At 52.9% G+C, this 271,161-nt stretch overlaps 3 protein-coding genes, 2 long non-coding RNA genes and 1 other non-coding gene across 8 annotated transcripts; 3 read left to right on the forward strand and 3 right to left on the reverse strand.

The window, feature by feature from the left end:
• Positions 1 to 2,676: 2,676 nt before the first annotated feature.
• FSCN1 (fascin actin-bundling protein 1) lies at positions 2,677 to 9,703 on the forward strand. The gene is made up of 5 exons (XM_051839043.2): positions 2,677 to 3,634; positions 7,718 to 7,874; positions 7,965 to 8,086; positions 8,202 to 8,369; positions 8,565 to 9,703. Exons 1-5 carry the CDS (start codon positions 2,803 to 2,805, stop codon positions 8,765 to 8,767), a joined length of 1,482 nt encoding a protein of 493 aa, XP_051695003.1. The 5' UTR covers positions 2,677 to 2,802; the 3' UTR covers positions 8,768 to 9,703.
• A 9,441-nt stretch (positions 9,704 to 19,144) lies between these two features.
• RNF216 (ring finger protein 216) lies at positions 19,145 to 157,799 on the reverse strand. Of its 2 annotated transcripts, XM_051839048.2 has the most exons (17): positions 157,637 to 157,799; positions 152,101 to 152,236; positions 144,369 to 144,502; positions 138,019 to 138,858; positions 136,554 to 136,630; positions 127,702 to 127,804; positions 126,483 to 126,647; positions 114,052 to 114,166; positions 105,231 to 105,370; positions 104,140 to 104,190; positions 102,893 to 103,030; positions 100,234 to 100,382; positions 99,692 to 99,770; positions 48,947 to 49,044; positions 39,800 to 40,022; positions 22,151 to 22,220; positions 19,145 to 21,591 (listed from the first exon to the last, which is right to left on the reverse strand). In XM_051839048.2, the coding sequence occupies exons 2-17, from the start codon at positions 152,189 to 152,191 to the stop codon at positions 21,272 to 21,274; spliced, it is 2,793 nt and encodes a 930-aa protein (XP_051695008.1). In that variant the 5' UTR covers positions 152,192 to 152,236; positions 157,637 to 157,799; the 3' UTR covers positions 19,145 to 21,271. The 2 variants fall into 2 exon arrangements, with proteins under 2 accessions (XP_051695008.1, XP_069920439.1); XM_070064338.1 differs by lacking the exon at positions 144,369 to 144,502.
• Positions 23,054 to 42,678, forward strand: LOC138846973 (uncharacterized). Of its 2 annotated transcripts, XR_011384524.1 has the most exons (4): positions 23,054 to 26,294; positions 26,483 to 26,562; positions 28,031 to 28,627; positions 28,741 to 42,678. It is a non-coding gene; the product is annotated as an uncharacterized lncRNA (long non-coding RNA). The 2 variants fall into 2 exon arrangements; XR_011384523.1 differs by having other exon boundaries at positions 28,031 to 42,678.
• Positions 157,800 to 160,053: 2,254 nt separating the features above from the next.
• Positions 160,054 to 164,053, forward strand: LOC138846974 (uncharacterized). Its single transcript, XR_011384525.1, has 2 exons — positions 160,054 to 162,403; positions 163,734 to 164,053. It is a non-coding gene; the product is annotated as an uncharacterized lncRNA (long non-coding RNA).
• Positions 164,054 to 235,260: 71,207 nt separating this feature from the next.
• LOC138843104 (olfactory receptor 10AC1-like) lies at positions 235,261 to 236,052 on the reverse strand. The gene has a single exon (XM_070063906.1). It carries the CDS (start codon positions 236,050 to 236,052, stop codon positions 235,261 to 235,263), a length of 792 nt encoding a protein of 263 aa, XP_069920007.1.
• Positions 236,053 to 236,322: 270 nt separating this feature from the next.
• Positions 236,323 to 250,716, reverse strand: LOC100342850 (uncharacterized). Its single transcript, XR_011384527.1, has 5 exons — positions 244,414 to 250,716; positions 240,262 to 243,373; positions 238,167 to 238,395; positions 236,708 to 236,811; positions 236,323 to 236,588 (listed from the first exon to the last, which is right to left on the reverse strand). It is a non-coding gene; the product is annotated as an uncharacterized protein (transcript).
• Between the last annotated feature and the right edge of the window lie 20,445 nt (positions 250,717 to 271,161).

Raw genomic sequence — 271,161 nt, forward strand, 5'->3', positions numbered from 1 at the left:
ACATTTCACAGCCTGAGGGCTGTGACGCCGGCTTCCGGCCCCACCCAAGCTCCCTGGCCCTGCAGGCTGCCCTGTCCCCGAGTTCATTCCCCTTTCCGGGCAGGGGCTGTGGCCAGGGCTCCCTCACCCCGCACCCCACCCCGTGGAGGATGCAGCTACGTCCTGCCGCTCACGCTCGCCGTTCATGGGGTACGGTGCCAGGCTTTGCAGTTTCATTTGTTCGTTTATACTGAGAGGCAGAGAGGGAGAGGGAAAGAGGGAAAGAGAGAGATCTTGCATCCCCAGATGGCTGCGAGAGCCAGCGCTGGGCTGGGCCGAAGCCAGGAGCCAGGAGCTCCATCCGGGTCTCCCACGTAGGTGCAGGGGCCCCAGCACGGGCCACTTTCTGCTGATTTCCCAGGAGCGTTAGCAGGGAGCTGGATCCGACAGGACTCAAAGCAGAGCTCCAACGAGAGCCGCTGCACCCCGCTGCACCCCCACGCCAGCCCCAGGGGCGTAAGGCTAGGGTGGAGAAGCCCCGCTGTGTGCACGGCTCCCAGGCACGGACAGGCGGCCTGCACACGTGACCCCTACGCTGGCACAGAGCGGAGGACGGAGCGAGGGGCTCGTGGGCGGCACGCGGCCTGGTGCAAACAGCCCAAGCATGCGAAGGCTCGGCGAACTCGGAGGTGTTCACACCAAGGAATGGCACGTGGAGGAAGCTCAAGGACACAGGCAGAGAGGCGCCTCCACCCCCGGAGCTGCAGATGGGTGAGGGCGGGGCCGCTGTCCCGTACCCAGGTGGGGGTTCCAGCCCCAGCTTCCTGCTGAGGTGGCCCCGGGAGGCTGCAGGCGATGGATTAAATAGCTGGACCCCTGCTCTTTAAGGGGAGACCCGGATGGCGCTCCTGGCGCCCGGCTCGGGCACGGCCCAGCCCAGCCCCCCGGCTGCTGTGGGCATTTGGGGAGTGAACCAGTGGATGCGAGATCTCTCGGTCTCTCTCTCAAAAAAAAAAGAACGCGAACAAAACGCTGTGTGACTACACCCACATTCGCTGGTCTGCAGAAGGGAGACAGCAGTGCGCGGAGCGGGGGCCAAGGTCTCCGGGCTCCTGGACGTCGGAGCTGCACCCCTGCCCCTCCCCTGCTCCTGTCTAGGCGATAAACGCCCAAGGTTGGAGTCGCACTTCTCTGGGAAGCGCCCTCCCTTCCACGCCACGGTGGAGATCCCCGGCGCCCAGGAGCCCGGGGGAAGTCCCGGGGCCCCTCCCCGGTGGATCCACTTCACCCCCACTCAGCCAGCCCTGGCCCATCCACCCGCCTGTGCCCAGGTCCCCAAGGCCAGCAGCACCCAGTGAAGTCAGCCGGCTGGCACTCACGGACAACGACACGGCCGCGGCCCAGGGACCACTCGCTCGCGCAGTACACGTGGGCAGTCCCTCCCGGGCTGGGGACCCCTCTGTCTCCCTCACACATGAACCTATCCCTAGAGGAGAGCCATGGTGGGCACTGGAGCCATGCAGGCTGGGGGGCAGAGCCCAGGCCGCCTTCCCGGGCGTTCTGCCCCAGGGGTAAGCGCCGCGGGAGGGCAGGAGCCCCCAGCCTCGGGCCCCCTCCCGGCCTGAGATGGGGGACCAAGGAAGAGACTGAGGCACAGAGGGGTTGAGTAGATTTTCCGAAGTCACACAGCCTGGGTCTGCATGACCTTGGATGCCCTCAGAAGGAGACAGCAGATTTCCCAGCTCTGAGGGGTGCGAGGGGGTTCTAAGGCCATGCCGGGTCGGGGGGAGGGCGGAGGGTTCAAACCCTTTTGAACGGCATGGGGAAGGCGACAGCACGTCCCCACCACCACCACTGAAAACCCCAGGAAGGGTCTGCCCGCGGCCAGCTCGTGGGCAGCCCGCGGTCTGGCTGGCATTCCAGGGGCCTACCCGGCATGCTGGGAATGTCCCCACAAAAGTCCGTGCGGGGGGAGGGTGGAGAGGCGGGTCCTGCAGGATAGGGGCGCGGCCAGGGTCGCTGGGGTGGGGGCCGGCCGATTGGCCCCAGCACCGCAGATCTGGGCCCTGCCCGAGCCACCGCCCGCAGGCCCAGGCAGGCAACGCTGCTGGCTGACTCGCACCATCATCACCCACGCCCGTGCGGGGCCACCGGCGGCATCTGGTGGCCTTTGGGGAGGGGGGCCTCAGGGGACCACAGCCCCGGGCTGCAAGACCCCAGGGACACCCGGGACTGGGTGCGCTGGGCTCTGCAGGCCCAGGCCCAGCCCCCAGCCCCCAGCCCGCCCTCCGGCCCCAGCCAGCTGCTCCTCACCTGTGTGTCTCCAAGCTCCTAAAGGGCTCGGCCGCGAGGCCACCTCCTCCGGGCAGCCCGGGCCCCGCCTCCACGCAACGCCCATCCGCGCGGCGGTCCCAGCTGCTCAGCCTTCCCGCCCGCGGGGAGTGGGGCGGGGGTCGTCCGTGGTCCGGGGCGCGGGTCCCAGCTGGGGCGAGGGCCCCCGGGGCGGGGGCGGTAGCGGCAGCAGCGGCGGCGACGGCCCGGGGAGGCGCGCGGGGCCCGGTGCGGGGCGCCCAGCCCCGCCATCCACCCCCGCCCCCCCTGCACCGCGCCGCCGCGCCCCCTCCCCTGCCTCGGCGGGCGGGGCGGGGCCTGGCGGCGCTGACGTCACCCCGCCTATAAAGCGGCGGGGGCGCCGCGGGGCCGGCTTTGTGGAGCGCTCGCCGAGGGTGCGCGGGGCCGCGCCGCGGAAGACAAAGGAGCGGGGGGCGCCGCCGCCGCGGGGACCGCCAGCAGCTCCCGGGCCGCCGGGGCCTCGCCGCCGCCATGGCCGCCAACGGCACGGCCGAGGCGGTGCAGATCCAGTTCGGCCTCATCAACTGCGGCAACAAGTACCTGACGGCCGAGGCGTTCGGGTTCAAGGTGAACGCGTCGGCCAGCAGCCTGAAGAAGAAGCAGATCTGGACGCTGGAGCAGCCGCCCGACGAGGCGGGCAGCGCGGCCGTGTGCCTGCGCAGCCACCTGGGCCGCTACCTGGCGGCCGACAAGGACGGCAACGTGAGCTGCGAGCGCGAGGCGCCGGGCGCCGACTGCCGCTTCCTCATCGTGGCGCACGACGACGGCCGCTGGTCGCTGCAGTCCGAGGCGCACCGGCGCTACTTCGGCGGCACCGAGGACCGCCTGTCGTGCTTCGCGCAGAGCGTGTCGCCCGCCGAGAAGTGGAGCGTGCACATCGCCATGCACCCGCAGGTCAACATCTACAGCCTGACCCGCAAGCGCTACGCGCACCTGAGCGCGCGGCCGGCCGACGAGATCGCCGTGGACCGCGACGTGCCCTGGGGCGTCGACTCGCTCATCACGCTCGCCTTCCAGGACCAGCGCTACAGCGTGCAGACGGCCGACCACCGCTTCCTGCGCCACGACGGCCGCCTGGTGGCGCGCCCCGAGCCCGCCACCGGCTACACGCTGGAGTTCCGCTCGGGCCGGGTGGCCTTCCGCGACTGCGAGGGCCGCTACCTGGCGCCGTCGGGGCCCAGCGGCACGCTCAAGGCGGGCAAGGCCACCAAGGTGGGCAAGGACGAGCTCTTCGCGCTGGAGCAGAGCTGCGCGCAGGTGGTGCTGCAGGCGGCCAACGAGCGCAACGTGTCCACGCGCCAGGGTGAGTGGGCGCCGGGGGCGCCGAGCGCGGCCCGGCCTCGGGCCGCCCACTCCCGGCGGGGCCCCCGCGCGCGCGCTCCGCGGGCGGATGGGCGGGCCCGCGCCTGGGGAGGGGGCGCCCCTCGCCTCTCTCCTCCCCTCCCCCGGGCTGCGGGGCCTCTCCCCAGGGGCGGACCCTGGGTTGCGGGGTGGGGGAGGTTAGCGGGCCCTTTGATCCCCGCGGCGCCTCCTCCCGCGTCTGCCCCGTCGGCCTTTGTGCGCAGGGGGGCGGGTCGCCTCGCCTGGGCCCTCCCGCGCCCCCTTTGTCCTGCTCGGTCTCTGCAGATGGGGAAACCAGAAGCGGCGGGGCGCGGGCCGGGGAGGGGCTCGGCTTTTGCGGGGGCGCCCCGCCCGCCCACGCCGCCCCCCCTAGGCCCGGTGCCCGGTCAGGGGGCTCCCCAGGGGGTGGCCTCTCCCCGCTCCCGCCCGGGGACCGGCGGGGCGCGGATGGCGGCCCGCCAGGCACCCCGCCCTGCGCCCTGCCGCGCGCCTGCCGCCGGGTTCGCTCCTCTGCTCGGCACGAACCCGAGACCCCAGCCTGGCTCCCTTGGGAAGCCCCTACCCTCGCGTGAACCCATCCCCGAGGGCCCTCGCCGGGAACAATTGGCTGCAATGCGATACGGCCCCTCCGGGGCCTCCCGCAGGCCTGGCCATTTCCGACTGGCCCGGGCACGGGATGGAGCCCCCTCCTCTCCCTCCCTCTGCCCCTTCCTGCCGGGCGCTCTCCTCTCCTCTGCCAAGAGCCAGTTGACTGCGCACAGCCTGAGGCCTCGCCTCGCGGCAGGGGCCTGCGGGGGTCCTGTCTCTGGAGTCTGGCCGTTGGGCCCCTCCCCTCCCCTCCTCTCCGCTCCCGGGGAAGGAAGCCCTCCCCATGGCCACCCCCCTTCCACGGGGGGGGGGCAGAGGGAGTGGCCTTTTTGTGCCTGAGTTTGCTGTGTCAAGGCCCAGAGGAGGAAAGCCACTGGCCCCAGGTCACACAGCAAATAAGTAGGGTGCAGAGCTGGGCACACGTGACTCCAGAATGGACTCTTATCTGGACCCCTGCTGCCTCTCAGCCCCTTTCTCCTCTCCCACGGGTGGGACAGAATTCCCCACCCATTCCGCAGGCTGGGTGCTGAGACGGGTGGCAAATAAGTGCAGGGCTGGGGCGGCCACAAAAGGCTGGAGGGAGCCCAGGGGGCCCCCAGGTCCGATGGAGGGGGGGTCGGTCCCTGCTGGAGATGACCTGGAGGATGGACGCATGCATCGGGTGGGAGGACAACAGTCCCAGGCAGCAAGCGTAGCCTGTGCAAAGGCCCTGGGGCAGGTGGGTGCAGCACAAAGCCCAGTGTGGCTGGGAAGCTGGTGGCGTTGGGAGGTGGGAGTGGAGCAGCCCCCATCTGTGCTGGGGAGGCAGAGGCAGGAGCAGAGAGCCTGAGGGTGTTGGGGCGAGCCTGGGCAGGTGCCCCTCTCTGCCGACCTGGTGGTGACTCAGGGTGATGGGGCAGGAGGCAGGAAGTTGGAGGGACACGGTGGTGTGGCTCATCAGTTCCCAGAGGTGGAGGCGGGAAGGGGGGCTTCAGGGCAGAGGTGAGGGCCCCGCTGGCCTCAGGTCCTGGGTCCTGGGTCCTGGGTCCTGTGGCGGCCGCCCCCTCCCCCCGGGCTACCTGGGGTGGGTCATGGGCCAACCTGAGCCCGGAGCAGGGAGGCGAGGGGGTGTGTCCGCTGGGGCCATGTTGGACAGGGCTGCGTGGCAAGGGGCGGGGTCTGCTCGTACACATCTGGAAGCTGCAGCCCGGAGGGAGGGGGTCTGGAGCCCGGCCCGCGGAGGGGGGCGGGGGGGTGAGTCAGCCTTGCAGGCCTGCTGCGGCGAGTGGGGGGGGGCGGGGTGCTCCTGCAGCCTGCTTGCTGGCCTCAGTGTCCCCGTCCTTGTTTCCAGGAGGGGGCCCTGGCCAATGTGGGGCCTGGCTGGGCTGGGAGCAAAGCCTCGTCCCGCCCACATCTTCCCCGGGCGAGGGGTGGAGTCTCGGGAGCCAGCCCCTCCCCTGCTGCCCCCTCCAGCCTCCTGGCTCTGGGGGCGCCTTGCCTGGCTGGGGGCCTGGCTCTGGGGGTGCCCTGGGCTGGCCACTCCAGGGGCTGGTGGGCTGGTGAGGGGTCACAGGGGGCTTTGCAGAACGTGTAAGAGTTCTTCCTCTGGGCGGGGCCCTGCTGGTACAGGGGGGAAGGGGAGAGGGAGGTGGGCAGTTGGGTGGGAGAGGGTGGGGGAGGGGGACAGGAGGGCCAGGCCCCTCCCCTGAGTGCCACTAGGGGGCTGGGGGATTTGGGACCTGTTAAGAGCCCAGCGGTGGGGGCCCTCTGAGCCGAAGCTGGGGACAGGGATGCCCCCCTGGGGCCGGTGCGGGGTGGGGGGTTGGGGATTCCTGGCCCCCTGGGGCTCTGCGGGGAGGCGCCCTGCCGTGTTGCTGGGGAGGAACAGAAAAATCCCAGAGAAGACTGTTTCCAGGGAGACGCGGCTCCAGCCCAGACTCCTGGCCAGGGGGCCTCGGCCTGTCTGATGGGGGCGGGGACCCTTTGGACAGGCAGGGAAGCCCAGGCTGGACGTGAGAGGGACGCTGGTCTAGGCCTTCCCACCAAACCCGCTGGGCGGGCGCCCAGTGAGGTCCCAGCAGCCTGTGGGGGGGGAGGGGGTGCCGGAGTCCCTCCCCCATGGCTGCCAGGTGAGCAGGCAGAGCCCCCCCCCAAGGCCCACACTGTCCAGGACTGAGCCTCACTTGGAACTCAAGCCAGGTCTCCCACGTGGGTGGCAGGAACCCTATCCCGTGATCCCTCACGGCTGCCTCCCGGGTCTGCTTGAGCAGCGGGGGTGGGGGAGGTGGGAGCAGCCAGTGGCTGGGCCGGCCCCGCCCCCAGAGAGCCCCTGCCTGGGCTTGGCGCCTCTGTCCACCTCTGTCCTCGGCCGGCTTCCAGGCCCCTGGCGTCTGCCCTGCCCCTTGCCCCTCTCCTGCGGCTCAGAGCCCCCTCTGCCTGCCCTGCTGTCCCGGGGCCCCCAGGGGCTCTTCCTTCCCTCTGGCCAAGCCTTGGGTGGGTGGTGCCGCGCGGGCACCGGGCAGGGTGTGGCTGCTCTGCGGGGCTGCCGACTCAGCAGCGAGGGCTGGCTGGGGTGGGCGTGGCCATCCCTGCTCTGTGCCCCCTGGGTCTGAGGGTACCTCCCCTGCACCGCAGAGGTGAGGACCTTAGGGGTCGCAGCAGGGGCCCTGGGTGACCCTGTGTGCGAATCGGCGCTCGGGAGGACAGGGAGTCTGCCCCCTCCCCTGCTCTGCGCCCCCCGGGGCCCTTCCCAGCCCTCTTTATGGAGCGGGGGTGATGGTGTCAGGATCCGGGGAGCTGGAGAACTGAGGCTGGGTCTTCTGGGTGCAGGCTCCACCCCCGCCAGCCTCCTGCCACCCGCCGCTGGGGTGGGCTGGGGGACGGGGCACACGGGGGCTCGCCCTGCTCAGGGCGTCTGGGGGAGGCAGTCAGTTCTGTTGGGACCAAAGGCCCAGCTCCAGGTGCGAGCGGAGTGGAGGCGGCTGGGATGTGCCGCCCAGAATAGCTCCTGCGGGGGCGGGACGCTCCCGCCCGGCACCCGCCAGCGTGCAGGGGTGGCCTGGGATCACGCAGGGGCATGGCGACGGCCCAGGGTCACAGCTCTGCCCACGGGGCCGCGGTGGGTGGGCGGGCGGGCTGGGAGGGTGCACCCCGCTGTGGGGGGTGGGGGTGCCTCCTCTTGGTGCTGCTAAGTGCTGGAAGAACTTGGGGCATCCGCAGAGGCGGGGAGATGAGCGCATCCGCCCGCCGCCCGCGCCTGTCGGCACTTTTGGTGGTATTTCGGGCAAATCCGTGCCATCCTGCCGCGTCTCCACGCGCCACACTGCGGCTCTTCCTGTCCCCCGCCCGGCACGGGGGCGGCCGCTTTCAGGGCAGGGAGAGTGAGGCGGGCGCGGGCGCGGGCGCGCCCCGGTTTCTGCCGGCCTCCCTGCGCCCCGTGGCCATCGGGAACGGGGACACAGGCCCCCACTGTCCACAGGTATGGACCTGTCGGCCAATCAGGACGAAGAGACGGACCAGGAGACCTTCCAGCTGGAGATCGACAGGGACTCCAAGAAGTGCGCCTTCCGCACCCACACGGGCAAGTACTGGACGCTGACGGCCACCGGGGGTGTGCAGTCCACCGCGTCCACCAAGTGAGTGCCCCCGCCCAGCGCCCCGCACCCCGCGCCCCCCACCCGGGGACGCCCCCCCAGCCCTCTCCTGCTGTCCCTCCCCTCGCCCAGGAATGCCAGCTGCTACTTTGACATCGAGTGGCGGGACCGTCGCATCACGCTGCGGGCGTCCAACGGCAAGTTCGTGACGGCCAAGAAGAACGGGCAGCTGGCCGCCTCGGTGGAGACCGCAGGTAGCCGCCCTGAACCAGGGCTGACCGCCGGGGCGGGGGCGGGGGTGCGGTGCAGCGTGCTGGCCCCGCGCCCACCCCTCCCCGGGGCTCACCGTGCTGCCCGCTCCCGGCACAGGGGACCCGGAGCTGTTCCTCATGAAACTGATCAACCGGCCCATCATCGTGTTCCGCGGCGAGCACGGCTTCATCGGCTGCCGCAAGGTCACGGGCACCCTGGACGCCAACCGCTCCAACTACGACGTCTTCCAGCTCGAGTTCAACGACGGTGCCTACAACATCAAAGGCAGGTGTTCCCTCCTCCCCCCGCCCCGGGAGCAGCCCCTTCCTCTCCTCTCTGCTGAGAGGGGGTCCTTACCTACCGCGCCCCCCAAAACAGGGGCGCAGGTGCCCGGCAGGGAAAGGGCACGGCTTGGTTAGGGACCCGAATGGGGGCTGGCGGAGGGGAGGAGGCCGGGCCTGACGGGGTCTCCCCTCCCAGACTCCACGGGCAAGTACTGGACGGTGGGCAGCGACTCGTCGGTGACCAGCAGCAGCGACACGCCCGTGGATTTCTTCTTCGAGTTCTGTGACTACAACAAGGTGGCCATCAAGGTGGGCGGCCGCTACCTGAAGGGGGACCACGCGGGGGTCCTCAAGGCCTGCGCCGACTCCGTGGACCCCGCATCGCTCTGGGAGTACTAGGGCCCCGCCCCCGCCCCGCCCCGCCCCGCCCCTGCCCCAGGTTGAGGAGCCCCTTGCCTTTGAACTGGAACCCCCAGAGAAAACAAAACGGTGCCCCCTCCCCTCCCCTGCTGCCCGCTGTGGACCCCGCCCCGTAATCCCTCCAGCCCATGGCCTGTTCTTGGAAGGGTCTCGGGTCCCTGCGCCCCCTTCTATGCCACGGGCGGGGCTGGCACCTCTTTCCTCTGACCTCAGACGACTCTGAGCCTTATCTGTGGAGGTGGCCCAGGAGAAGCGGGGTGGAAAACTGGAATGGGGGGCTCTGCCCACCCCGGCGCCCCCTCTGCCCCGCCCCCGCCCCGCCTCGCCCTGCGTGCCAGGAGGGGGAGCCCTTGGGGGCAGGGCGAGGCCTGTATCCGCCCCCCTCCGCCGGCAGAGGCTCAGCCTGGCTCCCCGAGGTGCCGCGGATGGTGTGGGGGACCCCTGCTCCTGTCTCTCTCCTCTCACCCTGGCCTGACTGGAAGCAGAAATTGACCAAATCAGTATTTTTTTTTCTTTTCTTTTTAACGCTCTGTGATTGTTGGAGGCACCCTGGGCAAAGCCAGCTGTAGCCGTGAGTGGCCAGCGAGGGGTCCCGGGCGGCTGCCTCCGCCTCCACGCTGTCCCCTCTGACTCCCGCCCTCCCGCCCAGCCCCAGCCCTGCTGGGATTGGTGCTCCACGAGTCTGACTGGACCCCGGGGGTCTCCCGGGTGGGGTGAAGCCAGGGGCGCCCTCAGCTGGGAGTCCTGGGCCCAGGTGCAGGGACCCCAGGCTCCCAGCCCCTCCCCCACGCCCTCCATCTCCCTCTGGGTGTCTTGGTCTTTTATTTTTTGTAAGTGTCATTTGTATAACTCCAAATGCCCATGATAGTTAGCATCAAACTGGAAAGAGCAAAATAAAACGCCGCGGAGTCTGCAGCCCGCGTGTGTCTGTGGCGGGGGGGAGGGAGGCCAAGCGACGGGGGTGCCCCTGTGTGTGTGTGTGTGGTGGTCCCTGGCACCTCTGGTGGGTGGTCTTTCAACTGCAACCAGGACAGCGCCGGGTGCGCCCAGAGCCCCTGTGGTGCCCCCATGGCACAGCCATGCAGGGTGGGGCTGGGGGCGTGTCCTGCACCATCCGTGTTCAGCTGGTGCAGGTGACCCAACGACTCCGCAAACTGCGAACTTCGCCCTCGCTGGGCAGGGGCTCCTGGACTGGGAGTCTGGAGGTGGGGCCGCCCTTCCCATACTTGGGGGTGTTACTGAAGCCCCCCACTGCTCTGTCATGCGCACACACAAGCACCAGGCTGGGGCGGGGGCTGCTCAGGCTGCCAGAGAAGCCCGGGGGCTGGGCTCAGCCCGTAGGGAGCTCTGGACTCCCCAGAGGCTGCAGGCGGCGGGGCAGGGACTCTGGGGCCCTGGGCGGGGCCCTTTTGTGCGGGGAAACTGAGGCGAAGCCCCGCAAGGTGCAGCCTGGAGGGCTGGGCCAGGGTACCCAGGTGTCCCCTACAGGGGACACAGGTCAGAGCTCCAACGAGGGCGGCCGGAGGAGCTGATTGGCTGCTGATGACGAAACAGCGAGGCCCGCGCTGTGATTGGTGGTCCCTGGGGGCGGGAGTCTCGAGATTGACACAAGCAGATGGAGGCCACAAAGGGAGGCTGGGCCCCCAGCGGGGTCCCAGCGGCCACCCCGCCCCTGCCCCATTATCGTCCGGCCGGAAGCCAGGCACAGATGGACGCTTGGCGCCGGCGGTCAGCCTGGGGGAGGGGCAGCCCCGCCCCGCCCACAGGGCCCACGCCGGCTGGGGAGACCCCGGGGGCCTGGTCCTCGGAGCCCCGCGGACTGAGTTCGGTTCCTTCTGCAAACACCTCCCGCCCCGCGTGGCTCACTTGGGGGCGGGAGGAAGCGGCCGAGCTCGGCCTCCATGAGGTCCGGTCGGGGGGGGGGGGGGGGCAGGAGGGCGGCTCTGGTCTGGCCTCCTGTCGGGACGAGTCCGGACTCCCGGGGGCGCACTTCCGGCGGGATTCCCCACTGAGGAAGGTGTGAACTTGCACCCGGAGACCGTGCGCACGCGTGGGCACACACAGTCACAGGCCTCACGGCCCTCAGGAATCACCAGCCTCAGCCGCAGCGCCCACGGTCTGCACAGGGTGGGCTGGGAGGGTCGGCAACACATCCCTGTACCCCCGGGTCCACCAGCTCTGAGGGGGGGTCTCACTAGGTGGGGGTGGCAAAAGTCCCACCTCCCATTGCTCAGGCAGGATAGCTGAGGCCCGAGGGGCCTAGTGAGCGCAAGCAAGTGTGGCCAGGGCTCCAAGTGACTCAGTAGCTTAACTGGGATCCTCAGAGAAAGGGGGGGGGGCTTCCGTCCACTGGCTCACTCCCCAAGTGCCCACAGCCAGGGCTGTGCCAGGCTGCACCAGAGGCTGGAGCCAGGAGCCAGGAGCTCCGTCCACTGGGCGGCAGGGCCCCGTGCCTGAGCCCTGAAGGCGCAGGTTAGCAGGAAGCCGGCCTCGGGACTCAAAACCAAGCATACTGACACGGTGCGGGCGTGCAGCCGGATCCTAACCGCTCACCCCAGCAAGCCTCCTGGGTCCTTCCCTGGCCAGGGACACCGGGGCCCGGAAGTCCCTGAAGCTGGGGACGGCCACAGCAAGCAGGGCCTCTCGGCGCCTGTGTGCTGCGACCCTCCCACACCTGGCCCTCGGGGTGCCCCCCTGGGCCGGGGCCCAGGACTCTGGGGAGGGGCAAGCCTCACAGCGACACCCCTGCCCCCTCCCCATCCCTCCCAGCTGGGGCCCACGTCCTGCGCCCCTCTCCGGGTGGGGCCGGGGCAGGCCTGACTCCTAATGCCGTTCCGGGAGGCGTCCTGGCACTCTCGGGCCTCGGTGTGTCCATTTGAACAATGGGCAGCTGCATGGGGGAGGGGCTCTGAGACCCTGGAGGAGCCGATGGGGCCTCGGAGCCGGGAGGCGCCTGCCTGAAACCCAAGCTCCTGAGCGGGGGCCCCCCAGCTGCCCCTACAGCAAGTGTGCAACAAGCAGACAAGGGGCCACCGAGGGACGGTCCCCTCCCTGACCCAGGAGGGGAGGGGTGGAGGGAGGAGGGGAACCAGCCTGTGGGGACCCCTGCTGCGCTCCGCGAGGGGACCAATCCAGTTCTAGGGAATCAGTGTCCTAAACAAATAAGGTTGAAAAGCAAAGGGCACCTGTCCGGAACTTTAGCCCTAGAGGACTCGGCGGGTGCCGGCGGGCGCCGTGAGAGTCTGAGCTTCCAGGAGCTTGCGGTTTATCTCATTGGAAAGGCAGGCGGGGGGCGGGGGGGGGGGGGCGGGGGCGTGGCGCAGCAGGTGCCGCTGCGCCTGGGACACCCACATCCCACATCAGAGCTATGGCTCTTCTTCCCAACCAGCTCCCTGCCGCCTCTGGGAGAGCAGCGAGGACGGCCCAAGCGCTTAGTAGGGCCCCCGCCACCCACTGGGGAGACCCGGATGGAGCTCCTGGCTCCTCCTGGCTTTCGCCTGGCCCAGCCCCGGGCTGCTGTGGGCATTTAGGGAGTGAACCAGTGGATGGAAGAGCTCCCTCTGTCTCTTCCTCTCTCTCTGTCACTCTGCCTTTCAAATGAAGGAATGACTCAACCTTTAAAAACCCACAAAATACGACGTGTGCACAAGCACAGCGGACCGCGTGGGACCGGGCTCTCCTGGAAACAGACGCGCTTCCAAGGCCAAGCGGTTTTTCTCAGCAGGGTGGGGGACGCACAGGTGGGGGAGGGGAACCCGAGACAGGGACGAGGAGGAAGCCAGTGGAGTCCCCTCCAGCGAGGCCCTGGGGCGTTCACCCAGCTGCCCTGGCCCCCGCCCCTGGCCCCCGGGGACAGGCAACCACTCTACAATGGCACCACTCGAGGCAACACCTTCTAAAGACTGTTTCATTTCTTTCTTTCTTTCTTTCTCTTTCTTTCTTTCTTTCTTTCTTTCTTTCTTTCTTTCTTTCTTTCTTTCTTTCTTTCTTTCTTTCTTTCTTTCTTTCTTTCTTTCTTTCTTCTTTCTTTTTTTTTTTTTTTTTGACAGGCAGAGTGGACAGAGAGAGAGAGAGAGAGAGAAAGGTCTTCCTTTTGCCATTGGTTCACCCTCCAATGGCTGCCGCGGCCGGCGCACCGCGCTGATCCGATGGCAGGAGCCAGGTGCTTCTCCTGGTCTCCCATGGGGTGCAGGGCCCAAGCACTTGGGCCATCCTCCACTGCACTCCCTGGCCACAGCAGAGAGCTGGCCTGGAAGAGGGGCAACCGGGACAGAATCCGGCGCCCCGACCGGGACTAGAACCCGGTGTGCCGGTGCCGCAGGTGGAGGATTAGCCTAGTGAGCCGCGGCGCCGGCCTTCTTTACTTTTCATCTACTTGCAAGGCTGAGTGTTAGAGAGAGACAGAGACAGAGACAGAGACAGAGACAGAGAGAGGGCTTCCACCGACCAGTTCACCTCCCAAACGTTCGTAGCAGCCAGGGCTGGGCCAGGCTGAAGCCAGGAACCAGGACTTCCATCCGGGTCTCCCATGTGGGTGGCAGGGGCCTGAGTACTCGAACCATTCCCAGCTGCAACCTCCCGAGGTGTGCATTCGCAGGAAGCTGGATTGGAAGTGGAGCAGCGGGGACTCAAACTCTGTCCTGGAAGCGGGTGTTCCAAGCAGGTGGCCCTCCCCTCTGGGTACCTCTTACAGGTGGGACCGTGCGTGTCTGTCTTGTGGGACCGCCTTCTTTCACTCCGCAGGCGGATTTGACTTGCGGCTTGTGCCACAGTGACATGTGTGGCACTATGGCTTAGGACTGGCGAGGTGGGTACCGGTACTGTCATGCACCTGCCCGGGTGTGTGTGTCTCTGAGCCGGGACTAGCCGTGACCTTGAGCTCATCTGGGATGTGGAGCCATGCAGTGACCGTCACAGGCTGTGGCGTGGCCCACGGATCATGTCCCCCATCTCGGGGTCACGGACGGCGCCTGTGAAGACGCCCAGTGTCTGGGCTCCAGTCTGGGGCCATGGCAGCTCTGGGGAGGCATCAAGCAGTAGTAGACACAGGTCGGCTGCCACCCACCCTGGGAGCAGCGCCAAATTGGGGGGGCACCCTCCCCTGTGGAGCTGCAGCGCCCAGGGAACAGGGTGCGGTCAGGAGAGGTAGGTGGGGCCGCTCCTAGAGCCCCCAGCCTTCTAGATTCTCTGGGCACCTGCAGGTGGGGGAGAAGGGCACAGGGTCTTGAACAAACCCCAAGAGGGATATGATATTAGCAAGGGCTGGGCATTATGGCAGGCGCTGGAGTCAGACGGGGTTCGGACCGTGTTTGCATCCCCTGTGGGCTCCGGGGCTGCTACCGCTAGCACGGTAGGGAAAAAGACATATTAACCAGGAGCCGGGAGCTGGTGATGCCATCGTAGGGGCTGGCGGCTGCGAAGGGCGCAGCGGGGACGACTCGTCTCTGCTGCGCCGTGTCTGGGCCTCGGCTATTCGGATTTCCAGGCAGGGGACTGGAACCACCTGAGGTTGGTGCTGGGACCTCGGGGGGCTGTGGCCGGGGCACTCATGGCTGGCTTTCCCCTGTCGTCTCTGCGTGTGGGCGAGCTGGGCTTTCTCCCGGCATGGCGGCCAGGCGCCAAGAATGAGGGATGCCAAGAGAGGCAGGGGCGCGGGCCCGGAAGTCACGCGGCGTCACCCTGCTGTTCCCTGCCGGTGGGTGGGGCTGATGGAAAGCTCTGCCTGGGTTCTTCCCAGGTGCATTAGCAGGGCGCTGGGCCGGAAGCGGGGGACTTGAACCAGTGCCCACACGGGATCCTGGTGCCGCAGAGGCCAGCTTAGCAGGCTCTGCCACGTCGCCGGCTCCTTCTCCCCTCCCTCAGCTAAAGCTCAGTGTTTGTGGTCTGTGCCGTGGCGCGCAGGAAGGTGCCCGCGCTCCTCTAGGCTTCTCCATCCACGCTTCCTGAAGGGCACTCTTAGCCAGCTCCTGCCTCCCGGCCTCTGCTCACTTTCTCTTTGTTTTTTTTTTTTTTTTTTTTTTTTTTTATTTTATTTTTATTTTTATTTTTATTTTTTTATTTTTTATTTTTTTGACAGGCAGAGTGGACAGTGAGAGAGAGAGACAGAGAGAAAGGTCTTCCTTCGCCGTTGGTTCACCCTCCAATGGCCGCTGCGGCCGGCGCGCTGCGGCCGGCGCACCGCGCTGATCCGATGGCAGGAGCCAGGAGCCAGGTGCTTTTCCTGGTCTCCCATGGGGTGCAGGGCCCAAGCACCTGGGCCATCCTCCACTGCACTCCCTGGCCACAGCAGAGGGCTGGCCTGGAAGAGGGGCAACCGGGACAGAATCCGGCGCCCCGTCCGGGACTAGAACCCGGTGTGCCGGCGCCGCTAGGCGGAGGATTAGCCTAGTGAGCCGCGGCGCCGGCCTCACTTTCTCTTTGAACCTCTTGGGGGGCACGAGGGGGTGCCGCCTGCCTGCCTCCGCCTCTGACCCCAGGGGCCTGGGGGAAATGGCTCCCTGCTGCTTCCTGGTCCCTGGCAGCCACGGCCCACCACGGCCCTGGCTCTGCTGCCCCATGGAAGGTACCACGGAAACCCTCACAGCTGCGGCCTGGCACCAGCTTGTGACACCACGGGCGTCAGACAGGCCAAGTGCCCCAGGGGGGCTCCAGCCGGCCCAGCTACCCCCACGGGGGCCCCCACGCCCTGCACATAAGTGGAGCACTCAGCTATGTGCATGCTCTGAGCCCCACGCTGGGCCCCAGAAAGACGCCACTCAGCGTGGCTGCCGGCAACGTGCATTTTAAATCTCATCTTTGGAATGACACTGGGTCCTGGCAGAGGCCTCCGGTGGGGAGGGGCGGCTCGGTCGGTACAGTGGAAGGAGCGTAGGGCAGAAAGCACTTCGGAGTGGAGGCGGTGAAGCCGGGACTGCAGTTGGGGGCAGAGACCACTGGTCAGTGGGGCCCAAAGGCCTGGGCATGGCAGTGGCGATGGCAGGGAGTGTGAGGTACCGAGGCAGAGTGTATGGCCAGGAAGGCCCCGCTGGTGGGGCAGGGGGCAGGCCCCACCGGGCCCCACGCCGCGTTCCAGACACACAGGTGCAGAGCAGCTGGGGAGGGGGAGGGAAGGCAGCAGCAGCAGCATCGAGGGGACCAGAGTGTGCTGGGACCCACCCCACCCCCTATACCCAGGCCTGTTGCAAAGTAAAACCACACAGGCACCTCGCGGCTGACCACGAGCTCCCGCTGCGCGAGAGGCTCCGGGGTGCCGCCATCAGCGAGGACAGCTTGTGGACGGGGCCCTGGTGGCCACAGCCAGCCACAGGCAGGGGAAAGACAAGCCAGCACACACAGCCCGCCCTGAAGGCCCCGTCCTCCCCTCCCCCGCCCTGCACAGCCACAGCCGGCGCCACCTGGGCCTGTGTGTGCTGCTGGCGCCGCCTCGCCTGTCCCTCGGCATCACGGCGGCTTTATCTTCCCAGCAGCTCCAGGCTGTCAGGGGCAGGAACTGGCCTCAGCTCCAAGGAAGGGCCAGCAGGGCCTGAGCTGCAGCCTGGTGGCTGCCCACAACCCCCAACACCCCCGGGCCCCTCCCTGTCACCTTCCCCTCTGCCTCGCGCTGTCTGGGCGGCCTTGGGGCTCTGTGTGCCCCCAAAGCGTGCCCGGTGCTCCCGAGCCTGCACGTTCAGCCCAGACCTGGGCGGGGCTCCTGGCACCTCCTCCAGAGGATTCGCCCCGTTGCCTTGTGATGAGCAGCAGTGCCCCCTGGGAAGGCCCGGGCGCATGGGCACTCCGCTGCCCCAGCTCAGCGCCGTCCCCGGGCCCTGACCTCTTTTCTGCGTCTGAAACGCTGATCGTCCCAGATAACGCCCAGCACGCCTCGTGTCCCCAGCACCGGCTGCTCAGCAAGAATAAACCGTGAAGCGAACGTGAAGCAGCCACTGAGGGCCGGCACTGGGGTGCCACAGGTACACGCCCCGGCTGCTCCACTTCCGGTACTGCGCCCAGCTAACGCGCCTGCGAAGGCAGAAGACGGCCCAAGTGCTTGGGCCCCTGCCACCCTCTTGGGGCCCCAGATGGAGTTCCTGGCTCCTGGCTGCAGCCTGCCCCAGACTGGGGCAGCGACCCAGCAGGGGTTAAACATCTTCCCTTTCTGTCTCTCTCTCTCCCCCTCTTTCAAATACATCTGTGAAAAATACTTCCAAAGCCCAGCCCCATCAAGGAACTGTCCTTTGCCTCCCGGACGCCAACATGCTGCTGGCCACTAGGCGCCCAGGGCGAGGGGGTGCGTCCTCACCGAGTGGCGGGCATCTGTGGATGTGTGCAGGTGTTACTGGAGTAGCAAAGGGTTCTTGTCTTTGCGCAAGAAAGACAAGGCGTGAGACAGAGCAGAGGAGAGCAACACAGCAGGGTTTACTAGGGCAGGGGCATCCGTAAGTAAGAACGGTGGGCACCTGTCCAGACAGGACCTGGGAGTGTGCAGTGCACATTTAGGCCGGGGCCTTTAAGGGGATGGGTCTTGCCTTCCCTCCCCCTCTCCTCCTCCTGAACAAAGGACTTGTTGGATGTAAATATGAAAAATTTCTGAGTTTTCCGCCTGAAGTTACCAGACAGGGGAAGCCTGGCTGGCGTCGTCCCTCCTTAGAGGAAGGAGGGTCATCGGGTAGAAGGGGCAGGAGTCCCAGGAAGGTCATCAGGATGCAGGCAGGGTGTTAGAGGTGCGGGAACTGGGCTGCAGCTGGAAGGTTATGGGGATGACTTGGAGGTGCGGATGCTGGACCTGGATGTCAGCTCCGCAGGCCTCTGTCACACACACACACACACACACACAAGCCCCCTTTTCTCCCTCCCATCCCCCGGAACCCCAAGTATCTCTCCCAGAACCTCTATCTCAAGTTGCGGCTGCGTTGTGGCAGAGCGGGTAAAGCCGACACTTTTCCATGGAAAGCATCCCATAAGGGCACCAGTTTGAGACCCGGCTGCTCCACTTGCGACCCAGCTCCCTGCTGGCGTGCCTGGGAAAGCAGTGGAAGAGGACCCAAGTGCTTGGGCCCCTGCACCCACACGGGAGAGCCGGTAGAAGCTCCTGGCTCCTCACTTCAGCCCTGTCCAGCCCCAGCCATTGCAGCCATCTGGAGAGTGAACCAGCGGATGAAGATCTGCCTCTGCTTCCCTGACTCTGCCCTTCACAATGGAGCAGGGGACTAAGTGACCGGCAGGCCCATGGCCCAGGCTGGGCGTCCCCCTGGCTGCAGAGGGGCTCCCTTCCTGCACTCGTGCCTCCTGAACGCCCAGGCACCAGTCCCGCGGGCAGCCTCCGCTGTGGTGCGCTGTGGTGGCAGGAGGCCCTGCACACCCACCAGCGGGTGGGGATCAACAGGTGCCACAGGTTCCCCAGGGCAGTTACTCGCGGGAGAGCGGGAGGACAGCCTTCGCTTAGCGAAACCACAGGGTACACACGGCACAGGAAGAGGATGGATGGGTGGGCAGCAACTCGCCGACCGGTCTGGAGTGTGAGCGTGGGTCACTTTCATGCCCCGAAACTTTGTCATGTCTCTTTCCGGACACATTAACAAAAGGGAAGGTGTGCACGTGGCACCGTGGGCTAAGCCACTGGTTTGAGACGTCCATACCCCACACCTGAGTGCTGGGGACTGGGCTCTGCTTACATGTCTGGGAGGCAGCAGACGGCCAAAGTACTTGGCTTCCTGACGCCCACAAGGGAGACCTGGATGGCGCTCCCAGATCCTGGCTTCAGCCTGGCCCAGCCTCAGCTGCTGTGGGCATCTTGGGAATAAACCACTGGGTGGGAAAATCACAAGTAAAAATGAGTAAATAGTTTTTAAACGGGCACACGGATCAGCAGTTATAAACAACAGGACAGGATGATCCACGGTTCACGAAGGAGCCGTGAGCCACCTGTACTTGGAGTCAGCTCAGCACTGCCTCCAAGGCCGCAGGGCCAAAGCCTGCCTGCCTGGCACAAGGCAGGTGCTGAGGGGCGTGCTGCCAGCAAGGGGCAGCTCAGTCCCCGCGGCTGCAGCCCCTCCAGCCGGGCAGGCGAGGACCCCGGCTGCGGCTCCACAGTGAAGGCACCTCCTGCTCTGGGGACCTCCGCCCCTCCCGGGCCCGGCGGACGCCATGTTCACTGCTCTCCAGGGCCAGGCTGGCTCTGTGTGGCGAAGGCCACTGGACAAGGGGCTGACGGAGCGTCCAGGGAGGGGCTCCATGTCACGGGGGTCTGTGCCCGCTCTGGGGCTGCCGGCCGGGATCCGCGACGCCTGCTTCCTCGCTGCGGGGAGGGCTGCTAGTGAGCTCCAGTCTCTCCTGGGACTCTGCCAGCAAAGGGCTGCTTGAGAAACAGACCAGAGCAAGAAGAGCACACAGACATTTATTTACAAAAAGTGCAAGTTACATATGATACAGGCTTCTTACACAGCAGTTGCAACAGAACTATTTTATTTTTGCTACCTGAAGGTAGAGGAAAACAATGGAATGAACTAGTCATTTTAATACAAAGTGACAGATCATGCACACTTTTGTTTCCTGTTTTTCAATCATTTGCTAAGTGCAAATACTAGGTTCCTCTCTCCAGTTTTAAGGCAAGTAAAACAGGACTGCCCTGCTGGCCAGAGGCTGAGTTCCCCTCTCCCCGGGGCCCTGCCTCTGGAGGCTGAGGTGGTCATGCAGGGCCTTGCTGGACTCAGGAGACGGCCAGGAAGCAGGTGCCCTGGGGGACAAGGCCAAAGCTCCCTCCCCACAGCTGGGTGCGGCTGGAGACAGCTAGGACACACGCTCAGCAGTCCATGGGCCATCTCCAGTGCACCCTCGGCAGGGCTGGGGCCAGCACCTGCCTCTGCAGCAGCCTGTTCCCTGTCCTACCTCGGGCCCTCGATGGAGCCAAGGGGCCGGGACGCAGGCTGGAGCTGGAGCCGAGCTCCTGGGCGAATGGGTTCGGCTCTAGAGGGCTGTGAGGGAAGGACCCGGGGCAGCTTCCCGTTCGTGGGCCTCCTCTTGCCCTCTGCTCTCGGAGGTCCTCCCTGGAGAGGCGCGGGAACACGTGTTGAAGGTAGAGAACCCTGTCACTGCCACACGGAGCCCGCCTTTCCAAGGCACTGGCATTCAGGCTAGGAGCACAGTTCAGGCGGCCCAGAGGGCGGGCTCCCGGGCAGCGGACACAGCGGCCCCGTGCCCAGATGACCACCTGTCGGCAAAGCCTTCATCCTGAGAAAGGCAGAAAGAGCGGGCGTCTGCAGGACTTCTCCGCTCCCGTCTCTGAGGAGTCACCGGCACCAGGGGCGGTGCCGGCCAGGGGACCAGGAGAGCAGACCCAGGTCAAGGTGACGTGTGCTGCCGGGAGGGGCCCCTCACTCAGCAGATGGCCAGGGCAAGGGCTCAAGATGGACTGGACAGGATGGGATGTGGCGGCGGGTTGCACTGGGGACTGCACGCAGGCCGAGGCCTGGCCCTTCTACCTGAGGCTGTGCGGAGGGAGGGCGAGAGCTTGCTGGCAGCACCCGCAGCTCCAGGGGAGCCTACTGCTGCCCAGGACACCTCAGGGGACATCCCTGGGCGGTGACGTCTCCCGGCAGGCCACCAGCCCAGCTCCCTCAAGAGGATCTTCTATCTGCCCACAGTTTCAGGACCGCCCTGCCCTTAGGAGCGCCTGGCATGGGGTCACTGATTCTCAGTTTGACTCTGCAGGGCGCAAAAGACAAAGGGGAGTAGGCCAGGAAAACCCCCACAAAGTGGGCACCAGGTGACCACGGAAGATGGGACGTGGTTCTTTGTTGCCGGCTGATGTGAGAGGGTCAGGAGGAAGAGGGACTCCCTGCACGGTCATGGGATGGACGTGGGCGCGCTTTGCCCCTGTGGAGTTGCAGCAGTGCCCGACGGGCCGCAGTCAACAGCTCCCCACCCCCGCACTGCCGCCTCAGCCTGTGGCCCAGCCGAGCACCTCCAGCAGCGGCGGGGCTACTGCAGCACGGGACTTGGGGCCAGGGCCGGGGCCAGGGCTGCGGGGCAGTCCCAATCCCTTGGTTCTCTCCACCTCTACCAGCTGTTGGCTCCCCTGACCACGGACCCGACTGTGCTGTGGGAACCAAGGCCTGCGTGGTGTCGACTCTGAACGGCTTTTCCTATCGTGTGCTGGGGCAGGGAACAGAGGCCAGTTCTTTCCTTACCTCTTCCTGCAGGGACTTGAGTGATGCGGCAGAGACAGGCCTACCTCGCGGCCAGGGCCACAGACAGCAGAACTCATCTCTCTGGCCTACTGACAGCCAGACCAGTCCTGTTATAGGCACCCAGAGGGCACCGGCCCGCAGTGCCGCTCAATGGGTAGGGGCCCTTCCCAAGAAAGGAGCGAGAAGAAAACCATCTCACCCTCTCAGGAGCCGAACCTGTCACCCTACTGAAGGCATGAGCAGAACCATGAGCCCTTACGGGAGCGTTCCATCCTACACCCCCGCCACTACACCCAGCAGTGGCTGTGAGCGCTGGGGGTCAGAAGCGATGCCGCAGCTGAGGGCCAAAGTGCATGGGCAGGTTGTGCTCCATGGGCACGTGTATATGGCCGAAGTCGTAGTTGACCCGCATGTTGGGCAGAGGGGCCACGTAGGGCGCTGGGATGGGGCCCATGTTGAGTGGAAAGTTGTTGAACATGGGCCGGACGGGCGGGAGAGCGAAGTGCGGGTGCACGAAGGCATAGGGCGGCATCTGTGGCTGGTGCAGGTTCTGCGGGACGGGCCTGGGCAGGGCCTCGACCCTCTGCACCTTCTCAGGGGGCTTCTCCAATGGGGGTCCGATGCGTTTGAATGTGTTCTCTGAAAAGGAGACAGGGTTTGGTTGAGAGAAAGGGGGTGGACCGACGGTGCAGGAATCTGGCCTGGGACCAGGGCTCTAAACGGACCTTGGCCCCAGCCAGGGCGAGCCTGGAGCGGGAGGTTAAGGGGCTGACCTCTGACCTTTTGCATGCTGACTGTGTCGAGAGCTGTGGCTCCCCAGTAAAGCCCGAGATGTGAAGACACCCACCCCGGGGGTCAGCATCAGAAACGGGGACAGGAGGGCCTCGGGGAGGCCTCTGCTCAGAGCCAGCAGGCCACGCCCACACTCCCTGCATCCTCCCTCAGAGGGCTCAGGGCGGCTCCTGTCTCCTGGGTCAGGCCTGGTTTCTATTTGTTTTCTGAGCTTGTGTGCAACCCTCGGGCCTTCCTCACTGCCCAGAAGATGCCTGCACTGTAGCCAAGACTCCTCGGCACACGCCACAGCCTGAGCATCGGCCCTGTGGGTGGAAGTGTGAGGGGTGCGCCCTGGGCTGGGGCACTGCCAGGACACCCACGTGGCCCCTCGACCCTGTGAGCCCAGACAGGGCAGTGCACTTGCCTCCACTCTTCCTCCTCTGCTCCTCCTCAGCCTCCTTCTGGATTTCCTCAATTAGCTTCTCGTCATCCTCCTAGAAAAAAGCAACAGGGAGCATGAGGCTGGCGGAGGCGAGGCCAGCAGGAGCCTGGGCAGAGCCACGCTCCCATGAAGACGCCGGAGGGGGGTGGGAGGGCACAAAGCTGTGCCTGGACAAGCAGAGGGAGGAAGCGACAGCCAGCACAGGGTCTGGAGGGTGGGCCTGAGACCGACTACTGCACACAGTCCAGGAGGTCTTGCCGACCCTGCACTGGGATGCACCTATCTGGGGGCTACAAAAGGAGCAACATGGCTGCCGCAGAACCCAGGCAGGGTCAGGTCACTGTAAGGGGAAGCACAGCACTGCAGTCTCGCTGCCATCTCCCTGCCCAAATCAATACTTGGTCAGGGGGCTGGTGCTGTGGTGCAGCAGGTTAACGCCCTGGCCTGAAGCGCCAGCATCCCATATGGGCGCCGGTTCAAGACCCGGCTGTTCCACTTCCGATCCAGCTCTCTGCTCTGGCCTGGGAAAGCAGTAGGAGATGGCCCAAGTCCTTGGGCCCCTGCACCCATGTGGGAGACCCAGAAGAAGCTCCTGGCTTCGGATCGGTGCAGCTCTGGCTGTTGCAGGCCAACTGGGGAGTGAACTATCCGATGGAAGACTTCTATCTGCCTCTCCTCTCTGTGTAAATCTTTCAAATAAATAAATAAATCTAAAGAAAAAGAAAAACTTGGTCGGCCAGAAGAGAAGATAAACTGACCTCACCCCTGCGTTACCTCAGAGGCACTCTGAGTACAGGCAAGCTCGGGGTAGTCCGAGCAGGGATGCAGCCCAGGTCTGTCCCTGTCAGGCCTCCTAACCCTCCTGTGGGCTCTGCGTAGTGCTGGGTACGACCCAGTCCTGAGAGGGAGACTTTCCAGTTTAACACAGGACGGAAAGAACATTCACTGAGTTGGAAAGTAACCAGCAAGGTAGTGCACCTCTTCCTGGCCAGCTGTGGTCCCCGCAGTCACAGCTGGAGGTCACTGCGGCCCCGAGGGGGAGGCTCTGCCCTCTGAGTGAGACAGGACCGACTGGAAGGCGCTCAGTGTCCTGGGGAACTCCAGCAGCTTCTTCAAGCTAGGGAGGGCGAGCGAATTCCAGCCCCAGGAGAAGTCTTAAACACACATGGCTGATTTCCCCAGAGAGGCGCTGGCCCGCCCACCTGGAGTTCCTGTGCTGTGGGTGCAACACTGTCACCGAACCTCGACTTTCCCTGCGGATCTGGAGATGCTGTGGACCTTCTGAGATGTGAAGGGGGGGCCCAGTGACGCATGAGGTGCAGGGAGCTCAGCCCCTCGCCTCTGGGGACGCGGTGGCCCTGGCCTGGGCAGTGGAATCTACACGATGACTCAGCAGGTTGCACGTGCCACAGCCCAGACAGCAATCTCCATATGGGTGTCTATCAACCCAAGGGTAGAGTCGTGAATTTAATCCAGTAAAGTCTACTCAGCGCCGATTGTGCACAACACTGTCCTACGCTTGCTGGTTAAACTTCGGATCAACACAAACAGAAAGCCACACACACACGGGATCACTGGGCAGTCGGGCAACACGCTCCCCTGGCTTGGGAGAGTCGCTGGAGACAGGGCACCATGTTGGCAACACTGAGACCCTATCAAATCCACTCGCATTCTCCAAGCCCCATAGCACAAGCATCGTTTTTATTTATTTATTTATTCTTTTTTTTTTTTTAAATTTTTTTAATTTGACAGAGTTAGACAGTGAGAGAGAGAGAGACAGAGAGAAAGGTCTTCCTTCCATTGGTTCACCCCCCAAATGGCTCGCCACAGTCAGAACTACGCCAATCTGAAGCCAGGAGCTTCCTCCTGGTCTCTCATGCGGGTGTAAGGCCCAAGCACCTGGGCCATCCTCCACTGCCTTCCCGGGCCACAGCAGAGAGCTGGACTGGAAGAGGAGCAACCAGGACAGGACCAGCGCCCATATGGGATGCTGGCGCCACAGGCGGAGGATTAGCCTAGTGAGCCACGGCGCTGGCCCCACAAGCTTCTTTCTAACCCCGATATCTGAGATATTGTACACCCAGGTCTCAGCAGATGCTCTGAGCAAGGCACAGGAAGGGCAGGGGACACAGGTCAAGATTCCATCATGCATTTCACAAACTGTAAAATGTGCATCACAGGACGGTAGTGCTGGGAAGAACCCTGTGGGCGGTCACGCGTCAGAACCCCAGCACGGCACCCCACCTGATGTTGCAGAGGCAGCAGAGGTGGAGGCAGCCGCAGTCCTGCCCCTACAGAGCAGACATCTGCCTGCTGTGAGCGCAGACTGAGCTGGGATTACACTTTCAAATGCCATTAGCGCTGTGCAACTGCAAGACCGACCTCCAACCCACCCTGCTCTCCCTCTCTGCTGACATTTCTGCCAGGATAAATGAAACATGAGGGACAAGAGGCCTTGCTTTTGCACAGAAGATTCCAGACCCCTGTGCACTGCCAGATTTTTAGCACTAAGCTTCCTTTAACAAATCCAAACGTTCCTGGATGAGCCCAACCCAAGAGCCCCCTTAGGAGGGGCTAAAGTGCCTGCGCGGGTGGGGAGGCAGATCTGGCTGTCACTCAGAGCGGCTCCGGGAGGAAGTGCAGCTGCTGCCACCCCGCACACAAGTCCCCTGGCTCTGGTTCCCCTGATGCACCAAGTGGACTTGAGACCGCGGGTCTCGGGAGGTCACCAGTGCCCTTGCAGTCTAGACTGCACTTCCCCACAACGTGCTGGCACTGAACCAGGTGAACAGTGATTTTCACCACAAACTGTGAGCAACATCACAACTGGGATATGGGCGGGTGTTTAGGTCTCAACCTTTCCCAACTGGTTGGGGTCACAAGACACCATGTTTAGTAACTTCAGCAGGAATTCAAGAGGCCGGGGGGCCGGTGTCATGGTGCAGTGGGTCAAGCTGCCACCTGGGATGCCGGCACACCGCTCGGACGCTGATTCGTGTCCCAGCTGCTCCACTTCCGATCCAGTTCCCTGTTAACAACCTGGAAAGGGAATGGAAGACGGCCCAAGTGCTAGGGCCCCTGGCATCCCTGAAGGAGACCCAGACGGAGCTCCAGGCTCCTGGCTTCGGCCTGGCTCAGACCTAGACACTGCAGCCACCTGGGGAGTGAGCCAGCGGCCGGAGATTTTTTCTCTCTCTGTTGCTATGCCTTTCAAATAAATAAAAAGATTTATTTATTTATTTGAAAGTCACAGCTATACCCAGAGAGGAGAGGTGGGGGGAGGGGAGGGAGGGAGGGGATGGGAGAGAGAGGTGTCTTTCATCCGCTGGTTCCACTCCCCGATTTGCTGCAATCAGCCGGAGCTGGGCTGATCTAAAGCCAGGAGCCAGGAGCCAGGAGATTCTTCTGGGTCGCCCACATGAGTGCTGGGGCCCAAGGACTTGAGCCATCTTCCACTGCTTTCCCAGGCCATAGCAGAGACCTGGATTGGAAGTGCAACAGCCGGGTCTTGAACCGGCGCCCATATGGGATGCTGGCACTGCAGGTGGTGGCTTTACCCAATAAGCCACAGTGCCGACTACTCAATTTAAGAGAATTAAAAGAGTCTTTTAAATTTTACACGACTTGCACAATTAACAGGATTAATAATGCTTTTCAAGAAAAAGGCAAGGAAGCAGGTTTAGGATTGATTATGAGGTTGAACATGAAGCCTGGCCCCTCATGGCTTGGGTGAGTGACAGATGGGCTGTGCGTCCTCCTGGACGCAGGCTCCCTCAGGGAACACTCCAGGCATCCTGAGTGTCACTGCCCCCACGAAGAGCGACATTGATACAAATGGCTGGCCAGGCAGCAAATCTAGGCCACACCCCAGCTGCTGGAAACGGTAACAATAGGAGGAAAGAGGAAGGAGAGCCAAGCCGAGCTGACCAGAGAACGACTGTCCCCTTCCCCAGGCTGATTCAGGCACAGGAAAGCCGGGCGGTGCACAGTGCTGGACACAGGCCCCAGCGTGACCTGACAGCAGCACTGGCCTCCCCAGAAGCTGTGGGTACACTGGGAAGAGCGTCAGCTCTGGGGCAGCCCTTGCTGCCACCGCCTAAGCTGGAGCCCACTTGTTTCTAAGTAGGTAGGTTAACTTCCACCACCCTGCAGATGGGGATCTGAGGGGCAGTGAGTTCTAACCCAGGAGGTGTCACTGCACAGCCTCTGTGCCAGGCTGACTATTTTAAGACTCTGCTTTGTTCTAGAAAATCTGAAGCTGGTCCTCCCTGAAACACAAGAGGGCTCTAAAATCTCCTTTCCTAAATACAACAGGGCAAAACACCACATAAAACATCTCTACTCAAGCAGATGGACAGCTAATAGAGAGAGGGGCATCTCCTTGGAAGCTCTTGGTGAGTAACTTATATTTTCTTGGACTCAGCTCTCCCTGAAATGCACATCCCTTAAAAACGACCTATTTACCTATCTTTTTTTAAAAAAAAATTATTATTTTATTTATTTGTTTGAGAGCTAGAGTTATAGATACGGTGAGGGACAGAGATAAAGTTCTTCCATCTGCTGGTTCACAAATGGCACAATGCCCACAGCTGCGCTAATCTGAAGCCAGGAGCCAGGAGATTCCTCTACATCTCCTACACAGGTGCAGGGGCCCCAGGACTTGGGCCATCTTCTACTGCTTTCCCAGGCCACAGCAGAGAGCTGGATCAGAAGAGAAGCCAGCATGACAGCTGGCATCCAAATGGGATGCTGGGGCCACAGGTGGAGGATCAACCTGCTACACCACAGTGCCAGCCCTTTGACTATCTGTAACACTTGGCCTCTGGGATAAAAGCCAGCAGATCCCTTGTGTCTACAGAGGGGCCATCAGGGAGCCCCCGAGCCTCACCTGCTGAGCCAGCAACATAAGTTGGGGACCGCAGTCAACCACTGAGGCAAAGGCTCTGGCCGCCTCTGACCAGAGAACGCGAACAACCATGTCAGGGCTGCCACATCTGTATGTTTTCTCAAGGCCATTAAGTTACTGGAATATGATGAGGTCCCAAGAATTCTCCCTCTGATGACTTCTTGCTTTAAAAAAACAGGGATCCTTGGGGCTGGTGCTGTGGTGCAGCGGGTTAACGCCCTGGCCTGAAGTGCCAGCATCCCATATGGGCGCTGGTTTGAGACCCAGCTGCTCCACTTCCGACCCAGCTCTCTGCCATGGTCTGGGAAGAAGCTCCTGGCTTCAGATCGGTGCAGCTCCAACCGTTGCGGCCATCTGGGGAGTGAACCATCGGATGGAAGACATCTCTCTCTGCCTCTGCTCTCTCTGTGTAACTCTTTCAAATAAATAAATAAATCTTAAAAACAAACCAACCAACCCAGGGATCCAGGGGCCAGCGTTGTGGTAGAGCAAGCTAGGCTCTGCCTGCAACGCCAGCATCCCATATGGGCTCTGGTTCATGACCTGGCTGCTCCACTTGCAATCCAGCTCCCTGCTAATGCACCTGGGAAAGCAGCGGAAGATGGCCCACGTGCTTGTGTCCCTACCCACATGGGAGACCCAGAGGCGGCTTTGGGTTCTTGGCTTTGGCCTGGCCCAGCCATGGCTGCTGTGACCATTTGTAGAGTGAACCAGTGGATGGTTCTCTCTCTCCTCCTCTGAAACTCTTTCAAAAAAACAAACAAAAACAAAAAATCCACACAAAGGAATCTGATTCTCATACACAGTGAAAAATGACATTAGTTTTCTAATAATTAAAATAGTATACATCCATTCAAGCAACCTTCAGAAATGTTTAGTAATTCCTCACTACTCACCAGAGAGAACTCCTGGAAAAGTTTTGATACATTTCCCACTGGCTGTTTTTAAATTCACAGCTCACGTCCCAAGCCCACTGAGGGTCCATTCTGGAAGGCTACGCTCTGCACCTGCGAGGTCCTGCTGCCCTGCACGGTACTGAGTTCACACACAGGGACAAGCAGGGGTTTATGGGAAGACAGCCCAGTGAAGAGTGCAGGGCGAGGGGAGGGGCCGAGCAGGAGCTCTGAACGTGCAGGGCCGCAGCTGGGCTGTCAGGCTCTGCCCTGACCAGGGTGGAGGGAACCTGAGCACCCCCCTAGCCTGTGCACCCTGGCCAGTGGTTCTGCTTGCTGACCCCTGTGCGAGACACATCCTAGCATCCTCTCCCCTGCCTTTAGCTGGGGCTGTCAGGGTCCAGGGTTCCCTTCTCTGCTGTTTTTCTGGCTCCTTACAGTCTCAGACAACTTTCAAACGATCCACTGCTGATGGGCAAGGAACCTCCCAGGTTGAGATGGGAGAGTGGATCTGGCCGTGACCAAGACGTCACGAAAGGTCTCAGAAGACAGTGTGGGGGGAGAAACCTCAAGAATGGAGTGAGTGGGAACGCTTCCGACTTTTCCCCACAACAGGACACCGACCGTGGGTTTGTCAGAAACTGCCTTGATTGTGCTGAGGTAGGTTCCTTCGATACCTAACTTGCTTAGGGTTTAAACCATGAAAGGTGTTGTATTTTATCAAATGCTTTCTCTGCTTCTATTGACATAATCATATGGTTTTTCTCCTTCAGTATGTTTAAAAAAAAAAAAAAAAAAGTGTGATGGCACACCAGGCTGGAGCGGAAGCGAGTCAGCCAGCATCCCCACAAACCGCAACAGGATTACATTAGAACCAAGAAGGCAGAGGCTGTGCAATGGAGCCTCACTCGCCCAGCGCATCTGGAAGAACACTTTTAACACAGAAACGCATCGGAACAGGGAGAGGGCTTGTGCAGTCTCAGAGCCCCCTGAGCAGCAGGACACAGAAAGTGCCAGGCCTCTGAGGGGACTCCAGCAGCACTGCTTCACGTGCGGGAGTGGCTGGGAGGGGAGGAGGGCCACCAAGAGATGAGGGTGGGGGGGCAGCAGGGGCTCAGTCAGCCCCAGGACTGGCAGGAAGAGGTAGCATTCACCAGTGAGATGTACTAAAGAACACAAAACAACCCCTTAACTTGTCCCTCGACAGGAAGTCCCACAGCTCTGTCCGTGCAGCAGCAGGGTGTGGAAGGAGAAAACCACGGGAGAGGAGCTACAGCGTCATGCAGGGAGAGGGAGAACGCACCGGCCAGGTGTCACCAGGCATCACCAGGCTGACGGCTTCCAAGGATATGTCTGAGCCCGTGGCACTGAACTCCTGTCAAGGCCTGTCAGGGCCCTTTCCAGCCTGCTTTCCGCTGCTGGTCACCAGGGTTGGCAGCCTGTGTGCCTATATGGCAGGCTGCCATATCCATGGAGGAAGGGCGGTGACTTCTCTTCTCCATTGAACTTTTCTCCCTTTAAAAGGTGACAGGGAATCTGTGCAATCAACTGCTGTGTCCCCTCCCCTGATTTTGGGGGTGGGGCAGGCCAGGCTCTAGGTCATGTGTGGCCACAGCTGTTGTTAATAAACTTGCATGACAAGGCCTCCGAAGAGCTGGAGATTCCATTTGCAATGATTCCCAGGCCAGCTGAGACTGCCTGGGCAACAGCAACCCTGAACCCATCCCCTGTGACAGGAAACAGGAGGCAGCAAGAGGGGAGCTGCCCGGCGCAGCCAAGGCTCTGCAGCTGGGGCTGAAGGGAGATGGGGCGGGGCACAGGGGCACAGGCATGAGGCTGGCACCTCTTCAGGTCAGAGGTGCAGCACCCAGACGCCGGTCTGTCTAGAGGACCTCCAGCACAAAAACGTAGGGTGGGGGAGGAACGTTTAGCTCCTGGCAGGGTCAAGTGTGCAGGCTGGGGCCTCCTAGGCCCCGTGATACTGATGCACACCAACACAGACTTCACTGGGCTGTGCTGCCTGCCCTCCGTGGTCAAGTCCTCTACTGACACTGACCCCCAACCAGGGACACAGAGTTCACTGGGCTGTGCTGCCTGCCCTCCGTGGTCAGTCCTCTACTGACACTGACCCCCAACCAGGGACACTGTCGAGCTGGTGAGCTGCTGGACCTCCTCTCTACCATTTGCAAGTTGCTCAACAGGAAAGGGTCCATGGTCCCCCGGCCTCTGTGAGGTCTTCCTCGGTTCACAGGGCTCAGGGGAAAATGGAGGCAGCTCCCAGGCATCTCCACCTGTGTGGAAGGAGCCGGACACTGGTCAGGAGACCTGGGTTTGCATCCTGGTGATACCACGTGAGTCAACATCATTCCCTTCATCTGCAAAGTGGGGGCTCACACCTTCCCCACTTGGCACAGCATGGACGTACGGAAGACAGGCTCAAGTTAGTTCCGATGACAGTCCGGGCACACCACTCACAGGAACAGTGGTGTTTCAAACAGGCTAGAAATAAAAAGCTCGGGCCAGCTGTGGAGGCTGAGTGATGGGCAACTCGTGGGCTATCTCTTTGTTTTTTTTTTAAAAGATTTATCTTATTTCTTTGAAAGGCAGAGTTACAGAGAGAGGAGAGACAGAAAGACAGTCCATTGGTTCACTCCCCAGACGGCCACAACAGGCAGGGCTCAGGCGAAGCCAGGAGCTTCTTCCGGGTCTCCCACGTGGGTGCAGGGGCCCAAGCTTTGGACCATCTTCTATTGCTTTGCCAGGCCATACCAGAGAGCTGGATCAGAAGAGGAGCAGCTGGGACTAGAACCAGTGCCCATATGGGATGCCGGTGCTGCAGGCTGCGGCTTTAACCTGCTATGACACAGCACTGGCCCCAGCTGCTCTACTTTTTATTTATTTATTTATTTTTTGACAGGCAGAGTGGACAGTGAGAGAGAGACAGAGAGAAAGGTCTTCCTTTTGCCGTTGGTTCACCCTCCAATGGCCGCCGCGGCCGGTGCACCGCGCTGATCCGATGGCAGGAGCCAGGAGCCAGGAGCCAGGTGCTTCTCCTGGTCTCCCATGGGGTGCAGGGCCCAAGCACTTGGGCCATCCTCCACTGCACTCCCTGGCCACAGCAGAGAGCTGGCCTGGAAGAGGGGCAACCGGGACAGAATCTGGCGCCCCGACCGGGACTAGAACCCGGTGTGCCGGCGCTGCAGGGCGGAGGATTAGCCTAGTGAGCCGCGGCGCCGGCCAGCTGCTCTACTTTTAATCCAGGCTCCCTGCTAATGCTCCTGGGAAAGCAGAATAAAGAGGCTTAAGTGCTTGGGTCTCTACCCACGTGGGAGACTAGAAAGAAGCTCCTCAGCTGGCCCAGCCCTGGCCTTTGTGGCCATCTGGGGAGTGACCCAGTAGATGGAAGGTCTCTCTCTGGCTCTTGCACGCACTGTGTAACTCTCAAAAATCAATTTCTAACCTAAAGCACAGAAGATCCTCCCTTGCTGAGTTCCACATTCTCAGCAATCCTCTCCTACATCCTTTTTCTCTCTCCTGACTCCTGCCATCGAGTGCAATTCTCAAAAGTGCCGGCAGTGTGCTCTGGCACAGGAAGCCCCTGCGCTCTCCAGACACAGAGCCCCGCCTGGTAGGCTGGAGTCGTCGGGGAGAAGGCAGGTCTGGGGAAAAATGGCTGGGCCTCGGGTTCAACAGGTTTTGTCGTCTTTGAGGTTGGCACATCGGCTCTGCCCTGCACTCCCATCACAGAATGAACACATGGTAGGTATACGGACAGATGAGGGACGAATGTGCCTCCTACGCAAAGAGCCAGGCAATAATAATTCTACCGAATTGTGAGCGGCTCCTAAAAGCCCTGAGGTTTTCTTTGAACTGAGCAGGCTTCAAACCATTATATTCAAAAAATAAAGAGGTTGTAGAAACAACTCTCTGTGGTTTCTTGTAGCCAAAACCTAAGACAAACACCGACTTGGATAGTTAAAGAGAACACCTGTTGGGATTCTGCCACGATTCTGACTGTGAGTGACTGCTCGTTCACCCTTCTGCAACCACTCTTGGACAGGAGACAGGCAGTACAGGGGCTTGGAACACCCCTGGCAGCTCTGCCTGTGCTACAGCCGTGCCTGCTGGTCTGTGTGTGAGGCTCAGCCGTGCACTGTGCCCTGTGCTGACTGCTGCTTCTCTTTCTCGGCTTTCCTAGAGAAGCCATCTTGTTTCCTAAGAGTCTGATTTTTGGCTTATTTTTGGTAAGTAACAGAAAGAAAGTTACATTCACTATTTGGGCACTTCATCAGAGTGACTTCAGGTTCCCAAGCAATCTCCAGTCATTAAAGACGAAAATTCGCATTCTCTCCAAACCACGGAGGGACAACTCCCTCGCTGACAAATAAGAGATTCTTCCCAACGCTGCTGGTTAATTAAGCCGGAGAACAGACTCTTATGACAGTGAATGCTTTGTCTCACTCAACTTCTGAATGGCTTTGTGTTCTCAGAAGCCCCAACAGATGCTGGGCTGGAATTCAATCAGCCTCCTGGTGAGAATCAAGGAAACGGGGCTGATCCCAGTTTTGATGGGAACAGGACACATGGAACAAAATCTCCGGTTATGGCTGCCGGGGGAAATTGGAGGGATTTGTATTTGCCTGACCTTCCTTTCAAACTGTGTTTTGAGCAAATAAAGAACCTTTCTCAGGACAGAAGATGTCAACTCCACAAGAAAACGACGAGGCAGCTGCATGGGACGGCACCCAAGCAAGGTAGCAATCCACGAGAAACCTTCGGAATTATTTCCACGTGGGAGGACAACGTGGGCAGGAGGAGGAGGAACAAGGACAAGACGGAGAAGACACACACACACAGGAAACAGGCAGACCCTGGGGTCCTGGTCCTCGCCGGTGAGGCTCCCTCTGCTTTGTTTCCAAGATGCAACCTAGCCTCAAGGGTCCTTTGAGCTGAGCTCAAGACAAGGGTCCTATTTTATTTCCACACCAGGGGCCCAGAGATTCTCACTGCGGGGCACCAAGGAGGAGGTCAGCAGAATGGCTAAGCCCTGGGGAGGTTTTCATGCAGGTCATGAGCACTCCTGGTGCATACTTCCCCCTAAGGACCACTCCTCCACTCCGTCAGCCACAGAGGACTCCTGCTCTACACAAAACCTCTCCCCTTCTTCCACACATTTCCTTGCGGGAGGGGACAGGCACGCTGAAGGTCTTAATGCGTCACAAGCCAGGTGAGAACAATTCCTGCGGTCCCTCGGCCCGGCCCCCTGCCGAGAAGAGCCTGCTCCCGACAGAACATTCCTAATCCAGGCACCTAGTTTCCACAGAGAATTCCAGCTTTTCAAAACCCTGTGTGGCTGAGGGGTTTGTATTTCTTCCGTATTCCCTTAACACCACCTGAGGCTCCCAGAACCCCAGCCGTGGCCACTGGAGGACCTGTTGTGACCTCCACAGCGGCCTTCCTGTGTGCGGGACAAAACGTCCTCTCGGGAGGCATGCTGGAGACCGCCGACACCACCAGTGAAGACTGGCAGCTACCGAGACCTCTTCTCCAGCATGTGGAGTGCTGGCTTGAACAATGTTGGAGAGATTAGTAAATGGCAATTTTTTAAAAAAGATTTACTTAATTGAAAGGCAGAGTTACAGAGAGACAGAGATATGGTGCTGACCTCTAAATGGCCAATTTTTTTTTTTTTTTTTTGACAGGCAGAGTGGACAGTGAGAGAGAGAGACAGAGAGAAAGGTCTTCCTTTGCCGTTGTTTTACCCTCCAATAATGGCCGCCGCGGCTGGCGCGCTGCGGCCGGCGCACCGCGCTGATCCGATGGCAGGAGCCAGGAGCCAGGAGCCAGGTGCTTTTCCTGGTCTCCCATGGGGTGCAGGGCCCAAGCACCTGGGGCATCCTTCACTGCACTCCCTGGCCACAGCAGAGGGCTGGCCTGGAAGAGGGGCAACTGGGACAGAATCCGGCGCCCCGACCGGGACTAGAACCTGGTGTGCCGGCGCCGCTAGGTGGAGGATTAGCCTAGTGAGCCGCGGTGCCGGCCCTAAATGGCCAATTTTTAAAACCAAGAGAGTTCCTGGGGCAGGTGCGCTGCTGCTGCAGGTTAAGTCACCACCTGAGACAACAACATCCCATACTGGAGTGCGGCTTCCAGTCCTGGGTGCCCCCTCGTCACATGCCTGGGAAGATGATGGCTCAAGTACTTGGGCCCCTGCCACCGATGTGGAAGATCCAGATGAAGTTCCTGGCTCCTAGCTTTAGCCTGGCCCTGGCCTGGCTGTTCTATTTAGTTAGTGAATCAGTCGGTGGACAATCTCTTTCTTAAATAAGCAGAATAAAATAAAAACTGAGACGAGCTGAGTGGCAGGCAGCTCTTTCTGTGGGTGTCCAACCTCCCGTCTCCCACAGTTCCCACCACACCCTACTGTGTCCTAGACAGCCCTACTGCACTCATAAGTCAGTGCTGGACCACCCAACCCTGGGATCCTGGCTGCCCTCGGCTGTTTTCGGCTTTAAAAAATTTACTGGACAGACAGACTAGAGGGAGGGAGGGAGGGAAGGAGGGAGGGAGAGAGAGATAGGGAATGGGAGAGAGAGATCTCCCATCCATTGGTTTACTCCTCAGATGCCTACAATGGCTGGTGGGCTGCAGCTGGGAACTCAATACGGGTCTCCCAAGTTTGACCACAATGGCCAGAGCTGAGCCGATCCAAAGCAAGGAGCCAGGAGCTTCTTCTGGGTCTCTTATGCGGGTGCAGGGGCCCAAGGACGTGGGCCATCTTCTACTGCTTTCCCAGGCCAAGCAGAAAGCCAGATTGGAAGAGGAGCAGCTGGGACTAGAACCGGCGCCCATATGGGATGCTGGCACTGCAGGCAGGGCGTTAACCCGCTGCGCCGGCCCCTGCTTGTTTTCATGCGTAAATCTTGCCGTGTTCCTTCTACCTCTCGGGGATCTATGCTTTAAAATACAGACAGCACTAGTTTCCGTACCATTCTAGCACTAACACACACAAAATTAAACACTTCTCCCATCTGGGGGAATATTTAAATGTGGTTTCTAACTCTGCACTACTTTACATAACTTAGGGACCAGTTTTGTGTACAGACATTTTGTGCAACCGAACTGCCCACTCTGATCCCAACAGGGTATAAGATGCCCGCTTTCCCATGTCCTCACCAACGTGGGTATCATCAACGCATAAACCCTCGTCAAGCGGACAGGTGACACTCTCATTTCTACGTACTGATTAACATGGGCAGCTGTTACACAACAAGCTGTGATTAAGCAGAAAGACAACCGGCTTCTAATAAGCACTTTTGCTTATCTGCAATTCTTTATGTATTTAAAAGGCAGACACACACACACACACACACACACTATTTAGGGTGTTTATCTTCTATGAGCATGCTGTGTGGCCTTCTTCCCATGTTGGATCATTCTGTCCTTTTTAATTCTATCTATTATTACTAGCAGACACTTGGTTTTATCTATGTGATCTCTTTGACACTTAATCCCGTCTTTATGATCAGTTATGCACTTAAGCTGATCACTTTAACTGGTAAGAAGGCATTGGTACCTGCCAACTTAATGGGATTGGAGTCGAGTGGCAAGTTTAGATTTACCCTTAGGGATAAGTCGTCCGAGGGAAGGTGCTAAACTGCACATCTCCTCCCTCTCTTATTCCCACTCTTACTTTTAACAGGGATCAATTTTTTTTTTTTTTAATTTACTTGACAGAGTTAGACAGTGAGAGAGACAGAGAGAAAGGTCTTCCTGCTGTTGGTTCACCCCCAAATGGCCACTATGGCTGGAGCTACGCTGAAACAGGGATCAGTGTTCAATTGGGTTTAAACACCTAGGAATAATTCTGTGCTAAGCAGAGTTCAACCAATGGTATGAAGTAGAAAAAGAAAATACTAAAAAGAATAAAACAGTAAGCTGGTCCTCGGCCGTCAGGACAAGGGCTGATCACTCACTGCTTCTCACGGTGTCAGTTTCACTTCCGCAGGTGTCCTTTTAGGTGCGCAGTTAGTTGTCAGATCAGGGATTAGTGTCCCTTTTCCCCCACATCCTCGCCAGCATCTGTTATTGGTTGATTTCTGTATGTGTGCCATTCTAACCGGGGTGAGGTGGAACCTCACTGTGGTTTTGATTTGCATTTCCCTGATGGCTGGTGATCCTGAACATTTTTTCAGGAGTAGTACTTCACACTTCTGCACATGGAAATCCAGTTTTCCCAGCACCATTTGCTGAATAGACTGTCCTTGCTCCAGGAATTGGTTTTAGCTCCTTGATCAAATATAAGCTGGTTGTAGATGTCTGGATTGATTTCTGGTGTTTCTATTCTATTCCACTGGTCTAACCATCTGTTTCTATACCATTACCAGGCTGTTTGGATTATAACTGCCCTGTAGTACGCCTTTAAATCTGGTATTGTGATGCCGCTGGCTCTGTTTTTGTTGTATAAGATTGCTGTAGCTATTCGAGATCTACTGTGCCTCCATATGAATTTCAGCATCATTTTTTCCAGATCTGAGAGGAATGTCTTTGCTACTTTGATTGGTATCGCATTGAATCTGTAAATTGCTTTTGGAAGAATAGATATTTTAATAATACTGATATTGAGTCTTTCAACCCATGAACATGGAAGATTTTTCCATTTTTTTTGTATCTTCCTCTCTTTCTTTACAGTTTTGTAATTCTCATCGTAGAGATCTCTGACATCTATGGTTAAGTTGATTCCAAGGTACTTGATTTTTTTTGTAGCTGTTGTGAATAGGATTGATCTTAGAAGTTCTTTTTCAGCCGTGGCATTGTCTGTGTATACAAAGGCTATTGATTTTTGTGTCTCAGCTGGCCTTGCTCCCCAGCCAGGACACCTGCTCATGTCCTCCCATCTAACAGTCTCCTCCAGCTCCTGTGGCTCTCCCTCACCGCTCTCAATAATCCGCAACAGCGATAAACACACCAAAGGCTCTTGTTTTGGAGTGTGTAGGACTGAAAACTCTTCGAGGATACAGGCTTTCTGCTCAGACTACTTCTGGCAGCAGTGTCAGCATTGTGGTGCAGTAAGTAAATCTGCACCTGCGATGCTGGCATCCCATATGGATGCTGGTTCGTGTCCCTGCTGCTCTACTTCTGATCCAGCTTCCTGCCAATGAGCCTGGGAAAAGCACAAGATGGCCCGAGGGTTTGGGCCTCTGCTACCCATGTTGGAGACCTGGATGAAGCTCCTGGCTTTGGCTTGGCCCAGCCCCGGCCACTGTGGTCACCTGGGGAGTGAATCAGCAGGTGGAAGATCGCTCTCTATAACTCTGACTTTCAAATAAATATTTTTTTCAATAAACGAACGAATGAATCTATCATTTCTCTAGTGATTTGAAATGCCATTAAATCTCTATAGCACTGTTTCTGATCCCTGTCTTTTTTTAAATATTTTTATTTATTTGAAAGGCAGAGTTAGAGAGAGAGAGAGAGAGAGACAGACCTTCCATTCGTTAGCCTAGGCGAGTGACCGTGCAGAGAAGTGATCTCTCTGCAACAGCACACAACCTCCTGGTGATGGTGTGGTGTCTCATGACGCAGCCAGGCCACACCCACACTTCCCCAGTGAATGCTGAGAAGGCTCTCACCACACTTGGCCCCATGAGCCTTGGTGCATTTGCTCAAAGGCAAGCGGGGATCACACTTGGCAGAACAAACCCCACATTATTACCAGATGATCTTTACAGCCAGTTTACAGCTGACTGGGCTTACTTCTAGCTTAAAAAGATCATTTGAACGGGCCGGTGTGGGGCACACGTGGTTGCGCTGCTTCTTGCGGTGCTGCATCGCTTACCGAGTGCTGGTCTCAGGCCTGCCTGCTCTGCTTCTGATCTGGCTTCCTGCTGATGTGCCCCAGACGGGCGCAGATGATTGTCTGCCACCCACAGGGGAGACCTGGATGGAGGTCCTGGACCCTGGTTTTGGCATGGGCCCATCTTGGCTGTTATGGGCATTTGGGAAATAAACCAGCAGATGGGAGATCTCTCCCTCTCTCCCTGATGTGATTTCAAATGAATAAATGAATGAATAAACCTTTAAAAATAAATCACTTAAGAACTGATGCCTAGGGGTGGGGTACTGGGCTCAGCAGGTTACAGGACTGCTTAGTGTCCATATCTCATATTAAAGTGCCAGTGTGAGCCACCCACAAGGAGACTAGGATGCAATTCTGGTCTCCTGGCTTGGCTTAGTCCCAGCTCCAGCTGTTGTGGACACTTGGGGAGTGAAACAGATGGAAGAACTCTCTGTTGCTCTGCCTTTCAAGTAGCTGGAAAAATAAACATTAAACAAACCAGAAAAAAAGAATGGATGCCTCTTAAGTATTCAACCTTATTTAAGAGCAAGGTATATTTCTCTGTATGTTCAAGTCTCTTTATGTCCTTCAACACAGTTTGATGGTTTTCTACATATCCCTTGTTAACCTTCATTTCTAGGCTACTTTATGATTTATACGGCTACTGTGAATGGCACTCAGCGCATTTATTTGATAGTTTTCCAACTGATTATGCGGTCTTGTTCTAGGTTACTGAGGTTCCGGGGCCTGGCACAGCAGTTAAGCTGCTATACTGGTGGGAAGGCCTGCACCCCTTATCAGAGCGCTTGGGTTTGAGTCCCAGCCTTGCTCCACATTCTAGCTTTCTATTGACATACGTCGTGGGGGACAGCAGGTGAGGACTAAAGAAGTCGGGTATCTGCTACCCATGCAGGAGACCTGGACTGAGCTCTGGGCTTCGGCCTGGCCCAGCCCCAGCTGTTGCCGGCATTTGGGGAGTGAACAGTGGATGGGAGATGTTTTTCCGATAAAATGAAAATAAGTAAGTAAAAATTTAAAAAGAAAGATACCATACATTCTATTACATGAACAGAATTGTCACTATCAAATCATCCTTGCATTTCTGGAATAAATTCTTTTTTTTTTTTTTTTTTTTTTAAGATTTACTTATTTGAAAGGCAAAACTACAAAGAGGCAGGGGCAGAGGCAGAGAGAGAGAGTTGTCTTCCATCCTCTGGTTCACTAACCAAATGGCTGCACTGGCTGGAGCTGAGCTGATCCAAAGCCAGGAACCAGGAACTTCTTCCAGGTCTCCCACATGGGTGCAGGTGCCCAAGGACTGGGGTCATCTTCCATCACCTTCCCAGGCCACAGCAAAGCTGGATCTGAAGTGGAGCAGCTAGGTCTCGAACCAGTGCCCATATAGGATGCCAGCACTGCCTATTTTTCATAAGCAAATTCTTCAGTCCTTTAGGAAATATTTTATGCCATGCAAAAATTCCAGTGCATAGAAAAGTTGCACATGTGTTTCTATAAAACTAACATGTTGATATTATAACCTGACAGAGACAGCCCTCACAAAGGAAACTACAGATTTTTTGGTGAGTGTCCTTAAAATACAGATTTGAAACTTTCTAAAATATCAAGAAATAGAAAGCATGACCAAGGCCAGCGCTGTGGTGTGGGAGACCCAGAGGACGCTCCTGGCTTCAGACAGGCGCAGCTCTGGCTGTTGTGGCCATCTGGGGAGTGAACCAGAGGATGGAAGACTCCCCACCCCCTGACTGTGACTCCGCCTTCCAACCAAATCCATCTTTAACCAAAGACCAGGCAGGCTGCTCTCTGATGGCTAGCTTCTGAGTGCCTCCTCAAGAATGTCCTGTGACTATCAGCCCACGTAGTTTCCTGTATCTTCCCAGAGTCGAAGTCTGTTACGTATACAAAACGCTTTCTCCCTGTGGAACAGACTGGCACTGTCCTGCCATAAAGCAACGGGCAGCCATGCATCTACTCACCGTGGGGTCAGTCCAGAGGGAGCACTTGGAGCACTCCTGGCACGGCGCTCCTGGCGAGCGAGGGTGCTGGCAGAAGTGGTCGTACCCGCTGATGGGCGCCCGGCAGAGGTAGCACATCTGGGCGCCGCAGCGGCAGGACATGCGGTTGCAGCCCTCGGACTTGATGAGGCCCGTCCCACACCTGCGGCACTTCCTGATGCGGGCAGCGCTCATCTTCTCTTCCCTGGAAAGAGAACACCACTGGAGCTCTCAGGGAAGGAGAGAACACGACAGCCACCAAGTATTCCCACAGCAGTGAATGCCCATGGCCTTTTACGACATCGAGAGCCTGAGAACTGGGTTCAAGTTCATCAGCGTATAACCTTGGGTGAATTAACAACTGCCCGGAGACTCAGCTTCTTTGTTTCCAGATTGGGAAAACATACCTTTCTCGTGGTGTTTGGAGGATCACGGGGAAGACATAAAGCACTCTGGCACTGAGGACAGGCTGTCTGGTGGAGAGCCGCGCAGTGGACCAGGTGCCTCCACGCTGCGGTGCTCCGCGCACCCGGCTTGTGAGCGTGTCCATGTCTGCTCCCCTCTGCTAAGCTCAGGGCCTTGCAGGCAGAGGCCGTGCTCTCACGCCACCTGGCCTCAGTTTGTTCTGGACAGGACAAGTCGAGGCCAGCTAGTGAGGCCAGGGCAGACTCCAGAGAACCCAAGAGCACACGGCTGGAAGCAGGGCTTCTTCCTGCTGCCAAGCACTGCAGACCCCTCAGTGTGGCGATCAGGAGAAGCTGCCGCAGCCCACATACAACTGCAGCCGAGGCTGAGTTCTGGTTTGCAGACTGCAGGCTGGGAACACCAGCCTTCCCCATCCACTGCTCCCAGCTCTAACACTACATGGAACCAGGAGAGTCCTGGGCAGGCAAGGATTTGACCTATGCAGACTGGGAAAACGACTGTGGTGTGCCCTTAGAAGCCAGATTTATTTATTCACTTGAAGGAATTGAGAGAGAGATGTTCCATCTGCTGGTCCACTCCTCAAATGGCTGCAACAACCGGAGCCGCGTCTGAACCAGGAGACAGGAGCTTCTTCTGGGCCTTCCATGTGGACGTAGGGGCACAAGGATCTGGGCCGTCCTCCGATGCTTTCCCAGGCACATCAGGAGGGAGCCAGATTGGAAATGGAGCAGCTAGAACTTGAACTAGCACCCACATGGGATGCCGGCACTCAGATGGAGGCTTAACCCGCTGTGTCACAGCACCAACCCCGGTCCTGGCTGCTCCACTTCTGATCCAGCTCCTTGCAGAAGCACCTGGGAAGGCAGAGGAGGGTGGCTCAAGTCCTTGGGACCCCGCACCCTCGTGGGAGATCAAGAAGAGGCTCCTGGCTCTGGCCTGGCCCAGCCCCGGTTCTTGAGGCCATTTGGGGAGTGAACCAGCAAATAGAAGATCTCTTTCTCTCCTTCTCTCTGTAATTCTGCCTTTCAAGTAAGTTTAAAAATAAAAGATTCCAGGTTTTAATGACTAAGCCTGCAATTTGCAGACACGAGTGGATGTTCCTCAGGATGAACTTCCTCTGTGGAAGCACTCTCCAGGCTGGGCCTGGCTGTCAGCTGTCACATCTGGCTGTGTGGCGCTGCTGACTGTCCCTATGCAGCTGTTCAGGCTGCAGTGTGTGAGAAGCTGAAGACAATGCCACACAATCCTCTCCCAAGGGCTTGGGAAGAGGGTGTCCTTGTTTGCTAGGTTCCACTGAGCTGTCAGTCACCAATGCGCAGTCACAGTGGGTGTGTGGGGGAGAGCCTGGAGCACACGCAGCCCGCACTGGGATGACGTTTAGACAGCTAGCTGCCCCTGCACGGATACCTACTCAAGCCCTCTGCTTCTGCATTCAGAAGAACAGGACCAAACAGGGCAAATGGCCTTTACCAAAACAGGACTGCTATTATGGGATGTGCTGACTACGGCTCCAATAACACAAAAGTGAAAAACTGAACTGGGGAGAAATCATAGTTGATTCTTTTAAGGGGAGGGTGGTTTGGTAACCAGATTCTAAATGAGGCAGGAAACAAACAGCCCACAGGATGTGTCCCTTGGGGCAGGACAGGAAAAGAGGCCCCAGCCGCGGCTGTGTCTGCCCGACTCTGTGTTCAAACAGGAAAGCCCAGGACCCTTCTCTGGTTGTCTACATCCTCCAACTCCTCATTACTTGTTCTCACCACTATCCCAGTGCACTGGGAACTCCTCCTTCAGATTCCTGGTGTATGCCAACTAAAATCTTACAAGTAGGTGCATGTTATTTACGGGTGTGGTTTTCTTGGAATAAAATGCACTAAAAATGACTGCCTAAACCATTTTAATTAATTAATTAGAGAGGAGAGAGAAAAAAAGTGAGAGACAGAGAAACAGAGAGCTCCCGTCTGAGTTCAGTGCCCAAACCCCAGCAATGGATGGGCTTGGAGTTACAACCTCATCCAGTCTCCCACTATCTGAGCCGTCAGCACCGTCTCCTGAGTTCAGCAGCCAGAGGCAGGAACTGAGTTCAGGTACTCCAGTGTGGCATCTGGGTATCTTAGTGAGCTAAATGCCCACTCTGGATTTGCCCATTTTACATATAGGCAAATAAGCTAGTGCTTATGGATATTTCATACATAGATGCTCCTTGATTTATGGGGTTATATTCTGACAAATCCACCATAAAGTAAAAAAAATAGTAAGTCAAACTGTTGTAATTCAGAGACTAACTGTAAATGGAATTTGGATAAGACAGGGCCTTTCCTGCCTGCTTTCTTTCACTTAGCATGTTTTCAAGATTCATCCATGTTGTAACATGTATCAGTACTGTTATCATTAAAAAAAAAAAAAAAAAAAAAAGAAAAAAAAAAAAAAAAGAAATAAAAGGCAGAGTGACAGAGAGGGAGAGACAAGAGATCTTCCATGTGCTGGTTTACTCTCCAAACACCCACAACAGCCAGGGCTGGGTTAGGCTGAAGCCATGAGCCAAGAACTCCATCTGTGTCCCCCATGTCGGTGGCGGATCCCACGTACTTCAGCCATCACCCACAGCTTCCAGGAGCGTCAGCAGGAAGCAAGTAGCTGAGACCTGCACCAGGCATCTCAATGTAGGATGCAGGCAGCCACAGTGGCGGCTTAGTCCACTGTGCCACAACACCTGCCCAGGGCTGTGTTTTTGTTTCTGGAGGAGAAGTATTCCATTGCATGGACAGCACCCATTTGTTATCCATCAGCTGAGAGACATCTGGGGTATTTCCTTGTTTAGGCTATTGTGAATCATGCTGCCATGGGACATTCATGTCCAAGCTTTTGTTTGAACATCTGTTTGCAATTCTTTGGGGCATGTACCTAGAAGTGGACTTGCTCAGTCATATAGTAATTCTGTCTAAATTGAGGAATCAGATTGGCTATCACAGTGGCCATATATACTATTTTACATTCCTACCTGCAGTGTTTGAGGGTGCCATTTTCTTTTTAGATTATTTTATTTAACAGTAGAGTAACAGAGAAGGAGACACACACATACAGACAGAAGCTTCCATCCGCTGGTTCACTCTCCAGATGGTCACAATGGCTGGGGCTGGGCCAGGCAAAGCCAAGATCCTAGAACTCCATCTGGGTCTCCCACGTGGGTGGCAGGGCCCAAACATTTGGGTCACCTTGTGCTTCTTTCCCCGGCACATCAGCAGTGAGCTCGATCAGAAGTGGAACAGCGGAGGTTTGAACTGGTATTCATATGGGATGCTGGCATTTCAGGCAGTGGCCTACCCTACTGCACCACAGTGCTGGCCCCAAGGGTGCCAATTTCTTGATATCCTTAGTAACATTTACTATTTTTTATTTTTTGATTATAGCTTTCCTAGGAGGGGTGAAGTGGTTAAATCTGCATTTCCATAATGACTACTGATTTTTTAAAATATTATTATTACTACTTTTTAATGATTTTATTTTATTTGAAGACAGAGCTACAGAGAGGTAGAACCAGAGAGAGAGAGGTCTTCCATCTTTTGGCTCACTCCCCAAATGGCTGCAATGGCCAGAGCTGAGATGAAGCAAAGCCAGGAGCCAGGAGCTTCTTCCAGGTCTCCCACGAGGGTGCAGGGGTCCACGGACACGGGCCATCTTCCACTGCTTTCCCAGGCCACAGCAGAGAGCTGGATCAAAGTGGAGCAGCCAGGACTCGGACTGGTAGGATGCCAGCACTGCAGGCCGGGGCTTTAGCCGGCTGTGCCACAGCACCGGCCCCATGACTACCGATATTGAACGTGATTTCATGTGACTGTTGGCCACTGGTTTATCTTCTGAGAGAAATATCTACCCAAAACCTTTTTCTGTTTTGTGGTTGGATTGTTCTTTCTTGCCGTTTGCCATTATTTCTTCAGATAGCCTTTCCTCTCCCTTCAGTCTGTCCTCCTTCTGCATTCCCCTAAATGATATGGGTACAGCTCATGGTGTCCTATATGTCCCCGCGTTGTTCTTTTTTCACTCTACTCCTCCAAATGGGCAATTTCAATTGACTTATCTCCAAGGCCTCCGAGTCTTCTGCTTGCTCAAACCTGCTGCTTGATTCCTCTAGCATGGTTTTCATGTCAGCTATTGTAAATTCTATTTCTACTGCTTCTTTTTACTTTCTTCTCAATTTCTCTGTACTGACAGTCTTTACTTGATCCTACACTGTGCTCCCCTGGGTTCCTGTAGATCTCGGAGTATCTTTAAAGTATTTTATCTAGTAAGTACAATGCCTTTGCATCTTCAGGGATGGTTTCTGTCAACTGCTTTTATTTCTATGAATGGCGCATATATTCTTTGTATGTCATACAGATTATTGTTGAAAACTAGATATTTTGAATATTACAAATTGGAAATTAGATTTTAAATACTTGATTTAAAAAGATTTATTTATTTATTTATTTGAGAGGCACAGTTACAGACAGAGAGAGAGGTCTTCCATCCACTGGCTCACTCCTAAAACAAGTGCTGGGGTTGGGCCAGGCTGAAGCCAGGAGCCAGGAGCTTCTTATGGGGCCCAATCTCTTGCATCACCTTCTACTACGTTCCCAGGCCACCAGCAGAGAGCTGAATCAGCAGTGGAGCAGCTGCCCTTATGAGATGCCAGCGCTGCAAGCACAGGCTTACCCTGCTACTACGCCACAATACTGGCCCCTAAACTATTTTGTAATGATTATATTTTCTTCCTTTTTTTCTATTTTCTTTGTCATGTGTGGTCACTGAAGTCTATTAGTTTAGTGGTCAGTGCTGGGATCAATAGATTATGAAAAGGTTGGGCCGGCGCCGCGGCTCACTAGGCTAATCCTCCGCCTAGCGGCGCCGGCACACCGGGTTCTAGTCCTGGTCGGGGCGCCGGATTCTGTCCTGGTTGCCCCTCTTCCAGGCCAGCCCTCTGCTGTGGCCAGGGAGTGCAGTGGAGGATGGCCCAGGTGCTTGGGCCCTGCACCCCATGGGAGACCAGGAAAAGCACCTGGCTCCTGGCTCCTGCCATCGGATCAGCGCGGTGCGCCGGCCGCAGCGCGCTGGCCGCGGCGGCCATTGGAGGGTGAACCAACGGCAAAAGGAAGACCTTTCTCTCTGTCTCTCTCTCTCACTGTCCACTCTGCCTGTCAAAAAAAAAAAAAAAAAAAATAGATTATGAAAAGGTAAAACAAGCAAAGAAGCTGTCATAGCTTTCACCAAGGAACTGGACAGCTCTTAACTGGTTAAGATCAAGCTTCATCGCATTGTGCCTACCATGCTTCAAACTCCCTGTGTGTGCCCCCTGCAAGTTTTCCTGATAGCTGGTAACTGCTAGGAATTCCTGATACCCTGATCTATGGAGGAAGGGTATGCTGTGGCAGAAGGCAAGAAAAGCCCCTGGAGCACCCCTTTCTAAAAACAGGGCGGACTCCTGTGGGCATCTGGCATAGTGGTTCAGATGTCACATCCCAATCTGAGTGCCTGGGTTGGAGTCCCAATTCTAGCTTCCTGCTAATATGGACCTGGGTAAGCAGCAAGTGACAGATGGCTCAAGTACTTGAGCCCTTGTCACCCATGTGAGAGACTGGGATTGAATTCTAGGCTCCTGGTTTCACCCAGGTCCACGCTTGGCTCTTGCAGGCATTCGGAGAATGAACCAGTGGATGGGAGATCTCCGTCTGTCTCTCTACCTTTAAAAAAAATAAAAGATGAAAGGCACTGATTCCCACCTCTGTTTGGCCTGTTCAGAAAAATGGGTCAGGACGGCAGCGTGTCACTCGACGTCTATTTAGGTGCTGATTAACTGCAGCTGTTGTTCCAGAGGCTGTTTCTTGCCAGAGCAAAAACTCACAGTCCACGGCAATAGGTATACAGCAACTGCCCTGGATGGAAGATGCTTTTATTTTCTGTCCAGTAACAAGAGAACAGCAGCCGCTGACAAGGACCTGGATCACCTGTTGTCTCCCAGGACCACACACTGGTCTGCTACTCAAATGACGTGCTGCTACGGTAGGGGAACAGGTGGGGGCAGCGCTCAGGATACACTAGTGCGGTCTGTGAATGCCGGGAGCGGGGAGACAAACTCCTGGAAAACACAGGAACACGTCATTTCTGCGAAGGCCGGGCGGTCGAGGCCAGGGACGTGCATCAGGGCATCCCTTGCAGGTAAGCTCATGCCGCTCCATCTTGCATCCTCTGCCATGAGGAAGAGGGCCACAGCTGGAAGGCTTTGCTGGAATTCGGAATCAACATGTACCACTTCTGGGTGCTCTGCTCCGAGTCACTCATTCATCGGTGATAGAAAGGTTACCAGGGTCAAGGAAGACTCAAGGGTGTGCCAGACCCAGATGCTGAGTGCAGGCTGTGGAAGGAACTGACAGGAGATGCAGAATGAACTCCCTCCTCGTGAGAAGCAGCCTGTGCTCCTGCCGAGTCCTGCAGTGGTTCAAACGTCCAGCCACGGGGCTGCATTCCTTGCTGGAACGTTGGGAGAGAGCCTGTTTGCTGCTCATGTGGGTTGTCCGCAGGATTTGGTGCTTGTAGGACTGAGGCCCCAATTTTCTCGTGGGCTGTAGGCTGAGAGGTGCTCCAAGCTCCAGAGGCTGCCTCATGGGCCACCTTCAAAGCCAGCAACTGGAGATCAAGTCCTGTGTTTTCTGGTCCTTCACCCACCACTGCATCTCTACAGCGGGAAGGGCTCTTGCTTTTAAAGACTGGGTCTACTCTGATCACCTAGATAACGTTTTCATATCAAGGACACCTGGAAAGCTGCTCTGTCATTCAGCGTTAACATTCACAGGTTCTAGGGTTAGGGTGTGGACATCTTTGGAAGCCATTATTTTGCCTACTGAAGCTGTAGCCTAGAGCACAGCCAAACAGACCATCAGCCTGGGTTCAAATCCCTGCTATGCCACCTACTGCTCTGTGCCTGAGCAGCCTCGTTAGTAAAATGTGGGCAATAGTACCTATGTGTGGTGAGACTTGGTGATTGCTAAATACCACAAATCGCCACCCCTACTTTATTAAAAAAAAAAAAAGATTTATTTATTTATCTGAAAGGCAGAGTTACAGAGAAGCAGAGGAAGAGAGAAAGAGAAAGAGAGGTCTTTCATCTGCTGCTTCACCCCCAAAGGGCTGCAACAGCCAGAGCTGGGCTGATCTGAAGCCAGGAGCCAGGAGTTTCCTCTGGGTCTCCCACACAGGTGCAGGGGCCCAAGCACTTGGGCCATCTTTTACTGCTTTCCCAGGCCATAGAAGAGAGCTGGATCGCAAGTGGAGCAGCTGGGACTTGAACTGGAGCCCATATAGGATGCTAGCACTGCAGGCAGCCAGTGACTTTATCTGCTACTTCACAGCACTGGTCCCCTACTTCATTTTTTTAAGCAACAGGATCCTTTCCTTACTCTTCATATCTTAGCTGGACATAAAGCCATCAGCTAAAGGCTACATATGGTGTCTGTTTTAGAGTTAGGCTTGCCTCCATGACTCAGTCTAAAGCAATGGGGCAAAACAGAAAGATATACATAATTTCCATAGCACTTAAAAAATTACAGAAGGGGAGGCCAGCACTGTGGCGTAGCGGGTAAAGCTGCCACCTGCAGTGCCGGCATCCTATATGGGCACTGGTTTGAGTCCCGGCTGCTCCACTTCTGATCCAGCTCTCTGCTATGGCCTGGGAAAGCAGTGGAAGATGGCCCAAGTCCTTGTGCCTCTGTACCTGCATGAGAAGACTGGAGGAAGCTCCTGGCTCCTGAAAGGCACAGCTCTGGCCGTTGCAGCCAGTTGGTGACTGAACCACTGAATGGAAGACTTCTCTGCTTCTCCTTTTCTGTGTAACTGTGATTTTCAAATAAATAAATCAATCTTTAAAAAAAAATTAGAGAAGCGGTTGGCACTGTGGCGCAGCAGGTTCATCTGCTGTCCATGACGCTGGCATCCCACTGAGCGCTGGTTTGAGTCCTGACTGCTCCATTTCCAATCCAGTTCTCTGCTCACGAGCCTCGCAAAGCAGAAGATGGCCCAGGTATCTGTGCCCATGCTACCTACATGGGAGACTCAGATAGAGTTCCAGAGCCCTGGTTTCAGCCTGGCCATTGTGGTCACTCAAGGAGTGAACCAGTTGATGGACGGTCTCTCATCCTCCATCTCTCTGCCTCTTGGGGTCTCTGTCACTTTGCCTTTCAAATAAACAAAAGAAGTCTTTTGCAAGTTGGAGTGCAAATGCGGCCACAAAACAGTCACACTTACGCAGACAGGAAAACCAAGCTTGGGGAATGGCGAGGCAGTGAGCTTAAAAACCCTGGATCCTCTAGTGACCTCAGGGGACACATGTGCCCACCAGCCCAGCAAGCTGGGCTGTCAGTGGAGAGCAGCAGACTCCCTAGTACCTGTCACTGCAGGGCAGTAAGTGGACACTGCAAAGCGGAAGCACTGCACCAGCTGCCTGATGGCTGTTACTGATTCCTCACTCCACGTGCGGGGGTTGGCAATTCTACTTAACGTTTCAGTCCTGCAGTGCCTTATAACAGACACACAGAATGCAAGTGCAATCTAATCGAACTAAACTGTGTTGCTTGCTTGCTTATTCAGACATAAGGAGAAGGGGATCAACGTTTATCGAATTCATCCATAGCTGGGAGAGAGCAGCCAGCAAGCCCTTTGAGCCCTGTTACTCACACAGATGTTCGGTACTTGATGTCATCCTTTTCAGCCAGCTCCTCACAGGTGAGGCCATTGTGTTCTTTCCAGAGTCCCTGACACTTCCGACAGGTTTCCTGGGAACAAAGGACAGACACAGACACGGCTCTTGGTCAGTGGACACCACACAACAGGAGCGTGAAACGAGCTCTGCTCGGCTTCAGTCCTCTTGGAGGATCCTCGCCCCCGTTAGCAGCTGTCCCTAGAGGGGAGGGAAGAGTCACCAGAAGAAAGCGCAGGACCGGTTTTTAACTCTCCTTGGATCAGAGGGCAGTGTTGCTGCCATGCCCTGACTGGACAAGTTTCTGAAATGCCACAGGCTACCTGAAAAGAACCATAGGTACAGAGACTGGGTGATGCTGGGTTTTAAACGGAGAGAGCACTGTGAACTCCCTCAGGACAGGATCTGTCTGGATCTGACCAACCCCTGTAGTACCTATGCCCTTTGAGTGTTCTGGCCCAGATACTGCTACTAAACCCAAGAGTAGTCTGGTTTAGGACCCCCAGGGGTCCCTGGGGAGACATTCCCTCAGTCACCCATCATTCATAAGCACAGATACCATCCATCATATCCTGACTTCATTTATACACATAATTTAAAAATCACATTAGGAGCCTTAATAGTTTACAAACTTTTTTCCTATGCCACATCAACAAGAACTAAAACAAATATTAATCCAACGATCACAGACATAAATGGAAGCTACTACAACCTTTGCGTATGAGGAGAAGGCGGTGCTGTCACCTGTAACGGGACCTGACCTAGTCTGGATGAGGGCGTGGGGAAGCGCAGCCGGGATCTGAGAGAGGAGTCAGCGATGACAAGATGGGTGGCGAGAGAATCACATTGCAGGCCAAGGAGCAAGCCGGGCAAGTCTGGCTCCTGTAGCTGGACTCCAGACAGTGGAAAGGCTGGCAAGGCCTGCAGGGACCGGCACACACAGGGCCCCAGAGTGCAAAATTACCAGGTTGATCTTTATCCTAAGAACACTAGGAAGCCACCAAAGGGTGCCAGGCAGGGCAGTAACACAATCAGGGTTGTGATTTTTAAAGATCCTTCTGGGTGGAGAATAGATTGGAGGATGAGCAGAGACAATGAAGTGAAGCACTGGGAAGTCAACCAGCAGAGGGACAAAGGAGGCCCGGCTGGAGCGGCGGATGAGGACATGAGGAAGGTGACTTGGGAAATGGAGGGAGCAAAACTGGCCAGCCTGGTGCCAGATGGCCCAGCCCGCAAGTGTGGGGAGGTGTCAGGGGTACAACCTGGTCTCTGGTTTGTGACGGCAGGTAACAGTGGCACCAAGATGGCTCTGGGAGCAGGGGGTGGTGATGACACAGGGACTACTGGACACCTGAGGAGACAGGAGGTCAAAGTCGGGCACATGGGAGTGGTCAGGTGAGAGACCACTGGCGATGTGCTGCATTCTATCTGCACACCAGTTCTTCAAACACCTACAGCGGAACTCCCCCCGTTAATGAGCCTTCTCTAACATGGCTGCCAGGTGACTCTAAGAAGGCACAGGCCGGTGCACAGAGCACACGCGACCAAGCAACCGCTCCTTATAGAAAAGGGGAGGGATGTTACAAAAAGGCCCCAAGTAGTGGGGCTGAGGTGCTGATGAGCTGATTGGAAAACTGCACTTTTTTTTTTTTTTAATGTTTTTGACAGGCAGAGTGGACAGTGAGAGAGAGAGAGACAGAGAGAAAGGTCTTCCTTTGCCATTGGTTCACCCTCCAATGGCAGGCGCACCGCGCTGATCCGATGGCAAGAGCCAGGTGCTTCTCCTGGTCTCCCATGGGGTGCAGGGCCCAAGCACTTGGGCCATCCTCCACTGCACTCCCTGGCCACAGCAGAGAGCTGGCCTGGAAGAGGGGCAACCGGGACAGAATCTGGCGCCCCGACCGGGACTAGAACCCGGTGTGCCGGCGCTGCAAGGCGGAGGATTAGCCTAGTGAGCCGCGGCGCCGGCCGGAAAACTGCACTTTCAATGCCACTGCTTTCACGCCATTCGTAGGTTCGTGACCAGCGTTCCATTCAGTGAAAAATCTCAATCAGTAGTTATCATCATCATCATCATCATCATTATTATTAAAAGGGTTCTTTAATTATCTGAAAGTCAGAGTTACAGAGAGAGAAGAGACAGACAGAAATCTTCCATCTACAGGTTCACTTCCCAGATAGCTCTAACAGCCAGAAGCTTCATCTGGGTCTCCCATATGGGTGGCAGGGGCTCAAACCCTTGGGCCATCTTCTGCTGTGTTTCCCAGGCCATAGCAGGGTGCTGGACTGTGAGTGCAGCAGTCGGGACATGAACTGGCGCCCATGTGGGATGCCAGCATTGCGGGCGGCAGCTTTACCTAAACGCTATGCCAACTGCAGCCCCCAGGAGTATACTTAATTATTATCCACCAAAATGTACAACAGCACAAAGCTCATTTTAAAAGCCCTAGTGTCTGACTATTCCAGGAAACCGGAGGATAAACAACAGCTGGAGAATAGATGGGCTGGTGTTTGGATTCTAACTTCAAAACAACGCTCAGCCAGCCACCCACCAGGAACAGCAGTGCAGAACAATGCACAGCATCAGGTGCTGTTTTCGCACTGGGGAGGGGCTTGGCTGTTGCTCCCGTGGGCCCTTCTTCAGAAGGGAAGCAGCCCCACTTTCCAGACAAAATGGCCTGGCCAGGCAGGAGCAGTCGAGCGTGAGGGCCTCTAGGAAGCTCTCTTGCTCGCTCTCAATATTACAGGGGCTCTCCTGGGGGCCACCGTGCGGGTTTCTTGCCAAGGCTTTCCTCACTGAAGGGTGAAGGGGCCCCAGAGACCAAACAAGCAGCATCTTGGGAAAAGACTATCTGCTAGATACTGAAACCCACAACTAAAATGGAAGGCAAGCAGACAGCAGGCTGGTGAGCGTGACCTTCAGGGTCTCTGTGTTGCTGGAAGGCTAAAACATACCCTCTCTCTTCTACAGTGTTACAGCGCCTGTTCCACCGAAGCGTCATTCTGTCTCGCAAAGCACGCTGGGCTTCGCTCCTATGCTCAATACATGCTTCAACCACACCAGGCAGGGGCAAAGCCCTCAGAGCTTCTTGACTATGACACTAAGCACAAGCACCTTTTTCAGACCAAGGTTCAGGACAAAGTCCCACAGGACCATTCTGGAAGGCAGGGCACACTTGCCAAGTAACTGCACGACTCCAGGGACAGCACAACCTGCCTATCAAACCCACTGGGTCCCCTGTGCCTTTCCCACCAGGAGGAGCCGGGGCATTCACCAGACCACAGTGCGGGCAGCGCCTTCCTTCTCAGTGAGGAGGGCACACCCTGGTCAGCCTGGCCAGCACCATCCGTGCTGCGCTCCTCAGGGAGCCTGCTGCTCTTACAGTGTCCTTCTGTCCTGAGCGCGTCTCCTCTCCATAAGAGAAAGAGAGTGCCCTTCTTTCACTGTCCTCCCAGGTGACAGGGCTGCTGGTGCCCACACTCGACGCCCCACTTGCTGGCTTTCTCCAGTGAAACCCCCAAATGCTTTCCGGGGATAAGAGAAGAGTCGCTGACTCAGCTTTAGGGCCCAGGCTATGGCCGAGCCGAATCTAACTGGGAAACCCCAGCTCTCTGCTTTGTTGTCTCAGAGGACGGTGAAACTTCAACCCCCAAAGCTCAGAAGCTAAGGGATGAAGCCGAAGCACTTGTCTACTCACAAATGCTTAGTGAACTCCAGGGACCACTAGGCTGTGGGCTTTCAAGACACCTTGGCTTCTGGTTATCGAAGTCACTGACCCAGCCTACCTCCAGGCCAAGCGACAGATGGACGCCAGCCAGAAGGTCCAGAAAGACACTAATTTTAAGATGATAAAAACAGACGAGACAGATGGCAGAAGCCTTGAGAATCAACAAAGCTCTGGCAGGTCTGGCGAGCCTGCTTTATTTCATTGAGGGAATCCATAGATGCCTACTTCTCCCATGTCATGGAAGCACACAGGAGCTGAACAAGGCCTTGCTCAGCTGGCCCCCGGGGGCTCACAGCAATCAAAAGCAGTGGGGTTTAGGGCGGCAGTGCCCACGCTGCCGGGGAGGTGGGGCAGAGAGGAAACTGGCACAACTGCAAGTCAGACAGGGATCCTTCGACTGAGACAAAGAATGAGGTGAGAATCCTGAGTAACAAGGACATCACGCAAGCCACGAAGCACTTCTCCCGCCTGGAGAGTGCCCTTCCTAGCTGTGACAGCCACCGAAGCCAAGCAGCTGACACGGAGGCCTTCAGACTAAACGTTTCCATAGTGACCAAAGGTTTTCATATTAAATACAATGATTTTAAAACATTCTCTATGTATGTCATGCAGTACATGCTATAATTTATTTAATAAGCACACATACGGCTCTACATAGCTTTCTGATTGGTGAGTAGCCCAAAGGTTGTGCACCTGCTGTTTTTGATACTGGGAAGCCAGAGAAAGGGTAGAGACAGGACAATGAGGTGTCAGGCCTGCATGTCAGAACACTCTGGTGGCCTGAAGAGGCTGAGACCACAAGCAGGAAGACAGACAAGAATCGAGTGCAGCGGCTGGTGTGGCGGTGCAGCAGCTTGGCTGACATTCGAGTGTCTGGGTTCAACCCGGCTCTGCTTCTGATCTTGCTTCCTGCTAATGTGCACTCTGGGAAGCAGGAGGTGATAGCTCTGTCACTCTGCCTTTCAAAACTAAGAAGAGAGAGAGAGAAGCAAGTGGGAGAGGTGAGAATGCGAGAGAAGCCCAGGTGTTGAGGTGTCCGACTGCGGACCCCAGAGGTGCTGGAGGAAGCACAAACGCAGATCAAGCGGTAGGCCGCTGGGCATATCTGTGAGCCGGTGGGAGGTAGACGTGAGTTTAATTCTAGACAAGCTCACTACTCCCCAGCCACTCTCCCCACATCTGTTGATATTTTTATCACTTGTACAGGCTATTTATATACGATACGCATTTGTACATGACATTTCTACCACTGTATGAGAAGCTGGGTTTTCCCCTCCAGCTCAGGTTCTAGTGAAGAACAGACGCTGCACCTACCACCCTGACGGGGCATCTCACAGGCAGCGCTCTGCACCGCGCCTACGTGGCAGCAGACTTTAAGAAGGCTGGGGACCGGAAGACGGGCATCTAGGTTGGCCTGGAGGGCTGAGCAGGAGCCAGCCAGCTATGCAGGAGAGGGAAGGAGGCCTGAAGGCTTTAGATGAAGGGAGGCAAAAACTGAGAGCCAGTGGCTGGAGCCCAAAGCGGGCAGGGAAAGCTGAGATCAGGATGACCAGGAAGCTGGACCTCCAGGGAGGTCTTCAGGATCCCTGCGCAGCTGCCGTGGGGGTGAGGTGGAGTGGGGGAGGACCTGGAGAGGAGTTTAAGGGTGGAGAGTGGGATGATCTGACTCGCATTTCCAAAGATCATTCTGGCAGCTGGTGGTCAGAAAGATGGGGGCTCACTGGGGTGCAGACCTGTGGCAACCCCCTCTTCAAACCGGGGTCAGGTAAATGACGTCTCTGGGAACCAGTCCCAGAGTCCAGATCTGATGCTGGTTTAGACTTCCCGAAAAGTCTCCCCAAATGAGGCCATAACCCACTGTCTACTTCCCGACTGAATCAGGCTGTGCCAATAAGAGCCTGACAGGGGTGAGGCCGAACTGTGGTGGGGAAAATGGCAGCGCACCCGCCTTTCTCTGTAAAGAAAAAGGGGACCACATTTTCTGATGATGCATTAGGAAGGGGCTTTAGTATTATATTTTCATTCTAAAGTAAATAGCTGTTTTGTCCTTTAAGGTGAGCTGCTCACCGCTATATCGTCAGTGTGCTGGAAGCATCCTTACAAAGGGTCCCTCCTGCTTCCTGCAGTCCCAGCCCAGGTTTCCTGTAGGATGAGTATTTATTTATTTATTTATTTAGATAGAAATGAGAGCTGCCAGTCCTGGAAAACCAACGTATCTTCCCCAAAGATGCTTTGCATATACATTTCACTCCATCTTCACAGCCATACTCTGAGGGAAGTACTGGACCATTATCCCAATATATTTCTCATGCAAATGAAAAAGTAAAGGCCAGAGAGTCAAGACTAAATTGGTTGAGGCTGCACAGCTGTGCCTGAGCCCAAATCCACGAGTTCCCACTGTCCCTACTGCATGGCAATGTTCCCACTGCCGGGGGCTCACTTGCAAGAACAGGTTATTGTTCACTGGAGGACCCGAGGGCACGAGGCTATGAGACCAGCACGGAGGTTACAATGGCATCTTGTGTAAGGAGACCACAGAGGAACAATGGAGAGGCGGCGTGTAAGCAAGCGCCAGGGTACCAGAGGCATGGACGGCCCCTGCAGCTGTGCAGGACACCCGCTCCCCTGTGCTTCCTGGAGAGCTGGGAAAGACCCGGTAAGAGGCAGGGTGGAATGGGATTAAGCCAGACGCCTGTTCTCACTGATAATGATAGGAATCTGCTAATCACAGCGCGATCTCAGACCGGACACACGCGAGGAAGTAGCTGTTCCTGCCACCTTCAGCCAGTTGCCTGTCTGGCGCAGCAGCAGAAGGAAGAGTATTTTTAGACTTCTATTACACACATAAACAGACAGGCTCAGTGTGAGCTCTCCATGCCAGGCCTGGATCTCAATGACTCAGCCACTCCCTCCTCCAGTCTTGGATCCTTCCTTGTAAACACTTGTCAGTTACTCCTCAGAGGTGGCCAGGCCCAGGAATATTAAGATTTCTCAACAACACTGCTGGAGACTAGCACACCTCCAAGGTGTCCTGGGTCAAGGCTTTGTTCAGAGAGAGAACGGTAAAGGAGATGATTTCTGCACTGGAAGGAGTGAGAACTCTCTTACTTCCTCACCCCCACCCCTTTGAACCAACACCACGCTTTCCGTGCTCTGATCTCTGCAAAGGACTTGGTGCGTAAAAGGAAATCTTTGTCCTTGTAGAGGTGACCTTCAGGCTGTACAAACCCACAAACTACTGCATACTCTGACAACGAAGTGCGTCCTGGGAGTGTGCACACAACACTGGTTTGTCCAGGGAGGCCTGGTACAGAGGTGGTGTTTCAGCTTGACCCTGAAGGCAGCGTGGCAGAAGTGTTCCATGCTGAGAAGTGCAAGTGAACGGTGGCACGATCTGGCCAGCAGAGAGAAGGGAGCTCAGAGAGCTAGCTCACGGTGGGCTTATGCAGCCAGCATCCCATTCTGGCAGAGCTGGCCCCGACAGCGTCCACACCCACGGTACCCTCCATGGCCTCCTCTGGCAGTGCCTGCTCGTCAGTTCTCATTTCAACTACCGGGGGCTCTGGATAATCCAACTGACCAGGGCAGAGGCTGGCCCTCTCTCAGGGGCTGCCAGAGCAGCTGGTGGGCGCCCCAGCACAGCGCTTCCATGGGTGTCTTGTGACGATGTGGTTACGCCACATCTCTCTCCCCTAAGGAGCCAGGCAGACTATGCCCTGCTGAGCACTACAGACAGGCCTGTCATCTGTTCATACAAATGTTTTACCCTTGAGTGTCTGTTACGTGTCCCATGGGGATGTCCTGGTGGATAAACAGCAGGATTCCTGACCTCAAGGAGCTTATGCTCCGCCTCACCATGATTCAGTAAAGTCTGGATTTCCGGGGCCACCCAATACCTGTGATCCACACAAGGGGCTGAGTATGTAACAAATGATAGAGGGACAAAGGCTGACAGACACAGCATGTTTCTCTCCGTGCAAAGAGAGCCCTACCCTATTTTGGGACTTTCGCATTTCACATGGGAAAAAGGTGAATAAAACCCTTCAGTATACCCACTTCCCCTCAAAAAGAACATTATTTCTTCCCTACCAAGTTTTCATATTTATACTTATGCAAAGTAGTTTTCACAAGATGAAGTTATGCAAGACACTCTGAGTGAGGTTAGTTCCTTAGTCTAAGCCTTGAGCACATGAGTTCTGGCTTTTTCACTGTGCCTCTGCAGCTTGCCTGGTGATTTCACTGCAAACAGCAGTTACTACGTCCATGACCAAACGCTCCCAGGAGCACGAGAAAGCGCTGCATGTATTTCAAAGCGTGGAGACGGAGCTCATTGACTACAAACCGTGGCCCTGCAAATACGCTTCTCAGAGACCCTCTGGTTTGGAGGAATCAGGATCGAGAAACCACAGTCTCCCAGGTGCTGCCTGGGGGCCCTCTCAGGGCAGAGGGAGGACAGTCTCAGCGCTGCTGACAGACCCCTGTTCCCTCTACACCCTGGGAACAAGACAGTCTAGCCTGCCTGGCCCAGCTCTTGCAGGACAAGCAGTATTTCAATCTGCACTGTGTAATGGTACATTACAGTTACCCAGTATGTCTGTCTAAGAAGCCAAGCTCTCCACACAGGAGACTTCTCTCCTTCCCTACGAATAAATCATCCCTAGGAGGCAAGAGAACTATATTATTTCTAAAGCAGAAATTCACACTAGGGCGTGGCCAGGAAACAGCTCTGAAAACCCCTACAAAGACCAACACACTCTCTAGCCTTGAGGAAGGGGTTTTCTGGGGACAATTTCGTATTGTTCTCAAATATTTTCTGATTTCTCAAGCACACATAAACATACTGTGATGTGTGCTCCGGACCCTACTGTTTCTATGTACAGAAGCAGGTTCTGAGAGATTAGGGAGACCAGCCTTTCTTCCTCTGAAATCCATTAGGATTAGGTGGCAAATTCCAGCAGGCGGCTTAAAACGAGGTTTCTGTGACAATGCTGCCCCCTAGGGGTGCCCTGATCTAGGTGCACGAAAGCCAGCCTCACCGTGACCACAGCTGTCTGCTTTTTACAAGACTTCTAAGGCAACAGGTAGTTTTTCTGGAATAAACACTGGCTCAATTTTACCTTCAAAAGAATTTTACCTTCAAAAGAACTACAAGCAGAAATACCAATTCCTTTGTAGCAGTTACTCAAATACTGACGACTATTTCTTTGGATGCCTTAACAAAACCAGGGGACTATACCAACACCTCAGCAATGTCAGGATGTGGGAATTTATAGAACAGTCCAAAGGCAGGTATTGAATTCCTAGTAGAGATTCAGTCCTGCTCCAGGCACTGCAAAGTAACATGAACAAAGCAAAGCCCCACTGTCCTGGAAGTTACAGTGGAGGATAAGGGACTCTGATGCGTTACGTAAGCAAAACACAGAGACAGGATTCCACGAGCTCAGGAGGGAAATGCAGAGAGGAAGAGTGTGGGTTCACTCCTCAAATGGCCGCCACGGCCGGAGCTGCGCCAATCCGAAGCCAGGAGCCAGGTGCTTCCTCCTTGTTTCCCATGCAGGTGCAGGGCCCAAGGACTTGGGCCATCCTCCACTGCACTCCCAGGCCACAGCAGAGAGCTGGATGGGAAGAGGAGCAGCTGGGACTAGAACTGGCGCCGCAGGCGGAGGATTAACCTACTGCGCCATAGCGCTGGCCCCCTGACTGGTAGATTTATTATTTTTTGTTTGACAGGCAGAGTGGACAGTGAGAGAGAGAGACAGAGAGAAAGGTCTTCCTTTTGCCGTTGGTTCACCCTCCAATGGCCGCTGCGGCTGGCGCGCTGCGGCCAGCGCACCACGCTGATCCGATGGCAGGAGCCAGGTGCTTCTCCTGGTCTCCCATGGGGTGCAGGGCCCAAGCACTTGGGCCATCCTCCACTGCACTCCTGGGCCACAGCAGAGAGCTGGCCTGGAAGAGGGGCAACCGGGACAGAATCCGGGGCCCCGACCGGGACTAGAACCCGGTGTGCCGGCGCCGCAAGGCGGAGGATTAGCCTAGTGAGGCGCGGTGCTGGTGGATTTTTTAAAACTAGAACAAAAAATTAGAGTGCATCTGTGTATCAAGTATTTGCTTTGTACAGCCCTTATTTCAGTTAGAAACACATATTTACCTATAAAGACTGGCTTTATGGTAATTTCTACTTTTTTCTATATAGGTTGCAGATTAAAACATTTTAATTTATTAACTTGAGATTCACTCACTGATTCAAAAACCAGGAAGTAGGTGGCTAGCGTCATGGGTGCTGAGGGTTGAACCACTACTTTCAACACTGGCATCGCATACTGGAGTGTTGGTTAGGGCTATTCCACTTCCAATCCAGTTTCTGCTGCTGTGCCTGGGAAGGCAGTGGCTAATGGCTGAAGTGCCAGGTCCCCCACCACTCACGTGGGAGACCAGGATACAGTTCCTGGTTCCTGGCTTCCACCTGGCTTTTGCGGCTGTTTAAGGAGTGAACCAAAGGATAGGGATATCTCTTTCTCTGTCTCTCCCTTTCTGTCACAAAGTTAAAAAAAATTCAGAAAGTTTCTTTTAAATAGCATCAGAGGTCCCTTGTCATGACAAGAACTGGGCCCCATTTCCAGTTACTCTAGAGGTAACAATGTGCAATCTTCGCCAGGGCGTAGGAGCAGGGCCACATACACGACACAAGAGATCTAACCACAGATCATTTCCAGCTGTCAAAAATAAATACCGCGACACCTTGGACACAGGCAAGCCCAGGCAGGCCATGCCTCTGTGCATTGCCTGGGTTACCCCACCCCCTGCTTGCCAGCTGGGAATCTTGGCTTGGTGGCAGCAGTAGTCAGCAAACACAGCTCTTTGCTGCTTGGCCTCCACTGTCACAGGCCCTGGAGGAGCTGCGGTGTCAGGAAGAAAGCTGGGGCGAGGCCACCTTAGCCCTTCTTCCCTGGCCCAGGCTGACAAGGGCTGGACCAGGCAGCAGTGAGGAGCCACTCAGGTCTGCACAGAGGGGGAGGAGGAGGAGGAGGAAGTGGAGAGTTTACCCACAGGTCTCTTGTGGCAGTGCTGGTTCTAGGAGACAGGTTTAGCAGGTAATTTGGCTTCAATAATTCAGGGCATTTCATAAAGTTGGCAGTGGGAATTCATTTCCTCAGGGTCAGAAGGATTGCATCTGCTGGTGGGCATTCGGGACACCTCACAAAAGTTTATAACCCAGGCTTTTTTTTTTCCCCAAAGATATATTTGTTTGAAAGGCAGTGCATGGTGATGGTGGGCACAGAGTATCTCATCTATGGGTTCACTTCCCAAATTATACTAAGAGCCAGCTTCAGGCTGAAACCAGAAGCTCCACCCTGGTCTCCCTACATGGGTGGCAGGGGCCCAAACACTTGGGCCATCATCTGCTGCCTTCCCAGGCACATCAGCAGGAAGCTGGGTTGGAAGTGACACAGCTGGGACTTCAGCAGTCTATTCTTTCAGGAGGCAACTTGGAGCCACCCTCCCAGGAGACTTCTGTCCCAGGAGTGGGGTCCCTATGTAAATACTTAAAATGGAATGAGAAACTACTCCAAAAGAGGTATGGATTAATAGTGTGGGGGGGGGGGGGCAGTGTTGTGGCACAGCGAGTTAAGCTGCCACCTGCCACACCAGACACTGGCATCCCACGAGTGCTGGTTCAAGTCCTGGATCCAGTTTCTGGCTAACGTGTCTGGGGAAAACGGCGAAAGATGGCCCAAGTGCTTGGGCCACTGCCACCCATGTGGGAGACGCAGATGGAGTTCCAAGCTCCTGGTTTCCACCGGTCTAGCCCTCATGTTGCTGCCATCTGGGGAGTGAACTAGCAGAAAGAGAAATAGAGAGAGAGAGAGAGAGAGAGAGAGAGAGAGAGAGAGAAAGAGAAATAGAAAGAGACAGAGAGAGAGAAAGGAGGGAGGGAGGGAGATTTTCCCTTTACTGGTTCATTCCCTGAATGGTAACAACAGCCAGGACTGGGCCAGGTCAAAGCCAGGAGCATCTCCCAGGTCTCTGGGATAGCAGGGGTCCAACCACTTGCATCACTTTTTTCTGTTTTCCCAGGCCATTACCAGAGTGGAGCAGCAGGGACACAAACCAGCGCCCATACAAGATGCCAGCGTCACAGGTAGAGGCCTAACTTGCTGTGCCAATGCCAGCCCCAGGAAAAAATTTCTTCAAGAAGTTGCTAAAAGCACCAATTCCAAAAACAAACAACTGAATCAGGTAGTTTTATCCTAAAGGGGTAGGGAGAATGTCTAGACAAAAGTACAGACATGTGAAACACGAGAAAAGGTATTATTATTATTTTTTAAAGATTTATTTTACTTGAAAGAGTTACACAGGGAGAGGAAAGGCAGAGAGAGGCAGAGAGAGAGACAGACAGACAGACAGACAGACAGAGACAGACAAGAGGTCTTCCATCCGATGGTTCACTCCTGAATTGGCTAGAGCTGCACTGATCCGAAGCTAGGAGCCAGGAGCCTCCTCCAGGTCTCCCACGCAGGTGCAAGGGCCCAGGGACTCGGGCCTTCTTCTATCAATTTCCCAGGCCACAGCAGAGAGCTGGACAGGAAATGGAGCAGCCGGGCCTTGAACTGGCGCCCACATGGGATGCCTGTGCCCCAGGCCAGGGTATTAACCCACTGTGCCACAGCGCCAGCCCCGAGGAAAAGGTATTAAAACAAAAATGAGATTAACAAATATCTAGGGTGTACTGGGAACTGTTACAAATTAGGAAGTAGGGGCAGGCACTGTGGTGCAGACGGTAAAGTTTCCACTTGGGACCAATCCACATGAGAGTTCTAGTTCATAGTCTGGCTGATCTACTTCTGATCCAGCTCCCTGCCGATGTACCTTGGGAGGAAGCAGAGGATGGCTCAAGTGCTTGGGCTCTTGCCACTCACATGGGACACCCAGATGGAGTTCTGGGTTCCTGGTTTTGGCCTGGTCCAGCCCTGGCTGTTGTGGGCATTTGGGAAATGAACCAACAGATAAAAGATCTCTCTTTGCCTTCTAAGTAGATGAAAAATAAACATAAAAAAACCAGTAAGTAAAGAATAAGAAACATGATGGAGGGGCTGTGGCTGTGGCAAAGCAGGTTAAACTGTGGCCTGAAGCACCAACATCCCATATGGTTGCCAGTTTAAGTCCCGGTTACTTTACTTCCGATGCAGCTCCCTCCTAATGTGCCTGGGACAGCAGCAGCTGATGGCCCAATCCGTGGGCCTTTGTACTCATATGGGAGATCCAGAAGAAGCTCCTGGCTTCTGGCTTCAGCCTGGGTCATTGCAGCCATTCAGGGAGTGAACCAGTAGATGGAAGATCTCTGTTTCTCCCTCTCTAACTGTGCCTTTCAAATAAATAAAATAAATCTTTAACAAAAAAAGAAAAAGAAACGCAATGGAGCAATGGGCTAATGATATGAGCAGGCAAGCCACAGAAGGTGACCTTGAATTCAGAGTTTAACACCCAGCACGTTGTAGTGTCGGTCGCTGTCAAGGACTGCTGAGGCTGTGGGTGGAGCTGGACAGTGTCAGCCACTTGCCTGCTTTCCCAGGGAAACTGAGACCAGGGCCAGGAGGAGGTGATGCAAGGTATCTGGGGAAGATGGCTCTCCAATGAGCACTGGAAAAGCAGCGTTCACGTGAAGCGACACAGACCTCAAAAATGGGATGATGAATAGAACTTGACGTGTACAGCATATCACTGAACTGAGTGAGAACCACACGTGCACGTTCCCCGTCTGCCTGACACACAGGCATCCTAGGACACACACCGGGGGGAGGAGGGCACGAGAGGGGACTGCTGCAGGGCAGAGAGGACTCACACATCTGTGGGCCTGGGGTTGTGGCCTCCACCTCGAGATTGGACACCCTGCTCCTAGCTCCTGGACTCAGAAACCACTATCGCCCCCGTCTGCCTAAGGATTTATAAACACGGGGGCCGGCACCATGAGGTAGTGGGTAAAGTCACTGCCTGCAGTGCTGGCATCCCACATGGTGCCAGTTTGAGTCCCAGCTGTTCCACCTCCGATCCAGCTCCCTGCTAATGCGCCTGGCAAGTAGCAGTGGATGGCCCAAGCCCCTGGGCCCCTGCAACCATGTGAGCGATTTGGAAGAAGCTCCTTGCTCCTAATTTCAGCCTGGCCTAGTTCTGGCCATTGAAGCCATTTGGGGAGTGAACCAGTGGATTCAAGACTTCTCTCTCTCTCTCTCTCTCTCTCTGTAACTTTGCCTTTCAAATAGATAATAAATCTTAAAAAGTGTGTAACTCTGGGTTAACTTCCATGCACTTGTAAAGGAGAAGGCAGAGCAGTCCCCAAGGGGAGGAGCACAAGAGTGGGAGCGGGCTGTCATGAGTGTTTCCATTCTGGTCAGGTGAGGGATGGTTCCACGGTCTTCCTCTAACGATGACTCCATTTTAGAGCACCATGGAAAAACCCCTCTGGACAGCTGAAAATCAAAGTAAGACCTAGCACACACTCAGAGAGAAGGGCACCACTAACTAAGATCCTGTGGGATCTGTAGTCCAGTACAAGTGGGTCTGTGTTTCTTGGACAGTCATACAGATATCAGGACTTTCCACTTCTCAGCCATTTGGGACAGACTGCTTAGTGTGTACTGTCCATGACTGAACTCCGTTCTGATGACTCAGGGTATGGTCATGGTGTCACCAACCCTGGGGAAACCTTGGGGCCCACTGGCAGCGCTGAGGGCAGTGGTTCCCATCCTGAATTTTCTCAGGCTGCTGGGCCTTTGGAGGCCTCATGCCTGTTCCAGTCCAGCCATGTCTGTTCCTGCACTCAGATGGCCTGTTGCAGCTGCTGTTTCTAAGGCTGGCTTGTGCACACGCTTTTCCTCTCTGCTGAGGATTGGACACCCAGACGGACACCCAGACAACGAAACCTTTTAGAACTGGGTCTAAAATGAGATCAGACTGACCTGAAAGCAAACCAAGGGCTCACCTTGCAGAAAGGGCAGGGGGGACTGTGATGTTAACTTTCTGGATGCTTCCAATGCTCTCCAGATCAGCTCCTGCTATCAGGGTAGAGCGGAGGATGAAAAAGGCAACAACAGGGAAATGTTCCTCTCAAACACGCGCCTGCTGCAGAGTGAGCTCTGGCTTGGCCTTGCTGTGCCTTTTCCACCCTGCTCAGCCTCACCTGTTGGGCCAACACACCACGGGGAGAGTGGGGGTCACTGACACATTCATGTGGCTGCAGGGACGCCAGTCCCCTCACCTCGTGGGACAGATGATCTTGGCGTGAATCTCGCAGCCCAGAGAGAGGACCGTTCAGACCAACACCAGTCTCCAGCTGGGGTGGAAGAAAAACATGTGGACAGTTTCCCCTGTTCCCAGGTGAGAAGCCCTTCACCTATGAGGACACGGTCCATCAGTTCTTATCAAACTTCTTCTCACAAACCCCAACCAGGAGGCTGGACAGTGGGAGACGGGTATTCAAGCCTTCTTAAAGTTGGTCCCAACCGCCATTAGGCTCACCCTAATTTTTTAGGGTGCATGGTTTGTGGGTAGTTGTCAGTGTGTTTTTAAGAGGTACCTTGTTGAAACAACAGAAAACCTCAAGATACTGAGGCTTAGAAAGGAAGACATCAGAGATGCGGGAGGCCGTCTGATCAGGACACCACACGCTCTAATGGGGCCAGCGAGCTTCCCTCACCCGATGAGGCACAGAGTCACCCGATGTCCCCGACAGGGACACGCGAGCAGCCACAGATCACGGGAACAGTAGCTTCGCGAGGGTTCTACTACAGTGATCTCAGTGGCTCACCTTTTCAAGATGGGAAACATCTGTCACCAGCTCCCAGAACTGAGGTATTCTTGGAGAAAACACCAGAGGGTTCACGCTTTTACTTCATGTGGTGAATGTGGGGAGGTGTGGTCTGAGACGTCTGTTAGACTGCAGACCCACAGGCACACAGTCCCCGAGCTCAGGGAGTCAGGGTGCAGTGTCAGGCAGGAAACAGACATGGAAGGCTGTAGGCCAGGATGAGATCAGAGCGGCACTCTGCATACAAAGAGGGGGAACCACGGAACCTTTTTAAGGTCCTAGAAAGTGCTTGGAGAACATTTGGAGAGATGTAAATCAAAGAGGGGAAAACGGACAGGAACCAGGGACCAGCAATCTCCATCTCTCAGGATGGTTAATACGAGCCCCTCTCTGCCCTGCAGAGTGATGTCTCTGGTGAAATCTTATAAAATCTGATACAGAATTTCTGTCATTTTTATAGTTGTAGAGTGAGACAAATCCAAAGCTTTGCTGATGCTGGGCTTCCTGGAACCTAAGACAGAAGTAACGGACTTCGCTGTGGCCCCATCCAGCCACCAGGGAACACTCCAAAAGGCCTGGCTGGGATCTGTAACTACCGATAGCTAGAACTGCAACAGTCACTGAAGGTAACACTACCAGTCAGCAGTGGCTCAGTTACAACCCAAGAAAAGGAAGCCGTGGGCGGACATCCAACTGGGGTCAACACTGCCTTTCCAGCAGGACTGGGCTTCTGCTGGCATCTACGCCAGTCTGCTATGGACAGAAAAACAGCTTCCAGACGGTGGCAAAACTGGGAGGTACAGTTCACACAACCACTTCTGATACCGAGACTGGCTAATGTTTTCTGGAAAACCTGGAAAGAGGAGAACAAGTTCTGGAAGAAGGGTAGGATGGGGTGGCGGTGGTAACAGCCCAGGACTGCGTGAGAGCTGGACTTCCTCCAGTAGGTGGATTCTCCCCAGGCCTCCAGACAGGCTAAACCCGCTCGGACAGCCTCCTCCTCCTCCTTCCCACCAATCTGCATCCTGCTCCTTCTCCAGGGACAATCTTGCCCCTTCCAATGGCCTGCCCCAGCAGGCAGCCAACACGGGCCCCTTTCCTCATTAAATCGGCTGTTCTTTCCCCTTGCACGTGGCCCCTCACTCTCGGGCTCTGTGGAAACGAGCAGTCTTTGCCCCCCCCCCCCCCCCCCGCTTCCTGTTCGCTGAGACAGGCACGCCGCGTTTTATTGGAGATGTTTTTGCCTGCCATGCTGGGTAAATACACTAGCCCTAAGGACGACATCTAGAAGGCTACTTTGAAGAAATTCCCTTTTTCTTTTTTACAGCAATACTTTCTGGGCTTAGTTTCACAGCTGTGCTTCTGGGCTGGTGTCTGGAGAGTCCCAGTGGATTTCCCTCCATTTTAGCTTTACAGCTCTCCCGCTCTCCCCAGCACCTTCTGAAAGGAATAAAGACAGAACAGCCTCTCCAGAATGAGATTAACAGGCAGGCTCCTGGGTCACTTCCTGGACCCTACCCTGGTAGGTGTGGTGCCGGCACTGAATGTGGACGACACGAGGTGGTCCAATGTCGCCTCCACATCTCCTGTCTCCGTGTTTAGCTCCCTCACAGGGCCACAGCAGCATGGCTGATGGCCTTGTGGCTGCTCTGCTTCACTTCCATGTACAGTCCTGGGTGTGAGAGGCACTTTCACAAAGTCTGCAGCAAATACAACTAAAAGTTTGCAGGGGCTTTCAACTTTCATGTTTGCCAGGTGGGCACGAACAAAACACAAAACAAGGTAGATACCTTTCCAAGAAAATGAAATTAACTGGAAAAAAAATCCAAAGGTAGAGCAACCACAAGACTGTAGCCAGTGTCAGTCTTTGGAATCTTGTGATCCTGGGCTGCCATCACCTGGGCCAGTTCAAGCACCCTTTTGCAACCCTTCACAGATGGGACTCGGCGAGTGAGCTGGCCTGTCTGGGCAAGTGGCTTCCTGGCTGGCAGCTTTTCACTCTGTTCCTCCTCTCCAATGAAATGTGACCAGTGGGAAGCCTCTCTTGGAGGAAGGAAACATGAGGTCAGAGGAAGAATGAACAGGCAACCCAGGGAAGTAAGAAATGCAGGTTTGGGAGGTGATGGAGAGTGGCTCCAACAACAAAGGACATGGAACAAACAGTAGGGGACACAACAACCCTGCCCATGCCCACCCTGTCACCACCCCAGGTCACGTGCACCAGCAATTCCATTATAGTGTAAGTGTCGTCCAACACTGCTTGGTTAGTACACCACCGTCTGACACCTGCAGACACTGTGGCTCTTAATCCTTACACGCCCGCACGGATCTTGTAGCATGGCACAAATTAGTCCTCTCCCGGAGTGTGAGCAGCCTAAGAGGAAACTTTTAGTTGTGTGGGACGCACTCTATAAAGGACATCACAGAACATTTTAACTCTCTCCAGGACCTGGTCCTTCGCTACTCCAAGGACCAGTAGGCCCGTCTCCACCTGGGAACGTCAGAGAGACGTGGCACATCCTGCTCCACTTGGGACCCACATCAGAAGGGCACTCTGACAGGGCCTCCGTGTGATTCCCACTCACTGCAAAGTGCGAGAAACCCTGACCTCTCTTTGACAGGTCTCGGTTCTACTCATCCTTTGATGTCTCTACTGAAAAAGAAAAGACCAGACAGGCTGGGTTCCTTTGTGCGGTTGTTGCTATTGGCGAGTGCAGGGAAGCTGACACATTCATTATCCTCTCTTTTCAGCATGGTTCACTCAACTCTCCTGAGATCAAGTGAGAGATGATCAACAGACCTAACACTTCGAGAAACGTGCTGGAAACCACGGTGGAAGGACTGCTCACATTTGTGAGTCAGGACCTAAGCTTTCTAGCAAATGCTGCCATTGGACAGGAGAGCGTGGGCACTGCATCCTGGGGGACACTCACAGGATGGTCAGGACTAGGGATCAACTGTTTCTGTGGGGCACACAGGCCTGGCCGCAGTCACTGCTGCTCGGCTACAGAGGATGACCCAGGAATGCAGGACTCCTCTGCTGCTGCGCTGAGAAGCCACCAAGAAGACACGCGCAGGATCAGGGGAGGGGGCTTAAAGGGACTGGTGAAGACAAACTGTCCCTTTTCTCTTTTTCCTCATTACTGGACTTAAATTTTGGGTAGATACTCAAGTATCAAACAAAGCTGGGTGATCGCAGCATTTCCAAGAAGGGTTTATATGAAAGAGAAATCAGCCGATGGGGCACCCCTACTCTACCTGTCAAATGAAAAAAAGACAGGAAAGAAAGACAGGAAAGACAGAAAGAAAGACAGAAAGACAGAAAGAAAGAAGTCAGGTCCCATGGCGCTCTGCGTGTTCAGAGGACTGGAAGTTGAATCAGGGAGGGCCATACAAAGGATGGAGTCTGGCTGAGTCTTGAAGGCTGAAGACAAGTCCTCCAGGAAAGGGGAAGGCTGAGCAAACAGAAGGGCAGAGAGGTGATAAAGCCTGACTGGCGCAGAAGCCGGGAGGAGCCCGGGGAGGCCATGTGCAAGGTAGCCCACGGAGCATGCAGAGGGCAACAGGGAGCGGCTGACGCACTGGAACAGAAGAGAGCAGGCGAAGCCCCTCCTATGGAAGCTGGGACTGGAAGGGGGACGCCAGGCGGAGGCATGTTTGGAGCTCCTGGCCATTGCATGTAATGCTCTGGGTTCTGTGGCCTGACCTCAGTGGGTCCCCCGTCAGGAAAAGTACCACCTTTCCTGGGTTTTCCCCCGGGAGCTGCAATGTGTAGACACATGAGATGGTGTGTACCTACCCTCCAGCACCTCAGGGTGAGGCAGGGACACACAGTAACAGTGTGGGCATTCTTCCCACCCAATCTGGACCCCGCCCTCTCCCCCCCACGAGACCACTGTGCTCTCTACAACACTGAAGCCCCACTTGCGGGCAGTGTGCTTCTGTCACCAGCACCATCCTTTGTGGGGCAGTTACTGAGACCCTTCTATGGAGCCATCGCCTCCTTCAACTCAGACACCAGGGTCAGACACGAAGCTGGCACTGGGCTCGTGGAGGGGAACCGCCTTTCCTGGGGCATGCACACATGCGGGAGAGCAGCAGGACTCAGTGCTACTTCTACCAAGTCTCCCTTCTTCCATACAGACTCCTTTCCTTTCTCTCCAGCAAGATACCTTCAGATTGTACGCAAACTTTAGCACAGCTGCAAAAACTAGGTACGATCAGAACCTAGGCAAGCCCTGTGAGCCCAAACAGAACTCCTAGCAACACCTGCAGTGCGTGCTCAGGCCTGAGCCACGCCCTGCTTCCCCATCACGGCTAGTCTACACGTCGTGTCTCTAGCGTCTGCAGTCCCGTCTGCCTAGCTCTGTGTCCACTGCCACTCCTGTGCGGCTCTTGGAACACACGCCTCTGAGTGCCCGGAGAAGCCGTAGGGGACAATATGCACGTAGACCAGTGAAAAGTAGCTAAGCCAGGAAAAGCTGGTCCCACCTGAGTCCCGAGTTCCTCTTCCTAGGGAAGACGAGTGGCATTTCCAGCCCGACAGGGAGAACACAAGACTCCCATGTACACTGTCCAGTACGGGCCACGGCACACAGAAAAGCCACTGGCCTCAGTCTCCAGGCACTTCCCCTCCAGCCATTGTCCCACACTACTATTCTGGGCTGACCCTGGGCTTACGACCAGGTGTGAGTCCAGCTGGGTGTCCAAAATGGGGCCAGTGAATGCGGATATAACCTCATTTATGACCTGTCATTTCCTGCAGGTAGGGGTTACTGTTCCTTAAACACAAAGAAAACCACAACAAAACCACCCTATGAAATGCCCTTCTGAGGAACGAGTGCTTACTCTAGGTGAAATACCACTCTGGCTCACCCACGCCCTGCTAATGTTTCCAGGACACGATGCTGATGTGTGGCTCACACGGCGTGGAAAGTGACATGACTGCCTCTCCGTGTGGCACTATCGCTAAGTCGTAAGGTGTTCAACTTGGAGCAAACGCACAGGGCCTGGAGACTACTCAGCATCAGCCCAGGAGCCACCACTTCCTGTTGTCTTGCTGGGGGACACACTGCTCTACTGCATGAGCAGCCTGGGTGATGCCACCCACGGTCACTGAAGCAGGGAATGGGGTCAGTTTCACCCACTGTGGGATGTGAGTGCTAATTACAGAACCATCAACTCTTGGAGCTCTTGTCATTTCCCAGATTTTCTGCCATAAAAGAGGAATACAGATAAAGGAATGAAAATTAAAATCCAGGGGCCGGCACCATGGCTCACTTGGTTAATCCTCAGACTGCAGCGCCAACATCCCATATGGGTGCCGGGTTCTAGTCCCGGTTGCTCCTCTTCCAGTCCAGCTCTCTGCTGTGGCCCGGGAGGGCAGTGGAGGATGGCCCAAGTGCTTGGGCCCTGCACCCACATGGGAGACCAGGAAGAAGCACCTGGCTTGGGATCAGCGCAGCGCCGGCTGTAACGGCCATTTGGGGGGTGAACCAACGGAAGGAAGACCTTTCTCTCTCTCTCTCTGTCTGTCTATAACTCTACCTGTCAAATAAATAAATAAATAAATTAAAATCCAGGCCATGGCTTAAAAGTATACAGCTCTCCCCCCAGCACTTTTAAATCTATGTGAAAGGCAGAGAGAGAGAGAGGGAGAGACAGACAGAGAGAGATCTTCCATCCCCTGGTTCACTTCCTAAATGGCTGCAACAGCCAGGTCTGAGCCAGGCAAAAGCCAGGGGCCAGGAATTCTTTCTGTGTCTCTCAGGGGCCCAAGCACTTGGACCATCATCTGCTGACTTGCCAGGCGCCTTAGCAGGGAGCCATATTGGAGACAGAGCAGCCAGAACTCAAAGTGGCACTCTGATAAAGGATGCTAGCGATGCAAGTGGTGGCTTAACCACATATAGTTTGGTAGATTATAACAGCACTCTTAAAAAGGCACTGTTCACATTACTGCACCCTCCGATTAGGAGGAAGTTACTAAGAACAGGTCTAGAATCAGCCCCACCCTCATGCACCTACACTCGTCCCAGGAGCAGGACCAGAGGTGATATCACCTATCAGGAAGGGACCACATCCTACAGATGTTCACGGTGACCACTACCTTCTTCCAGAAACCTTATCTGCATCTCCAGGACAGGAATTTGCATACGCAGAGGCGGCTGCCAGCACTGGGTTTGTGAGCCTCTGAGGCCCTCTGCTGGCTGCCTGCTGTTAACTGTTAGCTTCTCCCCAGACCAAAAGAGAACTGCCCTCGGAATTCTTCCCATTTTATAGCCACTGCTTTCAATTGATTTTAAATGTTCAAGTGCACAGACACGTTCAGTCCAGCTTTCATGTGGCCTGAGCTCCTGCATTTCCTAAATGGGATCTGTAGGACACGAAGGCTGTGACAGGCCTGAGGGAGGGAACTACAAAGCTCAAGGTCTGACCTGCATCAGCCTCACGACAGAAGACAAGCCCAGAGACTCACCCACCTTGGCAATCCCTGGGGGGCAAGAGACCCCTCTGGGTAGATGAGGCCAGTCTAAGCTGCAACCCCTGAGAGCTGTTCCACCCCTCTCAGTCTCATCCTGTGCATCTATGAAAGAGCTGAACTGGGTGAACCGGGCGGCAGGATCAGTGCGAGGGTGTGTTCCCAGCTCTCAGTGAGGAGGTGGCACACAGCAGTGAATGATACCCATGAGCTCCTGCCCTCCAAGTGCAGTGAAGGACACCCCACCGCAGCAGAGGGACAGGCTGCAGAGGCTGCTCTTACACAGAGGGTGACCGAGCACAGGACAGGACAGAGCGCTACTGAACGACTACAAGGGGAAGAGAGCTCCGAGAGCACAGCCAGCTCAGTGACGTTCTCCTCACCCTGACCACACGGGCTCGGGCATGGCCTTGCGTACAGCAGCCAGGGGATTCATGAGAGCCACAGTGTGCAATACTTCAAAGATTAGTCAGTGAAGCTGTGAGAATCTAAGAAAAAGAGAGATCAGACACAGCACAGTGAATTACTCAGGAGCCACCGCTGAGTGCCTGTGGACCAAGGCTTGCAGCCAAGTCATTTAATCTTCGTCACAGGCCTTTTAGGAGATGCTGTCACTCTCCTGTGGTTACAGGGGGCACTGTGACAAGGACACTGTGACAGGTCAAGCGGCCTGTGTCCGTCACACAGCTGACACGGGGTGGAGTTCTGGCCAGCTCCCACCAAGGGTGCTGGATGGAGTGCCTGCTCTACCACTGTCAGCAATGTGTTTGCCTTTGGGCAAGTCCTTGAGCCCAGTATGGTGTAAGACAGGGAACGTGGCGTGCAGGTGATGCTGTGTACTGACACACGCAACAAGGTACATTTGACACCACCAGGCCAGGGTATGCCAGGAGAACCCAATGAAGCCAGGCAGCAGCAGGGGTCCTAGAGCCGAGAGGCCTGCATGGCTGATGCAGGTCCCTGCGAGTCAAAGTGCTCACCCCATGTGCAATTACTTGATAAGGCTTATGCTCCAGGCGCTATGGCAACGGGACACAAAACCAAACCTCTGAAATCAAGCAAGTGAGAAAACATCCCTGTCACAGAATCTGCCAGTGTAATGTCTGTTGCCAGGAGTAATCAGAAAGAAAAAGACAAAGGGAAAGAAAGGGGAAAAAACCCACCACCACAACAAAAAGACCAGACCAGCACTGAGAGAGGAAGACCTGTGTAACGGCTAGCCTCATGGGAATGAGAGGCCTGGCAGTGCCGTGGCAGCACACCAGCTCATGTGGACAGAGCCCTCCAGCTCAGGCCCTCTGAGCCCACTTTTCTGGTGAGCTGCCGGAGTCCCAGGGCAGGTGGGCAGGGTCTAGCTCCGTGGCCTGGCCTAAGGACAACAGTCAGGATGCTGTCTGTCTGTTATAAGGAGCTGAGCCCCACAACAGCAGGCCATAGCAGAGAGCTGGATTGGAAGTTGAAGCTATCTTGTTCTGCAGTTATTACTGTATTCTTACTGGTCACCCTGCCTCCAACGTATTCTCACTTTGTCCTTTTTTTTTTTTTAATTTAAAGATTTAATTATTTATTTGAAAGGCAGAGTTACGCAGAGGCAGAGGCAGAGAGAAAAGGGGTGGAAGGGGAGACAGAGAAAAGAGGTCTTCCATCCACTAGTTCACTCCCCAGATGGCTGGAGCTGTGCTGATCCAAAGCCAAGAGCCAAGAGCTTCTTTCAGGTCTCCCGCACGAGTACAAGGACTTGGGCCATCTTCTACTGCTTTCCCAGGCCATAGGAGAGAGCTGGACTGGAAGTGGAGCAGCTGGGACTTGAATTTCCAATTAGCCACAATGGCTGGAGCCATGGTGATCCGAAGCCAGGAGTGTCCTCCGGGTCTGCCACGAGGGTGCAGGGGCCCAAGGAGTTGGGTCATCTTCTACTGCTTTCCCAGGCCATAGCAGAGAGCTGGATTGGAAATGGAGCATCTGGGACTCGAAATGGCACCCATATGGGATGCTGGCATTGGAGGCAGTGGCCTCACTCGCTACACCACAGCACCGGCCATCAGTCCTTTTTTTAAACTGTTACTAGAAGCATCTTCCAAAAAACCCAAAACACTGATCCTATCACTTCCTCTATTTACACCCCCAGATGGGTTTCTGGCATTTTACAGGAAGAAGCCCACTTTTTTTTTTTTTTTTTAAAGATTTATTTATTTAAAAGAGTGAAGGCCGGCGCCGCGGCTCACTAGGCTAATCCTCCGCCTTGCGGCGCCAGCACACCGGGTTCTAGTCCCGGTTGGGGCGCCGGATTCTGTCCCGGTTGCCCCTCTTCCAGGCCAGCCCTCTGCTGTGGCCCGGGAGTGCAGTGGAGGATGGCCCAGGTGCTTGGGCCCTGCACCCACATGGGAGACCAGGAAAAGCACCTGGCTCCTGGCTCCTGCCATCGGATCAGCGCGGTGCGCCGGCCGCAGCGCGCCGGCCGCGGCGGCCATTGGAGGGTGAACCAACGGCAAAGGAAGACCTTTCTCTCTGTCTCTCTCTCTCACTGTCCACTCTGCCTGTCAAAAAAAAAATAAAAATAAAAAAAAAATATTTAAAAGAGTGAGAATGAGAGAGGGAGGGATATGTTCCATCTGCTGCTTCACTTCCCAAATGGTGACAGCAGCCAGGCCTGGGCTAGGCCACAGGAAGTAATAAGAGCTGATACTCAAACTGGTGCACTTGGGGGATGCCGCTGCTACAGGTGGTGGCTTGACCCACTGTGCCACAGCCCTGGCCTCAAAGTCTACCTTCTTCATGAGAGACATTACCCTCTTCTCAGGCTGGCTCTAAAGCTTCCAGCCTCCTTACCAACCTTGGAAACACTCTCCGCTCCTTTATTTTCACACATTGGGTCCCCTCCTGGCAAGGCGCGGCTTACTCCTCTGTCCCAGGTTCAAACCCAATCATTTATACGACAGTTTTTCTGATCGTGCCAGGCAGAAGCCAGAGGTCCTGTCTCCTTGTCTACACTTCCTCTACAGTCCATGTCTCCCTGGGCCCCGAGGCTTTTCCATGGCAGGGACTGGGTGCAGCTCTGCCACCAGCTCCGTAGCAGCCTCACAAGGCCCACTGGCTACTCAACACTTCCACTCGCCCATCTACCTGACATCTCAAACAAGCACGTGTGAAACAAGTCTTGACTGCTTGGCCTCTACACAGTTTTTAATCCTCTCTGGAGATAACCACCCAGAAACCTGCTCAAGCAAAACAACCTCACCCTTGACTCATTCCACCAGCCAGCGTGTCAGTCGAGCACACCAGCGTGGTCCCTCCTGTCTCATGTAGCTTCATTCTCCATCCCTCTGCTAGTCTGGTGTGTGCCTGGACTGTGGGTGCTCATTCAGAGGCACTGAAGAGCCAGCCTAGCCATTTGCTCTGCTCTCAACCGCCATCCTTCCTAACCAAGGAGGCCTACGTCTTTGCTGTGGCGAGCATCTGAGTTCTAATCCCATTTTATTGTTCAGCATTTATCTAACATGTTTCATAAAACGATGTAAAGTACTGTAGCCTTACTGAGACACAAAGTCACCCCTGGCTTCAAACACGGTCACACACTTGATAGCTACAAAGAAATGAATGTGGATCAACACAATTCAGGCAGCCTCTAGCTCTGGCCTGTCCAGTGGGCCTCGGCCCTCAGCACTAAAGATAGCATTTTCCTCCATCCCTGAGCCCTTCCTACCACCAATGATGCGTCCCCACCCGTATCCCAGCCTGAGATGGCATCGTGGCCCCACGTCAGACGGCACGGTTCAGCTGCCAGTGGAGTGTGTCAGTCCTTGCACTGATCCACAGCCGTCTTCAGTGCTGATTTTATAAAGGGGAAACACCCAGAACGGCATGGGCAAGACCAGCACGTATGGTCCTGGAGGTCGAGTGCTGCAGGCGGCCATGGTGACTGGTGGCCCAGCACAGCGGCAATCCTGGGGCCACGTGCAAAGCTCCTCGTGACCCATGCCCTGGCTGCTCTCCTTTTGTGGCACAGGCAACCGAGAAACACCCTCACTTATCACGGCCTTGCCATGTCCACGCTGTGGAAGACACTGAGGATGGTGAGTGTGTTGCTGCTGGGGAAAGCTGGGCCGGTTTTCTCTCTTCTAACCTCAAGTTGGCAGGCTGCTCTCACGTGCTCACTAACACTTGCTTTTGCTCAAACCTGGGCTCCAAAAAATTCTATTTTGCCATCCTTAGCCATCGCCTCAAAGGCTGCTTTACAAAGTGGGCCTTCCCAGGTGTCCTCTCGTGGAGGTGGACATACAGAATGGCCATACAGCACAGATCACTGTTCAGCTGGGGAGGCCCATCTCTAGGCTAAACAGCACACTTTCAACTTTCCAAAAAGCAGTATGTTCACATCCCACTGCAGTTCGGACACCAGCTTCCTGCTAACGCACACCCTAGGGAGCAGCAACTGATGGGTTAAGTACTTGGGTCCCTGGTTCCTGTCACCCACATGGGACACCTGGATTGAATTCCAGGCTTCATCCTGACCCTGCCCAAGCTGTTTCCGGCATTTGGAAGAGTGACTCAATGGACGGATGACTTCCCTCTGTCAGCCTTTAAAACCAAACAAACAAAACCCACAATCAGTAATAGGGCTGGGAGTTATAGTGCTGTGGGTTAAGCCACAGTCTATGATGCTGGCATCTCATCTGGGTGCTGATTTGAGTCCCAGCTGCTCCACTTTCCATCCAGCTCCCTGCTACCCAAATGGGAGACCTGGATGGAGTTCCAGGCTCCTGGCTTCAGCCTGGCCCAGCCCAGCATTGCAGCCTTCTGGGGAGTGAATCTGAGGATGGAAGATCTCTCTCCCTGCCTCTTCCCCCTTCTCTGTAAGTCTACCTTTCAAACAAAGTAATCTTTTGAAAATAAGTACAACAAGGCCCATTAAAAAGAAAACAAACAAACAAACAAACAAAAAAACAAAACAAAACAAAACAAAAAAACAAAACCAGAACAAATGGCAATGTATACTAGAGGTAGAATAACCACATGCAATCGTTTTGGAAAGAAATTTGTTACTATGCTTTAAGAGTCTGAAGAAAGGGCTGGCTATACCTTAACATAGTTGGCTAAGCCTCTGCCTGCGGCACTGGCATCCCATATGGGTGACAGTTCGTGTCCCGGCTACTCCTCTTCCGATCCTGCTCTCTGCTATGGCCTGAGAAAGCAGTGGAAGATGGCCCAACTGCTTGGGCCCCTGCACCCATGTGGGAGACCAGGAGGAAGCTCCTGGTTCTGGATAGGCTCAGCTCTGACCTTTGCAGCCATTTGGTGAGTGAACCAGTGGATAGAAGACCTTTCTCTCTGTAATTCTACCTCTTAAATAAAAACTTTAAAAAGAGTCTAAGTAAGTAGGTTCTCTGGGGCTGGCACTATGTCCTAGTGGGTGGACACTGGAATGCCAGCATCCTGTAACAGGGAGTCCTGTTGCTCTGCTTCCAATTCATCCCCCTGGGAAAGCAATGGAAGATGGCCCAAGTGTTTGGGCCCCTGCTACCCACACGGGAGATCAGGATGCAGTTCTGGGCTCCTAGCTTTGGCCTGGACTAGTTGTGGCCCTTTGGAGTGTACCAGCAGATCGAAGATCTGTCTTTCAAATACATAAGTTAATAAAAAATTTTTAAAGTAGGTTCTCTTAGGCCTAGGAGTCCTAACTAGAGTAGGAATAATTTTAAGATTTATTTATTCAAAAAGCAGAATTATATAGACAGGGAGACACAGAGATAGAAAGATCTTCCATCTGCTGGTTCACTCCTTAAATGGCGGCAATAGTCAGGGTTGGACTGGCCAAAGCCAGGAGCCTAGAACTCCATCTGGGTCTTCCACATGAGTAGCAGGGAGCTAGATCATAAATGGAACAGCTGAGACTCAAACAGGTGTCCATATGGGATGCTGGCGTTGCAGGGGCCCAAGTACTTGCTTTCCCAGGCCATTAGCAAGGGGCTGGATCGGAGTGGAGCATCCAGGATTTGAACTGGCGCCCATATGGGATACTTGTGTAATAGGTGGCAGCTTATTAACCTGTTACTCCACAATGCCAGTCTCTATGGATATCTTAACAGCCACTTAACAGGTATTCTGAGGAATGCCCAAGAAGTGTCTTTCCAAGGCAATGCATAAATAGGAGAAATAAAACTTTATTTTTCTGGGCTTTTCTTCTCTACCAAACAATATGATATACCTCGCTATTTTAGAAGCAGACAAAGGAGGGGCCAGTGAAACACTTTTATTTACGCTCGGAGCCGCTGGCGGAGTAGGTCCGAGGCTTCTGGCTGTGTGGTGGAGATCAGATGTGAGCAGGGTTATCGCTCGACAACCCAGGCAACTGTTTCCGTTGAGCAGAGGCTGATGGAGATGCCCCGGGATCCTCGTGGGCAGTGAACCACACTCTGGATGAAGCCAGCGCTTGCTGGCCAAACCACTGCTGCATCTTATCCGCACGAGCTCTGCTGTGCTGGCTGCTCGTTCCTCATTCTGCCGCGCCCAAGAGCCACACCCTGGCAAAACTTTGGTTAGTGGGATGCCCATGGTCACCAACCACTGTGGCAGACACAGTCAAAGACCGCCAAGAACACAGTGAGCCTGAAAAAGCCACGTCCTCCTCTTTGCTCCACGGGGTCCTGGTCTCCTCCACCCTCAGAATTAGATGGAGAAATGTGACCAGTGTTAGGGGCACCTTTCTCGGTCCAAGTGCCTCTGCCAGCGAGTGACAGATCCTCTGTCCCACACAGCCACTGGGATCAAAGCCAGGGGGCAAGAGAGGAGTTCTGAGTCTCGGGGAGGGCAGGGCTGTAGAAGCTGTTCTGTTTCCTTATTTTTCTGGACGATGACACACATTTCATATCACCACTCTGAAAACACAGTGAGCTACAGCATAAACCTCCGAAGGGCTAACCCTGTTACTTCTCCTCTTCCCTCCACAACGTGACGGGCTAAATGTGAGAGGGAGGGGTGCAGTGGGGGAGGGAAGTAAAAAGCCAAAAGCTGAGCCTGACTGCAGAGACAGTCTCCTACCTCCTCTCACATCGTCATCCAAATGGCAAGACACCAAGGCTGCAAATGTCTGTCTCAGGAGTAACGAAATTAATTTTGGGAAAGAGCTTTAAATATTCAAAGCCCCATTAATCCTCATGCCTTGTAATTAAATAACTAAGTTAAGGAGGCTTGGACAAAAAGCAAAACATTTTCAAAATGTGAATTCTTTGTATGTGCAGCATTAGGGTGCATTTCTAAGTTCTGACCTTGGAGAAAACTATGTGAAAAATCTCATGAAGCATACACTGTAAAAACATGACAGAAAGAATGCAGATACAATCAGCCCAGAGAGCTTCAACAACTGTGCCTGGGTAAACAGCTTCACTTCTAAGGCTCCAGTGATAACCTCAACGGGGCTTCTGCCCTCCCTGCTCTTGGCCTCCCGCATTCCCACAGGCGCTCCCCACGGAGAGACCATCACTTTTGCTGCACTGGCATCCTGTCTGCTATTCTTTTCCTGGCCAAAAATGTCTGTCTTCCAGGGATCATCTCTGGGACAAACGAAAATTAAAAAGACTGTTTACCTTCCAACAGAAGAAAGGTAAACAATCACCCCTTTCTAAAAACAGAAAACAGAGCGGGGACAGGCTTGCTTAAAAATCCCCTATCAGAGGGCATGGGTTTGAGCTCCAAGGACTGGAAAGGTTAAAGGTGCGAACAAGTTTGCAAACATCCCTCCAAGCCATCCTAGGACAACCCTGAGAGCAGGGCGGGAATCATGGTTCCCAGTGCTGTCACAGACAAGGAGAGCAAGCTGCTGAGGGGCTGCAGGCTCCTGGCCCCCTCCTCCTGTCCCAGCACAACCGGCATCTGATCACTCCCTTTCCTCTTGCTTTCTAGCAGGACGGTTTCGCTCATGTATGAAGGGAAAAATGGCTTTTGGAAATGAAGTTAAGAGCGACTGGAGGTCAGGAGATGAAGACACTCAGCCTCCATAGCCTGAATTCCTACAGATGGTCAATGGTGACACCAGGTTTTGCTTCTGCTGTTTGAACACAGAATTCCAGCAATGTTTAGTCTTCTTTCAATTATTTTTATATTAGAGAAAAAGAGTAAAAGGTACAAAATGTATTATCAGACAGTACATGCAGCCAAGGGGAAAACCTGTACCTAATGCAGCACCCTTGCAGATGTGTGTGGAGACTACCGTTCAAGCCACAGTCCAAACATGGGGGGAGTGTTCAGCAACGCTAGATTTCTATCCTGAGGTTTGTTTAAGTTTTTAAATCTCTGTTGACAGTGAAGGAAAAAAACACAAAACATTCTAAGAAATACAGACGGAAACAGCGCGAAAGGTCCCCCTTTGTCTGAGGCCCTCCTTCGGCAGTGTCTCTTTCCTTACACGTATGTATTTCAGGTATGTCCGTGCACTGAGGCAAAAGGTAACCAGATCTCACTGCGCACACACACAGCCTTGCTTTTTCCACTTGACACTGCATTCTTGGAGAGACTTCCTTAGCAGTACTTACAGGTTTGACTTTTTGGAAATTCTTAGTTTATTTCATTTTCTTATCAATAAAGTGGTTGCTTTTGGTAAAGCATGACAAAGGCTCTTACATGTTAACAGATAAAATTACTATGCAGAGCACTACATTCTCTGAAATTGAGGACCTTGAACTCAAAGGCTAAATGAATGAAGAGGGGGTTTAAAAAGAGAGAGAGAGAAAGAAAGAGCTAAACTAAGGACATCATTTTCCACACCGTGGATGGGAGAAGGTGGGGTAGATCGGGCTCCCTTCCTCCTGGGGACAGGCTGTCAATCCTGGGAAGCAGCATCAGGTCTCAGGACACAGCACAACCATCCGGGCCGTGCCTGCTGACTCGCAGAGATTAAGCAGTGGAGGTGAAAGGAGTCCCCTGTGTACACTGAGGGTCTGGGCAGGCAGGGCCTGGGGGGAGGGGGCAGGGTGTGGCTCCAGGGACAGCTGCAGGAGTGCACGCCCCTGCACCCCAGGGAGTCCCCCCCCGGGGGGGGGGGGGCCTGAGGACAGCATTTTCCTGGTATGTGGGAGAGGTGACAGGATTTACTTTCAGTTTTGGGAACCATGAGTCACTTACCCTAAGACTCTCAACTATGGCCATATTTGAGTATTTTTAAAAAGAAAGGAAAGAGACAGGCAGAACATCTCAAGACTAGAGTTGGGGCATGGAGAGCCCACATCCTCTCCATTGCCATGTGATTTGTGATTCCTCACTTTCTGACGCTGGTTTCTTTTCAAGAAAAATCTGAGCTTGAATCCTCTCTTCTCAAGACAGTCTTTCTTGCCTCTCAACAATTAAAAATAGTTTTCTTTTCCTCCTAGACTTTCAGTAAGTCAAGCTTTTAAACACTGGAAATCTACTGTTAGGACTATAATTTGGATGTAAAACACTGCATTTATGTAGAGTGTAAGGACACAGCCCTGGAGTGGGCGGTAGCCCTGCTGCGTTACGGCTGGCTGCATCACATTTTATTTCCATCTTCCAAGTCCTCTTCACTTCCTGCTCCTCCTAAAGCTATGGTCAGCATTCCTCAGAAGCTGGGGGAGCTCTGATTATCGATCACTGTGTGAAGGATTCCCAGGTACCATTAGAAGCCTGGGATGCATCGATCACTGTGGCAGAACGCACTCTTCTCTGCCTGAAGCAAACACCACTTAAACGGTGGGGAGCTGTTGGCCTCAAGCTCCCCTGCGTGCCGCAATCCCCAGCTCACGTGAGCGCGAACATGAGCTCTGTCCTCCTGGGGGCTGCGCTGCAGTGTCCTAAGTTCTGAAAGGAACACACCCCTTCTTGAGCCGTATGCACAGCCAGCAAGCCTGGAGTGACCACTGTGCAGAGCACCTGCTCCTGCCCGCAGGGCGCTCCGCCAGATCTGCCTGCGGTGAGGGGACAGACAATTCTGCCCGCAGCAGGGCTCTACTGTCAGGATGCCGTCTCCTGGCCCCCTCTCCTCCCTGCTCCTCACTTCTCAGCTGTAAGGGTAATTAGCAGTGTCAGTGTTCTGGCTTGATTGCTCCAGCCTATTAATAATGCAAGAGCAGGAGCAGGATGAATGCAAGAGTGTAAGACAGAGGCCTCAAGGTTAAAAGCAGTAATGGAGAGAGCTGGGAGGGAGCAGGGGTGGGAGTACTTGCGTTGGCAGAAGAGGAAAGTGTATGTGTGCGCGTGCATGAGAGAGAGAGAGAGAGAATGAGCGAGCATGTGTGAAAGTCACGGAGGGGGGGAGGGAGAGAGACAGAAGAGACAGTTTTAAAGCCATTCCTTGTAACTCCCAGCTTCCCTTTAGGGGACACACGTATGGAAAAGCTCAACCTCCGAATGTCTTCAATACAGCAAAGTGCAGCCTCTGCTCTACATGGAGTGGACAAGTATCTCTGGGAAGATGATGCTACTAATCCTGTGACACTGGAGATTATTCGTGTATGAAATTGAGGTCACAAGAAACTACACCAGTATCTTTCAGACACATTTTCAATGCTTTACACAACTTCTCTTATAAAAGGCAAGGTCTGCTTGTTCAGCAGAACTGGTACCTTCCCACTGAACGCCCTCACACTGAAGCCAAGACCCGCAGCACAAAAGCAGGCTGGGTCTGGCAGCCAGGCCCTCCCTCCCTCTTTTGGTCGAAAAGACAGATTTTTACATTGTTAAAGCTGCCTCTGTGCCTCCACAAATATCCGTTTCCAAGGAGGGACTGCAAAAGCTTCCACTGCCAATCTTTCCACATGGAGCTTTGCAGGAAACCAGAATGGCAGCAAATCAGCACAGAGCCAATGCCTGCAGAGGGCTGAGCGCGGCCATCTGAGACGTGTGGTGCACTTGGAGGGGAGCGGGCACCACACTGCCTTCGGAGCAGAGCAGGGTTCAACACGACACCCTTCACTGGTCCCTCACACACCCAATGTGAACTCTCTCACACACCAGCAAAGTCACAACTTTATCTGCCGGTTTCACAACCCAACACATGTGTACAGCCGGTCACAGCAGTGCTGGGTGAATCAGAACCCGCCCTTAGCTGCTAGTCAGAAGAACTCCGTGTGGGAAGGGCAGCAGTTGGAAGCAGTCTTGAATGCTAATTACGAAAGGCTGCATTTATTCCCATCCGGCCCTGACTTCAGCCCAGGGCTTTCTCCCCGGCTTCGTCCGGTCTGGCAGCCCCTGCGCTTGTGGTAAAGCAGCTGAGGAGGAGGAGGAGTTCCAGCTCCTTCCACTCCCCACAGGGCGTCACCTCCTCACACACAACCCGAGGCAAAGCACTTCTTCTTAGGTGATAAAATACGCCCTCCTAAGTAACCTGGACAAACAGCTACCAGCGTGAAAATATACAAGCATATTTTACTGATTACATTTCTCTTTCTTTTACAAGTCCTCTTAAACATCTCAATCTAGGAGTTCAGATATGACTGTGTCGCTGGAAATGGGTGTAACAGCAGTACCCGCGCATTCTCTGCCCTTGACTCTCAGCGAGCCTCCTCGAAGCAGCACACTTAGCAGTTTCTTCGTTTTTCCACGTGGACTTTACGTGACTGTCAGCAAACATCTCCTCTGCCCACTCACATCCACTGCTGTGCATCCTGCTCTGCGTACCTAACACATGCTGGAGACAGCTCTGTGTCAGCACTACTGGATCCGTGTCACTGGCGTCTTTGTAATGCTATGCTGAATGCCAGGGGTTGGCAACCACAGCTCCTGGCTCACACCTGGCCTGCTGCCCATTTCTGTAAATATTCCTGCACGGGAACACAGCCCCATTCATTTGGGAGTCGTCTATGGTTATTTTCATGACAGAGGCGGGGTGGGTTAGCTGGAACAGAGACCATATGGATTGCAAACCTTGAACTGTATCTTGCCTTTTATGGACAGAATGTGCTGACCCCTGGTGTATGCCACCGCAGGATGTCTCAGCTGCATTTAGCCTACTCCCTGCTGACGACCCTTTAAGTGGAAAGTGGATGTCCTTAAGGAGAAAGGAGACCCCTGAGACACTAAGGGAAGCACGATGGAGGAGAGCGCAGGAACTAACTGGGACGAAGCTGACATAACTAACCAAGCTTAAAGAGGGAACTTCAGGGTGAGCTACAGCCTCCAAAGTGTCACTTCCTCTTTTTAGAGGAAGTAAGAAGGGAACTGTGGGTCTTTTGAGAAGAGGAAATCCCCCTTTGCCATATACTGAAGCTACTCCCTGTGTTTGTGTTTTTCTAAAGTTAGGCAAGACTGCCCGAGGCACGCTGTGACCAAATTAGGAAGCAGGCAGGCTGATGTCTCAAGCTGGTCAGCACATGGCCAGGACGCCCGGGCATGCATGGACAGTGACGGATGGGGAAGCGGGGCGCTTCTAGTTCAAGAAGGAAATGTTATCTGCTTGAGAAATTTGCCTTAAGTTTTTTTTAATGAGGACTAGTCATTGTTCTGTAATACAAAATTTACTGCCTGTTGCTGACAAAAAAATCAAGAGCTGAGGTTTCCACCAGCAACGGCTAAGTGAATACAGTGAGATGCTCCTGGGCTTTTCCACTTGCTCCGAGACCGTGAAGGGCTCGAGAAACGACCCCAACAGCTCTCTGATGGAGTAAGACATGCACTGTCACACTATCAAGAAAAAACATCCAGAAAGACCTTCTAGGAAGTTATGCACACTCCATTCTGGTGCTGCCCACCCAAGTGTTGACTACAAGGACAGTCAGGTCTTAGACTAACAGCTTCAACACCAGGCGCTGGGTCTATGCCTGAACCATCCCCACTGGGCTGGCTTCAGCCGCTCTGCTCAATGACATTCTCCTTCAGGAATGACTTCTGAGATAACTTCTGATTCTGAGCCAATGAGCTCAGAATCTATTCCGACCACCAACATTATCTGGGTAGTAACATTTAACCTTGAAAAGCCTTGTTTTCCTCCCAAATTTCCAGATCAGCAAATTCTTGGATACGATTTCTATTCCCTTAGGGCTGTGCTCAGCTCAGCTCCAGAATCAGCTATGAAATCAGACGAGCAGAGTTCAGGCAACCTAACAGCAAAACCAACCTCAGCTCTCTGTGCAGGAAAGCCTTCAAAGCAATCAAGCAAAAGGAGGATCCCCACTGGGGCGCAACCACAGAGCCCGCTCCCCAAAGCCGAGGCCAGGGCAGGCTGTCTGTTCTGGCTCAGGCCAGAACACAGCCTGCTCAGTGCATGCTACACTCTGCTCAGGGTGTGCTGGGCTGGCATTCTGGTCCCTTTGCCAGTATGGTTGGGGCAGGAAATTTGCAGCTACTGTCTCAAAGTGTTCTAACACCAAACATGGATGTATTTGGTTTCCAGCTACTCTTGTATTGATTTTGAACATTTATTTCCAATGACCTAAAGGATTAAGGGATCTGATAGATATTACAAAGACTATACATTTTTCAAAGTTCCTAGCTAACTGTTGTACAAGTCTACCAATTAAAAATTTAATTTCTGTGGCTGGCGCTGTGGTGTAGTGGGTGAAGCCACTGCCTGCAGTGCTGGCATCCTACACTATTTGAGTCCCAGCTCCACTTCCCATCCAGCTCCCTGCTAATGCACCTGGAAAAGCAGGAGAAGATGGCCCAAGTACCTGGGCCCCCTGCATCCACATGGGAGACCCAGAAGAAGCTCCTGGCTTCAGATCAGCCCAAGTCTGGCCATTGTAGCCATTTGGGGAGTGAACTAGCAGACAGAAGACCTCTCTGTCTCTCTTAATTTCATATTAAAATAAACAAATTTTTAAACAAACAAATTGAACTTCTATTAGTCAAGGTTTCCCTGGCTTACCTTCCACTGAGTGAAACTGTACACTAATGGGCCACTGGGGACACATCTGGATCAGCCAGCCAGTCCCAAACCCAAAAGTTGTATGCAACCTGAAGATGGAGGCCGAAGGTTCCTTCAGACTGCACGACCCTGGCACTGCACCTCTCCAGGAGTTCTCTCCATCTGCACAGTGAGGGCGCCTGGGTTATAGATCTCCGGGGTCTCCCTTTATGAGGACACCTACAGTTACCAACCAAGAAAACCCAAAGCCAACAACGTGGAACCATCTGGACAGACTCAGAGCAGTTCCTTGTTCCAGGGTTTAGGCCCCACAGCTGTAAACCCCCAGGTGAACAGACAAAATGACCCCCTTGCCTACCCTGAGGTCACATGTCCCAGTCTGAGGGCCCACCAGGGTTCACCCCTCACCTGTCTTCTCCCACTGCTGCTGCTGCTGCCCTGAAGCCTGGACTAATAAGCAAGACGCTGTGGGCGCGGGGCGGGCGCAGCCACGCCTACTGCAGAGTGGCTCTCCCCGCCTGTCTTCTGCTGTCCTCCTGCAGTGCACAAGGCACCCGGCTGTAGACAAGTTTCACTGCCCTTTTATGGTAGAAAAATGAATTGCCTGCCCAGCAGTGGAGCCAGAGATGACAGAACGGAAAGTTGTCATTTGTTGTGGTTTTGGCAGCCCAGCCCCCCGGGATGGATGCTGCGCCAGGCAGCCAACGAGGGAAGAGCACCAGCCTGGCCACGCTGCTCCCACGCTTCTCCCTGCCCCGCCTCACATGCTGTGCCTGCCCAGGATCACTGGCGAGCCTGGTTTCTGTGGAAGTGAACTTTTTACAGAACGCAGTATCAAAGATCTCTTCTATTTCACTGAAAGACCTAACTGCAAGTGTCCCAGAAAACAAGTTTCAGTCAGGATGTGTCCGAGGAACCAACTGTGTCTTCTGGCACAGGCCCCTCGAGGGAGTTGCGCGGCACAGCCTGATCTGTCTCCCGTGAGGCACGAGGGCACAGGAGCGCAGCCCCAGCTCCCCTGAGGAAAGACACCAGCATCTTGGTCCACAAGCTAATCAACAGCAGTTTGCACCACAGGGCCTCCTGTCATTTGCATGTCAGGAGGTCCACAGAAAAAGAGCAGGCCCCTCAACAGCTGCAAAAACATGTTGGAAAAGGAAAATCCGTATCTTGTGTATGCACATCAGAGTTCAGGAAATTAAGCTTAACTGAGAGAAATTAAGCTTATCCAATACGCCTGTGGCTGGGAAACAAGCTGTTCTAAATGAATGAGAGAAAGACTTGTGGTTTCTTCCAAACGTTAGCAAAGCAGCCACAGTCAAAAGGTCTGCTCCAGGGACACTCACACTACGGAGCTCGGATGCATGCTCAAGACTGTCCACCATCGATGGTCCTGGACTGACCTGTCTTTCCCCACAGCCACCAGCATGGCTCTTGAGCACTGCCACCTCTCTCTTCCCGCCCCTCAGCAGGCAGGCAGCCTCTGCAGGTCGCCCCATCCCCTCCGGGCTTTAGGTTACTGAACCCGCAGGCTCCGAGCAACGACTCGCTGTGCTAACTACAGTGACAAGCTGTTCTCGCTCCCCTGCATTCTCTATCTGATCTCTCCCCACCGCCACTCCCTCCCTGGCTCTCCAAGGCTCACTCTCCCAAACAGCTCGTGATCCCAAGGTCCCTACGTTAAACCTGCAGGATTTCCTGGGGTCCTCACAGCCAACCTCAGCTTCCTTGTTCTGCACAGCAAATGTGCTGTCTATTTTCCTACTCCTGCTTGCTTCTGCACAGGCCATGCTTGTCCGCAGGATGACCCTTCACACAGCCTGGCTTGTGTCACTCCCTGCACCTACCCCTCAGATGCCAGGAGGGTCCAGTCAGGCCCGCACCCAGCCTGCTCACGCATCTGAGTGACCTCTTCCTCCTCAGGCTCCCCTCAGCAGTGACCACCACTCTCTCAGCTAACAGTCCGCAGCGGAAATCTGCTGAGTGAATGGCCGAAATTCAGCCACGACAGAGAAGTGCCACACATCTGCACAAGAAACGTGGAGGGAAAGCAAGGGGCAAGATCCCTGATGGCTCCTGTGCTAGGGACAAAGGTTTAATCCAGAGCAAGACTGTGGGGCAGGGAGGGCAGGAAGAGGCAGGGTACTTACTGGGGGGGGAGACACAGCTGAGAAGGGGTCAGGTCAGAGTGGGTGATGGCCCTGAGGTGAGGAGGAGGCTTTCTGGGGGAGACAGGAGGGCACTGGTCGGAGATGTTTTTAGAAGAAAGCAGGGAAGGGCAGAGGAAGGCCAGAAGACAGGCTATAGTCAAAAACAAGGGAGGAAAAATGGTCATCTCCTTCACTCTTCTCTGGGCTGGGACGTGGATCAGCTGCCTCAGACACAGGGAGCTTTTGAAACTTAAAATGCTTTTCATATGAACCTCTGATGGAAAATAAAACTGAAGACAAAGTACTTCTATGAGGCTATAGGGATTTGATCTGAGAAACTCTCTTAGACCATTTCTTTTTGAAAAGCAAATGCCAATATGAGCTTGAAAATCTTCAGTTTCTAGAAATCACAGACTTTGGGCTAGGACACTGTAAAGGTCATCTGGTCTCTCTTGTGGCCGAGAGGCTGGACTGCATGTGTGCAAGTCACTCTGGGAAAGAGTTTGCTGTAGGCTGCCTAACAGCCTCCAGGGGAGGCAGTGGCCCTCAGTGCAGGGCCTCGGGCTTTTTCAAAGATTAATTTATTTTGAAAGTCTGAGTTACAGAGAAGGAAGGAGGAACACTGATTCGCTCCCCAAATGGCTGTAACAGCTGCAGCTGGGCCAGGCTGAAGTCAGGAACTTCTTGCGTGTCTCCCCTGTGGGTGGTAGGGACCCAAGCACTTAGGCCATCTCCTTTCACTGCTTTCCCAGGCCATTAGCACAGAGCTGGATCGGAAGTGGAACAGCTGGGACACGAACCGGCGCCCATACAGGATGCTGGCATTTCGGGTATCAGCTTTACCCATGACACCACAATGCCAGCCCCCATCTTGGATTCTTAGTGGGCACTTGAAGTCTGTTTTCCAGAAAAGTCAAACAGCAGGTCCTCAGCACTTATATAAAGACAAATTTTGTGTGTACAAACTACACACCTGAGGCCTTCCCTTCTCCAGGATGAAGAACCCTTGAACCTTCCAAACAGTTGCTGGCATCTTCCCGTTAAGTACAAATGCTCTCAACACTTAAAACAGTGAACAAGGCAGAGCATCTGAATAACGCGTTCCAGTTCCCAAGAGCGATGCACCCTCAGCGAGCAGAGCAGAGCAGAGAGGACAAATCCAGTCCCACCTGGATTTCCTGATCTGGTGCTTTTCCTAAACTAATTTTTATGGCAAATTTTAAACATATAAAAGTACATAAAAGAATGAAACTCCATGTACCCATCACTCACATGAATAATGCTCTGTGCATGGCTGATCCGGCTTTCCTATACTCTACCCACTCCTCCATGCCATTTTCCACTACAATTTTGAAGCAAATCCCAGATTAAACTTCATCCTATTTATAAATATTTCAGCTTGCATTCCAAAGGTTAGAACTCTAAAAACCAAAAAAGCAAACTAAGAAGTAACAGTAAGATGGCCTAGGTGACTCCTGATGCTGTCCCCTGCTGGCTGTGGCAGAGCAGTGGGAAGTAACAGTAAGATGGCCTAGGCGACTCCTGATGCTGTCTCCTGCTCGCTGTGCAGAGCAGTGGGGAGTAACAGTAAGATGGCCTAGGCGACTCCTGATGCTGTCTCCTGCTGGCTGTGCAGAGCAGTGGGGAGTAACAGTAAGATGGCCTAGGCGACTCCTGATGCTGTCTCCTGCTGGCTGTGGCAGAGCAGTGGGGAGTAACAGTAAGATGGCCTAGGCGACTCCTGATGCTGTCCCCTGCTGGCTGTGGCAGAGCAGTGGGAAGTAACAGTAAGATGGCCTAGGCGACTCCTGATGCTGTCTCCTGCTCGCTGTGCAGAGCAGTGGGGAGTAACAGTAAGATGGCCTAGGCGACTCCTGATGCTGTCTCCTGCTGGCTGTGCAGAGCAGTGGGGAGTAACAGTAAGATGGCCTAGGCGACTCCTGATGCTGTCTCCTGCTGGCTGTGGCAGAGCAGTGGGGAGTAACAGTAAGATGGCCTAGGCGACTCCTGGTGCTGCCTCCTGCTGGCTGTGGCAGAGGAGTGGGAAGCCCCTAAAGCCCACACAGCTCTCAGACAGGAAGCCCAGGCTGCAGCCAGAAGACGGCCAGCTTCCAGCATGGGAGCACTTCCTCCTGCCCTCCGCTGAGCTGAGAGCTGTGCAGAGCCTGCTGTGCCCGCAGCCTGACCTCAGGAGAGTGCACTCTGCTCCTCAGTGCTGCTCCAGATCACCAAGGTGACCGAGTCCTTCTCGGGACACTGGCGTGCGACAGACACACGGCACACAGCTGCAGTAAGTTTCACGAGATGGTAGGCACCGGCCCCTCCCCTATTACACTGGAGGTGAAGGGAGGCAGGTCTGGCCTGGGTGGTCAGTTCCATTTGGAACGGTGGAGCGGCCACAGGGACCACAGCGGTGACAGGGCCCTCCTTACTCTCTACATCTTTGTCTCAAAATCAGAGTGGATGCTGAGAAGTCAAAGGCCACTGAAATCTCTTGGCTACAGCATACCAATTTTCAAAACCACCCTGGGGTGGGTGCTTGGCTCACCAGGTAAGATTCCACTTGGGACACCCACATCTCTCTGGAGCTCAAGTGTGGGATCTGCTTGTGATTCCGCTTTCCTGCTAATCCACACTCTGGGAGGCGACAGAGGATGGCTCAGGTGGTCGAGTCCCTGCCACCCACATGGGAGGCCTGGATTTAACTGCCAGCTCCCAGCGCTGGCCTGGCCTACCCTGGATGCTGCAGATCTCTCCTTCTTGCTTGTCTCTGTCTCACTGCCTTTCAAAAAAAAAAAAAAAAAAAAAAAAGAAGCCAAAAACCCCAAATCCAACAGGACACTCAACAATCCTACCCATCAGGAGCCTGAGCCTAGGCTTTGTGCTAATTTTGCGGTTTCCCTTTTCCACATTCCTCCACCTGACACGGACACCCAAAGGGACCAGGGGTGTTTCCAGGCTTGTGGCATCACCATAGCAACCAGCTCTCTCCTACCTGAAGACTGCAAACCCCGCAGTGCTGTGTGCTGGGAATGCAAAGAGGGGACACTAGTGAGCTGCACGCCGGCGAACAGCCAGCACAGTCCCTCCCCCGCCCACGCAGTCTTTTCTCAAGGACAGCATGCTGAGGTCACTGCAGCACACACGCCGATATCTACTCGCATCATCAGCATAAAACTAAAACGAGGTAAATCATTCTTTAAAAAAGATGTTCTGAAGACACTAATTCTTGAGGGATTTTTAGTGTTAAACTAAACTGCCAATATGAATATTTTATTTTTGTTTCCTCTTGGCCACATAGAAATTGTTTTTTAATTTATTTGAAAGGCAGAGATAGACACATAGAGATCTTCTGTCTGCTAATTCACTCTCCAAATGCCCAACACTACATATCTATGTCTTTCAGCAAGGCCATAAGCACAGGAAAGCAGGATTAAATTACTTGAGCAGGAGCTGGCGCTGTGGTGCAGCAGGTTAAGCCTCTATGTGTGACACCAGCTCAAGTCCCGGCTGCCCCACTTCTGACCCAGCCCCCTGCTAACAGGCCTGGGAAAGCAGCAGAGGATGGGCCAGGTGCCTGTGCTCCTGTCACACACGGAGACTGGGGCGGAGCTCTGGGCGCTTAGCCTTGGCCTGTCCTAGCCCTGGTGTGAACCAGCAGATCCCAATCTCGATCTCCATCTCCACTCCACCTCTCTCTCTCTCTCTTTCTCTCCCCCTTCCAAACAAATAAATCTTTTAAAAAATTATTTTAGCAAAACACATAAAGGAACTGGTTTCTACAGACAGTGTCACTCAAAGCTTATGATCCTCATCCAAGTTGTCAACAACAAACGTAGGGTGTGATGATTCTGAGAAGCAATGGCTAACAGCCACAAAAACCATGAAAAAGGGTCAGAGTTGCTATTTAAATAAAGTATAAATGTGCCAAAAATCCACATTCTTTCTCTGTAAGTACTACAGTGCATTTTAAGAGACTAAGAACAACAAAGGAGCCACCAGAAAGCATGTCTTTCCAATTCAAGGCCAGTGAAAGCCAAGAGGCCCTGACTTCAAGGCCTGCCCACTGCTGGGGGTGGGAGGGTGTCCTGGACTCTGGGTAAAGATCAGTGCCCTGGCAGCAAGACAAACACCATGGCCAAGGAGTCCTGGAGACACACCACCCGTTTTACTGCTGCTTTGTGACTGATCTGTATCCCCCAGCAAAATGTGGTCACTTATTTCTAGGCCCTCCCTACACTTGACTGAGAACGCTCCCTGAGGTCCCAATCCTGGGCAGGGAACCCTGGGGGTGTGTGCCAAAGTGCTGCACAGACCACAGTGGCAGCAGCAGCAGAAAGCAAACCCACAAAGGAGAACTATCTTTTCTGATGGAAAGCGCTTCAAAAACCCATGCCCTCTACCTTGCAGCACACTGGGGCTCTGGTAAGACACGAGTATTCTGGGCGCCAGATCTGAAAACCGAGTCCCGTGCTGAGCTGTCTACTGCTCGCTCCACGCTCTGGTGGCAGTGAGACTTACAAAACGGCAGGAAGTCCCTCCTACCCAGGAATTTTATCACCTGTGGCCCCACTCCTGCACACATATGAACGTCAGCCTCTACCTTCCCCATGCCAGTTGGCGGCTACTTAGGAAGTCCAGGCACCGGGCTAGTAAGTACCTACATTGTGCTATTTGCTTTCTACAAAAGCTCCCCACGGAAGGGGCAGCTGCTTTCATTTTACAGATGGAAAAAGTGGCTAGCGGAGACGAAGTATAGCCAGTGGAGGGGCTGAAATAAGACAAGGCAGGGTTAATCCAACAACCTCGCATCCTAACCATGATGCTGTTGTTTCCTTAGCTGCAACTCAGGCGACAGCCTCCTGGCACCAGTCTTCAAAACACCTCTCAGGGCAGGTAGCTTCCTGAGAAACCTAGCAAAAGGCCGGGAAAGGAGAACAGGGTGCCTTTCCATCTGAAGGGAAAGAGAAGTTCTGTGATTTGTCTTCCGGGAAGGTAACATTTAACCATCTAAAGCAGCTGTGCGGGGATGTTCTCTGGGGACAAGGCAGAGTGATGCCCCGTCCTGGGATCAGGGAAGCCAGCAAAGACCTGTGGCCTCGGGCTCTTCAGCCTGTCTTGACGGCCCTGCTTCGGAAACCGGGTCTGGCTGACGCCTGCTGCACCACCTCCAGACGGTCAGCAGGCAGTCTCTGGGAGGCTTCGCCAGGGAAACATCAGAGGGGCTGCAGCAATCCCGTGCAGGAAGTGGGGACAGCAGCAGTGCCCCCATTCAGTGACCAGTGCCCACCCTCCTCGACGGCAGGCCGTGAGAGCCTCTACCACCCAGAGGGCAGGCATTTGACACAGTGGACCCCATACCCCATACTGGGTGCGTGGGTGTGAGTGCCAGCTCCCCTTCTGATGCTGACTTTCTGATAAAACACACCCTGGGAGGCAGCGGCTAGCAGCTCAAGTAGCTGAGTCCCCGCTACCCACAAAGGAGACCCAGATGGAGTTCTTGGCTCCTGGCACAGCTACTGCAGGCACTGGGAGAGTGAATTACCAGATAGAGGACCTCTATGTGTCTGTCTGTGCCTTTCAAATAAATTAAGACAAAAAAAAAAAACCACACAAAAAAACAAAAACTTCTGTAGGGGCAAGGGGAAACAACAATAAAATCTCTATTCATATTGGCAGTTTAGTTAAACATGCCTGTATTTTCACCTTTTCCTATTTTGGGTAGTTTCGATCTTTTGAAGTACTCCAAGTGACAGCAAATATAGTATTTACATTACTCTCTGAAGTTCAAAAAATGCTATCTATTCATTTGAGACAGAAGGAGAAAGAAATAGAAAGGAACAGAGAGACAAAAAGAGCTCTCATCAGCTGGTCCACTCCCCAGACACCCATGCCAGCTGTGTGAGCCGGAGCAGAAGCCAGGAATGCGATCCAGGTCTCCCAAGACCCTCATCATTTGTGTGGGTCACTACCAACAGGAGCAAGGAGTCTGTGAGCAACAGTCTCTGTGCTGGTTATTACTACAGAGAATTTTACAAAGTGGGAACCAACAAAAACATTAAGGCAAAAACACACTGTATTCTGAAAGTGCCTTGCTGTCCCATCAACTCTGCCCAGTGCTCAATGGAGGAAGGCTCATAGGGACAGGCCTGGGACTAAGTTTTGGGGCAAGAAGGCTTCCTTTGGGGTTCTGAAAGCCAGCTGTCCCAGTACTTGACTTCAAGGCCCAGTGTCCACTTCAAAGGGTTGCTGTGGGAACCCACGGAGGGGAAGGCTCTCCCAGGTGCTCTCCACTGTGGACCTGCCGGGGAGGACCGCTACTGTGGCCCAGAGCTCATCAGCCGGACCACTGAGGGAAGGGTTCATCTTGCCAGGAGCCAGAACAGGCCGTGCTCTGCCAACTTCTCCCGTCACCCTCCTTTTCTGACTTGCACTATGCAGCATGGACAAACTTCCACTCCAGTAAATAAGCCCTCCTTTGTGCGCTTAAATCCTTTTATTACCCAGATGTTAGTGTCAACCTCACTTCCTGAATAAAGGTTCTCCCTGATGGCAGGAACAAGCGGCCCAGGCTTCATTTATCTCTAGATAAGCACCAAGGCCTGTGCTTAGCACATGAGTCAGCTGACTGGCTGGGCCCCAAACCCGAGTGCGGCTAATGAGTGCTACCAGCCGCCATCACAGCTGGAGCTGCCAGGGCACTCACAGCTGGTCCAGACTCGTTTACATTCTCTTCATGCAGCCACTCGGCTCTCGGCTCTCGCAGACGCTGCAGATGCCTGCTTTTTAGCAACACACTGGTGTGCTGCAGATTGAATGTCGTCTTACTTCACTGCTTACACTCAGTGCTGTAAAGACCAGGACGGGGCCTGGAAAGTGGAGACACCACCACCTTCACATTCTCAGGTTCCACGAGACTCCACAGCAGACACTCCTCAGGGGTTCGTCCTGATGGCACGCACCCCTCTCATCTGGTGTCACTCCTACCCTCTGATGGGCTCTGCCTTAGCACTCTGCTTCATCAGTGTGCTTAAACCTCCATCTTGGGACTCTGGCTAACTTTCTGGAAAGTTCTACTTTTATACATCTGAGCTTATCAGGTTACGGCTCTAGGAAGGCAGGAAGCCTCAACAGGAATTTCTGACCCTAAAAATTAATATCCCAGAAGCATCATTTTCAAATCTCCATTTATCTAACACTCTTCAGTCCCGCACCAAGCATATCCGGTTCATTCCTAAAAGCAGTATGCTGACAACAAGCTGATCAGTCCTTCTTCTGGGAACACACAGCAGAGGGCGGAGAGCGTGGGCCTGACAAAAGCATTCCATCCCAGGACCAAGACAAAGGCTCTCCCATCTTACCAGAGATACCAGGCCTGACTCTTCAGGGATTCCAGGCATACAAACCCTCCTCCAGATAACGATCCAGATAAATGCCTCAGCTCAGGGACAAGTTCCTGGCAATCCTATCAGTTTAGATTACTGGCCAAGACAACTGTACCGAGAAAGCAGAGGCCCCCGGTCTCACACGGACCCAGTGAGCTTGCGGCTCACTTCTGAGACATCTGGAATCCTTGAGGATTAACAGTTGGCTCAGCTCTTGTCTTGAGAGTGCACCCAGGCGAACAGGTAAAAGCACATGCCTAATCACTCTGCCGTCTCTGGCGCTGCATTCTGAGCCACAGAGTGGTCTGCTTTGGCACTGCGCCTCGAAGCGCTCTGTTCTGCCAGCAGGACAAGGCAGCGCTGACACCTGGGCCAGCAAGTCCTCTCGCATGGAGCACTAGTGCCACCTTGTGGCGGTTCCTCCCACCACTCACACACAAGGACAGACCAGCTTGTGGCTGGGCTCTAAGTGTAAAATATAAAACTCTTCTTTCTCACCCCAAAACCTGGCGGGAACCTCTCCACTTTCTAATGCGCTGGCTGAGCTGTCTTCACTAGGTTCTCGCTGCCTCAGGTCCCCATCAGACAGTTACTTTATGTTCCCTGATGGGCAAACCTTACCCTAACAGTAAAAAGTGCAGCTAGAATGTGAATGACACTGTCTGCAGGCCAAAGCCAAGTTCCAAAGCATACTGTAACTGACGATGCCCTGGGACGCATTCTCTTCACAGGGACACACTCCCGGGGGACAAGGCGTGCAAGAAGATGTTAAACAGAAAGGCACACTTTGAACTTAGGTAGCAGGACCCAGCGTTTCTAAGGCTACAATCTGAGGGCTCTGCTTGTTGGCTCCTCCCACTTCCCACTCCAGACCCACAGTCCTTCCTTAGCCTGGACCTCTCCACGTCTCCTGCCCTAGTCACTGCCTAAATATTACTCAACACCTACTATGTGCCAGGCACTGTGAAAATACACACACTGGAAGTGTCCAACCCAAATACTCAACAAGTCCAAGGCAAAAATAGTCCTCTCCTGAGGTCTTTTTGGTTTCATTTCCAATCTTGCCAACAGCATCAACTACAAACCAGAGGAGCTTGCGAGTCCTCAGGACCCCTCCCCACTCCCACATTCAGCACATCCCCTCCTAAACCTTAACCACTCCTTTTCTCTGCTGGTCCTGATGACATGCACCTGTCAGGATGTCAGAAAAAATGCAAACCTCAGGAGCTCAAAACACAGATGGATTTTTCATTCATGCTTCATATTCATCTTGGCAGAGGAAAAGGTAAGTGACCCATACCCCCATTTAAAAAAACTGTGGGCTGGTGCTGCAGCTCACTAGGCTAATCCTCTGCCTGTGGCGCCGGCACACCGGGTTCTAATCCCGGTTGGGGCGCCGGATTCTGTCCCGGTTGCCCCTCTTCCAGTCCAGCTCTCTGCTGTGGCCCAGGAGTGCAGTGGAGGATGGCCCAAGTGCTTGGGCCCTGCACCCGCATGGGAGACCAGGATGAAGCACCTGGCTCCGGGCTTCGGATCAGCGCGGTGCGCTGGCTGCAGCAGCCATTGAGGGGTGAACCAACAGAAAAGGAAGACCTTTCTCTCTAACTCTGCCTGACCACACACACACACACACACACACACACACACAAGCCTGTGGCACAACCTGAAATTGACCCTAATAAAAAGAATATACTAAAATAACTTGTTAGCTGTCCACAAAATGTCATAAAGCAGTTTCTAGAACGTCTTCATGCTGCATCCCAGCACCATTCAGTGCCAGCAACCCCCACTCCCTTCCCCAAGCCCGACACCACCATGCAACCTTCTGCTTTAGAGACGGCTTGCAAATGGGACCACACAGTTATCTGTCCTTCTATGACAGGCCAATTTCACTTAGTATATCCTCAAGGCTCACCATGTTGCACCATGACAGCATTTTGTTCTTTCACAAGGCTGCACAGCACTCTACTACAAGTGTATCCCACACTCAGACCCACTCATCTGCTCAGGGACCCGAGTCATTTCCGGCGAGAGGACACCATGGATGACGCAGCCCAGACCCGCAGCACACTCCTGAGAGCCTTTCCCAAAAGGATTTCAATTCCTTTCCCCTGCAGAGTCCCGCCCGGGCATGTGTCTTGGTGTCTTTGGGTACCTGTGTGGTACTACAGGCTCTGAGGGGCTGCTTTAATCTACCCTGCTCTCTGCTGGCTTCAACAGCTCCCAGGCATCAAGAGAATGCACTCTGGATTGGACAAAACAGAAACCAGCTCCTTGGGCAGCACACTGGACACGCGCTCTGTTCTTTCTTTGCTCGTCCTCAGAGAAGTCTCTGAGATGTACCAGGCTCTGTCCACTGCTGTGTGGGTCCTCTCAACAGCAGAGATTTCTTCTGCCTCCAGCATCTGGACTATGAAAGGTCCCATCAGTCCTCCAGCGTGACAGAGACATTGGTCTTGGGCAGGGTCTGAAAACCCTAGTGTGCCGCACACATGCTCCAATTCCTTCCCGGGAAACGCAGGGATCTGGAGATGCCCCCGCTTGCTGTACACCCATCTGAGAGAGGGTAATGGTGAGCGTGTGCGTTTCCAACATCACATTTGTACTCTGCGGCCCCCCCACCGGGCTAGCTCTTTCCTGCAAGACAAGACAGAAGCTAGTCCCTAGCATAACATCAGATACACACTTCCGTCTTCTTCCCTCTCCAGGGCGGTGCCAAAGGATGGGAGGCTCCTCAGTCACATCAGGCTGTGCGGGGGAGCAGGGGCTGAGAGTGAGTGCCACAGGGACTCTACCATGTTGGGTCATCCAGTTTCATGCCTGCATGTGCTACCTCTTAACGACTACTAGATTTCTCACAAAAAGACTCTATGAATTGCTGAATTAGCATTTCTGTGGGAGAAGGAGGGTCTGAGACTTCTTATTGTGCCACCTTGCTGACATCACTCTGAGGTACTTACCTTAGTGGCTTTTTTCTGGAAGTGACCTCACTCTCACATTTCAATGGTCAAAAGAAGCTACAGAGCTACCTCCAAGTTCAACAGGGCACCTGCATTCCTCCCACACACAGAAGGTAGAATGTTTGATGTTCCTGGCTGGGATCTGAAGCACCTCTGGTCAGCTCCCACAAACTCCCCACGCTGGTGTTAAGACATCACCCAGAAACTAGTGCAGACTCACGTGTGCTCTCAGGCCTGGACGTCTCTGGAGAGGGAGCGCCTTCTCAGCTAAGGGCACGTTCATTAGCAGAGCTCTGCTTGTACCCACACCAGGAAAGGTAGCTCCTGCCTCCTCTCAGCAACCCACGACACCAGAGGAGCTGGCAGAGACGTGCGCTTCTCAGCTGGACTACTCAACAGCCACACAGAGCTGCCCAGAGCCCACCTGCCCACCCCCACACAGAGCCGCCCCAGAGCTCACCTGGTCACCCCCACACAGAGCCGCCCCAGAGCTCACCTGGTCACCCCCACACAGAGCCGCCCCAGAGCCCACCTGCCCACCCCCACACAGAGCTGCCCCAGAGCCCACCTGCCCACCCCCACACAGAGCTGCCCCAGAGCCCACCTGGTCACCCCCACACAGAGCTGCCCCAGAGCTCACCTGCCCACCCCCACACAGAGCTTCCCCAGAGCCCACCTGCCCACCCCCACACAGAGCCGCCCCAGAGCCCACCTGGTCACCCCCACACAGAGCTGCCCCAGAGCTCACCTGGTCACCCCCACACAGAGCTGCCCCAGAGCTCACCTGGTCACCCCCACACAGAGCTGCCCCAGAGCCCACCTGCCCACCCCCACACAGAGCCGCCCCAGAGCCCACCTGCCCACCCCCACACAGAGCCGCCCCAGAGCTCACCTGCCCACCCCCACACAGAGCTGCCCCAGAGCCCACCTGGTCACCCCCACACAGAGCTGCCCCAGAGCTCACCTGGTCACCCCCACACAGAGCTGCCCCAGAGCTCACCTGGTCACCCCCACACAGAGCCGCCCCAGAGCTCACCTGGTCACCCCCACACAGAGCTGCCCCAGAGCCCACCTGGTCACCCCCACACAGAGCTGCCCCAGAGCTCACCTGCCCACCCCCACACAGAGCTTCCCCAGAGCCCACCTGCCCACCCCCACACAGAGCCGCCCCAGAGCTCACCTGGTCACCCCCACACAGAGCTGCCCCAGAGCCCACCTGGTCACCCCCACACAGAGCTGCCCCAGAGCCCACCTGGTCACCCCCACACAGAGCTGCCCCAGAGCCCACCTGGTCCCATCTAAACCAGTGCTCGATGCCCTGCCCTGCTCAACTCACTGAGACTTTTTCCCACTCCTTGGGTATCAGCCAGTGTACAGGCTGCTGCTGCTGCTCCTGAGGCCCATATTCATCGCACTTCTCATTCTGTCTCTTAGATCAGATACCAACTTCCTGGATAGCCCAGTGCCCAACACACAGAAGCACACAAAGACAGTTTTCTTTCTTAGATCTAAGACATCAGACTGTTGAAACAACTGTTACAGCAACGGCCTAGAGTGGGGACAAATTATTAAATGGCCACATGAGTTTTGCAAAAATACATCCCGATTTCACACAGAACTATTAATGTTTAAAAGAAAATGAATAAAGTTTTATTCCACTGCTTTCATTTCTTCCTCCTTCTCCAATCTCTACCTTAATTACTTTACGTGAGACTCTGTAAAGTTCAGCCCTGATCAAGTGGGTTTAGAAAAACAGTTTCATATATATTTGCTAGGAGGTTGCCAACATTCACCGAAAACTCTAAAGGGGTTTGTAAGCCAACAGCTGACACAATTTAAGACATTCTTAGCTCATACAGACATTCTTAGCTCATACAGTAGGAGCTTAGTTAAAGAGAAGACAGGTCCACAGCAGTTAAGTGACCAGATAGCTCTCTGGTCTCACTTGATATAATCAGTTCTCGTGAGGAAAATAGTCAAGTGAAAAAAACCCCGACATGACAAGGACGCCACCATGAGGCCCGGTTCTTTCATCAAAGAAGTGTTACTTGGATTCTGAAAATGGCAGGAAGTACACACATATGTCAGGGTGGCACCTGAGCACAGGGTGGGGAGAAAGCAAGCAAGAAAAATGTTGATACAGTGGAGCGAACCACAACTCTGCATGTTTTCACGTGACAGCATCTACTAGGGATGCGGAGCCTGGAAAGTTCAACTCCACAAGGGGCGCTCATCTCTGTAACCATGTCAGCCACCATTCACAAGGGACCAGTCCTCATCTGCTTTCATGAGAGAGAACACGCGAGTCCTTCTCCCGCATCAACACGCAGAGAACGCCCGAGCCCTCAGGGTAGCTACTACCCCACAACCCAACACGCATCCAGAAATCCACCTGCTCCCTACCTTTCGGCAGCGAGGATTAGGACAGCTGAACCTCTTCACGTCACTGTCCAGCAGGGCAGGAAAGCTGCAGGAGGGGCACCTGGAGTGAGAGCACAAGGACACTGCTCACAGCACTGAGCCTGATGTCCGTCAACCAGACCGCTCACACGAGCACAGTTCACATGCTGTCTTACTCAGTCATTTCATTAACATGACACCCGAAACCTTCCTCACGCGGGCTCCTATAGAAAACACACGCCGTTCCAGGCTCTGACTTGTGCGGCCCAGTCAATGAACACACACCCCAGCTCCGGGAGGACCCCTTGCAAGAGTCACTTCTCCAAATTAAGGGCACGGTAGTGACTGTTCCTGCGGGCCAGAAGACTAACAGGCGGCAAGGAAGGTGACACCTGAGCTTTTTAACCTCAACAGAAGTGACGGTTTTATTTCTCAGCAATGTCGGGAAACCAGAAGACTGACTGTTAGAGGACTCCATCTGTCGGAAGCGCTCACGATGGCAACCGCTCTCACTGCCCGTGACGCCCTCCAATCCCGGGACTCACCTGACCAGCTCGTCAGCGTAGGCTGCCGCAACCTCCTCCTCAGCTTTCCGTTCGTAGTACTTGCACAGGACTGTCTGCGGAAGCACCTTCTCCAGCTCACTGGCTGGGAATGAGCACGTGCAGCTGCCCTCCATGCAGCTGAGCTCTGACTAGAGTAAGGTAAACAGGCGGAGAGAAAGCAAGCTGTACTTAGCGTCCCGAAAAATAAAGAAGCTGCAGTGTCACCTGCATCTTAAATGAGCAGTAAACAGTGGTTATGAAAACCGACTTTGAGTTGGCAAATACAGATCCTTCCACCTTCCCTGAGTAATCACATTCCGAACAAGGAACTGGGACACAACCACTAAGCCCACCTTTGACAGTACTAGAGGAACGTTCTTCCCAACACCACGCGGATGGAGAGTGGGCGGAGGAAGAGGAATGCTTAGCGGACTCAAGGAGGACGGTCACAGAGGAGATGTTGCTGAGAAGCAGGCTGTCTCCCTCCACAGACAGAGAAGAGTAAAGTGAGGACAGGGACTGTGTGAGCTTGCAGTTGCTACCCCTCCAGCTGCAATCAACAAACTGGGAGAAAAAGCAGGAAGGGAGCCTTGGGTCCTCTGTCTGGGAACCAGTCACAGGGCGGGAGGGCGTGGCCGGAAGGCAGGGGTCTGCGCTCGGAGTCCTCCAGCTCCTGCCTCCTCCCCAGGTCCAGAATGCTGCAAAGGGCTCACAGCTAAGTGGGAGGCCCAGAGTCTCCCCAGCACAAAGACCTGCAATAGCCCCATTAAGGCTTCACAACACAAAAGCTGACTGGCATCCAGGCAGGAACACTTCCAACATGAAAGACATCAGGAAAACAAACGGCAAAAGGCAGCGTAAGTTGTCTGGAGGAGCCAGTGCTATGGCACAGAAGGTTAAGCCTCCACCTACAGTGCTGGCATCCCATATGGACACAGGTTCCTGTTCCAGCTGCTCCACTTCTGATCCAGCTCCCTGTTAATGCACCTGGGAAAGCAGCTGAAGATGGCCCAAGTCCTTGGGCCCCTGCCACCCACGTGGGAGACCCGGAAGAAGCTCCTGGCTTCAGATCAGCACAGCTCCAGCTGTTGTGGCCATCTGAGGAGTGAACCAGCTGATGGAAGCCCTCTCTCTCACTGCCTCTGACTCTCTGTAATGCTGCCATTCAGATAAATAAATATTCAAAAAAAAAAAAGATTTATTTATTTACATATTTGAAAGATTTGAAAGGCAGAGTGACAAAGAAAGAGAGCGTCTATCTGCTGGTTCACTCCCCAGATGGCCTCAACAATCAGGTCTGATGCAGGCTGCAGTCGAGAGCCAGGAAATCCATCCAGGTCTCTCACATGTCTGGCAGGGGCTAAGGTACGTGAGCCATCTGCTGCCTCCTCGGCACATCAGCAAGAGCTGGACTGGATGAAGGCACAGCCAGGACTCTAAATGGCACTATGTCAAGGGATAATGGCATTGCAAGTGGCAGTTTAACCTGCTATGCCACAACACTGGCTCCTAATCGGTCTTCATTTGGATTTCACCAGATTTTCCAATTCCCCCTTTCTGGCTTAGGACCCCACAGGACATCCTGTATCCCGTCTCCTTAGTCGCTCCCACGCTCTGACAGTGTGGTATTAGGATACACAGACCTTCTGATATTCATCCTGGCTCGTAACTCTCATAGCCCATGTTAATCCCTTACTGAGCAGAAAAATAAAATTAGATTATCTGGCCTTTTGTCCACTGTCCCTGAAGCTGCTTCAAAACAGCCTCAGAAAAAGTCTTTTGCTAACAGCATCAGGCACTGTAAGCCTCAGAAACAAAGTCTCTCCCTGACCTTCTCCTGCACTCTTTTAATCTGCTGCTTCTCTCCAAGGTAGGCCGCAGAAACTAGAATTTCTCTTTGCTAAGGCAGATCCCAGAAACTGCGCCCTGCAGCTGTCCTAACAGAGCCCCTGTCACAGACCCTCACTTCAGACACGCCATGGAGGAATGCTGCAGAGGCTGAGAAGGAGCCTACTTGGTTCATTAGCGACAGAGCATGCACCTGTGCAATCCACGTTTCAGTCCTGGCTACGCAACGACATCTCTGCAACAACCCAAAAGCCAACTGGAGAGGTCCTGGACGGAGAACACTGTCACTGACCACAGGAGGGCAGTGAAGCTCAACTGCGTGGGACGTCTCCAGCCCTCACCCTAGGCATTCTCTTCATGCGGCTGCTCATTTGAATCCTCTAAATTATCCTTTATAAAACTGGTGAACTGTTTCTCTTAGTTCTGCTAGCCATTCTAGCAAATTAAATGAGCCTCAGAGGGAGATGCGGGAAGCCCACTTTGTGGCTGGTCAGTCAGAAGGGGGCAGCCAGTATGGTACATCACTCCCACAGGGAGCTGGGAGTCCAAGTCCTGGCTGCTCTGCCTCAGATCCGGCGTCCTGCAAATGTGCCGTGAAGGCAACAGATGACTTGTGCTCCTGCAACCCATGTGAGAGACCAGGAGGGAGTTTCAGGCTCCTGGCTTCGGCCTGGCCCAGCCCTGGCTACGGTGGTCACTCGGGGAGTGAGCCAGTGATTAGGAGTGATCTTTCTTCCTTTCAAATAAATAAACACATCTTAAAGAAAAAAAAAAAAGTTTCTCAAGCATGGACATAATAGACAGCTCTTACCTTTCCAGACCCGAAGACGGCCTCTTGGGCATATCTGATGAGACACTCTTTGCAGAACAAGTGAGCATCTGCGCACTGGGTCAGCTCCTCGAATGGGAATTCCCCATAGCAGCAGCGGCACTCAATCAGCTGGCCGTCCTGCAGGTCATCAGACACACACGTGAAATGCCCTCTACTCAGGCCGTGGGGCAGCCTCATCTCATCTGTCATCAGATGCACAGATCCATACTCTGGGGTGCAAAGCCACCTCTGGGGCCATGAAGCACTGAGCCGCCTTCTGCTGCACAAAGCCAACCTGAGACACGAGGGCAACGGCAGCCACAGACAGTGCGCTTCCTATCCTCTGGAGTAAAGGGAGGGAGGTCTGTGCAACAAGCTCCCAGGGCCAGGGAACTAGAACACCCGCAACTAGACGCCGTGGGATTCTCAAAGTCAGGGATGAGCAGCCCGAGATGCTACCGAAACACTTCTCAGAGCTGGGCCCTGCCCTTCTTGCTACGGACAGGAACATGAGGGCCGTAACCAGACAAGCTTTGTCTTTTAAAGAACTTTCTTAACAGAAAGAGAACAGATTTCATGTATTTCAAAGGTATAATTCTGAGATAACCATTCTTCCCTTCCTTAATTTTTGCAAAAACATAATTTCAATTCACTCTGTAATTAGAGGCTTACTGCACCACTAACCATAATAATCAACAAATAAAAAGAAGGACTAAAAACAATCAAATCACAAGACGTCCATTTTACCCTTATACTTTTTTTTGTATTCTGTATTAACTATCACATATCAGAGAAAATACCTATCTATCTTTTTGGGACTTCAGACAAGCTTTATCTTAAGGGGCTACTGAAGCCAACCAAAGCAGTAACCTTGAAGAAGACACAACAAAGTTACGCTCTTTATTAACCTACTCTCTCCCACACTGGAGAAGGCCACTGTGTAAGGATGGCAGATACTGCACAGAAAGCCATCTGGCCCTGAGTAGGACACCAACCTCCTGCTTTTCCGATAACAATCTACCTGGCAGATTCCAGGTAATGTTTTTGAAAAACATCCACATCTTCTGGTGCAGTCTGGAATCAACAGCGACTATCTCAGGTCATGTAGCTGACTGCAACTTGGTCAAATCACAAACTCAGATCACCCAGAGGTTATATCTGAACAAACATCAGAACACTGAGGAAATGTGATAAAACAGCCTATGAAAAGAACCAAAACAAATGAATTAGCTGAGACTTCAAATCACCTTTTGATACTGTTCTTCATTCATCTGCAGGGCAAGCAGAAAGTCTTCATGCTGAGGAAAAATTCAGATATAAATTTAGTAAGGAAGACACCAATATTTAGTACTTACTTCCACACACATAAAGAACTCTTATTAATAGTCAGTTGTTCTTAAAACGTATCAGAGATAAGTTAAAACAAGTACTAGAAAATATGGGAATATTTTTCTTAAATCTGCCTTAAAATGCAGAATGAATAAGAGAAAACTGACACATAGAACATTTTCAGATGACAGTGGCATTTTTTCTACCGCAATTTTAAATTTTAATGTCTTTAACTGATTCAATGTGATCTGTAGACACAATGCTAAGAATGTAATGATATTTCCTCCTTCCTCCCTCCCACCCTCTTCTCTTCTCCCCTTCTTTTTTAGTTTTTGAGATAATGTATTTTAAAATTACATTACAGTAAAAAGGCTTAAACTTCATCAAATGAGAAGCTTAACCAGTAAAAAGCAAAAAGACCCTAGTTTAGTGGGAACATTGACAATGGCTATAAACAATAATTGAATGGAAAAATGACCATTCCACCCATTTACAATAAATTTTAAAGAGATCATAGATCATTAAAACTACAGTAATATAACATTCTTAAAAACTTATCTGGACAAAGTTATAAAACAAAGTTTTACAAAACTACATATGTAGCAATATTTGGTTTTTAAACTTTAGTTCCCACACGTGAGGGAGAACATGCGTGTATTTGTGTGAACCTGGCATTGTGAAAGTGTGAGCCCACGTGATTACTGCTGAATCTGTGCCACTGCCTTGCTCCTGCTCATGCACTGCAGCTCTGCTGGGCTGGTACACACTCCACGGTGCAGAAAGCAAACAGCGTCTGAGCACCGTGGCGACAGCTCCGACCTTGTGGAACCCATGCTACAGTTATTCACAACCAGCACTGCATTTATTCTGGTTGACTAGCACATTTGGAAATCTATTTTGAAAAATTAAAATGGAAATTTTAAGCTCTGATTAAAATTCTGCTCACATAAATTCGATTTATTTAAACTATGAACTTTGGTTAGACTCCTAGAGAAGCACATCTGCCTACCTCTGCCATCTCTTTGACCTTCTGCTCATAGAACTCCTGCTCCTGCTGCACAGCTGGAAGGAGGGCACGCCGCTCGTAAGACCTACAGTGTCGCCGCTTGTTTTCCAGAAAGAACATCCTCTTTTCTATTTTTATGTCACCTGGGAACACACATGACAACACAAAATCATGCAGACACGGCTCAGGAAGCGGGCTGACTGCTGGTGTCCCTTGTACGCCCCGCACTGTGGCCCAGGCCTCCTGAACAGCAGGTGCATCATCTGGGAACACTGGGCCCTCCCCATCCACCAGTCTACCACGTGCCTTCAGATCTTGGTCGCTCCTCGTTGCGCCCCAGTTGCAGAGCCTCTAGCACTACCGTCAGCGTCGCCCCTGTTCTACTGCTGAGGGCATCTGGGCTCACAGTCTGGGGTTGTTAGACCCAGCGCTGCTCACAGATACGTACTGATGAGAGCAGTCAAGCTGGGTATACGTGAAGGAGTAGAAATGCTCAATTATGGGATACGCTGAATTTTCAGCTTTAAAAAATAATTTTCCAAAGTGTATGCTCTAATTTATACCTGCACCCCCGGCAGTATGAGGTTCATTCACTCTACATCCTTACCCCCACCTGTTATCAGCAATTTTTAATTTTAGCTATTCTGGTAGTTCCTAATGTGCTGTATGTTCCTTAAACTTAATTTTTTTTTTTTTTTTTTTGACAGGCAGAGTGGACAGTGAGAGAGAGAGACAGAGAGAAAGGTCTTCCTTTGCCGTTGGTTCACCCTCCAATGGCCGCCGCGGCCGGCGCGCTGCGGCCGGCGCACCACGCTGATCCGATGGCAGGAGCCAGGAGCCAGGTGCTTTTTCCTGGTCTCCCATGGGGTGCAGGGCCCAAGCACCTGGGCCATCCTCCACTGCACTCCCTGGCCACAGCACAGAGCTGGCCTGGAAGAGGGGCAACCGGGACAGAATCCGGCGCCCCGACCGGGACTAGAACCCAGTGTGCTGGCGCCGCTAGGCGGAGGATTAGCCTAGTGAGCCGCAGCGCCGGCCTTAAACTTAATTTTTAAAATTTTCAAATATACAGAAAAATTCAGAGTATTACCTAGATTCACCATAGCAACGGTTAAAAATCAAACATTTACTAGAATAGCAAATATTGTACTTAGTACGTGTAGGCATTGGATATTTTCTGTTGATTCCAAAATTTATATTTTTCTAGAAAGCTATTTCATCTAGACAGTCTATTCACAAGTCCATTCTCAGTAATTTCTTTTGGTTTTAAACAGTATTTACCACATCTGGTTCCTGATGTATCGTATTTTATTCTCCTTTTCTCTTGTTAGTTTTCACCAGTTTCTGGTTTTAAGAGAGTAGCTGGGGCCGGCGCTGTGGTGTAGCGGGTAAAGCCGCTACTTGCAGTGCTGGCATCCCATATGGGCACCAGTTCCGGTCCCGGCTGCTCCACTTCCGATCCAGCTCTCTGCAATGTCCTGGGAAGGCAGTAGAGGACGGCTCAAGTGCTTGGGCCCCTGCACCCATGTGGGACACCTGGAAGAAGCTCCTGGCTTCTGGCTTTGGATCGGCTCAGCTTCAGCTGTTGTGGTCAATTGGGGAGTAAATCAGTGGATGGAGGACTTCCCTCTCTGTCTCTCCTTCTCTCTCTGTATAACTCTTTCATATAAATAAATAAATCTTAAAAAAAAAAAAAAAGAGTGTAGCTAAAAGAACAGTGTTAAGAGTAGGCTTTGGGGCTGGCACTGTGGCACCATGGGTTAATGCCCTGGCCTGAAGTGCTGGCATCCCATATGGGCACCGGTTCAAGACCCAGCTGCTCCATTTCCAATCCAGCTCTCTGCTATGGCCTGGGAAAGCAGTGGAAGATGGCCCAAGTCCTCGGGCCCTTGCACCCATGTGGGAGACTCGGAAGAGGCTCCTGGCTTCGGATTGGCACAGCTCTGGCCGTTGCAGCCAATTGGGGAGTGAACCAGTGGATGGAGGACCTCTCTCTCTGCATCTCCTCTCTCTGTAACTCTGGACTTTCAAATAAATACATAAATCTTAGAAGCCACAGCGCTTGAGCCGGCGCCGTGGCTCAATAGGCTAATCCTCCACCTTGCGGCGCCGGCACACCGGGTTCGAGTCCCGGTTGGGGCGCCGGATTCTGTCCCGGTTGCCCCTCTTCCAGGCCAGCTCTCTGCTATGGCCAGGGAGTGCAGTGGAGGATGGCCCAGGTGCTTGGGCCCTGCACCCCATGGGAGACCAGGAAAAGCACCTGGCTCCTGGCTCCTGCCAGGATCAGCGCGGTGCGCCGGCTGCAGCGGCGGCCATTGGAGGGTGAACCAACGGCAAAAAGGAAGACCTTTCTCTCTCTGTCTCTCTCTCTCACTGTCCACTCTGCCTGTCAAAAAAAAAAAAAAAAAAAAAAAAAAAAAAAAAAAAAAAGAAGCCACAGCGCTGAAGTTGGAATCCAAGCTTGGGTAAAACTCAGCAAGTCACTTAACCTCTTTGTGCTCTGGGTTTTTCATCTATAAAGTGCTAATAATGGTACATATTTCTCACAAGCACAAATGCATTAATCTATGTAAAGCATTTAAGCAAGTTTTTGGTATGCACTAAGTTCTCAATGAACATTAGTTACTATCATTTCCACCTAATTTTTTTTTTTTTTTTTTTTTTTGACAGGCAGAGTTAGACCGTGAGAGAAAGAAACAGAGAGAAAGGTCTTCCTTCCGTTGGTTCACCCCCCGCAATGGTTGCTACAGCCGGTGCACTGCGCCGATCCGAAGCCAGGAGCCAGGTGCTTCTTCCTGGTCTCCTGTGCGGGTGCAGGGTCCAAGCACTTGGGCCATCCTCCACTGCCTTCCCGGGCCACAGCAGAGAGCTGGAATGGAAGAGGAACAACTGGGACAGAACCGGGGCCCTAACCTGGACTAGAACCTGGGGTGCCGGCGCTGTAGGCGGAGGATTAGCCAAGTGAGCTGCGGCGCCAGCCTCCACCTAAATTTTTAAAAATTAATTTTTGCTCTTTATTATTTCTCCCTTTGTTTTTACTCAGTTTTTTTTTTTTTTTCTTTTTTTGACAGGCAGAGTGGACAGTGAGAGAGAGAAAGGTCTTCCTTTACCGTTGGTTCACCTTCTAATGGCCGCTGTGGCTGGTGCGCTGCAGCTGGCGCACCGCGCTGATCCATAGCCAGGAGCCAGGTGCTTCCTCCTGGTCTCCCATGGGGGTGCAGAGCCCAAGGACTTGGGCCATTCTCCACTGCATTCCCGGGCCACAGCAGAGAGCTGGCCTGGAAGAGGGGCAACCGGGACAGAATCCGGCGCCCCGACCAGGACTAGAACCTGGGGTGCCGGTGCCACAGGCGGAGGATTAGCCTAGTGAGCCACGGCGCCGGCCTCTTTTACTCAGTTTTTTTAATGGCTTATAAAGTTGACATCTTAAAAATTTTTACTCTTGTACTCTGAAAATAAATGCAACCTAATCTACAAATGTCCCTCTAACTTTTCTCCTGACACACTTATGTACATGCAGTTGTTAGACAGCCTGGCAACCTGTGCCCGCTTCCCCTGACATCACCACCAAGATGGTCCCGACAGCACCTGCCTCACAGGGACCACTGCTGCCGCCTTTCAGAGCCACCCCTAACAGCACTTTCCTTACCCCTGCCAACCACCGACCTGCCTTTCATCTCTGCAGTTGCCTCATTTCATTTCAAGTTCATTGAATTAACCACACCAAAGGTAAACTCTGGGATCAGGTTTCCCATTCAGCAGCTTTCTGGGTATGTACCCAGCAGGCTGCATGTATCAACTGTTTCTTTTTATGGCTGAACAGGATTCCATGGTATGGGTGGTGCCACAGTTTAATTATTCACCAGCTGAAAAGCATTTTGCCTTTTCTAACTTTTGGCCATCTGAATAAAGTTGCTATGACCATGTATATACAAGATTTTTTGTGAAACTAAGTTTTCTTTTCTCTTGGATAAATGCACAGGAATTCAGCTGCTCGGTTGTGTTGCAACTGCATGCTTAGTTTTTAGAGAGACTGCCTAACTACGGGCCTGGTAGCTGAACCTTTTAAACTGGTGATTCAGTTTCTCTGCACTACTTATTGTTTTAGCCATGCTGTAAGGTGTGTGATGATCTCATCGTGGTTTTCACGTGCATTTACTGAATTGCTAATGAAGTTAAGCATATTCTATATTATTATATGCCATCCACAAAGTCTGTTTAGAAAATAAAAGATAGAAGATATTTCACCAATTTGTTTTTCTTTTCTTTTTTAAAATTTATTTGGCAGACAGAGTTAGACAGTGAGAGAGAGAGAGGGAAAGGTCTTCCCTCCGCTGGTTCACTCCTCAAATGGACACCACAGCTGGTGCTGTGCTGATCCAGCCTCCTCCTGGTCTCCCATGTGGGTGCAGGGGGCCAAGCACCTGAGCAATTGTTCACTGCCCTCCCGGGCAACAGCAGAGAGCTAGACTGGAAGAGGAGCAACTGGGACTAGAACCGGTACCCATATTGGATGCTGGCACCACAGGCGGAAGATTAACCAAGTGCGCCATGGCACCGGCCTCTAATTTGTTCTTCTACCTTATTTTTTTTTTTTTTTAAGATTTATTTATTTATTTGAAGGCAGAGTTACAGACAAAGGGAGGCAGAGGTAGAGGCAGCGACAGAAAGGGAGATCTTCCATCCGCTGGCTCACTCCCCAAATGGAGCTAGGGTTGGGCCAGGCCAAAGCCAGGAGCCAGGAGCTTCACCAGGGGCTCCCACAGGTGGCAGGGGCCTAAACACTCAGGCCATCGTGCGCTGCTTTCTCAAGCACATTAGTAGGGAGCTGGATCAGAAGTGGAGCAGTTGGGCCTCAAAACAGAAACCATGTGGGACCCCGGCACTGCAGGAGGCAGGCAGCTTTACCCCCCCCCGCCCCCCCGGCCATAGAATTGGCCCTACTGTTAAGTTTTAGGAGATCTTTTTATTCTAGACAGTAGTCCTTTGTCAGAGATGTGCTTTGCAAGTACTTTGTCCCTGTCTGTAGCTTGTCTTTTTGTTCTCTTAAAAAAGGTCATTTGCTGACTAAATGTTTTGAATTTTGATGGTGCCAAGTCTAAGAACTCTGAGTATCCCTAAATCTTAAAGATTTCTTCTATGATTTTCATAAAAGTTTTACAGTTTTGGGCCGGCGCCGCGGCTCACTAGGCTAATCCTCCGCCTAGCGGCGCCGGCACACCGGGTTCTAGTCCCGGTCGGGGCGCCGGATTCTGTCCCAATTACCCCTCTTCCAGGCCAGCTCTGTGCTGTGGCCAGGGAGTGCAGTGGAGGATGGCCCAGGTTCTTGGGCCCTGCACCCCATGGGAGACCAGGAAAAAGCACCTGGCTCCTGGCTCCTGCCATCAGATCAGCGCGGTGCACCGGCCGCAGCACGCCGGCCGCGGCGGCCATTGGAGGGTGAACCAACAGAAAGGAAGACCTTTCTCTCTGTCTCTCTCTCACTGTCCACTCTGCCTGTCAAAAAAAAAAAAAAAAAAAAAAAAAAGTTTTACAGTTTTACATTATGTGTGAGGTAGAAACTCAAGGTGTTTTTGTTTTTGCTTATGGATATCCAACTGCCCTAGAATCATGTGCTTAAAAAGTATAGCTTTTGGGGCTGGCACCACAGCGTAGCAGGTAAAGCCGTGGCCTGCAGTGCTGGCATCTCATATAGGTGCGGTTTCAAGTCCCAGCTGCTCCACTTCTGATCCAGCTCTCTGCTATGGCCTGGAAAAGCAGCAGAAGATGGCTCAAGTCCTTGGGCCTCTGCAGCTGCATGGGAGATCTGAAAGAAGCTCCTGGCTTTGGATCAGCGCAGCTCCAGCCATTGCCATCTGGCGAGCGAGCCAGTAGTGGAAGACCTCTCTGCCTCTGCCTCTGTGTAACTCTGCCTTTCAAATAAATGAAAAAATCTTTAAAAATATTTAGAGAGTATAGCTTTCTCCCACTGAATTGCTCCTGTACCTTTTTGAAAACCAGTTGGCTGGGGGCAGCATTTGGCCTGGAGGTTAAGCTGTCCCCTGGGACACCCACATCCCACGTGGAGGCACCAGTGTTTCAATCCCAGCTCTGATCCTGAATGCGCACCCGGGGAGGCCACAGTGACCGTGCAAGTAGTGGGTCCCTGCACCCACATGAGAAACGCAGAGGCAGCACCTGGCTCGTGGCTTCAGTCTAGCCCAGCCATGACCACTGTAGCCATTTGGGGAGTGACCCACCGGATGGAGATCTTTCTCTCTCTCCTTCTTCCTCCAAACTCTAATCTTCAAATAAACTAAATTTCAAAAAATCAGCTTGAGCCCAGTGCCGCAGCTCACTAGGCTAATCCTCCGCCTGCGGCGCTGGCACCCCGGGTTCTAGTTCCAGTTGAGGCGCCGGATTCCGTCCTGGTTGCTCCTCTTCCAATCCAGCTCTCTGCTGTGGCCCAGGAAGGCAGTGGAGGATGGCCCAAGTCCCTGGGCCCTGCACCTGCATGGGAGATCAGGAGGAAGCACCTGGCTCCTGGCTTCAGATCAGCACAGTGTGCCAACTGCTATGCACCAGCCAGCCATGGCAGCAGCCACCTGGGTGGTGAACTAATGGAAAAAGGAAGACCTTTCTCTAACTCTGCCTGTCCAAAAAAAAAAAAAAAAAAAAAATCAGTTTGAAAGGCAGAGTTACAGATAAAAAAGAGAATGAGCAAGACAGAGAGATCCATCTCCCATGTGCTGGTTCATTCCCCCAAAGCCAAAATGAGTGAGGCCGGGCCAGGAGCCTGGAACTCCATCTGGGTTTCTTGGGCCATCTTTCCCTGCTTTCCCCAGAAACATTAGTGGGTAGCTGGCACAGAATCAGAGAAGCCAGGATTCAAACCGGTGCTTCTATGAGATGCTGGCACTGTAACTGGCAGCTTAGCCCACAGTACAATTCTGGTCCCTGGGTGGAGTTCTTGGCTTCTGGCTTCAGCCTGGCTCAGCCCTGGCCATGGCAGGCATTTAGGGAGTAAAGCAGGAAATGGGGGCTCTCTCTGTCCATCTGGTTCTCTTTTTGTGCCTCTCAAATAAAATAAATTAAAAGTGAAATAAATTAGACATGACAATCTTTAAAAAATATCAGTTAATCACTTAAAATTTCAACAAATGATGAATTAATAAAATGTGGTACACACATACAATGAGTATTAATTCGGCAGTAAAAATGAGTGAAGCACTAATGCTGCTACACAGATGAACCTTGAAACCATTGCACTAGGGGCCAGCGCTGTGGCACAGAGGGTTAAGCCTCTGCCTGCAGCACTGGCATCCCATATGGGCACTGATCTAAGTCCCAACTGTTCCACTTCCGATCCAGCTCCCTGCAAATGCTCCTGGGAAAACAGTGGAAGATGGCCCAAATTACTTGGCTCCTGCACCCACGTGCAAGACCCAGAAGCAGCTCCCGTCTCCTGGCTTCAGCCTAGCCCAGTCCTGGCTGTTGCAGCCATTTGGGGAATGAACCAGGAGATGGAAAATATCTGTCTCTCCCCGCTCTACCTTTCAAATAAATAAATAAACCTCTTTAAAAGAAACATTAGAGACAGACATCAGATCAGTTATTGCCAGAGTCTAGGGAAAGATGGAGGGAAAAGGTTCCAGGTTTCTATCTGGTGATAAATTAACTTTAGAGATGACTGTGCAACTATGATTTCACCAAGAACATTGAACAGCACATACAAAGTGAACTGCATCTTTTTTTTTTTTTTTTTTTTTTTTAGATTCATTTATTTATCAGAAAGAGAAAGAGGCAGAGGAAGAGGGAGAGTCTTCTACCCACTGGTTCACTTCCCAAATGACCACCACAGCGGAACTGGGCTGATCTGAAGCCAGAATCCAGGAGCTTCTTCTGGGTCTCCCACGTGGGTACAGGGCCTGAAGCACCTGGGCCATCTTCCACTGCTCTCCCAGGCCATAGCAGAGAACTGGATCGCAAGAGGAGCAGCTAGGACACGAACTGGCTCCCATTCAGGACGCTGGCACTGCAGGTCAGGGCTTTAACCCACTGTGCCATAGTGCTGGCCACCCCCCTTTTTATTAAGTTTTATAATTAAGTACTCATTTAACAGACAAACAGGAGCAAAGCAGAGAAACAGTCCTATTTCTGAAACAATATACAGAAAAAGTTGTGGTAACTCAGATATCTGTTAAAAAACTCTACAAGCTTACCCTTTTCAGGGTAAAGAGCTTCAGCAGTTATTTCTTTATTTTATTTTATTTTTTTGGCAAGCAGAGTTAGACAGTGAGAGAGAGAGAGACAGAGAGAAAGGTCTTCCTTCCGTTGGTTCACTCCCCTAATGGCCACTAGGGCTGGCGCTGCGCTGATCCGAAGCCAGGAGCTGGGTGCTTCCTCCCGGTCTCCCATGCGGGTGCAGGGACCCATGTACTTGGGTCACCCTCCGTTCAGCAGTTATTTTGAATCACAGATTGTAGAGAGATGCAGTAATGAGCCACTCTCAGATACTGGAGACGCTCGTGCAAGCCGCGAACAATCACTGGCTACATGGTTTATGTTAACACCACAGCCCATTCTCATCCAACTTCAAGATCATTTTCTCCCCAGCTTAACAGCGTCTGTGCTTCCACAGTCTTCCCATCACAGAACATCTCCAGCAGGAAGAAGGAAGCCAAGACTGTAAACACTGTCAGACCCGTCCTTGACAGTCCCTCCTTGGCCTGGCTGCCACTGTGTGGGCAGCCTGTACCGCGCCCTCTGTCACTTACTGCATGAGGCGGGAAGGCCTGCACTGACACCTCACACACTCTCAATGACACTCATGGCTTGCCATTACCTTGTTCAAACTTGAAATCTATGTAAGAAAACTGATTCATTTCTTTTCTCTTTTTCCTTTTTCCACTGGCTTCTGGTGATAGTTCCTGCCACTTTTTAATGGCATCAGAAAAGGCCTAAAAATTGAGAAAGGGAAAGGTTACCACAGTAAACAGAAAACAAAGGCACGTGAAACGGTGGCAACTGCCAAACCTCAGTCGGATTCCCCGCTTCACTATCTTCCCTGACGGCCTTCCAGACAGGAGTGCTTGTCAGAGCCTAGATGTTTATTGACAGATTACACGGTGATGCTGAAGTAACACCCTGACAGTAGGCACTCCACCTCAGAGCACCGATACTCTCGAGAAAGCACCCTCTACCATGAGGCTCTGGTCTGAAACTAAGGTCACAGGACACTGCATCCCACTTGGCAGAACACAGAAACTCCCTAGCATGACTGCTCAAGCTTAAAACAGACAGGCTGCACCTGGATTAGCGTTAAGACTGTAATTTGTCTACTGTCAAGATTGTAATTGATACTAGTTTCGAATAGGCCTTAGGTCAGCTTGACCCTAGTAACTAGGTATTCCCTCTTCTCTCCTTGTGGATTTCGCCTCTCTTCTCACCTGATCTCCTCTCCATGCCTCTTTCGGGCTGGGGAGGTTACCTTCTACAGGTTGAGGACTCTCAAAAATCTCATTCCCGGTCCACATTAACGCCTTTTTCACCTGCTCAACTGCCTAGTGAATTATTTTTTACACAGATATCTCACAGGGCTTACTCTGCATGTCATCAATACTTCCCAAAATCAATTCAGTATCCTTCTCTCTAAACCAGCCAATGACACCATCATCTTCTTTTTTGAGGGGGAACATTTGTTTATTTGAAAGGCAGAGTCACAGAGAGGCAAAGGCAAAGAGAGGTCTTCCATCTGCTGGTTCATTCCCCAAATGGCCACAATGGCTGGAGCTGAGCTGAGCTGAGCTGATCCAAAGCCAGGATCCAGGAGCTTCTTCCGAGTCTCTGACGTGAGCCAAGCTTCCACTGCCTTCCCAGGCCATAGCAGAGAGCTGGATCAGAAGTGGAGCAGGGGCCGGCGCTGTGGCGCAGTGTGTTAACACCCTGGCCTGAAGCGCCGGCATCCCACTGGTCTCTGCTATGGCTTGGAAAGCAGTAGAAAATGGCTCAGGTCCTTGGGCCACTGCACCTGTGTGGGAGACCCAGAAGCAGCTCCTGGCTCCTGGCTTTGGATTGACATAGCTCTGGCCAGTGTGGCCAACTGGGGAGTGAACCATCGGATGGGAGATCTCTCTCTCTGCCTCTCCTCTGTGTAACTCTTTCAAATAAATAAATAAATAATAATAATAATAAAAGAAGTGAAGCAGCTGGGACTTGAACTGGCACCCATATGGGATGCCAACACCACAGGTGAAGGCTTTACCTGCTACACCACAGCACCGGCCCCTACATCACCATATTCTATTTCTACACCTTCCATAACTCCTGGGATCTTGACTAATGTTCTTTAGTCTTTTTAACCATATTGCATGTAGAGGCTCCTGACTAGAAACCTGTGAGTTCACCACTTTGTTCTCATTCAAATATTCTTTCTAGGCCGGCGCTGTGGCTCACTAGGCTGATCCTCCACCTGCGGCACCGGCACACTGGGTTCTGGTCCTGGTCGGGGCGCCAGATTCTGTCCCGGTTGCTCCTCTTCCAGTCCAGCTCTCTGCTGTGGCCCAAGAGTGCCGGGGAGGATGGCCCAAGTCCTTGGGTCCCTGCACCTGCATGGGAGACTAGGAGAAGCACCTGGCTCCCGGCTTCAGATCAGCGCAGTGCGCCAGCCACAGCAGACATTGGGGGGTAAACCAACGGAAAAAGGAAGACCTTTCTCTCTGACTCTCTCTCACTGTCCATTCTGCCTGTCCGAAAAAAAAAAGAAAAGAAAAGAAAAAAAAAGACATATTCTTTCTAGAAAGCAAGGGAAATCCCACACGGTAAAAACATAAATCGGCACTTGGCAGGAAACTGTATCTCTAAAATGCCTATAGGTGCCAGGTTCGTGGTGCAGTGGGTTAAGCTGCCACCGGCCGTGCTGACATCCCGTACTGGAGCATCAGTAAGAGTCCCTGCAGTTCTGCTTCCAATCCAGCTCCCTGCTAACGTGCCCAGGAAAGCAGTGGAAGATGGCCCTAACACTTGGGCCCCTGCACCCTCATGGCAGACAAGCTACAGGCTCCTGCCTGCCTGGACCAACCCTGGTGCCTGCGGCCATTTGAGTGAACCAGCAAATGAGTATCTCTGACTCTTCCTTGTTCTCCATCAATCCGCCTTTCAAATAAATAAATATTTTAAAGATAATAAACTAAAGGAGCCTTTCTCTATAAAGAGTGACAGAGGGAAGGAGAGAGAGAGAGATCTTCCATCTGCTGGTTCACTTCTCAAACGGCCACAACGGCTTGGACTGGGCCAGGCTGAAACCAGGAGCCTAGGACTCTATCCAGGTCTTCAGCGTGGGTGCTTTTTCAGGTGCACAGCGGGGAGATGGATTGGAAGTGGAGCAGTCAGGACTTAAACCAGTGCTCCACAGAATGTCGGCGCTGCAGGTGGTGACTTAACCTGCTGTGCCACAGTGCTGGCCCCCTCAAAATCTTGCTTTAATATAATTCCTTCCTTCTGAGACCTGCCAGTCTACATACCCCAAAGGCACCGTGGCTACTCCTGATTCAGCCTTTGTACGTATCCTTCCTCTGGAAGAACATCTTCCTTAAAGACGGCTTCACCACCACCTTCATCTCCTCCCTAGTGCTCCCAGCTCCCAGGGCTTTCAGAAGACTCGTCTTACTGGTCCAACCCTCTGTGACCCTCGCCCCTCCTAACAGCTGTGTCTGGAAGAAGGCTACTTTGTGTCCCTGGATCTCAGCATCCTCAGGGTCTAGCCCTAACCCATCAGGAAGTCAGCCAGTATGCACGAAGCCCAGCTCAAAGAACCTAGGAACAGCAAATGTTCAAGAATGCCGTTCCTCTTGTTGTTTGACATTTCTCCCAGCTTCAACATTCACAGATCAGACAGGCACTCAACCAACAGTTCTGAGAACTGAGGAACTCTGGTAAGATACTGGAGACGTCTGTGACAACTGCCAAAGCTTCTGTGAGGATGCCCTGGAAGCACTACAATGGCATGTTAATGACGTGAAGGGTGAGGGATGGACACAGGCTCTGAAGCCTGGTGGAGATCAGGCCCAGAGACAGGAATGCCTCACACGTGCAGAGACAAGGATGACAAAGCCATGAGGTGGGAGCCATCTAGGAAGCCGAGGGGGAGATCCCCAGACAGCAGAAGCTTAACAGTGGGTAAAAAGATGGCCCTAGCCACTAGAACTAAGTCCCTCAAAGGAAGGGAGCTTGGGCGCTCATTAAGAAATTTCTTGTGGGGGCCAGCACTGCGGTGTAGCAGGTAAAGCTGTTGCCTGTCAAGCCAGCATCCCATACGGACGCCGGTTTGATTCCTGGCTGCTTCTCTTCCAATCCAGTTTCTTGCTAATGGCCTGAGAAAATCAAAAGATACCTACTCATGCTGGAGACCATGTTAAGAAGCTCCTGGCTCCTAGCTTTGGTCTGGTCCAGCCCCAGCCATGATGGCCATTACGGGAGTGAACTAGAAGATGGAAGATTTCTCTCTGTCTCTCCCTCTTTCTGTCACTCTGTCTTTCAAATAAATAAATAAATATTTAAATATACCTGTATATTTATTTAGGCTCCTTTATTCTTTTTTTTTTAAAAGATTTTATTTATTTATTTAAGAGGTAGAGTGACAGACAGTGAGAGGTAGAGACACAGAGAGAGGTCTTCCTTCTGTTGGTTAACTCCCCAGATGGCCACATCAGCCGGAGCTGTGCCAATCAGAAGCCAGGAGCCAGGAGCTTCTTCCAGGTCTCCCATTCGGGTGCAGAGGCCCAAGGACTTGGGCCACCTTCCACTGCTTTCCCAGGCCACAGCAGAGAGCTGGAGTGGAAGAGGAGCAGCTGGGACTAGAACCGGCGCCCATATGGGATGCCGGCGCTGCAGGCGGAGGATTAACCCACTGCACCACGGCGCCGGCCCCTATTTTTCAAAGATGGAAGATCTGTCTTTTTTTTCTCTAACTCTGCCTTTCAAATAAACAAAATCAATCTAAAGAAAAGAAAAAAAGATACTCCCTGTATGCGCCATGGCAGGCATTCAACAGTCAGTCCATCTGCGGCAGCATTTTCAAGACAAAGCTTGGAGTCTGCCGTGGCACAGCAGGCTGGTCTGCTGCTGGATGCCTGGATCCCCTGTGAGCACTGGTTTGAGTCCTGAGTGTACCACTTCTGATCCAGCTCCCTACTGATGCTTCTGGGAAAGCAACAGAGGATGGCCCAAGTGCTTGGGCTCCTGCCACCCACATGGCAGACCCAAATGGAACTCCAATCTCCTGGCTTTGGACTGGCCAAGCCCTGGCCGTGGTGACCATTTGAAACCAGCACATGGAAGATCTCTCTCTTTCTCTGTCTCCCCTCCATCGCAAACATTCTCTGTAACTCTGCCTTTCAAATAAATAATTTTTTAAACAAGAAAAAACTAACATGCAAATGATCTTCAACACAGTGAAACAATGTCAAGTGTGAATATGAAAACCCAGACTAAAGGGACTAGCACTGTGGCACGGTGGGTTAAAGCCCCGGCCTGAGGTGCTGGTGTCTCATATGGATGCGAGATCGAGACCCAGAAGCAGCTCTCCTTTCTTACAGAGAGGCAGAGACAGACGGAGAGCAAGCGAGCGAGTGAGCGAGTGCACTATCTTTCATCTGCTAGTTCACTCCCCAAATGCTGGCAACAACTGGAGCTGGGCCAATCCGAAGCAAGAGCCAGAAGCTTCTTCTGGGTCTCCCACATGGGTGCAGGGGCACAAGAAACTGGGCCATCCTCCACTGCTTTCCCAGGTGTACCAGCAGAGAGCTGGATCAAAACTGGAGCAGCTGGGCCTTAAACCAGCACCCACATGGAATGCTGCCACTGCATGCAGTGGCTTTACCTGCTGCACCACCGCACTAACCCCTACACCACCATCTTCTATTTCTACAACTCCCTTAACTCCTGGTTAGATTTAGAGATTAAACGTCATCCATCAGGAAGGCCCTCCTGAAGCCCCCTGTGTTCTTAGGGGCTTAAGAACTTAAGAGCCTCCTGTTACACCCTTTTAAAGCATCCTGTAGTTTTCTTTCAAAGTACTTGTCACAGATGCTCCTGGCTTCGGGCTGGCTCAACTCTGGCAGTTGTGGGCATGTGGGGAGTGAAACCAGTAGATGGATGACCTCTTTCTCTCTGTAACTCTTTCAAATAAATAAAATAAATCTTTAAAAAAAAATCCAAGACAAGGAACGTCATCAGATGTAGAATTCAGGAAATAAGCCAGGAGAACACCACATGGAATTCCCAAGATGAGGCTGAAGGCAGGCTTCTGGAAGGTGGCTGTGTAGCAAGAACAGAGATCAGCAAGAGGAGCCAGGAAGAGGAAGGCGAGTTTGGGGCAGATGGACTAAGGGGTAAACTGACAGCTCTGACAATATAAAGAGCTGTATTTGAGCTGTCAGGTGTGGAAACATTTAGCTGGAATAAAAAAATTATCAAAACAATAGGAAATCGGGTCAGTGCCGTGGCTCACTTGGCTGATTAGGAGGATTCTCCGCCTGCGGCGCCAGCATCCCATGTGGGCACCGGTTTCTAGTCCCGGCTGCTCCTCTTCCAGTCCAGCTCTCTGCTGTAGCCCGGGAATGCAATGGAGGATGGCCCAAGTGCTTGGGCCCTGCACCTGCATGGGAGACCAGGAGGAAGCACCTGGCTCCTGGCTTCAGATTGGCGCAGTGCTGGCCGTAGAGGCCATTTGGGGAGTGAACCAACGGAAGGAAGACCTTTCTCTGTCTCTCTCTCACACTGTCTAACTCTATCTGTCAAATAAAAAAAAAAAAAGGAAATCAATACAAATATAAAAATTATCAGGTAATTGCAACTTGAATAACAAGAAAATCCAACAAAACATTATTACGCTACATTATGCTTTAGTAGCCAACGTTTCTACAGTTATAATAATGAAAACTCTGAAAAGTACTGGGGGCCGGCATTGTGGCATAGTAGTTTAAGCCTACAATGGTGGTGCCAGCATCCCATATGACTCGATTCTAGACTCCGCTATTCTACTTTTGATCTAGCTCCCTGCTAAATGCACGTGGGAATGCAGTGGAAGACGGCCCAAGTCCTTGGGCTTCTATAGACCTGGAAAAAACTCTCGGCTCCTGGCCTCAGCCTGGCCCAACCCTGGCTGTTGTGGCCATTTGCGGAGTGAAACAGCAGATGAAGATCTTTCTCTGTAACTCTGCCTTTCAAGTAAATGAAAAATAAATCTTAAAAAAAAAAAAAAAATCATGTAAGGGCCCATGCTATGGCGCAGAAGCTTAATCCTCTGCCTGTAGTGAGGCATCCTATATGGATGCCCATTCTAGTCCCGGCTGCTCCTCTTCTGATCCAGCACCCTGCTAATGCACCTGGGAAAGCAGTAGAAGATAGCCCAAGTCCTTGGGTCCCTGCACCCATGTGGGAGACCTGGAAGCAGCTCCTGGTTCCCGGCTTTGGATCAGCCCAGCAGCTCTGGCTGTTGCAGCCATTTGGGGAGTGAACCAGCAGATAGAAGACCTTTCTGTCTCTCCCTCTCACTGTCTGTAATAAATAAAAATCTTTAGGCCTGCACCGCGGCTCAATAGGCTAATCCTCCACCTGCGGTGCTGGCACCCCGGGTTCTAGTCCCATTCGGGGCACTAGATTCTGTCCCGGTTGCCCCCTTCCAGGCCAGCTCTCTGCTATGGCCCGGGAGTGCAGTGGAGGATGGCCCAAGTGCTTGGGCCCTGCACCCCATGGGTGACCAGGAGAAGCACCTGGCTCCTGGCTTTGGTTCAGCGCGATGTTGCCGCGGCGGCCACTGAAGGGTGAACTAATGGCAAAAGGAAGACCTATCTCTCTGTCTCTCTCTCACTGTCTACTCTGCCTGTCAAAAAATAAAATAAAATAAAATCTTTAAAAATATTTGTGCATATTTGAAAGATGTTTATGTCTAAGATCTAGCATTCCCATCCACCAAAAGAATAAAAATACAAAAAATCTCTAGAGTTCACAAATCAAACACAACCATATGCTCACAAATATGGAAGTAAATGCCAGAAGACATGGATAAAGAGTTGCCTCAGCAGAGTTGAGGATAAAGAGACCGTTAGCTTGCCACTTAAAAACATGATAAATAATCACTTCAGCACTATTTGATTTTTTTTTAAAGCAGCCCTTTTTATTTATTTGAGAGGTAGAGTTACAGACAGAGAGGGAGAGAGAAAGGTCTTCCAACTGCTGGTTCACTTCTCAAATGGCCGCAGAGGCCAGAGCTATGCCTACCTGAAGCCAGGAGCTTCTTCTGGGTCTCCCACATGGGTACAGGGGCCCAAGGACTAGGGTCATTTCCTGCTGCTTTCCCAGGCCATAGCAAAGAGATGGATTGGAAGAGGAGCAGCCAGGACATGAACCAGTGCCCATATGGGATGCTGGCATAGCAGGCAGGCAGAGGCTTAGCTCACTACACCACAACGCCAGCCCCTATTTGATTTTTTTAAACTATGGAAATGAATTACTCTGATCAAGATACTCACTGTGAAAGTATTTCCTGCTGCGAGTTTCACAGCTTTACTTACTCCCTCCAGGTTAGATTTTTTCATTAAAAACATTTAGCAGTGGGGCTGGCATTGCAGTACACCAGGTTAAGCTGCTACTTCAATATCACAGCACCAGTTGGAATCCTAGCTGCTCTGCTCCCTATCCAACTTCCTGCTAATGTGCCTGGGAAGGTAACAGAAGATGGCCCAAGTTGGGTCCCTGCCACTCATGTGGAAGAGCAGGATGGAGTTCCTGGCTCTTGGCTTTGCTTTCATATAGACCTGGGCTGTTGTGGCCATCTGGGGGAGTGAACTAGTGAATGCAAGATCACTATCACTCTTTCGAATAAATAAATAAATCTTTAAAATAAATAAGTAAAAACAGTTAACAGTGAAGTGGTAGAACATTTTTTGTTCCTTTAGAACTCTAACCAGAAAAGAAATATAAAAGGTACTACACTTGGGGTCTCAAGAAATCTGTCCACAGGATACTTAAAAAAAATGGTTGCGCTCAAAGACCGAGAACCCTCCACCCCCACCCACATGGGGCGGGGTTCCCTGCATTCTGGGCCTCCACACTGCAGATGGGGAGCTGATGAGGGAAGCCCTCTCTGGGCGGTAGTCCACTTCTGCTTGAATTCAATGCTGCAAAACCTAAGGAGACTGAATCCTGAGAAGGCGTCTGAAGTATTTGCTAAGAACTGACCCTGAAGATGGTATGAAAGCCTACAATGGTTCTGAAGGACACAGAAACAAGTGTGAAGGGACGGGAACTCTAATGAAATCTGTCGTAAATCAGGGGCCGGTGCTGTGGCTCACATGGCTAATCCTCCACCTGCGGCACCGGCATCCCACATGGGTGCTGGGTTCTAGTCCCGGTTGCTCCTCTTCCAGTCCAGCTCTCTGCTGTGGCCTGGGAAGGCAGTGGAGGATGGCCCAGGTGCTTGGGCCCTGCACCCGCACAGGAGACCAGGAGGAAGCACCTGGCTCCTGGCTTTGGATCGGCGCAGCTCCGGCCGTGGCAGCCATTTGGGGGGTGAACCAACAGAGGGAAGACCTCTCTCTCTAACTCTATATGTCAAATAAATAAATAAATATATAAAAAAAGGAAATCTGACGTATAAGAGGCACTAAGTTATGGCTTTACACACATTACCACCTAATCTTCTTGATAGCTATGTAAGATTCTCTATCTACTCTGAAAGAAAACTAAAGGTCGACAAGTTGAAGACACTTGCTCAAGTCACACACTAACAAGTAGCAGAAATAGAACTAGGATCCAAGGTGGGAGGAAAGAAAAAAAAAATCAAACGTGAGTTTGATCAAATTTCTAAATCTATCAACTTAACAGAGAACTAGATAATGACACCAAAGGGATGTAGGCAATGAAAGCTAGACTGGCAAACCTATAGGACAAACTCAATGCTTTCAACAAATAAGCTGTAAGAAAAAAATCAATTAAGGGCCAGTGCGGCGGCTTAATAGGCTATTCCTCCGCTTGCGGCGCCGGCACACCGGGTTCTACTGTGAACAGTGTCTCTTGCTATTAATTTAATGATTAACACTCTTATGTATGACATCAGTGATCACCTGAGGCTCTTGACATGAGCTGCCTAGGCTATGGAAGTCTTCTGAATCCACAAACTCTGTCGGTATTTAGACAAGGCTGTAAGCAAAGTGGAAGTTCTCTCCTCACTTCAGAGAAAAGTACCTCTATCTTTGATGGCCACTTCTTTCCACTGGGGTCTCACTCACTGAGATTCTTCACGTAGGACATTTTTGCATCAGTGTCTTGGATTTCCATGCCTAAAATGCTCTCAAGGGCTTTTCAGCCAACCAGAATGCCTTAAGGGCTTATTTTGAGGTCAGAGTGCTATTTAAAGTGATTGTCATTCTGTGAGTCTGCTGTGTGGACTGTTTCCCATGTTGGAGCATTCATTCCTTTTTAATTCTATCTACTATTATAACCAGACCCTTAACCCTATCTATATGATCACTTTAACACTTAAGATGGTATTTTTACTACCCAGCTTAAGGAGATTTGGGGTTCCATGGCAAGTTTTTAAACTGTATCTTTAGAAGTAAGTCTGTAGGAATGTATGCAGAACTACACAGCTTTAGAGTATATATGAGTATATATATATATATATATATTTTTTTTTTTTTTTTTGACAGGCAGAGTTAGAGAGAGAGACAGAGAGAAAGGTCCTCCTTCTGTTGGTTCACCCACCAAATGGTCACCACGGCTGGTGCGCTGCGCCGATCTGAAGCCAGGAGCCAGGTGCTTTCTCCTGGCTCCCATGCGGGTACAGGGCCCAAGCACTTGGGCCATCCTCCACTGCACTCCCGGGCCACAGCAGAGAGCTGGACTGGAAGAGGAGCAACCAGGACAGAATCCGGCGCCCCGACCGGGACTAGAACCCGGGGTGCCGGCGCCGGAGGATTAGCCTAGTGAGCCGCGGCACCTGCCTAGAGTATATATCTTTTAAAGACAGACATTGAAATAGCTGTGGAGGAAAATGATGAGATATTTGTAATTTGCTCCAAAACTGTCTGGGTAGGAGGAAAATGGGCAGGGATAGAGATGCATTGAGACTAAGCATGAGCTGATAATGACCAAAGCTGAATGCTGGGTAAACAGGGACTGGTTAGAACACAGTCTCTACCCTTGTATGCTTGTGGGCAAATCCAGAGGAGTGTGACACAATCTCCACAGTGAACATGACTTCACGAGTGGTCCTGTTTACAGGTGGCACAGAAAAGCCACACCATTTGTATAACCCAGAAATGTTTGTGAGTATGTTGCCCATCCCTTGGTCTAGACTATGGCTACTTTCCAGAAGACAGAACTCCTGTGCAACTTTAACACATAGCAAGCCCAAGTTCTAAGTTCTAACTGGGTGCAAATTTTTATTTCCACCACAGAGTATTTCCTCTGAAACACTCCTCTTTAATTCACAAAGCATGACCCACCCCATTTCAAAACCCATGTAAATTTCTAAACACAACAAAACAAACAAACAAAAAAAATAGAAACACCAGAAGCTACAGAAGGATCAGAAAGATGCAGCAAGTGAGGAGGAAATGCACAGAGAACTGGATTAGTTTTTCAAGCAAAGAGTTTCAAAGATAGGAGGTGGCGCGGGAGAACCTTTAGATGAATCTTCCTGTCATTCAAAGCTGCCTGAGGACGCACAAGGTTTACCGAAGAGTTGCAACGTAACTACAAAAATCTACACCACCCATTCAAATGACTGGGCAGTGGAATGACCAGACCCTTTGTTTTCTGTGTGTTTTTTTTTTTTTTTTTTTGCAAACAGTAGGTGGGAGGGACACCTGCTAGTGCAGTTTCTTCCATGGGCACCCGGATGGGGCCCATCCCCAGGCACCATCAGGACTAATGAGACCAGAAGAGCCACTGCTTACTGCTGCCGTTTCCTCATTCCTCTGGGCTCCCAGGAACTGAAAAGTTGCAAAGGAAGCAGACGAGAGTCCTGCTGCAGGCCGACAGATGTCTTGCAAAGAGTAACTTTGGGGAGGCTGACTTTCGCTGACAGCACAGGCATTCCCTACTACGCAGCTCTGGGAATGAGACTAAGAAGTAGAAAGCACCAACTTCCCTTCAGAGGAGCTTTACCTAAAACTAACCCACGATTAGGATCGGCAGCTGCCTGACGCTAGAGGTGATGAAAGCACGGCCTGAACTCCGCATGCGCCACATTCACCTGCGGCTCACCTTCCTTCAGGTAAGACCCGGCGGGCATTTTAACCATTAAAGGAATTTCACATTTGTCTTCTGAAAAAAATAAAAATGAGTGTCTGCTGAGATCCACAGAGAGCTCCAGAAGGAGGGTAAGGTTTAATGCAGCAGGGGGCCTCTGCTGGCCCTCAGTCTTCTGGGAACTGCCTACTGCTGTTGTCAGACAAGTACTGCGCAGGGCACCTCACTAAATGAGTACATCTGTGTCAGCTCAGTGACCAGTACCACCCAAGCTACGTAGCACAGGCCCTAATGTGCCATCTTATTTCAGGCCCTGAGAGTAAACTCTGGTGCTGTCAGTAGCTGCCCACTCTGAGGCTAGCCACCAGCTGGACACAAGTGTGTTCCTGGGTTCATGTCACTGGTAATAGAGCCACTGGGGGATAGCTGTCTGACCCTGTCAGCAGTCAGGAAGGAGCAGGACTGGAATTAACCTTTTGTCCTCTAATCATCCTTTATTTCGTAAGGCTGCTGTCCTCCATGTCTTCATGGTCAGACTAGAACTTTCCTGCTTCTGATCTATCATTTCTTTCCTTTTTTAAAAGATTTATTTATTTGAAAGGGAGGGGGAAAGACACAGGGGAAAGAGGAATATAGAGAGAGAGCTTCCATTTGCTGGTTTACTCCCCCAAATGGCCAGCAAGGGCTGGGGCGGGTCCAGGCCAAAGGCAGGAGCCTGGAGCTCCATCTGGGTCTCCTGGGTAGCAGGGGCCCAACCACTTGAGGCATATTCCACTGCTTTCCTAGACACACTAGCAGGGAGCTGGATCAGAACTGGAGGCTGCTACATCAGAAGGCTGGCCCCATCATTTCTTTTCAGATCTTCCTGATCAGCAAACAGCTTTTTCTACTTAACTCCACCCCAACAAACGCCTTTAGCTCTCTGCCATCCTAAACCGTCCCAATTTCCAGAAGACGGACAACCCGTTCTGTTAGCACAGGAAGAAGCAGTCAGGAGGAGAGGAAAGGCAGGTCGAGCACCTTTCGGGTGATTGCATAGTGTCCTTTGAGCTCATGCAGGGCCCACTTGATGTCCTGGCTGCTGAGCATTCTGAAGTCGGCCATCAGGAGGTCGGCAGCTTGAATGAAGCAGCGCTGGTCAAGAGGAGCCAGTTTGGAATAGTCAAAGAAGTCTACTTTAGGCAACTGGAATGAGAGGAGCACACAATGAGAGGCTGGTGTTTCCCAAGGGGAATCACTGTGGGACAAGTACTGCCAAAAAGAATAATCATTTGTTCTTATAATTCCTCTATAATGAGGTTTCTAGCCCTATAAACAGAAGAGTGGCTCAGAGGTCAACGACTGGCGACTTGTGTCTCTAGATGGAACTAACAAACAAGTGTAACTGGGGATCTGAATGCATTTTTTCAGCTGGTTTCTCTCCATAAAACATTGTTTTCCTATGACAAAATATGTAAAAGAAAACCTTGAGTCTGTGGTGAGGGGGAGGATTAAACAAGAGACCTTAAGTCAGTTCTGAATTACATTTTCCTTTACCATATAACATACTAAAGCCAACTTTAGATCACAATTATTAAAGTTTTTTAAAAAATCAAACCATAACATCTTGATAATGGGATGTGGTTGAACAGATGTATGAACTGTTATACCAAAAGAAAAAAAAACCACAAAGAATAAACCAAGCAATGATCAGCACACTGAAGGATTTACAGGGAGGTATGGTTAAGTGCTGTAATTTACTTGGAAATGCACTATAATAAAATGAATATTATAAAGATATCCTGATGGAAAAACAGAGGAAACCTATGTAATAAAGTGGATTCCATAAAATGTTAATTTTTTAGTAGCACTGGTGGTAGGAACACAGGTTATAAATATAAAATATCTCAATTATTCTGTATGTTTGAAAATTTTCATAATAAAATGTTAAGAAAAACTCTAAAATGACACAAAGAATTTTTGCCAATTTCTATTTCATTTTAGGAACTTGCTTTATAGCAACAAAAATACAGAGGATTTCACTCCTTATGGGAGAGGAAGATAAGAATAACACAAGGCAGAAGTGAAATACACAATTCAGAGTGGCTGGAATTGAGAGACGCCACCGAAGTACAGATTTGTTCTGAAATCCCATTTTCCATCCCAAACGTGTCCTCACAAAGCACTTTCTTTCCACAGCAACGATGAAGACAGTAGCAGAGCATTTCCAGAAACAGCAAAACCAGGGCACAACACTTGCCTTTGTCTCATCCTGGCTGGCAAGCAGGCTGCTGCTGGGGTCTATAATGACTCTATCTTCTCTCTTTGGATAATCTGGATTTTCCAGAAGAAAATTACAAAGTCTGCAAAAACAAATGATGTTACTTTCACACTACCTCCAACTCTCGTATCTGCCCGCTGATCCAAGTGCACTGTTTGAAAGTCCGTAGTCACAAACAACTAGCCCATCAAGGAATTAAGGTGCCTGTACTCCAGAAAACCAAAGAAATGAAGACTTATACTGAATTTCTATTTTGATTAGCTTAAAGAGCAATGAACATGTTAATGAATGCAAGCTCCTCTAAAGCTTGTCTATTAGTTGTGTGAGATGTAATCAAGCTGTTGAAGTTACTACCAGTTGGGGCCGGCGTGGTGGCTCACTAGGCTAATCCTCCGCCTGCAGTGCCAGCATCCCATATGGGCGCCGGGTTCTGTCCCGGTTGCCCCTCTTCCAGGCCAGCTCTCTGCTGTGGCCCGGGAGTGCAGTGGAGGATGGCCCAAGTGCTTGGGCTCCTGCACCCCATGGGAGACCAGGAGAAGCACCTGGCTCCTGCCATTAGATGAGCGCAGTGTGCCGGCCGCAGTGGCCATTGGAGGGTGAACCAACGGCAAAGGAAGACCTTTGTCTCTGTCTCTCTCTCTCACTGTTCACTCTGCCTGTCAAAAAAAAAAAAAAAAAAAAAAAAAGAATAACAGGGTAGGACAACACACAGTGACGTATCACCACCCAGACATAACAAACGTTACCACTCCAGGCTCTTCACTCTAGGGCATAATCAAATCACACAACTGCTCTTGGGATGAGCCCACGTGGAGGGCACAGCTCCAGCAGGGTCAGTCACAAGAAAGCTTTGCTCACTGGGCAACTGGGGCCTACCGTCTTCTCTGTCCTACTTCCATTCCTTGCGCCTGCAGATTCCTGGGATGACCCCACCCCTCTCAGGTGCTCCATCCGCAATTCTCATTCAACTCCCTTCCTTTCAGTTCTCTCTGGCCCAGTGTCCACAGTGTGGCTTCTAATGAGTGTAGGAGAGGTCTGGCACAGGAAACACGCCCATCTCCAGCTGCTTCTCTCTCACCGACAGTTTGGGGACCAGAAAACAAACTCAGCCCAGGCCGGCTGAACAAAGTTCTCTCCTCCACCACCTGGAAGGGCAACAGCTCCATTATCTTCTTCCTCACTGTCACTTCCAGGAGCCCCAGGTGGTCCTCATCTCTAGGCTCTCCTCTTCCTCCACACTATGGCCTCTCTGGTCTACAGACACAACTCCAAAAGTCTGGAGAGAAAAATTTCCTCTTCCTGCACAAATATTAGAGTTGCAGCTAGGGGAGTGACACCCTAGTCCAGAATTCTGAGCTCACTTTCTTTCATAACAGGGGTGGGAAATTTCTGACTTGCCATGAAATCATTCGGTCTGGCCCTGCCAAGGCAACTGCAGGCAGGACTCCAAACTCACCAACTCTGCAGCCAGCTAATTTCTAAGCTGATAATCTTGTGTGGTTTGTGAATGACGTTGTAAATATCGAAATGGCCCTTGGCAGAAAAAAAAAAGTTCCCCCCTCCTTAGAGCCGTGGTCAGACAGAGGCTCTCTGTCCTAGGATGCACTAGCCTGCACTGTAGGTTATATGCATCTCTGAAGGCTGACCCCACAACTGGTCAGCATTAAGAATTCTCTACTTGGGCGCAGCTACTGCGTGCATCTGATTAAATCACCACTTGGGGCAGCCACAGCCCCAAATCAGAGTGCCAATTCAGGTCCCCAGTCCTCCGCTTCCAATCCAACTTCCTGCTAACACACCGTGGAGGCAGCAGGTGATGGGCCCACAGCACCCATTTGAGAGACCTGGATGGAGGTCCAGGTTCCTGACCTCAGCCTGGCCCCGCTCTGGCCACTGCAGGTATTTGAGGAGACTCAGCAGACAGATCTATGGCTCTTTCAAGTAAGATGAAAAGAAATACTCCCCCTGCCCCAAAGCACCCTGTTTCTGCGGGAAAATACCTGGAGTTCTAAACAACTCCTTACATGTGCATACCCACTAGAGCCACACACCTGATATGGAATACCTCCTGCATGTCACACCTGTCAGTTTATAAAATCATGGTAACACTGGGTACCAAAACCTACAAACTACTGGATACTAGAATCTCGGAAAGACAGGTCAGGGGTTGGTGTTGGGGCACAGTAGGTTAAGCCTCCACTTGAGACAGTGTACCTGGACTACGAATCCTGGCTGCTCTGCCTCCAATCCAACTCCCTGCTAATGCGAATGGGAAGGAAGCAGATGATGGTCCAAGTACTTGGCTCCTTGCCACCCACGTGGGAGACCCAGACAGAGTGCTGGGCACCTGCTACGGCCTGGTCCAGCGCAATCTGGGGAGTTAATCAGTGGATGGAAGATCTGTCTGTCTCTCCTCCTCTGTCACACTCTGCCTTTCAAAATAAATCTTTAAAAAAAGGTCTGGCACTATGGTGTAGTGGGCTAATAAGTCTTTGCCTGCAATGCCAGCATCCCGTCTGGGTACTGGTGCTAGTCTCAGCTGCTCCTCTTCCGATCCAGCTCTCTGCCATGATCTGGGAAAGTAGTGGAAGATGACCCAAGTGCTTGGGCCCCTGCACCCACGTGGGAGACCCAGAAGAAGCCCCTGGCTCTGGATCAGTTCAGCTCTGGCCATTGTGGCCATTTGGGGAGTGAACCAGTGGATTGAAGATCTTTCTCTCTTTCTCTCCCTCTCTCTGCCTAAAACTCTACCTCTCAAATAAATAAATAAATCTACAAAAAAAATCTTTGACACTATAACTACCTATGAGTGAAGTCAGTAGTCACCAAGTGAACTCGTATTTTCTATTTTTATATTTTCTAAAGTACATGATGCATAAGTTTGTAGTATAGAACAAATTTTAGAAATTCTTTTCATCTCATTCATTTTATATTTTAGCAATATTAACAACTTGACACAAGAAATGCAGGAAGATGTGGAATTCCACATGGCAGAAATCAGAAGCGCTCACGTTAACTGTCAAAGTTCATTTATATTTAAATCCCTTCTCTACACTTACCCAGAGAACCTTCCTGGAAGCTAAGTGACATTCAGTGGCATAGGTAACCGAGGACAGCATCCCGCCTACAGAAGCAAGCTGTGGCCCCTGCACTAGTATTTGCACCTGGGGCAATGGCAGTAGGAAGGCCTGTCGCACTCAGCTCTGCGTACCTCTTCCTATCATCTCATGCTCTCTCTGACCTGTCATGTTAACAGGTCTCAAGAAAGCACCATTGTGGTGCAACAGGTTAAGCCACCTGCAATACCAGCATCCCAAAGGAGTGCCAGTTTGAGTCCTGCCTACTATGCCGTTTTTTTTTTTTTTTTTTTTTTTTTTTTTTTAAGATTTATTTATTTATTTGAAAGGCAGAGTTACAAAGAGGCAGAGGCAGAGAGAGAGGTCTTCCATCTGCTGGTTCACTCCCCAGATGGCTGCAATGGCTGGAGCCGCACCGATCCAAAGCCAGGAGCCAGGAGCTTCTTTTTGGTCTCCCACACGATGCAACGGTCCAAGGACTTGGGCCATCTTCTACTGCTTTCCCAGGTCATACCAGAGAGCTGGATTGGAAGTGGAGCAGCCGGGTCTTGAACTGGCGCCCATATGGATGCTGGCACCACAGGTGGCGGGAATATCTGCTTCGCCACAGCGCTGGCCCCAATCTGCTATGCTTCCGATCCAGCTCTCTTAACACGTGTGGGAAAGCAGCTGATGACATGAGAGATCCAGATGGAATTCCAGGATCCTAGCTTCAGCCTGAGCTGGGCTATTTGAGGTGTGAATCTCTGTACCTCTGCCATTCAAATAAAACATTTTTCTTTAAAAGAATTTTTTGGGCTTGAGCTGTGGCATAGCAGGTAAAGCTGCTGCCTGCAGTGTCGGCATCCCACATGGGCTCTGGTTCAAGTCCCAGCTGCTGCACTTCCGATCCAGCTCTCTGCTATGGCCTGGAAAAGCCATAGTAGAAGACTGCCCAAGTCCTTGGGCCCCTGCACCTGGGTGGGAGGCTCCTGGCTCCTGGCTTTGGATCAGCACAGCTCCGGCCTTTGAGGCCAATTGGAGAGTGAACCAGCAATGGAAGACTTTTCTCTCTCTCTGCCTCTGCTTCTCTATAACTGTGCCTTTCAAATAAATGAATAAATAATCTTAAAAAAAAAAAATTCGTGAGATGGGTGTCGTGGGGATAACTGTATCCCATATCACAACGCTAATTCAAGTCTCAGCTCCTCTTCTTCCAAACCAGCCTCCTGCTAATGCATGTGGGAAGACAGCAGAGGATGGCTCAAGTACTGGGTCCCTGCCACCTACGTAGTAGACCTGGATGGAACTCCTGGCTCCTGGCTCTGGCCCAGCCCAGCTGAGAGTCAGCTACAACAATACCCAGCCTGCTAAAATCGACTCTGCTTTCATTTTGGGTTACATTAACAAATTTTATCTTAGCTGAAGAATTAACAATGTGCTAGGAGCCCAGCGACTCATAGAAAAGAAAGCAGTGTTGGGAAAATCAGATTGTGGTTGGATAAGACCTACTACTACTGGACATTCCCTTGCCTTTTGGATTTCACAAGAATTTTTGTGTGTTTAAGGGTCAACATTTGCTCCTGAATGACACCAAAGCACAAGTCAGTAAGTCCCTAAAAATAACATGTATGACTCAGGAGTTAGAACAAAACAGCATTAGAATCTGTCAATTTTTTTTTTTTTTTTACAGGCAGAGTGGACAGAGAGAGAGAAAGAGACAGAGAGAAAGGTCTTCCTTTCTGTTGGTTCACCCTCCAATGGCCGCTGCGGCCGGCGCACTGCGCTGATCCAATTGCAGGAGCCAGGTGCTTCTCCTGGTCTCCCATGGGGTGCAGGGCCCAAGCACTTGGGCCATCCTCTACTGCACTCCCTGGCCACAGCAGAGAGCTGGCCTGGAAGAGGGGCAACCGGGACAGAATCTGGCGCCCCGACCGGGACTAGAACCCGGTGTGCTGGCGCCGCAAGGCGGAGGATTAGCCTAGTGAGCCGCGGCGCCGGCCGTAGAATCTGTCAATTTGATTAAATTTTACAACCAACCAACCCTGAAGATCTTTTAAAAAATAGGATGCTTATTTGTAGGAGAGGAAAACAAGTATACTACATTTCTGTGAGGTTAATATTTACCACAAATTCTTCAAAAATACTGAAACTTGGTATTTCCTATTCAAATACTTTTCTCTATCATTGACACTCCCCATAATGAATTAACAAGGACCACATTTCAGAACCATGAAAACATTAACAGAAAAAAAAAAGAAATTCAACGAGAGATTAAGCAATTCACATTGGAGGAAACTATAATCAGTAAACAAATAATGAAAAATGCCACACAGACTATTATCACAGAAATGCAACCTAAACATTAGGCATCGTTAACAACAGCAAAAGATCATACCATCATTCAAATCTGGTAAAGAACTATTAAAGCAACTCACAAACACCTCCTGCCAGATTGCGCCTCAGATTTTGTTTATCCTGAGTATCTTGAGCTCTTGGCTCCCACTGCTGACGGTATATTTACAGAAGACAGATCTCAGACCACGAGGAAGAGGCAAGCTTCAACACAGATGTTAAGTGGAGGGAAACAAAGCTCCCCTGAGAATCAGCAGTCCTCAATCAGGACGGGACTCTCACCACTGGGATGGCCCCAAGACTGTAAGACAGCAATCTAAAGTAATCTGAGACTGACACTGCCCTGCACACCTGAGCAAAGCAGAGGCAAACCTGCTCTGGAAGGGCCACTTCTATCAAGACCTCAAGAAACGAGCCTAGAGTCAATTCATTAACTACACAGGAAACAAGGCACAAGGAGAGCTTGCAGAAACAGACTTGATAAAGACCATGTTCACGGCATAAAGTAACTATGGTCAACACTGTTTAAATAATAAAGAACACACGTTGTGGCACAGCAGGTTAAACAGCTGCTTGAAATGTCTGCATCTGTTACTGGAGTACCTGGGATTGAGTTCTGCCTCTGCTTCCCAGTCAGCTTCCTGCTAATGTGTTTAGGAGGCAGCCGATAATAACCCAAGTAGTTGGGTTCCTTCCACCCACATGGGAGACCTAGACGACCTGGCTCCTGGCTTCAGCTTGGCCCAGCACGGGCATCTGGGGAATGTACCAGGGGGTGGAAGATACTTTCTCTCTGTGTTAGTGCCATTCGAATGAATCAATCAATCACAGAATCTTTAAAAAAAGGTTAAAATGAAAAAAAAAAAAGTATTGAAATGAACAGTTTACTTTAATAGAATATATCCTACCAAAAAAAGAACATAAGCTAGAAGAAAGCACTGAAGAACAATGCATCTCAAATTAGAAGAGATGAGGTTAAGAGACATGAAGGATGTGGGGAAAAGACCTAACAGAAGAGAGGAGAAAGAGAGCAGGGCAAAGGGACCACTTGATGCAATGGCTACAAAATCACACAAGTGACCAAATCACTAATCTATGGTCAGGTATAGTCTAAAAAATTTTTTAAAGATTTATTTATCTATTTGAAAGGCAGTGTTAGAGAGAGGGAGAGACAGAGAGATATTCCATCAATTGGTTCACTCCCCAAATGGTCACAAAAGCTAAGGCTGGGCCAGATCAAAGCAAGGAGCCAGGAACTTCTTCAGAGTCTCGCCCATGGATGCAGGGGGCATTGCTTTCCTGGGCATAGCTGCAAAGAGCTGGATTGGAAGTGGAGCAGCCAGGACTCATCAGTGCCCGTATGGGAGGCCACTGTGACAGTGATTTAAGCTGTTATGCCGCAATGCTGGCCCCATATAGTTTACATTCTAACTGTACTGCCTAATTGAGGTCTATACTCAGTGCAAACAAAGAATTAAGATTGGTTTATTTCACATTGCTATCATGAGGGTCTTAAAATTCAAGTAAAATGAATGATATGAAAAAATGATGCATGGATGGAACAATTTTTCCATCAAAATAAACTCACAGTAACTTGTCACATATAAGAGGTCTGAACAGAAGCTGGCTTGAAGCCCTAAGAAGGGAGAGACATCAGTCTGAAGTCTGAGGAGAGGCTCTATTGTAGCAACATGAGCTCCCGCTAAACCAGAAGAGCAAGTATCAAAATACTGGGAAAAGCCTGATGGAGAAACAGTGGAGTCACTGATGCTTGACCAGTAGTTTTACGGGGACAACGTTCCAAATCAGTCTACAAGTAGACAACTTGTTTTAAGAAGGGATGAGGGCTGGCGCCGTGGCTCACTAGGCTAATCCTCCGCCTTGCGGCGCTGGTACACCGGGTTCTAGTCCCGGTCAGGGCGCCAGATTCTGTCCCGGTTGCCCCTCTTCCAGGCCAGCTCTCTGCTGTGGCCAGGGAGTGCAGTGGAGGATGGCCCAAGTGCATGGGCCCTGCACCCCATGGGAGACCAGGATAAGCACCTGGCTCCTGGCTTCAGATCAGCGCGGTGCACCAGCTGTGGTGGCCATTGGAGGGTGAACCAACGGCAAAAAGGAAGACCTTTCTCTCTGTCTCTCTCTCTCACTGTCCACTCTGCCTGTCAAAAAAACAAAAACAAAAACAAACAAAAAAAAAGGGATGAGAGAGGGCAAAGCAAGGCTACCAAGAGGTGGACGTGTTCGAGTCAAAGCCAAAACGGGAGGGGTCAAGAGCAAAGGTCATGGCAATAGTTTTTTGGGACGATCAAAGTTTTCTCATTGTGGACTTTCTGGAGGGCCAAAGAACAGTAACATCTGCTTATCAGTTGTATCTTCTGAAGAAAGAAGATAAAGTTGTAACAGAAAAACACCCGAGAAGGTTTCAACAAAGTCCTCCATACAGCAATGCTCCTGCTCACTCCTCTCATCAAACAAGGGCAATTTTTTTCAAAGCTTCAGTGAGAAATCACTGTACCTTACAGTCTTGATTTGGCGCCCTCTCTCACTTTTCTTTTGTAATCTTTTAAAAGTCATTTAAAAAATTTTTATTTGAGAGGTAGAGAGAGAGAGACAAAGTTCACATTCACTTACTCTCCAAACCCCTGCCATGGCCAGTACTAGGCCAGATCCAGCTGGGAGCCAAGAATTCAATTCAGATTTCCATGAGTTGGAGGACCCCAACTACCTGAGCCCTCACCTGCTGTCTCTCAGGGGCTACACTGCCAGGAAGCTGGAGCTGAGAGTTAGAGCTGGTTTATTTATTTATTTGAAAGTCAGAGTTACAGAGAGAGAGGAGAGGCCGAGAGTGGTCTTCCATCTGATGGTTCACTCCCTAATTGGACGCAATGGTCAGAGCTGAGCCAATCTGAAGTCCGGAGCCAGGAGCTTCTTCCGGGTCTCCCACATGGGTGCAGGGGCCCAAGGACCTGGGCCATCTTCTACTGCTTTCCCAGACCATAGCAGAAAGCTGGATTGGAAGTGGAGCAGCTGGGTCTTGAACTGGCGCCCATATGGGATGCTGGCGCTTCAGACCAGGGCGCTAACCTGCTGTGCCACAGCTCCGGCCTCCCCACCCTTTCTAATTTTAGAAAATCTTTTGTTAAGTTAATAATGTAAAAAAGGAGAGTGGGCTTTGGTCTTAGTATTAAGATGCCCAGGTGCCATACTGGAGTACCTGCATTCAGGTACTCCTGACTCCAGCAGTTGGGTTCCTACCACCCACAGGGACAGCCCAGGCACAGCTGCTGCAGGCATCTGGGGAGTGAGGAGGCAGATAACAGCTCTCTAACTAAATAAAAATTTTAAAAAATAGCTCAAGTGATGAATTTTAGTACATATATTTTATCACCAAAGAAAAGAAAAAAAGGTATGGTGTCTACTTACACATTCAAATCATAGTAATTCTTCAAATGAATTATTTCTTCAATATACCCATTTGCTACATCTGGAAATCTTGCTTCCTGGAAAGATATTATTATTATTTACTTATATTTCATTCAGTTTGGCTTTTTGTGGCAATAAAAACTGGAAGGCAAGAGGTATTAACAAAATAACAATTAGAGAAAGGTTATAACAGTTCTGTGTGTGGGTTCTCAGATTCATCGGTTGTATAGAAGATGAAGTCTAAAGTTTCTTAAGAGATCCTTTGGCTCTCTGTTCCCATTTAGCATTTCCATTCTTTGTTCTTTCTTTTATATAGAGAGATGTTCCATCTGCTGGTTCACTCCCCAGATGGCCACACAGACAGGGCCAGTCACGTCAAAGCCAGGAGCTAGGAACTCAATCCAGGTCTCCCATGTGGGTGGCAGGGACCTAAGCACTTCAGCCATCATTTGCTGCCTCGCAAGACGTTACATGAGTAGAAAGCTGGAAGGCAAGCAGAGGAGCTGGGACTTGAACCAGGTATTCTAATAGGGGATGTGGGCACCCCAAGAGATACATTGACTGCTCTGCCAAATACTCACCCCCCATTCTTAAGCCCTGCATTACTCTTTGGCTATCCAATAGAACTTCGGGTGATGATGGAAATTTCTTATTCTGGGCTTCCTAATAAGACAGCTGTCAGCCCCATGGTGCTACTGGGGTTAAAATGTGACTGCTGCCATACAAAAGTGAATTTAGGACCAGCACCGTGGTATAGTGAACTTAAGCCTCTACTTGCAGCACCGGCATCCCATATGGGTGCCAGTTCTAGTCCCAGCTGCTCCTCTTCTGATCCAGCTCTGTTATGGACTGGCAAAGCAGCAGACAGCTCCTGCAACCCACATGGGAGGCCCGGAATCTATTGGCTCCTGGATTCAGATCAGCCCAGCCCCAGCTGTTGTGGCCATCGGGGGGGGGGGGGGGGGGTGTAGTGAACCAGTGGATGGGAGACCTCTCTGTCTGTTCCTCCTTTAGTTCTCTGTTTGTGTAACTCTATACCTCTCAAGTAAACAAATGAAATCTTTTTTTTTAAAGTGAATTTATAATTTTAGTCAACTGTAACACATTTAAATATAATCAGCCACATGGAGCTAACGACTGCTACAATGGGTGAAACAGGATTAGGTAACTCCATAAACATGCGTTACAGGTTTAAGTTCTGAGTGAACTCAGATCTCTGAAAAAACCTGCTGAGGGAAGTCAGGTAGAAGCACCAGGACACCTTGGTAAGCAGCTAGAACTCCACAGTGCTTTCCGGAGAGCTAAGTAAAAACCAACCATTTTAATGTCTTCTCCTATTCCGTGCACCTACATCATGTACTTAGGAAAATGAAGTCCATAGATACATTTTTTTTTGGTTATGAAAGAAAGGTCAGAACATTTAATGTACACAATTACTTAAATAATTTTCAAGAATAAAACTTACTGTTTCTTTAACTAGTAGTGCAATAAGTTCTTGATCTACTTCAGTAGCTTCCTGTCTCCAAATATCTTTCAAAGCGGTCTCCTGAGATCCTTGCAATGGAAAGGCTGGCCCTGGCTCTTCCTCATCGATTGCTAACTGTTGCTCTTCAAGCTCTCCTAGAGGATGGGCGGGCTGAGGAGAAGCGGGGCCTGGAATCCCATCCTGCTGAGGCTCGGGCCTTGGAAAAGCTGGCCCCGGCAGTTCATGCTGGAACAACAACAGGCCCAGCTCTGCCTCAGGCTGTCGCTCCTGAGGGACAACCTGGTTCATGACCTCCCGGGGCTGCTGGCTCAGAGAGCGGAGGTAAGGATGGCTCAGCCAGCAGTCTTCTTCGATGACTTGATCATCTGCTGTACCAGCTGATTCTCCCAGGTTTGATAAAAGCTCTGTCTCAGAGTCCTCAGAAGACTGGTTTGCAGTTTCCAAAGGATCACTTTCTGGGAAAAGGCTATTTTCTTCCAAGATAATGACTTTCTGCTCCGCTCTGGGGTTGACGGTGGCATCTGCTACTTGGTTATGACTTGGTCCAGGTTTAGGTTCTCTTTCTATTTGGCCTCTTGGTTTAGAAAATTCAGAGATCCCAGGAGGCCCAAGACGCAGAAATTCGCCATAGTCATCCTCAGAATCATCCTGTGTCCCAGGATCAAACAGCGGGTTGTTACACACTGACAAACAGCTGCTCTTGTCCGATTCAAACGCTGCTCTAGACTTTTTAGGCCTTTCTTCTCCCAATCTTTTCAGATCCTGCCACTGGGCAGCTGGCTTGATGAGATTGGGTCGTGATGTCTGAGGTTTATTTGTCTAAGAAAAAAATGAAATTTTAAAAATAATTCAATTGAAAGCTATGTCCGTATGTCACTTATACTTAGCTTCTAAGATAGAATAAGGAAAAACAGGGGCCGGCACCGTGGCTCACTAGGCTAATCCTCCGCCTGCAGCGCCGGCATCCCATGTGAGCTCCTGATTCTGTCCCAGTTGCTCCTCTTCCAGGCCAGCTCTCTGCTGTGGCCTGGGAGTGCAGTGGAGGATGGCCCAGGTGCTTGGGCCCTGCACCCGCATGGGAGACCAGGAGGAGGCACCTGGCTCCTGGCTTCAGATAGACATAACTCCGGCTGTAGCGGCCATTTGAGGAGTGAACTAACGGAAGGAAGAACTTTCTCTCTGTCTCTCTCTCTCTTGCTCTCTCACTGTCTGTAACTCTACTTGTCAAATAAATAAATAAAAATCTTAAAAAAAAGAATAAGGAAAAACAGAATAAAAAAGCCCTCCCTCCTAGCAAAATCCATTCTTCATGGGGCCAGTGCTGTGGTGTAGCAAGTCAAGCTGACCTGCAGTGCTGGCATCCCATATGGGTGCTGGTTCGAGTCCCGGCTACTCCACTTCCAATCCAGCTCTGCTGTGGCCCGGGAGGACAGTGGAGGATGGCCCAAGTGCTTGGGCCCCTGAACTTGCATGGGAGACCAGGAGGAAGCTCCTGGCTCCTGGCTTTGGATCAGCTCAGCTCTGGCTTTTGGGGCCATTTGGGAAGCGAACTAGCAGATCGAAAACCTCACTCTGTATCCTGACCTCTCTCTGTAACTCTTTCAAATAAATAAATCTTTTTTTAAAAATCCATTCTTTACATTTATCTTAAAGAAATTTGATCACCCTATAATATCTGTTAGAATCAAAGTAACGAGGCATAGATTAAAGCCTGAGTTATAGCCAAATTATAACTCAACCTCTGAGACTACTAAACAAAAATAACTGCCCAGTAGTAAAGGAAATAGCAAAGAATAATAACAAGCTGGAGGAATAATAAACTTCAAATAAACATATGAACAGAATCTAAGTTCATTAGCAACAGCAAAACAAAAATTAAGACCATTTCCTCCCCGTAAGATGGGCAAACCTTTTTGCTGATAAATATCAAGCAGTGGCTAGGCTATGTGTGACAACTCTAATACCATCATTTACGTTGGTGAATTTAGCAGAACAATTTGGCACTATTTATTAAAATAAAAAAATGTTATTTCTGATCTATTAATGTCACTTTTTCATTAAAATCTTTTCTACAAATCCCTAAATATTTAAAGAGAGCATACACAAGGATATTCACTGCTATACTATTTGTAGTGTAAAAAGAAAACCTAGACACTCTAGAGTTTATCCCTATGAGAATGTTTCAGTAACCTATAACTTATTTGTTCTACAAAACACTCTATATAACCCTCCACCAAAAAAATCAAATAGCTCAGTGTGTACTAAAATGCAAAGCTCATCAAGAATGGCTTAATTGGGGGCCGGTGCTGTGGCGCACTGGGTTAATCCTCCGCCTGCAGCACTGGAATCCCATATGGGCGCCAGTTCTAGTTCTGGTTCCCCCAGCCGTTGCGGCCATTTGAAGAGTGCACCAACGGAAGGAAGACTTTCTCTCTGTCTCTCCCTCTCACTGTCTGTAACTCTACCTGTCAAATAAATAAAAAATCTTAAAAAAAAAAAAAAAAGGCTTAATTAAGAAAAGTCAGTTGAAAAACTGTACACAGAATAATTCTTTGTTTAAAAAGATACAAAACTATTGCCCAAAGTACACCTATCTATGTACAACACTCATGCATGTGGTGCTGGCACTGCAGTGGAGAGACCCAGAAGAGCGTAGTGAGAGACCTGAAGAGGCTCCTGGCTCTGGACTGGGTGCAGCTCTGCTAGTTGCTGCCATCTGGGGAGTGAACCAGTAGATAGAAGACCTCTCTCTCTCTTTCTCTGCCTCTTAAATAAATAAATCTTAAAAAAATTGTATATTTTAAGAGTACATTTACATGAAATTTCCATAATAGGATCAGTGGGAAGTCAGGTGTAGAGGTTGGGGGAAAATGAGAAGTTACTGCTAAAAAGCAAGGATGTTTGATGAAAATGTTCAAAAATTCATGTGGCAATGGTTGCTTAACTGTGAATACATGCTAAAAATCACTGAACTGTACATCTAAGTGGAAGAACTGCATGGTATATGAACTATAGTCTAATAAAGTATATTTAAAAAGACCACACAGAGGCCCTGCAGAGACGAGGTCTGCCAGGTCCCTGCCAGTGTCCCTCCCCCAGCACCATCTGATGACAGCCTAAGGGAAGTCTCAAATCCCGACCCACAGAAGACGAGAGGTAACAGAAAGACTGAAGTTGTTTTAAGCCATTAAGTTTTGTAGTAGTCAGACAGCTATAACCAGAATAATACAAAAGAATGGATAACTCAAGAAGTTAGGAAAAGGGCCATAAAACAGATGCAAAGAAATCTGTTAAATATGCTCAAATAGAAGAGTTAATGGGGCCGGCACTGCGGCTCAATAGGCTAATCTTCCACCTGCAGGGCCAGCACACCGGATTCTGTCCCGGTTGCCCCTCTTCCAGGCCAGCTCTCTGCTGTGGCCAGGGAGTGCAGTGGGGGATGGCCCAGGTGCTTGGGCCCTGCACCCCATGGGAGACCAGGAGAAGCACCTGGCTCCTGCCTTCGGATCAGCGCGGTGCACCGGCCGCAGCAGCCATTGGGGGGTGAACCAATGGTAAAGGAAGACCTTTCTCTCTGTCTCTTTCTCTCACTGTCCACTCTGCCTGTCCAAAAAAAAAAAAAAAAAAAAAAAGAGTTAATGAAGACAAAAGCAAAATTAATGAGTAAGAAAACAAATGGTAGGGACAGCACTGTGGCACAGAGGTTAAGCTTCTGCCTGTGGCCCAGTTTGAGTCCTGGCTGCTCCTCTTCCCATCCAGCTCTCTGCTGTGGCCTGGGAAAGCAGTGGAAGATGACCCAAGTGCTTGGGCCCCTGTACCCATGTGGGAGACCCAGAAGCAGCTCCTAGCTCCAGATCAGCCAACTCTGGCCATTACAGCTATTTGATGAGTGAACCAGCAGACGGAAGACCTGTCTCTTCTGTCTGTAACTCTGACTCTCCAATAAATAAATAAATCTTTGAAAATAAAAAAAAAAAAAGGAAAACAAATGGTAGAACTGAGACAAATATAAGGGCTGTTTCTTTGGTAAAGAGGAGGAAGGGAAACAAGGGAGAAAAGGGAGGGAATGTAAAGGTCAGCTCATGGAATCAAGAAAAAGGCAGAAACACAAGCACACGAACCAGAGGAACCACAGGATACGGGAAGGCAGAAAGAACAGGCTATTTTGTTTACACAAAGCAAGGATCAGGCTTATTAAAAATCTGTCAAAGAAAACACAGGCACACACTCAAGTTACTCGCCAATTTCATTTATGAAATCTACAGAGAAAAGCCTAAATCAAGTATTAGCACATGGAATCCACCAGCATTACATGACCATGACCAGAGACAGAATAATTCCCCAAATCAACAGACCAAAGAAAAATCACAAGGTAATCTGTAGATGCTGAAGCTGACACGACAGAATTCCACATATATATGGAAGAAAAACTTGAAATAAAATAGAATGGCTACTTCCTTAATTTAATATTTTACAGAAGAGCTTATAAAAGAAATATTAAGAATACTCCCAGTTATGTCATAATTGTTATTGTTATCACCACTATTAAGCTTTTTTGAAGTATTACAGTATCATTAGGCAAAACACAGTAAAAAGCTGGAAAAAATTCTTTATTAATTGCAGATAGGTCAAATGCAAAAACTCTCAAGAAATTAAGAAAGACAACTGAAAAAAATGACTAGACAACAAAAGGTAATTGTAAGAAAATGTAAAAAATAACTCTTAAATTTTAAAAAAGCCATTAAAATGAAAGAAAAGACAGCACTCACAAAAGGAAAAGATAAAATAAGCAAGAATGAGTAACAAGGGGCTGGTACTGTGGCGTAGCAGATAAAGCTGCCGCCTGCAGTGCCGGCATCCCATATAAGCCCCAGTTCCAGTCCTGACTGCTTCACTTCCAATCCAGCTCTCTGCTACGGCCTGGGAATGCAGCAGAAGATGGCCTAGACCCCTGGGCCCCTGCACCCATGCGGGAAGACTGGGAGGAAGCTCCTGGCTTCAGATCGGCCCATGGCCAATTGGGGAGTGAACCAGTGGATGGAAGACCCTCTCTCTCTCTCTCTGCCTCTCTTTCTCTGTGTAACTCTGACTTTCAAATAAAAATGTAATAAATATTTTTTAAAAAGGATGAGTAACAAAAAATTTAGATTATTTTAGGAAAAATTCAAAATGCCCTGGTTGAAGAGTATAAAAGGGGCTGATGTTGTGGCATAACAGGTTGAACTGCCACCTGTGATGCTGGCATCGCATACTGGAGTGCTGGCTGGAGTCCCAGCTGCTCCACTTCCCACACAGCTTCCTGCTAATGGGCCTGATAAAGCAGCGCAGATGATGGTCTACATGCATGTCCCCTCGCCATCCACCTGGGAGACCTGGATGGAGCTGCTGGCTCCTGGCTATGGCCTGGCCCAGCCCTGGCAGCTATAACCATGTTAGAGAATGAACCAGTGGATGGAAGATCTCTGCCCACTGCCTTTCAAATGAATAACTAAATTAAAAAAAAAAAAAAAAAGGCAAGACACTTGGGAGTATTATAAACTGTTCTACGTGTAACAAGATTTGAAGATTTGCTGAGATTTACACAAATCTATTATGTATTTATCTACCTATAATTTTTTAAAAAGATTAATTTATTTGCATGTCAGAGTTACACAGAGAGAGGAGAGACAGAGACAGAGACAGAGACAGAGAGAGATCTTCCATCCGATGGCTCACTCCCCAATTGGCCGCAATGGCCAGAGCTACGCCCATCCAAAGCTAGGAGCCAGGAGCCAGGAGCCTCCTCGGGGTCTCCTACGGAGATGCAGGGGCCCAAGGACCTGGGCCATCCTCTACTGCTTTCCCAGGCCATAGCAGAGAGCTGGATTGGAAGTGGAGCAGCTGGGTCTCGAACTGGTGCCCATATGGGATGCTGGCGCTTCAGACCAGGGCGTTAACCCGCTGCGCCACAGCGCCAGCCCCATCTATAATTTTCAAGTAGAAAAGCTGATTGTAAAATTCATGTGAAAATAGCAGCACGAGAAAACTGAGGATGGTGCTGAACATACGGGATCATTCATTCGGGTGATGAGCCCTCTCTGGTAGAAAGACACATGACAGTGCTATAGTGATTACAGAAGTGCAGCAGGGGTGGCGCAGACTTCCAGCCACAGACAGACACACACGACCTCTAAAGCTACGGGAGCGTGAGCTAGGGTGAGAGCGGCTGTTCTCAGAAACGCAGAAAATGTACAAGCGGTGCTCTCAGGTGCTCGGCAAGGCCCACAGTGGAACCATCAGATCACTAACTTCCAGTATGTTGCATCATGGTACATCTGAGAAAAACTGACCTCTGTCAGAATGACATCATCATCCAAGTCCTCTTCTTCATGATGCGGAGGTGCCGGGGTGACCAGCATTGGAATCCCTTCCTCATCAGAGGAGTCAGAGATGGTGATGGGCCCATCTCTGAGACTGATCCAGTCTACGGGAAGGCAGAGCAAACGGTTACTGGGAGACGAGCACCATACATTCGGTCCTTTAACTCTGGTCTGAAGAGGGAGAAGCCGAAAGCTGCTAGTGGGTTAACTAACCTCCCTCAAGCAGCAGCTGCAACTCAGCATTTCACGCCATGTTTCCAGGGGCCACCACTGTGGCACGGACGTTAAGCCCCTACCTGTAATACCAGCATTTCATTTGGATGCCAGTTCAAGTCCCAGCTGCTCCACTTCTGATTCTTGCTAATGTGCTGGGGGAAAGCAGCAGAAGATGCTGCCAATCTGCCCCCAATCTGAGAGACCTGGATGGAGTTCCAGGTTTCTGTCTTTTTTTTTTTTTTTTTTTTTTTTTTTTTTTTTTTTTTGACAGGCAGAGTGGACAATGAGAGAGAGAGACAGAGAGAGAGAAAGGTCTTCCTTTGCCGTTGGTTCACCCTCCAATGGCCGCTGCTGCAGCCAGCGCACCGCGCTGATCCGATGGCAGGAGCCAGGAGCCAGGTGCTTTTCCTGGTCTCCCATGGGGTGCAGGGCCCAAGCACCTGGGCCATCCTCCACTGCACTCCCTGGCCACAGCAGAGAGCTGGCCTGGAAGAGGGACAACCGGACAGAATCCGGCGCCCTGACCGGGACTAGAACCCGGTGTGCCGGCGCCGCAAGGTGGAGGATTAGCCTATTGAGCCACGGCGCCGGCTTAGGTTTCTGTCTTCTGTCATTCCAGGCATCTGGGAAGTTAACTAGCAGCTGGAAGATCTGTCTCTCCCTCTTTGTTACTCTGCCTTCTAAGTGAGTGAGCAAGTAAATACATACAGGAGTCATGTTTCTATGCTGATTCTTTTCAGTAACACATTTTAGAAATTGCTACCAAAAAATCTGACAATAATACTAGGCTCAGATTATCAACTTTTTGGTGCTGCTGTTGTTTGAGAAGTAGAGTTACTGAGAGAAAGAGGGAGAGACAGAAAGGTCTTCCATCCACTGGTTCACTCCTCAAATGGCCGCAATGACCGGAAGTGGGCCAATTCAAAGCCAGGAGTTTCTTTTGGGTCTCCCATGTGGGTGCAGGCACCCAAGCACTGGGGCCATCTTCTACTGCTTTCCCGGGCTATAGAAGCAAGCTGGCCAGCGCCGCGGCTCACTAGGCTAATCCTCAACCTTGTGGCGCCGGCACACCGGGTTCTAGTCCCGGTCGGGGCGCCAGATTCTGTCCCGGTTGCCCCTCTTCCAGGCCAGCTCTCTGCTGTGGCCAGGGAGTGCAGTGGAGGATGGCCCAAGTGCATGGGCCCTGCACCCCATGGGAGACCAGGAGAAGCACCTGGCTCCTGTCATCGGGCCAGCGGCGGCCATTGGAGGGTGAACCAACGGCAAAGGAAGACCTTTCTCTCTCTCTGTCTCTCTCTCTCACTGTCCACTCTGCCTGTCAAAAAAAAAAAAAAAAAAAAAAAAGAAGCAAGCTGGATAGGAACAGGAGCAGCCAGGACTCGAAAAGATGCCTACACAGGATGCCGGTGCCGCAGGCTTAGCCCACTATGCCACAACCATCAGCCATCAACTTTTTCTAGGATTTATTTATTGGAGAGGCAGAGTGACTGGGAGAGATAGAAATCTTCAGTCCACTGATTCACTTTCCAAATGGTTGTAACATCTGGGGCTTGTTTAGGCTGAAACCAGGAGCCTGGATCTCTATCCAGGTCTCCCACTGGGGAGGCACAGATCAAGCTCTTGGGCCATTCTCCTCTGCTTTCCCAGGCGACACCAGCAGGGAGCTGAACTGGAAGCAGAGCAGGCAAGACTTGAACTGGTACTCACAGGAGATGCTGGAGTTCCAAGGTTAGTCCACTGCACCACAATTCCAGTTTCTATCAACTTTTTCCTATATTAGGTTGGAGAAATTATCGATAAAATGTTTTCTAAAAGATTTATTTATGGAGCTGACGCTGTGCCTTAATGAGTAAAGCTACCACCTGCAATGCAGGCATCCCAAACCGGCACCGGTTAGAGTCCTGGCTGCTTCACTTCTGATCTAGCTCTCTGTTACGGCCTAGGAAAGCAGTGGAAGATGACCCAACTCCTTGGGCCCCTGGCTTTGGATCAGCCCAGCTCCAGCTGGTGCAGCCATTTGCTGAGTGAACCAGCAGATGGAAAAACTCTCTCCCTGGCTACCCCCAACTCTGCCTTTTAAACAAACAGATAAATATTTAAAATAAAAAGATTTATTTATTTATTTGAAAGTCAAAGCTACAGTGAGAGGGAGGGGGAGACAGAAAGATACCTTCTATCTGCTGATTCATTCCTCAGATGGTTACAACAGCCTGGGCTAATCCAAGCCAAAGCCAGGAGCCAGGATCACCATTCAGGTCCCCTAAGTGGGTGCAGGGGTCCATGGGCCATATTCCACTGCTTTTCCCAGGGCAGGAGCAGGGAACTGGAACGGAAGTGCAATAGCCAGGAGCTGAATCTGCGGCCATGTGGGACGCTGGTGTTGCAGCCTGTGCTTAACCCACGGTGCTACAATGCCAGCCCCTGATAAAATCCTGATGCCTCTTTCTTTAAAGTGAAATCATGGCCTCCCAAAATATTCTTCCTAGGAACAATGGTTCAATTATTGAAACTGCTAGGTATGAACAAAAATCCATTTAAAAACAGTAACCCTTTCATTCAATATTTAAAACATTAAAATTTGCTCATTTTAGACATAAACCTTAAGGATTATTTAAGCAAATATACTTCAGTAACCATTTAGTATATATGACAGGAAGCAGTGTATTTTTCTTAATTTTCTTGAATATAATTATAAATAAACCATCAAGATGCAATAATTCTCAGGGCTGGCACTGTGACACAGCAGGTTAAGCTGCCATTTGCAATGCCGACATCCCATGTGGGCATTGGTTTGAGTCCAGACTACTCCACTTCCGATACAGTGGCCTGCTAATGCACCTGGGAAAACAGTGGAAAATGGCTCAATTGTTTGGGCCCCTGTACCTACATGAGAGACCTGGAGGAAGCTCCTGGCTTCAACCTGGCCCAGCTCTGGCTGTTGCAGCCATTTGGGGGAGTAAACCAGTGGATGGAAGATCTCTGTCTCTACTTCTAACTCTGCCTTTCAAATAAAATAAATAAATCTTAAAAAAAAAAAAAAAAGATGCAATAATTCTGTCCAAGGTATCTACTTCCTTCTATCTGCTTACAGATAGATGACATTTTATATGAATCCCTGGGTAACAACACAGATACACTTTTCTCCTAAGTGCCTCCACGGAAATGTTAAAGGTTAAAATGGGCAATGAAGAGAAAGTATACTCAATGTTCTAAGGGAAGGCAAGGTTGGGGGAAGAAAAAAGCAATACCACTGTAATTTTTGAAATTCTTCCATTAAAGCTATAATTTCTTTCTCAAGGTTAATGTTTCAGGTATTTTTTTGGCACCCTACAATTTGAAAAGCCATTAAAAACCAACGACTTAATTTAAGTCCTACAAGAAAACAATGGTGATACCAGGGCCAGCAGTTTAAAACAAAACGTATGTCTGTAGGATATAAGGTTGGATTGACAGTTCTACTACACTCTAGCTGTTGGAGTTGTCACTTAAAGTATCCATTTCCTCAATATTAAGATTAGCAAATAATTGTGAAAACCCACATAAAATGCTGTTTTATTATATAGCACTTGACATATTACAGAGTTGCCTCATTTCAAATCCAGTGGTGTTTCCACTATACCACAGCTACCTTTAACTGTAAATTATGTTCCATCATCCTCTATGTAGGGCAGCTATGAAGACAAATTGAGCAATAAATATATCTTCTATCTACGGTAACTTTGAAACAAGTATTTTGTTGGAATATTCACAGAATTGAAAACTGGGGGGCTGGTGCTGTGGTGCAGCAGGTTAATGCCCTGGCCTGAAGCACTAGCATCCCATATGGGCACCGGTTCGAGATCCAGCTGCTCCACTTCCAATCCCGCTCTCTGCTGTGATATGGGAAAGCAGAAGATGGTGGCCCAAATGCTTGGGCCCCTGCACCCGCGTGGGAGACCTGGAAGAACTTCTTGGCTTCAGATTGGTGCAGCCCTGACCGTTGTGGCCAATTGGGGAGTGAACCATCAGATGAAGACCTCTCTCTCTCTCTGCCTCTCTTCTCTCTGTGTAACTCTGACTTGCAAATAAATAAAATTTTTTAAAAAATTTACTGTTAAAAAAAATAAAAAGAAAACTGGACTTAAAGGCCTATATAGATAAAGCTATCACCTAAAATGAGGGCTTAGAATGTCCATTATATCCAGGGATCGGTGCTGTGGCTTAGCTGGTAAAGCCGTTGCCTGTAGTGCTGGCAGCCCATATGGGTGCTGGTTCAAGTCCCAGCTGCTCCATTTCTTTTTTAAAAAAATTTTTTTTATTTAACAGGTAGAGTTATAGCCAGTGAGAGAGAGACAGAGAGAAAGGTCTTCCTTCCGTTGGTTCACTCCCCTAATGGCCACCACGGTCGGCGCTGTGCCAATCTGAAGCCAGGAGCCAGGTGCTTTCTCCTGGTCTCCCATGCGGGTATGGGGACTCAAGCACTCAGGCCATCCTCTGCTGCCCTCCCAGGCCACACCCAGCTGCTCCATTTCTGACCTCACTCTCTGCTGTGGCCTGGGAAACCAGCAGAGGATGGCCCAAGTCCTTGGGCCCCTGCACCCGCATGGGAGACCAGGAAGAAGCTCCTGGTGCCTGACTTTGGATCAGCATAGCTCCAGCCGTCGCAGCCAACTGGGGAGTGAACCAGAGGATGGAGGACCTCTCACTCTGCCTCTGCCTCTGTGTAACTCTGCCTTTCAAATAAATAAATAAATGTTTTAAAAATAATAAAAAGAAACTTCTGGCAGAACGAATCCAAAAGATCACCATTACCTTCCAAAGCCCCACCAGGATGACGACAGTAAAGGAACTCAAGAATAACCCTCAAGTACAAACCAGGAGGAGAAATGGGAGTTGACAGCAGGAAAGAGACTTCAACAAAATTCTTCAAATCAGCAGCTTTACAAGAAGCAAGCTCTGTATCAGCATGGAAAAGGCTCCAACACACAGTCTGCAGACGGGACAACCAGAAATGGCCTAATTCACACTGCAGAGTCCCAGGAGAGCTAAGACGCGTGTGACGTACGATACTCCTGAGGGCACAGGTGAGCAGTGATGAGTCTGCACTGCGAGCAGATTTCCAGATTTCTCCTCTCCCACGCAGCCGGGCGACAAGTCACGACTCACACAGGCAACAGACAGACAGTCTAGGCACAGACTGCCCTGTGTTTAAGCTTCCTGGGAGTTCACTGAGTTTTCATATTTTTTTAAAGACTTATTTATTGGGGCTCGCGTTGTGGCTTACTTTGTAGAGCATCACCTGCAACGCAGGCAGCCCATTCCGGCACCAGTTTGAGTCTCGGCTGCTTCAGTTTCAATGCAGCTCCCTGCTCATGTGTCTGGGAGGGCAGTGGAGGATGGCTCAGGTGCTTGGGCCCCTGCACCCACGTGGGACACCCGGAAGAAGCTCCTGGCTCCTGGTTTTGGAGCCGCCCAGCTCAGGCTGTTACGGCCACTTGGGGAGTGAACCAGTAGATGGAAGATAGCTCTTTTTCTCTGCCTTTCCCTTATCTCTCTGTTGCTCTGACTTCCAAACTAGTTAATTTATTTATTGTTTTTGAAAAAGTTTGTATTTAAGGCCCAAATAAAAGATAACAACCACAATACTTATCTTTTATATACAGAAAACTTGGAATACAAGTTAAAACTGAAATTTAAAACTTTCAAAATCACAATAAATTATGGCTACCATCACTACCCAAGTTAGAACACACTATTAATAAAATTCTAAAAATCAATGTTTGATACTCAGAATTTGCACAGCTTGAACAATTTTATTTTTCTCAATTTCTTTGCATAACAAAATCTGCTCAACTTTAAATGCTCTGAAAGCCAAGTACATATACTTTATTCTCTCCTGGAAAACAGTCATCTTCGTGAGCACAAAATACCATCAACAGAAGAAAACAAAACCTGCACAACCTCTTCCTTGGAATTCATATTTGCAAAAAATGAATACATTAGGGATTCTTTTCCTACTCATCAACATGAATTTTTCCTTTTAGTCCAAGTGCAAATGTGAATATTTCACAGGAAATTTCAAATACACTTAAGAGTGTCACAGAAATGCAGGTACTTTTTAAAAAATATATTCATTTATTTATTTGAAAGGCAGAGTTACACAGAGAGGGGGAGGTCTTCCATCCACTGGTTCACTCCCCAAATGGCTGCAAAGGCTGGGGCTGGGCCAGGTAGAAGGAAGGAGCCAAGAACTCCATCTGGGTCTCCCACATGGGTGGCAGGGACCCAAGTACTTGGACCATCTTCTGCTGCTTTTCTAGGCATATTAGCATGGAGCTGGCTCAGAAGTGGCACAGTCAGGATTCAAACCATCACTCCTATGGAATGCCAGAGTCACAGATGGCAGCTTAACCTGTTGTACCATAATACCAGTGCCAGGCACTCTTCTCTTTACAAACCTGTAAAATTCCCAGAATTTTAAGTACCATAAAATTTCCCGGGAGGCTGAGCCATGGAGGGTGAGCATTCTCCGCAGCATCTGCGGCACAGAGTGCACCTTTACTGTTACCATGCTCTGAGCCAGAGAACTGGCGCCCCAGTAATCCCACCTCTCAGATCCCGTGACTGCAAGTTCATAGCTGTTCAGGCAGCTTACAGCTTTTAAAATGAACTTATTTTTATTTATTTATTTTTTTGAGAGACAAAGACTGAGACAGGGCTTCCACCTGCTGGGCTACTCCCTAGTTACCCACAGCAGCCAGGACAGGGCTAGGGCCAAAACCAGGAGCCAGGAATGCAATCTAAGTTCTCTATGTGGGTGGCAGGAACCCAGTTTCTTGAGCCATCACTGCTGTCTCCTGGGGCCTGCATTTCCAGGGCAGGAAGCTGGAGTCAGGAATCTACTACCAGAACTCCAATGTAGAACAGGGGCTTTTTTTTTTTTTTTTTTTTTAAGAGATTTATTTATTTATTTGGAAGTCAGAGTTACACAGAGAGAAGAAACAGAGAGAGAATCTTCCATCTGCTGGTTCATTCCCCAAATAGCTGCAATGACCAGGGCTGGCCCAGGCTGAAGTCAGGAGCCAGGAGGTCTCCCATGTGGCAGGGCCCAAGCACTTGGGCCATTATCTGCTGCTTTCCCAGTGCACATTAGCAGGGAGCTGGATTGGAAGTGGAGCAGCCGGGACTTGAACTGGCCCCCACATGGGATGCCAGCACTGCAGATGACAGCTTAACCTGCTACACACACAGCCCTGGCCTGAACACGGGCATCTTAACCACTAGGCTGAACATCCATTCCCTGCGATGGATGATTCTCAAAGTCCACTCAAGCCAAGAGGTATCACCACTGACGTAATTCTTCTCTGGCAAGTCCCTTTATGCTGAAATCTAAAACTCAAATATCTCTGGATTTTAAATGATGAAAACAGGGTCCAAGATGACACGGCTGCTATACTAAAAGAAAAGGCAACCAGGAAAGAAAAAATGAGACAAGTGCACAACTCACCTTGTCCCCGGTGGCAGTGAAAGTTGTTCAGGTGAATTACCTCTTCATTGCTGTTTCCCTCTGCCATTTTCAAACACAGACTTGCACACATATGGCTGCTAACATCTAAACATGGTGACCTTCTGCTCCAAAGGGTCTGGAAAAAGGAGAAAAGAGAAGCACTGAGGGCGATGAAGTAGGCCAACACTGTGGTGTGCTGGGTAAGGCTGCTGTCTACGATGCTGGCATCGCATATGGGCGCCAGCAGGAGACCCAGCTGCTCCACCTTTGATCCAGCTCCCTGCTAATGGCCCGGGAAAGCAGTGGAAGATGGCCTAAGTGTTTGGGCTCCTGCACCCACGTAGGAGACCTCGAAGAAGCTCCTGGCTCCTGGCTTTGGCCTGGCCCAGCCCATTCACTAGTTCAGTACATTAGGCTTCAAATGTAGGCATCATGATCTGAAGCCCAGAGGTAGCGCTGAGTGTCAGGGGTTTAAATGACCTGCTGTAAGCCCTACTTCTGGTGAAGAATAAAATTCCATCATAAACTGGGGCACTGATGTGCCAATCCCAAGGAATCTTGAAGGGTCACTAGTAATCTGTTTAACTACAGGCCTGACGTCCTAACTAAATTAGACGTAAAATTAATTACATTTTCCTTTGATTTCCAGCATTAAATTGAAGGAAGCTAGTTATGATAAAAGAAAAAGAATTTAAGTTTAGCTACTGGAATTTAGTGTTCAAAATACTTTTTAAGATTTATTTGAAAGGCAAAGTTTACAGAAAGAGAGAAAATAAGGAAGTGATCTTCCAGCTGCTAGGTCATTCTCCAAATGGCAACAACAGCAGGGGCTGAGCCAGGACAAAACCAGGAGCTTTCCTAGGCCATTAGCAGGGAGGCAGATCAGAAACGGAGCAGCCAGGACTTGAACCGGCACCCATATAGGATGCTGGCTTTGCAGGTGGCAGCTAAACCCACTATGCCACAACACTGGTCCTTGTTACCTTGTAATGCTGTGATGAAGATTAAATGAAATAAGAGAGACCAATTTATACATGGTCATTCCATCAAAAGAAAAGCTTTCAGTCCAGTGCTATGGCACAGTAGGCTAAGCCCCTGCCTGAAGCACCAGCATCCCACTTTGATCCAGCTCTCTGCTATGGCCTGGGAAGGCAGTGGAAGATGGCCCAAGTGTTTGGGCGCCTGCACCGCGTGGGAGACCTAGAAGAAGCTCCTGGCTCCTGGCTTTGGATGGGCTCAGCTCTGGCTATTGCGGCCATTTGGGGAGTGAACCAGCGAATGGAAGACCTTTCTCCGCCCTGTCTCTGTAACTCTACTTCAAATTAATAAAGAAAATGCCACACAGCTCTTTCCTGGGAGACTTCGGAGTCCCATCAGTGGAGGAGCACATGTACACAATGAAGCTCACTGTGAATGCGCGGAAGAGAGCAGGGCGAGCGCAGGGCGTCGGGGAAAGCGAGGCAGCTAGTCCAGCCTTCCAGCAGTCTCACAAGGCCACCTCGGAAGTGGATCCCTCGTCCTCACCACCTGTGCTGACAGCAGACTACAGAAAACAGCCCAGGCGAGCCCTCCTCATCTTCTGATGAAACCATCAACAAAGAAAACTCTTACATGTTCTGTGGTGGTCTGTTATGCATCAACAGGAAACTGAGCCAATGGGAAGCAATGCTTTGGAAAATCAACTTCACCGCAATGTGTAAGGCAAATGAGAAGACAACTGGCGCCAGGAAACCAGAGCCAGTGAAGCCTGGAGGGGAGGTAACAGTGTGATGGCGGAGGAATGACATACAAGAGACTGTCTGCAAGTTAGACTCAACGAGATTTCTGTGTGAAACTGGCCATCACCGCAAGGGGAAGAAAGGAACGGGAGTGGACGTGGAAGTTAGGGTTAGGTGACTACAGGATGGAGATGCTAATGAAGAACAAGACAGATGGTGAACTGAGAACACAGGCAGTGTGTGTTCACTGTAACACGTAGACAAAATGAAATGATAAAGGTGGAAGGATGAAATTCATAAATACAGGCATAATTTTATCAACAAGTTTGGAATTTCAGTAGTGCTTGAAAGAGCTCAAAAAATCATGTCATCAGTTGTAGCCACAAGAGGTAAGGTTTTCAACAAAAATTAAAATCAAAATATTCAGCGAGTTGGCTGGTTTTACAGAAAACATTAAGATCTGGGAACTGGGACAAATAAGCACATCTTCATCCACTGTGGACAATAATAAATATTTCTTTTAAAATTTATTTAATTTATTTATTTCAAAGAGAGGCAGAGGCAGAGAGAGAGGTCTTCCATCTGCTGGTTCACTCCCCAGATGGCCACAACGGCTGAAGCTGGGTCTTCTGGGTCTCCCACATGGGAACAGGAGCCCAAGACTCGGGCCATCTACTGCTTTCCCAGTCACATTAGCAGAGGGCTAGATCTGAAGTGGAGCTGCTGGGACTGGAACCAGTGCCCATACGGGATGTCAGCACTGTGGGCTGCAGTTTTACCTTCTTTGCCACAGTGCCAGTCAGTCCCAAAAATAAGTATTTGCAATGAGTTCACAACTGAATCTTCTGTCATGAACCATGACACACTGTCCTTTCCATCCCAAATACTGCCCTTATAGGCTCCATCCCTTGACACAGAATTAAGTTTCCCCCCCTTTAAACCATCAAGCTCATCATGGCAGAATCGAAATCCTAACCACGGCCAGCAGAAGCAGCACACAGAACGCTGCATCACACAGCCTTGCTGACCAGCCTCACCTTCACCTCGCCCTCCATCCACCACTCGGCAGCGACAATGGCTCTGCCTCAACCACACTGTGCCGCCTCCTATCCCGGGCTCCTCGCGCTGGCTGTACTCCTCTTCTACACTGCCTCTTGAGGACCGAATTAAATCCACTCACCCTTCAGCCCTTCACTTCCTCAGAGAAAACCCTTTCCTATTCCCCTCCGTACACCGCCGCCCGCTCCGTGAACTCATACAGCATCCCTCAGCTGTCCAAAGTACTTAGCACAGTAGAAATGTCACTCGGTCACTCAGGACACTGCTCACCACGGCTCTCCATGCTAAACCTTCCAAGAAGGCGGGATCATCTGTTTGATTCATGTTTCTCGCCCCAGGACACAGCACGGTGCCAAGCACAACGCTGCCACTTTGGCAACACTTTGTGAATAGGCAGCATTCACAGGTACAGATGGACAACTAGTGAAAGACTCCGGAAACACTGAATTCAAGTCCTGACCCTGACCTTCAATGTGACCAAGTAAGCTGTTTTCAACATCTTAGTTTCTTCCCCTTAGAAATAGACAATGAGGCCAGTGTTGTGCATAGTAGGTTCAAGACCAGGCTGCTCCACTTATGATCCAGCTCCACGCTAACGGCCTGTGAAAGCAGCGGAAGATGGTCCAAGTGTTTGGGCCCCTACCACCTCCCATGTAGGAGACTCGGATGAAGCTCCTGGCTTTGGCCTGGCCCAATCCTGGCTGTTGCTGTCACCTGGGTAGTAAACCAGCAGGTGGAAGATCTGTCTCTCCTCTCTGTAAGCACGCCTTTCAAATAGGTATTTAAAAAAATATATTAAATAAAGATAATGGGGCCAGCAGTGTGCTGCAGTGGGTTAAACTGTGACACTGGCAACCTACGTCAGACGCCTGTTCAAGTCCCACGACACTTCCAATCCAGCACCCTGCTAAGGCACCTGGAAAAGCAGCAGCAGATGGCCCAAGTACTTGGGCACCTGCCACCCACGTAGGAGACCAGGATGGAGTTTCTGGCTCCTGGCTTCAGCCTGCCCCAGCCAGTTGGCAAAAACAATGGATGGAAGATCTCTGTCATTACACCTTTCAAATAATAATAAAAAACTAGCTGGCGCCACGGCTCACTAGGCTAATCCTCCACCTGCAGCGCCGGCACCCCGGGTTCTAGTCCCGGTTAGGGGGCCAGAGTCTGTCCCAGCTGCTCCTCTTCCAGGCCAGCTCTCTGCTGTGGCCCGGGGAAGGCAGTGGAGGATGGCCCAAGTGCTTGGGCCCTGCACCCCATGGGAGACCAGGAGAAGCACCTGGCTCCTGCCATCGGATCAACACGGTGCGCCGGCCGCAGTGGCCATTGGAGGGTGAACCAACGGCAAAGGAAGACCTTTCTCTCTGTCTCTCTCTAGCTCTGCCTGTCCAAAAAAAAAAAAAAAAAAAAAAAAAACTCTAGCCTGAAGTAAACCAAGACTCCACTAGTGAGCGTAATCAATACTAGCTCATCCTCCCGTCAGCAAACACTCCTCTCCCGCCCATCCTATCTGTATGCTTTCAGTCTCCGAGTCAGAACCCAAATCATTAGACTTTACTACAAGGCCTTCAAAGGTTTTTTTTTTTTTACGATTTACTTATTTGAAAGTTAGAGTTACAATGACAGAGGAAGAGACAAAGAGATTCTATCTGCTGGTTGACTCCCCAAATGGCCACAACAGCCAGGGTTTGAGCAGGGAGGCAGGAGCCAGACTCCTCCGGGTCTCCCACGCAGGTGCAGGGGCCCGACGACCTGGGCCACCCTCTGCTGCTTCCCCAGGCCACAGCAGGGAACTGGATCGGAAGTGGAGCAGCCGGGACTCCAACTGGTGCCCGTACAGGACGCCTGCAGCGGGTTAACTCACAGAGCCACTCAACAGCTCTCTCTTCAGAGGGGTCCCTGTGTGCAGCGTCTAGCGAGGGTTACGCAGGGGTGCAAACTCTGCCCTAAGCCCGCCAGCCTGCTCCTCCAACTCACCACCATGCCCTACCCACAGGGCACAGTGAATTAACCGGACACAAGGCAAAGCCACGGAGGCCACTGCTTAGGCGACCTCCCCAAGTCGGGAAGAGGCCGGGGGCTTTTCCCTGTCCTCTTCCCGCCTCCTTCCAGGGCACGGAGACGATGTTCTGTCTGCACGGTCGAATCCCCAAGGACGACTGCCCCCAAGTCGCCGACCGCGACGACTGGAGCTGGCACCGGTTCGGAGCGGCCGCCAGGCTCCACAGCAGAGGCCAGAGCTGTCTCGGGGCCGGGCCGCCCGCGCGCCCCGCGCCGCCCCGGGACCCCGGCCCCGCTCGGTGACAGGCGCCAACTTCCGCCGAGATCCCGGGACCGACGGCGAAAGGTCGGCACCCGGGGGCTGCGGGGAGCAGGGTTCAAAGTCGCGGTCCGCCTCCTCCGGCCGGCCGAGGCCGCGCGCGCGGCTGCACGGACCCCGCGGGTTCCAGCCCGGGACCGGCGGAGCGAGGACCCCCGAAACAGACGCGCGGGCCGCCCCGCGCAAACTTCCCGAAGTGGCGGGAGCGGGGCGCCCGGACGCCCGCAGCCCTTCCGCCCGCTCCAGCCCCGGCTCCAGCGGCTCGGCGGCGTCCTGAGCCGGGCCCAGACCCCGGCCCGCGCCCCCTCGGCCCGGCCGCCCTCACAGCCAGCCCCTCGCGGCCCTGGCCCCCGCCCCCACTCCCACAGGGACTCCCACCGGGCGGCGGGCAGACAGGCCGCCTCGCCTCAGGCCCCGCGGCCAAGCCGGCCTCGCCACCCACCTCGCCGGCTCGCGACGCGAGCTCGCCCGGCCGCCCGCCGCCGCGGCGTTCAGTCAGCTGGCTCTACCGCCGACAGGTCCGCCACCGCCACCGCCGCCGCCGCCGCGCTCCTTCCGGCCCTGCCGCGGCGTCACCTCGCGCCTGCGCACAGCGCCCCCTCCCGACTGCTGACAGGAAGAACCATAGAGGCACGCGGGGCGCTGGGGAGGAGAGACCATAGAGAGGGCCGCCTAGCCGCGCCCCCCTGCGGCGGGCCGCCCGCGGGGCCTCGACTCCCCCACGAGGCGGGAGGACGAAAGGACGGGAGGCCCCCTGCTCGACCCCTCTCGGTGGAGAGGAAGGGATTGGAGGGCAGGTGGCCGTGGGAGGGCCAGGTGCCCGCTTATTTGCAGCCCCCGCCTTTGGTAAGTCGCCCATCGCTTCCTCGCGAAGTGCCCTGACGGCTGCGTGCGTGCTGGGCGCTGTTCGTAGGAATGGCGGGTGCCATACTTGAGGAATACTGTGACGTTTTAGTTGGGCGGCCAAGAACTAACTAACAAGACTGACTCAGGCAGGGTGTGTTGAGGCCGCAATTCAACCCAAGGAGGGTGGGGGGAATACATAAAGCAATAATAAATAAATAAAGCAATGAGAAGGGGTAGTGTGGGTGGCTGGAGAAAGCCATTTCCCCCAGAAAAGCAGGTGTTTGAGCCAAAACTTTGAAGGCGGTGAGGGCTTGAGCCGTGGGGACCACCCGGGCTAAGAACACCTCCATAGAATGATCTGGAAGCGGGGAGGGGCCGCTGTGGCGCACTCAGCTTCCCGCGCGAGTCCGGGCGGCCCCACTTCCGACCCAGCATTCCTTTCTCCTGCTTCCCGGAAGTGCTCGTGCCCCTACCGGCCACGTGGGAGACCCGGATGGAGCTCTTGGCTTCCGCTGCCGCCATTTTGGGAGTGGGCCCGCGGGTGGGAAATGGCTGTCTCCCCTCCTCACTGTAACGTTGCCTGTCAGATAAAATACTTAAAAAACAAGGAGAGAGGGGCTGGAGGGTTAAAGCCCCGGCCTGCGGCGCTGGCGTCCCATACGGGCGCTGGTTTGAGGCCTGGCCGCTCCACTGCCGACCCAGCTCCCTGCTAATGTGGGAGACTCGGAGGAAGCTCCTGGCTCCCGGCTGCGGATCGGCTCAGCTCCGGCCGTTGAGGCCATCTGGGGAATGAACCAGCAGATGGAAGACCTCTCTCTCTGTCTCTGCCTAACTCTTTCGTTCAAGTAAATAAAAGTAGGGGCAGAGGCCCTGCACAGGCATGTGTCCTCCCTCCCCCCCAGGGCTGCAGCATCCAGGTGTTCCCCGCGGGGAGCAGGGGCGTGAGTGGTGTCTCCGGCTGCTGGGAGAGTGTAGAGAGGGCCGGGGAGAAGCAGGAAGGCCGGTCTGGGGCTACTGCAGGAGTCTAAATGGCAGACCGTGCTGGCAGACTGGTACGGTCGGGGAGGGGGAGGAGGCGGTGGCAAACGGACAGACCTGCAGGCTGTGTGGTGGCCACGCTGGTATCCCTTACGAAGGCGGGGCCCAAGGACTTGCACCGTCTTCTCCTGCTTTCCCAGGCCATAGCAGGGAGCTGGATGGGAAGTGGAGCAGCCGGGACTCGAACCGGCATCCATATGGGATGCGGGCACTGCAGGTGGCAGCTTTGCCCACTAAGCTATGCTACAGCACCAGCCCCTAAAAATATTTTTTAAATAAATAGAATAAAAAGATGGCTTGCAGGTGGAGTGGGTGTAGGGTGAGGAGGAGGAGTCCAGGATCACTCCCGTGGTTTTTGACTGCCCAGCCGGGCGGATGGTTCCATTCATGAAGATGGGGGAAGGGGAGGAACGTTGTGCTCAGGGCCGGGAGAAGTCAGCATGTTGTGGGCACACTAAATTGCCACGTAGGCCCTCCAGGAGAAATGTCCAGTAGGCAGTTAGACACGGGAGGCTGTAGCTTGAGGAGAAAGTGCGACTTGGAGTCAGCACACTGCTTGTTCTTGTCTGTGCAGCCCAGAAACGCTGAGCTCATAGAAGTGCAGCGTGGGCGAGTGGTAGGTGGTCGGCGGAACCGGGAACAGTCTGGGGGAGGCAGGCGTGGACAGTGTGTGGACACAGGGGAACTGTGGCGGAGGAGAGATAACTCCCAATGTTCTGAGGCAGGATGGGCTAACAATGGTTGTTGACGATTGTATTTTTCAAAACACATAGTAGAGAAGATGTTGAACTTTCCCCAACCCAAAGAAATGAATGTTGGTGGTGATGGATACCCAGCTACCCTCGTCTGCTCATCACCCACTGAACACATGCGTTGAGATATCTGTCACATAGGTACTGTGTCGTTAAAAATTGAAAACATGGTGGCTCAATGACGAATGGGTAATACGTACGCCATGTGACAAGAGATGACTACTGAGCGCTCCACCCAACGGGGCGGGGCGGGGCGGGGCGGGGGGGGGGACCCCGCAGAGTGTGGTTCAGAGCGGAAAGGAGTGAGCAGTGGTGCCGGGTGCCACTTGGAGGAGTTGAGTCTTGGGAAAGCAGGAGGGGCACCAGCTGAGAGTGACGTCAGGCAGGGGAGGGGAGGGTGGGAGGCAGGGTGTTGTCCGCTTGCCGGGCCTGGAGTTTGAAATCATAAACTTGAGTGGAGGCCGGGCCGCAGGCGTGGGTCTTGCCCCAGGCACCTGCTCACATGCAGAGAGTGGAGCCAGAGAGAGAGAGAGAGAGAGAGCAGAGTGAAGCTTGGGACCGAGATTACGGAGGGGTGGGCACGTTGGTGTTGATGCGGCCCGGGCTGCAGCTAGAGGAGGGTCAAGACCATCGAAGGGGAGTGTCCAGGAAACTAAGTCTGGATGGGTCATTTCAGGAGACGTCAGCAACAGGTGGTGGCCTGGGGAAGGGGGCAGTGGGAAAGACAGGTTCTTTTTTTTTTTTTTAAAGATTTATTTATTTATTTGAAAGTCAGAGTTACACAGAGAGAGGAGAAACAGAGAGAGAGAGAGAGGTCTTCCATCCGATGGTTCACTCCCCAATTGGCCACAATGGCTGGAGCTGTGCCGATCCGAAGCCAGGAGCCAGGAGCTTCTTTCAGGTCTCTCACGTGGGTGCAGGGGCCCAAGGACTTGGGCCATCTTCTACTGCTTTCCCAGGCCACAGCAGAGAGCTGCACTGGAAGTGAAACAGCCGGGTCTCTAACCGGCACCCATATGGGATGCCAGTGCCTCAGACTAGGGCATTAACCTGCTGCGCCACAGCGCCGGCCGCAAGACAGGTTCTAAAACCTTCGGAGAGGGCAGAGTGTGATGGCAGGTGAGCAGAAGGCTGTGGGAGAAAGGGCAGAGAGGGCTGACAGCACGTGCTTCCCCGGATGCCATGAGGAGCCATCGTCGTTTGCGTTTTGCTTCAAGTGGAATGGAGAGGACAGAATGCTGTGTGCGGTCCGGAGTGTGCTACGTCCAGGACAGCACAACGGGCCTTTTGGCAGCCTTCGGTTTACCTACGATCTTCACCCTGCCCTCGAGCGGGTGAGTGCCCAGTCTTCTGGGGGTAGTACTCAGAGGCTGGACCCTTAGTCCAGCTGTAGTGTTTGGAGGTGGGGTCCGTGGGCAGTGATCATGGGGTGGAGCCCTCATCGTTGGAGCCGCTGGCTCTATCAGAAGACACAGACACTAGCGCTTGGGCTCCTCCCACGTGGGAGACTCGGAAGAAGCTCCTGGCTCCTGGCTTCACATGGGCCCAGCTCCGGCTGTTGCAGACAACTGGGGAGTGAACCAGCGGATGGAAGACCTCTCTCTCTGTCTCTCCCTCTGTCTGTAACTCTGCCTCTCAAATAAATAAGTAAATATTTTAAAAAAGGAGGAAAAAGATGAAGGGCTGCTTACAGAAGAGGGTAAGGATGAGGCCGTGGGCTTCAGAGGGCACGCAGGATGGAGGGGCTTAGAGTGGACAGGGTGGCCAGGTGGGAGAGCTTGACGAAGAGACAGCTGCGGTCAAACGTGGCCCCCTGAAGGTCTCGGCGTGGCAGTGCTAGGAGAACGCTCGAAACCACTCTAACTGGAGTGGATGTTCTCCCGGACACGGCTTGTTCTGAAGCCCCCTCCTCTAGGACTTGCCCTTCCCTTCACCTCCTGCCGCGTTCTGCCGCAGCAGGAGGCCCTCGCCAGATGCCGCTGTGTGCTGCGGCCCTCCCAGCCTCCAGGAGTCACCCGGTCTGAGGCGTTCTGTTGGAGGAACAGACTGAGACGGGAACTCAGCAGGAAGTGACACCGGAACAGTCTGAACCGTGGAACGCGGACATCAGGCTGCTGGCTCCTTCCCCACGGTGGTCCTCTCGGGACAAGCGGAAAAATCCGTCCCAGTTACAGCCACCTCGTGGGACCGTTCTCATAAACCATCTGTAACGTGGAAGCTCGCGGGATTGGAAGGGCTCGGTGACCTTGGCACGAAGGCCGGGATCTTCCCGGACCCCTGAATCTTGTTTCCTTGGTGTCAAATCCAAGAGAGGTGGGATCGAGACGCCTGGGGTTCCTCCGTGGTGAAACGCGGATGGTTCATTATCTCCTGCCCTCATTCTTGCGGGGATGGTGTGGGACTGTGGTAGTCATTTGTCCAGATGTTGGACTGTGAGCCTGGAAGACACTGTCCCTAACTCTGCATGTGGCCTGGAGAGGGCGACAGAGGGCCGCTCTCCCGGCGCAGGCTGCCTGCGTCTTCCCTCTCGCGTCTCAGGCCTCCCTGCCCCGGGCCGGCTGATTCTAGCTAAGGTAGGAAAAGGCTCAGAGACGCGAATTTCCCAGTTCCGTTGGTCCTCAAGGCTTTCTCTTTCTGCTTCCCCTTCCCCCTGGCAAGGTCGGTGGGAAGACTGCTGGCCTTTGCAGTTCTGGAAACTGCCCTCCCCCCCCCGCGCGCCCCGGGAGACTTCAGCACGGAAGGTGGGCATCTGAGAGTAAAACAGCACATGGTTTTTCCACTGGGATTGTTGCCCATCACGGGGATCAGCGAAAGGAATCCCCTGGGCTGGCAAAGGAAGCGATGGCGGGGGTGTGCAGGACAGAGTCCCAGTGGCTGGGACAGCCAGAGAGGGAGGGGTATAAAGAGCTGTGTCCAAACAGGAAGGGCTTTGGTGGTGCCACGAAAGCCCCTGGACATGCAGGAGCCAAGGCCCAGGGGCCAGGGTGTGCGCAGCGGCCTGCAGGCTGAGAGCATGTGGACAGTGGGTGTGATATCGGAATTTGGGGTGCCATGGGATATCCCCATGTGCTTATTAGTAAGTTCCCCATATTAGTAAGCCCATGTGGGTTCTTGCCTAATATTCAGAGAGGAATTCTGAGTGCCAAGCAGAGAGCAGGCCAGAAGCCACGTGCAGCAGGCGCCTTGAGCAGCTATCCACCGCTTATCACGAGCAGCGAAGCAGAGGCAGAGAGCGACTTTGGGGCGCTCTTGCCTGTTACGTGTTTTCAAAGGGGAGTGGTGACATGGTCTAGTGGGCAGGTGGGCGCCCAGGTGTGGCAGGTGGGCATGATGTCACAGGGGTGTGGTGAAGGCGTGGTCTTCGAGCTCCCAAACTTGACCAGTTTTAACCCGTGTGCCTGCCCACCTCAGGAGCATCAGGGGGCGCCCCTGTGGGCAGGTGACTTGAGTAGCCAAGCCCTCCCTCCCCTGCCCGCTGTGCAGTTCAGACACACCTGGGAAGAAAGCAGGGGACGGAGGGCGCTGCATGGCCATGGTCCCTGTATCGGGAGCTCAAAAGGGGGAATTAAGTCGAGCCCTGAAGCAGTGGAAAAGTGGAACGCTCTGCACAAAGGAGTGTGTGCACTGCGATTCACAGAGGGCTCTGAGATGGGGTCTCGAGGGGCAGAGGGAGCAGGAGGACCCCAGCTGATAGCGGCACGCGCAGGTCTCCCCCAGGTGTTGCCGCCAAGGGCACAGCCTCCCTCTGAGAGCCACGGAACAGCAGCCAGAGAGTCAGAGGCCCGGCCGCTGCACACCCCAGGCCTTTGAGCAGGACCACCACAGTGTTTGCACGGTCACCTAATCTAGTAATATGTATTTCTTTAGACTGATTTCTTTTTCATTAAAATAATTTATTTCCAGGCCCGGTGCTGTGGTGTAGTGGGTAAAGCCGCCGCCTGCAGTGCCAGTATCCCATATGGGTGCCAGTTTGTATCCTGGCTGCTCCACTTCCAATCTAGGTCTCTGCTGTGGCCTGGGAAAGCAGTGGAAGATGGCCCAAGTCCTTGAGCCCCTGCACCTGCGTGGGAGACCTGGAAGAAGCTCCTGGCTTTGAATCGGCGTAGCTCCAGCTGTTGTGGCCAATTAGGGTATGAACCAGCGAATGGAACCCCCCCGCCCCACCTCTCTTTCTCTCTGTGTGTAACTCTGAATTTAAAATAAATAAGTCTTCAAAAAAAAAATGAAGTACATGTACTCATGTTTTAAAAAGTAATAATTTCCTTCCAAAGGAAATATTACTTTGTTACTATAAAAGGAATCAAGTGTAGCTTTCCACAGTCAGAAAGTAACCATAAACATGGAGTTCAGTGAAATAACACAGTATTCCTGCATTTCATTTATTTTAAAATTTTTATTTGCTTTTATTCGTTTGAAAGACAGGAAGAGAGAGAGAGGGAGAGGAGCCAGTCCATCTGCTGATTCACTCCGCAAATGCCCACAACATCCAGGGCTGACTGGGCCACGCCGAAGCCAGAAGCCCAGAACGCAGTCCAGGTCTCCCACACGTGGGTGCAGGGATCCATGACCTCAAGTCATCACCTGCCGCCTCCCAGGGCGTGTGTGAGCAGGAGCTGGAAACAGAAGCAGAGCCAGGCCGACGGAATGTGGGGGTCCCGGGCAGCGGCTTTATTTTTTTAAATTATTTACTTATTTGAAATTCAGAGTTACAGAAGAGGGAGAGGAGAGAGAGAGAGAGAGAGAGATCTTCCATCTGCTGATTCACTCTCCAAACGGCCGCAACGGCTGGAGCTGAGCCATGCTTAACAGGAGCCAGGAACTCCACACAGGTCTCGCATGTGGTTGCAGGGCCCACGTCCACTGCCTCTCCAGGTGCATTAGCAGGGAGTTGGATCGGAAGTGGAGCAGCTGGGACTGGAACCAGTGCCCGCATGGGATGCCAGCACCACAGGGGCTGGCTTTGCCCACTGTGCCACGACACCTTCCCCCCAGAGAGCATCTTAATGCTTGTGCCAAATGCCCAACCCTATTATTGTATTTAAGGAAATTTATCATTAAACAAATGAATGAACTGCAAGTACAAATTAAGCCGAAGAAAGGTGTGAAATGGATAACTAAAAATAAATAACAGAGATGACACTGTAGCTTAAGTAGGCTTAACCCCCGCCTGTGATGCTGCCATCCCGTACTGGTGTCAGGTTGAGAGCCAGCAGCTCCACTTCCGATCTAGCTGTCTGCTGTGGCTTTGGAAAAGAGCAGAAGATGGCCGAAGTACTTGGGCCCCTGCATCTGCACGGAAGACCCACGTGAAGCTCCTGGCTCCTGGCTTCAGATCAGCCCAGCTCTGGCCATTGCAGCCATTTGTGGAGTGAGTCAGCAGATGGAAGACCTCTCTCTCTCCCTCTCTCTCTCCCTCTCTGTCTGTAACTCTATTTATTTATTTATTTATTTTTATTTGAGAGGTAGAGTTATAGACAGTGAGAAGGAGAGACAGAGCGAAAGGTCTTCCTTCCATTGGTTCAATCCCCAAATGGCTGCAACGGCCGGAGCTGTGCCAATCCGAAGCCAGGAGCCAGGCGCTTCTTCCTGGTCTCCCACGCAGGTGCAGGGGCCCAAGGACTTGGGCCATCTTCTACTGCTTTCCCAGGCTACAGCAGAGAGCTAGATTGGAAGAGGAGCAGCCAGGACTAGAACCAGCACCCGGCGCCAGCCCCAAATAAATAATCTTTTAAAAATAGTAAGTGTCGGGGCCTGCACTTTGGTGTAGCGAGTAGGGCTGCCGCCTGCAGTGCTGGCATCCCATATGGGCGCCGGTTCTCAGTAGGGGAGTGAACCTTCAGATGGAAGAGTTCTCTCTCTCTGCCTCTCCTCTCTCTGTGTAACTCTGACTTTCAAATAAATAAAAAAAATTTTAAAAAGCATAATTAAAAGTTTACTTGGGTGTAATCTTTTTTAATTTTTATGTGGGAGGCAGAGAGAGAGAAGGAAAGCGAGCGAGCGTGTGTTCTCCCATCTGCTGGTTCACTCCCTAAAATGTCTGCAACAACCAGGGCTGACCCAGTCCAAAGCTAGGAGCTGAGAACTCAATCCAGGTCACCCACACTGGTAGCCAGGACCCAACTTCTTGGGCTGTCACTGCTGCCTCCCAGGGTGTGCACTTGCAGGAAGATGGATCAGAAGAAAGCCGGGAGTCAAACTCGGGTGTTCTAATGTGGGTGCCGCTGTCTTAACCACCAAGCTAAACAGCCACCTGATGCAAAAGAGATTTGAAACCTGTGCATTCGGCCGGCGCCGCGGCTCACTAGGCTAATCCTCCGCCTTGCGGCGCCGGCACACCAGGTTCTAGTCCCAGTCGGGGTGCCGGATTCTGTCCCGGTTGCCCCTCTTCCAGGCCAGCCCTCTGCTGTGGCCAGGGAGTGCAGTGGAGGATGGCCCAAGTGCTTGGGCCCTGCACCCCATGGGAGACCAGGATGAGTACCTGGCTTCTGCGATTGATCAGCGCAGTGCGCCGGCCGCAGCGCGCCGGCCGCGGCGGCCATTGGAGGGTGAACCAACGGCAAAGGAAGACCTTTGTCTCTGTCTCTCTCTCTCACTGTCCACTCTGCCTGTCAAAAACAAAACAAAACAAACAAACAAAAAAAAACCACCTGTGCATTCAAGGGGTCTTCCAAAAACAACGTTTGGCGATTTTCCTGGCAAGAAGCATTGGAATTCCGTCTATTAAAGTGCATCTTATCTATAGTAGGTATAATTCCATGCAGCATGAAACACACAGTAGACTCCTGAGCCTGCAGAGAACCGTAGCCTGTGGCTGTGAGCCATCACAGTGCTACTTTATTTCGTTTCTGATACCCTCTGTTTCACGCACATGGCACCTGTGAAGTCATTTTCGCTGGCAGACAACAGCCATTAGTTACAGTCGTGTGTCATCTTTGATCCCCAGAGCACTAAGTATTGCCATCAGCTTTATCTAGATGAAGCTGTGCCAGTCCTGGCGTGGAGGGAATGATCCCTCACCCCAGTCTGCCTTTAGAAGCAGTAGTTTCTTGCCAGTCTGGCCCATTATTTGTAAAAAAGAAAAGAGATGGTGTGAGGTATAATTTATGCACAGTACCTGGCCCCCAGATGAAGTGCACCTTTCTGTGAGTTTTGACAGATTTTATACCAGGTAACCAGCGCAACAATCAAGGTAGAGGTCATTGCCATCACCCCAAATACCCCCCTGCGCTCCCCCAGGCTGCCCGTCACTCCCGTCCCTGGTGCCCAGCAGACCGTCACCTGCTGCCTGTCCCTGTGGCCTGGAGTGGCGTTTTCTGTAGTTTCATCGAGGTGGGATCCTGCAGAGTGTCCTCTGTGCCCGCCTCCTTCTGCGTGTCGTGTTTCTGAGATCTTCCACGTTGCCGTCTGCATCGGTACTGACTCCTTTGATGTGTCTGGCAGTGTCCTGCTGAGGACAGAACACAGTTTGTTCACCCGTTCACCTGTGGATGGACACTGGGTTGTTTTCACTTTGGGGTTACAGAAGTAAAGCGGCTGCAAACGTTTGCAGACACGTTTTGGGGTGCTGGCTTTCCTCTGGGTGTGGAAACGCAGGGTCTGATAGGAAGCACCAGTGTTTTCCAGAGCGGTTCTCTCCTCCCCTCTCCCCCGGCAGTGGATGGGAGCTCGGTGGCCCCCATGTCAACACCTGGCATTGCCAGTCTTTAATCCTAGCCGTCGCCGTGGATGTGCGGTGTCCTGTCCTGTGGTTTCCCTTGGTGTCTCCCTAGTGCTCAATTACGTGTCAGGCCCTGTGCCTGTGGCCTTTTATACTTCTTGGTCTTTGTCAGGATCTCCCCCTTCGGGAATTGGCCGGGTTACCGCGAAGGAAGAGTCGAGGAGACTGAGGAAGGTCAAGCTAAACACACTTTATTGATATTTTAGGTGACTAGGAGGAGAGATCCCTCAAGCCTACTCCTGCGGGCACTAGGCACTACGGACCAGGAGCTTCTCCCCGCGGGCACTAGGCACTACGGACCAGGAGCTTCTCCCCGCGGGCACTAGGCACTACAGACCAGGAGCTTCTCCCCGCGGGCACTAGGCACTACGGACCGGGGAGAGAGGCTGAGCAACCTCTGGTTTACAGCGGCTGAGGGTCCCCTTATATACAGCTTCTAGAGGCTAGCCCCGCCCACACTCCGACCCCTCAGGGTCCCGTCGTCATGGCAACAACAGTTTGTGGTTAGGCCATCTAGTTAGGCAGCCCGTTTTCAAATCTTACCAGCTAGGGTGGTTACCTTTCTACTTTTCTTTCAAGTTGCGCTACTGAAGTTACTTTCTTTCAAACGGCGCTACAGTTACTTTCTCCATGAATGGTTCCCTAACAGTCTTCTTTTGTGGAGTTTCTATTTAAATTTTGTCCCCATTTTAAAAAATATGTATTTGAAAGGCAGAGTTAGAGAGGGAGAAATAGAGTGCAGAGGGATATAGAGAGAGAGAGGGAGGGGGAGGGAGAGGGAGACAAGATCTCTCTTTTTTCCCTCTGCCTTTCAAATAAAATGGAAAAAAAATTAAAGATTAGAAGTTTCACATTCTGATATATATTTTAAAAGTTCCATTCAATTTAAAACATTTTCTTATTTCCTTTGTGATTCTTTTTGTTGATCCATGGATTATTTAGAATTGTGTTCTTAATTCTTCCATTATTTGGAGAGTTTTCTAGGTATCTCTCTTACTAATTTCTAGTTTAAGTCTTTTGTATCCGGATATTATGCTTTGTATGCTGTCACCTTGAAAAGTATTATGGAGGTTTGTTATACGGCCTACTTGCATGAATTTCCCAGGTACATTTGGAAAGAATATGGGTCCTTTTCTGAAAGATATATGTATGAATGTTTGTATTCCAAAGACAGAGCAGGACAGAGAGGGAGGTACAGACGGACAGAGATCATCCACCCACTGATTCACTCGCCAAATGGCCACAACAGCCAGGCTGGCCCAGGCCTAAGCCAGGAGCCGAGGACTCCACCAGGATCTCCCACATGGATATCAGGGATCCAAACCCTTGGGCCATCATCTGCTGCCTCCCCAAGCCCATCAGCAGGAAGCCGGATTGGAAGCAGAGCAGCCAGGACTAGAACCTTGTTCTGATACAGGATCACATGCCGGCATCATGAGCGGAAGCCACCACGCCCCAGTGCCGGCCCCGTAATACTGGTTCTGCTGTAGCTCAGTGGAGTGTCCCTGTGCCCAAATCTATATCCTTACGGGTTTTCTGGCGGTTAGTCAGAGAGGAGTCTTGAAATCCGCGACACCTGTAGGTTTGTTGATCGCATAGAGCTGGGTCTGTTGTCTTTATCAACTCCAACAGCCTGTCATGTTCAGACCACGCCGCCAGGACCACCTCTGAGCCACACAGGTTCTGGTTACAGCCTTGCCTAGCCATAACTTTTCAACTACATTTAGAAAACTGCAGAATAAGATGGTTATTTCTGAATTCACTCATAGGTTGGTAGACATTTTGGAGAAGTACCTTGGCTGACTGAGTGAGTTGCAGTGTTTAGTCTGGTTTAAACGAGCCCCATTTCAGATGAGACGTTCTTCAGTGGCTGCATTATGGGAACAACTGGGCAAAAATTCTGTCCTGCTCATCCTTGAGATGACGTTGGAAAGCTGAGTGGAAGGCTCAGGTGCCGGCTTACTGGCCACGGGGACCCCACGGGGTACAGCGCATCATGTGCAGTCCAGGAGCTTCTGGAAGCCCAAACCCTGCAAAGCGGGATGGTCCTGAGACAGGCGGTGCTTTCCACAGTTCCTGGACAGAGAGCAAGACTGCACCGAAAAACCCGTGCAAAGAGAAATGTTCTCTCGACTGAGAGAAGTGTTTTTGTTTGAAAGTCAGAGTTATGGGGTTGGAGGGCAGGAGAGAGAGAGACAGAGATCCATCTTCCATCCACTGGTTCACTCCCCAGATGGTCGCTCGTGGAAGCCAGGAGCCAGGAGCTCCTTCCAGGTCTCCCACGTCGGTGGCAGGTTCCAAACACTTGGGCCATCTTCTACGGCTTTACCCAGGCACATTAGCAGAGAGCTGGGTCAGGAGTGGAACAGCCAGGACTTGAACAGGCACCCATATGGGATGCCAATTTACCCACTGCACCACAATGCCAGTCCCAAGTTTTATTTTCCAACAGTAAGTATATTTTTCCTCACTTCTTTACATTTGGTTAAGTATCTAAGGGACCCTTCTTGGTCCCTGTCTCCTTTGCCGGTGAAATTCAGGAATAGCAGGATTGGGGTGGGAAGAAAGAGTGGAGATGTATTTTTAAATTGACGTGAACGATGTTTAGATTCCCCTAACTTACTGGAATTTTTGATACGGCTGAGTCCGCGCCTGCTGTCTTGCAGTTTGTTCTCTACCTGATTCTTCCATCCGTTGTTTGTTTTCCCCCTTTCCTTGGATTGAATTAATTTTGTGAGTTCCATTTTATCTCCACTATCGACTTATCAGCTAATGCTGTTTGTATTAATATTCTACCGTTTTTTGCTAAGGCTTATGACATGAGCCTTATCTTACCACACCCCATCCTCAAATAATGTTTTCCCACTATGTGTGTAACCTGAGACCCTCACAAGGACAGACTCCCACTCCCCCACCCATCTTCTGTGCTCTCCCTTCTGCTTTAACAGAAACTCTACCACCCTGGCCTCTCCAGAACCAAGCCTGTCGCTCCCCCTCTTCGTGGAGGAACGACACAGGACCCTGCGCTGTTCTTTCGTCTGCTCGGCCCTCCCCGGGTTTGCTGCTGGTTCTTCCCGGGTTGGCTACTATCCCTTCCACCTCCGTGGAAGGGCAGTTCCCCCTGGCCACATTCCCCACTTCTGCAGGGGAGCGGCACACCGCCGGCCGGCTCTCTTGGGGGCTGCACAGGTGTTCCTTCAGCTAGATGTTCCCCTTAGATGTTCCCCATAGATGTTCCTGGTGCATGCCGTCTCTCTCCTCCTTTATAGTCCTCCTCCGCCAATCCCAACTCGGCTGCCCACACGCCGAGTACGCTGCTCTCCTCCAATCAGGAGCAAGTCCTACAGTTTATTAGTTGAACTGGAGGCAGCTGTGCGGAAGCTGTTTACTTCTCTCCCAGCGCCATATTGTGGGAGAGCAGATGCATAGAATAAGTCTTAATTCCAGTAACTCAGTCCAGTCCGGATTGCTCCCCACAAAGCCTTGCGCCTGCCGGCCGCCCCCGCCTTCCTGAGAGCCGGTCTCTGTCTCCCGCACACCACGAAGCTGCTGGCCTTGGATTAGCTTCCCTGCTGTGTCCTTGATTCAGAAGTTGCCTCCAGCAGGAAGCTGGGGACTGCTAGGGCTGCCTCATTTGTTAGCCTTCTCGAGGGCCCTGCTCTGCGTGCAGTCCCGTGTCCCAGGCTGCTGTTTTGCATGACTGTGCGGTCTTGTAGCTCCTTGTTTTGAGGCACTTGGAGAATGAACCAGCTCTCTTTCTCTGCTTCTAGAATGCAGATGTGTATCAATTAACACAGCCTTGCTCAGCACCACTGGTAGATGCACCTGCTTTGGAAGAGTGGATATGATGTCACAGGGGCATTAATAGGTGGAAAGCAGAGGGCAAGGGTCTGCATGCTGTTAGTGTCGGAGCCTGGCCTAAAACCCAGGAGATTTTCCAGGTTCCAGTTTCCACTGCACGCAGCCATTGCTTTTTGTTCTGCCCTCTCTACCTGTCTCTGCACCCAGATTTGTGGTTTTTATTTATTTATTATTTGAAAGGCAGGACCGAAAGACAGACAGGGATCTCCCATCAGCTAGTCCACTCCCCAGATGCCCACATTAGCGGGGGCTTAGCATTCAGGTCTCCTGCCTCGGTAGCAGGGATCCAAGCGCTTGAGCCAGCACCTGCTGCTTCCCGAAGTTGCCATGAGCAGGAGGCTGGAGTCAGGAGCGGAGCTGGGACTGGAACCCGCCCACTGTGTCCCAAGCAGCATCCCAGCCTCTAGGCAAATGCCTGTCCCTGTACCCAGGTTTAAAAAGGACATATCCAGGAGAAGAATCAGATCCTACTAATGTGTTTTGAATGCCTGTCTGCCATTCAGCTGTTAAATCAACAGGCACTTTTCTCACAGAAAATTTCTCATCACTTGGTTTATGGCTGAGTCCCTGTAACAAAAGACAGATTGGCAAGAGAAGACCCAAAGAAACAGGGAAACTCATGCGTCCGTATGCTTGGGTTTGATGGTGCACGGGAGGCCACGGGGAGCTCTGACTCATCTGTCAGATCCTCCTTGGCGTCTCTCCAGCGCCATTCCTCCAGATATGGGAGCATGCCTCTCCCGTGAGGTCTTTGTGCTGCAGAGGTGAAGGGGGGAAGGAGAGAGTGGTTTTCCTGCTTCTGCCAGTTTCTCAAGTGCCAAGGTTCCACCTTTGGGGGAACCCATCCATAAAGTCCTGCCTTCTCTCAGCGTTCGGACTGCGGGTTCAGCCCTGCACAGCCACATGTAATTGTAACGCATTGCAGAGTTCTGCTTCTCAGCGGGGTCTGCAGAACCCAGAGGTCGCTGCAAGCCCTTTGGGGAGCCTGTGAGGTCAAACCTGTTGTCATAGTGTTATCAGAGGCATACCCCTTAGAAGTCCCATCTGGGTCGCCAAATAATATCAGAGTATGAGGTGCCAATTATATTACCAGGTGCTTATTAATGGATCCAGAATATTACCAAGCCTGTGTGGGTTCTTGCCTAATATTCAGAGAATTCTGAATACTGGCACAAATGAATGAGGCAGCATGATAAGTTTTAAGCTTTTTATTCAGTGAGAGAAATGCATAGGAGAGTGAGGACCCTATCTAAGAGAGGGGGAAATCTGGGTTCATACCAAGCACCAGGAGCCAGCTACATGGAGGAGCAGGCAGGCCAGGAGGCATGGAGCGGGTGGCCAGGAGGCATGGGGCAGGTGGCCCGAAGGCCATGTGCCCGAAGGTGCAGGGGCAGCAAGGGGGTCCAGGGCAAAAGGCCAAAAGGGCCGGGTTCACTGTGTTCCAAGCCTTTAATTCACTTCTAAAGGGGAGTGGTTACTTAGCCTGATTGGCAGGTGGGTGCACAGGTGCGGTCACACAGGAGCGTGGTGAAGGCGTGGCCTCCCAGCTCACAAACCTGATCAATTGTATCCTGAGTGCCTGCCTACAACAATTGCAATGCTACTTACTTTGTAATTTTTCATTTCTCACTGTGTTGAATACTTTTGCTGATGGTGCAAACGCAGAGATGGGTAGAAATGTTGGCATCTCAGCACTAATGAGGACGATGGCACCAGAGAGACTCGCATAGTATTTCTCTGGCTACCACACAATGGCAGAGAAAGCAAGATTCTGGTTTCATTTACGATTACGCTTCCACAAGCAGAATTTATTAATCTTACTAAATGTAGATGCTGGAGTACGTGTCTTTTTATCGTTCTGAATGCGAGATGGGGAGTGTGCGCAGAACACAGGAGTCACCCGCAGGGAGTTTGTGCGGCGCCTGCGCTCCTGAGCTGCGCTGAGCGCGTTTGGACAGCTGTCGTGCAGGAATGGCGGACTGACTGGTAAACCCTGATAATTCAGACCCGGCTGCACACAGACATTTCCTCGAACTGAGCAAAGTGAGCCTCTCACTTCAAAGGAGATAGATAACTGTGCATTTGTTGCCAATGGTAACACTTGAGCTTTCAAGAGAAGATTAGAATTTTGGAAGATTTATGTCCGCCACTGTGCACCTGACAGCTTCCCATCACTTGAAAACGTTCCTGACGAGATAGGTGGCGATAGTAACAGATGTGATTTTCTGATATTTCATGAAACGTGTCGGCATTCAGAAAAGCTGCCGCGCTCTTGTGATAGAAGAAATTTGTCTTGCGGTGCTCGCTCTTGGCCGGGGTTCCTAAAACACGGGCAATTTCCGGAGAGACGAGAGAGAAGCCAGGCTCATCTTTTGTCCTGATATTTCCCCGGGTTTGGTTTTTGTCCCCGGCTCCTGCAGCAGCCCTGGAGAGGCCCAGGTGCACGCAGCATCTTCTGCTGTTTTCCAGGAAGCCCCTTTCTCAACCACACCTGAACTTACGTGGTCGAGGCGCCTTCTGCGAAGCCGCCGAAGATCAGGGCTGATTGCTAGGGGTCCCGGCTGACTCGTGGAGGGGCCAGGAGAAGTTCATCACTAACGGCCAATGGCTTACTCCATCCTGCCCCTGTTTTGAGAAAAGCAATAAAGAGTGGGATTCGGAGAGCTTCTGGGTTGATGAGCACCTGGAGGTGCTGGGGCGTGGGGCACCCCTCTCCCTACCTTGCCCTGTGTTCTCACTTGCATTTGGCTGTTCCCAAGAGCAAAGCGTTTGCCTGAGTTCTATGAGCCATTCTGGCAAATTCTTGAAACCACGGAGCTGGGGGGAGGGTCACCAAAACCCCCAACTTATATCAGGACAGGATGCCTGGACTTGGAGCCGGCGTCTGAAGTGGGGGCGCCTCGTGGGGCTGAGCCCCGAGCCTGTGGGGTTTGTGAGGTGGAAACCCAGGGAGTATCCACAGAGATCAGGAGAACTGCTTGGCACAGTGGAGGGCAGGGGGCGGGGGAGAAAGCAGAAGGAAAACCAGCTTTTATTTTTTTTTTCCTGTTAGTGCATCACTGAGTGACCAATATTTTCCAAACGCGTGACCCCTGATGTTGCAGAAACACGTGCGTGTGAACGGCCGTTCAGCAATGCAGGGCAGAACCTTGCAACCAGGCAGAGCAGCCCTGCGGGGGCGGGGGCGGAGCAGTCCTGTGGGTGACCGCCCTGTAATGAAGCCGGTGTGTGTTTCCAGGGCTCGGGCCTTTGGTAGTCTCCAGAAAGCTGGGAGCCACGGAGGCCTGTGTCTGGGCTCACTGCTATGTTGCCTGTGGCTGTGCGGTTGTTCCAGACAACTTCTGTCCCCGTCAGATGTGAGCCAGCTCTGAGAGTCCGTGACCTGGCTCTCTGTTCTTTCACCAGTGCCGGGGCTGCTGGTTTTACGGCAGGTCTTCGAGTGCGGTGGGACCTCTAACACTCTCTGCCTTACGTATGTTGATGCTGGTGCTGGGGGCATACATGTCCTTGGAGAAGTGACCGCTTTATCACTGTGGGATTCCCTCTTGATCTCTGATAATGTCCCTGGCTCCATGGTGACGCTGGCATTCCATATAAACACCAGTTTTGATGTTTTGTTTTTCAAGGCTATTTTTTTAAAGATTTATTTATTTATTTGAAGGCAGAATTAGAGACACAGGGAGAGACGGAGATCTTCCATCCTCTGGTTTACTCCCCAAGTGGCCACAGTGGCCAGAGCTGTGCTGGTTCAAAGCCAGCAGCCAGGAGCTTCTTCCGGGTCTCCCACGTGGGTGTAGTGGTCCTCCACATGGGTGCTGGATTCAAAGTAGAGCAGCTTGGACTCAAACCAGCACCAGTATAGGATGCCTGGCTGCAGGCAGTGGCTTTACCTTCTACACCACAGTGCTAGCCCCTAAACACCAGTTTTGAGTCCAAGCTGCTCCACTTCTGATCTATTGCACTTGGGAAAAACAGTGGAAGATGGCCTGAATACTTGGGTTCCACAATCCATGTGGGAGGCCAGAATGGAGTTCAAGGTTCCTGGCTTCAACCTAGGCTTAACCCAGCCCTGGCCGTTGCAGCCATTTGGGGAGTGAACCAGTGGATGGAGGATCTCTCTGTCTCTCCTTCTCTGTCACTCTGCCTTTCAAATAAATAAGTAAATAAATCTCTGTTTTAATATTTATTTAAAAGGCAGAGCAACAGAGAGGGATACACACACACACACACACACACACAGATCTTTCACCTGCAGGTTCAGTCCCCAAATGCCTTCAATAGCCAGGGGCCAGGCTGAAGCCAGGAGCCAGGAATCCAGGCAGGTCTCCCCCATGGATGGCAGTGATCCCAGTGCTCGGACCAGCCTCTGCTTCCCCCCAGGTGTACTAGCAGGGAGTTGGATTGGAAGCAGAGCAGCCAGCACTCGAACTGACATTCCGATGTGTGATGTAGGCGTCCCGATGGTGGCTTAGCCCACTGCACCGCAGTGCCCCTCTCCATCTAGAGGTGACCTGTGTGGTTGCGAGTAGGTTGTGTGAAGACCCTCTGCCCTTCAGTATGAGGGGCGTGCATATTCTCAGATCTCAGTGCTCACGGGGAGTCGTGGAACCAGTACCCCGTGGGTGGGGGAGAGGGGACGGCAAGGCGGTGCTGAGTATGTGGAGGGGTTCCATGGCCCCTGGTCGGCCTGCAGTCTTTTGGTCTTGCTGTGCCCCTGGACTGCAAGTGCTTCGCAGCCCCCCTCACCCCTTCAGTGAGAGAGGGTGGCCGGGGGCACTACACCTGGGTCATTTGTGTCCCCGGGGAGGGGGGTGCTGATGAGCCCAGCAGGTTAGGCTCTGGTTACCTGGTCCCTCCTGTGGCGGGCAGACCTCGTTTAAGAAGACGACCATGCTGGGGGGGCTGGAGCGAGCCGCTTTCCGCATGCCCGGCACGAGGGGCCTGTCCTCTGATGGTCACCGCGAGGCCCTGGCGATCAAACTCAGATGCGCAGGAGCCGCCCGCTCTCGCCGTGGGCCGAGTCTGCGGGGAACTGTGTGGGGACTGTGAACTGCACCAGGGCTGACATCCCGCCTGCGGATGGGACAGGACGGGGGCGGGAGGGCGGGGCAGGGGGCGGGGTTTGTCCTCCCTCAAGTGGAAGCCCAGCGGTACCTGGGTGGGTGCGAGCCCTCGCCTTCCCCAGGTGAGGGAGGCCCTGAAGCCCGAGGGGCCGCTTCTCCAGTGTGGTTATTGTCAGAACCTGGGCCAAAGCCCAGCGGCACCTGGCTGGATGCGAGCCCTCGCCTTCTCCAGGTGAGGCAGGCCCTGACGCCCGAGGGCCACCGCGTCTCTAGTGCGGTGATCGTGAGGACCTGGGCCAGCTCCTTCTCACAAAACCTGGGCCGCTGCAGAACCTGCCCTGCAGATTCCGGGGTCTCTCCGTCTCAGCCTCCAGCGAGCTTCCCCAGGCCTGGGCTGCTTCCTGTGGAAATCCCCACTCGCGGTTGACTGCCTGGGTAAGTTGTGACTCTCTGCATTGGGTACTTGTCTGTCTCCAACCTGGGGGTGTTAGGTGTGGAATAGCTCGGGGTTCAGGCCTTTCGTACCCCCAGAAAGGAGAGACAGAAAAAGTACACGGAGACTGACCTTGACAGAGACGGGTTGTTTACTTGAAGCAGAGGTCGGCGACAGTGTGTGCTTGGAGAGAGACTGTGCAGATTTGTTTAGAACTCAGGTTTTTATCTGGTTAAGGAGGGAATTTGCCACTGGATGGGGGGGGAGTGTTGGGAGAGGGGAAGGGTAGGGGGCTCTTCGAAGCTTTCCTTTTACTGTCTCATAACTGCCCTGTGCAGCTCACCTGCTTGGCCGTTTGCATTGAAGGAGTTGAGAAGGGTCTGGTAGGCACCAAGGGAGGAAGTGGGGTGAGCGGAGGAGGGAAGGGTGCAACATGTCCTTTAGGGGCCCGCAGCTCGCCCTGACCTCACTGCTGGGACAGCTCTGAGAAGGGTTGTTGAGTTCTTCGTTTCCCGGTTTTTTCCTCGTTGGCACAGGCATAGCAGGTAAAGCTGTCACCTGCAGTGCTAGCATATAGTATAGGCACCGGTTCAAGTCCTGGCTGTTCAACTTCCGATCCAGCTCTCTGCTATGGCCTGGGAAAGCAGCAGAAGATGGCCCAGGTCCTTGGGCCCCTGCACTGCCATGGGATACCCAGATGGAGCTCCTGGCTTCAGATCAGCCCAGCTCTGGCTGTTGAAATCATTTGGGGAGTGACTTTTCTCTGTCTATCTCTCTCTCTCTCTCTCTCTCTCTGCTTATCAAATAAATAAATAAATCTTTTAAAATTATTTGAAAGGTGCAGAGTGAGAAGGAAGGGGGAGAGAGGAGAGAGAGGGATTGAGATCAAGATCCATCTGGTATCTGTGGGTTCACCCCCTGATGGCCCAGGAGCCAGGAACTCTACCTGGGTCTACCACATAAGTGGTAGAAATCCAGTTACTTTGGCAGCCACCCTCTGTCTTCCCAGGCTCATTAGCAGAGAGCTAGATAGCAAGGGAGCAGACAGGCCTCCAGCGGGGACGAGAACCGGCCGTCCACAGGGGATGCTGGCGTTGCAAGCAGCAGCTTAACTTGCCGCCTTCCAGGATGTGCATTAGCAGGAGCTAGAGTTGGAAGTGGAGCCAGACTCGTACCCAGAACTGCAATATGGGATGCTGGTGTCCCAAGCAACGTCTTGACTGCTGCTCCAATCACGCAGCCCAGAAGTGGGAATATCTAAACCAACCTGTCACACTGTACTCATGACACACTAAAACATAGTTTTATCAATGCCTGTCCGGGTTCAGGATCCCGTATCTGAGATGTTTAGGCCCAGAAGTGCTTTGGATTCTGGGATATCTGTGTATGCTTGTACATAATGAGCTGTCTATATACCTTATGCAGAGAGTCAAAGGTAAAGGTAATTCTTATGCAGTGGTTTAAATAGTCCAGTGTGACACCAAGTCTGTGCACATCGAGCCAGCACAAGGCTTCTGGGTCTCGCCCACCCCGAGCACTATTCAGCCTCAGCATATCCCTGACTGAACATATGCTGGCCATAAGCAAGTGGTTTTTTAAATATTGAGTTATTTATTTGAAAGGCAGAGTTACAGAGAAGCAGAAGCAGAGGTCTTCCATCTGCTGGTTCACTCCCCAGTTGACCACAATGGCCAGAGCTGTGCCAGTCTAAAACCAAGAGCTTCTTCTGGGTCTTCCACTGCTTTCCCAGGCCATAGCAGAGAGCTGGATTGGAAGTGGAGCAGCCAGGATTCGAACTGGTGTCCATATGGGATGCTGGCACTGCAGGTGGTGACTTTACTGGCTATGCCACAGCGCTGGCCCCTGACTCTTAACTCTTGACCTGGCGCTCCTACTCCTTGCCGTATGGGATGCCAGTGCTTAGGCCAGGGCTTTAACCCTCTATGCCACAGCACTGGCCCTGCAAGTGTTTGGTTATACGAACTCAAACCTACTTGCCTAACATTGAATGAGTGTGGAACTTTCCTCTTAGGGTGTCAGGTTGGTACTCAAGGAAGTTTCAGGTTTTGGATCACTTTGGGTTTTCAGAGTAGGGATTCTCAACCCGTACGCACTGGAAACTGTGCCGGACACAGAACGTGGCCTCCGTCCCGGGGCACTTGCTTTCCTGGAGAGAACGTGCATTTTTCAACCATTCTCAGCTCCCTGCTGTGAGAATCTCGGCTTGCAGCCTGTGCCTGTGGCCAAGGCAGCTGCTGAGTCATCACCCCGTGCAGAATCGCTGGTTCTGAATTAAACTAAGACGCATTCAGGAGGCAGAGCGGGGAGCGGGGAGGGGCACGGGGCCTCCCCCAGGTCTCCCACTCCCACTCCACGTCCTTGCCCTCTGTCCTGGAGCCGGCCAGTGGTGTGTCCACTGTGGAGGAAGCGTTTGCCTCCCACTGTCTGCGGCTGGACCTGAGAGCAGACGGTCTCTCCTTGCTCCGCAGAGACAGTGATGCAGTCGCTCTTGGGAGACGCTTAGGAGATGCGTGAATGAGGGACTCTGGGTCTGCGTTCGTCCCAGGCAGACTCGCTTGTCCTCCATTGATCAAAAAATTATCATTTGTTCCTAATAACAACCTCAGATTTCAATGGGCTAAGGCTTCAGCCGTGTACGTGGGCAGGCTCATACTCATCCTATTTGTATCAACATCCTACTGCATTTCAAACAAAGGACATGAACACATGGCTATGAATGCGCTCTGGGCAGTAAGCGACCTTTCTGTTTGCTGTGTCTCTGTTTTTAATGTAAGAGGTTAGATTAAGTGAGCGCCGGTGCCACTGGGCGCTGGAGGCCGGCGACTGCTGTGGGGATGAGGCTACGTGTTTCGAATGCACAGCCTGTTCTGTTGCTGAGATGGTCACAGCCATCCTCTCCCTGTCTCTCAGCGGCTGCTTGGTCGCAGGTGATGGCTGTGGATAACCGAGCCTGAAGTCTAGGGGGCTGAGAGAGAGAGAAGTAAGCTGTGCGAATGGTACAGGACGAGGTGGCCTCACGATGATGGGCAGGGAGAGGAACACGTGGTGACGTGTGTCTCTAGGACCCGGCTCCAGGATGTGAGCTGTCTGTCGGGCTGATGGCAGGGTGGGCAGATGCTCACTCGGGGCCACCAGTGAGCACAGGGCCACAGAGCTTGGGTGTTTGAGATGTGGAGCCCGCGGCAGGGTGGGGGTCGGGTAGACGGAGACGTGAAGAGCTGCTCTGAGATGATGGACACCTGTCTGTCCTGATTGGGTTTGAGTTACGTGAGTGGATGCCTTCATCTAAGCCCGCCAGGGGGTTGGTGTCTGGCCTAATGACCAGGTTTGCTCAGAATCTGCATCAGAGTATCTAGGTTCAGTTCTCGGCTCCGACTCCTGGTTCCAGCTCCCTGCTGATGCAGAGCCCGGGAGGCCCTGGAGAAGCTCCAGTTACTGGATTGTGGCGTAGGAGTTAATGTCTCTGCCGGAGATATCGGCATCCCATGTGAGCAACTGCTGTGTGTCCTGGCTGCTCCACTTCCAGTCCATCTCCCTGCTAATGACCTGGGAAAGCACTGAAGGATGGACCAAGTGTTTATCCCTGCCACCGTGTAGGGGACCTACATGAAGCTCCTGGCTTCAGCCTGGCCCAGACCCAGCTGTTCTGGCCATCTGGCAGTGAGCTGGCAGATGGAAGATCTGTCTGTCGCTGTCTCTCCCTCTCCGTGTAACTCTGACTTTAAAATAATTTTAAGATTTGAGGGGGCGGCGTTGTGGTGCAGTGGGTTAAAGCCCTGGCCTGCAGTGCCAACATCCCATATGGGTGCTGGTTCTAGTCCTGGCTGCTCCTCTTTTTATTTTTGACAGGCAGAGTGGACAGTGAGAGAGAGAGACAGAGAGAAAGGTCTTCCTTTGCCGTTGGTTCACCCTCCAATGGTTGCCGCGGCCAGCACACTGCGCTGATCCGAAGCCAGGAGCCAGGTGCTTCTCCTGGTCTCCCACACGGGTGCAGGGCCCAAGCACTTGGGCCATCCTCCACTGCACTCCCTGGCCACAGCAGAGAGCTGGCCTGGAAGAGGGGCAACCGGAAGAATCCGGCGCCCCGACCGGGACTAGAACCCGGTGTACCGGCACCACAGGAGGAGGATTAGCCTAGTGAGCTGCGGCGCCCGCAGCTCCTTTTCCAATCCAGCTCTCTGCTGTGGCCTGGGAAAGCAGTAGAGGGTGGCCCAAGTCCTTGTGCCCCTGCGCCCACGTAGGAAGAAGCTCCTGGCTTCATATCGGCACAACACTGGCCGTTGCGGCCATCTGGGGAGTGAACCAGCGGATGGAAGATCTGTCTCTACCTCTGTCTGTAACTCTTTCAAATAAATAAAACAAATCTTTAAAAAAATATGTATATTATTTAAAAGGCAGAGTCAGAGGGAGAGAGATTTTTCCATGCACTGGTTCACTCCCCAAAGGGCACAGTAGCTGGGGCTGGGCCAGGCTGAAGCCAGGAGCCCCATTCAGGGCTCCCATATGGGTGCAGGAACCCAAGCACTTGCACCATCCTCCACTGCTTTCCCAGGTACCTCAGCAGGGAGCCAGATCGGAGTGGCGCAGCTGGGACTTCAACAGATGGGAGTGAGCTCTTTGTTTTTTTCTCTTCTAAAGGTTTGAAAGGCCAAGATAGAAATGGTGAGAGAGATGGATAGATATTGATCTTCCATCCACTGGTTCACTCCCCAAACGGCTGCAATGGCAAATGGCTGGGCCAGGCTGAAGCCAGGAGCCAGGAGCAGCTTCTTGGTCTTCCACATGGATGCAGAGGTGCAAGCACTTGGACCACCCTCTGCTGCTTTCCCAGGCACATTAGCAGCGAGCTGGATTGGAAGTGGAGCAGCCGGGACTCAACCCTTATGGAATGCTGGTACTGCAGGTGGAGGCTTAACCTAGACCACGGTGGCAGCCTCACTCAATCTTTCTCAAATACATTTTTAAAGACCCATCAGGGGGCCAGCACTGTGGTGTAGTGGGTAAAGCTGCCACCTACAGTGCTGGCATCCCATATGGGCGCTGGTTCAAGTCCCAGCTGCTCCACTTCACATCCAGCTCTATGCTTTGGCCTAGGAAAGCAGTAGAAGATGGTGCAGGTCCTTGGGCCCCTGCACCCGTATGGGAGACCTGGAAGAAGCTCCTGGCTCCTGGCTTCTGATCAGCCATTGTGGCCATTTGGGGAGTGAACCAGCGGATGGGAGATCTCTCTCTCTCTCTCTCTCTCTCTCTCTCTCTCTCTCTCGGCCTCTCCTTCTCTCTGTAACTCTGACTTACAAATTTTTTTTTTTCTTTTTAAAGATTTATCAGAGGGGCTGGCACTGTCTGTTACTCTTGTTAATCTGCCTCTTAAATAGGTCTTTTTTTTTTTTTTTAAGATTTCTCAGACTATATACTTAGGTTCTGTGTGTTCACTGAATGTGAATCCTAGCTCAGTAGCAACAGTGCTGACTGTGCAGGGGAGAAGGCTGGCGGGCAGACCGCGGGAGGACAGTGTCGGTGTGTGTATAGAACGTGGAAGCGTGGTACACAGAGGGGTTGGCCTGCACCACGGTGTCTTGGCTGCAGTTTTCAAAGCGCAGCATGAAGCCCAGGCTCGCGTTCCCGGTGCACCACCTGCTCCAGTGTCCAAGGATGCTCATGTCAGCCTTGCCTCCACCTCTTCCAGTCTAGGTCTGCTGAGTGAGCCCCAGGTTTCCTGCCCTTCCCCCTCAAAAGTAGACTTTTTTTTATTTTTATTTTTTGACAGGCAGAGTGGACAGTGAGAGAGACAGAAAGGTCTTCCTTTTGCTGTTGGTTCACCCTCTAATGGCCGCCGCGGCTGGCGCGCTGCGGTCGGCGCACCACGCTGATCCAATGGCAGGAGCCAGGTGCTTCTCCTGGTCTCCCATGGGGTGCAGGGCCCAAGGACACTTGGTGCACTCCCGGGCCACAGCAGAGAGCTGGCCTGGAAGAGGGGCAACCAGGACAGAATCCGGCACCCCGACCGGAACTAGAATCCGGTGTGCTGGCGCCACAAGGCGGAGGATTAGCCTATTGAGCCGCGACGCTGGCCCAAAAGTAGACTTTTATTACAGCAGCAACTGAGGCGAGTCCAGTGGCCCCCAGGGCCACCACTGCAGCACCGCCTTGCTCTCCCTCCTGTCCTTTTCCCTTCTTAGCCTGGGACAAGGTGTCCATTGGAAGTGGCATTGGGTTCGGAATTGGGGGCAGAGTTCTAGTCCCCATCTGGTCACTCACCCGTTAAACACCAGCTAGACTCTCTGACATACAGTTTGCCCAGGTGCACCCTGGGTAGCTGTCAGGGCTACCACGAGGGGGCAAAGCTCCTTGGACGTGTGGCTATGCAAATAGGAGAACGTGGAGGCTGCCCGTGATAGAGCAGACAGGCAGCATCGGAAGTGCTGGCAGCCATCGCTCAGGAGCCCTGTGGATTCTCTTCTGGAGGGAATCGAGGAGGGAATCCAGGGCGGATGTGTGGCCTTGTGGTTAGGACGCCCCTCGGGTTGTCACATCCCTCAGAGTGCTTCTCTGCCTCTGCTCCCGACTCCACCTCCGGGCTGATGCTCGCCCTGGGAGGCAGCAGGCAATGTCTCCATGGCCTGGTCCTGCTGCGAATGCAGGGAAACCTGGATGGAGCTCCTGGCTCCTGGCTGTATTGGGAATTCAGGGCATGAAGCAGTGGATGGAAGATTGATCAGTTTCTCTCTACCTCTCAAGTAAATTAAACACAACAAAACAGTCTGACAGTGTGTCCTAGTGGGTTAAACTGCTGCCTGCAGGGCCAGCAGCCCATAGAACTCTGGTTCCAGATCCTGCTGCTCCATTTCCAATCCAGCTCCCTGCTAATGCACCTGGAAAGGAGGTGGGAGATGGTCCAGGTGCGTGGGCCCCTGCCACCTGCATGGGAGCCTGGGGTAAAGCTGCTGGCTTCAGCGTGGCTTAGCCCTGGGCCATTGGCAGACAGACGATCTCTGTGCCTCCCCCTCGCTAACTTTGCCTTTCAAATAAATATTAAAAATAAAGAAATTAGATGGGGAGGGTGCTGCAGATTGAGTCAAGTTCCAGCTGCCGCTTCCTGTCTGTGATTGAGCCCTGTTGCTTCTTTTGATATTGGGGATAACATCACTTTGAGTCTCTGAATGTTGGCCTCAGGCACTCTGGGCGTCTGTTTACACAGTTGTAAGACGAGAGCTATGATAATGTAGATCCTGCTGACAGCTGGAGTGAGGGGGAACTTTGTAGAAAAATGAAATTGGAGTTGGAGAGCATTGTCGTGCAGCAGGTTAAGCCGCCCCTTGGGATGCCCAGTGTAGGAAAGGGGCACAGAACAGAGAGGACGCAGGGTACAAATCTGCAGCCAGACCGCATTTATTTAGAAAATAAGTCTGCAGAGGTGGACGATCAACTGCCGGCCGCGTGGACGCTGACTGAACACGTGGCGGCAGGTCCAGACCCCAGGAGCTGGGCTTTCTTATATCCTGGGTGGACTAGGGGTTGGGGTGGGGTAGGGGGCAGCAGGCAAAGCTGAATTTCTCCATACAGGTCTTTAAAGTTTGGCCCACTGGCTTCTGACCTTGGCAGGGAATAGAGGGGGTGGGAGTGGGGTGAAGACAGTAGGGTGCAAAACTGAACTGAGATTCGGGGACAAGGGATAGATTTTCTCTGTCCTTTGGGCATTGATCTAGAATGGCTGAGGCTTATGTCCTTGTTCCATCAGTCCTGAGTATAGATAAGGGGAAGGGGTGCTGGTTTCTCTCTGGCTACTTCCTGCTGAGACAGGCATTGACAGGGGCGGGAGCTGAGCGAGGATCTATACTCCGGGGTTGATTGAAGAAGAGCGGTCTTGTGTTGCTCCTGCGAGATGGCGGAGTCATCGTTCCTGCAGGAAGCTGCAGAATACGTTAATTATTCCTACATGGCGGAAATAGCACTGGGATTATGATGACAAAAGGAGGTACTGGAGACATTGTGGCGGAAAAGATGGCCAACACGGGCAGTCACCTTGTGAAAACCTCTCATTAGCGCGTTTAGTGCTTTTGATCCGTCTCTCACTACACTCGATTTTGCAAGGTGTCCGGCGCGTAACAAATCTTCCCAGGCAGATGAATCAATTAATTCACAGGCTTTTATTAGAATTCCGCTCCCAGGCGAGGTTCCCCGGTCCCAACAGAGCGGGTGTGTGTGTGTGTGTGTGTGTGCTGGGGAAGTCGCGCTTCAGAGATTGGGAGGGTTCCTTTTATAGATTCAGGGCATGGGGGTTAAAGGTTGAGGCAGGTCTGATCCTCATTGGTTGACCTTTAGGCACCCGCAGGGACCTTGACAAGGACTTTTTTTCCCCTCAAGTACAGGCAGGGACTTCTTCATTCCTGGAAGTATAGGCCTTCCGTCCACGTGGATCCTAAAGCTACCAGATTTATTGGTGCAAAAGCAATGTCCTTCACCCAAAAAGCGGCCAAGTCCTCCCTGCTGGGAGGGGTTGAGTCCTGGCGGTTCTGGGTGTTAGGAAACTGGTGCAGTTTTAGCCAGGTGGCCTCCTGGCCCAGCTACCTGAGCCAGGCTCCACCCCCATCCTAATGGGATTCGCTGCTCCTGCTTCCCTGCCCGCCCTGGGGCAAAGTTTTAAAAGGGCCTGTTCCTGCACCTGTGTTCTCTTGGTTCTTTTCTCTTGGCTTCTCTCTCTTGGCTCGTGTCTCTACTCTATCTTCTCTCCTCTGTCTCTCTCTCTTATACTCTTCCTCTTTTTTCCTTTGCCACCCCTCCACTCCAGTCTGTTGGGTGTTCCCCAATAAAACCTTTCCCCTTACTCCAGTGTTCGGTGTGTTTTGCGACGGCTAACATTAATATCTAACACTGGGGAACTGCCAGCGAGTCCACCTGATCCTGGAAGTGAGACGGTTGCGGTGCCGGGTCACTTAGGTTTCTGAGGCTGAGCGATGAGCCTTCTATTTTATGTGCTTTGTCCGCTGAAGTGGCTGATCAGTGGTTCCTGTCACGATTCCTATCAAGACCCCCAGCGAGATGATCAAGGAGGTGAGCCCGAGCTCCCTCTGGATGCCAAGGGTTACAGGAACAGAAGACAGATGGGTCTAGGGTGTAGGACGGAGGAGGAAACAGGACAGCGGGGGTGCGGGTCCCTGTGCGGGTGATGGGGGGCCGGTGTGTGCCTGGCTACCGCAGAGGAACAGTGCCTGTTTCTGGTCCTGTACCTGTGGTGTGGTCATAGGGTAGGAGAAACCTTCACTCTGATGCGGCAGGGGAATGTGATGAGTGAGTGCCCTTGCGGCCGCTTCCACTGGATGCCAGGAGCAGTGGTGGCCGCAGGGGGTGGGCCTGGGAGAGGGACAGCCAGGCTGCAGGCGTCATGGGGCAGTGAACCCACACTGTGGGAAGACAGGAAGCACGCATGATGCTGAAAGGGGTTTGACTGATAAGCAAGGCCATAGCAAAAGTACCTTGGACAGGTGCAGCGGGTGGATCCTCCAGTGTTACTTCCCCGGACAGTGCTACTTCTTCCCAGGAATTCCAGAAGAGGTAGCTCTCCTGGGGTTCTGCCAGGAGGGTCGTGGTCCTTGTAATGTGAACAAGTGCATGGGGTATTTCCCAGCGCTGGGGTAGGGATCGGGTTGGGGAGCCTGCCAGCCCTCGGGAGCAGTGTGTGCAGATCCAACATGAGGAGACACTGGGATTGTCTTCACAAAGCAGGCTGGAGATGTTGAGAGGTATGTAAGAACTTTGGGAGGGAATGGGGGTGAGGGGTATGCAGGACATTGGAGCCACAGTGGGGGACCAGGTTAGAAGCGGGAGATAGCAGGAAAGCATCCTGTCTGGAGAGACAAATGACTGCTAAGAGAAGTTTTGTATCATAGGTCCAGCCAGGAGGGGCGACCGCTGTCAAGCCTATGGCCAAAGTTAGGGCTGGGAGTATAGCCGCTTGACAATGTGAACTAGAAACAAAGTGGAAAAGGACACGTGTGAAGTGTGAAGTCCGAGGTCTCCCTGGAGCCGGCAGTCCGGGATGAGGTCGGGAAGGTAGATTGGTGGAGATGAAGACCAGTAGCTTTCCTGTAGAGCAGTTTGGAGAAATCTGTGGAATTTGGGAATTGTCAGGGATGTGAGCCGGTTCTTCCTGTGTTGCAGGGAGCCGCGTCACCGGACGGGGGGTCCTGTGGGGTCGTACGAGGGGGAGGCCACTGGTTCTACCACAGTACAGTGTCGCCCGGGGCTGCCCTCTGAGCCTGGCCGTGGCGTGGTGGTCAGTATCCCCTGGTAGGGCCCGCTCCACTGTGGCTTCGGAGCAGCCTCATTTCACTGTGGATAAACCCAGTTGCCAGGCTGAGAGGTGGGAGTGTAGCCGGGGTGGGGGCAGAGTGCGGTCGGGTAGGATGGAGTCTGCACAGGCCCGTGCGGGACAGCGAGAGGAGGGGGAATGGCTATAGGGTGCTGTAGGGGAGGGGAGAGGCTTCCAGAGAGAATTCCAAACTCCTGAGCGTTCATGGCTTTCTGGGAAGAGATGTGATTGTTACCAGAGCTGAAGGAGGAGTCTGCCCCAGTGGACCTGGGTGGAGAGGTTCGCCCGTGCTGCTTAACCTGAGGAGGGGACAACGGGGAACGTGACAGTGCCATGCGATGAGAGAGGCAGATGCCAGTCAAGTAATTTGAGCGGAAAACTGCAGTCCGTTGTCTGCCTGGGTGGAGGCCAGTAATCTCAGTCTTGGGATGATACTTAATCGTGTGTGGGAACTCTTATTCGTAGGAGGGAAAGCTTCCACCCACCCGGAGACGGCGTTCACCATCACCAGAAGGTATCGTGTTCCCCTAGCTGGTGGCGTTTGGGTGAAGTCAGTCTGCCAGTCCCCATCGCCCCCCACCCGGAAGCGATCCACAGGCCTGATGAGTGGGGAGTGGAGTGGGCTGCTACTGGAGTTGGGGTGAGGGGTTTGGCAGGTGCTGCAGGTCTGAGATAAGTTGGGCAGAGTGTTTCTCTTATGGCGGGAGTCGGGTGTGTGTGTGTGTGTGTGTGTGTGACCTCAGGAAGAGAGTTTGGGTTTGAGTGATGGAGAGAATGGAGGTTATTTAGGAAGACGACCTGGAGAGAAGAGGGGGAGTGTGCATTTTCCATCTAGAGACCACCATGAGTGCTTCCCAGATGCCCCCTGCAGTTGGAACTGAGAGATTTCGAGGTCTGAATATATAGGAGGTAAGTCAGAAGTATGGGGTGGTCTCCCCACGAGCCGCTGCTTTAGCCGTCGGAGCAGCCTGGTTGTCGGCTTCGGATAGGCATTGTTGACCTTCCTGGTGGCCTCAGCAGTAATGGCGGCTTTTGTCAGCAGCTTGCCATTTAACACAGGGCCCCTCGGCTCTCAGAGCCCCTCTCTTGCCGTATCTGGGCACTGGAATGGAAGATTTTATAGGCATATCGGGAATCTCTATGTATTGACTGTCTTTCTCTGGGCTAAGGAGAGGGCTCGAATCAAGGCTAACAGTTCAGCCTGTTGGGAAGTGGTGCCCTGAGGGAGGGGCCGAGCCTCTGTGACCCTACGCGGGGAAGAGGAGGGGGTGTTATCATGGTGCCCCTCAGTTATTGTGTATCCACGGGAAAAGCCTTTTTTTTTTTTTTTTTTTTTTTTTTTGGACAGGCAGAGTGGGCAGTGAGAGACAGAGAGAAAGGTGCTGCGCTGATCCGAAGCCAGGAGCCAGGTGCTTCTCCTGGTCCTCTATGCGGGTGCAGGGCCCAAGCACTTGGGCCATCCTTCACTGCACTCCCGGGCCACAGCAGAGAGCTGGCCTGGAAGAGGAGCAACCGGGACAGAATCCGGCACCCCAACCAGTACTAGAACCTGTGGTGCCGGCACCGCAAGGCGGAGGATTAGCCTATTGAGCCGCGGCGCCAGCCAAGGGGGAGTTTTAGTAGCACTGCCATCAGTGAACCAACCCCAGGCTTGGGAATAGGAGTGTCTGTGACGTGGTGAGATGTGGGCTGGGAGAAACAACGAAGTCGGGACAGGAATGGGGTTGGGGGGGTGGTCAGAGAGGGGGAGGGGGAGGAGTCGCTGGGTTCAGGACAGGAATGGGGTCGGGGGGATCAAAGAGGGTAGAGGGGAGGAGGCGCTGGGTTCAGGACAGGAATGGGGTCAGGGGAATTGGGGAGGGTGGTGAGGAGTCGCTGGGTTCAGGACAGGAGTGGGGTCAGGGGGATCAGAGGGGGAGGGGGAGGAGGCGCTGGGTTCAGGGCAGGAATGGGGGTTGGGGGATCAGAGGGTGGGGGGGAGGAGGCGCTGGTTTCAGGACAGGAATGGGGTCAGGGGAATTGGGGAGGGTGGTGAGGAGTCGCTGGGTTCAGGACAGGAATGGGAGTGGGGGGATCAGGGGGTGGGGGGATCAGAGGGTGGGGGGAGGAGGCGCTGTGTTGAGAGGAGAGCAGTGATGAAGGTAATGTGGACTGGAGAAGGGTGGAGTGGAGAACTTGGACGTGAAATGGCACTGCAGATGGGAAAGCCCAGTGGCTGAGGAGGCCCTGAAACCTGCGGGAGACCAGGTTTGTAAGGGTGGACACAGGGCCAGCTTCTGGGCCTCCAGTGAGGCCAGGATCCTGAGGCACTGGGCCAGCCTTGATAAACCCCATCTGATTGGAAAGATAGGCCACAGGTGGAATGGAGTCTTCAGCCTTTGGGGCCAGGAGGCCAAGTGCCTGCCCCGTAGAGCTGTGGGTACAGAGGAGGGACGGTCAAGTGGGTTGGGAAGGCTCAGGGCGGGTGCTTGTAGAGGAGCCTTCTCGAGGGTTTGGAATGGGGTCTCTGGGGGGAGATCTCTGGCAAGGACTTGTCCAGATCACCCTTAGTAGCTACACAGAGAGGTTTAGCAATAAGAGAAAAGTTTGAAATCTACATACAAAAATAACCCATGAGTGCCAAGGTCTCGCGTAGTACGTGGGAACGGAAGCATGTGTACTGCCTGTTTTTGGGCTGGAGGAACTGTGCGAGTGCATGGCACCATGGGAAGTCCCAAGAAGGTGACAGAAGTGGACATTAGCTGAGCCTTCTCTCGAGATGCTCTATAACCTTTCTCAGGTGGAATGTTTTAAAGACTAGTAGTGTGCTGGACACAGGTCTCTTGGGAAGAGCTACAGAGAAGATCACGTACATATTGAAGGGTGCTGGGTGACGGGCTAGTAGAGGCCAGATCTGCCTGGAGGGCCTGCCCAAAGAAGTGTCCCAGAAACTTTGGGGTAGCACTGTCCAGGTACGCTGTTGAGTAAGACGAGTGTTGGGGTCAGACCCAGTAAAGGCCAAGAGTGGTTGGGAAGCTGTGTTGAGGGAATGGTAAGGAAGGCATCCTTTAGGTCCACGGCAGAAAAGAAGTTGTAGGGGGTGTTAGAGAGGAGCTTGTAGGGGGTTGGCACCGCTGGTTGTATGGGATGGATAGCAGCATTAATACGTCAGAGTTCCTATACTGAGTGACAAGAGTCAACTGGTCTTTTGACCGGGAGTATAGATGTGTCATGGGGAGAGTGGGTGAGTGTGTTAGAGAAGGCAGTCTGTAATAGGTTTTAGACCTCTATGGCCTCCTGGGTTTAAAGGATATTGGGGAGCAGCAATAGTGTTTGTAGGGTCTTTGAGAGAGATGAGTGGGGGTATGCTGGGTGGCGATTACTGTATCCCACATGACAGGATGAACCAAGAGAAGGGAGGGAGTTAGCATAGAGAGGGGGGAGAGGAGGGTCCGTAATGTGAAGTATAAAGGTTTGTGTTCTATCCCTGGTGGGACTGGAGATGGACGCCCCCAAGTGGTGGAGAAGGTCCCTTCCTATGGGGGGGGGGGCGGTTGGCAAGGACAAGGAGGGAATGCAGGAGAGTCTGGTCTCCAAAGGAGCAATTTAAGGGAGGGGTCTTACAGGGCGTTCTGATAAGGCTTTTCTTGCCAGCAGCAGAGACTGAGGAAGGAAGGAGTGGACCACAATATTCACTTTTTAAAAAAGATTTATTTATTTGAAAGGCAGAGTTACAGAGAGGCATAGGCAGAGGGGGAGAGGGGGAGAGGGGGCGAGAGAGAGGTCTTCCATCTGCTGGTTCACTCCCCAGCTGGCCGCAATGGCCAGAGCTGTGCCAATCCAAAGCCAGAAGCCTGGAGCCTCCTCTGGGTCTCCCACGCAGGTGAGAATCTCCAGGACTGGGCCATCTTCTTTTGCTTTCCTAGGCCACAGCAGAGAGCTGGATAGGAAGTGGAGCAGCCGTGACTCAAATCAGCGCCCATATGGGGATGCCAGTACTGTAGGCGGCAGCTTGACCCGGTACACCATAGCGCTCAACAGAGATGAGATGTCCTTGTGCTGGAGGGGTCTGAGCAGAGGGCTGTTCCAGAAAGGGGGTTTTCCCTCCCTGGGGGGAGTCCATCTTCCAGTGACCCCATTGTCCACACTTGGGACACGAGGCAGGGGGAGGCCTCGGGTTAGGGCAGCTCCTGGCCCAGTGTCCGGTATTGGCACATCTAATACAGGCTCCAGGAGGGCCTTGAGCTGAGGTGGGCTGGGCGTTGGAGCAGGCCTTAGCCCGGTCCCCAGCATTGCGGCATCGATAGCAGGGCATCTGAGGAGGTGAGACTTGGCGTGCAGTGGTCCCGGTGGATTAGAGGTAAGCATCGGAAACCCCAGTGTCCTGTTTCCTTGAGTCCTTAATCCCTCACCTCTATTGATAAAACACAAAAAGATGCATCTCTGAGGTCCCTCTGCGGGGTCTGTTACCACCTTGTAATTTTGAGTTTGTGACGGATATCTGGACTGTGACATAAAGTGGGAATTTAAATACAGCCGCCCTCTGGGGCACTGGGACTGGTGTTAGTGTGCGTCATCATCGCCTCTGTGAGGTGGCACATAGAGCAGGGTTTTCGCGGGGCTCCTGGGTGACCTCTCCGATCTTCTCATAATTAACCTGTTTATGGCTGTCCTACCCATGGACGCCGGCAGGCATGAGATCACGTGGTGTCGGCCTGTAGCCCCGGGTCCCCGGGTTGGTAAGGCCAGTCCGGGTTAGGGTTGGCTCTGGGGACAGCTTGGGCTGCCTCTGGGTATCTGTCTAGGGCCAGTAGTGCATTCCATCCGTATGCTGATTGGCAGCATGCCAGACACATTCAAATTCATCTGGAGTTAGCCTAGAGGATAGAACTAAATACAGGTCACTCCTGTATCTCCTGGGACTGAGTCAGGTGGAGAAATCCCTTAGCGTATTTGGAAGGACTCTGTGAGAACAAGCCTAGATGTTCCTCAGTCTAAGGTTTGATAGAGAGAAGGGCACAGAGACCCTAACAGGACCTTCCACTCCAGCCACTCCCTCGAGGGGAGGAGGGTATGGGGTTGTGCAGTTCAGGAGCCCATGTGAGGAGCAGATAGGGTAGCAGGTGGAGGCGGCTTGGTAGGAGGCTGGGTGGGATTAGATGAAGAATCAGTGGGTCGGTCGGAGAAGAGTCACCAGGCAGAGGATGAGGCTCAGGACGGCTCTGGGGTGGGGAGGGAGGAGGTCACTGCAGGGTCAGGGTCACAGAGGATGAGCATAGAGGGAACAGTGGGGTGGAAGGCCTACAGTGAGTTTCTTCCTTGGAGAACTGGGTCAAGAGACTTGTGGGGAGAAGAGGGTGGAGGGGCGGTAGCTGCCCCTGCTGCTGCCTGGGGTTGGAGAGTAGGGGCTGGAGGAAGCATGCAGTGAGCAGAGGGGTGCAGGGAGAAAAGCGAGGGGTGGGGCCCAGGCCTCCTTCCTCCAGGAGAGCTAGGAGTGAGCAAAATGCACCCTGGAGGAGGAAGAGCCTGGGCATAAGACCTCTGACCACTTGCCGTTGCTCTGTGCAAAACTAAGATCACAGATCAATTGGAGGGCAAAGGTGTTGATTTCTGGCCATGTTGAGCCATTGTCTAATTCATATTGAGCCCAGATTTTAGTACACAGGGTAATCGCTTCCCTCCCTTTAGGCCCTAGGCCCAGCCTGTGAAACAAACCTTTTTTTTTTTTTATTTGACAGGCAGAGTGGACAGTGAGAGAGACAGAGAGAAAGGTCTTCCTTTTTGCCGTTGGTTCACCCTCCAATGGCCGCTGTGGCCGGCACACCGCACTGATCTGAAGCCAGGAGCCAGGTGCTTCTCCTGGTCTCCCATGGGGTGCAGGGCCCAAGCACTTGGGCCATCCTCCACTGCACTCCCGGGCCACAGCAGAGAGCTGGCCTGGAAGAGGGGCAACCGGGACAGAATCCGGCGCCCCAACCGGGACTAGAACCCGGTGTGCCGGCGCTGCAGGCGGAGGATTAGCCTAGTGAGCCACGGTGCCAGCCCCTGTGCAAACCTTTTAAGAGGCAGGCCAAAGGGGAGTTGGGTGAAATGTGAGAAATTTTGGAACCCATTGATTAAGCAAAATATAGTCTAAGGGAAGAGGGTCCTTTCACAGGGCGCCCCTGGGAAAGAATCGCCCAACTGAGTCCTCTGTGAGGAGACGGAGAATCCCCATACTTAGGCCAGACTCCCAGTTCTAAGCTACGGTGGATAAGCATTCCCCCTACCCCCAGCAAGGGGGACTGACCAAACACCCCAGGCCCTACAAGGAGGGAAGAACCAGCCTGACCCAACACCCCAGGCCCTACAAGAGGGGATGACTCAGTCGTGAGCGTTGCCCCAGCACACTTGAGGTGACAGAGGCCTCTGTTAGCGATCCGAAGGGTTGAGAATGAGGTCTGATGTTGGCTCCTGCCTTTGGATCAGCGTGGTGCTCCGGCTGCAGTGCGCCGGCTGCAGCGGCCATTGGAGGGCAAAAAGGATGACCTTTCTCTCTCTCTCTCTCTCTCACTGTCCACTCTGCCTGTCAAAAAAAAAAAAAAAAAAAAAAAAAAAAAAAAAAGCTGGGCGGGGGGCATAGACTTTGGGATGCCCTGTCAGGCTGCTGGGCCCGGCTTTGGCCTGGGGAAGTTTGAGCCTCACCAGGGAGGCAGCTGGTCAGGAGCTCTCGGCCATCTGCCAGGTTATTCCTGGTCCCGAGCATCCCCAGTCTCTCTCTCTCAAGGAAAATGGAGACGTCGGAAGGAGCAAGTGAGAGGTAGGCAGGGATTCAGTGTCACATCGGGAATCCATCAGCTGCGCTTCCCCTTAGTCGTGCAGGTTACCTGAATGCCGGGCACTCATGGCCACTTGGTGGCCTCGCCCCTTTTGCCACTGAGCGAGGAGAGAATTTGGAAGGTGAGCGTTCAGGGGAAGGGGGAAGGAGTCGCAGCTCTTACCCGAAAGCCGGATCCTTTGCCCCCTGCTCTCATGGGCACCAAATGTGAGAGAGTGGGTACAGAGAGGAGGCGGGGCACGAGTTTGCAACCTGCCCACATTTATTCAGAGAAAATAAATCCGCAGAGCTGGGTGACCATGCTGGTGGCTTGGACGTGGACTGAACGTGTGGCAGAGCTGGGCTTTTTTCTCTTAGGTGGGCTAGGTGGGGGGGGGGGAGGCAGCAGGTGGAGAGGAATTCCGCCATACAGGTCTTTCAGGTTTGGCCCACTGGCTTCCGAACCTGGGGAATATGGGGGTGAGGGTGAAGACAGTAGGGCATGAGACCCAGGAATGTGGGAGGTGGGGTGAAGACAATAGGGCATGAGACCAAATTGAGATTCTGGGACAAGGGATAAATTCCAATTCTATCTCTTTGGGGGCAATGAGCTAGAGTGGCTGAGGCTCATGTCTGTTCCGGCGCCCGCATTCCATATGAGAATGGCAGCTCCCTGCTCTTGCGCCTGGGAAGCAGCAGATGACGGCTCAAGTGTTTGGGCCCTTGACACCGGTGTGGGAGACCTGGATTGTGTTGCAACTTCCTGGCTCTAGCCTAGCCCAGTCTGTTCTTGGGATATCGGAAATGACCCCCTAAAACCTATACGAAAATGTGGCCCCCTAAAGTTCCCCAGAAGTGCCATCTGGGATGCCACATATGCTACTGGAATTTGGGGTGCCATACGATATCACCATGTTCTTATTAATCCCCAATATTAATAAGCCTGAGAGGGTTCTTGCCTAAGATTTAGAGAATTCTAAATACCGGCACAGATGAACAAGGCAGCATGGTACATTTTAGGCTTTCATTTAGTGTGAAAGGTAAGGAGAGTAAGAGCTTTATTTAAGAGGTAAATCTGGGTTCATACCGAGCACCGGGAACCAGCCACGTGGAGGAGCATCCAGGCCAGGAAGCCTAGGGCAGTGGCCCGAAGGCCATGTGCCTCGGAAGCGTAGTGCTATAGCAAGCCCCCTGCTGGCAAGAGGCCAGGGAAAAGAGACGGGTGAGACTTTCAGCCCACTTCCAAAGGGGACTGATTAATTAACGTGATTAGCTGGTGGGCACCCAGGTGTGGCCAGGTAGGGCCATGAGGTCACAGAGGGGCGTGGCGAAGGCGTGGTCTTCCAGCTCACAAACCTAATTGATTTTAACCCGTACGCCTGCCTACTTCACTTGTTGCAGCCAATTGGTGAGCAAACCAATAAATGGAAGATCTTTTCATCACTCTGCCCTTCAAGAAATCTTAAATTAAAACTTCACTTTGGTATAAATCTTTTTTGAAAAATCCATCCTTAGTTTTATCAACATAAGCTTTTCCCACATACTATGAATTTTTTGCACCAGGGTAACTTTTTTTTTTTTTTTTTTTTTGGACAGGCAGAGTGGATAGTGAGAGACAGAGAGAAAGGTCTTCCTTTTGCCGTTGGTTCACCCTCCAATATCCGCCACGGCTGGCGCGCCGCGGCCGGCGCACCACGCTGATCCGAAGGCAGGAACCAGGTGCTTATCCTGGTCTCCCATGGGGTGCAGGGCCCAAGCACTTGGGCCATTCTCCACTGCCTTCCTGGGCCATAGCAGAGAGCTGGCCTGGAAGAGGGGCAACCAGGAAAGAATTCGGCGCCCCGACCGGGACTAGAACCCGGTGTGCCGGCGCCGCTAGGTGGAGGATTAGCCTAGTGAGCCGTGGCGCCGGCTCAGAGTAAACTCTTAATTGTGTTTTCTTGTGAACTTTAGGAAACACCCCTGTCTGTGACAGGGTGTAGCATATAGTAAGCACTCAAATTCTTTGTTCCCCTTCCCCCTTTGCCTTTGTTTTCACCTTTTTGTTGTTGTCTCTGCAGAACCAGCTCCTCTTCGGTTTCCCTTCTGTGGGGAGCAACCGGACTAGACTAAGTTACTGGAATTAAGACTTATTCTATGCATCTGCTCTCCCACAATATGGCGCTGGGAGAGAAGTAAACAGCTTCCGCACAGCTGCCTCCAGTTCAGCTAATTAACTGTAGGACTTGCTCCTGATTGGAGAGCAGCGTGCTCGGCATGTGGGCAGCCGAGTTGGGATTGGCGGAGGAGGACTATAAAGGAGGAGAGAGACGGCATGCACCAGGAACATCTATGGGGAACATCTAAGGGAACCCGTGCAGCCCCGAGAGAACCGGCCGGCGGTGTGCCGCTCCCCTGCGGAAGTGGGGAATGCGGCCAGGGGGAACTGCCCTTCCACGGAGGTGGAAGGGATAGTAGCCAACCCGGGAAGAACCAGCAGCAAACCCGGGGAGGGCCGAGCAGACAGAAAGAACAGCGCAGGGTCCTGTGTCGTTCCTCCACGAAGAGGGGGAGCGACATAATGGTGCCGTGACTCGGATATGAAACTTAGGAGGGAAGAAATGACTCGGATAGGAAACCTAGCTCGGATAGAAAACCTAGCTTGGATAGGAAACCTAGGACGGATAGGAAACTTAGGAGGGAAGAAATGAACCTAGCTCGGATGGGAAACCTAGGACGGATAGCAAACTTAGGAGGGAAGAAACGGGAAGAAACGGGAAGAATTGGGAAAATATCGGAGAGAGAGACTAGCAAACAGCCTAGGGAAAATACCGGAGAGAGAGACTAGCAAACAGCCTAGGGAAAAGCCTGACGAAAAGGGTGCCGGAAGAAGCTATTGAAAGCCTAGGCATAGACTCGGATACGGACTACGGGGGGAAGCTGGGAGAAATCTCTAAGGTCGAAAGCGAAAGTGAAAGCTAGAACAAACAGACTCGGATGCGGACTGTGGGGAGAGGCCAGGAGAAATGAGGGAGGAATATCGTTGGAGGAAAGCTTGGGGAAACATACCGGGTAGAGAAAAATGTTAGGGAAAATGAAGCCGCGAGTGCAGGCCGAGGCGGATACGAAAGCCACTTTGGGGTTCTCAAGTTAGCCCGGGAATAGGGGGCGAAAAGTTGAAACCAGAAGCTGAAACGTGAGCCTGGTTGGGATCCGTCTGATTAGCCCGGGGAGCAAAGGACGGGAAGCCAAACCGTGGGGCGGAGACGTACGCTGGGTTGAATTCGCCAGGCTAGCCCGGGGAACTTAGATTGAATGCTAGTGGCGGACACGTAAGCTACGCTGTGTTACTCCCGGAAGCCGCCGCGTGCAGAGAGAGCGTGGGGCGTGAATAGATAGGGAACGGGGCTGGCGTAGGCCGTGGTGCAGACGCGAAGGGCGTGGAGACCGCGGAGCGCGCGAAGCCAAGCCGCGCAAAGCCGGGAAGCCGCGCAGATGAGAGACGTGGGCTGAAGCGGCTCGGCGGGAAAGCCGCGGAGAAATAGCCTCGGGGCGGAGCCTGCCGGCAGGGCGAGGCGCCAGGAAGCTGCGAGGATAAGAGAAACAGAAGTTTAGAAGTAAAGTGAGAGAAATAGGAATGTTGGCAGACAGAAGTAAAATGGGAGAAATAGGAATGCCCGGAGATAGAGAAATAGAGAAATAAAAAGGCCTCCCTACAACACTGCAATGTGAGAGCTTGGATTCGGTCTGCCTAATCAAGTGAGGCGATGAGCACCTGCGGACAGCTAGCAGCTTATGCGCCGCAGGTCACCGAAGACAGGCACGAATTAACATCAGTAAGGCTTCCCCACAATACAACAATATTAAGCTTGGATTCGGTCTGCCTGATTTAAGGCGGTAAGCGCCAGCAAGCAGCTCGACCAGAGTATGAGCTGCAGGTCACCGAAGATAGGCACGAACCAACACTAATAAGTCTCCCCCACAATAAGGCAATGAGAAGGCTTGGATTCAGTTTGCCTGATAGAGCTTGTAAGCCCCTGCAGGCAGAGCAAAGCATGCGCTGCAGGGCACCGAACACAGGCACGCATCAGCGCCTAAGAACCTCCTCACAACATGGCGAAGAGAGGACCCGGATTCGGTTTGCCTGATGGATAGGACTTGTAAGAGCCTGTGGCAACTCTAGCAAGTAGAGCAGAGTGTGTGCCGCGGGACACCGAAGACAGGCGCGTATCAACGCCAAAAAATAAAAAGAAAGGGGGATCTGTGGGGAGCAACCGGACTAGACTAAGTTACTGGAATTAAGACTTATTCTATGCATCTGCTCTCCCACAATATGGCGCTGGGAGAGAAGTAAACAGCTTCCGCACAGCTGCCTCCAGTTCAGCTAATTAACTGTAGGACTTGCTCCTGATTGGAGAGCAGCGTGCTCGGCATGTGGGCAGCCGAGTTGGGATTGGCGGAGGAGGACTATAAAGGAGGAGAGAGACGGCATGCACCAGGAACATCTATGGGGAACATCTAAGGGAACCCGTGCAGCCCCGAGAGAACCGGCCGGCGGTGTGCCGCTCCCCTGCGGAAGTGGGGAATGCGGCCAGGGGGAACTGCCCTTCCACGGAGGTGGAAGGGATAGTAGCCAACCCGGGAAGAACCAGCAGCAAACCCGGGGAGGGCCGAGCAGACAGAAAGAACAGCGCAGGGTCCTGTGTCGTTCCTCCACGAAGAGGGGGAGCGACACCTTCATAGCTCCATGCATCACACCTGCTGGGGAGGGGCTGGGGGGCTTGTGCAAGGCCCCAGTTGGCTTTTCTAAGGCCAGTGGCTGAATTACAGACCCGTCTAAGGGACGTGAAAACCCTCAGGGAGGGAGGAGGGAAGCGGAGGAGCCCGTGGAAGTGGGAGGCCTCCTTCTGCAAACAGCCATAAGCCTGTCTCTGTCCAGTGTGAAAATGGGTTTGGGTGGGCAGAGTCGAGGCAAAGGATTGAGAAAGTGGAGAGGAGAGAAACCTTGCCCTCGACCCCACAAGGAAGGGGTAGAAGGAAGGCGATCTCAGAGGGAAGGCATGCCCCACACCTCTCCACCTCCCTACCCCTGGGTGTAGGCCTAGGGCACTTGGTTGAGCTCCACATGGCCTCCATGCACCTGTCGGAAGGTGGAGGATGACCATGAGATGGAGATGGAAGAGGAGGAGCATCTGGAGCCAGTGCTGTCAAAGGTCAAGAGTGGGGCTTCGCCGCGGCTCACTAGGCTAATCCTCCGCCTTACGGTGCCAGCACACCGGGTTCTAGTCAGGGTGCTGGATTCTGTCCCGGTTGCCCCTCTTCCAGGCCAGCTCTCTTCTGTGGCCCGGGAGTGCAGTGGAGAATGGCCCAAGTGCTTGGGCCCTGCACCCCATGGGAGAGCAGAAGTACCTGACTCCTGTCATCGGATCAGCACGGTGTGCCGGCCGCAGCGTGCCGGCTGCGGCGGCCATTGGGGGGTGAACCAATGGCAAAAGGAAGACCTTTCTCTCTGTCTCTCTCTCTCACTGTCCACTCTGCCTGTCAAGAAAAAAGAGTGGGGCTTACGAGGCCGGCACCTTGGCGCCGTAGGTTAAACCTCTGCCTGCAGCGTGGGCATCCCATATGGGCACTGGTTCTAGTCCTGGCTGCTCCTCTTCCAATCCAGCTCTCTGCTGTGGCCTGGGAGTGCAGTGGAGGATGGCCCAAGTCCTTGGGCCCCTGCATCCACATGAGAGACTGGGGAGAAGCTCCTGGCTTCAGATCAGCACAGCTCCAGCCGTTGCGGCCATTTGGGGAATGAACCAATGGATGGAAGACCTTTCTCTCTGTCTCTCCCTCTCACTATCTACCTCTCAAATTTTTTTTAAAGAGTGTGGGGCTTACTCAGCTCTTCTCCCCGTACCTGGCCCCTGAGAAGGTGCAGTTGTGCCGTGGCACCTTTGTCCCAGCAGAGACTGGAAGCAGAGCCTGGCTTGGCAGCTCACAGTGTGAGCTTGGGTGCTAAAACCAGAGAAGGCAGATGAATGAGAAGTAAGATCCGGTAATACAATCCATGTGAAGTCTACACATGACCAGTCAGCAACTTTTTTTTTTTTTTTAAAGACTTATTTATTTGAAAGAGTTAGACAGTGACAGATCTTCCATCCACTGGTTCACTCCCCAAATGGGTGCAACAGCTGGAGCTGAGCTGGTGCATAGCCAGGAGCTTCTTCCAGGTCTCCCACAGGGGTACAGGGGCCCAAGGACTTAGGCTGTCTTCCACTGCTTTCCCAGGTGATTCAGGAGGGAGCTGGATAGGAAGTGAAGTAGCCGGGACTCGAACCAGCACCCATATGGGATGCCGGCGCAGCAGGCCGGGGATTTAACCCGCTGCACCACAGCACTGGCTCTGAGTAACTGTTCTTGAATCCTGTTTTCATCAGGAAATCGCTCTCCACCTCTTGCCTCTCTTCCTCCCCTTTCCTCTCCTCACATCTTCTTCGTTGAAGAGAAGGTGGCGTTACTGGCATTTACGGAGTGTCTCATGATGGTGTTATTGGCTGTATTTTTCTGCTGCCCTGTATTTTCTGTAATTTTGGAGTTAGAGCCACAGGCTTAGCCTCAAGTTCATTCTATCTTTTTCTGTGATAACTCACAGGTGTGTTGTGAACAACCGCACAGAAGGGAGGCAGATTGACAGAATGTCTGATTCTCTTACCTGTTCAGAAAGATGTCCATCATCATTGGTTACCATTGAGAACTTGACAATGATGATTATTCTGGTTATGTGGAGCTTTAGTGTATTGGTTTTCCCCCCTCTAGTTATTTGGTTACTCTGAGGTTCCATTTATATAGAAAACAAGAGACAACTTATTTTTTAATTTTTTTTGAAAGAGAGCAGCAGATTTTCCGTCTGCCGGTTTACTCCCTGAATGGCTGCAACGGCCATGGCTGGGCCAGGCTAGAACCAGGAGCACAGACTCCATCCAGGCACACTGATAAGGATGTGGGTACCCCAGGCAGCAGTAACCAACCTCACCAAGACATTCACCCCAAGGTGTTTGCTTTATTTTACCCCTTCTGTATACCAGCTTTCAAAATAATGTGACCCCATAGCATATTCAAAGGTGATGAGTGCTTTCTTGAATGTTACCAAATGTTTCGATATTTGCTCTCATTATAAATGTCTTATAATGAATGAGGTAGAACAACTTTGCATATGTTTAGAGGAATATCATTTTTTAAAAGATTTATTTATTTTATTTGAAAGAGTTAGAGAGAAAGAGCTTCCATCTGCTGGTTCACTCCCCAGTTGGCTGCAACAGCTGGAGCTGTGCTGATCCGGAGCCAGGAGCCAGGAGCTTCTTCCAGGTCTCCCATATGGGTGCAGGGGCCCAAGGACTTGGGCCATCTTCTGCTTTCCCAGGACACAGCAGAGAGCTGGATCGGAAGAGGAGCAGACAGGACTAGAACCGGCGCCCATATGGGATGCTGGCACTTTAGGCCAGGGTGTTAATCAACTGCACCACAGCGCCGGCCCCGGAATTTCATTTTTTCTTCCTGTGAACTCAGATCATATCTAGAGCTCAGTTTTATTTAAGATTTTTTCTTTTTTTTCCTTACTTTAAAAACTCCATGGGGACTGGCATTGTAGCGCAGTGGGTTAAACTGCCACTTGGACCTCAGGCTGCCCTTATGGGAGTGCCAGTTAGAATCCTGGCTGCTCCACTTCCCATCCAGCTTCCTGCTGCTGATCACAGGGGGCAGTAAATGATGGCCCAAGTGCTTGGGTCCCTGTTACAAGACAACGTCTGCTCCATTTTCAGCAGAGTGGAAGAGTACCCTTAACGCTGACTTGTAGGCAAAACTCACTAGGCAAACAGGACATTATGGAGTAGCCAGCTCCAAAGAGGAAAACAAAATTCAGAGAAGGAAGGAGGCAGGGAACTGTGTGACCTAGGCCATGTCTAGGGGGCCTTCATACCCCCTGGTACCCAGCTCATGAGGCACGCGGGAGGGCTCTGCTGCTGGCACACCGGAGTCTCGCTTTCACTGCACTTCTGAGCCCAAGTCCATCTCCTGAGTGGACAGGTGAGGACTTCCCAAACCTGTCACCATGTCGCAGACCTGTGGGGACTTGCTGACTCCTGGCTTCAGCCTGGCCCAGACCCGACCGCTGCAGCCACTGGGGAGTGAGGCAGTGGGTGGACAAGTGCTCTGCCGCTCTGCCTGCGCATACGTAAATAACCATTCGTGCAGGAGGCAAACATCAAATAGTTTCACCAGGAAGTCATCCGCCGTCTCGTCTCTGATGGTGGTGGTGTTATCTATCCTGAACGTTACGTCCCCCACGGTTATGTAGTCAGGCCTGCCAGTTTCTCTCTCGGGTCCAGGCTTTGAGCCGTGGCGGAGTTTGCCCCACCGTAGCTGTGGAGGAGTTTTTCCAGTTCTCTCAGACGTGCACGGGATCATCGTTTGCTTCAGGTCTCTGGTCAGTCTGAAACGCACTGGAGAGAAAGTATGAGGAATGGCCGGCGCCGCGGCTCACTAGGCTAATCCTCCGCCTTGCGACGCCGGCACACCAGGTTCTAGTCCCGGTCGGGGCGCCGGATTCTGTCCCTGTTGCCCCTCTTCCAGGCCAGCTCTCTGCTGTGGCCTGGGAGTGCAGTGGAGGATGGCCCAGGTGCTTGGGCCCTGCACCCCATGGGAGACCAGGAGAAGCTCTTGGTTTCGGATCAGCGCGGTGCGCCGGCCATAGCGGCCATTGAGGGGTGAACCAACGGCAAAGGAAGACCTTTCTCCCCGTCTCTCTCTCACTGTCCACTCTGCCTGTCCCCCCCCAAAAAAAGTATGAGGATTGGCTCTGCTTCTCATCTACCTCCATAAGACATAGGGAGGCCTGGTTCCTCTCCTGCCCCGCCAGGGGCTGTTTATGGGTCTTGCAGTATCTGTCTCTGAGCGGGTCACCGACTTAGTGACTGAGGCTTCTGTGTTCTGAGACGTGGGGCGCTGGCTGGCCGTCAGGCGTTATCTTGCTGTTTTTACTTGCCCCCCCCCCCCGTTATTTTTATTTTTATTTTTTTAGGCAGAGTGGACAGTGAGAGAGAGACAGAAAGGTCTTCCTTTTGCTGTTGGTTCACCCTCCAATGGCCGCCACGGCTGGCGCACCACGCTGATCCGATGGCAGGAGCCAGGTACTTCTCCTGGTCTCCCATGGGGTGCAGGGCCCAAGTACTTGGGCCATCCTCCACTGCACTCCCGGGCCACAGCAGAGAGCTGGCCTGGAAGAGGGGCAACCGGGACAGAATCCGGCGCCCCAACCGAGACTAGAACCCGGTGTGCCGGCACCGCAAGGCGGAGGATTAGCCTAGTGAGCCGCGGCGCCGGCCTCCCCCCCCCCCCCCCAGTTATAATTAACTTGTTTGAACGTGTGAGGGAGAAAACCCAGTGACACTCATGAGCTCACATTGAATGTGTTGATTAACCTAGGGAGGAGAGTTTTTTGGGAATGAAGTCCTCTGTCCAGGGCCATGGCCTGACTTTGCATTTGTTCAAGTCTCCCTTCGTGTTGTTTAAAAGTATTTTCCCTGCTGTTAATTTGGAACATTTCTTTTAAATTATGCCTCTATTTTTACGGCCATAACTAGAACCATTTCACCCATGACACCTTTAAAAACTTCATTTTTATTTATTCAAAAGGCAGGCAGACACAGAGATAGGCACAGATCTTCTCTCTGCTGGTTCACTACCCGAATGCCTGCAACAGCCAAGGCTGAGCCAGGCCAAAGCCAGGAGCTGGGAACTCCATCCGGGTCTCCCATGTGGGTGGCAGAGACCCCGGTCCTTGAGGCACCATTGGCTGCCTCTGGGGTGTGCCGGAGCAGGAAGCTGAGGTCAGGAGCAGAGCTATTTGTATGTTAGGATCCTCACAGACTGCGTTTTAGTCTTCTCTTAGGAAATTCTTATTTCACAGTTTTCCCCCTGACTCTTGTATTTTTTGGACATAGAATCTTATCAGCTGAAGATAGTTTTGTCTCTTATTTACTCTTCAATCTTCTTTTTAAATTTCTTTTAAAAACTTCTATATTTTTCTTTCTTGTTTTGTTTAAGTCCAACCCAGTGTGAAGAGTGGTAGTCAAAGCAGCAAGCTGTGTGAACCCTCGTTTTAGTGGAAAAGACGAGCATTTTCCTCAGTAAGGTGCTGACTTTGGACTGAAATACGTACTATGAGGGAGGCGTCCATCAATTTTCTATTTACATAAAACTTTAAAAGAAGTCATGAATGGGTGGGTGTTAACAGACACAAGGGGGCCCCCTGCTTCAGGTGTCAACGAATAGCCGGGCTCAGCTCAGGTGAGGGAGGCGGTGGGAAGGCAGAGTGGCTAAGGAAACCCCCTCTGGGGCCCCAGGGCTCTGACAGCGAGGGCTGAGGAGCAGCCCGGATGCGGAAAGCAGGCGTGGGAGGGCGCTGCCGGCCAAAGCAGCTCGGTCCTCGCACGTCCACTGGTTTCTGGCCGCTTTGAGCAGTGCTTGTGTTAGACCCTCTGAGTGAGGATGCTAACACGTCGAGAGGCACACCCCAAAGACTCAGAGTCCAGACCAGCTGATGCAAAAGCAAGAGGATTTATTCGGTGTCTGCGCAGACGGGCCTCCTGAACTCGGGAGTCCAGAGAGTGCCCCCAGTACAAAGCCACACGGTTTATATACCCGCAGTGACCAATCAAAAGCACTATAGAGTCCATGCACACAGCAGTCCAATCCGTGAGCTGATCATGTGAAAGGCATGCGTCCTCTATCCAATCAGCTACGGGATCACATGGGAGGCATGCACCTCGTCGCCCTTTTGTTTAAAAAAAAAAAAAAAAGTATTTATTTATTTATTTTTTTTGACAGGCAGAGTGGACAGTGAGAGAGAGAGACAGAGAGAAAGGTCTTCCTTTGCCGTTGGTTCACCCTCCAATGGCCGCCGCGGCCGGCGCGCTGCGGCCGGCGCACCGCGCTGATCCGATGGCAGGAGCCAGGAGCCAGGTGCTTTCCCTGGTCTCCCATGGGGTGCAGGGCCCAAGCACCTGGGCCATCCTCCACTGCACTCCCTGGCCACAGCAGAGGGCTGGCCTGGAAGAGGGGCAACCGGGACAGAATCCGGCGCCCCGACCGGGACTAGAACCCGGTGTGCCGGCACCGCTAGGCGGAGGATTAGCCTAGTGAGCCGCGGCGCCGGCCTGTTGTTTACTTCTTTAGCAGTTCCTTTCCCTGCCAGCGCCATCTTGTTCACCCTGAGGGGGGACGACGTCTCGCTCCCTTCGTTCCCCTGGAGGGAGAGCGGCGTCCCGCTTCCCACACCGTTATTTGAGTATTAGGAGGTATACAAACTGGGTTAGGTCTTAGCACAGCCAGGCACAAGTGTCGCAGCTAGCTAAGCATAGGGTCCCTTATTTTTATAGCTGCACCTAATTTTAGCTCTGGGGGGAAAAGTTTAGGGCTGTAATTTTTAAACTTTAATTTTATTTGGGGCAAAGGTGACTTCTTGTTTTTAATAGTGTTTGCTTAAGTCACTCCACCTTGGTTTGATTTTTAAGGTTCTTCACTTGTAGGGGGAGCAGCTCGGTCCTCGCACGCCCACCAGTTTCTGGCCGCTCTGACCAGTGCTTGTAGGGGAGGCAACTCAGTCCTCGCACGCCCACCGGTTTCTGGCCGCTCTGACCAGTGCTGCCCTTCCTGAGGACGGTGTTAAAGAGCAGGTTGCCTGGGGCGCCCTCTGACACACCGGCTCAGGTGGGTGTGGACCCACAAACTGACGCTCTGCCAGTTTTGTTAGGGGCAGCAGCAACGAAGAAAGGCAACCTCGGTTCTTGTCTCGCGTAGAACTTCCATGCCGGCGGGACCGTGAGCAAAGCAAGCTTTATAGGCCTGAGACCTCCTGCTGCAGCGTCCGAGACCAAGACTCAGAGGCTGGGGGGCGGGGAGTGGTCTTTGAAGCACAGGTCGGGAGCAGAGTGACAGCTGACCATCGGAGGTCAGGGCAGCCCCCTGGGAAGGCCGGAATTGTAATCCTGTCTGGCCTGCTCTTGATGGAGCAGAAAGGCCCTCAGAGGGAGGCTAGGTGGCTGCTTGATGTTCTGCTGATAAAACTAGAAACGTGTCTTGCTGCAGGCAGCTGCCGGGCAGCAGCAAGCGTCTTGGCCACGCTCAGAGGGACCTCCCCGTAGCTGCCTCTTGGCCCATCTGCCTCTGCACGGTGTCAGGGCAGCCTCTGGCTGAATTCTGCTGACTTGTTGATGGCCAATAAAAACCTTTCTGCTCCCATGGTTCCATTGTCCATTGACCTGATGTTGTGTTTTGTGTTTCACCACCCAGACCCTGAAGGAAACTCCATTTCCTTAAATGTTTTTGGAGACTTAATTATTCATTTGAATGGCGGGGGGCGGGGATATCTTCCACTGGTTCATTCCCCAAATGGCAGCAATGTTCCCTTGTGCCTGGCAGGGATCCAAGGAATTGGGCCCTTCTCCACTGCTTTCCTAGGGACGTTAGCAGGGAGCTGGATCAGAAGTGGAGCAGCCGAGGGCTGGTGCTGCGGCGTAGCGGGTTAAGCCACTGCCTGCAGTGCTGTCCAATCAAGGAACTCCTTGACTGCATTCCAAGTGGGTACCGGTTCGAGTCCTGACTGTTCCACTTCCAGTCCAGCTCTCTGCCAACGTGCCTGGAAAAGCCAGAGGAAGCTCCTGGCATTGGATTGGCACCATTGTGGCCGTTTGGGAAGTGAACCAGCAAATAGAAGATCATGGAGTAACTGGGGCTTGCGTTGGTACCCATGTGCGATGCCAGTGTCAGAGGTGGTAGCTTCACTGGCCATTTCCTTTTTTTTTTTTTTTTTACTTACGGAGAGAGGTAGACACACACACACGGAGAAAGAGAGGTCTTTCATCTACTGGTTCACTCCCTGAATCGCTGCAGCAGCCAGAGTTGAGCCAATCATAGCAGAGAGCTGGATTGGAAGTGGAGCAGCTGAGATGCAAACCGCTGCCCATGGGATGCCGGTGCTGCAGGCTGGGGCTTTAACCCGCTGCACCCACTGCACCACAGTGCCGGCCCCTCCGTTTCCTTACTTTTAAGATGGGATTCTGCTGGTGTTATAGAAAGAACCAGGTTTGCTGCTCAGTGCTCACAAAGACCTATCTGGAGCCCCATCTTTTGAGAAAGGACTTAATTTGTGTGGGCAGCCAGGCTGTGACAGTTAGATGGGCTGCTAGGTGGTCAGGTCCCTGCCTTTAGCAAGGCGAGAGTTCCAGCCCCACTCTGAGTTCCTGGTTTTATCAGGAGAACAGAAAGAAGCTGCCTCTCCCACCCTTTCCATGGCTGTTTTGTTTGGTCACGAGCAGCCACACAGGTTGACCGTTCTGGCCTTCGGTCGATTGTCCGAGAACTGTGCTGTCCTCCACTTCCACCAGTTTCTTGGTCTTCTCTCCTGGCAGGAGGCTTCCGACTTAAGTGAATCTGGCTTTGCTCCCTGTCCTGTCCACGTGGAACTTCTATGTGAGACAAGAACTGAGGTTGTCTCCCTCCTCGATTTCCCCGTACACTTCCTGTCTCGGCTCTGGGAATGTTGGTCCCACCCAACTGAGTTCCACAGGGATTGGCCCGTTGCCTGAGACTGGGAGAAGGGGTGGGAGTAATGGCAAAATTCAGGCCAGGCCACACTTGGGCACTTCTCAGAGGCTCCTTGACTGGACAGCAGACTTTGTCAGGTCCTTCCTGTGTAGTCCAAACCTCCAAGGCGGCACACTGGGGAGAATCTTCACTCTGCTACCGTGCTCCTTTGTCCCTTCGCCTGCCTCGTCACCACCCCGAGTGATGGCCAGCACTCGTGCCTCCCCTCCAGCTCAAGACACTTTTGCTAAGGCTGTTGTCGTGAAGGCTCGTTGTCGAAATAGGGCCCATAAGATAGGACTCAAGGTTGAGTTGTAGAATAGCTATTTCTCATCATGTAGGGGAGCACAACGGTGGTGTATATTTGACCAGGCAGAGGTCCAGTTCTGGCACGTGACCCGTAGAGGGAACAGATCGTTCCCTGCGTGGGCTGTTAGGACAAGTATAGATCCTAGGTTACAGGTGTGGAGGTGGAGTGAGCGTGGGTAATACGTGCTAGTCCCACCTGCACCTTCTTCCCTTCCCTGTGGGCTTCGGTGCACGACTGCAGGCCACAGCCAGCAAGAGTTTGCAAGACATCACAGACTCGGGAAGCTTCTGTTCTTATCCTCTCATTGCAGATGGGGAGCAAACCGCCCACAGTAGGCCCTCTCTACCGCCCACAGTAGGCATTCTCTTGGGATACATGCTTCGAAATTGGGATTCCTTTGACCCCATGAGCTTAAGGAAAATCCCTGAACTTCTCCTGCATCACCAGTGGCCTGGTGACAAGCTAGAGGAGGAGAAATGTAGTCTCAGTGGGTTGAGATTCCTTTTGTCCAGGCGTTCTTTGTGCTGAACTGTTCCTGATAGTCCAGGTAGATTCCTGACTCGGTCTGCCCCAGACTTGAAGAGAAAGCTCCAGAGACGTGCAGTGGGACCTGAGAGCACCTGTTACCGTGGTCACTTCTGTCATCCTTATCAGGAGGGACCCAGTAGCAGAGCAGAAGGTTAGTAGGGGTGCGCTGACTCGTGGTGCCGTCTCGGCTCCACCAAGATCCCAGGAGGCCTCCCCAGTGCTGTTGCAAAGGCCCCCAGGGCCACGTCCATTTGTAGAGCTCACTGGGGATTGGACTCCCCCGAAGGCCAGGAACCCAGGGCCAGGAGTGAAGGGGCCCGCGGCTCTACTCGCAGGCTCCGGTGACCCAGGAGCCCCGGTAGTTCTCGGTGGAAGGGAAGCCTATCCATTTCCTTCCGGACACAGGTGAGGAGGGCGTCTTGGCAGCCCCCGCCCCCAGTTAGGTGTCTCAGCCAAGCTTTGAGCCGTGTCTGGAATGACCTGTGGACTCACTGCTGTTTGTTCCTACCGCAGAGCGCAGCACCAGGGCTAGGTCGAGACCTCCTGGCCCAGGTGAAGACCACAGTTCTCAGAGGACAGGGAGACTGTCACCTCCCTCCACCAGACATCGGTTCCAGAGTGCGCAGTGTCCAGGGAAGGGTCGGGCTCTAACTGCTCACCTGCCCAGGCTCTTAAAGACCCATCCTCTTTCCCCGCCAGAGATGACATCCACTAACGCCTGAGACTCAGAGGACTGAGCCACGGTAGACAGTCTCAGGGTGCAGGGACACGGAAAGCCACGCCTGCTCCCTGCGGCGCTCCAGTTCCAGGGGTTCCGCAGCCAGCTGGAGAGTGGAGACAGCGCAGGACTCCGCTTGGCTGCGTGCTGTGTTCCCAGTCCCCAGACCTTGCTGTCCCGCTTACTGCTGCTCGGTCTCGCTTCTAAATTCCGTCTTGCATGAAGACGCAGTCTCTTGCCACACGCATGCAGGAGACCTAGGCCAACTTAACTGTCTCACTCTCTCTACCTAGGTGGAGAGAGCACCTTCCCCTACAGACCAGTGGCGGGAAGGGGCCTGGGGGGCTGAGCTAGAGCTGGGCTGCCATTGAAATCGGACATGACCCCCTAAAATTTATACAAAAACATGGCCCCTTAAAGTTCCCCAGAATTGCTATCTGGGGTGCCACATGTGCTTTCAGAATTTGGGGTGCCATCCAATTTCACCATGTGCTTACTAATCCCCAATATTAGGAAGCCCAAGAGGGTTCTTGCCTAATATTTAGAGAAGAATTCTAAATACCAGCACAGATAAACGAGGCAGCATGGTACATTTTAGGCTTTTATTTAGTGCAAAAGGTATCTAGGAAATTGAAGGCTTTAGTTGAGGTTGGAGAGAGGATCAAGTCTGGAAACTAGGCTAGCGTCCATACCACTCAGAGCAGGCCAAAGCCATGTGCAGCCAGAACTTGGAGCTGCTATCCACCGCTCATCACCGGCAGCAAAGCAGAGGCAGAGCGTTTTGGAACACTCCCTGCCTTTGATATGCTTTCCACAGGGGAGTGGCTTGTGGGCAGGTGGGCATGCGGGTATGGTCAGGTAGAGCCTGATGTCACATGGGGGCATGGTGGGGGTATCGGGTAGGGTGTGAGGTCACACAGGGGCGTGGTGAAGGCGTGGTCTTCCAGCTCACAAGCCTAATTGATTTTAGCCTGTATGCCTGCCTACTTCACCATGATAGAGGGAGAGCCTGGGCTCCTTCGAGAGGTCCTGCGAGATCACAGTGTGAGCTGGGAGGGGTTTGGGCTGAGGCTGAGGCTGAGGGTGGTCTCGGGGACCAAGCTTCTGAGCTGGGGGCAGAGCTCGGGCTGATGGCTGACCCCTCAGATAGTGGTGTGTCCAGCAGTCCAGGCAGGGTGGGGCTGTGTTAGCACAGCAGAGAAGTGGGGCCTGCTTGGTGTGTGTAGGTGAGAGGTCAATATGGATCTAAGGCCTTGGTCTTTGTTGTGACCTCAGGCTGCTCTCTCTGCCATGTGTGTCACATTCCTACCTCCCTGGTTAGCATTTTGAAAAGACAGGAGGAGGAACTAGTCATCACAGGGTTCCTTTGTAACTGCTATTTTTTTTTTTTTAACCACCAACTGGACTTTGTGCAAAGCCATGTTTTCCATTCTTCCCCCTTAAGTATGTTTTCCCAAACTGACAAGGCTGGGAACCCTGGCTGCTCTGTTAGATGTGGAATAGCTTGGGGTTCTGGCCTTCCGTACCCCCAGAAAGGAGAGATGGAAAAAGACAGAGACTGACCTCAGCAGAGACGGGTTATTTGAAGCAAAGAGGTTGGTGACAGTCTGTTCTTGGGGAGAGACTGCGTGCTGGGCAAGTTTAGAACTCAGGTTTTTATCTGGTTAAGGAGGAAATTTGGGGTGGGGGTTGAGAGAAGGGGGAGGGTAGAAGGCAGCTGGCGGAAGAGTAGGGGGCTCTTTGAAGCCTCAGGCAACTTTCCTCTTACTGTCTCATAGCTGCCCTGTGCAGCTCACCTGCTTTGCTGTTTGCATTGCGAGGAGCTGAGAAGGGTCTGCTAGGCACCAAGGATCTCAACGAAAGGGAGGAAATGGGGCGGGGTGAGGAGGAGGAAAATGCAGCCTGTGCGTTGCTGACATTTTCTTGCTTGCTGAGTGGTAGAAGTTTCTCTGCCCACCTATTTCCACCAGAGTCGCTTAGATCCACCCTGGGAGGAACGTCCCTTGGTCATCGCCCCGCGTCCATTCTTGGAGGGGAGAATGTGACAGGTGGGCTAATAGTTACCTCTGGTCCCTGTCGGAATGAGAGAAGGGGGAGTCCCTTTAGGAGTGGACAAGATGCATGCTTCTCCCCAGAGGCTGCCTGTAGCAGGACAAAAGTGCTCATCCCACTCCTGAGTTCCTAGTTTTATCGTGAGAACAGAAGTTACCTTCCGATGGCTGCACAGGATGGAATTCTGGTGCTCTGACGGGTTTTGTTCCCGCCCTTTGCTGAGTTAAGACTCCACTTGCAGGCCGGCGCCGCGGCTCACTAGGCTAATCCTCCGCCTTGTGGCGCCGGCACACCAGGTTCTAGTCCCGGTCGGGGGGCCGGATTGTGTCCCGGTTGCCCCTCTTCCAGGCCAGCTCTCTGCTGTGGCCAGGGAGTGCAGTGGAGGATGGCCCAGGTGCTTGGGCCCTGCACCCCATGGGAGACCAGGAAAAGCACCTGGCTCCTGGCTCCTGCCATCAGATCAGCGCAGCGCGCCGGCCACAGCGGCCATTGGAGGGTGAACCAACGGCAAAGGAAGACCTTTCTCTCTGTCTCTCTCTCTCACTGTCCACTCTGCCTGTCAAAAAAAAAAAAAAAAAAAAAAGACTCCACTTGCAGCAGATTCTCTGGGCTTCCTCCCTTGGAGCCCCGCTCCTGGCTGCTGCAACAGGTTTCTGACTTGAGTAGATCTTGCCTGGCTCACTGCTGTGCTTGTAAATTCTGTGCAAGACAAGGGTGCCTGTTACAGAAACCTGTAGGGAAACTCCCTTCATTCAAACACCAGAGACCGTGGAGGATCCAAGCAGTTTATTACTCCAGCCGGCTGAGCTAGACTCATTTCCTGAGAGCTGAGGGACAATCCCAAGTTTCTTATACTATTTATAGGTTCATCAGCCTCATACATTAGCTGTTACAGCATTGGTGGGTTTAAATTGCAGCCTGCGTGACTTAGGAACACACTTGCAATGGTCGGTATGTTACCAATTTGCTTATTAATATATCTGAAATTAATAAGCTGTGAGCTCTTGCCATGAATTCAGAGAATTCTGAAGACTGGCAACATAAGTTGTTTTTTTTGTTTTTTTTTTGTTTTTTTTTTTTTTGTTTTGTTTTGTTTTTGTGACAGAGTGGACAATGAGAGAGAGAGAGAAAGGTCTTCCTTTTACCGTTGGTTCACCCTCCAATGGCCGCTGCAGCCGGCGCACCGCGCTGATCTGAAGCCAGGAGCCAGGTGCTTCTCTTGGTCTCCCATTCGGGTGCAGGGCCCAAGCACTTGGGCCATCCTCCACTGCACTCCCGGGCCACAGCAGAGAGCTGGACTGGAAGAGGGGCAACCAGGACTAGAACCTGGTGTACCAGCTCCACAAGGCGGGGGATTAGCCTATTGAGCTGCGGAGCCAGCTGCAATGTAAGTTTTTAAGCTTTTTATTTAGTGAGATAAATGCGTAGGAGAGTGAGGGCTCTATCTAAGAGAGGGGAATCAAGACTCCTACCGAGTACCAGGAGCCACATGGAGCAGCATACAGCCCGGGTGGCCCAAAGGCCACGTCCCCCCCCCCCCACCCACCCAAAGCGCAGGGCAGCAAGGGGTTAAGGGCAGGGAGGAAGAAGGGCAAAGGGGAAAAAAAGGGTCTGGCCCACCAAGTTTCAGGCCTTTAATCCACTCCCAAAGGGGAGTGGTTAGTCTGATTGGCAAGTAGGCGCACAGGTGCGGTCAGGTAGGGGCATGAGATCAAGCAGGGGCATGGTGAAGGTGGTCTTGCAGCTCACAAATCCAATCAGTTGTATTCTATGCCTGCCTACATCAGGTGCTTCTGGTTTGTTTGAGAGCAGGGGCAGATCTGTTAGGACAGATGTATGTCTGGAGTTCGCAGAAACAGGACTTAGGACGTCTTCGCTCGCAGACGAGGTCACAGGGGCAGCTGTTTCACTCCTTAACTGCGAGCAGCCACTTGGCAAGGGTTACCTTGGGGGCTCCGCTTTTCTTGCTTTATCTCTGGTTGCAGCTGTATTTGCTCCACAGCCTCTCTTCTCTGTTTTCCTTGTTAACAGAGACATGAGACAGCTCTTTGTGTCACAGCTTGGGGACCTGGGGCAAGTTTTGGCTTTTTAATTCGTTTTATTTGAAAGTCACACAGGGAGCGGGTGAGACAGGGAAAGCTCTCCTACCCATTGTTTCATTCCGCAGGTGGCCGTGATGGCCAGGACTGGAGCGGGGGAAGCCGGGAGCTTCGTCCAGGTCGTCCAGGTCTCCCACGAGGATGTTACGGGTGAAATGGTGGTGAAGTAAATATTACCCCAGCTTTTTTTCTCACATGGAAGAATGTCCAAGTGCACAAGGCAAGGAGAAAGCATTTAAAAGTGAGATTTGTTAGACACCTCCAGCCAGAGCAGTATGGAGGGGGCTGGTGGTACTGTTTTTTTTTTTGTTTTTTTTTTTTGTTTTGTTTTTTTGTTTTTTTGACAGGCAGAGTGGACAGTGGGAGAGAGAGAAACAGAAAGGTCTTCCTTTGCCGTTGGTTCACCCCTCAATGGCCGCCGCGGATGGTGCACCGTGCTGATCTGATGGCAGGAGCCAGGTGCTTCTCCTGGTCTCCCATGGGGTGCAGGGCCCAAGCACTTGGGCCATCCTCCACTGCACTCCCGGGTCACAGCAGAGAGCTGGCCTGGAAGGGGGGGCAACCGGGTCAGAATCCGGCGCCCCGACCGGGACTAGAACCTGGTGTGCCGGCGCCGCAAGGTGGAGGATTAGCCTAGTGAGCCGCGGCGCCGGCCGGTACTGGGGTTTTTAAGCACAATTTTGGGGAAGAAGAAACTTACCAGCTTGACACTGAGTTACAAGGTGGGGACAAAACCCATCAAAAGACCTGATTGGCAGTCTTTTTACCCTGTCTGGCGTGCTCAATATAAAACCTGACTAGGGACACCCAACTTGTTTTACAGTAGGCTAGAAGCTCAGCAGGGCGGAGTCGCCACTCTCCTGCTATGCTCATGGTGAGACTGGAGATTCCCAAGGAAGCAGGGCAGGCACTGTGGATCTTGCTAAAGATAACTTTTGGGGGAAGAAAGCATTTCACGCCCTCAATTTCCACTGGGGCCACCTTGACTACCTATTAAGCTGTCTGACTCCTCACAGGTGCAGGGGCCCAAAACACTTGACCCGTCCTCTGCTGCTTTCCCAGGCACATTAGCAGGGAGTTCGATCATGAGCCAAGTCCTTTGGCCTCTGCACTCACGTGAGAAACTGGGAGCAAGCATCTGGCTCCTGGCTTCGGATTGGCTCTGCTCCGGCCGTTGTGGCCATCTGGGGAGTGAACCAATGGAAGGATAGACCTTTCACTCTCTCACTGTAACTCTGCCTCTCAAATAATAAATCTTTTTTAAAAAAAAAAAAAACTACCATAGGCTGTAACAGTACAAAAGAGTTGATAGGAAACGTACTGTTGGTACATAATAAGTAAAATTACTGTTTCAATAGTTTGGTTTCAAGAATTGGATGAAGACATTCATTCCTCCTCCTGCTGGTACACGACTCATCCAGAACACCTGTTGTAGCCCAGTCATCCTTGTCCATTCGAAGTCTACAGACAGCCCCATCAGCGTCGTAAAACAAGACCTCCAAGTTGTTAATGCTGTTAGGAAATACCGAATATGCCAAAGTGTTACGCTTTAATGACTCAGTCAATGGTGTGGCATACAAAAAGTGTCATCGTAAGCTTTAATATGTTTTGTCTTCAACTTTTTATTAAAATTTTTATTCAAAATTGAGAACGTTGGTGAAGCCACACAAAAGCAGTAGGCTGGTCCTAATAAGCAGACCCTACAAAGATGAGGTGGCTTCCATGTCTGGGGACTAAACAGGGCCCACGGACGAGAACAGTATTTATGCAGAGCTTCACAGCCGTGTTTGTGGCAGAGACGCGGATGCAGGCAGGGGCGAGGGCCGGCTGCTGGCGGGGGAGGAAGATGATGGCTAATTAGAAGCAGGCCGTGCAAGCAGGAGAAAGCCTTTCTTTAGATGTTCCCAGAGAAACACACTCAGGAGTGCAGGTTGGGCTTTCTCTGGCTCAGGTGGGGACAGGTGTTAGGGGGCTGTCACTGACAGCTTCCTCTCAATTTGGAACCAGTGGTGACAGAAGTGACCGTTCGGCCTCCTGGATTGTCACTGGAGTGGGGGCACCCTGGCCTCCTGAGCCCCTGCTTGCAGATGAGGGTCTCCCAGATGGCAGGCCAGCGGGCAGTGGTGGGTTAGCAGGTGGTCCGCCACCGGCCTGCCTGAGGGCTCTTGGCACACTTGGAGTCTCCTTTGTGTGACACCACGGTCGCTTTATCCCGTCGTGAGGCCTGAGCCGCCTTCCGTGGGGTCCTCCAGGGCACTGACCCAGCCCAGGCAGCACCTGCAAGATCAGGGCAGCCATCACCCACCTCCCGGATGGCTCGGGGCTAGGCATGCCCAGGCAACATCGTGTGGGGGTAGCCACCAGCCCGGGTCAACTGGGCTTGTTTCAGGCCGGCCACCGAGTCCCACCCCAAATGCCCATGCCAACTTCCCCGTGGCCTGGAGCGTGTCGTGGCGGTCCGGAAGTGCCTGCCGCAGAGGTTGCCGGGAGTTGTAGTCCGGGCTCCCAGCCTCCGGGGGCGGGGCTCTCCCGCGGTGTTTGGAGGGGTAGGACTCCAACGCGCACGCTTGGGGTCCCCGGCTCCACTCACCTTGGCTGGCCCGTGGACCTGCTTCCCGGTCACGCGGGGCTGCACGCTGCTCTGTGGCCGGCACCCGCTTGCCGTCCCGCTCCCGGGGTGGTGGGGGTGCCGTCCGGCCGGGCTGCGGGACACCCCGGGCAGGGCTCCTCCTCACTGTTCTCTCCTCCCGCAGGCCCGGGAGCCTGGCGCGGGGACCCGCCGAGGTGAGGGTGGGCCTGCGGCCGCCCCGTGACCCGGAGCTGCCCTGCCGTCCTCCAGCGCAGGGGTCTCCAAGGAGTGGAGGGGCTGCCACGGACGCGGCTCGGTGGAGGGTGCCCCGTGTCCCCGTGGCCGTCGGCGAGCGGGAGCGGAGGGGCCGCAGCCGGAGCCCAGCGGCTAACAAGCGTGGGTGCCGGGTAGCGGGTCCCGGCCTGACTGACCAGCGGTCACCCGAGCCGAGAGGGGCGGGCGGGGGGCGCAGGGGTGAGCCCGGCGAAGGGGACGGGGCGCGAGGAGGCGTGGGCGCTGCGCCGTGGGGGCGCCTGGGGTCCCAGTGGCCGGAGACGGGCGCGGAGCGTGGGTCGTGGCGCTCAAGCCCCTGCCGTGCGGGGTTGATGAGGGGCGGGGGACGCGGTTGCGGGACGCGGGGCCATGGTGTGGGGTGTGGGACAAGGGGCCAGGGTGCAGGACGCGGGGGAGGCGGGGCCGGGGTGCCCCACGGCGCCGCCCCTCTTTAACTTACTTTACAGCTCTAACATACATTGGAGTTAAGAAGCCTAAAAGTTCCTGCTGTTTAGCTGAAGAGGCTGGCATAGAGAGAGCGAGCGTCCCAAAAGTTAGAAATATAAAAAGAATTGAAAGAATAGGCTACAAGAAAATCCTGATATTCTCTGAATCTGATGAACCTAGACTGAGGAACATTCTAAAAGATAACTGATGTGTAACTTTTTTTGACAGAGTTAGAGACAGAAAAGTCTTCCTTCCGTTGGTTCACCCTCCAATGGCTGAAGCCAGGAGCCAGGTGCTTCTCCTGGTCTCCCATACGGGTGCAGGGCCCAAGCACTTGGGCCATCCTCCACTGCACTCCCGGGCCACAGCAGAGAGCTGGACTGGAAGAGGGGCAACGGGGACTAGAACCCAGCGCCCATATGGGATGCCGGTGCCACAGGTGGAGGATTAACCAAGTGAGTCATGGCGCCGGCCCCAGTCTGTAACTCTTTAAAACGTGTCACTACCACGAAAGCAGATTGAGAAACTACTGCAGACTGAGATAGACGTGAAAAGGCACCCAGCGTAGGAGCTGGGTCTTCGCTTCTATGGGTTTACCGGGTCTGCCCCTCGCCGTACAGCTGTCAGTACATAGGCATCCAAAATGTGAGTGTTTTTATCTTGTCACTGCTTTGTTTCCCTACAGTGGGTGGTGTTTCTTTTAAGATTTATTTATTTGGAAGACAGAGGCAGAGACAGAGAGGCCTTCCATCCCTGGTTCACTTCCCAAGTAGTCGTCATGGCTGCAGCTGGGCTGATTTGAAGCCAGGAGCTTCCTCCGGGCCTCCCATGAGGGTGCAGGAGCCCAAGGACTTGGGCCATCTTCTACTGCTTTCCCAGGACCTCACAGAGAGCTGGATGGGAAGTGGAGCAGCCGAGTCTTGAACCGGCGCTCATGTGGGATGCCAACAACGATGGCCAGCACTGGGTGATTTTATCTCCGTCTCCGTGCGTCTTGTCTAATGTGCTAAGGACGGTAGAGACCAGGGCGTGGGCTTGGTTCCACAGGGCCGGCTCTGCTGTGGGACAGGGGAGGCCAGGAGGGTCACTGAGGTCCACCCAGTCCCGAGGTGAGTGGGCGGTGGGTTTGGTGTTGCCATGGTTGCCTCCTCCCCATTCTCACTTTGTGTGACAAGTGGGACCTTCCCCTCCGGGCCGGTCCTCATGTTGGCGGCGGCGGCTGCTTTTGCTGCTGGGTGCTTGGCTTGCCTGGTGGTGGAAGGGTGGGGGTGCTCGTCTCAGTCTTAGGTGGGCCCGCTCTTCCCCGGGGGTGCGAGACCCCCCCAGCAGGAGCCCCTGTCCAGAGAGGCAGGCAGGAGATGTTCTGTGCCGTGTGGGCAGCGCTTGTTCCTTGGGAGAGCGGACTCTGGACGTGGCTGCGTGCGTTCCCCTCCTCCGGACCTTGGCTCCCAGGCCTGCGCTTATGAGTCCCAGGGGAGGTCCGTATTCGTCCTCCGGGGTCGGGGTCGGTAGTGGATCACGCGTCCATGCTTTGAAACGAGACCCTGTTTCCTAGCTCCTCCTTATGTGGGTGTGGAGTGCAGGTGGGCGTGGCGTCTTCCCAAGGCTTTGGGCAGGTTCCATGACTGAGGTCCGCAGTCCGGCTTCGCCCACTTCCCAGAGAGTCTCCGAGGTGGAGGCTGAGCCCTCCACCCCAGGGTCGCTGCTCGGCGAGAGCAGAGCTTGGCAGCCCAGTGCCTGCCCTAGTCCTCCAGGCCCAGGCGGCTGCGGAGTGAAATCGACTTGGTAAAGAAGACAGTCCCAGGGAGCCGCAAAAGAGCCAGGCCTCTGTCCCGGGGCCTCTTAGTACAGGGCTGGGCTGGGGGGGTCGCGGCAGAGGTGGCGCCACCTGGTGGCCGGGTACCCAATGCAGCGCCCACCCCGCATGCTGGAAGAGCAGTTTGGGCGATGTCATCGCCTATAAGGAGCGTCTCAGATTGAGACGTGGCGGCTTGCTTAGGGGAATCGGGCACAGCTGGAGCAGGGGGTCTCCCTGACACTCGGAGGAAACCCCCAGCCGTGGCAGTCTCCAAGCCCACCCGCCGTGTCCTTGCTTCCCTCCTGTCTGCCCACTCCTGGCCACCAGCCGTGTGTCAGCCCCTTAATATTGTAACGGAGGCATGGAAGTTGCCTGCTTAACCTAAGAGAATATTGTTTTTCCTTCTCGTGTTAAAGACTAAAGACGCACAGGAGAGGTGTCCAGAGCCGCCCAGAGGCTGAGCCAGTCGCTGCAACCTGCCCCTGCCCACCTTCTGCCCCCGCAGGCCGCCTCCAGGGCAGGGACTCCAAAGTGCAGGACGCGGGATCTGTATTTGTATGAATTACTCGGATATGGACAATGAGCTCATCTTCTCAAAATTAGAAAATGCCCATGTGTTAAGGAAAGCGTTGTACAAGGATAACAACGGCCAGTGTCGTGTTCCTTCAGAATCACAGGCAGGGGACACGTTCGGGGCCGCCCTCACAAAGTGTCCCAACCTGGAGTCTGAGCAGCGGGGGTTGCATCTCGGGCCCTGGGGGCGGCGGTCCTAAGACCAAGGTGTCATCAGGGTGGGCACCTGCTGGAGGCCCGTAGGGGAGGACCCACCCCAGGCCTCCGCAGCTGCTGGTGGTGGCTGGCCGTCTTCCACGTTCCCAAGTGGGCTGCAAGTGTTTCACGAGGACGCCGACCCGCAGGCTGCCTGCTGGGGTGAGAGGAGGCGAGGCAGGACTGCTGCGGCGGGAGCTGCAGGGGGTGGGCGCGTGCTGGCAGAGGGGTCTGCTACCCAGGAGGGGTCTTGAGAGGTTCATGGAAGACGTGTATTGTGAAAAACGGCATGCCTTCCACACTGTGCACCAGAGTCAACTTGCCCTTTAATTCCGTTTCCCGGGACCTTGTTGAAGCCCCCTTGTGCGTTGCCCCCGTATGAGCCCCCGTCTCTGCCCTCGTCTCGACGTGGTGTTATCCCAGTGTGCGCGTCTGCGTCCAGACTGCTTCTGTTCTGGTCTTCACAGGAGGTGAACTTCAATCCCCCCGAGCTACTCGGGGCTGGGGCTGCGCCGCGTCCGTTCCAGGGGGACGCGTGTCCGCCCTCGGCGTTTCCCCACCAGCTCGGTGTCCGGGGGTGACCCTCATCCAGGGCTCCCTCCCTGCACCTGCTGCCACCTAAGTGAAGTTCCGCGCACTTCCACTTCTGGGGGTCCCTTGAGGGGAAGGGTCCCTCCTGGCCTGCAGCTCTGCCCCATCAGGAGCTGCCGCTCTGTCCTGTGGGATTGGGGGGGTGGGGGGGACAGACCGGGTCTTGTTTGGTGCCGTTTGCAGCTCTCACCTGGCGATCGCTGGCCACCCTCACTTAGGAAGTCCAGCCTGTGACACCAGCTGGGGCCTTTAGCAGACCTCTGTGCCACTGCAGCTCCTGGCCCAGTCGTCCTGGCTCTGGGACTGGCTCTCCTCACCCTGACAGCAGCCTGCAGCGTCAGCATCCTTGGGATGGAGGTCAAGCCCTCTCACCCTCCCGGGCAGGCTCTGGGCCCCAGGACAGTTGTCCTGCCCCCTCCTCTGGGACTGTCCTGAACGGCCACAGCTGGCTCTGATTGCCAATCCTTCGGCTGGGGGTGGCTCCTGGCTGTGTTCCTGTGTGCCCCGCGCTTGTGCAAGGTGCGCTCTCGCTCCCACCCAATGTCCTTCGCTGCACTCCCGCCTGGGCGTGCTGTGCCGGCACTCCCTCCTCACAGGTCCCTCGGGGCTCCTGTCCTGGAAGGGTTCCTGTGGAGCTCCTGTGCTCATTCCCCTCTTCCAAAAAAGGGGTTTCTTACAGAGCCTCAGCATGTGGGGGGTTTGCGATTTAGCTAAAACTTCAAGGCCTTTGGAAGAAATCCCATCAGACCCCTGCTAGCTCTCACCTAAGAGGGACTCGCCCATGGCCCTGCCTTGTGTCGGGGGTTGCTGGGAGATCTGTGCACGTCAACTTTATTTTCCATGATGGTCAAGTTAATTTGCAGCTTGGCATGCCTTCATTGTGTCATGATCTACTAACCAGTCCCTGTTCTAGTTCTAAAGTTTTATCTGTTTGAAAGGTGGAGACTTCTCTTCCACTGTTCACTACTCAGTGCCTACAACAGTCAGAAGTGGGTCGGACTGAGCCAGGAGCTCGACTCAAGCCAGGTCTCCCACGTGGGTGGCAGGGACCCAAGTACTTGCTGCCTCCCAGCGGGTGCATCAGCAGGAAGCTGGACTTGGGAGTGGAGCCAGGACTGGAGCCCAGGCACTGGATATGGAACCTGGGCATACCAAGTAGTGACTTAACCACTGTGCCAAATGCCTACTCCCCACATTGTTTTTTAAGCTCTTAGTCTCTCCAATTAAAAAAAAAATCCTTGAATTATTTATAGGGTAACAGTATTTGCACAGAGTGTCTTGGCAGAGTTCTTGGGTCCAGCTTGGGAACCAAGGCCCCTGGAGTGACGTTGCTGGCTTGGATGTGTCTTGAAGGGAAGGGCCTAAGGCCAGCCTCGCGTCTGCTCGGGAGAGACAGCTGGGGGCTGCTGGACGCTGGGGCCTGAGCCTCTGTGCTCCTGCTCCTCGGGGAGTGAGGGGGTAGGGGGTGCAGCAGCCATCGTGTCTTGCCCCTGGTTTTGTGAGAGGCAGAGGCCAGCGGTGCCTGATGGGAGTGAGCAGAGACAGAACGTCACAGGGTGCGTGCACAGTTGAGCGCCTCTGGTGGCGTTAGCTAAAATCCGCCTTGTGGACTCTGCCCGCAGCTCCCTGGTTACGTTCGGTCCTGTGAATTTTCTCAACTCCCAAGACAAGCAGTGGAAACTTCAGGTCGGAAGATGATTAGGCTACAGATAGAATCCCATCTAACGCGCTGGCTACAGGGCAAGGCTTAGAAAGCTCACCTGTGGAAGTGGTCCCTGTCCTGCTGCCCAGAGCCAGCTACCACCAGCATGTTGTGTCTCGCCGTTTGAGAGCATCCCGTGCGTGTGTGTTGTGCGTGTTGTCGAATGGGTTTCAGCCACTTTTTCCAATTACCGGTGTGTTACCTACAGGTAGTTTCCTGTGATTCTGTTTTCATTAGCTACGTGTTTTAGGGTTTTGCTGTGTATTTACTTAACTAGTTAGATTGTTTTGGCTTTTTTTGTTTAAACAGATTTTTACCAAACTGTAATGACTATCTTAGCAGTACAGTCTTGGGCTGACTCATGACAGCTTCAGAAAAAGTTTCTATTCATGAAATCCTGGGCAGAGCGGAAGGGTCGTATTAAATGTTACTGAGGCACAGACAGAAAGATTAAGTAAGTAAGTCAGAGTTGGAGCTCGCAGGGCTGGTCCCCGTCACTGCTGAGGGGACAGCGTTGCTGATAGCGTAGCGTCTTCGGAGAAACCTCTGTCCTGTGCTGGGGGCAGGGCTCCCAGCAGGTGATGGGGGCCACGAGGCCCGTCGCCTTCCCTCGCCCCAGTGTCTGCCTTCTGAGAGCACGGGAGGGCCATGTCACAGTTCTGCCAGGAACTGTGGGACGTCGCCGGGACACGTGCCACCACGAGGAGCGCGGGGCGGGGAAGGGCAGCTGGGCGCTTCACTGAGGCCACGGGTCTGCTCTGGTCCCTTCTGCGACTTCATGGAGGCAGGTAGGTCCCTCCCCCACGGGACCTGGGTGTGTGTCTCTTTGAGACACACTGTTAACTTCACAGGGGAAATAAGACACTTGTGGGCATTTTAAAAATGATTTTGTGGATCTGCATATGCCACATGTGGCAGGTGGCCATCTTGAAAGAAATGCAACCGCAAATCTCTCGTCTCTTTTCCCCCTGCAAAACGTGGGTGTGACGCTAAGACACACATCTGTGGTTTATTTAGAGATCATTTGAGAGGCAGAGTTAGGTCTACCATCTGCTCGTTCACTCCCCAAAGGCCCGCAATGGCCAGAGCTGGGCTGATTGGAAGCCAGGAGCTTCTTCCAGGCCTTCTTCCAGGGCCCAAGGACTTGTGCCATCTTCCAGGCTTTCCCAGGCCATAGCAGGATGGGAAGAGGAGCAGCCAGGACTTGAACTGGTGCCCATATGGGATGCCAGCACTGCCGGTGGAGGCTTAGCCCACTATGCCACAGTGCCGGCTCCCAACGGTTACAGTTTTGAGCCAATCAAAGCACTGAGGTCTACAGAAACAGCCCTAGACAGATGGCTGCATTATCTGAGAGCGCATGAATGAATACCCAGTCTTCAAATATTTTCCATAGTAATGTTTGAGACTGGCGGAGAGGGAGCTGTTCTGCTTCAGTCTTTGGAGGTCGGGGGAGGTGAGCCCAGCTCTTCCGGGGTCTAGGGAGGCGGCCGCGCCTCTGGTTTCAGGACCTGGTCCTCACTCACCTGCCTTGGCCTCTTCGGAGTTCTCTCTCCCTCAGTTGTTGTCTTGAGGTCGTTGTCCACCAGTCCGTCCACATTCTCAAATCCCCCTACTGCTAACGGGCCCCTCTCCACCCTGGATTCTAGCGGTGTGTGCAGGTGAAGTCCACAGGTCAGGATCCAGGAAGCTGTAAGAGCCGGAGCGAGGTTGGGACGAGAACGTTCACCAGGCACCCCTGGATGGAGGGGAGCGGGCCTGCACCCACGGTTCAGAGGCCGTTAGATCCAGGATCTTCTGGGTTCTGGTTGTTTTTAAAGAAAGCTCATTAATAGCAGTTAAGGGGTCAGCATTGTGGCATAGTGGGTTAAGCGCCCTCCTAGGACGCCAGCATCCCATATGAGCACCAGTGCAGGTCCTGGCTGCTCCTCTGCCAATCTGGCTCCCTGCTAATGCACCTGGGAAAGCAGCAGACGATGGCTCAAATCCCTGAGCCCCTGCAGTGATGTGGGAGACCTGGATGGAGGGCCAGGCTCTTGGCTTTGACAGGCAGAGTTAGACAGTGAGAGAGACAGAGATAAAGGTCTTCCTTCCATTGGTTCACCCCCAAAATGGCCGCCACAGCCCTGTGCACTGTGCCAATCCGAAACTAGGAGCCAGGTGCTTCCTCCTGGTTTCCCATGTGGGTGCAGGGCCCAAACACTTGGGCCATTCTCCACTGCCATCCTGGGCCACAGCAGAGAGCTGGACAGGAAGAGGAGCAACTGGGACAGAATCCAGCGCCCCAACTGGGACTAGAACCTAGGGTGCTGGCACCACAGGCGGAGGATTAGCTAAGAGAGCCGGGGTGCCAGCCTTTTTTTTTTTTTTAAAGGGTTAACACTGAGGATCACAGCTACAGGTATTCCATGTGTCTGACTCATTCAGAAGTCGCCAGTCTAGGAGCCAGAGTGCTCTTGTTCCCAGGTTGTGACACAGAAAGTCAGGCCCGGGAGGACCGGTCGCTTGCAGGAGGTCCCCCGGCTCCAAGGTGGCAGGTGCTGCCAGTCCGTGCCCGCCCGTGTCTCTGCTGGCAAATTCCTGGCCCTCCAGCTGGTCCCTGCCTTCCTCCTCGCCCAGAGACAGACACATCTGTGAACCAGTTTGCCCACCCCAGCTTGAAGGAATTTCTTGCATATGTACGCGTCTATAGGCAGGCGCTGTCCTAGCACGCGTCGTATCTAGGGTTCCGGTTCCCCCGCTGCGGCGTTTTTCCACGCGGTCCACGCCTGCTGCGTGGAGCCTGTGTCCGTTCCTGGGGCTGCGTTGTTGTCTCTGTTCTCCCCGGCCGGGCTTGTCCCTTTGTGCCTCCACGTGCAAGGCTGTACTGCCATCTCTGCCCAGCCCTCCTTGGGCAGCCAGTGCTGTGTGTTAGCTCGAAGCTTTACCTGAAGGTAGCGACCCCAGAGTTGTGGGTTTTACCCGACATGGCTGAGCTGCTGTCCCGGGGGTCTGCGCTCCCTCCCCCCACCTGCCGGGAATCCTTGCTTCTGTCACGGCAGTCCCTCAAAAACTGCTCTGCCGCATGCAAGGGGGTGCCTGGGTAAGTGTGCCGTGGGTTTTTGGGGTGTGTGTTCTCGGTTTATTTTGCTGGTTACTGGTTAGCTTGAGCTCCCTCTTCTTAAGGAGTTGGCTGTTCCATCCTTCGTGTGTGTTCTCAGAGATGTGTTTGCTTATTGACTTGTGGGAATGCCTGGTTCCAGCTCCAATCCTGTGTCTCTTAGATTTCAGAAGTTTCGTGGATGTGTTCTCACCTCCTCCCAGGTGGTGTCCGTGTAAGTGACGGTGGAGATGAAGTTGCCTTTTTTTTTTTTTTTTTGGACAGGCAGAGTGGACAGTGAGAAAGAGAGACAGAGAGAAAGGTCTTCCTTTGTCGTTGGTTCACCCTCCAATGGCTGCGGCGGCCAGCGCGCTGTGGCCAGTGCACCACGCTGATCCGATGGCAGGAGCCAGGTGCTTCTCCTGGTCTCCCATGGGGTGCAGGGCCCAAGCACTTGGGCCATCCTCCACTGCACTCCCTGGCCACAGCAGAGAGCTGGCCTGGAAGAGGGGCAACCGGGACAGAATCCGGCGCCCCACCAGGACTAGAACCCTGTGTGCCGGCGCCACTAGGCGGAGGTTTAGCCTGTTGAGCCGCAGCACCGGCGAAGTTGCCATCTTTACCTTTAGGATCTTTGCCTTTTGGGAGGCAAATCACATCCTGATTTGTGGTCGGTATGTCGTCTCACATTCTCTGATAGGTGTCAGTGAAAATGATATAAATTGGTCCTCTGGTCCACTGGGGTGGGGGTGGGGGGTCCAGGGAAGGGGAGCTGAACCCTGCTCCATGTGAGATCCCTTACTCAGCCACTTCAACCTTTTTTTTTTTTTTTTTTTTTTGACAGGTAGAGTCATAGACAGTGAGAGAGAGAGAGAGACAGAGAGAAAGAACCCGGCTCCCATATGGGATGCCAGTGCCGCAGGCAGAGGATTAGCCAAGTGAGCCACAGTGCCGGTCCACCACTGTAGGCATCCTATAGACAAGTCAAGGTCAGTCTTGGGGCTTGTGAATTCCTAGGATAAGAAAGTCACGTACTCCCATCCTGAAGGAGGAGGATGATCAAGAACACTCTGTTAAAATTGACTGTTACAGAGGCCGGCGCCGCGGCTCACTAGGCTAATCCTCCGCCTTGCGGCGCCAGCACACCGGGTTCTAGTCCCGGTCGGGGCACCGGATTCTGTCCCGGTTGCCCCTCTTCCAGGCCAGCTCTCTGCTGTGGCCCGGGAGGGCAGTGGAGGATGGCCCAGGTGCTTGGGCCCTGCACCCCATGGGAGACCAGGAAAAGCACCTGGCTCCTGAGTTTGGATCGGTGCAGCGCCGGCCATAGTGGCCATTTGGGAGGTGAACCAATGGAAGGAAGACCTTTCTCTCTCTCTCTGTCTCTCTCCCTCTCCCTCACCCTCTCCCTCTCCCTCTCTCCCTCTCACCTACTCTGCCTGTCAAAAACAAAAACAAAACAAAATGGATAATGGAGCTGCTTATATTTCTGCCTCTCTTAAAGCTTTTTGTGCAACCTTTTCTACACCTCATGTCGCTGGAATTCCCTGTAACCCTCAGGGCCAAGGCAGTGTTGAACGTGCACGTAAAACTTTAAAGCAGTATTTAAATTAAAAAGGGCGAGTATGGGGCTTCCACCCATTTCCCTAATAAATGGCTTTCACACGCTTGATTCTAAATTTTCTTATGTTGGACAGAGATGGTCGTTCTGCAGCTGATCGACACTGGCGTCCATGGTGAGATGGAGGGATCCTATCACCAACAATGGAGTGGACCTGATCCGGCGCTGGTATGGGGACGAGGGCCTATTTCTGTTTTTTCCCAAAAGGATGATGCGGTGTGATGGCTGCCGGAGCGGATGGTGCGACAGGTGGATACCCTCCCAGCGACGCCCCCGACGATGCCCCTCGGGACGTTGCTAACGATCGGGATCTTCCTGAAGACCAATGAGTCCTGTCATTTATCCACGCGCCAGGCCAGTGTTACTGTCTCTGTGGGCACTCCGGTGATTTTGAACTGTTCTTGCGTATACCCTAATGGGAGTGGCATGGCAGGATTTGTTCAGTGGGTGTGTAAGAACCAAACTATATTTCTCCAGAAAAACATAACCCATTGGCAGTGGCGTAATGTGTCCGACCAATCAAAAAGAGAAAGTTTCGATTTTAGTATAGCCAAATGGGCCATGTTATCAGATGCGGGGGTGTATTCTTGTCAGTTTTGGAAAAAGAACTCCCCTGATGTCCTTAACGGAACTGTCAATGTAACTTTGTCTGTTAATGCTTCTTTTTCTACTGAATTTGGCAATTTTTGGCTGCACTTGGCCACAACAACTAATACTACTTCTTTTTGTGTTAATACAGCTGATTCTCCTTCCCATCTTCTTGCCAATAATCTTATAGGAATACGCTCTTCTAGGGAGGAGTTTACTAGTATAACAGGCCTCAGTATAACTTCCCTTGAAATAGATAATGTTACTTGTTTATTATTTACCGTGCCATGGCAGCTCAACCGAACTAGCTACAGGGAATTTCATCCATTGAATGGGACGTGGGCTCCTAAGGGGTGGTTTTTTTTATGCAGCCAATACGCCTTTACGTCGTTAGCCCCGACGATTTCCGCAACTGCTCATTGGGCCGTGTGGCCCCGATGCTGGCCTCTGGCGACGTTCACCGCCTGAGAACTGCGATGACACTGTCCTCCTAAGCGGAGAAGACACTGTCTTTTCCATGGCTGTGTCGCTGGTGGGAGTTCCTGGATTGGCTTATGGGATTACCCGTGGATTGCGAGAGCTTGCACGTTTAGTAACCGAGACAGTGAATCTTACCGCTGCTGCATTGTCCAATGTAGCCGAAGAACCGGATCAAGTCCGCTCAGGGGTGCTTTTACCGATTATTTACTGTTGGAAGATCACATAAGCTGTGACGCTGTGCCTGGGGGTGTTGTTCTAACATGACTAACAATGTGCCATTTGTAGAGTCTGTCATTGATAAATATCTGTTGCATTTCACTCTTAAGTTTATTAGTAACCCCCTATCACTTGGAGGGTTCCAGTGGATTCATTGGTTATTAACGTTGGCTGGACGGCTACTGCTTTTCCTACTTTGTATGGGATGTTTTCTGTGTGTTTTACAACTTACGTTAACTTTGCTACGGTCTGTATGGACTGAGATCCATCATTTAAAACTTGGCAGCAAACCTCCTTTATAATCAAAATAATTGATATTTGGCCGTATATTTCATCCATCCTCGACTCTTGCCTAATGTCAAGCTGGAATGGTCCTCAGAGACGGGTAAGACACTTGGCATCCCGTACCACCCTAAGACAGGGCTCTAGGCCAGGTTGCCAGTTACCAATGATGGGTAAGGACGGAGATGACTGAGGGCAACCTAAGACAGAGGCCACTCCCAATTAAATAAAAGGGGGCGATGTAGGCAGCCTATGAACAAGTCAAGGTCAGTCTTGGCTTGTGGAATTCCTGGGATAAGAAAGTCACGTACTCCCATCCTGAAGGAGGAGGATGATCAAGAACACTCTGTTAAAATTGTTGCCGGCGCCGCAGCTCACTAGGCTAATCCTCCACCTGCGGCGCCGGCACACCGGGTTCTAGTCCCGGTCGGGGCGCCGGATTCTGTCCTGGTTGCTCCTCTTCCAGGCCAGCTCTCTGCTGTGGCCAGGGAGTGCAGTGGAGGATGGCCCAAGTGCTTGGGCCCTGCACCCCATGGGAGACCAGGAGAAGCACCTGGCTCCTGCCATCGGATCAGCGCAGTGTGCTGGCTGCAGCGGCCATTGGAGGGTGAACCAATAGCAAAGGAAGACCTTTCTCTCTGTCTCTCTCTCTCTCTCACTGTCCACTCTGCCTGTCAAAAAATTAAATTTTAAAAAAAATTGACTGTTATAGAAAGCCCGATAAGTTGCTTGCATGTGTTACCTTCTGTGCTTCCTTGAGCTGCAGCTGGTTAGGAATAAATCCCACTGAGAATAAACGAGCCTGGGTCAGTTCATTGTCTTGGCTCCATCCTCATGTCTTTGTCCCTCTTCATTCCCACGCCCCCCTTCAGGTTCTGTTTGACTGATGTGGCTGGCCCGCACACACCACTTCCACTTTGACCTGACGTGGCGTGGACAAAGAGTGGTGCTCCAGTCTGTCCATTCACCCTCTCTCCCCGTGACTCCCTCTTCAGCTTCGGGTGGTCTTGTAGTTCCTGTCCTTACGTGCTGCGGTACCGAAGCCCTCAGGCAGCAGGCAAGAAAACATAAGCCCTCCTTGCAGTCTCTGGCTACTCACACGCATGCTCCCCTGGCTTGTCACTTGTCACTCTCGCCTCCTGTGCCCATGCCAGGCCTCGTCACGTGAACACCCTCTGACGTCAGAACGCGGTTCGTCTTGCAGGAACGTGACTGCCCATGATGCTTAACCTTGACGCCGGGACGTGGGATGTGGCTGCCGTCCCACACTGCTCCCCGCGCTCCGTCAGACGGGAGCGGCGGTGGTTCGGCTCCTGCCCCAGCATCTTCAGTGGACGCTTGCTCACTGCTGGAATGAATGGAGATCCAGCGGCGAGATCTTCCCTGCTGTGTTCTCCCCCTCTCCCACAGAGTGCAGAACAAAGTTGGAAGTATGCTAAGCGTCTTCTGCAGCCCCACGTCGGGGAAACTGGACCCTCGAAGGCGGTGAGGTCCGTTTCTTCCCAACCTCCGCTGTGGCGCTCGGTGCCGCAGACGCCACGTCCGCCAGGGCTGTGCTGCTGCAGGGGTCGCCGTCGTTCGCGGACGTGGCCGTGAGCTTCACCCGACAAGAGTGGCAGCAGCTGGCGCCCACGCAGAGGCCCCTGTACCCCGACGTGAGGCTGGAGCACCTCAGCCACCCGGTCTCCCTGGGTGAGCTTGGCTCCCGCCTCTCCCCTCGTGCCCGAGCTGCCGCCCCCTGGAGGGCACTTGGCCCGCAGCGTCGGTGGGTCCAGCCAACCACTGGTCACAAGTCCTGCAGAACCAAACAGTGTCTGTACTGACCAGGCTTGCTTTCCCGCCGTTATTCCCTAAACAACCGAAGCTAACGACTGATTGCATGGCAGTTATGTTGTTAGGCATTGTAAGTATTCTGGTAGATCATCTACGTGAAGTATGTGGGGGTACAGATACCTTATGCAAGCGGAGCCCTGTTTTAAATAAGGAGCGTGAGCATCTGTGGATTTGGTACCCAGGGTGGTATGGGTCTTGGAACCACTTGCCCGCCGTGACGGAGGCGGCTGTTTGTGAAGTCGCCTCCAGAGCGAGGGACCTGGCTCCTGGCCGCCACGTCGGTGTTTCATGGTACAGCCTACACCTCCGGCCACTCAGAAGGCTCGGCCGTAACCCTGTAACGTTCTCTGGGGACCAGGCCCGCTGTGATCGGCCAGCTGGAGCAGGGCAGAGAGCTGTGGGTAGAGGAGGAGGACCTGCGCAGTCCTGCTGTCCAGGTAGGAGCGCTGCGGGGGGAGGGGCCACGAGTCACAGCCAGCAGAGCCTGGGGGGCGCTCTGGTTCCAGGAAACTACTCTTTTTGTATGTTTACTCATTCATGCCTACGGAAGGCAGAGTGACAGATTGAGGGGGGTACACAGATCTCCCATCCACTGGCTCACCCTCCAACGGCCACAGTGTCCTGGGGCTGAGCTAGGCTAAAGCCAGGATCTCCACCCTGGTCTCCTCTGTTGAGGGGGGGGACCCAGTCTTCAGGCCCTAACCTGCGGCCTTCCCAGTACGGTAGCAGGAAGCTGGATCCGCAGGAGAGGAGGTGGGATTTGAACGAGCACTCGGATCAGGAATGTACTGCAACAGCTGGGGCTACGCTGACCCGAAGCCAGGAGCTTCTTCCAGGACTCCCATGCAGATGCAGGGGCCCAAGGACTTCGGTCATCTTCTGCTATCCCAGGCCACAGCAGAGAGCTGGATCGGAAGAGGAGCAGCAGGGACTAGAACCGGTGCCCCTGTGGGATGTGGGCGCTTCAGGCCAGGGCTTTAAGCCGCTGTACCACAGTAGCTGCCCCCCCCCCCCCCCAGGAAAGGGTTTTAGAAGCCTTGGATCATGCAGTATGCTGTGGATGTAGGGCCTGTGACCTTGAGACACGAGTTCATCCTCGGATTCTGCTCAGCCCCTTCGTGGGATCTTTGTCTTGTGTTTTCTCTTGGGGTAGGAAAGGGGCTTTGCCGTGAGTGGGGTTCATAGATTTTAATATTTGACGGGTAGAGTTACAGACATTGAGAGACAGACAGAAAGGTCTTCCTTCTGTTGGTTCACCCCCCAAATGGCCGCTACAGCCATCAGGAGTGGTCAGTACAGACACTGTTTGGTTCTGCAGGACTTCTGATCAGTGGTTGGCTGGACGCACCGACGCTGCGGGCCAAGTGCACTTCAGGGGGCGGCAGCTCAGGCACGAGGGGAGAGGCTGGAGCCAAGCTCACCCAGGGAGACCGGTGCCGATCAGGAGCCAGGTACTTCTCCTGGTCTCCCATGGGGTGCAGGGCCCAAGCACCTGGGCCATCCTCCACTGCCTTCCCGGGCCACAGCAGAGAGCTGGACTGGAAGAGGAGCAACCGGGACAGAATCCAGCGCCCATATGGGATGCTGGCGCCGCAGGATAACCAAGTGAGCCACGGCGCCGGCTCTGTCTTGTTTACCTTACACGTCCACACTGTGAAATGCGTCCACTTCCCTGGTACCGCTGGCCCCAGTGAGGCTGCAGCTGAGCGATTCCCTGCCCACCCCGTCCGCGAGCGGCTGCACCAGCACCTGGGGTCCTTCGCCCTCCGCTCTGTCCTGTTTGCCCATTTACCACCACGAACTCCTTAGCATCAGAGCCACATAACATCCAGTGTCAGCAGATATCCCTAGTTTTAATCTTTTTTTCCCAAAAAGTGTAGAATTACTATTTACAATAGGCAGTTAGGCTTAAAACCTCGAAATAATCTTCCCTCCACACGTTGCTCAAACGTCGTGTGCTCTGACAGTGGGAAGGTGAACGCGTCTGTTTCCAGGAAGATGCGTGGCAGGTTGACGCCCAGGCGGACAGACCACACCAAGACCAACTTCAGAGCAGGTGGCAGCCTGGACGAGGAACACCTGACCCCGCCAAGGCTCCAGGCGGGGGAGGGCCCTGGGGAGAAGCCCCCTCGGCACACAGCCCGCCCCTGCACTGCCCAGACAGCAGCCCGTCACGTACGGCTTGTGTGGGGAGATTCTGAGAGCCACTGTGGAGCTCGGGCCTCACGCCTGCCTTGTAAGGAGGAGGTCCTAGTGTGACGGCCAGGGGAACTTGTTTCTCTACCCTACGCTTGAGACAACAGATTCTGGAGCGAACCCGCATGACTATAGCCGGTACAGGAAAGCCATAAGTCACAGTGTGGCTCCTAATGCCAGACCAGGAACCCCGAGCCCAGAGAAGCCCCACGCAGGTACGAATGTGGGAAAACCTGCCAGGTAGAGGTCGCGTCCATCACAGAGTCCACAGAGGACAGGGACAGTTGCAAGGAGACTGGTCTCGAACAACAAGGAAGTCACACACATGGCAAAGCCCACGGGGACAGCAGCCACGGGCGAGCCAGCCTTCCCGTGCCCAGGCCAGTGCACCCTGGAGAGAAGCCTTAGCGGTGCTCAGAATGCGAGAAAGGCTTCTCCCACACGTCCCGTCTCCTGGGCCAGAAGCCCGACGGCCGCACCGAGAGCCAGAAGGCCGCCTCCCGGCACTCCTGCAGGACCGCGTGGGCAAGGAGCCCAACGAGTGCTCCGCCTGCGCCAGGGCCTTCTCCCGGAAGGCGAACCTTGTCCGCCGCCACAGGGTCCACACCAGGGCGCAGCTCTATGGGTGGGTGGCAGATGTCAGCGTGGAGAAATCCTGGCACATCTAATCACGGAGACCCATGGACGCACCCTGGGCAAGCACCCCAGAGACCCGCCGCACAGCGCCACCACCAGTTGAGTCCATCAAGAAAGAGAAAAGTGATGAGCCGTTGGAGTGACATATTTGTATAGGATACGCTCGACTATACGGGGTGTCTGTGTTAAGTGTGCATATAAGCTTTTCGGTGGGACTTTAGGGTAATAGTGTAGTAAGATTCAGAAGTAATTCAGTGTTACAGTCCTGAGTGTGCTATGTAAAAATATTTTTGACAGGGAACTGAAGACAGTGTCTGTCAACTTTGTGCACTAAAGTATACACTGCCATCTTTTTTTTTTTTTCTTTTTTTTTTTTTTTTTTTGATAGGCAGAGTTAGAGAGACAGGTCTTCCTGCCATTGGTTCACTCCCCAAGTGGTTGCTGCGGCCGGCACACTCTGCTGATCAGGAGCCAGGAGCCAGGAGCCAGGTGCTTCCTCCTGGTCTCCCATGGGGTGCAGGGCCCAAGCACTTGGGCCATCCTCCACTGTCTTCCCGGGCCACAGCAGAGAGCTGGACTGGAAGAGGAGCAACCGGGACAAAATCTGGCACCCCGACTGGGACTAGAACCCAGGGTGCTGGCGCTGCAGAGGATTAGCCTAGTGAGCCGCGGCGCTGGCCTACACTGCCATCTTTGTAACGTATGTTGAAACCAGAACCATAGAATTTACTGAGCCGGAAGCCCACACCCAGCATCACCTACCATCTCCGCTGTTGTTGCGGGGTGAGTGCTGTGGAACCCCAAATCTGGAGGCTACCAAGTTCATGATCACCCCAGGTGATATCTGTATAGTAGATGTCTCAAGTGAAAACCACCCCCCCCCCTTAATTAGCAGTGACGGACATAGAACCTGGGCCCGTTTCCAGTGGGCGGAACCAGAAGTCGTAGTTCGTGGTTGGTGTTGGAGTTGTACCGTGGCGTCCGTTGTGTTCACCCAGAAGCGTGCCCGTTAAACACTGGAGGAGACCACAGGTGACGGCCCTGGAGCCACACGGGGCAGAGGTAACTCCGGAACCTTCGGCCCGTCTCTCCTTGGCCTGTGGGTGTGGCCAGGTTTCTTTCTTGGGCGGTGTCGTGCATACTGACCTGTCTTGTCTGCATCATACAATTTGCCCTGTTCGTGTCCTTGTTGAGAAACTGACCAATTTCGAACCCGTTTAGAGAAGCGAGCGCAGGCGTAGCTGGAGGAAGGACGCCTCCCTTCGCGTTTCTCAGGGTCCCATCAGCTCCAGCCCAGCTGCCCTGGAGTCGAGCGGCGGGGCAGGTGGGCGATCGGCACCCCTCTGTCAGTGTGCACTGATAGAACTGCTCTGAAAAAAATACAAGCTTTAGAAACATGGTTCCTGGCTCTCCACGGGGAGGGGACTTCCTCCTGCCTTCCGGGGTGGGAGGCTCGAGGGCCGTGGGCAGGGCTTTGTGTCTCTGGCTCCGAGGCACCAGCCTCAGGGAGAGAAAGGGGGCAGTGGGCTGGAAGCAGCAGGGGGCTCCCCAGCTGCGGCTCCATCATGCCGGCCACGGTTTGAACTTCCTGGGCTCCGGCTCAGCTTTTGCTGACGCACACTTGGTCCAGCCAGGGAGGTGGGTGGGCAGGACTCGGCGCCAGGGATCCTGGGCTCTTCAGACACAGTCTTTAGGCTGAGGATACCCCTTAGTCACGTCTTGGGGCAAAGCTCCCACGGAATCCAGGACCCTGAGCTTGCAGGCACAGCCAGGTGGCAGAATTGCCGAATGCAGTGGCCTAAGGCTCCCTGGCATCAGCAAGTCGGGTCCCCGCAGCCGGCTCAGACACCTGTGGACGGCTCCGAAGAAGTCGTCAGTCATGTGTGATTTCAGGGCTGCGGCCGGTGCGTGGCGCCTCTGTGCAACCCAGTGTTTTTCCATGATTGCCTAGGATGGCAGAGCCCTGCCTTCAGGCTGCATGCAGTCTCAGTGGGGGTGGGCGAGAAGCAAGGCAGGGGCCACAGTGAGAACCAGGCTTTAGAGTGCCACCTGTCGTTACCGCAAGGAGAAGGGAAAGACACTGAGGAGGGCCTGGGCAGATCCCCGACTGGCACAGCGGGGCTGGGTAGGAGCAGAGAGACGGGGGGTTGCACAGATGTACACTGAGCTGCCTGACCGTAGGTGGCCGGGCTGCCCGGATCTGACGAAGTTCTGCACTTGCACCTACCCACGTCCTTACCACCCTCATCAAGACAGAGGCATTCAGCCCAACCCAGACCCGCCACCCAGGGGGGCACGGCTGCCACATCAGCCACCGGCCCCCATCGACTGGGCACACTGGCCTTTGTTTGGATGACACCGCACAGGACGTGCACCTCTCTTGGCTTCCTAGGTGCCGTTCACGCCTCTGCATCGCTGTGTGGTCATCGTGGGCCATGCCGCCAGGCGTGTGCATTTGTGGACATTCACTTTCGGGTCTGGCGCCTCGAAGCAGCACGTCCCTAAGTTTTGTCCATTACTCGTTTCATTCTTGAGGGAAGACTCCACGTGGCTGGAGTTCGGGGTCGGTTCCAAGTGGTGGCGATTCTGCCCCTCTGGGGACCTTTGGCCGTGTCCAGAGCTAGTTCTGGCTGTCATATGGTATGGTTGCTGATAACTAGCATCAAACCTAGATCCCCTGAACATCTTAGGACAAAGAACCGTCCTGCCCAGAAGGCCAGCAGAGCAGAGGTCCTCGCGTGCCACGCCCGGGTTTGTGTCGGTGTTGGGGAGCCACAGAGGGCTCTGAAAGGGCGACATCTCCATTTAGAGGGAAAACGTCCGGACAGACCCCGCCCCCTCCCCCACCCCGTGCGCAGCGTCAGGTGACGTCAGCCTGGGGGTCCGCCCCCGGCCCCCTCGCGCCCACCACCCGTTGCAGAGCACCCTGCATGTCCCGGTTGCGCAGCGTGTAGATGGCAGGGTACAGCAGCGGCGTGAGGTTGACGTAGATGAGCGAGACCAGCTTGTCCTCGTCCAGGGAGCGGCTGCTCAGGGGTCTGGCGTACATGGCCGTGGCACAGCCGTAGTGCAGCACGGCTACCGTGAGATGGGACGCCACCGTGCCGAAGGCCTTGCGGCGGCCCACGGCCCCCCCCACGCCCAAGATGACGAGCAGCACCCGGGTGTAGGAGAGCAGGATCAGGACCAGGGGCAGCACCAGCAGCAGCAGGCAGGCCGCCAGGAGCACCCGCTCCTGCAGGTCCCGGTTCCCGCAGGCCAGCACCAGCACCGCCGGGAGGTCACAGAAGACATGGTTCACGAGCCCGCCCCGGCAGAAAGGCAGCTGGAATATGGCTGTGGTGAGGCCCAGGGCCAGGACGGAGCCACCTGCGCAGCACGAGGCCAGAAGGCCCCAGCAGAGCCCTGTGGTCATGAGCTGAGGGTAGTAGAGGGGGCGGCAGATGGCCAGGTAGCGGTCCAAAGCCATGGCCGCCAGCAGCAGGCACTCGGAGCCCCCCAGGGCCACGAAGAGGCCCATCTGAGCAGCACAGGTGGCGGGGGCCACGGCCTGGCCCCCAGGGGGCAGGAGGAAGCCGGCCAGCATGCGTGGGGTCAGCACCAGTGTGTAGGCCACCTCCACCGCCGACAGCGCGCCCAGGAAGAAGTACATGGGCGTGTGCAGGGCGGGCTCGGCCAGAGCCAGGCCCAGGATGAGCAGGTTGCCTGCCAGGGTGGCCAGGTAGAGCGGCAGGAGGAGCGCGAAGAGTAGCACTCGGAGCCCCGGGGGCCACCCCGAGAAGCCCAGGATGACGAACTCCTGCGGGGCCGTCCAGTTGGACGCCGGCCCGTGGCTCCAGCTGCGGCCTGGGGGAGGACAGGACAGGCCTGGTGACACCACCTCCCAGGCCCAGGGACCCCCACGCCTGGCCCTGCCCACACCACACTTCCTCAGGGCCACCGCGCCTTCTCCCCATCCGGCGCGTCTCTCCTCCCCTCCGCCCTACTTCCTGCCATCCAGTGGCCGCCACCAGCCCCCCTGCCTGCTGGCCGCCTGTGCGTTTCCAGGTGGCTGGCAGCAGGGAGGGGGTCTTCAGACCTGCCCTCCCCACCCTTCAAGTTATCCCTGCTGCATACCTGACCCTGGCATCCTGGGTCCCAGCCCACAGCCAGGAGGGGGCTGACTCTGTGCCGCAGCGACGACCGGGCCTGCAGACAAAGCCGTGACGGTCAGGGGCTGGGGCAGCACTGGACGCTTCCGTTCGGAGGCCGCTCCTGGCGGACACGGTGTGTGCCAGCGCTGTGCCAGCAGCCCTGTCTCTCCTCACCTGCCCTGTGGTGGTTTGCTTGGTTGGTGCGTTCTCTCTCTCTCTTAGCTGGATTCAGGACAAGCCACCGGTACTTCTGAGCCCATTGTTTCTAGGGAAGAACCCTGCAAGGGAAGACGGGGGTGTGGTCACCTGATGGTGACCAGTAGCCCTCGGGAGCAGTGGCTCCTGCTCCTGCGACTGGCGTGGTAACTTCCAAATCTCAGGACCTTCCCGGAGCACGTCCAGTTCGCTCATTTCTAACCCAAATCTCCCCCTCCCTTTGTGGGAGTGGACCTGGCTCCATGCCCGAAGTGGGAGTTGGGAAGCCGTCGGGGTCAGTTCTCGCTCCTGCACCCTCAGCCACAGTGGGGCCCCAGATGTCACCATGTATCTCACCCCCCAGGTCTTCCCTAGCCCCTCTCTCCCGGGTGACCACAGCAGGTGCAAACAGGCCCTCCACCTCCATCGGCTTCCTCACGCTACCACCTCGCGTGGCGCCTCAGCCTCCTGGTGCTCATGTCCACGCCCCTTAGCACACAGCACTGCCGGCCCCACACAGCATGGCGGCAGCTCCACCTGCTCGCTCTCGTGCACTGCACCCCCCCCCCCCTGCATTTCATGAAACTCCCAGGAGCCCCCGTTCTCCACCTGGAAAAGCCCACTGTGTCCTCTGAGGCTGCACTCACACCGTGTCCTGGGCGCACGCTCCTGTCCCCCACTCAGGACTGGCATTGTCCTTTAACCCCGCAGTCAGTCGTCTTTGTTTGCTGAACTGCTGTGTGTAAAGGGAGGAGGTGCTCAGTCCTCCTTCCTACCTGATTTGTGCCTCTTGTGTCACTGACCTGGGCTTGGGGCTCTGGAGCCATGGCCAGCCCCAGGTCTCATGGCTTTATGACGGCCGATTGCCCCAGATCCTACTGCCTCCCTGCTGAAGTTGCCCTTGGCCGTCACTGTCGGTGTCACAGTGACCTCGGGGACGTGCAGTCGTCCTATGGGCAACACCTCCCAGCATGACGAGAATCGTGCCTGGCTCCCCTCCCGGCCATCAGCGGCCTGTGTCCTGCCTTCTCCTTACTCCTTTAAGAGACACGGTTCTGGGGACGGTGCTGTGGTGTAGTAAGTGAAGCCCCTGCATGGCTGGCATCTCCTATGGGTGCTGGTTCGAGTCCTGGCTGCTCCACTTCTAATCCAGCTCTCTGCTAACAGCCTGGGAAAGCAGTGGAGGATGGATGGCCCAAGTGCTTGGGCCCCTGCCCCTGAGTAGGAGACCTGGATGAAGATCCTGGCTTTGGACTGGCCCAGCTCTGGCTGTTGTGGCCATTTAGGGAGTGAAGCAGCAGATGAAGACCTCTAACTGTGCCTCTCAAATAAGTCAATCTCTTAAAACATTTTCTTCCTCTTTCTCTTCCTGTATCCTAACCCCTAAAACTACCGTTTTGAGATCAAAGTCAAGTTCACCTTCCTGAAGAAGCCTTACCTGGCTTGAAGTCTGATCGCCAAAGGCCCTGACGGACACGACGAGGCCAATCAACACCACCGCCATTCCCCGCTGTCTGATCAGTGGCCGCTGCCGCTCACAGGAGGCTGGGAGGGCACTGAGGTCATCCTTGTAGAGCTCAAACCAAGCCACGTTGAGAGCCACGAAATCCCCCTCCAAGCACCGACCACGCAGAGCTGCTCACCGTGCGGGGGGCTCCTTTCCTGGCCTGTGAAACAAGGGAGGTGTTGTGCTTCTGACGTCTTGTGCTTCCGTCACACTGTGATCGTCTTTATTCTCAACGTAAGCTGTTAATTAAGACATTTGGATGCTTTACGAGCCCATCAAGAAGTTTGTGTGCCAACGTCCAGTGCGACGTTCAAGACACCCGGGGTGCCTGGTTTGCATCCCCGCTCCACTTCCAATCCCTCCTTCCTGCTAATTCACACCCGCGGAGACCGCAGGTGATGGCCCGAGTCCTGGGGTCCCTGCTACCCCCGTGGGAGATGCAGGTTGAGTTCCAGGCACCGCACTTCCGCCTGGCCCCGGCGTTGGCTGTTAGACATCGGGGGACATGGACCAGCAGGTGGAAGATCTCTGGTTATCTATTTCTGCTTTTCAAAAAGGTTCATACAAATTTTTAGGAAGTTTGAAAGCCTACGTCTAGTTTAGAATAGCACATCGGAAGGCAGATGTTCAGTAAGCAGGAGGTGGCTGGCACCGTTTCTCAGAAGGGCCGCGGTACATAGCCAGGAGGCTCCAGCTAAGCAGTGCGCCTGCGTCAGTGTGCACTGGCTCACAAGTGCAGTGCATTCTGGGCCGTCCTCTGCTTCACCTCCCACCTCTGGGAGCAGGGAAGCGTGGGGAGTGGGGTCAGAGCTCTGCTTTCTGGTCCCGCCTGGCTTTCGGTAGTCACATTCCTTGCCCTGGAAGCTCGGTGGGCCCTGAGACGCCCCCCACCCTGGCCACAGTTTCCCAGTTCTGCGAGGGAGGAACCATGCGGGACGGCAGGACAGACGTGAGCTTCCTGTGCCCGCAGTGCGTGGGTGGCGCTGGGCACGGCGGCCCCTGCTTTTAGGAAGCGTGGGTGGGTCTAAACCACCAGAGCAGCGGGGTGAGCTCGGGTCCGGGCTCTGCTTCCTGCTCGGCGCACACCTCACCTTCTACCCTGGCTGACGCTGTCTGGAAGGGGGACTCGCCCAGGGGGATGAAGGATGAGCCGGACCTCTGTGCTGGACAGTTGGACAGGTGCCCAGTGACACGGACGTGACCTCCAACCCACCCCTCATGGGCCAGAGCTGTGTATTCCAGCACCGTGACCGCCGCCGTCTGCTGAGCCGTGACCGCAGGGCCGGGCTAAGCCATGCGGGAGCAGCACGCAGGGACAGGTGTCGCCCTCACTGAGAGGGACCTACTGTTCCTGGGTCACACGGCTTCTGCCCCGATGGGACGTCCCCAGGCCTGGGGTCCCCAGTGTCTGTGGTCTTAGGCTGGAGGGTGTGGTCTGCTCTCATTAACTGTTTCCCCTCCAAAGAGGAGATGTGAAAGGGACTGGAAGGAAGAGAGCAGCGTTCGAGGCACACGTGGAGAGAGGTGCAGGATCAGAACGGGGCACAGACAGGCCGCAGAGGGGCGGGGGCGGCAGACTTGGGAGCCCCCAGCCCAGGCTCGGGGCTGCCGGGGAGAGGAGGGGAGGGGGCAGGAGAAACACAAGGAAAGAGATGGGGAAGAGAAGAGGGGAGGGAGGGAGAGCGAACTGGAAATGTCTGTGTTCCACCAGCTTCCTGGACCTCACAGCATTTTCCCTCTGCCTGAAACATGAGTTCAGTTGGAGGATTCCATCAAGAGCGCTGAGCTCAGTCCCCACACCCACTCCCCACAAGGGACAATGTCCACGCCACCTCCACGCCATGCCTGGAAGGAGAAGAACCGAGCCGCGAGTGTTCATGGAAAGACAACGCAGACTCAGGACCCCAGCCCTCCTCGCCCGGGTGGGACACAGGTTCCAGCGAGGGCTCCCGAGACAGGCAGAGACCGAGGGACCGGGTTCTGGTTCAAAGAAGTCCCAGTCCCAACCGTGAAAACGTGGACTCACCCTCCTCCGTCTCCTCGTCAGTCCTTCGGTGCGAGCCCTGGATCGGGATATACCGCCATCGCTCATTTCCCTGACCTCACCCCCGCTTCTCCAATGTCAGGGCCATCCTGCACCTCTTCTTCAGGGGCCAGGGAAGACGTCAGCCCTCCTGTAAACAGAGCTGATGAAGCAGCAGAGACAGCCGTGGGAGGATTCCACGCAACCTGCGCGGGCATGGGCTACACCCATCTTCATCCCTCTCTCATCCCTGTCTCCCAACTTTTATTCCCCATAAGAAGAGAGTACTCAATCTTGGAGAGAGAGAAGGTACTTACCTGGTCTCCCTGGGCCCACTTATGGGTCTGGTTGGATGGAAAGCCCCAGGGCCTCGTTAGAATCCACCCCACCCCGCCCGTGGTGCCCAGGGGCGGAGGGAGAGGAGGACTGGGGAATTGAACCACGGCACCCTGGGACAGTCTGAAACTTCTGGGCCAGGGGGACAGCAGGCCCCCTCCCTGCAGTGACAAAGAGACTGTCTGTGGCAAAAGATGGCATAAACTCAAGCCCAGGGGAGTGAACAGCCCAAAGCACCGGGGCAGACAGCTCCTGGGAGAGCAGAGTCACCGTGTGTACCACGCTTTCCCCAGAAGTGGAACCAAGGGGAGACTGGAGACTGGAGACTCAGGAAGGACTGACCGGGAGTGACGTCAGCGCGGGAGGAGGTGCCAGCCCTTCCGCCCCTGCAGGACCAAGCGTTCGGGGGCAGGGGTCTGCAGCACCAGGGAGGTCACTGGGGACACCCACGTCGCAGATCACAGGGCCTGGTTCCAGTCCCCTTCCCGCTGACGCACACCCTGGGAAGGCAGTGGTGATGGCCCGAGCACTTGGGGCCCAGCTACCCCTGGGGGAGAACCGGCTGGAGTCCTGTGCTCTTGACTTCGGCCTGACTCAGCCCATCTTCCCAGATGGAAGATCTCTTTTTCAAATGAAACAAAAAGGAATGAATTTGTCAAATAGCAATGATGTCACCACTACCTACAGATCGAAATAGCTGTGAGAGAGTTCTAGAGTCTAGATGAGGAACTGAAGCAAACCTGGTAGAGAACAAAACCCAAGAGAAACTGCACAGGTTCATGTCCCGGCCCCCCCGGGGCAGCTCAGCCTCCCGCCGCAGGTCCCCAGCAGGGGTATGCACAGGAAGACAGTGTTCTCACACCAGTGACCCCGCAGCCCTCACTGCCGCCACAGACACCCCCACCTTCCCTGACACGGACCCCAGCTGCCTGACATATTCAAAGCCCAGGTCACGGGCTTTGAGCCCAGACTGCAGCCACCACTTTGTCCCCCGCCATGCACACAAGGGAAACCAGCCCTGCCCATCCCTGGACCCAGCCCCACCATGCCCCACACGTCCACGCATTCCACTGCAGATCAGAGGGGAGGCAAAAGAGGAGGAGGAGCCAAATCTACAGGGTTTATGGGAAACCGTCAAATGACTCAGTATATGCGTTGTACACATACTGAAAGGAAGAGAGGAGAAAATCATTTAAAGAAAACTGAAAACATCCAATCTTAGAAAGGAAAAGGACCCCAAAGGGAAGGAACGTGAAGAGAGTAAGAGATTTTACCATTCAGCTGTCAAAAGGCAAAGGAAACAGCATTTTTCAAAGTGGCCCTAAAAAAGGGACCCCTCACAGACAGAGGACTCCCACGAGACTATCAGCCGCTTTTTCAGCTGAAGCTTTGCAGACTGTAAGAGGGGTATTCAAAGGAGGAAGACTCCCAGCCAGGAATCCTGTTGTTGGAAAAGTAGCCTTCCTAAATTTAAAGAGAGTTCAAAGGCAGAAGTCTCACATCTGCTGGTTCACTCCCCCAGTATCCACAATAGCTGGGCGCTATGGTGTAGTGGGTAAAGCTGCCACCTGTGACACCAGAACCCCATAGGGCACCGGTTTGCTCCATTTCTTTTTTTTCTTGGACAGGCAGAGTGGACAGTGAGAGAGAGAGAGAGAGAAAGGTCTTCCTTTGCCGTTGGTTCACCCTCCAATGGCCGCTGTGGCCAGCGCACCGCGCTGATCCGAAGCCAGGAGCCAGGTGCTTCTCCTGGTCTCCCATGGGGTGCAGGGCCCAAGCACCTGGGCCATCCTCCACTGCACTCCCGGGCCACAGCAGAGAGCTGGCCTGGAAGAGGGGCAACCGGGACAGAATCCGGCGCCCCGACCGGGACTAGAACCCGGGGTGCCAGCACCGCAAGGCAGAGGATTAGCCTAGTGAGCCACGGCTCCGGCCATGCTCCATTTCTGATCCAGCTCCCTAGTAACGGCACCTGGGGAACAGCAGAGGATGGCCCCTGCACCACGTGGGAGACCTGGAGGCAGCTCCCGGCTTCAGGCCGGCCCAGCCCTGGCTGTTGTGCTCATTTGGGGAGTGGCAGATGCAAGAGCTCGCTCGCTCTCTCTTCCACTCTCACTCTGTAACTCTAATTCTGCCTTTCAAACAAATTATATCATTAAAAGAAAGGAGATAAAAAATTTCCTAGAAAACAAAATAAAAAAGGAAATTCTTCAAATTAAAATAAATATATGCTTGATAGCAACGTGAAAACATCCAAGCATAAGCGTCATAGTAAAGTTATATACACGAATATAAAATAATGTCACATCCTAATGTGAACACTGAAAGGTAAAACGGAATAGCCACAGGGGACTGGCATAGTGGCTAAAGTTGCTGCCTCCAACACCAGTGTCCCCAGTGGGTCCCAGTTTGAGTCCTGGCTGCTCCACTCCCATTCCAGCTCCCTGCTAATGGCCTGGGAAGGCAGCAGAAGATGGCCCAAGTGTTTGGGCCCCTGCACCCACCCATGTGGGAGACCTGGAAGGAGCTCCTGGCTCCTGTCTTCAACCTGGCTCAGTCCTGGCCACTGCAACCACTTAGGGCGTGAACCAGTGGATGGAAGACCTCTCTAACTAAACCACAAAAATTAATGACTACGTAAACAAACTGATTTCGAGAACACAAAGCACAGAAGCAGAGGTTACAGTGCAGTGTTTTACGCCGCTGAGGTTGTTACCCTCGGAAAACACACGGTTATGATGACTTCCTGTAGGTCTCATGGCAACCGCAGAGATGAAACCTGTGATACAGAAACATTAGAGAATTACAGCAAATCACTGTGAAAAATAATCATGTAACAGGAAGATAAGAGAGGGAGAGTTTATTAAAAAAAAATTGCAAAAAAAAAAAAAAGGGAAAAAGGGTCCAGCACTGTGGCTTAGAGGGCTCAGCTTCCACTTGCCAGCATCCCATGTGAGCACAGGTTCGGGTCCCAGCTGCTCCACTTCTGATGTAGCTCCCTGCTCATGTGCCCGGGAGGGCCACAGAGGGTAGACAGCTTGGGCCCCTGCACCCACGTGGGAGACCGAGAGGAAGCTCCTGGCTCCTGGCTTCAGAGTGGCCCAGCTCTGGCCATTTGGGGAATGAGCCAGTGGATGGTGGATATCCCTCTCTCTCTCCTTCTCTCTCTGTACCTCTGCCTTTCAAATAGATTTTTTAAAAAATTGCAAAAAGGATAGAAAACAATGAAATAGCAATAGTAAGCCCTTATCTATCAATAATTACCTTAAGTATAAGTGGATAAAACTCCTCAATCAAAAAGCCATAAAATGGCTGAAGTGATTTAAAAAAAAATCCTGGGAGTGGCTGTGTACAAGAGACTGAATTTAAATTTAAGGACACACCTAAGTTGAAAGGGAAGAGATAAAGAGACATCCAGCAAATGGTATTCTAAAGAAAGGGTGGGGGCCGGTACTGTGAGCAGTGGGTTAAGCCACTGGCTGCAATGCCAACGTCCCTTATGAGCGCTGGTTTGAGTCCTGGCTGCTCCACTTCCAACCCAGGTCCCTGCTGATGTGCCTGAGAAAGCAGTGGAGGATGGCCAGCGTGCCTGGGCTTCTGCCACTCATGTGGGAGACCCAGATGGAGCTCCTGACTCCTGGCTTCCACCTGGACCAGCCCTGGCCATTCGGGGAATGAACCAGTAGATCGAAGGTCTCTCTCTCTCTCTTTTCTTTCTCCAAGTCTGCCTTCCCTTCAAAGGAAGGAGGGAAAGGAATGAAGGTTATACTTAAAGAAAGAGAGAAAGAGAGAGAGAGAGAAAGGAAGAAAGACTCTCACCAGAGACAAAGAAGGTGATTATATGGGTGGGATAGGAAAAGGATCGATGCAACAGCAGATACAGTTGTAAGCGTAGATAACACCCAGTATCAGAGCAGCTAAGGACAGATCTGAAGGAGGAACTGACAGTGTTGTAAAACCAAGCAGGAGTCTTCAGTATGGCATTCTTTCTTGGACAGAAGGTTCAGACAGAAGCAGCAACGGACAGCTGACGTGAACACAGACTGAGTAGCCCTAACAGGCATGCGCGGCACTTCTCACCGGGAGCAGGACGTCGCACCTCCTCAACCACGTGTGGAAGTGCTCTGACGTCATAGGTTAGGTCACAAAGCAAGTTTCAACCAAGTTATGTAAACTGAAATGATACCAAGTATCTTTCCCAACTGCATTGAAACCAGAAATCAGCAACATTAAGAAAACAGGGAAGTTGGAGCTTGGCACTGTGCCATAGCCGCTGCCTGCAGTGCCGCACTCCGTATGAGTACCGGGTTGGGTCCCGGCTGCTCCACTCCCAATCCAGCCCCTGCTGGTGTGCCTGGGACGGCAGCAGAGGTCAGCCCAGGTATTTGGGCCCCTGAGCCCACATGGGAGACCTGGATCCTAACTTCAGCCTTGCCCAGCCCTGGCCATTGCGGCCATTTGGGGAGTGAACCAGTGGATGGAGGATTGATCTCTCTCTCTCTCTCTCTCTCTCTCTCTCTCTCTCTCCCTCCCACTTGGGAGAGTGGCTTTCAAATAAATATTTTTTAAAAGTAGGAAAATTGACAAGTAAGTGGGAATTAAGCAGTACATTCTTGAGTAACCACTGGAAGCAGAAAGCCAAAATGGACCAACCCTGGCTGTTGTGGACATTTGGGGAGTGAACCAGCAGGTGGAAGATCAATCTCTGTCTCTATCCCCCTGCAAATAAAATAAAGACAGATTTTCAATTTATTGACTTATTTGGAAGGCAAGGTGAGGGCGGAGGAAGAGAGAGATCTCCATCTCTTGGTTTATTCCCCAGTTGGCTCCAACAGCCAAGTCTGTGCCAGGCTGAAGCCAGGAGCTCCCTCCTGGCCTCCCATGTGGGTGGCAGGGGCCCAAGTACTTGGGCCATCTTCTGCTGCCTTCCCAAGCACATAGCAAGGAACATGAACTGGAAGCTGAGCTACAGGGACTCGAACCAGCGCTCCAGTGTGGGATGCCAGTATCATAAGAGACAGCTGTGCCACAACACTGGCCCCTAAAAATCAGCGACATTTTCCGGTAAATAAACCTTGAAACAAATGGAAGTGAAAATGCAACACACTAGCATTTATGAGATACAACAAATGCAATATTCAGAGGGAAATTTATAGTGATAAATGCCTACATTTAAAAAGGAGGAGGGGTCAGCCTTGTGGCATAGCCGGTAAATCCACTGGCATCTCGTATGGGCTCATGTTCATGTCCCAGCTGTTCCACTTCCAACCCAACTCTCTGCTCATGGCCTGGGAAACGAACCAGCAGATGGAAAATCTGTCTGTCTGTCTCTGTCTCTCTCTTGCATGTAAGCCCTCCCTTCCTCTCTGTAACTTTGCCTTTCAAGTAAATGAATACTAAAAAAATAAAATAAAAAGTTTTAATTTATTTATTTGGAAGGCAAATAATGCCTTCCAAAGACAAAGAGACAGATCTCCCCTCTGCTGGGACCTCCCCAAACAAGTGTAACATATGGTATTTGTCCTTTTGGGGCTGGATTATTTCACTAAGTATGATGTTTTCCAGTTTCATCTACTTTGTTGCAAATGACAGGATTTTTTTTACCATTGTGTAGTATTCCATGGTGTACATATCCCATAATTTCTTTATCCAGCCTTCAGTTTATGGGCATTTGGTTTGATTCTGTATCTTAGCTATTGTGAATTGAGCTACAATAAACATGCGGGTGCGGATAATCTTTTATTTGCTGATTTCATTTCCCTTGGGTAAATTCCCAGGAGTGGGATGGCTGGGTCATATGGTGAGTCTATATTCAGATTTCTTCCATAATGGCTTTACCAATTTACATTCCCACCAACAGTGAATTAGGGTACTTTTTCCCCCACATCCTCACCAACATTTGTTGTTTGTTGATTTCTATATGAAAGCCATTCTAATGGGGGTGAGGTGAAACTTTTTGGTGGTTTTGATTTGCATTTCCCTGATGGCTAATGATCCTGAACATTTTTTCATTTATTTATTTGAAAGGCAGAGAGTCAGAGACAGAGAGAGAGAGAGACATCTTCCATCCATTGGGTCACTCCCTAAATGGCTGCAACAGAGCTATGCCAATCTGAAGCCAGGAGCTAGGACCTTCTTCCGGGTCTCCCATGTGGGTGCAGGGGCCCAAGGACCTGGGCCATCTTCTACTGTTTTCCAGGCCATAGCAGAGAGCTAGATTGGAAGTGGGGCAGCCGGGACTCGAACCAGCACCCATATGGGATGCCGGCACTGCAAGCAGCAGCTTAACCCACTCACCACAGTGCTGGTCCCTGAACATTTTTTCATGTGTGTGTCAGCCATTTGGATTTCATCTTTTGAAAAATGTCTGTTGAAGTCCTTTGCCCACTTCTTCACTGGGTTGGTTGTTTTGTTGTGTAGTTATTTGATCTCTACATATTCTGGCTATTAATCCTTTATCAGTTGCATTATTTGTAAATATTTTCTCCCATTCTGTCAGTCGCCTCTTCACTTTCCTGAGTGTTTCTTTTGTAGTGCAGAAGGAGCTCAATTTGATGTCATCCCATTTGTCATTTTTGGCTTAGGGGGACTTTTCCAAGAACTCTTTGACTATACCAATGTTCTCTAATGACTTGATGATTTGGGGTCAAAGATTTAAGTCTTTAATACATTTTGAGTGGATTTTTGTGTAAGGTGTGAGGTAGGGGTCCTGCTTCATACTCCTACATGTGGACATCCAGTTTTCCCAGCACCATTTATTGAAGAGACTGTCCTTGCTCCAGGGATTGGTGTTAGCTCTTTTGTCAAAGATAAGTTGATTATAGATTCTTGGATTGATTTCTGGCACTTCTATTCTGTTCCATTGGTCTACCCATCTGTTTCTGTACCAGTACCAGGCTGTTTTGATTACAGCTGCCCTGTAGTATTTCTTGAAATCTGGTATTGTGATGCCTCCAGCTTTGTTTTTGTTGTACAAGATTGCTTTAGTTATTTGGGGTGTCCTGTGCCTCCCTATGAATTTCAGCATCATTTTTTCTGTATCTGAGAACAATGTCCTTGGTATTTTGATTGGTACTGCATTGAATCTATAAATTGCTTTCTGTAGTATTGACATTTTGATGATATTGTTTCTTCCAATCCATGAACATGGAAGGTTTTTCCACTTTGTGGTGTCTTTTATTTCTTTGATGTCTTATAATTTTCATTGCAGAGATCTTTGACATCCTTGGTTAAATTTATTCCAAGGTATTTGATGGTTTTTGTAGATATTGTGAATAGGGTTGATCTTAGAAGTTCTTTATCAGCCATGGCATTGTCTGTGTACACAAAAGCTGTTGATTTTATATTCTCCCACTTTACCAAACTCTTGTTGAAGTTCCAATAGTCTTAGTGGAGTCTTCTGGATCCCCTATATATAGATTCATGTCAGCTGCAAATAGGAATAATTTTACATCCTCTTTCCCAATTTGTATCCCTTTGATTTCTTTCTTGTCTAATGGCTCTGGCTAAAACTTCCAGGGCTATATGGAATAGCAGTGGTGAAAGTGGGCATCCTGGTCTAGTTCCAGATCTCAGTGGGATGCTTCCAACTCTTCCCTATTCAATAGGACATTGGCTGTGGTTTGTCATAAATCCCTTGGTTGTCTTGAGCAATATTCTTTCTATACCCAATTTACTTAAAGTTTTCATTATGAAAGTGTGCTGTAATTCACCAAATGCTTTCTCTGCATCTGTTGACATCATCATATGTTTTTTGTTCTTCAGTTTGTTGATGTGATGTATCACATTGATTGATTTGTGAATGTTGCACCAGCCCTGCATACTAGGGATAAATCCCACTTGGTCTGGATGAATGATCTTTCTGATGTGTTGTTGGATCCGATTGGCTAGTATTTTGTTGAGGATTTTTGCATCTATGTTCATCAAGGAAATTGGTCTGTAGTTTGTATATTTAGGAATATTTAGGTTTAGGAATTAGGTGATGCTGGCTTCATAGAAAAAGTTTGGGAGGATTCCATCCATTTCAGTTGTTTCAAGTACCTTGAGAAGAACTGGAGTTAGTTCTTCTTTAACTGTCTGGTAGAATTCAGCAGTGAAGCCGTCTGGTCCTGGGTTTTTCTTTGTTGGGAGGATCTTCATTACTGATTCAATTTCTGTCTTGTTTATGTGTCTGTTTAGGTTTTCTGTGTCTTCATGACTCAGTTTAGATAGGTTATTTGTGTCTAGGAATCTAGCAGTTTCTTCTAGGTTTCCTAGTTTGTTGGCATACAGCTCTTTAATAGCAATTTTTGATTATTCTTTTTATTTCTATGGCATCTGTTATTACATTTCATTTTTCATTTCTAATTTTATTGATGTGGGTCTTCTCCCTCCTTTCTTTGGTTAGTTGGGCCCATACTAGTTTTAGATTTGGTTTGCTATTGTTTTTAGGTCCTTGAGATACATCGATAGCTCATTTATTTGGTGCCTTTCCAATTTCTTGATGTGAGCAGCAAATACTATAAACTTTCCTCTTAACACTGCTTTTGCTGTATCCAACAGTTTTGATATGTTGTATTGTCATCTTCATTCATTTCCAGAAATTCTTTTATTTCTCTTGATTTTTTTGAGTGACCCCCTGTTCATTCAGGAGCACATTGTTCAGTCTCCATGTGTTTGTATATGTTCTAGAGATTCTTGAGTTGCTGATTTCCAGCTTCAGTCCACTGTGGTCGGAGAAGATGCATGGTATGTTTTTTTTTTTTAATTTACTGAGACTTGCTTTATGGCCTAGAGTGTGATCTATCCTACAGAAAGTTCCATGAACTGGTGAGAAGAATGTGTATTCTCCAACTGTAGGATGAAAAGTTCTGTGGATATCCGTTAGGTCCATTTGGTCTACAGAGTTGATTGATTCTGTTGTTTCCTTGTTGATTTTCTGTCTGGTTGATCTGTCCATTGCTGAAAGTGAGGTATTGAATCAAGGGGACTCTTAACTGTTGCACCAAATGCTGCCCCAGGAAAACAATTTTTAAAAATTAATAAAGAGGGGCTGGCGCCGCGGCTTACTAGGCTAATCCTCCACCTTGTGGCGCCGGCACACCGGGTTCTAGTCCCGGTTGGGGTGCCAGATTCTGTCCCGGTTGCCCCTCTTCCAGGCCAGCTCTCTGCTGTGGCCAGGGAGTGCAGTGGAGGATGGCCCAGGTGCTTGGGCCCTGCATCCCATGGGAGACCAGGATAAGTACCTGGCTCCTGCCATCGGATCAGCGCGGTGCGCCGGCCGCTGCGCGCCGGCTGCGGCAGCCATTGGAGGGTAAACCAACGGCAAAGGAAGACCTTTATCTCTGTCTCTCTCACTGTCCACTCTGCCTGTCAAAAAATAAAAAATAAAAAATAAATAAATAAAGAGGGCCGGCGCTGTGGCATGGCTGGCAAAGCCACTCCCTGCAATGCTAGCATCCCTTATGGGTGCTGGTTTGAGACCCGGCTGCTCCACTTCTGATCCATCTCTCTGCTATGGCCTCAGATAGCAGTAGAAGATGGCCCAAGTCCTTGGGCACCTGCACTCATGTGGGAGACCCAGAAGAAACTCCTGGCTCCTGACTTCAGATTGGTGCAGCCCTGGCCATTGCAGCCAATTGGGGAGTGAACCAGCAGATGGAAGACTTCTCTCTCTCTGCCTCTGCCTCTGCCTCTTTTTAACTCTGCCTTTCAAAAAAAAATCTTTAAAAAATCAACAAGGAATTGGATTTTTGAAAAGATAAACAGAATTGACAAACACTTAGCTCAAGTGAGAAAAAAAGGAGAGAAAACACAAAATCAGAAATACAAGAGAGACTATTATTATTTTTTTTTGACAGGCAGAGTGGACAGTGAGAGAGAGAGACAGAGAGAAAGGTCTTCCTTTGCCGTTGATTCACCCTCCAATGGCCGCTGCGGTGTGCTGATGCCGCAGGTGGAGGATTAGCCTAGTGAGCTGCGGCGCCAGCAAGAGAGACTATTATAACTGATACCTCAAGTAAGGAGGATCATAAGGGAGTGTTATGAACAGTTACATGTCAAAAACTTGGAACACCTGGAAGAAATGGGTCCACTACTGGAAACATAAATCTACCAAGACAGAATCAAGAAATAGGAAACCTGAACAGACTTCGGTAGTCAAAAACTGCTGCCCAATGAAGAAACGCTCACGGTGATGGGTTCAGGAGTGGATCCCACCTTTCAAAAAAGAATTAATATCTGTCCCTCTAAAGCTCTTTCAAAAAGTAGAATAAAGAACACGTCCGAACTCTTTATGAAGCCGGATCATTCTGATAACAAAGCTGAAAACATCATGCAAAAAAAGCAAACTACAGGCCCATTTCCCTGATGAACATAGGTGTAAAAATGCTCAATGAAACGTTTGCCAACCAATTCAACAGCACATAAAATGATCGCACACCATGACCATGTGGGATTTATCTCTGGAAAGCAAGGATAGTTCAATACATGCAAATCTGTCAGTGTGAGACCACATTGACAAAATTAGAGAAAATTCACATGATCATCTCAGTAGGTGCTGGAAAAAAAGTATTTGACAAAATCCACCAACCACTCATGATTTAAAAAAAAAATTCTCGACTAAAGGAACTTACCTCAACATGAAGGATGGAAGCCCGCAGCTAACATGACCACCAGTGGGCGAAAAAAAGGCTGCACCACAAAGCAGCTTGACCATACTGGGAGTCCTAGCCAGAGCAGTTAGACCAGGAAAAGGAAGAAAAGGCAGAGACACCAGAAAGGAAAAACTGAAATCTGTCTGCAGATGGCACACTCACACGGAGAAAACCCCAAGGCGAATGTGTGGAGAGCAATGAGCCGGTGCTGTGGCTCACTAGGCTAATCTTCCACCTGTGGCGCCGGCACACCGGGTTCTAGTCCGGGTCGGGACACCAGGTTCTGTCCCAGTTGCCTCCCTTCCAGGCCAGCTCTCTTCTGTGGTCCGGGAAGTACAGTAGAGGATGGCCCAAGTGCTTGGGCTCTGCACCCCATGGGAGACCAGGAGAAGCACCTGGCTCCTGGCTTCGGATCGGTCGCAGCGCGCCGGCCGCGGCGGCCATTGGAGGGTGAACCAACGGCAAAAGGAAGACCTTTCTTTCTGTCTCTCTCTCTTACTGTCCACTCTGCCTGTCAAAAAAAAAAAAAAAAAAGAATAAATTTAGTAATGTTGCAGGCTACACAACTAACATGCCATGGTATTTTTATATACTGGCAACAACCTGAAAAAGGATACTAACAATCCAACTGACAACAGCAACAAAAAGAATAAAATGCTTAGGCACACCCTGACTAAAGGAGTAAGGGACTGGGGCCAGCGCTGTGGCGTGGTAAAGCCACCACCTGCACACCAGCTGGAGTCCTGGCTGCTCCACTTCCAGTCCAGCTCCCTTGCTGCTCATGTGCCTGGGAAAGCAATGCAAGATGGCCCAGGCACTTGGGCCTCTGCACCCACGTGGGAGACCGGGATGAAGCTCCTGGCTTTGGCCTGGCCCAGTCCTTGCCATTGCAGCCATTTGGGGCACTCCCACATCCCCAGTGCATGGAAGATCTCTTTCTGTCCCTCTGCCTTTTCATATCTCTACCTTTCAAATAAATAAATCTTAAAAAAAAAAGCAACAGAATGAAGATTTTGAAACATTGACGATGGAAATTTAAAAAAAAAAATACAAAGACATCCCATGTTCATGGACTGGAAAAATATTAAAATGTTCATATTAAACAAAGTGATCTACAGATTCAGTTTAATACAACCAACACCCCAATGGCATTTTTGTTGTTCTTGTTGTTCCAAAAATAGGGTAGAAAAAGTCCAAAATTCATATGAAACCACAAACAGGTCCGGAATAACCATAGCAATACTGAGCAGAAGAACACAGCTAGAGACATCGCCTGTTCTTATTTCAAAACATTACACCAGCAGTGAGCAGATAAGGTGCTGGCTTAAGAGCAGACACATCCCCCAATGCAACAAAATCAAGAGCTCACAAATCTGCACGTTGAAGACCAACTGGTCCTTGACATGGCCACCAAGAATACACGGAGGGGACAGGACAGCTTCTTCAAAGCACAGGGCCGGAAAAACCGGATATTCCCGTGCAGAAGAACAAAAGTGCACCCTTACCTCACACCGCATGCTACGTCCAACTCAAAATGGATCAGGTCTTAAACGTACCATGTGAAATCACAAAAATATTAGAAGAGGCAGCACGGTGGCCCTGTGCACGGGGCACAGAGCCTCTGCCTGCAGCCTGCTCGCCTCTGCCCAGGAGGCTACGGGCGGGTGCTGTCCAGACGCTGTGCACAGTACCTGCTCTGCTGTCCGTGCGTAAATCCACAGAGAAACATGAGTGGATAACAACAGAAAATGGCACTGGAACAGTGGGGATGAGCAGTTTCTCACAGGAAGCTTTGGGAGATGTTTATTGTAGTCTGCCTGAAGTTGGGGCAAAACTGAAAAATAAGGTGAGTTTGGTGCTTTGGAAAGTGTGAAATTCTGCTAGTGAACTCTGTTCTCCTCCACCAGGAGACGGAACTGACACTAATGAGGCCTTGCAGAAAACCCAGGCTCCTCAACAAACCCTGTTCTGAGAAGGTTGGCTGATCGAGATGACGCTGAGCAGCCCTTCAGAACGAGATGAACCAGTGAGTGAGGAAGCCCTGAGAACTGCAGAGATCTGTGGAGGAGCCCAACTGGAGCCTTACATGCACTGGCACGGAATAACTCAGTCCAGCACAGTTCAACTTGAGTGAGTGGAAGACAGGACTGAAGTAACGACTTTGAGTGATATGGGTGGGAAGAGATACTACTTTCAACTCTGCTACTGGGAGAAAATCTCCTGTAACTTTGTAATGATTGCAGGTGAACATAACATGTATCTTTCCCACAGTACCTTGCAATTTTGCTACTAGGCTCTAGGCACTAGTATTCAGAATATAAGATGTTATCTGTGGTAAAAACTAGTTGCACAAATAATGTAAGTCAAGAGTAACATTGCAACATGCTTTTACCCATCCCAGGATTGGGGTCAAAATAGGTAGTGATCTTTCCATTGGAAGTAACTGGAAATGCAACAGTTTTTATTAGTTGTCTAGTGCCAGAGAAAGAACAACACTATCTTAATTTTGCAATATACTGCATTTGCTGGTGCTGTTTTAGACAGTGAAGCATCAGCTCTACGCAAAATAAGAAACATTACATTTTCAACTTCTTCATTTAAAAAATGCTAGGACAAACCATGGGGGCTCCATAGCCCCCCAAAAAAATCTGATTAAAATACTGGCAGAACATCTGGACATCTTTTCCAAGGACAGCTACAAATGGCCCGTTGGTGGGAAATTCAAGTCAAAACCACAATGCAGTATCACCCCTAATTGTTAGTGTGACACTTATAACAAGGACGGAAGATCAGATGCATTGGTGAGAACGTGGAGGAGAGGGGGCCCCTATACTGCTGGTGGAACCGTGAATTAGTACATCTGTTACAGAAAACTGCACAGAGGGTCCCCCAAAATTAAAAAGACCACCAGGTGATCCTACACCTTCCCCTGGGCTTATGAGGGTACCTCCAAAAGTTCACAGGATAATGGAATGAAAAGTTTATTATGGTGTAAAAAAAAACGTTAGCGATCCACCCATGTTTTCCACTATGTGCACTTTTTTGCCTTTCTGAAGCGGGGTCGTGACGAGAGGCTGCACCCCCATGTTGAGTGCTTCGTGATTCCCAACAGCAGTGCTGCAGGAAGCAAGTCCTCTGGCGGATGAACGAAGAACACATTCTACACTCTCGGGGATATTTCTCAACCCTGTACAGAAAATCCCCGGAGCCTGAGCCCGGAGCCTGGAGCGCCTGGGGACCCAGCTCTGTTCCCGATTCCAGCACCTGCTAACGCAGATCCTGGGAGGCAGGGGGGATGGCGACGGCTCAAACAGCTGGGTCCCTGTCACCCACGTGGGAAATCAGCGCGTTCCTGGCTGCAGCCTGGCCCAGGGGGTGAACGAGCAGAAGGGAGCTCTCCGTCTCTCAGATAAAAAACATAGAATAGTAAGAAAATCCTACTGTGCCGTGACCTGGGTGAACCTGCAGCATATTATCCCGAGGGAAATAAGCCAGATGCAGTAGACAAGGAACAGCAGGGTCTCACTCACGAAACCTCAGAGTCCAGAGCACAGGTGCAGAGAGTAGAATCGTGGTTGCCCGGGGCTGGGGGTCGGAGCATGGGACGTTGACCAAAGGGTACCAGCTCTGGAGATCTAACTACAGCATGGTGGCTACGGCAAATACCACCACAGCATCAGAGACTCAGAATTCTCTGAGAAGGCTGTGTTCCAGCACCAAAGAGAAAGTTATCTTTGTGAGGTGACTGGTTCCTTCGCTGGACTGTGGTGATCATCTCACAATGTCTACGCATATTAACATAACACAGCAAGCTGCATACTTTACCTGTTTACAGTTTTGTCAATTATACCCCGAAAAAGCTGTTTAAAAGCTATTGTCACCCAGTAGGTTAAGACACCACCTGTAGCGTGCCAGAACCCCATATGGGCACTGGTTCGAGTCCTGGCTGCTCCACTTCCGATCAAGCTCCCTGCTAATGCGCCTGGGAAAGCAACAGAGGACGGCCCAAGTGCTCGAGACCCAGAAGCAGCTCCTGACTTCAGATCGGCACAGCTCCGGCCATTACAGCCGTTTGGGAAGTGAATTAGTGGACAGAAGACCTCTCTCTCTCTCTCTCTAACTCTCTAACTCTGCCTTTCAAATGTATGTTTTAAAAAGATGTGTGGGGAGCAACTCGGACTAGACTAAGTTACTGGAATTAAGACTTATTCTATGCATCTGCTCTCCCACAATATGGCGCTGGGAGAGGAGTAAACAGCTTCTACACAGCTGCCTCCAGTTCGACCAATAAACTGCAGGACCTGCTCCTGATTGGAGGAGAGCAGCGTACTCAGTGTGTGGGTAGCAGAGCTGGGATTGGTGGAAGAGGACTATAAAGGAGGAGAGAGACAACATGCACCAGGAACATCTAAGGGGAACATCCGGATAACATCTGAGCAGCCCCCAAGAGAGCCGGCCGGCGGTTTGCCGCTCCCCCGCGGAAGTGGGGAAAGTGGCAGGGGGAGCTGCCCTTCCACGGAGGTGGAAGGATCGGCAGCCAACCCGGGAAGAACCAGCAGCAAACCCGGGGAGGGCCGAGCAGACAAAAGAACAGCGCAGGGTCCTGTGTCGTTCCTCCGCGAATGGGGGAGCGACAAGATGGACTGTTCAATCAAGTTGTATTTAATTACTGATAAGGACTTAGGATTTATTTTTTAGTCCCCCATTACTCCCTTCTTTTGCGTTAAATGGACATTCTCTGGTTGTAGCATTTTCATTGCCTTTTTATTTTTAAAGATTTATTTATTTATTTGAAAGTCAGAGTTACACAGAGGAAGAAGGAGAGGCAGAGAGCGAGGTCTTCCATCCACTGGTTCACTCCCCAGTCAGCCACAGTGGCCAGAGCTGTGCCGATCCAAAGCCAGGAGCCAGGACTTGAACTGGCGCCCATATGGGATGCCGGCACTGCAGGAGGCGGCTTTACCCACTATGCCACAGCACCAGCCCCATGGTTGTAGCATTTTAAGTCCCTTCTCTCCTTGACCGTTTCCGGGGGGCGGGGGTTACATTTCTCTGAGGATTACAGGTAACATTTTTTTTTTTTTTTTGGACAGGCAGAGTGGACAGTGAAAGAGAGAGACACACAGAGTAAGGTCTTCTTTTTTCCGTTGCTTCACCCAATGGCCGCTGTGGCTGGTGCACCGCACTGAACCGAAACCAGGAGCCAGGTGCTTCTCCTGGTCTCCCATGCGGGTGCAGGGCCCAAGCACTTGGGCCATCCTCCACTGCCTTCCCTGGGCCACAGCAGAGAGCTGGCCTGGAAGAGGGGCAACCGGGACAGAATCCGGCACCCCGACCGGGACTAGAACCCAGGGTGCTGGTGCCACAGGTAGAGGATTAGCCTAGTGAGCCGTGGCGCCGGCCACAGGTAACATGTTAAAGTCACCCAGCTCGGGTGAACACAGCCTCATCGCAGTGGCACCCAGGACCCTTGCTCCAGCGTGGCTGCCTCCCCAGCCCATCAGGACTTCCGGCTCCTGGGTGCGTCCACGGATTTTACAGTTTCCCCCACAGGTGTCTTCCTCAGCTGGACACCCGGAGAAGAGTGGCAAGCAAAGCTATGGTTGTAGTATTTTCAACCTTGACCTTGACTGGGGCTCTCCATGCTTTCCTGAAAGACTCCCTGTAGGATTTCTCATAGGACAGATCTTCACGCGATGAGATCCACTGGTTTTTCTGGATCTGGGAATTGTCTGCTCTCCCTCACTTTTGAAGTATAGTTTTACTGAACACAGAATTCGTGGCTGAAAGGCAGAGTCGGGGAGAGAGACAGGAAGAAAGTTCTTCCCACTGTTGGTCTGCTGCACAGACGTCTGTGAGAACCAGCGCTGGGCCAGGCTGAAGCCGGGAGCCTGGGGAAGGCGGGCAGGGGAGCCCTCGGGCCGTCCTCTGCAGCTTTCCCAGGCTCGTCAGCAGGGAGCCGGCTGGGAAGTGGAGCAGCCAGGACCTGTCCCGGCGCTCTGGTGGGATGCTGGCGCTGCAGGCTGCAGCTTTACCTGCTACGCCACAACACTGGCCCTACTTGTGGCGTCCTGTATAGCTACAACAAATTAAATCACTCAGAATAAATTTAACCAAGGATATGAAAGAGCTCTACAATGAAAATTACTAAAGAAAGAAACAGAAGACACACACATGCCAAAAAAAAAAAAAAAAAGTGGGAAGAATCTTTCATGTTCGTGGATTGCAAGAACATCATCAAAATGTCCATACTGGCCGGCGCCGCGGCTCACTAGGCTAATCCTCCCCCTTGTGGCGCCGGCACACCGGGTTCTAGTCCCGGTTGGGGCGCCGGATTCTGTCCCGGTTGCCCCTCTTCCAGGCCAGCTCTCTGCTGTGGCCCGGGAGTGCAGTGGAGGATGGCCCAAGTGCTTGGGCCCTGCACCCCATGGGAGACCAGGAGAAGCACCTGGCTCCTGCCATCAGATCAGCGCAGTGCGCCAGCTGCAGTGCGCCGGCTGGGCCGGCCGCGCCGGCCATTGGAGGGTGAACCAACGGCAAAGGAAGACCTTTCTCTCTGTTTCTGTCTCTCACTGTCCACTCTGCCTGTCAAAAAAAAAATGTCCATACTACCCCCAGTAAGTTACAGGTTCAGTGTGATCCCATCTGGGGTTCAAGATTTTCGGATCGGGGTGCTCAGCCTGAAATACAGCAGCTTTTGCGATGAGGTTGTCTCCCTTCCCTGGGGTTCATGGTTGTTCTTTGCTGTCTCTGTATAGTCATCCTAGCATTCAGGCCATGCCTGGGCAGACCTTCCCTTAAACCCCATGGCCAGGAAGTCCCCCCAGTCTTTGCCAAGGGTCCACCTCCAACACCCCAGCCGTCGACAGCTCTGCCTTAGCCTTCACTTCTTGCTGTCTGGGGCAGATGTCAGCGGTTAGAGCTACTTAAGGGATACGCCTCGTGCAGGGCCTCCGGGCCCCGGGCGGGGGGGGGGGGCACATCAGAGTTGTCTGAGCGCTTGATGGGGTTCTCATTCCTCAGATTTCCCTGCTAAGTTGTTTGCACCACTTCTTGCTTGCTTTAATTATTCCCAGGTGGCTGTGATGTTACTCAGTTGTTTTCTAATCAATGGCCCAGAGACCATGTTTTGCTCACTGTGTGAGTTCCAAGAGCCACGGAGGAGCAGCTCTGCGTGGCGCTGTTCCGGGGGCAGCCGCACAGCATTGCCAATTCTCTGGGGATGGAGCTTCGGAGTGGGGGTGGGGAGGGGGCAGCTCACACTCATTTCTTCTCGAGTGGCTGCCATGGTCGGAGGCTGTGCTAGCTGGCTCTTCCTGGAACTCAAACACCCGAGAGAAGCGCCTTGGGGAGGGGAAGGTTGCTTTCACTTAGAGTGTGGGGGCTCACAGCTGAGGGTAGGGCAGCCCCAGCCGTCTGGCCATGGTGGAGCCGGCGAGCGGGAAGGGGCAGCTTAAACCAGCAGGCGTCTCTCGAGGGTCCTGGGGGGGGGCCTCCTGCCAGGCCTACCTCCCAGCGCCTGGACCAGAGCAGGTCTCCATTCCAGTCTACCAGCCATTTGTGTTAAGTCTTTAACTGCTAGCCCAAGACCCTGGGGGTCTGGGGAATTTGGGGAGCAGAGCCCTGTTGGGGGCATCTCAGAGGCTGCTGGTTTTTTTTTTTATTTTTTTTTATTTTTTGACAGGCAGAGTGGACAGTGAGAGAGAGAGACAGAGAGAAAGGTCTTCCTTTGCCATTGGTTCACCCTCCAATGGCCGCCACGGCCAGCGCGCTGCGGCCGGCGCACTGCGCTGATCCGATGACAGGAGCCAGGAGCCAGGTGCTTTTCCTGGTCTCCCATGGGGTGCAGGGCCCAAGCACCTGGGCCATCCTCCACTGCACTCCCTGGCCACAGCAGAGAGCTGGCCTGGAAGAGGGGCAACCGGGACAGAATCCGGTGCCCCGACCGGGACTAGAACCCGGTGTGCCAGCGCCGCTAGGCGGAGGATTAGCCTAGTGAGCCGCGGCGCCGGCATGCTGCTGGTTTTTAAGGCTACTCACAGAGCTGGGGAGCAAAGACTGGGACAGGGCAACTTAGAAGATATGAAAGTTATGCAGATTAAGATTTTTAAAAATGTATTAGAGTTCTCTTCCATCCACTGGTTCACTCCCCCAGATGGCTGCAACTGCCAGAGCTGTGCTGATCTGAAGCCAGGAGTTTCTTCTAGGGTCTCCCATGTGGTTGTAGGGACCCAAGGACTTGGGCCATCTTCTACTGGCTTACCAGGCCCTTAGCAGGGAGCTGATCAGAAGTGGGGCAGCCAGGACCAGAACCGGCAGTTACATGGGATGCTGGCACTGCAGGTGGAGGCTTTACCCGCTGGGCCACAGTGCTGGCCCCCAGTTGTTTCTCTTTAATAAACTCCCCCTGCATTGTTTCATGCCTTAAATTTCCAAAGTTCTGGAAACATTGATTTGGGCCATTTTTTGCCTGTTTCCATTGCTTTATGGAAGGCAGATTTTCAGAGGTCCTTATTCTACCATTCTGAAAATGGTTCTCCCCCCTCAAATTTAATTTTTATTTAAAAAGAAAGACACATGGGGCTGGCGCTGTGGTATAGTGGGTAAAGCCACCACCTGCAGTGCTGGCATCCCTTATGGGCACTGGTTCAAGTCCCGGCTGCTCCACTTCTGATCCAGCTCTCTGCTATGGCCTGGGAAAGCAGTAGAGAATGACCCTAGTCCTTGGGCCCCTGCACCCGTGTGAAGACCTGGAGGAAGCTTGTTGGAGTCCCAGCTGCTCCACTTCCCATCCAGCTCACTGCTAATGCATCTGGAAAAGCAGCAGAAGGTGGTCCAAGTGTGGGAGACCTGGAGGAAGCTCCTGGCTTCAGCCTGGCCCAGCCCTGGCTGCTGTGGCCATTTGGGGAGTGGACCAGTAGACAGAAGACCTTTCTCTTTGTCTCTCCCTCTGTCTGTAGTTCTACCTCTCAAATATTTTTAAAAGTATGTGAAATCTGTGGCCGGCGGTGTGGCTCACTAGGCTAATACTCCGCCCTGCAGCGCCGGCACACCGGGTTCTAGTCCCGGTCGGGGCGCCGGATTCTGTCCCGGTTGCCCCTCTTCCAGGCCAGCTCTCTGCTGTGGCCCGGGAGTGCAGTGGAGGATGGCCCAAGTGCTTGGGCCCTGAACCCCATGGGAGACCAGGAGAAGCACCTGGCTCCTGGCTTCGGATCACTGCGGTGCGCCGGCCGCGGCGGCCATTGGAGGGTGAACCAACGGCAAAGGAAGACCTTTCTCTCTGTCTCTCTCACTGTCCACTCTGCCAGTCAAAAAAATAAGAAAAAAAGTATGTGAAATCTGTTCTCCTGACATAAACAAAAAATTTGTTAGAAATGAAAAATTAGCTCGGTTTATTTCCTGTATTATATCTGAGTATTTAAGATGCCTTTTTAGAGATCAGCAACATCAATTATATGTCTATTTTATTTTAAATCAGTATGGATGAGGGTTGGGAGAAACGGAGCCTGAGCGCTGCAGTTCTGCAGTTGGCCACCAGAGGGCAGTATTCCACACCAATCCCCTGGAGACGACGAGGGGCTTCCCGGGGGGAGTGGGTGTCCTCAGGGTGCCTCCTCCCCCAGGAGAGGGCTCAGGGGGTTAGGGGCCTGCAAGTAGCCCCCTTGCTTCCCAAATCCAGGCTCCACATTCCTGAGCAAGCACACCACCCAGGAGGATGCAAATTTCCCTCCCAGGGGAGGGCTACTCCTCCTCCTGTTTCACAGGTTGGGGGGAGGCAGAGTAGCTGCCTGCCTGGGGGCGGGCCCACTGCACCAGCGCTGGGGGAGGGGGAACCCTTTCTTTCCCCAAGACCCGATCTCAGCTCCTGCTGCCCCGAGGGCCGCAGGGAGAGCCCAGAGGAAGACGAACTCTCTCAAGGCCTCCCCAAATGTTCTCGGGGACCCTACTGCTCACCACGGGACAGGCAGACAGGGGGCTGGACAGCGGTGTGTGGGGATGGGGCATGTGAGGATGGGCTGAGCCTGCTGGCGTCTCTATGAGGGGCGGTCCCTAAGCTTTCCCTTATTCCTGCACCTGCCCGCTTAGGTCGTCTCAGCCCCAGACAGAACCTGGGTCCAGAACCTGGCCCTGACCGTGACTCTGAGCCTGACCGTGAACCCCTGAACCCAGAGGAAAGGCGGAACCCAGGCTGGACAGACAGGAGACCCTGACAGTCGCGGGAGGGTGGACCTGGTGCCAAGAGCAAGGGCCAGGCTGACAGCCCGGACACACCAGGGACGAGTCCCAACCCCATCATCTCGGTGCCCAGGGCCCACCCCTCACATCTCAGGTCGAGTCTCACGGGGGCCACGCTGACCCCAGTCTTCAGGGGGCCTCCCCCTGGCCGCCCACCCTCCCCCAGCCCCTCGACCCTTCCGGAGGGTCCTTTTCAGAGGTCCTTATCGTTAAGGTGCGTTGAGGTCATGGTGCTCCTGCCCAGGCGAGTGGGGCTGGCGGCGCAGTTCCCCGTGCTGCCGCCAGAGGGCAGGGCCGCGCCACACGCGTGCAGCCCGAGGCCACCGCCCTGGGGTCAGCGACGCCCGGCTCTTGGCTGGACACTGGACTGGCCCACGTCCCCACCCCCAGCCAGGCCCCAGGTTTCTGTACCGGGCGCCTTTCTCGTCCCTGCAAGGCCCTGCCCGGCGAGGACCCACAGTGTGCAAACTCGGGTGGCTGCTGGATTGGCTGCAATGCGGTCGCTGCGGCTGGCACACCTGGGCCCCTGCTCCCCCACCGCGGGCACATCTCCCCTCTTTTCATTTGATGCCCCCGTGCTGCCCTTCTAGGAAATAAATTCCTCGTGGGCGGGGGAGGGGGTCACTGGGTATGCTGGACCCCCAGGTCATCTGCACACGGTACCCCCTCGGGCGCCAGGCGGGGCGAGGAAGCCACAGGTGTTCTCTGTAGGAAAGGCAGGGCAGGTGCCGCGGCTCGGCGGGGCTGGGCGGGGCACTCGCCAGCTCACCACGTGCTGAGTCCAGCCGAGTCGGGGGCCAGGGGCTGGAGCATCGCACGCCGCCTGGGGAGAGCCGAGGGCGCCTCTCTGGGGCCAGGGGCCCGTGTTGAGTTTGCTCAGTGGACGGAGTCCCCGGCACCTCCTCGTCCAAGAGTTGGCGACAAGCACCGGAGTCCAGGCTGCCCGGACACGCGCTGAACCCCCCCCCCCCCCCCCCCCGCCAAGCGTCCTCAGCGGGACCCTGAGGACGGGGGAGGGGGAGGCTGTGGGCGCGGGGACTCCAGCCCTCGCCGCTTCCCCCGCAGCCAGGGCTGGGCGGCTCTTCCCCGGCCTGGACGCCATCACCCCAGCGGTGTCAGCGGGACCGGGACTGGTGCGGGCACTGGCGCCTCCCCGCCGTCCAGGGCGACCCGCCGCCGGCCACCTCTAACCCCGGCAGGCGGCTTCCTCGTTCCTGGCTTCCCCTTGCTCCCTCATGTGTGTGCATGCATGTTTGTGCACATGTGGGTGTGGCTGCGTGTATGTGCACGCACACGTGTGGATCTTTGCATGTGTGGACGCGCACATGTGTGTGCTTTGTGTGTACATGCACACGTGCACTGTGTGTGCATGCGTGTACTCCGCATGCATGTGTGTGTGTGTGTGTTTACATGCCTGTGTGCATTGCTTACATGTGCACACGTGTGTGTGCATGTGTTTATGTGTGTGCATGTGTTTGTGTGTGTGCCCACATGGTGTCACTCTCCCAAGCTTTGGTTCCTTCTCTTGCAGGAGCGCTGGGGTGACCCATGAAGGGTCAAAGCTGGCCCTGGCCCGCTGGAGCTGAGCTCTGCCCTCCCCCGGGGCAGGCGGGTTGCAGGCGGCATCCCGGGGCCAGGCAGTGGGCGTCACCCGCACCACTTTTGAGACGCACTGGGCTGCAGATCTGAGATCTGGGCTGCCCAGCCCAGAGGCAAAGTGACCATGGGTCAGCTTCTTCCTTGCTCCAGGGAAAGTGAACCTTTCGTCCGAGTTCCGTGTCACACACACGGGACATCAACTCTCCCCCCACAAAGCTCCCCGAGGTCCCCAGGTGTGGGCTCGTCAGGTGTGTAGCCCCTGCGGGGAGCCTCTCACTCCGTCACAGTCCCCGCGCTCATCTGGTTTATGAGAGAGAGAGGGAGAGAGAGAGAGAGAGAGAGAGAGAGAGAGAGAGAGAGAGGTGGGTCTCCAACCTGCTGGTTCACTCCCCCGCATGGCAAATGCAGCAGCTGGGATTGGGCCAGTTGAAGCCAGGAACCAGAACTCCACCCTCGTCTCCCACGTGGGCGGCAGGGCCCAAGTCCTCGGGCCGTGGCTGCTGCAGCCGGAAGCCGGGACTTAAACACGACCTCTCTGTGTCCTGGGGGTGCCCCAGGGGAACACGGACCAGACCATGAGGCCATGGAGAAAACCTGGGCTGTTAATGGTGGTACATTCCCAAGAGGCAACCACTCCCACGATGGTGCCTGCAGGATGAGGGATTGAAAATCTAATTAGGGGCCGGTGCTGTGGCGGAGCGGGTTAACGCGCTGGCCTACAGTGCCGGCATCCCATATGGGCGCTGGTTCGAGACCCGGCTGCTCCACTTCCGATCCAGCTCTCTGCTATGGTCTGGGCACACATGGGAGACCTGGAAGAAGCTCCTGGCTCCTGGCTTCGGATCAGACAGCTCTGGCCATTGCGGCCAATTGGGGGAGTGAACGAGTGAACCATCGAATGGAGGGCCTCTCTCTCTCTGCCGCTCCTCTCTCTGTGCAACTCTGACTTTCAAATAAATAAATAAATCTTTAAAAAAAAAAGAAAATCTAATTATTAAAGGTGGGCCACAGCATTCTCATCTTAAACTGACGCCCACCCTAACGAGAGAAAAGCAATGCAAGGAATTGTCAATTATTTCCACCAAGCCAGAGACCTAGAAGAAGGACAAAACCCATCATCTAGTGCAACCCAGCCCAGACATCCGCCACCTTCTTTGCTAGGACCAGAGAGAAAAATTTAAAAATATACAACGGGACGGCCGAGCGAGCGGGGCTCTGGGCGGGTGTTCTGCAGCCTGGCTCGGCTACCACTGCCCCGCCGGCTGCTGGGGCGGGGATGAGAGCGGTCGGTCCCCCAGCACGGCCTCTGGGAAAGGGCCGGATGTGCTCCCACTCCTCTAGCTAGTGGCTTGAACATCCCTGTTCTGGTCCTGGACATTCAAGGATAACTGTGGCACGTTCATATAATACAACACTCTACAACAACGAAAAAGAATGAACTGCTGCATGAAACAATATGGATGAATCTGACAGAAATAAAGCTGAGCAGAAGAGAGCCTTGGAGGTGCTATGAAAGTCAAAGATTGGCAGTTCTACCAATGTGATAACATCAGTTCTGAAAACAGCCATGAGGCAAGGGGAAGAGAGAAGATCTGCAGCATTTCCTGTGAACTCTCCTGGTTAATGGCACCACCATTCTCTCATAGAAACAAGACTCCCCTTGGTATGGAGAATTTGCAGATGCACCACTGAAGAAAATTAACTCTTATCTCTCGTTTAACAAAAAAAAAAATAGAATTGAAACACCAGAAATCAATTCAAACATCTACAGCCAACTCATATTTGATCAAGGATCCAAAACCAATCCCTGGAGTAAGGACAGTCTATTCAATAAATGGTGCTGGGAAAATTGGATTTCCACGTGCAGAATCATGAAGCAAGACCCCTACCTTTCACCTTACACAAAAATTCACTCAACATGGATTAAAGACTTAAATCTACGACCCGACACCATCAAATTATTAGAGAGCATTGGAAAAACCCTGCAAGATATATGTACCGGCAATGACTTCTTGGAAAACACTCCAGAAGCACAGGCAGTCAAAGCCAAAATTAACATTTGGGATTGCATCAAATTGAGAAGTTTCTGTACTGCAAAAGAAACAGTCAGGAAAGTGAAGAGACAACCGACAGAATGGAAAAATATATTTGCAAACTATGCAGCTGATAAAGGGTTGATAACCAGAATCTACAAAGAAATCAAGAAACTCCATAAGATCAAAACAAACAACCCACTTAAGAGATGGGCCAAGGACCTCAGTAGACATTTTTCAAAAGAGGAAATCCAAATGGCCAACAGACACATGAAAAAATGTTCAAGATCACTAGCAATCAGGGAAATGCAAATCAAAACCACCATGAGGTTTCACCTCACCCCGGTTAGAATGGCTCACATTCAGAAATCTACCAACAACAGATGCTGGCGAGGATGTGGGGAAAAAGGGACACTAACCCACTGTTGGTGGGAATGCAATCTGGTCAAGCCACTATGGAAGTCAGTCTGGAGATTCCTCAGAAACCTGAAGATAACCCTACCGTTCGACCCAGCCATCCCACTCCTTGGAATTTACCCAAAGGAATTTAAATTGGCAAACAAAAAAGCAGTCTGCACATTAATTTTTATTGCAGCTCAATTCACAATAGCTAAGACCTGGAACCAACCCAAATGCCCATCAACAGTAGACTGGATAAAGAAATTATGGGACATGTACTCTATAGAATACTATACAGCAGTCAAAAACAACGAAACCCAGTCATTTGCAACAAGATGGAGGAATTTGGAAAACATCATGCTGAGTGAAATAAGCCAGTCCCAAAGGGACAAATAGCATATGTTCTCCCTGATTGGCAACAACTAACTGAGCACCAAAGGGAAAACCTGTTGAAGTGAAATGGACACTATGAGAAACAGTGACTTGATCAGCTCTTGTCCTGACGGTTGATGTACAATGTAATACTTTATCCATTTTAGTATTTTTTTGTTCTAAAAATACCATTGGTTGAACTCTGTAATTAACACACAATTATTCTTAGGTGTTTAAATTTTAACTGAAAAGTGATCCCTGTTAGGAATTTGGAAAACATTATGTTGAGTGAAATAAGCCAATCCCAAAGGGACAAATACCACTTGTTCTCCTTGATAGGTGACAACTAATTGAGCACCAAAAAGGAAACCTGTTGAAGTGAAATGAACACTATGAGAAACGGTGACTTGATCAGCCCTCACCCTGACTGTTGATGAGCAGCTTAATATGTTATCCCTCTTAGTATTTTTTTTGTTTGTTCTACTTAATACTTTTGGTTGAATATTGTAATCAATACACAATTCTTCTTAAGTGCAGAAACTTAACTGAAAAGTGATCACTGTTAAATATAAGAGTGGGAATAAGAGAGGGAAGAGATGTGCAATTCGGGACATGCTCAAGCTGACTTACCTCAAACGGTAGAGTTAGAAACATACCAGGGGATTCGAATTCAATCCCATCGAGGTGGCATGTACCAATGCCATCTCACTAGTCCCAGTGATCAATTTCTGTTCACAATTGATCGTAATGATAGGACTAAGAACCAAAGGGATCACATAAACAAGAATAGTGTCTGAAAATACTAGCTGATAGAATCAAAAAGGGAGAGAATGATCCAACATGGGAAGTGAGATACACAGCAGACCCATAGAATGGCAGATGTCCTAAACAGCACTCTGGCCTCAGAATCAGCCCTTAAGGCATGTGGATCCGGCTGAAATGCCCATGAGACTATTTCAGGCATGGAAAGCCAAGACACTCTGGGGGAAAAAAAAAAAACCTATATGAAAGATCTCCACGAGTGAGATCCCAGTGGAAAGAATGGGTCATCAAAGAAGGAGGTACCTTTCTCTGAAGGGAGAAGAGAACTTCCACTTTGACCATGGCCTTGTCTAAATATGATCAGAGTTAGTGAACTCAGGGGGCTTCCATAGCCTTGGCAGCTCATGACAAGAGCCTAGGGTGATTACTGAGGCCATAAACAAGAGTGTCAATTTGTTAAGTCAACAACAGGAGTCACTGTGCACTTACTCCTCATGTAGGATCTTTGTCCTTAGTGTGCTGTACATTGAGATTTAATGCTATAACTAGTACTCAAACAGTATTTTTCACTTTATGTTTCTGTGTGGCAGCAAACTGTTGAAATCTTTACTTAATGTATGCTAAACTGATCTTCTGTATATAAAGAGAATTGAAAATGAATCTTGATGTGAATGGAAGGGGAGAGGGAGTGGATAAGGGGAGGGTTGCGGATTGGAGGGACGTTATGGGGGGGAAGCCATTGTAATCCATATTCTGTACTTTGGAAATTTATATTCATTAAATAAAAGTTAAAAAATAAGAAAAAATAAAATAAAATAAAATAAAAAATATACAACGGAGCCCAAAACCTAAAACTCAAAATAACTATCGAAAGGAAAACTCACCCAAAAACCCCATCAGGGGCCCCCAGAATTGCCTGTGTTATAGCAGAAATCCCTCGGGCCCCAAATTCCTCCCACATTTTCAGAGGCCACCATATTTTCCCCCATACCATGGGAACAGGCGGACAGTCGGGGGATGGCCCCAACAATCGGCCTGACAGCAACCCCAGTGGGCAACAGGAACTTCCTGCTCCCAAGTGGAAACCAAAATCCAAAAGATATGATTAAAATGCAGCTACACAGGTAATTATAAATGGCCTGTTAACTTTCAAAATATACGGTATTACTTAAAATTCCTAATAGATGCAGGAAGCCAAGTAACCATAATCAGACACATAGACACTCTAAGTAAAAACAAGATAATGACGGAAGGCGTTAGTGGACAGACTACAAAGCCGTAGGAGATCCTGATTAAAATTTAAAATTATGACAGGGAAGATATTTTAGGTAGAACAATTCTAGCACTGGCCCCATGTAATGTTTTAGGAACGAACTGGATCCCAGTAATTTTCAAAGAGCACGTTCCACAGCTATTAATATTCAACCGACTGAATTGCCAATACCAAAACCAAGCTTTACCAAACAGTTCCCCCTAAAAGGACAAAAGGCAGTAACATCAAAAGTCCAAGAACTTTTCAAAGAAGGAGTAGTAGAACAAACCCAGTCCTTTACCTTTAACAGCCCGGGTTGGCCAGTTACAAAGCCAATGGCAAGAAATTCACCAGATGTGGAGCGAATTATAAATAAAATCACCATGGACACTCCTGGATACTTTGCCACGATAAACCTAATGGATATTTCTTCAGCATTCCATCATCTAAAAAATCAGGAGACAGACCACATTCACTTGAATAATGCCCATGTCAGTTCACCAGACTACCCCCAGGATATAGCAACAGCCCAATAACAGCACACAGCGTGCTAACAGGTGACCCTCGAGAGATCAAACACCCCGACGTACAGATCTTAGGCTGCGTCAATGATGCAGTCGTTCAGGGCGATGAGAGGCGCAGTGGCTAAAACCTTCCACAAGCGTATTCAACACTTAGGATGACAACCGATCCAAAATACAAAACCCAAGCCATCAAGTACAATTCTTGGGCACAGAACACAACAGTGAGGGTAAAACAACCCTGGTACTGTAATAGATAAAATGCAAAGTTTACCCACTCCAGCGCAGAAGAATGGAGCACAGAGACTGACTGGGTTGTCTGGGTACTGCAGGAGACACATCCCATATTTCTAAATAAAACCAACATGTCAACTTACCACCAAAGCCTGATTTCAGTGGGGCCAACAACAAGCCATACAAATGTTAAAGGAATATATTAAGGGCCGGCGCCGCGGCTCACTAGGCTAATCCTCCACCTTGCGGCGCTGGCACCCTGGGTTCTAGTCCTGGTAGGGGCGCCGGATTCTGTCCCGGTTGCCCCTCTTCCAGGCCAGCTCTCTGCTGTGGCCCGGGAGTGCAGTGGAGGATAGCCCAGGTCCTTGGGCCCTGCACCCCATGGGAGACCAGGAGAAGTACCTGGCTCCTGCCATCGGATCAGCGCGGTGCGCCGGCCGCAGCGCGCCAGCCATGGCAGCCATTGGAGGGTGAACCAACGGCAAAGGAAGACCTTTCTCTCTGTCTCTCTTTCTCACTGTCCACTCTGCCTGTCAAAAAAAAAAAAAAAAGGAATATATTAAGACATACCAAGATTACCTAATATACAGGGAAGCAGTATTACTATAGACATTGTATTTTTAGAAGAGTATGGTAACTTGGGCCGGTGCCGTGGCTAACTAGACTAATCCTCCACCTGTGGCGCTGGCACCCCGGGTTCTAGTCCCGGTCAGGGTGCCGGATTCTGTCCCGGTTGCCCCTCTTCCAGTCCAGCTCTCTGCTGTGGCCCGGGAGGGCAGTGGAGGATGGCCCAGGTCCTTGGGCCCTGCACCTGCATGGGAGACCAGGAGGGAGCACCTGTCTCCTGGCTTCGGATCGGTGCAGTGTGCTAGCCGTAGCAGCCAATTGGGGGGTGAACCAATGGAAGGAAGACTTTTCTCTCTGTCTCTCTCTCTCTCTAACTCTGCCTGTCCAAAAAAAAAAAAAAAAAAAAGAGTATGGTAACTGAACACTTTATAGAACCAGTAAAACAAAACCCAAGATACCAACTGGATTCCACTGCAAGAGCTTTCCATACCCAGATTTCAAACATTCGCTATTTGAAAAAACAGTAAGGACTATATGAAGCCCTGAGAAATATGCCCCCTATGCTGGGACCAACCCATAAAAATCCAAACAACTACGCCTGTGCTACCCTGGGTCACTATGACTGGAGAGGCCATCGCGGGTGCATCTGGAACCAAAGGTCTCGTCTTGGAGACGGTAAATCCAAGAACTCCTGAAGGACCCAGAGGCAAAGACAGGTGACAGCATCTCAAGTCACCAAACAGGCGGCTGAGATGGCAGTAGCTCCACCACCACAGACAAAACCCACTGCCTGAACCCACTGGCACCGAGACTGACGTCGTCAGAGCGACTCGGGAAGCCCGGTTCACAGGTGGCCCAGCCTTGGGAGACGACGGGACGCTGCAGCCCACGGCCCTCGGATGGAGGATCCTGACAAGCGAGGGGATGGACGACTCGGCGCAACACGCAGAGAGCCTTGCGACTTGCCAGCAGTAGAAAGAACAGCCAAGGAGGACGCGAGCTCATTCACGCTTTCAGTGAGTCATGGTGCGCATGCAATGCAGTCGCAGTTTAGGAACAAAATAATTGGCAAATTCAAGGTAAAGACATTCGGTCCAAAGAGACATGGATGGAGACGGCAGAGTCAACACTTAAAATAATGATTACTCACGAGGAACAATACGATGAGATGGCAGACAAGCTTAGTAAGACAGCTCAAGGAGCAACTATTAAAATTAACAAAGAGGGCCGGCGCCGCAGCTCACTAGGCTAATCCTCCGCCTTGCGGCACCGGCACACCGGGTTCTAGTCCTGGTTGGGGCGCCGGATTCTGTCCCGGTTGCCCCTCTTCCAGGCCAGCTCTCTGCTGTGGCCCGGGAGTGCGGTGGAGGATGGCCCAAGTGCTTGGGCCCTGCACCCCATGGGAGACCAGGAGAAGCACCTGGCTCCTGGCTTCGGATCAGCGCGGTGTGCCGGCCGCTGCGGCCATTGGAGGGTGAACCAATGGCAAAAGGAAGACCTTTCTCTCTCTCTCTCTCTCACTGTCCACTCTGCCTGTAAAAATAAATAAATAAATAAAATTAACAAAGACCCTAATAACTGGATAATTGACATACCTAAATTAGAAATCACTAAAGAAAATGAAAAATACAAAGTAATAAATACACTAAAGTTAAAAAGAAAATCCAAGTGGAAAATAGTGAATGGCAACCCATTACAGGTAACAGAAGGAGAAATTATTCAATCACACCAGTGGTAAGGACACACAGGAACACACGGAATGTATAAATGGATTTCTGGGGGCTGGTACTGTGGCACAGCGGGTAACACCCTGGCCTGAAGCGCCGGAATCCTATATGGGTGCCAGTTTGAGTCCCGGCTACTCCACTTCCCATCCACCTCTCTGCCATGGCCTGGGAAAGCAGTAGAAGATGCCCAAGTCCTTGGGCCCCTGCACCCACATGGGAGACCCAGAGGAA

This window comes from Oryctolagus cuniculus, chromosome 19 (genome assembly GCF_964237555.1).
Source record: "Oryctolagus cuniculus chromosome 19, mOryCun1.1, whole genome shotgun sequence".
NCBI lineage: Eukaryota > Metazoa > Chordata > Mammalia > Lagomorpha > Leporidae > Oryctolagus > Oryctolagus cuniculus.

Bases quoted from the DNA above. Each gene is read 5' to 3' on its own strand.
- FSCN1 (XM_051839043.2), top strand. From the start codon at position 2,803: ATGGCCGCCAACGGCACGGCCGAGGCGGTGCAGATCCAGTTCGGCCTC. The intron at 7,875-7,964 runs GTGAGTGCCCCC...CCCCTCGCCCAG, and splicing joins CAGTCCACCGCGTCCACCAA to GAATGCCAGCTGCTACTTTG. The intron at 8,087-8,201 runs GTAGCCGCCCTG...CTCCCGGCACAG, and splicing joins CGCCTCGGTGGAGACCGCAG to GGGACCCGGAGCTGTTCCTC.
- RNF216 (XM_051839048.2), bottom strand. From the start codon at position 152,191: ATGTGTGCAAGTCTGTGTTTGAAAATGGCAGAGGGAAACAGCAATGAA. The intron at 100,383-102,892 runs GTAAGAGCTGTC...ACCTTACTCTAG, and splicing joins CCGTCTTCGGGTCTGGAAAG to TCAGAGCTCAGCTGCATGGA. The intron at 22,221-39,799 runs GTGAGTAGATGC...GCTTTTTTCTAG, and splicing joins CCCTCTGGACTGACCCCACG to GAGGATGACGAGAAGCTAAT.
- LOC138843104 (XM_070063906.1), bottom strand. From the start codon at position 236,052: ATGTACTTCTTCCTGGGCGCGCTGTCGGCGGTGGAGGTGGCCTACACA.